Here is a 288,358-nt window from a genome sequence, read left to right on the forward strand (position 1 = left end):
AAATGGGCATTTTTTATCAAATTGTTTCTTTTCAAGACAGAAATAATTAAAAGTGTTCCTCTGTGATCCAGATGTGTGAATGGATTTTTCTAGCCTTTGCTTAACAGGGATTTCCAGACACTGGCCTTCTCCAGGATCTCTCCCAGCAAGAAGCCAACTATCTTGGAGCTGCTATTGAAGGAATTCCTCCTTGGCTCGGAGAGAATGTATTTTTCTGTGTTGTTTCTCTGTATCATATAATTATATGGGTATATGCATAATTTTGTATTTATTTGTTTGCTTGTTTAGTCATGTTTATGTAGGGTATATTAGAGGTGGTGACCCTCTGAGAACAGTATGCAATGAAATTTTGTTTTAAAGAATGTCGATTAGTGTACATTCAAAGTGACAATAAAGTTATTCTAAGTTGGACCAAAGAATTGAGGCCTTTGAACTCTGGTGCTGGAGAAGACTCCTGCGTGTCCCCTGGACTGCAAGTCGATCAAATTGGTCAGTCCTAGAGGAGATCAACCCTGACTGCTCTTTAGAAGGTCAGATCCTGAAGATGAAACTCAAATACTTTGGCCACCTAATGAGAAGGAAGGACTCACTGGAGAAGAGCCTAATGCTGGGTATGATTGAGGGCAAAAGAAGAACGGGATAACAGAGAATGAGGTGGCTGGATGGAGTCACTGAAGCAGTAGGCGTGAGCTTAAATGGACTCCAGAGGATGGTAGAGGACAGGAAGGCCTGGAGGAATGTTGTCCATGGAGTCGCGATGGGTTGGACACGACTTCGCAACTAACAACAACAAAATTCTCTTGTCCTTGGTTTTTTTGTTTTTGTTTTTGTAATTTCAGACCAGAAGCCAACTCTGCTGCCACACGTTGTCATTCAGGTTATCCATCTCGCTGAATTTCATCTAGATTTAGGAAGCAGACAGAGGTCTCTTTTTCTTTCTTCTGCTGCAGTCCAAGCACATCCTTTATCTTATCTCGGGACCAGAGTTTCCCACCGGCTCCTATGCTCTCATAACCATCCAGGCGTGAAATTGTTTGCTGTCATGTTATCAAAACTGGCGTGCTTTTTTCCCGGCAGCTGGAGATCCATCGGACCCACCACTGTGTCTCCCAAGCAGAGCCTTTCTCGTGAGTCGAGCAACTCCGTTTGCAGGTTGTTTCCTGATTGCTTAATTGTAGCCTATGACTGTCATTAAGTGTTGCATCATTAAGTGTTAAATTTGTACCCTATGACTATCGTTAAGTGTTGTGCCTTGATGAAGGTATCTTTTCTTTTATGCACACTGAGACTATATGCAAAAAGGCAAATTCCTTGTATGTCCAATCACACTTGGCCAATAAAAAATTCTATTCTATTCTATTCTATTCTATTCTATTCTATTCTATTCTATTCTATTCTATTCTATTCTATTCAATCTTTCCCTTCCTCTGTAATTTCAAAGAGCAAAATAACATGTTCCCCTTTTGGCACGCATCTTCCAAAATTTATAGGGAAAAAGGTGGTTTTATTCCCAGCACTCAGCCGGCAGCAGGGAGAGCCTTGACCGAGCTGGGCGGTGCACTTTCCCTCCGGGTACAATTTTACTTTCGATTTCTTCGGCGGGTTTGCCTGTTTTCCCCGAGATTTTGGCTGGGTGGCAGATTTAACGCGCGAGCCTCGGAGAAACGAAAGTACAGAGCGGTAGTGCTACTCCTCGCCTGCGCTCTGCTGGAGGAGAAGGGCGACGGGGCTTCTTCCCGGGGGAAGAACACCTGCTTCTGCTGCTTCGGTGAGTATTAGGTGAGTATTCGGTGGAGACGGGGTGGGGGGAATAGGCTTCTCGCCATTGCTGGGGACCGGTAGGACTCCTCAAATTCAGAAACGGCAAAGAGGCCTCCTTTTCTTCAAGGTGCCGTCGGCTCTGTGTATATGGAGAGCAGGTGGGGAGGCGAAGGGCTCACTGACATCAATTAAGCCTTTTTCTAAATGAAATCGGCTCAGTCGAGGTTCGGGTTCCAGCGTTCTTGAGGAAGCGTTTTCTTCCCCGGAGGTCCGGTTGATTGCGTTCAAGGAAAAGCCTGGAAAATCATCGGGTTAGAGAGGTATGGCAACATAAATTTGGATTCCCGCACCCCGTAGAGCGGCGATCCTCCACCTGGTAGAGACGTCGACTCCCAGCAGTCCAAGGGAATCTGGGAATTGAAGTCCACACATTTAAATAATAATAATAACAATCATAATCATAATCATAATCATAATGTTTTAATTTAATCTACATAGACTTCTGCAAAGCTTTTGACTCAGTAGTACACGATAAACTTCTCCTTAAACTAACATCCTATGGCATCTCAGGACCCCTCCACAAATGGATATCTGCTTTTCTGTCTTAACAGACAACAAGTGGTCAAAATTGGCAATGCTTTATCAAATCCTGTTCCTGTCAAGAGTGGCGTTCCTCAAGGCAGCGTCCTTGGACCAACACTCTTTATTCTATACATTAATGATCTTTGTGACCATATCTCAAGTAATTGTGTTCTCTTTGCTGACGATGTCAAACTATTTAACACCACAGACAACACTTCTATCATTCAAAACGACCTTGACCATCTAACCGCTTGGTCTAAAAATTGGCAGCTCCAAATTTCAACCAGCAAATGCTCAGTCTTACATATAGGGGAAAAAAACCCTAAAACTAAGTACATACTAGATGGACATTACCTTACAGACGACCCCTATCCCGTTAAAGACCTTGGAGTTTTCATGTCAAATGATCTAAGTGCCAAAGCCCACTGCAACTATATAGCAAAAAAAGCTCTAAGAGTTGTAAACCTAATTTTGCGTAGCTTCTTTTCCAAAAACACCACACTACTAACCAGAGCATATAAAACATTTGCTAGACCAATTCTAGAATACAGCTCACCTGTTTGGAACCCTCACCACATCTCTGACATCAATACAATTGAACGTGTCCAGAAATATTTTACAAGAAGAGTTCTCCATTCCTCTGAAAACAACAAAATACCTTATCCCACCAGACTTGAAATCCTAGGCTTAGAAAACTTGGAACTCCATCGCCTTCAACAAGACCTAAGTTTAACTCACAGAATCATCTATTGTAATGTCCTTCCTGTCAAAGATTACTTCAGCTTTAATTGCAATAATACAAGGGCAACCAATAGATTTAAACTTAATGTAAACCGCTTTAATCTAGATTGCAGAAAATATGACTTCTGTAACAGAATCATCAGTGCTTGGAATACTTTACCTGACTCTGTGGTCTCTTCCCATAATCCTAAAAGCTTTAACCAAAAACTTTCTACTATTGACCTCACCCCATTCCTAAGAGGACCATAAGGGGCGTGCATAAGCGCACAAATGTGCCTACCGTTCCTGTCCTATTGTTTTTCTTTTCTTCTTCCTATATGTGTTTATATGTGTATATACTATATAATCTTTTTGTATGATGTTGTGACAAAATAAATAAATAAAAAATAAATAAAATTTGTATACCGCCCTTCTCCTGAAGGACTCAGGGCGGTGAACAGGCAAATAAAATACAAACAGAAACATACACCATAATTAAAACAACCCTTAAAAAACTGATTCAAATTTGCCAAAAAATTTAAAATAACATTACACCCCATAAAATTACAGAAATTTAAAACCCATCAAAGTTCAATTAAAATTAAAATTTAAAGTTTAAAATCAGGCCAGTCCAGCCATACGAAATAAATAGGTTTTAAGTTCGCGGCGAAAGGTCCTAAGGTCAGGTAGTTGTCGAAGCCCGAGGGGAAGCCCGAGGGGAGAAGGCCCTCCCCCTGGGGGCCGCCAGTCGACACTGTTTGGCTGACGGCACCCTGAGGAGTCCCTCTCTGTGGGAACATACCGGACGCTGGGAGATAGAGGCCAAATGTTTCCAAGGTTGAAAAACAGGGCTGTATGTAGAGCAGGGGTCTCCATCCTTGACCACTTTAAGCCTGGAGGACTTCAACTCCCAGAAAGGCTGGGGAATAAAGGCTTAAAGTGGCCAAGGTTGGAGACCCCTGATGTAGAGGATTGTTCGATATTGATTTCATTTCTAGGTTTGTGAGACAGGTGAAGTGCTATTTTGCAACTTATGAGCCCATATTGCCTAGTTAGTTTCCCTTTATAAACGGCACATAATTGTGTAATTGGATTTTCCAGGATTTTTTTTTTTTTTTTTTGCCTATACCCAAAATACAGTTGTGGTTAGAAACCAAGCAGCTTAAGCTATCGCAACTCTTGAGCGCGAAGCCTGAAATTTGGATTTTGAAGATGGCCTTCATTTTGGATCTGAAAAGTATGGTAAATTGCAGATAGAAATCAGGCATGATGGTGGATAAAAGTGGCATACTAACAAACGGAATTTAACATCTTTTTACTGTTTATTGTATTGTGCACAGAGGGCCACTGTTGGTAGAGATATTTCCTGCTGTCCCTGGACATCCCAACTTTTACTGTGCGGTCCTCTAGCTTAGTTTGAAAACATGACAAATCAAAGTACATCATGTTGTAATTCTGTGCATGCTTTGGTATCATTTTTTACTGAATTTATTGCAACCTGAATTTGAATGTCAAAATATAGATTTTCAGTATATGTCATTAGCTTCATAGAGTAGGAGTAGAGAAAAACAATTTCCAGCAGTTTACAATAGTTAGTGTTGTAAAGAGTTATTTTGAAAGCTGTATCTGGATAAAGATAGAAAGTTTGATATATTTATACCATTAAAATATATTCAAATAATAACAAAAATGTTTGAAATACTAGGAATGGATCTATAAGCTTATTATGTTCTAAAACGGGTAAAACGGGAGTGAAGAACTTGGGTCCTACTCCCAACATCCCTTAACATTGGTTATGGTAATTGTAATCATGGAAAATATAACTTTGCAACAATTGGAATGACACAGGTTCTCCATCCCTTGGAGCAGTGGACCGCAATCTTTTTGGCTCTGTGGACTGGTAGCACCAGCAGCAGCAGCGGGAGCCGGGGGATGAGGGGAGGGGAGGGGATGGTTCTGCACAAGCGGCAGGTGCTCGCAGTCATGTATGAAGCTCCATTTGTATAAGCAGTGGGCATGCGCAGCGGCAGCTTGCACTAATGGAGCTTCGTGCTCAAGTACATGTGCCCACTGCTTGTGCAAATGGAGTTTTTGCCTGCTGCTTGTGTGGCCCGGTTCCCAATGGGCTGCAGCCCCGAGATTGGGGACTCTTGTCTTAAAGTAGCAAAATAAGGTGGCAAAATGTATTGTGCCCACCGTTTGCCCGCTGGTGGTTCTTTTTAGGATTATCTGTGCCCTTTTAGGGAAAAATAATGAAGACAATATTATAAATGATTGGATAGAGGCACTCAGATCTGATCTGAGTTGAACTCTGGTGGGGTAGGTCCTAAGGATCTTGTCCTGTACCTGGGGAAAGTTTGAGTCTGTCAATCTTGCGGAATTTTGGACAGGATTTTCAGGAGTTTCTATATGGCCACTTATACATTGGATCCTTGTCCATCCTGGTTGGTTAAAGCTGCCCAGAAGCTGGGCCAATTCATCTTTGACTGAAAGGAAGTTTCAACCAGAAAGTAAGACAGGAAGTTCCACCTCTTCAGGAAGCCATAACTAAATCTAGAAATGTTGGCACATTTCTGACTAATCTTCAGCCTTGGAGGAAGACCCTGGATGAAGTAGATTATCTCTTCAGTTAGGCTTTAGGCCGGGGTGAAATCTAAAAATTTTCCCTACTGGTTCTATGGGCGTGGCTTAATTGGTGGGCCTGGCTTGGTGGTCAAATGACTGGGTGGGTGTGGCCAATAACAATAAATAATAAAAATAATAAACAAAATATAAAAAACAATAAGAGGTACCAAAAACCAACAATGTAAAAGCAGCTGCACTTCACACTTCACACAGCCACAAAAAGCTCAAAAACCAACTTTCACACTTTACACACACACAACACAACTGACACACGCACACACAAAATGCCACATACAGCTTTCTGAGATTTTGTGTGTTTGTGTAGTTAGAGTGAAACACTACAGAAACACACCAAATCTCAGAAAGCTGCACAAATATTTTATTTTATTATTTTATTTTATTTTATTTTATTTTATTTTTATTTTATTTTATTGTGGACTTCAATTCCCAGAGTTCCTCAGCCAGCAAAGCCAGCCAGCATTAGTTGATCACTGAGGAAATAAATTAGCTAAGCAATTGATTCTGTCTGGGCTGAAAGTGAAACTGCTTTCGGGCTGGGAAAAAAGCCATGCGTTCATCAGTAATCAGGTAAGTGCCTTAGAATCTCTACTCTTACTTGTAGAAAACAAGTAGAGTACAAGTAAGGTTCTGCTGATGAGGAACTCAGGTGAGATCACCAGAGGAGACTTAAAAAAAATTTTTTTTTAAAGTTTAAAGGCTCTGCCATCTCAGCTGAGGGGCGGGATCCTCAAAGACTTTTTTTTTACTTTTAAAGGCTGTTTTCGGCTGAAGAAAAACCAGCTTTTAAAAGTAAAAAAAAAACAAACCTCTGCTGATGGTGCGGCTCAGCAGAGGCGGGGGGGTGGGGCCAGGGATTTTTGTTATCGGTCCTCTGAACCAGCAGCCGCCATCGCTACCGGATTGTGCGAGCCGGTCCGAACTGGGAGCATTTCACCCCTGCTTTAGGCCCCAGTATAATATGAACAAGGCTGCCCTGTTATACTTATCTGACAGATTCAAGAAGTGAAACATCTCAGAATTTAAGAAACATTTTTAATGCTAGCTAGAGTAAAACATGTTCTTAAAAACTGTGAAAATGAATCCCAAGGCAGCCTTATAACAAACCAATTAATTATGAAAAGGGTTGAAAATATTAAAAACATTAGTCCATTGCTATGTTTAGGGAGTTGCTAGTAAATATTCCTATTGTGATTTTTTTCTTGTAGGTTATAACATGGCTGACAACCATATTGACCCACGTGCATGCATGCAAAAACTTAATGAATATTGTCAGAAGAACCTTTTTAAATTGGAGTACAAAGACATTGCTATCACAGGCCCATCTCATGATCGTGTGTAAGTTGATGAAGAATATGCAGTGATCATAAAAACGATCCTATATGTGTGATGTGGAGCAGAATGTTTTTCATAATAGTAAGAAATGTCCATCTCCCTGGCTGTTTATCTCCCTGGCTGTTTATCTCTATTTAATAGCCCTGCTATGTAAAACATTTCTGAATTCTTATAAGAGAACTTCTTATAAGTTCTCACTGGATTGATCCAAAATTTCTTCTCTATACTTTTGTTTTACTTCCCAAATCATGTTACTACTTTGGGTAAGAGGTACATGTTCTGTATAGCTTTATTTATTGTCTACTGATGCTGGTTTCTAATTTTTTAAAAAAATTAATTGGCCTATTGATCAGTGGTTTTTAACACGAGGGGGCTAGCTAAGGGCATAATTTGGGTATATTCTGGGATAATAGATCAGTCTGAAATTTTTTTATGTGGGGATAATGGCATTATTGAGACTGGGAAAAGGAATAATTGTGTCAGTTTAGGAATCACTATTGCAGATATTGTATACCCAAATGGGGTATACAATATGGTGAACCTATTGCGCCGTGCGAGAGGTGGCACGCAGCGCCCTCTCTGATGACACGTGAGCCATTGCCCCAGTTCAGCTCTGCTGCACATGCATCTCCCGCTGGCCGGCCGGCATGTCTCTACTGCGCATGCGCAAGGGGAGGGGTGCATGCACGGGGTGCGCACGTGCATTGCATTTGGGAGGTTTGGGCGTGCACACGCTTTGGGCACTCAGTCCAGAAAGTCCAGAAAGATTAGCCATCACTGGTATACCCTGTCCTTGTTCATTGGCTGCCGTCTGTTCCATCAATAAGCTAAATTATTACTAAGTAAAGTGTGTGTGTGTGTGTGTGTGTGTGTGTGTATGTGTGTTTGTGAGTGAGTGAGAGACAGAGAGAGAGAGGTTATGAAGATGACTGGTTGCTGCTGTCTGATTCAGATTAAACTTGTCTTATACAATGTCCTGGGTCGGACTTGTTTGCTTCCCTTTCTTTTTTGCATCCTTCCACAGCAGATAATTCTTAAAAAGCTATTTCTTCCTGGACTGCTTTTCTCCACAGAGCAGCATGTCCCTAAAAATTGTTGACCATAAGTTAAGGAGCTGGGTTCTGTGACCTTAATGAGTTGATAAGAACCCTCTGGCAGGCTGGCCTCTCCTACCTGAAACTGACCAAATCTTAATCAGTTTCATGCTGAAGGCTTTTGCTATCAGGCATTTTAAATTTGGTCCTAAATATAGGTGGTGTTTAGAAAATGATTTTATTATTATTATTATTGCTATCTGTTTCCAAATTGTTGCTAACCGAGCTGGTCACTAAATGAGTAGTGGTTCTATCCCTGTTCTTTGTGCCCAGCATTTAGCTAGAAAGATGGTTTCAAGATATAGACAGGAATGGGAATGTAGTTCAGAGAAAATAGTCTTGTTCTCCTATCAGACTCCCCTACTGGAAGTTGGGGAACCTGAGATTTCATTAAAACAGCCCCTCCCCTCCTAGTTGAATTGAGGGGAAAAAGAAACAAATGACGGTTGTGTCTTCCAAGATTATCCTGTTGTTAACTTTTTTCTGATGATGGAGAAAATGGGAGTTATAATTGTACAATGGAGTGGATTTCTTCGATGATGCATCTCTCCTCCTGCTTCACAATATTCTTGCTTTCTTCACTGTAGATTCACTATAGCAGTTGCCATTGGCAAGGACCAATATGAATCTGCCATTGGTAAAACCAAGAAAGCAGCAAAAGCTCTGGCAGCTGTATTAGCCTGGAATACCATACAAGAGCAAAAAAAGGTAAGTGGAGGAGTGTCTACATACCAAGATCTAAACCAGAGTTCCCCAATGTTTCCGGCTTTGCAGACTGGCAGGGAGGAAGTGAATTTGCAGAAGCAGCATACACACGCACCTGCCACTCGTATAAATGGAGTGTGTGCATTTCACTGCACACACTCCGTTTCTGCCAGCCATTTCCACAGCCCAGTTGCAAACTCCTCATGGCCCACTAGTGGGCCGCGGCTCACAGCTTGAGGACCCCTGATCTAGACAGCAGGTTTGAGCAACCAGGCTCATATTTTCACTAAGAAAGGATAGTTTGGGGTTCCTCTCAGTAGAGAGCAGGATCAACTTTTTTTCTAATCTGCCCTCCACATACGTTTCTGTTTGTCATGAAAAAGGAAGCAAGCATAGCATTGCTATGGCAGCATTCTGCACTTAACAAATAGCTTTTCCAAAAACTCGACTGGTCATAAGCCATTCAGTAAAATGTTTGTTAAATAAAAAAAAAGTATGCCAGTTTCATCATGTCACATGATGTTCCAACATCAAAAACAGCAGCAGCAACGACAACAAAATCATTAGTTACTTCCTTTCCTAACAACGCAGAGTTGCTGGAGTCAGGCAGCATATAAATTTAATAAAATATTATTATGGTTCATCGCACAGTCAGCCAGATGTTCAGACTGGATTTGGCATTTTTGTCCTCACATCGAGTCCTTTCAAATAGGAATAGTCAGATTTTTGATGGTGTTACAGATATCATCAAAGGATGTCAGCTGTTCCAAGTGAAGCTGTCTTTTGCAGTTGATTGATGGTGTATTTGTCAATGCCAATGGTGTTCAAGTGGTGGTCCAGTTGTTTTGGGATTGCACCCAAGGCGCCTGTTACGGTTGATGCTACCTTTACTTGCTTTTGCTACAGTCATTCTATTTCTATTTTCTGGTCTTTGTATTTTGTTACTTTGTCCAGTTTTTTTCTCCTATATTCTGTACCCAGGTACTGCCATGTCCACTAACCAGACTTTTTTGTCTTTCTTGTCAACAGTTGTTAAGTCTGGGGTGGTTTTCTGTTTGAATTCTAAAGTCCCAGAGAAATTTAGTTTCTTCATTTTATATGACTTTCTCTATTTTAGGGTCCCACCAATTCTTGCTTGCAAGCAAATGATATTTCTTGTAGCTCTTCAGATGCAACATTGTTCTTACTCTATCATATCATTGTTTACAGTCAGTCTATGTGATCTTCTTGCAGCATATATAATACAACAATAAAATATTATTATTGTTATAGTTATGGTTGTTTGCACACTCAGCCAGATGTTTAGCCTGGAGCTGAGATAGGCAGATGTATTATTTGTACATTTCTGCTCTGTGTGATTAAATGGGAAAATAAAATCCCCCCCCCCTTCATGTCAGCCTCATTAAGTAGACTGTCATGAAGCGGGGAAGTGGGGGTGTGAGTCCAGGAAAAAATTCCTTGGGAAGGCTAAAACTATCTATATCGAGATTAGCTATAATAATGGAAAACTGCAAAGCAAATTATACTGAACCTCCCCCCCTCCCCCTTATACTCCAGTGAATCATAAGGTTATCTGTCCGAGTCACTCTTAAATGTTATTTCATTTTTGTAAACTTAATATTTCAACACGTTTTGCTTCGTTGACATTTCTTGTACACATCTATCAATGTCTTCCTCCTCGCACTCTATACTCCATTATGCTTTTAAATGTAGTCTAAAAATCTAAAATTACTGCATATGTTAGGTTTAAAGGGTATAGATTTTCAAACTGGAATTGATTAAGATAAACTGACTACATTATAAAAATCTGTCCAACCCAGAAAAAAAATACAAACTTTAATTTAAACAGACATTATTATATTTCTATATGGTGAGCTTTTAAAATAAGTTCTTGCCTATCATGGCCATAAAAGTGGTTAGAATTATTTTTCTTTTACTGTGGAGGTTGAGCTCAAATTTGGAGAATGGCAACAGCTAAAGCAAATAGAGTTTGTCTAGGTTTGGGAGAGGATTAGAAATTTTCCTTTTAAAATACTGTTTAAACTTATTTTAATAATTAATCTAGTTTTCAAGTTTCCTACTTCAGATTGGAAGGCAATTGCCAATTTTCAGAGCTTTAGAACAGGTCTCCATGAGGGTTGAAGGCCATGAGTTTGACCACCTTTGTCGTAAAGTCAAATTAGGCATTCCCCAGGCAGTCTGTGCTGAGGAAAGGAATGTCCTTTCAGTGATTAATTCCAGGTAGCTGATTCTAAGGAGAGGTACCTATAGGGGAAGGGGTGCTACCTTTTATGCTATATTTCCCCTGTAAACCCTGCCCCTCTTTTCACAGTGTGAGGGTTTTTCAACTTCTGCTAGGTGCTACTGTCAGGGGCACGTGACCTTGGAAACTCTCTCAACAAGTTGCTTTTTCTTTGTAAAGCAAGATTTTTCAAGGTTTCACAAAAACATCTCTGAGTTCCTTCAAACTAACAAGATTTATTATGCCACAAGCTAAAGCTAACTTGATTAAAATTTCGTTTCCACTTATGCCTATGGGATACGTCCCTCCCCACCAACCCAAAGCTTTCTACAGCTTGCACAATTCTTCAACCCACATATATTTTACATAATCATGTGGGGTCATAAAGTAGATCTGCCCTTCTTTTCTCTCTCTTTTTTTTTGTTGTTGTTGTTGCCTTGGGTATATATTTGTGATCCGTTGTATATTTTGCTAAATCGCAACAATGCTTTTGCCAAAAATACTGCAATTTATGTTACTGTCTCTCTTTACAAGAGAGAATAAATTAAGAGCAAGTTATCTGTTCTTTGTGCAGGAATTCCAAGAACAATTTCACTCTCCTCAAGCGGATTTACTTTTGCTTATTTTTTTTTTTTTGTAGGGAGAACTGGATTCATGTGAACAGGACAAGGAGTCAACGTTATCTCCGCTTTCTCTAAGTGTTTCTGAAAGTACATCTTCAAATTCAATTAACTATGTTTCCTTGCTTAATGAGTATGCATTAAAGAACAAAGTGCATGTTCAGTATAACTTGATATCTAAAACTGGATTGGAACATAAACCAGTGTGAGTTACTGATAATATTTTATCTTGGGGAATAGGGTTGCATTTTAAAAAAAATTCTGTTGGGGTATGTAGGTGTTACTTAATTTTATTCATAGGAGACTGGTTCACACATTGCAATGAGCCATTGTTTTATTTGACAGTGGTTTCTTGAATATTGGTTGGGTTTGTGCACCATGCTTAAACATAAATCATGGTTTATAAATCACAATAGCTGTATTTACATATCACACTAACCCAAATTAAATCTTTTCACACAGAGAATGTGTGAACCAGTCGAAGATATTTTTGCAAACAAACAAATGCAAGTTTAGGCTGCAAAAACAGGAATATATCTCTAGTAATCAGATTTGTCATATATAATATATTGTTACACATTTTACCAAGCCTTGTTTAAGCTTAGAAGATAAGCAGAATCATACTATCATAGAATGTAAAGGTTGGAAGAGATCTAGTCCAATCCCTGCCTGGTATGGGGGATCCACTGTTATGGCATCCCTAATAAAGGACTGAGAGACGTGGTGGCTCAGTGGCTAAGACGCTGAGCTTGTTGATTGAAAGGTCGTCAGTTCAGCAGTTCGAATCCCTAGTGCCTCGTAACGGGCTGAGGGACTTGTCCCAGCTTCTGCCAACCTAGCAGTTTGAAAGCACGTAAAAAATGCAAGTAGAAAAAAAGGGACCACCTTTAGTGGGACAGTAATAGCGTTCCATGCGCCTTTGGCGTTCAGTCATGCCGGCCACATGACCACGGAGACGTCTTCGGACAGCGCTGGCTCTTCAGCTTTGAAACGGAGATGAGCACCGCCCCCTAGAGTCGGAAACGACTAGCACATATGTGCGAGTAGAATCTTTACCTTTTTAATAAAGGACCATCCAGATTCTGTTTAAACATTGCCAGTGAAAGAGAGTTCACTGTCTCCTGAAACAATATATTCTGTGGAAGGAAACCTTTTGTGGATGTCCAACTGAAATCTATTTCCTTGTAAGTCAAATGGATTATTTCCTCTGGAACAATTTTGAACAATTTTGCATGTCTTATGACAATGCAGTTTAGCCAACACAGAATAAAAAAAAAGGAACAATGATGTTTAAAGTTCTGGTTTTAAGGTTGATATATGTGGTACTTAAAAGTTTGTGAACCCTTTTGAATGTTCAACATCTTTGCATAAACATGACCTAAAAGTTAAACAAATGCATAAAAAACATTATACTTGCTCATTTATTTACTTAGGAAATATATACTGCTATATAGCTATGTATAAATAAATTGCTTATTTTTAAAGGTTGATTACTCAAGCTTGAAGCACTTTAGATACATAAACTCAAAATTAAATCTGACTGCCTTGAATTGGGCTTATCTTTTTATATATATATATATTTGTGTGTGTGTGTGTCTTTGGTTATTCGAGTTTTCTCCCGCGTAAAATTGGAAGTGTCTTGGTGACGTTTCGACGAAGTCTCATTCGTCATCTTCAGGCTTCAGCTTCGTGCTTCTGGGAGCAATGTGTGATTGCAGCTGGAAAAGGAAGAAACAGCTGCAATCACACATTGCTCCCAGAAGCACGAAGCTGAAGCCTGAAGATGACGAATGAGACTTCGTCGAAACGTCGCCAAGACACTTCCAATTTTACTCGGGAGAAAACCTGAATAACCAAAGACCTACATACAAACACCTGCGAAAACCTCAGAAAACAAATATATATATATATATATATATATATATATATATATATATATATATATATATATATATATATATATATATATATATAAAATAATTGCAGCTTTTATGTTCAGTGTGCTTTTATATCAGCAGTAGGCTCCTTTGATTTACTGAAAGTTACTTCTAGATAGATGGGAAGTGTCAGCAGCCTTCTTTTACAACACAACATCATTTTTTTCTCCTTTTATATCTTCTAGCTTTTCTTATGAGTGTCGGATTGGTGATATGGTATTTGATGTTGGAAAAGGAAACAAAGTTCAAGTAGCCAAACTTGAAGCAGCCAAACTAGCATATGAAAAGTTGACTAGCTCATCAACTTTCAGAGTATGTAAACTGAAATATACCATATAGTCCCTGTCATGTTTTGGGTAAAAGAAATCAGGTTGCTCTCTAAGTTTTGTTTTCCAGTTCCATGGAATGGAATTGCTAACGGGTTGCATTATGGTACAGTCTTCTGATATACAGAAAGAAAACCTTTCGAAAGGTTTGACTGTTATTATTTTCATTATAAAAGGTGATATAAAATTTGTAAAGAGCAACTTGTATCTAAGCCAATGGTCCCCAAGCTTTTCAGCTTGGTGGTCCAGCTGAGGGGAGGGGAACTGGGACACGTGAGTGGTGTGTGCAGCCTGACTCATGTCAGCAACAGACTGGCGAGCATGTGCACATAGCTCAACTTGTCGCAAATTGAGATGTGTGCACGTGCCAGCCCACTGTTCGCGATAGTTGAGTTGCGTACGCATATACCGGCCCAACGATCACACAGCCTATTTGCAAATAGGCAACAGCCTGGTAAATCATGATCCAGAGGTTGGGGACCTCTGATTTAAGCAATTTATTGTTGCATTCATTGTAATTTCTCCAGAGTAGAATTTGTCTAATTATAGTTACTCATGCCTGAATAACATCTGGACAGATCATTAACATGGGTTGATTGGAAAACTATATGCAGTACATGTTCATAATGATTTGTCAGATGTTTCACTTGTTCTGATTCACAATCATGAGATCAGGGCACCATTTTGAATACTGCGATTCTGTGTCTACTTGGAATTCAGTCTCATTCTTGCTCTCAAACAAATATGAAAAGTTTTACAGCCTGATATTGCTTCATTATGAGAGTGGTTGGAATACAGTTTTCCATTGTTTCCTATTAAATCCTCCCCTGCCCCCAATTGGATGTTCCTAAGTGCAAACCTGGATGAATTTAGACTGCTTATTAACAGTTATTTGCATAGTTATAGCTGTGATCTTGTAATTTCTCCTTTTCCTGGTACATCACACTGCATGTTACTATAGATAGTCCACTACTTAAAATAATAATTGAGCACAGCATTATGGTTATAAGTTGTTGCAATCATAAGTCAAAGCGTCATGTTACTGGACCCATGTTTTTGATACTTTTTTTAGTGGTTATTAAATGAATACTCCAATTGTCAAGCAAATCCATTTACCCAATGGGTGTTTATTTGTTTTTTTTCCTGGAAACTGGAAATAAACATTGGAAACTGGGAAAAACTAAAATAATGAAAGGCAAACCTGGCAAAGATAATCCTCCCACTTGGAATGTTGCAGTGTACTGTAAATGGGGTTAATCTTAAACAGCATTTGGAAGCTACAATTGGTCCAGACCCCTATGGTGGTGGCACATGTGACACCAATTTTACTGACTGCTGCTTTGCTTCTGGGTGCAAGTCAAGGAGTTGGTTCTCATCTTTAAAGCCCTTTATGGCATGAGTCATAAATATATCTGCTGAACCATCTTTCCCCAATGGAATTGACTGTCCCACTTGGGCTGGTAGAAGGGGCCTACTGCGGATCCTATCAGCCAAAGAATTTCAGCTGGTGGATCCAGGAGGAAGAGCCTTTTCTATCACGACTCCTGCCCTCTGAAACTTCTTGCCATAGGAGGTAAGATCTTCCCTCTTTCTTTTAGCCTTTAGGAAAGTCCTTAAAATTTGGCTATGCGGGCTAGCAAGGGGTCCTAATAGAAATAGCAATAGCAGTAGACTTATATACCACTTTCCAGTGCTTTACAACCCTCGCTAAGCTGTTTGTAGAGTCAGCACATTGCCCTCAACAATTTGGGTCCTAATTTTACTCGGAAGGATGGAAGGCTAAGTCAAGCTTGAGCCTGGTGAGAGTTGAACTGCTAAATTGCAGATAGCCAGCAGTCAGCAGACGTAGCCTGCAGTACTGCATTCTAACCCACTGCGCCACTGTGGCTCTTCTTCTAAAGAAGAAGCTGCTTACTCGAGGTGGTTGGTACACTAACAGAGAAGACAATCCACTTCTCTTCTCCAAACCCTTGTTTTTCAGTTTGTTTTATTTTTTATGACTTTAATACATTTTATATTTATAATATTTATATGTTGCTTTATCTTGATAACGCTGCTCAGAGTTGGCTGAGCCGCTACATGGGTGGCAAATAAATTGGATGGATGGATGGATGGATGGATGGATAGAGATAAGATAAGATAAGATAAGATAAGATAAGATAAGATAAGATAAGATAAGATAAGATAAGATAAGATAAGATAAGATAAAAAGGGAATGAGAATTGTACTTGTGACCATGGGATGGTCATGCAAATAGTCATGAACATGAACCAGGTGTCAGCATTCAAAATGTGATCCCATGATCATAGCTGTGTGCATATGTGGTCAAATTGGGCTGTAAGTAGCTTTGGTGGGGATTGTGGGGTGGGATCTGTCAAAATTTCAAATGGTTGTTAAGCAACCAGTCATAAGCCAAGGATTACCCATATATGTTTAAAATTCCCAGATGTAAAATAAATGATTTTTCTTACATTGTTATCTTTTGCTGAATAAATCTTTTGTTTTGGAATTACTATTTTTCTAGGCAGAAGAACGTGCTAACTCCATCAGTGATTCCTCAGATACAACATTTAGTAGTAGTCAAGGACTATCGAGTGAAGCATCTGGGAGGTAAGATTATACTGAATTACTTTTTTAAAAAATACGCTTTAAGTAAATTGATATAAAGAACAGAACATTGCAAAGTGAACACCAGTTAGGAGTGGTATGGTAATCAGCATGAAAGGCCTTTCCATAATTTTATTCTGATTGTGGAATTTATATGTAGCTCCTTTTATGTCTTTCAGGTTAACAGGCTGGATATCTTTAGCTGAATAGCTTACTGATAGTCTTTGTCTGGTTTATATCTTCACCCTTTTGTATATACTTGTGGTGTGATGATGTGTGTTCAAAAGGGATAGATCTTGTGACATGCTGCTTTCATCATTTTTGCTTCCATGATGCCCCTTTTGGGTTAGAATTTAAGGAAATCTTGACAGTATCTTCTTCCTCTTCTACCTGTTCTATTTTTTTTCTTTTCTTTATATTATCTGTGAGGAAATCCAAAGAATTAAGGGGAACCTTAATTTTAATTACAGGTAGTCCTCGATTTATAACCACAATTGAGCCCAAAATTTCCATTGCTAAGAAAGACAGTTGTTAAGTGAGTTTTGCCCCTTTTTATGACTTTTCTTGCCACAGTGGTTATGTGAATCACTGCAGTTGTTAAGTTAGTAATGGGGCTGTTAGGTGAATCTGGCTTCTCTGTTGACTTTGCTTATCAGAAGGTCGCAAAAGGTGATCACTTGACCTCCCAGGAAACTGCAACCATTATAAATACATGTCAGTTGCTAAGGATCTGGTTTTGATCATGTGACCATGGGGATGCCGCAGTGGTCATAAGTGTGAAAAAGGGTCATAAGTCACATTTTTCAGTGCCATTACAACTTTGACTACCTTTAATATAGCTAGGAGTCAATATATTAGAATCAACCGATGTAGGTTAGAGATAAGCTAGTTTAAGTGACCACTTGCATGCCCTGGCTGATCAGAAGTTCTTACTTAACTAGGCTTCAAAATATATGATGAATGCATTGAAAAAGAACACAATACTACTTATCTTTTTAGTAAAGTTCACATAAATGAAAGGGTCATTTAAGGTGGTGATAGAATGAGTGTCTAGTCGTGGTGCTAACTCTATTGTTTTCAATGCAATATCAGGGAATATAGAGCCAAGGCCATAAAGCAATGCAGAGCCAAGGAAATATAGGAAAATTCCACATTCTGTTTAATTTATGCAGTCCCAACCAGAGGGGAAAAAACCAAAATTTTTGAGATTCATGCAACATACGACAAACTATTTTCATGAACTGCTGACCAAACATTATTTTTTTGTCCATGTGATTACCAGGAGTCATGCTTGACTTAAATGAGTTTTAAACATAACTATGTATAAGCAAAAGATGTAGATTATCTAGAAGATGTAGATCTACACAACACTCATTGGCAGGTATCTATTTATCTGAAATAAAAAATGGTTCATATTAAATTTACGTACATAAATATAAATACATACCTAGATTCTAGTTTTGTCCTAATGGAAGTATTCTCAAAGTGTTTCTGAGCCATTAAAGTAGATTTATAGTAGTTAAAGACAAGACAAAAATAGAATAAAAGTCTAGCAGCAAAGCAAAGTCAATTTTTCATGGTGCTAAGTTTTGTTTCAATGTTTCTTCAGACATTTGTTTCTGCCTTTGCTTATCCAGAAAGCCTGTTTGTTCTCTATTATTTTCTTCTACAATAAAATTTGTTCCAATGGAATCTATCACTGCCTACTCCCCAATAATTCAATTCCTTAATAGTAAGTTCTATTCTAAAAATGTAGCAATAATCTAAAAGATATGTGTAAAATTATCTTTCAGTTAGAAATCAATGGATATCAGTATCAGTGGATATTGATATTAATAAAACAGGATTCCAGCCAGTATGCAAAGTGAGAATATTTCAACAGCAATTTAAAAATAGATAAATTCAGATGGCTGTAGAGAAGTCTCTATTTAGCTTACCCTGACTCTCATCAACCTATTTAGAAGAAGATGGGGCAAGGAATACCAGCATTATTCTCTTAGCCCTTAAAGTCAATTTCCAGGAGTCAACATTGATTTGAAGGCACAAAAGTGAATGAATGAATGAATGATCTGGAACAGCCTACATAACCTGCATTTTAATTTGGATAGATCATAAACTGTAGAATTGTTCAACTAAATTTCCAAGAAACATGAATCTTGTTTTTTATTTTGTGCATACATTAGTAGTAATACAAAGATTTACTGGTACCTCAAGAACAGATGTCACTGTGAGTTGTTTGCTTGAGTGTCATCAAAGTGTAGATGTAGAAAAGCATATATGTGGCTAATTTAATGGCAATAAAATGCAATCATGATAACCTGTGAATATTATTTTAGTTTTATGTAGGTAGTTGTTAAGTTATATTGTAATTATGCTGGTTTTTTTTTAATTCTGTAGCAATACAGATTTGGATTCAGAACAGAAGAAGACATTTGACACATTTACCAATGGCATTCAGCTAAATGAAACTTCATCTTCTCAGAACCCTGTAAATAGAATTTTAAAATATTTTTCAATTTATTCTTTTATTGCTTTTAAAATAATGGCCCAAAATGGGAAAGATTCCACAAAACTAAAAATGCATACATTGTCAAAGGAAAAATAACATATAGAAAGTGTTTTAAAAAAAGAAAAGAAAAGATACACTAAAAGAAAAAGAAAAAATATATCATTTTGGCAGTAAATAGGTACAGTTCTATATATAGTTATTTAATTCAGTTATTATTCAAGTACATATTTGTTCTAATGCATTTATATAACTATCATTTTAACCTGTTGTATTTTGTTTAAATGTCCCATATTTCATCATATTTGTCCATACAAGTCTACGTCTTGAGGCTATCCATTTATAAGTGGCAAATTAATCTGACCCTCAATCTATTGAATGAAAAGGACCGTGCATTTATCTTTCCAATGCTGCAATATCAGTCTTTTAGCTATAAAAAGAGAATAGAGCATAGAGAATTTATTTACATCATCTGTTTATCAAATTACAAATATTAGGTATTTAGTACAAAGAATCTTATCATCTGATAATTTTAGCTTTTTGTTGCACACTTATATTTATATAATCTAGTGCTTTCTGCCAAAACTTAATTTTAAATGAAAGACATTGTAAAATCAATTTTTAAAGAAGCATTATAAGTTGTCCTTGACCTTCAATCACAATGGGGACCAGAAAATTTGTTGTTAATCTGTGCAATCATTATACGAGACATCATGTGATCGTGACTTGCACCCAGCTTTCCCGTTGACTTTGCTTGTTGGAAGCTGGCTGCAAGTTCGCAAATTTCAATCATGTGACCATGGGGATGCTGCAGCCAAGTTGCCAAGCATCTTGATTGTGATCACATGATTACAAGGACAGAGTGATGGTTGTAAGTGCAAGGACCAGTCATAAGTCACGTTTTGCAGTGTTGTCATAATTTCAAACAGTTGCTAAATGAATGGTCCTATGTTGAGAACTGCTTGTATCCTTATTGTATCTCTAACAAAATGGTGGTTATTGACAGTTCTTCTCTGTGCAAATGTAATGGAGTCCAATAACTTCCAAATATTTTTTATTGTATAAGTTGTAATTTGAGATCCACTGACATTCTTTCTATAGATGAGAAAACAATTGTATGGAGGTTCATATACAGTATAGGCAATATACGAACCTCTAAAGCAGGGGTCACCAACCTTTCGGACCTCAGGGACCATTAAATTCATAATTTTAAATCCCGCGGACCATTAATATGAGTTTTTTTAAAAAAAGATAAATAGTATTTAGTACAATATACAAAATGCAAATAATTTTTCTGCAGACCACGAAAATTTTCTTGCGGACCACTGGTTGGTGACTGCTACTCTAAAGAGTATTTTTAAATTAATTTTTTACTTTGTGTTTCATAAGCAGTGTATCTTTGTTATGAAATTTGACATGTTGATTTGGCTATAAGGTTATATTGGCTAGAATCATGAATAAACAGAAGCGACTACATTTAATTCATTATTTAATGTGTTTGTATACTTTAGCACCCACTTTCTAGGACACTTCAAACACAGCTGACCACACAGAACGGAAGCAGCTAAAAGTAACTGGAAGCACAGTTGGGAAGTTTAGTTCTTGCACATATTGATGAGTTCTAGGGAGAAAATGTAGAAAATCTTGGAAGATCTTGTCTTTCTTATCCTTCTCATCTCCTCTTTCTGTATTGGAGACTGAGGAACTCAAACTAGGAGGATCTTCCTTTAAATTAGCCAATGTATTGATTGGTTAGTTTAAATATAGCCAATCAGATTCCGATTCAAGTTCCTGATTCAGAAATGGGAAATTGTTTGCAGAGCTCCTGGTTTTAACCAATGGTCCTTCCATTGTAATTTTGTTCAAACCTTCAAACTTCATCATTTAGCTTCAAGGTAGAATAACTGTATAATACTTGTTTCTTTACCTCCATTTTGCTTTAGGTCAGTCCACCCAGTCAGTCTATGAAACCTAAAAGGTATGTGCCATCTTTTGAAATGGAATTATTAACTGTATAATAAACATATTAAATCAATAGTATTTATATACAGTTGTGTATACCATTTATGTATATCAATGTATTTCATTCCAATTTTTTTTCTAAGAAAAGAAACACCCTTGGCTGCAAGATTTTCAAATCGGTGTACAAGAACAAGTAAATTCACCAAAAATGACAGGTAACAAACTACTTCAATTCTTGGAATAAGAATTATCTTTCTTAATTTGACATTGGGTTAATAGGAAATCTAATAATTGGATATAGATTGATATCTGATTCAGGCTTATTTGAAAAGCTATTTGTCACGTATCCACAGCAGCTGAATAAGAGGAACTGGATCCTGGTGGTTAGAAAATACTGTAAGTGACAAACTATCTCTTGTTTTGTATGGCACAAGATAGTTTTTGTGTGATTTTTAAAAAAAATAAATTTGCTATTTCCTTTCTTGAGTCCTTACTTAAAACATTTGCTTATCTTTTTCCTGCATGTTTTGTTAGAATACTGTTGGGGATACTGATCACAAGAAACCTTTTTAATTTGGCTTCTTGACTTGTTTGGAATGAGGAAACTCTTTTAGTTTTTGAGGTATTTGGGAAATAAAGAGGTTGGTTATTTGTTCTTTTAGAATTGCCAGAGGATTTAATACAGCTAACGATGGTATCCTGGATTATTTTCCTATGGTGGGATTGTTTTACATACCTACTGATACTCAGGTAGTCCTGTGATGTTAGAGGACTGCTGTTCCTTCCATAAATCTTTGGTTTGCAAGACACCCTCATACTGTTGTATGGTAATGCATGCTTGATAGAGGTGATCATTCAAAGACTTACGCTGTCACAGTTTGGATGCTATGCACCCATCAAAGCTGAAATCACTCTCTATGGTCAGAAATTTGAGAATGGAGCTTATATCAAATCAACATTTTTCTTTATCGGAATATAATTGCTTGAGTTCATTACATGCATGCAAACACACAGTCTTCTATTATTGGCCAGGCAAAATATAAAATGATGAGAAGATGTGAGGTACTGACAGAAGAGAATATTTGTAGCTTAGCCAAACGAACAGTAAACAACAGCCCAATCAAGGAACCACCAAGACTACTCCCACCAGCACTGACAGGACAAGCCACAAGCACATAAAATGAGAGCAAACCCTATTCTCTGCTAGCACTGATAATGTTTCCTAGTTTGGTAATGAAACATCTGTAAGAAAACAGCCAAGCTTAAATAGCACCAAGGACTATTGGTGAGGTAATTGATCAACAACAGTAGATGTTCCAGATACTCTTCATTGCACTTCTTGTTTTATACAGTAAAATCTCTTTGTCCTCAAATATTCATTTTGATCTCATAAATGTCTGGACGACAGTAGCTATCTGGCTGTTTTCAATTTTCAAATGCTGGAATAGAAGTGATAAGATACCTGCTCATCAAAATCTCATCCAGACGAATACTTTTTGATAATGAACTGTTTCAACATCCCCCATTTTGTGCGTTCATGTCTAAGTGGTAGCTAAAAATGTATCTTTCTCAAATACAGTCTTGGCACAGCTTTAGATAAATACCAAGTAATGTTGCCCTGCTCATTCTTTTCCTACAAACTTTGGGAGATAATGAATTTTTGTTTGGGGTCAGCAGTTGAATGAATAAAAATTGTAACTAATTCTTCCCATTTCCTCAAATTGCTGACTTGTCCAAAGGACACAAAGTTTTCTGCTGACCCTTCCACTTCACAGGTGGAATTTCAAGAGATGAGAATAAATATTTTGAAGGGGAAACGTTTATCATGCTGCCTCTAATTATTTTATCAATTGCACCTACTTGCAGATGATAGAAATACTAATGCTGTTTAAAGTCAATAGTGTTATTTTTGGAAAACAGATCTGGTGGTAGCCCCCCAAATTTGTTTTTGTTCCGGTGATATTTTTAATGCAGCCACCATAGATTTCTGAAGAGGAGTTTTGAATTCAGTTGAGCTATGGCGAACAGAAGATCTGCAAATATATTCTATCTGCACCAAATAGACTTGCTGTTTCCCTTAATTCTTAAGATAAATTCAGAGCTGCTGTCTGATTTGGAACTGCTTCTTGACAATAAAATGATGTTAGTGGACAGCATAAATTTAATCTGGTTAGGCTGCTTCCATAGCTGTACCAATTCAGAAAACCATCCATCATTGTGCATTGGATGATGATCCTATACTTACATCTTCAGGAGTAGGCACCACTGAATTCTTAGTGTAGGCTTACAATGTTACTTAAGTGCAGATGGAACTACCACAATACCAATAGATTAGATTCTACAAAGAGCATCCAGAAGATACAAGTAATTGACATCTTTTTAAAATGCTGACATTGTTCTAAGGATATAGTCAAAGCCCTGGCAATTTGAAAGTGTTTAGGCACAGCCTTTTTGCTTATAAACCCACTAGAAGTGTTTTTTGTCTAGGCACTTGCATGGAGAAACACTTTGAAGTTGGTATGATGAGCCTTCCAGAGGATATTACTGTTTTATTGCTTCAAAGAAGAGTATTTTGCTCAACCCATTATGCTTTGCAAAAGCTTCTTTCCCATTGCATAGTTAATTATTTGTACTCTTTTTTTTAAATACATTCCTCAAAATTGAATTCTGGAATAGTCAAATTTTTAGGCATTTTTAAGATGGGAAGGCAGGGATAAATGAATATTATATAAGAAGGGTTTTTTTTTGGTTTTGTTGTTTTTGTTGTGTTTTGGTAAAGATGAAATTGAGCAAATACGTCTGCTTGGTACGTCTATGTAGCAGGATTTTATATATTTACATGTTAATGCTTTTGGTATTATAAGTATTTTCAAACGTTTTGCTGTATGCCATTCTAAGATTTTAATTGTTTTTAAAACAGATTTCTTGAAGACTTTGATGATATAGAGGAAATTGGTTTGGGTGGATTTGGAAACGTTTTCAAGGCAAAGAATACCATTGATGGTAGATTATGTGCTATCAAACGCATCCTACTTTCAGGGTAAGTTGTGCTGTGCTTCCTTTTATTAATTGGTAGTCAGGTGCTGGGATCGCAATATGTGACCATGCTGCATTGATTGTGTGCTCAAGGACCCATTGTGAGGCAGTGCCACTGTAACGTCTAACAGTTGTTCAGTGAATGGTTGTTAAATAAGGACTACCTGCATATGTCATACCTGAGTTTCATCACACATGCAGGACTGCTACTGAACAGAGAAGTTCTAACAGGTTTTGAAACAGTTTTGGTGGAATCTTAATGACTTATGCAGCATGCATTTTGAATAAGTCTCTCAAATTCAAATTCAGACTTTCAGATTTTATGCTTGGAAGACCTAATTAATATTGTATTAAAAATCAGTTGTACAATAAGGACAGATACTAGTCCTATATCATTTTGCTGGGCTTTGAAAATACTTAGATATGTAAATCATGACCTGCCTGTCTACAGATAGTGAAAAACTGCATTTGCCACCAATAAAGTTTCAAAATGGTAACAGAAATATTTTATTTTTCTTTCTTGTGCTTTGTCTATGAGGGACAAAGGTAAAAAGTAGAGTTACAGGGAGATTTCTGTGTGACTTGATTTTGTTATCTGAACTAGGAAAAGCAGACAAGAATAGATTACGGATATCTTCTTTGTCTAATATATGAATTTCTATATGCTATTTTTGTTAAGTCTAATTTTTACATTAGAACAGGGGTGTCAAACTCGCATCGTCACAGTGTCGTCACATGACGTATCGTGACTTTTTTCCCCTTTGCTAAACCGGGCATGAGCATAGCCAGTGTGTGTTGCATCCAGCCCATGGGCTGGGAGTTTGATACCTCTGCATTAGAACATTTCCTATATTAATAGTAAAACTTAGGTGCATCATTCATTTTTCAGGTTTTCCTTTTTTATGATTTCATTATCTGCAATATACCTTCTGTCACATGTTTGCATGTGTTTCCTGTTCCTTTTTATAGAAAAACTTGTATGTTAATTAGTCTTGTAAACAGCTGCTTCTGGAAATAATTCTGCAGTGTAGGCTTTTGGACCAGTTGTTAGCAACAAGGGGTTTTTATTGTCGCTGTTTTTATTGTTGTTTTGGCCCAACTATAACAGCAAAAAAGAAAAAGGAGAAAAAGAAAAAAGAGAAGTAAAAGCATTGGCAAAATTGGATCATGCGCACATTGTTCGATATTATGCTTGTTGGAGTGGACAAGACATTTTCCAGTTTCCTGATATCAGTGGGGTCAGGTAATTTCATCATTACATAATGTGTAATTTTTTTAGTGAAAACATTTTGAGTATCTGTTTTGTTTGTGCTTAGTTAGCTTAGCTTTTACTGGGCATATTCCACTCTATTCCATTCAGACTTATATCTTACAGTCTTAAATGCATTCAACTTATATTTAACATAAATAGGCAGAAAGTGTCTTTCCTTTTATTACAAAGCAGGCTGAAATAAAAAAGGAAAGTTGGCAAGGAGCAGTATCACAGAGTCAAATTGTTAACATTTCCATATCAGGGTTTATGTTGAAGCACTTTTTCTTTATTCTTTATTGGCCAAGTGTGATTGGACACCCAAGGAATTTGTCTTTGGTACATAAGTGTACACTCTCAGTGTACATAAAGAAAAGAAAAAATAAAATATATTCATCAAGAATCATAAGGTACAAAACTTAGTGATAGTCATAGGATACTAATAACCAATCAAATCATACTAGGAAGCAATAAAACAATATAAATTGTAAAGTTACAAGCAACATGGTTATAGCCATAAGTGGGAAGAGACAGGTACTAGGAAGGATGAGAATAATAATAGTAATACAGTCTTAGTAAATAATTTGACAGTGTTGTGGGAATTAGTTGTTTAGCAGAATGATGGCATTCAGGGGAAAAAACTGTCCTTGCGTCTAGTTGTTCTGGTGTGCAGAGCCCTATAGCGTCGTTTTGAGGATAGAAGTTGAAACAATTTATGTCCAGGATGTGAGGGGTCTGTAAATATTTTCACAGCCCTCTTTTTGACTTGTGCAGTATACAGGTCCTCAGTGGAAAGCAGGTTGGTAGCAATTGTTTTTTCTGCAGTTCTAATTATCTGTTGAAGTCTGTGTCTGTCTTGTTTGGTTGCAGAGCCAAACCAGACAGTTATATTGGTGTAAATTTTATTTATTTTATTTTGGCGCAGATGACAGACTCAATAATTCCTCTGTAGAACTGAATCAGCAGCTCTTTGGGCAGTTTGAGCTTTCTGAGCTGGCGCAGAAAGAACATTCTTTGTTGTGCTTTTTTGATGATTCTTTTGATGTTAGGTGTCCATTTTAAGTCTTGAGATATGATAGAACCTAGAAATTTGTATCTATCTATCACAGTATCTATTGTTGATACTGTGTTGTCTAGTATTGTAAGAGGTGGTAGTATAGGAGGGTTTCTCTAAAAATCTACCACCATTTCTAAAGTTTTTAGTGTACTTAGTTCCAGATTGTTCTAGTTTCACCACAAGGCTAGTTGTTCAACTTCCCATCTGTATGAGATTCGTTGTTGTCTCAAATGAGACCAATCACTGTTGTATCATCTGCAAACTTTAGTACTTTAACAGAGGGATCTTTTGAGTTGCAGTCATTGGTATGTTTATGTTTATGTTAAAGCACTTCAACCCAACAAGCCTGTAATTTATTTATTTATTTATTTATGTCAAGCTTGTAACAGATAACAGATATAAGTATAAACATAATTATGAATATATGAGATGGATATAAAAGGGAACATTTGGATATAAAATAAAAGGGAACATTTGGACAGGAAGGGAAGGCCCGTTGGTGCGCTTATGCATGCCCCTTAAAGACCTCTTAGGAATAGGGTGAAGTTGACAATAGACAGTCTAAGGGTAAGGTTTTGAGGGTTTGGGGAAGAAATCACAGAGTCAGGTAATGCATTCCAGGCATTAACAACTCTATTACTGAAGCTGTATTTTCTGCAATCAAATTTGGTGCAGTTTACCATAAATTTGTATCTATTATGTGCTCGTGTATTGTTGTGGTTGAAACTGAAGTATTCATAGACAGGTAGGACATTGTAGCAGGTAATTTTATGTACTACACTAAGGTCGGACTGAAGAGGGCAAAATTCTAAGTTGTCTAAGTTCTAAGTGATTAAATAACTAAGTTCTAATATAATTATAATGATTATATATATAATATATAATTATATTGTTATATTTGATAACAATTGGTAACTAAGCAACTAAATAACTAAGTTCTTATAACAATTGTTACTCTTATAACAATAGAGTAATAATACATTAGAGCATTAATATAATCAAATAATAACCATTTATTGACTAAATCTTCATATTCTGGCACCAGGCCCACTCAAATTATTATATCTCACCAAAGTTCTGGAAGGCTGCAAGAATAGAAACCACTTTGGCTTTGGAGGTGCAGCTACAGAAGAGGAAGGGAAATCCCCATCAGGAGTGCCTGCATTTATTTAGCCTTTAAGAGCAAATAAATTTATTGTATATTTTCTGTATTTATTTTTATTTTTATTTATTTATTTAATTTTGTCATAACAATATACATAAACATCACACAAAAATATTATATAGTATATAAACATATATATGAGAAAATATAAGGAAGTATAAGCATATATATATAAGAAAAAAGAAACAATAGGACAGGAACGGTAGGCACGTTTGTGCTCTTATGCATGCCCCTTAAAGTTCTCTTAGGAATGGGGTGAGGTCAACAGTAGATAGTTTTTGGTTAAAGCTTTTGGGATTATGAGAAGAGACCACAGAGTCAGATAACAACTAGACACAAGAACAGTTTTTTCCCGAAGGCCATCACTCTGCTAAACAAATAATTCCCTCAACACTGTCAGACTATTTACTGAATCTGCACTACTATTAATCGTTTCATAGCTCCCATCACCAATCTCTTTCCACTTATGACTGTATGACTATAACTTGTTGCTGGCAATCCTTATGATTTATATTGATATATTGATCATCAATTGTGTTGTAAATGTTGTACCTTGATGACCGTATCTTTTCTTTTATGTACACTGAGAGCATATGCACCAAGACAAATTCCTTGTGTGTCCAATCACACTTGGCCAATAAAATTCTATTCTATTCTATTCTATTCTAATGCGTTCCAAGCACAGATAACTCTGTTACAGAAGTCATATTTTCTGCAATCCAAATTGGAGTGGTTGACATTAAATTTAAATCTATTGATTGCTCTTGTATTATTGCAGTTGAAGCTGAAGTAGTCTTTAACAGGAAGGACATTACAATAGATGATTCTGTGAGTTAAACCCAGGTCTTGTCGAAGGCGACGGAGTTCCAAGTTTTCTAAACCTAGGATTACAAGTCTGGTGGGATAAGGTATTTTGTTGGTTACAGAGGAGTGGAGAATTCTTCTTGTAAAATATTTCTGGACACATTCAATTTTATTGATGTCAGAAATGTGGTATGGTTCCAGACAGGCGAACTGTATTCAAGAATTGGCCTACCAAATGATTTATATGCTCTGGTTAGTAGTGTAGTGTTATTGGAAAAGAAGCTACGCAAGATTAGGTTTACAACTCTTAAGAGCCTTTTTTGCTATATAGTTGCAGTGGGCTTTGGCACTTAGAATGTATGTGAGTCAGTAAATTTTTATCTAAATTAAATTGGACTTTCTGTCATCCTTTGGCTTTTCCTGATAGTTCAGAACTTTACTTGAAACATGATTAGTTATATCATGGAGTTCTCAGCTGTATTTGAACCCCATAAATAAACAAAATGGTTAGATCCATGCAAACAATTGGACCTATCACTGATGTCCATAAAGCAATTGGGAGGGATATAGTTTTAATAGTCTTTAATAGTCTTTTTTGTCTTAAATTCTTAACAGCTCAGAGCAATATGACTGCCTCTTCATTCATATGGAATTATGTGAAAAAGGAAATCTATCGGATTGGCTAGATAAAAAAATGGGAAATTCTTGTAAAGATGTTTCTATAATTCTATTTCAGCAAATAGTGGAAGGAGTGGATTATATCCATTCTATGGATTTAATTCATAGAGATCTCAAGGTACGTAATGTCAACAATTCAAAATATCAGGTATTGCCATGTGAACAATATTCTTATGGGAAGTTTTTGAAAATCCTTTTGTAAAATATTACAGTGTGTATTACAGAAATAAAACTAGGTATACAATATTAAGAACGTTAGACTGAATTAGATAGACTCCTTGTTTTCTGTGAAGCACTCATTACCCAGAATTAAATGTGACTTTCTTCCTTTGTGTAAAATATCAGACCAAGCCATAAAACTCTACAGTACTTTCCCTGAAATTCAGCCCTGCATTCAGGCCTGGATAACAGCACAAGTCTCAGGACTTAATAGCCTAGAATCTAGATCATTTGCTTTATTGCAGAGAGGAAAGAAGCCATGTGTACAGTATGTAGAAGATCTCAATGATGCAAAATTTAGAAATTAAGCCCTAGATTTAGGTTTAGATTTTGGTGAGAGCTGGTATAATGTAATTATTATAATATTGGAGTGTGACCTAGGGAGGGTCTAGTCCAGGAGTCGGCAACCTTAAACATTCAAAGAGCCATTTGGATCCATTTCCCACAGAAAAGAAAACAAGAGAGCTATAAAAATCTTTTGACATCTAGTTTTTTACCTTTATGTTATGTATAAAAAAAACTTATTTATCCATGGTTGGCCTACAAAAAGCTCAATAAATTGCGTGCCGGCAGGTGTTGCACATTGGTGGTTGTGATGCATATTTTGAGCGATAGGGAGCCACAGCAAAGGGATAAAGGAGCCACATGCAGCTCCAGAGTTGTGGGTTGCTAATCCCTGGTCTAGTCTATCCCACAATTATGGAAAACTGCCTTGGGTCAGGTACTCTTTCTCAGCCCAATCTACGTCATGGATAGTTGAGGGGACAAAATAGGAAAAGTGCTATATATGCTGTGTTGAGCTTCTGAATGAAAGACAGGAATATCTGTCAGCTCAGGGTTTATATCTAGTTATATGTATTTTAGTTTTACAAATGAACATGTAGAAAAAAATGAGTGAACCACAACCCTTTCCTTCACCCTGTTTAGTTTCTGCATTATATCAAGCTTTACTCAGATTACTTGAACTAGAAAGTTCAGAGCCAGAGATTCAGAGTTCCTATAAGCAATTTTTGCACAGATATTAGAAGAACCCTTAATGAAGAAGACAACCAGCTAAATTTATTGTTTTATTTATTGTTTTAATTTTTTATATGGTATTTCAATTGAATGGTATTTTCGTTCAGTGAATAAGTCCTCTAGAGTCACATTGGCAAGATGGGTAGCATAGAAGTTAAACAACCAAACCAAGCTGTAGAGCAGGAATGACTAATCTTGGTAACTTTTAATACTTGTGGATTTCAATTGGAATTCTGGGAGTTGAAGTCCATAGTTCTGAAAGTTCCAAAGGCTGGACAGCCCTGCTCTAAAATTTAGTCTTTATATATAAAACACTCCCAAAGCTCAAATCCTATGCCTCTTTCTCTCACTCTCCTATTTTAGGGAGTAAAAACTTCCATTTCTCAAAATAGGTTTTTACATGTGTTTTCTTAAGAAAATAAATCTGGTCACATATCCTTTGTTTCTGACTTTGTCAGCTTTTACTTTTCTTATCTGGTACAGGCAGTCCTGATTATTTGCAGGTTTGGTATTTGCAAATTCATTTATTTGCAAAAAATGTGTTTGTATTCCGAGAATCTGTGCACAAATTGACCTCTGCTGTCCTAGAAAAAAAATACGCGTTCTTTGTATGCCTAAATATAATGTTTTCTCAGTGTACTTTTTTTCTTTTACAGCCTCTAAATGTATTTTTTCATGGTGAAAATCACATAAAAATAGGTGATTTTGGGTTGGTAACAGGTGTAGATGATGGACAACGGACAACAAACACGGGAACAATGAATTACATGGCACCTGAACAGGTAATTATTGTTAATTATTTTGGTGTATGCACCGAAAATCCTTTTGAAATGCATTTGCTTATTTCTGTTGGATATACAGGTAGTCCTTGATTTATGGCCACAACTGAGCCCAAAATTTCTGTTGCTAACAAGGTAGTTAAGTAAGTTTTGTCCCATTTTATGACCCTTTTGCCACAGTCATTAAGCAAATCACTTCAGTTAAGTAAATCATACAATCATTAAGCGAATCTGGCTTCCCCCCTTGACTTTGCTTGTTAGTGGCTGAATAGGAAGGTTACTAATGGTGATCCATGAGCTAGGATAGTGTAACTCTCATAAATACATGCCAGTTTCCAATTGCCTGAATTATTTTTTTGATATTTTTTTTATTTTTTCCAAAGATAAAATATTAAAAAACGACAAGAACAACAACAAAAAAGACCAAAACTACAAACACACAAAAAATAATAATAATAAAAATGTACATAACATGTATAAATCCAACATTAAATATACTTCATCCACCCCTGGTTGAAAGTTGACAGATATTTATAAATAAATCTAATGGATCTCCTCCCCTCGATTTGTGGGTCTACAAATAATTGTAAAATTTCACATCTATAATTGCAATTTTATATTTGACATCACAATTCTTTGAAAGATACCTCAAATGTAGAAAGTTGAAGTCTGTCAACCAAATAGACCTAATATTTGTTAACTGAAAAAAAAGACTAGTAACTAATAGCCCATAAAAAATAAGTGTTGTTCTTAAAAGTCTCCATTAACAGACTATTATTTTATTAAACTCCATGGGCTGCTTCCATGCTCTTATGAAGTCCAAAATATTGTTTGTAAACCAGGGGTCCCCAACCTGTGTGGTGCGGGCCACTAATGGGCCGTGAGCGGTTTGCAGCTGGGCTGCAGAAACAGCCAGTGAGCGTGTATAAATGCATGCACATCTTCACTTTCATAATAATAGGTTTTTTCCCCCATTTTCTGATGTGCTTCCATTTCTTAGGTAAAACTTTTTCTCCATCAAATCCATTAATATTAAGTTAGGTATTAATCTCATCCACATATTTAACTTCTCTCTTGTATGTGTACTCATGACATTTTTCTGTTGGTTTAGCCCAATTGCAGATTCTTTAAATCTTTGATCAATTTTAATCAAATCCCTGAATTTTGACCATAAGGATGCTACAATGGTTGTTAGTGTGAAAAATGGTCACAAATAATTTTTAGTGCCATTGTAACTTTGAATAGTCACTGAATAGTTGTAAATTGAGGACTATTTGTATAGTTTTCCATTTGTTTCTACTGTGCTATAATTTGAAGTCAGACTCTTATAAGTTGATAAAACAAAGCATCTACACCCCACCCACCTCAAAAAAAGTACTGGGTTGTTCCATTTCATCTAAGAGCAAATTGTCTGGAACTTTTCCAAATAAATAACCTTATGCTGAAAATTAACTTTTATTGTACTATTATTTATTCTCATGCATTTTTCTTCAATAGCATAAGATTGTATACAATTCTTTTGCTTCTAGGGACTCTAAAAAGCTGATTGAAGGTTGCACACATCTTAAAAACAAAATTCACTGATTCACCCTGTTCTTTGTTTTTACATTTGAAGTACCTAATATGCTTGTGTTATGTTGTCCTTTAGGAAGGAAGCGATTATGGCAAGAAAGTAGATATCTTTCCATTAGGATTAATTTTGTATGAAATGCTTTCCCCATTTTCCACTCATAATGAGAAATATAAGGTAAATAATCCACTTTTTTTCTAACATCTGCCTGCATGTATTTCTCAATAAAGATAGGAAAAACGTGTTCAAGCTGCTTTTCAGACTGACTTATTTAATGTAATGTTAGAAAAATAAAATAGTTAACTCAAAAAAGGTATACATTAACAAGCTCAGCAAAAGGAGAAAAGCTATCCGTTCATTATATTCACCAATGGAATGCCTTGGTTTAAGTCTCAGAGCAAATATATGGGCAGAAAGATTATTGTTGAAAGAAAAATAATAAAGTTCTCAACTTTTCTTTCATCTGCTGATTAAAGGCCATAGGGGTTGGCTACTGCTATTATTGGCTACTATGTATATATTGTAAATAATAGAGTTCTGAAGTAGGCTTTTGGGTTATAAACATTTTGTTACAAAACTGGGTAAAATTGTACATATCTGGCATCATGTATTTGAGTTGGGAAGTTCCATGGGTGTCTGTTAATTTACATATCAATGAAGACTTTGTAACCTTTTACAGGCCTAGAAAGTGTATATTGGTCTGTGGATTGGAACTAGGCCTATCTCATATATATTTATATTATTTGTAATATACATAATACTGTTTTATATGCTTATGAATACAAGCATGTGTGCATCCTATGCTATGACAGCAAATGGTCTTCCTGCATGCACACATTTTTAGTCTTATTTTCACTGGTTCTGTGGAGAGGTTTTTCCCGTGAACCGGAGGGGGTGGGGCATGGTTTCATTTGCTGACTGCGTCCCACGGATGGGTCTTTGGTTGTTTGTGCAATCCGGTTTCTGGCATGTCGTGGACCGGTGCTGGTCCATCAACCAGCAGCTGGGGACCCCTGTTCTAGAAAGCATCTTACAAAAGCAAATACTCTAAGCTGTTTTTTAATGTGGGATTTTTCTGTTGCTAGATTGGTAAACTACTTTTGGGCAAGCTGGCTAGATTTATGAAATTTAGCACACAAATCCTTTAGAGTTGTGTACTTTAATTTAAATATACTCTGATTTTTCAGGAATGGCCCAACATTAAAGAAGGCAAATTTCCGAAAACATTCACCAATAAGTTTACAGAAGAGGTATACTGCTGTAAAACATGTTTTAAAAATTTTTAATCTATTTTTCTTAATTCCATGTTCATTTCTTGATTTTTATATTAATATCCTCCTCTTCATTTACAGACTTCTTTAATTAAAAAACTGCTTTCCAAAGAGCCAACTCAAAGACCATCAGCAGCTGATATTTTGAAAATCCTAAAAGGCCAGCATCATAACCCACACACTTGTTAGTGAATTTGTCAAAGCACAGGTTTTTGGTTAATGTTTCTTTTGCTTTTCCTGATGCCTGAACTCAGTGTGAATAGAGATTGCGAGACTCATTTAAGTGTGAAGGATTGGGTTTGCTCCTTATACCTTGCTATAATATTTGGGATCTCCTGAAAAGTCAAAGAATGCAAAGAACTTCAGTGAAATGGGAAGATCTAATGGAAATGAAAAGAGTGCCTTTTATGAACTTTGCAAGAACTTTGCGAGATCTTATCCTGTGTGCAAACACATAATGACAATTTGATATATCTGGATTTTTTTTCCCAAAGAGTTTTAATGTGCCATTCCAATACTGTTGTTATTAAGTTTAATATTGACTAGGGAAGTTAATACTATTCTTCTAACTCGTGGAACTACTTGTAATCAAGTGTTGCTATTTTTTGCTTTGTGAAAAATAGTACTATGACTAATCTGCAGCTTTATGACTGAGTATTTACTTTCAGATTTTTTGAATCTTTGCAAATAAATGCTATTGGAGCTTCATGTAGATACTACAGTACTGATTTATAAAAAGGTTATAGATGATATGGTTTGGTTTCTTTTGCAGAACCATAAATCAACCTTTTAACTTGCAATGCATACATGGGCAACTGTTTTGGAAGTAAAAGACAATGCATTTAATTACACTTAGCTTTCATTTACCTTAAAATCAAGAACTTCAGCATTGCAAGAGCAATTGCATCTAACAGTGCTTATAATTATGTTGTTTCTATAAACAGATTTATAGGATACATTCTAATACAAAAGCAAATACATCTTGCATTCGTGTTTTGATAGTTTAAGAGCTATGGTGGCGCTGTGGTTAGAATGCAGTACTGCAGGCTACTTCTGCTGACTGCCGGTTGCCTGCAATTTGGCAGATCGAATCTTATCTGGTGATGTTCCTGATGATGAGGGTGGTTCCATCTGTTTGGTTAGTGGGAGAGGCAGATATGGTGGAAGTGAGGGGCCATATCGATCTTTGGGGGCGCGTGCTCGCTGTTTAAAAGCGATCAAACGCCCCGCCCCCTCAGACTTTTCCCTTTCCCCAGGTGGCCAGGATCCTCAGAGCTTGGGCCTCCAGTTGATACTATGCAATGCACGGTCCGTGGTCAATAAAGCCCCCCTGCTTTGCGATCTTATGCAGGAGGGATCCGCGGACCTTATGGGCATTACGGAGACCTGGTTGGGCACAGAAGGGGGAACTCCCCTTGTTGAAATGTGCCCACCGGGTTTCCGAGCATTCCATCAACCGAGGGCCCAAGGTAGGGGTGGGGGGGTAGCGGTTGTTATAAAAGAGAGTCTGGAACTGAGGGAGACCACTGTACCTCAGATAGCCGGTTGTGAATCCCTCTTTGTGAAATGAGGTCATAGGGTGCAGGTGGGCTTGTTGATCACGTACCTGGCTCCTTGCTACGTGACTACAGCCCTGGCGAGCTGCTGGAGGTGCTTGCCGGGATGGTGGTTGAGATCCCCAGACTTATAGTCATAGGGGACTTTAACTTACCATCAACCGGCTTGTCATCAACGGCGGCTCGGGAGTTCATGGCCTCCATGACGGCCCTGGACCTGACACAAATAGTTGATGGCCCTACTCACATTGGGGGAGGCACACTGGATCTGATTTTTATCTCTGGACAGTGGTTAAATGATCTGGATTTAGGAGATTTAATTACCGAGCCATTGTCATGGTCAGATCATTTTCTCCTTCGTCTAGATTTTCGGACCGCCGCTCAACACCGCAGGGAGACGGGACCAACATGCTGGTTCCGTCCCAGGCGCCTGATGGACCCGGAGAGGTTCCTGATGGAGCTTGGGCCACTTCCTGAGGATCTGGCCCACGGCATGGCTGAGGAGTTAGTTGCGGCCTGGGAACGGGCCGCGACTGGCACTTTGGACCGTGTCGCGCCTTTGCGGCCTCTGACCCGGCGCAGATCTCAACCAGCCCCTTGGTTCTCCGCTGGAGATGAAACGCTGGAGAAGACGCCTAGAGAGTGCCTGGAGATACAGCCGTTCCGAGGCTGACCGGACACTAGTTAGGTCCTATAGTAGGACTTACGTAGTGGCACTGAGGGAAGCGAAGCGTTCTTACGTTTCCTCCCTCATTGCGTCGGCAGATAACCGCCCGGCGGCCCTGTTTCGGGTGACCCGCTCCTTCCTTCATCAGGAGGTGCGGGATGACCCCTTACAGGGCCGTGCCGAGGAGTTTAGTGGTTATCTATACGATAAAATCGTTCAGCTTCGGGACGGATTGGATCAACAGTGGGTAGATTCAGGAGAGGGGCTGGAGACACGTCTTGTTGAGACTATTTGGGATGGATTTGACCCTGTGACTCCCGAGGACATGGACAGGTTGTTGGGGCGGTTGAATGCCACCACATGTTTATTGGATCCGTGCCCCTCCTGGTTGGTGCTGGTCACATAGGAGGTGACACGAGGCTGGCTTCTTTGATGGAGGGTGTTTTCCCCGCCGCCTTGAAAGAGGCGGTAGTGAGGCCCCTCCTCAGGAAGCCCTCCCTGGACCCGGATGTTTTAGGAAATTATCGTCCTGTCTCCAACCTTCGCTTTGTGGCGAAGATTGTTGAGAGTGTGGTGGCACGTCAATTACCCCAATACCTGGATGAATCTGTCTATCTAGACCCGTTCCAGTCTGGCTTCCGACCCAGGTACAGTACGGAGACGGCTTTGGTTGCGTTGGTGGATGATGTCTGGAGGGCCAGGGACAGGGGTTGTTCCTCTGCCGTGGTCCTATTAGATCTCTCAGCGGCTTTTGATACCATCGACCATGGTATCCTGCTGAACCGGTTAGGGAGTTTGGGAGTGGGAGGCACCGTTTACCGGTGGTTCTCCTCCTATCTCTCTGACCGGTCGCAGACGGTGTTGGCAGGAGGGCAGAGATCGACCGCGAGGCCCCTCACATGTGGGGTGCAGCAGGGGTCGATTCTCTCGCCTCTCCTGTTCAACATCTATATGAAGCTGCTGGGTGAGATCATCAATGGTTTTGGGGTGAGGTACCAACTGTACGCTGACGATACGCAGCTGTACTTTTCCACCCCAGGCCATCCCAACGAAGCCATCGAAGTACTGTCCTGGTGTTTGGAAGTTGTACAGGTCTGGATGGGGAGAAACAGGCTCAAACTCAATCCCTCCAAGACGGAGTGGCTGTGGATGCCGGCACCCCGGTACAGTCAGCTGCAGCCGCGGCTGACTGTTGGAGGCGAATCATTGGCCCCAGTGGAAAGGGTGCGCAACTTGGGCATCCTCCTGGATTGACGGTTGTCTTTCGAAGATCATCTGATGACCGTCGCCAGGAGGGCTTTCTACCAGGTTCGCCTGGTCCGCCAGTTGCGCCCCTTCCTTGACCGGGATGCCTTATGCACGGTCACTCATGCTCTGGTTACCTCTCGCTTGGACTACTGTAATGCTCTCTACATGGGGCTCCCCTTGAAGAGTACCCGGAGGCTCCAGTTGGTTCAGAATGCAGCTGCGCGGGTGATAGTGGGAGCCACACGTTGCTCCCATGTAACACCTCTCCTGCGCAGTCTGCACTGGCTACACTTCAAGGTGTTGTGACTACCTTTAAAGCGCTCCATGTCTTAGGGCCAGGGTACTTACGGGACCGCCTGCTGTTACCGAATACCTCCCACCGACCTGTACGCTCGCACAGAGAGGGACTCCTTAGGGTGCCGTCCGCCAAGCAATGTCGGCTGGCGGCCCCCAGGGGGAGGGCCTTCTCTGTGGGGGCTCCCACCCTTTGGAACGAACTTCCCCCTGGACTCCGGCAATTGCCGGACCTTCGGATTTTCCGCCGCGAGCTGAAGACCTATTTGTTTGTTCGCGCCAGACTGGCATAGGATTTTAATAGGATTTTAATTAGTTTTAATGTTTTAATATTTTATAATTCGGGGTTTTATTTTAAATGTTTTAATTTGGCCATCTGTATAATAAGTTTTTTAATTATGGTTTTATGTGTATATTGCTGTTGTTTTATTATGGCTGTAAACCGCCCTGAGTCCTTCGGGAGAAGGGTGGTATAAAAATTTAATAAATAATAATAATAATAATAACCAGGCTCAAGATTGACTCAGCCTTCCAACCTTCCGAGGTGGGTAAAATGAGGACCTAGATTGTTGGGGGCAATATGCTGACTCTAAACCGCTTAGAGAGGGCTGTAAAAGCACTGTGAAGCAGTATATAAATTTAAGTGCTATTAAACCAGGTATATCCAACCTGCAGCCACATTTAGCCCCACAAGTTAAACAATAACACGTATAAAAAACAAAGGACATTTGCTATTTATATACATTAATTATATTTTTATATGCAGCCCAAGACAATTCTTCTGCACTCAGTAGGCAAGCCGAAAGATTGCCATCCATGTTCTAAATCATTTAATGTATTAATCAATTAAACAAACCACTATAAAGCACAATAGTGAGGATACAGTCAAAGGTTGAAAAAAAATGTAATAATGATAAAATGAAGTAAAACTTTAAAAAAAGGGGACAAACATTAATGGAATCCAGATATACAACTATCTCAGTCCTTTCATATGTCATCTAGCACATATATTGCTTTTGTCTTCTCATTTCTACAATATAAAGAAATGTTAAAAATGAACAATATATCTCCTGACTTCACTTCTTTAGTATACTTTGGAAAAAGAAAAGCTAGAGCATTTTGAACTCAACCCCAGATTCTGCAAGAGGTGGATTAGAGGATCTTTGACAGATTGGTAGTAAAAAAAATAAAGCTTTTGGAAAATGTTGTTTCAAGCTTGTTTTTTCATAGAAATTATATTTGCTATGAGTTTTTAAAATGTATGAAAGCGAATGAAATCTTAATTTTAAGAAAGATAACCTATCTCTTTTATTTTTAAGAACAGGGTGGTGGTCTGCGAAAACATTAGTTTTAAACAGAAAAAACACAGACTTTTAAGCCTATAAGGTAAAGAAGAAATCAAGGAATTTTTTTTTAAAGGAAAATTTGAAGTTTTTTCTACCTGCATCTACTGACTTACATTAGAGATTATATCCTATAAGATGGAGAATAAGATGAATCAAACCCAAAGGAAATATGTTGGTCAAAATAAGTAGATCCGTAAAAATTCTTGGCTCAAAAACATTGACAATTATTAATGGATTATTATATTTTATGAACACGCCAATGAATTGTGACCTGTAGATATAATAAAGGCATTGTTTTACTGAATCATGTAAATTTGTATGCAGGAGTTTCCTAAGACCTGGAAATTATTTCAAGGGTTTTCCAAAGTAAAATAAATTGAGAAAGGCTGAGCTAGACTTACAATATGTTTTTAACAGATGAAACTCTACAATTATTTCTGATAGTTTCCCAAATCTCAGATTTTCCATTACCTTTTACGAAAATATCTTGGTTGGGAAGCTAGCAACTTGGAAGAATTCCAATGTGAATTTGTAGCCATATTAAACTATATGAACTAGTTAAAGCTTGAATACCTGTTTTGCTGGCTGCTAAAGATCATTTTGTTCTAGACCAGGGCTCTCCAACCTTGGCAACTTAAAGTTGCCAAGGTAGGAGACCCCCGGTCTAGACAACTTGGGATAAGACTCTTGAAGAGTCTCTGTAAAAGACCATTGAAAAAATAAAATAAATGGTTAAATCACAACATGTGACATGTTGATTGGTACAGAGGAATCCCCAGTGCTAAGTCATGCTGTCAGCCAGGTTATTTCTACTTTTGGTTATTTCTACTTTTGGTCAACTAAGGAAGAGTTTGTAGAAAAGTTATTCACACAGATTGCAAGAACCTTAAATTTTTTTGTTTGTTTGTTTACATTTATATCCCGCCCTTTTCCGAAGACTCAGGGCGGCTTACAGTGTATAAGGCAATAGTCTCATTCTATTTGTATATTTTTACAAAGTCAACTTATTGCCCCCCCAACAATCTGGGTCCTCATTTTACCTACCTTATAAAGGATGGAAGGCTGAGTCAACCTTGGGCCGGGCTTGAACCTGCAGTAATTGCAGGCTACTGTGTTCTAATAACAGGCTCTAACAGCCTGAGCTATTCCGGCCCTAAACTCAAATCAATGATTAACCCAGCAATGATGGTCCATAAATCAAATCACAGCTGCATGTCTATAAATTAACTCAATGTTGCTTAATAACTTTGGCTAAAAAGCTAAGAACCTTAATAAAGAGGAGAAGAAAAGTCTTATGTGTGTTGAAGAATGGATTATTTTCCATGAGCCCCTCATTAAATCCTATATTCAAAGTGTTATTGTGAACTTAAACACAATAATCTTCAAACAGCTAAATTCATTGTTTTAGGGTTTCTTGAAATTTTTACTTTGCTGAAATCAAAGCATGCATTTATCCAATCTAGTCAATTCTGTTAGATTTTAATTTTGTTTTTCAGAAGTAAACATAGGATTAAAAATAATAATAAAAAACTTGGAAAAATAACATATTAGTTCCTATTCCAAAGAATTTTTAAATAGAGAAGAAAACCCATTTTATACCCAAATATACAGCATTGAGAAACAACCAATTTGCTCAATGAAAATTATAGAACAGCATAGTTCACAGCTCTGCTCTTCATTGAAATTACAGAATTTTGCTATTGTTTTGAATTTTGATATATTTATTCGTGATCTATATATGTGCTCCCAGGGCAATTTGAAGATAGATCTTCTTGATCTGCAAAATAAAAAAAACACAAATTTGCAGAATTTACAAACATGCATCCAGTACTAGATTATAAATTTGAAATGGAAAATGTATTTTGTTTCAAACTCAAAGCAAATAGTGCATCTGAAATGTTGTGGGTTACTGTATTCTGAATTTTATCTCAAGCAATGAATACTCTAAATAGGCAGTTCTGAGCTTGTTTCTTCTTTAAGTTGCCAAGTTTTATTCCAAGGTCAGAACAGCACACCTATGTTAATTCTAACCTCAGAACAAAAACTCTTAGGCCACTGTCACAGTGTGACTGGGCTCTTTTAGAACTGGAATAATATTTAAATTTTCAAGAGAGAATCAATATAGAGAAACTGAGATGGTGACTGAAAGCTTTTATGCTTCTTTACAATTTACAGCAAAGAAAGAAAGATTCCAACTTTTATCCAATCTCTTTCCTGTTTTGTACTTTGGTGAACCTATCGTCTTCTCTGGGACTTTACTACTCTTCCTCCAGGGAAACCAATAGTTGACTTTCCTTCTCCCTCATCTGGGAACCAACCACTGCTCTGCGCAGTGATTGCAGCTTTACTCTCCAATTTCTTCTTTCAAGCCACTTCCTTCTATAAGAGTCCTTGTAGTTGTAGTTGTCTCTCCTTGTTTCTCCCTTCGTTTCTCTTTTCTCTCCTTCTCACTCTCCAATTTTGAATTAGATCAGCAGCATGTCCCTCCAACAATGCCTATATACGAGGCTTGGCTAATGCACAATGCTCTTTGCTAGCAGCAAGATCAGGTCATCAGCCCTTGCGTCAATACATCTGCACTTCCATGGTAAAACTGGATTTCCTCTCTATTTTCCCTCTCCTTTTGCTGACTTACACCATCATAAATGCAGCCATACTAGTCCATTTTTTGATATAAAAGATCAATGACTATAGTAAAACATCCTGAAGCATCAAAACTCTGAAGGAAAACCCTAAAAAATAATAAAAAAGCAATGCAATCAAAATAGATTATGAAAAAATAAGCAAAATTCCACAGAATTTGAATTGTTGTTTGATATTTTTTAAAATCAAAAAATGATTTAGGTTTACCTTGGTAGGCTGTTCCGCACCAGATGCAATAGAGATACTCTTCTCTTAAGTAAGTTGTTAAACTGATTAACTTTTCTGATTCCTGAAAAAGCGTCAATAAATATATCGTTTAATGCCATTGAACAGATCAAACAATCTGAGAAAGACATGAATAATCATTGATTTGGCAATGAAAGGTTACATTAAATGAATTAGAATGTTTAGCTTCTTCTTTTGCTGCTCCTATTAAATGACTATTTTGGGACTCTTAATGTCTCTTATTACTTCCTCACTATTTCTTCTTACTACTAGAAGAAATACTGAGGTGAATCTTATTTATGCATCTTATTTATTGGCACATAAAACCATGCATGAAAGAATTGATCAGTGAAGTCACTAAAAGTCAAAATATTTGATGGCACTTCATCAAAATATACATCATATGTAATTTATTATATGCTACAAGTCATTTTTTGACTCCTATCCTGTTTCCCCTAAAATAAGATATCCCTTGATAATAAGCCCAACTGGGCTTTTGAGTGCATGCACTAAAATAAGCCCCCCTGAAAATAAGCCCTCCCCGAAAATATTTAAATGCATGCGCAGCCGGTCCCCGCCATTTCCCATGGTTTCCTCCATGCACCCCAAAATAATAAGACCTCCCTGAAAAAAAGGCCAAGCACTTATTTCGGGGTTCAAAAAAATATAAGATAGGTTCTTATTTTCGGGAAAACACAGTAGTGACCACATAGTTTTCCCCAATGATGATCTATCCCAAATGTGGTCTTTCACATCTCTCAACGTGCCCCCATTGCCACTGTAACTAAATCCATCCACCTTGCTGTTGGCCTTCCTCTTTTTTTCTTCCATCTTTCCCAACATTACAGCCTTTTCCAGAGAACTAGGCCTTCGTATAATATCTCTGAAATAGAATCATTTGAGCTTGGTTCTTTTTACCTTCAGTGAGAACTTCAGCCTGATTTGTTCCACGATCGATTTGTATTTTCCTTGGCTGTTCATAGTATTCTCAGGAGTCTTCTCCAACACCAAAGTTCAAAAGCATAAATACCCTACACTGTTTCTGAAATAACAGAGCTTACACTATTGTGACTCAGGAAACAGGACTACCAGCAGCAAAATGGGACACAGTTATAGTGACAAAGGATACACTGTGGGAAAATCTGAAGGACCAGTTTAGGGACAGACCATTATGAAGAAAATCTATCTATGTGGTCTCTAAGAGCGGAAACTGGCTTCATGGCACATCACAGATCGATCAATGTATATTGTGCTAATGCACACATACATGGATGCACTCAAGCTAAACCAAACTCAAGAGTGATGAGAATGCATGCATTTTGTTCAACATTTATATTTACTAGCAGTAAATATTTATATTCATGTCTCACCTAGTTTGGTAATCACTATGGAGCATCATAACACAAAGAATTACCTGCCAGTCCACCAAAGACAATTGCTAAAACAATATCTGAACATGTACTTACATTGAGTTCATCTTCCTTCTCCTCCTCCTCCTTTTCCTCTTCTTCTTCCTCTTTGTCTTCTTCAGTCTTTGGATTTAACCAGTACCAAACCTCTTTGGGGACTTCAAGGCCCTTAAATAAAAAATGGCAATAATTCATATTCTACACCAGGGGTGTCAAACTGGTATCCCCGCAGGCCGGATGGTTCACGCATAGACCATGCCCACCCAGCTCCGCGAATGGGAAAATCGTCTTGAAACGTCACGTAATGGCAACGTAAGCCGCAAGTTTGACACCCGTGCTCTACATTATCAGATTTTTTTAACTGCTGTAACCTTTTCCCAAATGGCAAAAAAATTATATTAAACACAAAGAGAAATTTTAGGAGACACTGCATATTAATAAAGTTCTTGATAGACCTCATTACCTATTTTATATTATCAATCAGATTATTCTTTTGAAATGGACTTTTTGGTGATGAGGTGAGTTCTGCTTTCATGATATCATTGTGGCAGGTCTGCTTAGCCCTACAGTGTTTAAACTGTAGGGGATGTAGAATACCATCCACAATGCTTTTTCACATATATATGAAACTGCTGGGTAAAGTAACTCAGAGATCTGAGGCAAACCTAACCATGTGAGGCCTACCTTACATCTTCCTATATCAATTTCAATTTTAGATTACTATATACACTTAGAACCATTCATTTAGTAATTATTCAAAGTTTGGCACTGAAGAAAATGACTTATGACTAGTCCTCACACTTAAAACTGTTGCTGCATCTCTGTGGTCATGTGATCAAAATTCAATTGCTGGGAAATCTGCAGGTATTTACAATGGGTGCAAGTCCTCAGGTCATGTGAAATGCCATTTGCGACCTTTCCAGTTGGCTTCTGAGAAGCCAAGTCAATAGGAGAAATTGGATTTGCTTAATGACTGTGTGAGTCACTTAATGGCCATGGCAAAAAAAAAAGTCATAAAATCAGGTGTATCTCATTTAACGACCACCTTGCTTAGCTATAAAAGTTCCAATCCCGATTAAGATTTCAAGTTGAAGAATACCTGTAGTTCCAATGAAGGCTGTTCTACAAGCTTCAGTTGCTGCAAGTAGTCACTTCTCCATAAGTAATGTGTAAGGCTGGGGTCACGTTACATTCAGTCTCTACAATCTATACGAGCTGCCAGTTACTATTTATACTTCAAAAATATTACTTGACACCCAAATATTTGCTGGAAAATTATTTCATGTATGCAGTAGCCAGGATTATAAATCATGCTTTGCAGAGCCACTGATGCCTCCAGCATGGTAGTTAATTTCAGCTTGAGTACTTGGCTTATGATGTCTTTGCTATGGAACTTCCTAATGTTTGCTTTTCATCTAGATGTTTGAATGACATACTGTATTGTTCCGAATATTCTGTATTGGATTCTCGTTCTACAATCTGCTTCATTATTTTTATAGAAAGGGTTGTATATACACTCAGTTAATAGTAATAAACAATAGAAATAAAAATGCAGCCCAAGGCACAACAACACAGGTTATAGATTTGATTTTTTAAACATATTACATTGCAGTACTAAAAAAAATCTTTCAAAAAGTTGGCCTTGTAGGTAGCAATCTTGTGAACAGCCTCCTGCTTGCTGACATACGATTCCAGGCCAATCATTTGTATAAATCTAAAAGACTTTTTTTTAATAAAAAAAATCAACTCATGGATGTACCAAATGTATCTACACTGATACATATTTACAACAAGGTTGTAAAATGTTTCCATAGTTTGTTGAACTCCACTATCTGTTTGGAAGGCTAATGTAGATAGATCAAGGCAGGGCATAAACTCTCATTTCCTAAGCCTCTACAGGCCAAAATCATAAATAAAGGTTTTATTTAAACTTACTTTCTGTGTATCTAATTGTTGGCATGCTTTCTGACTTTTCTCGAGGTCCCTTTTTACTTGCAGTTGCTCCTGCTTGGTCTTCAATCTCATTCTTAATAAGACAATGACAAAACCACAATCAGTAAATTTAATACTACTACTGCAATGCTCGCTACATGGGGCTCCCCTTGAAGAGCATCCGGAAGCTCCAACTGGTCCAGAATGCGGCCGCGCGGGTTATAGAGGGAGGACCTCGTGGCTCCCATATAACACCTATCCTGCACGGGCTGCACTGGCTCCCGGTGGTCTTTCGGGTGCAATTCAAGGTGTTGATTACCATCTTTAAAGCGCTCCATGGCTTAGGACCGGGCTATTTACGGGACCGCCTAGTGCCACAAACAGCCTCCCACCGACCTGTGGGCTCCCACAGGGAGGGCCTCCTTGGGGTACCGTCGGTGAAATAATGTCGTCTAGCAACCCCCAGTGGTAGGGCCTTCTCTGTGGGAGCTCCTGCCCTCTGGAAAGAGATGCCTCCGGGGCTTCGCCAACTCCCCGACCTTTGGACTTTCCGCCGTGAATTGAAGACTCTTTTATTCCGCCGAGCTGGGCTAGCCTGATTAAGTAATTTTAAATGGGGTTTTAGTTTTTATATTACTTAGTTTTTAATTTTGGCCACTATTTATATAAATTTTAGTTTTGTTTTTATTGTATATTTATTGTATCTTTTAAATTGGCTGTTAACCGCCCTGAGTCCTTTGGGAGAAGGGCGGTATACAAATGCAATTAATAAATAATAAAAATAAATAATAATAGAAGACTGTATTTTTATAATAACATTTTTCCTGTTCCGGATATTAATAAACTCAATATATGAGCTAAAACAGAGTAGCTTCATCCCTAAAATTGTGTTTTAAGACAGGAAAGAATCTGAGGTCCTCCAGGAATAGCTGAAAGTCCCAGCATCTTTCTACAATGATCATGTTGGGTAGAGTTGCTGAGTGCTGAATTAGGTATACAGCAATCAGCATTAATTCTGTAAAATTCCAGCAAGAGATTTTATCCAGCTTTATCTCATAGTGCCAGGATTTACACCAGGAACCTTCAACACACAAAATACATGCTGCCCAGGTGAAATACAGCTCTTGCCTAATTATGGCATTAGCAGTTAAAAGAAACTGTGAGAGGAATAACATAAATGGAGAACACTACTTGAAGAGGTCAGTTGTCTGCTTTTCCACTTGTTTTTTCACATGCATTTTTTTCCTGTAGTTTTCCAGCTTTTCCTCAGCTTTTCGTTTTTGTAATTCTTCATGGCCAAGCCCACTTCTTCCTGTCCCAAATACAAGCAGTTGTTTGACGGATTGAGCAACGCCATATTTAAATGAAAGAAAAAAGGTCAGATATTTCACAAACCTGTGGTAATATTCAGAGGAATGGGTTCAACTATCCCCTTTCCTGCAGAAGGAAAAATGTATTTGCTTTTAGTAGAATCACAAAATAACAGTAAAATAACAAAATAACAAGCTTCATCGTGCTTGCTATCTTTTATCTTTACCTTTTACCTTTCTGATTTTATTGTAATATCTTTGATTGCTGTGAGCTGCACAGTCATTGAGAACTGGCTGCTATACAAGTTTAAAATATTAATAAGAATAATATTTACTGTATTCCCTCCTATATGTATATTTTTTAATTTCTAAGATTTATACCGTTTTTTTCTTCTATGAACTCAACAATCTGTTCAATTGAAGCAGGTTAGCCTGCAAGACCATACTGGTTCTTTGATCTTAAGGAACTCAGAAAGACACTCCACTCTTCTGTAATATTCCCAAGTCAGTCACTTCATGAATTCTATTTTTTTTCTCCAATGTATCATAAGACAATGGCAGAGATTCGAAGGTTGGCTTAGAGTTGGAAAGAACTCAAGGCTCAAACAAACTCAGACAAAAAGTTAATCAAGCAACTTATGGAGTAATCAATTTATTTCATTGAGTTGTTGAGACAGTAAAATTGGGAGCAAGGAGAGAGGACAAATGTGTTGAGGAAATGTAATAAGTAAATTGCTAGATGTCTCTGGCTCCCTTTTCCATTATTGTGCTAGCTTCAGATTTTGTACCAGCACAACTATTTATGGGGCAGTAAAACCCGATACATTAGCATAGTCACAGTTCAAAAACTGGATGTGGAAAAACTCACCACTTTTGCCAAGAGGCTGGCCACTTTTGTACCCCATCTTCTGGAGCATAGCAAAGCCTTTATTTTCATTCCCCAAAGCAACATTTAAAACCATTTCACGTTGCTCTTTTTCTTGTTCTTTGATGCTCTTTTGCCTACTTTTCTGGTTAGCTTCTTTTACTTTTTCCTCTTTTTTAAAAGTTTCCTTCACACGTCTCAACATCGGCATTCCTGGCCTGATGTCCTGGCTGAACAAAACAAAATTTAAAAAGTTACCTAAATACAAGATAGTGTCAAAAAATCATTATCCTGCTTTCAGTATGTTTATAGTTATTCAAAACTTTTGGGGGGATTAGGGTTAGGATTACATAGGGCTGGAAAAGACCTTAGAAGTCTTCTAGTTCAATCTCCTGCCCAAGGCAGGAATCCTTATTCCATTCTGGACAAATGGTTGCCCAGTCTTTTCTTAAAAACCTCCAGCAACAAACCACCCACAACTTCAAGAGGCAAGCTGTTCCATTGACTAATTGTTCTCACTGTTAGGAAATTTCTCTTTAGCTCCAGATTAGGTCTCCCTCTGATAAGCTTCCATTTATTTTTAAATTGATCCGTTCTTCCTGATGACAGGTCTTCAAATATTGGAAGATAGCTATCATGTCACCTTCGAAGTCTTCTCTTCATTAGGCTACTAATGAAAAGTACCCTTACTTAGTACTCTTAGCCATTCCTCATTGGACATCTCTACCTCATTTCAAGAAAAACAAAAACAAACCTGAAGTATTCAACTAATCGTTTGAGACTTCAAAATGGAGTACAGAGTTCATACAGTGATATAGCAACTTCCCTGGATTTACAAATTATGTAGCCTATTTTGCTATGGGAAATCTCTAATTTTTGTCGATGTTCATACTGTATAATACATCAATACACTTTAAGGATTATTTAGTAAGCATAAATGCTGAATAATGAATTATATTGTGTTTAATAGTCTTATTGATTTTTCCTTCTTCCATTTTCTTTTGTAAAACAAGAAAATATAAATATGCCGTAGAAAATTATGGTACTTGTTCACCTGTATTTTAGTGCTAATTTAACTCTATAAATTACATTCCTCAAAGCTGTCTATGTAAGCAGAATTTTAAAGCAAAATGTATGTTTGTGAATTTGTACCCAAATTTTTAATTGGGTATTGGATATTTGAAATTTCATAAAGCCATTTAAGGTTCAGCATCCTTACTAGGCAAAGGCAAACAGGATATACTTAGAAAAACATCCACTTACTTAATATTAATAAATGAATCAGACATATAATCCTCTTCTGCATCATCCATGATTCATATCAATCTTCCACCTCCAACCTTGCTACCTATAAAAACAATTCATGATTATTTTAAAATGCATCAAAAACACCTTTCTTTCTAGAAAGAAAATTCCATACTTATTAGATGCAACGTAAACAAACCCTGAATCTGATCTTTGTAATGCAAACGTAAACAAACCCTGATTTCTTAGCTAGCCAGAGCATCAGTATCAGCATCAGCATCATTATCAGCATCAGCACAGGAGAAAGCCAAAGCAGGGCAATGATAGGATGTTGGTTTGTTGCTCTGTAAACTCCAAATTCAGGTCATACTCATTCGTGGAAACTCACTGGGCGAGGTTACTTTACTTAATTCAAGTTACCTATCTAGATTGCTATTGTATGACTGATGTGAACTAGGACTGATCTAACCATCACGCAACCCCCGGCAGCAATACTCAATGTTTTCTCCTCTTAGTGCTAGTCCTTACCGATAAGAAAAACGCAGCGCGCCGAAATCGTTCATTCCCCAATTCCTAAGCCGCTGCGCCATTGCGCCTGCGCCTCGGTTGTGGCCTCACTTCCTGGGTCTCGAGAGCGCATGCGCAGAGGAGCCGGCGCTGCTTCAGCTGGTGGTGGGGAAAGGCCGGACCTGGTGGGTGGGGGGGCGACTTAAGCTGCGGCGACCTTCGGGGCTCCGCTGGATCGGTGGCCGCCGCTGCTTCAGGTGGGACGATCGGTCGGGAAAGGTTGGGCAGGGAGACGCGGGGCTTGCATTCGGTGGGGAAGAGCTCGGTGGGGGAAAGGTGTGGAGGGCTGAAAAGACCGCAAGGAGGAAACGGGAGCGCGCAGGACCACGGCAGCCTCTCCGGGTGGGAGCCGCTCCACCTCGGGCTGCCCATTGAGGCACCGCCCGCCGGAGTGGCATCCGTCGTCCCTGTGGCTGGCTTTTCCCTGGATGGGTGGATGGATGGATGGCAGGTGTGACAATGGCCCGGGAAGCTCGGACCTGCACTGTCCAACTGACAGCGGCCTCTTAAAGGTCCCTTTCCAGTAATTACATTTTGGACCGCCGTCACGGGATAGTCTCCGATCTGGGGTTGCAAAGCTCCGGAGATCGCTAGATGGCAGGAGAGAGGCGCAGTTTTCCTGTGTGTCTCCTTACTGCCCTTCAGGTTTTGGCAACTTCAGTGCTGGTGACCCTAGGATGCAAAGGATATACAGGTAGATCTCGACTTACAACAGTTGGCTTAGTGACCATTGGGGAGTTACAATGGAAAAAGGTGACTTCGGACCATTTTTCACACTTACGACCATTGCAGCATCTCTCCCCCCCCTCCCCGTGGTCACATGAATTATTTTCGGATGCTTGACAGCTGGTTCATATGGATGACAAGTTGCAGGGTTCTGGGAGTCATGTGACCTTCTTACAAACAAAGTCAGTGGGGAACCCAGATTGACTTAACAACGGTATTATTAATTTGACAACTGCGGTGACTCATTTAACAAATGTGGCAAGAAAACTGGTAAAAATTCATTTTTACGGGACAAAATTCATTTAACCGATTTCTCACATAGCAGCATAAATTTTGGGGCTCAATTGTTGTTGTAGGTCGAGGAGTATCTATATTACATAGTTGCGCTCAGGGTGGGATCCCTTTTTGTAATAAGCCATGTTTGCATAATATGCTTATCTGTCTATACATTATGGCTGCATTTTTTCTGGGGGTGCATGATGCATTGAACCATAAACTATTGTGTGGTTAGATAGAATTGCATCTGGCTGCTTGGTGTTTCAGTATGTCATAACTCAGCCACTTTATGGGGAACTCCAATATGGAACTATTTCACACATTATGCAACATCAAACCTGGGTTTGTGACATACCTCTACTGCCAATAAAAAGCCAGAGGATATCCCAGCTCTTCCCATTGGTATTGACAAGCTGGTAGTGGTAGTTTCAGAGGACTCTGGCTGAAGCAAATTACCTGAACCACTTTATTGTATGCTTCCCAGAGTCACATTTTGTGAGATGTATGTATGTATGTATATTTATTAAATTTTTATGCCATCCATCTCCTCTCTAAGGTGACTCTGGGCTGTATAAGTATGATGAAATAAAATAATTACATCTGAATTTACAGCTTTCAGTGCAAAGTTTTAAGTCAGTGCAAAGTTTTAAATTAAAAAGTTGTCTGAACAGACCCTTTAGATTCAAAAGAAAGGTATTCTTTGCCTGAATAATACATTAAGGAGCTGAACCCTGGCAATGAAAGCATATTTTATGATTCAACCATAAGTACCTCTATTCTCATTTGCCTATTAAAACTTAAAAAAAAATTCTATATCAAATTTGCATGTAATAAAGGAGTTCTTTAAGATATAGTTGCTTGTTAGAATATTTTTTCCCCCTGTTTTTATTTCACATTGATTTTTTCTTGTTAGTTTACACTGGAAATTGTAATACTTGAGATTACATTATTTTATCCTACTCATTTGTAGGTTCTGAATCTTTAAACAATATACATTTTTGTAATTAAATAAAATGCTACAGATTTCTAAAATTCATAGATAGGTCTAAGTGAAAATTCTTTGAATTAGATTTTACACTGCTGTCCATACTCTTATGCCCCAAACAATTAGTTGCAATCATAGTGCGTATTTGATGTGGTTATTGAATTATATCTTTGGGGGCAAGGATTGCACAATACAAGGAATCATGAATGAGCTAAATGGAATAAGTTCACACAACATCTAAGCCACAAAAACCTTAACCAAGTTTTCACTTGGTTGTAAATCATACAAACAGAATCACTTTGGAGTCGAACAGTACCAAAATTTAATCAAATAAATATTTCTAAGATTTTAACTGATTTAATGAGGTTTATATGGTAACCAAATTATTTATACAATCATGTGGTTACCATATATGTGTACACCAGCACACATGAATGCATGCACACATATCAGTCACATTATCAGTTCATTCACACTCTTTGATGGAGATTTTAAAATATCTGTTCCTTGTAGCAGATATGTAAGTGACTGAACTAATAAAAGATGTTCTATAAAAATAATAGATAAACCAATTCAAATCCATTTTAAGACTGTGTTAGGTGGGATATTTTAAATCTACTGTTTTTTTGTTTTTCTATTTATTTATATAATAGGAAACAAGGGTAGTTACTGTACAAAAAGAATTTCACCAGCTATGGAACTTGCTCATAGTTTGTTATTAAATGAAGAGGCTTTGGCTCAGATCACTGAAGCAAAACGGCCAGTTTTTATCTTTGAGTGGCTACGGTTTCTTGAGAAGGTGCTTGTAGCTGCTAACAAGGTACAATTTTATTTTTTATTATTAAATTTATTTGCTATCCATCTCATGATTTGACCTGATAGTTGATAATATTTTTTTTCAGCCTTTATTTTTGTATTAATGTCTCTTCTGTAATATGACTAAAGTGACATGCCTGAAATATTTTGAACTGCCTAAATATTTTATTCTATCCTATAAAATTATTGGCTGTTTTGTTGTTTGTGATTTTGATAATGCATATTTACACAGAAACTTCATTTTCTGTTCTGAGATTATTATGTTATGGGATAATTATACCATATATATATGTGCGCGCGTGTGTGTAGATGTAGGTCAGGGGTGAAATGCTCCCGATTCCGACTAGATCAGCCAATCCGGTAGCGATGACGACAGGTGGTTCGGAGAACCGGTAGCAAAAATCCCTGCCACCCCACACCCATGCCCATCTGAGCACACAATCGTCAGCGCCTTTTTTTTTTATTCTTAAAAGCATTTTTCCTACAACCGCTTTGACTGAAGAGGTTGGTAAAAAAATGCTTTAAAAGATTTAAAAAAAAAAAGGCTCTGACGATCACAGCTGAGCCGCGCGACTGTCAGAGCCTTTTTTTTTACTTTTAAAAGATTTTTTTACAACCACTTCTGCCGAAGAGGTTGTAAAAAAATGCTTTTAAAAGTAAAAAAAAGATTGGGTGCCACAGCTGATCACTTCCCACCTGCGCAATGTTCTTCTTACCCCATGCTTCATTTTGGCGTGCACTGCGCACGCGTGCACCTCGCATTTGGTATAGGTATAGGTGTATATAAGGTGTTGTTGCCCGCTGTCAGCAGAGCTGGAGGCAGACTCAAACAATGAGGAGGTTGGGGAGGAACTTGGGCTAGTTTTGGAGTCTGGAGGAGGCTCTGTTGGATGCTCTGTGTCGGATGCAGAGATAGAACCAGGGCCGTCTAACATTTCCCAGCCACCAGAGAGGCAGCTGCCTTTGGAGGCTGAGACGAGTGAGGAGGAAGAACAGCTGGGGCCTGTTCCAGATGTGCAGAGCAGTTAGGAGAAGAGAACAACGGAGGACAAGAAGTCGACTCGGGAAGTAAAGCACATGTGGAAACTGAATGGCCCCTCCCTGGCTGGGGAATAAATAGAAGGAAAAGGGGTTGTCGTAGGAGACAACAGTTTGTATTTCTGAAGCTTTTGCTCATTGTGTTTCATGCATCAAAGACTGCTTGCCAGAACTTAATTTGCAGCCTTTCGGTTAGGAGCTCAGCCTTGCAATTATTGCAAGGAACTGATAAGGTCTCTTGCTGCATTTAACTCCTTGCAGGACTCTTGCCTGGACTTTTCGGTGGGTGAATGCCATTCATTCACAAGAGGTAAATAAATAGGGGTTTTTTGTGACAAGGAGTCTGTTTCTTGCTTCTGCTAAGGCTGTGTCAGAACGTAAGGTTGAACCAGCCTTCCATCCTTTGGAGATCGGTAAAATGAGGACCCGGATTATTGGGGACAATATGCTGACTCTATAAACCGCTTAGAGAGGTTTATAAAGCACTGTGAAGCAGTATATTAAATCTAAGGGCTATTGCTATTATTGGTCTATGATCTTTCCTTTGAAAGAAAGCTGTGATGGATATGAAGTTCTTAACATAACCAGATAATTCAAGTTTTTAGTTTAAATTAAACCATTAATTTGCAATGTAAGGCTTGCTAAATTATGCACTATAATTTCCTTTCCAACTGAATGGCATCAGTGTTTTTAAAAACGCCAAAGGCATTTAAGGAAATAAACTTGAGAATGAAGCAAGTATTTTTAGCTTTATTTAATGAATCAGCTAGTCTAAATACATGGTCATTTATTTTATGTTCATATTCAAACATTAAAAATAAACTTCCAGAAAACATCTGAAATAAACATTGATATAACATAACAAATTTATAATGAACTTCATTAATTTCATATAAATGCTGAACAAGATTTGCATTTGTTTCATTAACAGACAGATGTAAAAGAAAAACAAAAAAAGCTTGTTGAACAGCTAACAGGTCTTATTAGCAGTTCTCCTGGACCACCAACAAGGAAATTACTTGCTAAAAATCTTGCTGCTCTATACAGCATTGGGGATACTTTTACTGTCTTCCAAACACTTGATAAGTGTAATGATATCATCAGGAGTAAAGATGATACTTCTGCCTATTTACCAACCAAGCTGTAAGTAAATGTCACCTGTCAGGAAAATTCCACAATCTCAGAAATATATTGGGGAATATATCCAATATGTAAAGTCAGATTAGACTATTTCATTTGATTATTTTGCGCATCCATATAAAATACTTTAAATATGCCAAATTGTTGGTAGAAGCATTTTATTTGAAGAAAATAATGTTTGAAACCACAAGGTCAAAGTTAGGAAACTTTATATCTATTTCCTTGTTACCTCACTACTAATCTGTTCATCTGTAAAATCACTGCAGTATCCAGATTATACATTCAGATTATTTGAATTTTAAAGTTTGTGCATCTTTGCTTGAAAGTATATTGACTTGATGCTCCCTTTTCAAAGACAGATGCTTTTGAGCAGATTTTGACTCTTGTGATTAAATGGACACATTTTAAGCAACAGTGGAGAAATGGTTTGCTCTCATCATCTTCCAAATAATTTTTTTTTATTTTAAAGTTTATTGTGAAAATTTGGGATTTTCCGTTGGCCTCTCTTTCATGGTCTCACTTTAGGGTTTTGGACATAATCTCTTAGTATAAAGTAATTAGAAATTATCTGATCAAAATTATCTTGATTTTTATAGTACTGCAGTGGCATGTGTTGGAGCATTTTATGAGAAAATGGGAAGAATGTTGGGCAGTTCTTTTCCTGAAACAGTTAATAATCTCTTAAAATCTTTGAAAAGTGCTGAAGTAAGTAAAAGAAATGTTCACAGAATATTTGCATTCTTGCACTGTAGTCGTTTAATTAATTAAGAGTCTGATAATCCTGATGTACAACAAAAAGTAATGTTGGACTATCTAGATCAGTGGTAGTCAACCTGGTTCCTACCACCCATTAGTGGGCATGTAGGGGTTTTGTCCAATACTGAAGCATTTTCCTTTTTTTTAATTTAATTGACTTTTTAAAAAAATTTCATGGCATTATTTTAAAACATTTTAATTAGGTTTTCATAAAATTCCCCGTGACAATTTAAATTTCTGAAAATATACTATTTGTATCGCCCATGCATAAGTTTAGTTCACGTTACGTAAGTGAAACTAAATGGTGCTATAGTGCTACCACAAACAAAAGAGCCTCGTCCCAGAATAGTTCGCGCATCTCCTCCCGAACCGGTGGGCGGTTAGAAAATTTTACTACTAATAGAGATACAAAAGTGGGCGGTAGGTATAAAAAGGTTGACTACCCCTGATCTAGATAGAAACCAAATTCTTATGTCATAGATTTTTGACATAGATCATAGATTTTTGTGGGCTTCAAAGGGTTATGGTTCATTAAAGCTTATGGCATAATAAATTTGCCTGATGTTAAGATGTCACCAAAATCTTTGTACTTATCAGGGTTGTAGTGAGGTAAAAATAGAAATGTGACTTAACGTAATTACTGCTTGAAATAAACATTGCATTGAATCTTAGTGTTTTCTTTGTATTTCCATATTCAACTAATACATTTTCATGTAAAGCTAATTCACATTATTAAAAGGCAACCAACTAAACCTGCAGCTGAGCTGAAGCACTGCTTGGCTAGAGTCATCTGTTATCCATACAGTGTACTATACCAAATAATTTATACTGTACAACTACAGGAAAAGAGTGGTTCTCTTACATGTTGGAGAAGTCGTATTTCTGTCAGATTTTAAATTTGTGAGGTGAATAGGGATTACCTCCTCTATCAGTCGCTCCTTATAGTTTCCTAGTTTAATTTTGAAAAGAAAATTAGAAGCAATTTCTTATTTTTTTAAAAAAAGAAATGGCTGAAGGAATGATAATCTCACTTTTTCAATAAGCGTGAAATGTGTCAAGTACTAAATAAAAGATTGTAATATAAGTTTAAAAAAGAATGAGTGTTGATTTATGAGTTCTATAAATTGTGATATTGGAACAGAATTTTTCAGCATCATATTTAGAAATAAGGATTATGATCTTCATACTATATTAAAAGAATATTTATGAGGAGGAGGAGGAGTTCCATTTTTACATAGAGATGCAAGAATATTTTTTCATTACGACATATACTGTTTTTAAATAAATGAGAAGCATGGTTTTGGTAAAAGTACATTATGTTTATGTCTTCTGGTGATTTGCAGTCACAAGGACGGAGTGAAATATTAATGAGTTTACAAAAAGTCTTAAGTGGCTTGGGTAGTGCAGCAGCTTCTTGCCATCGTGATATTTATAAGAATGCCCGGTCTCTCCTGACAGACAGAGCTATGGCTGTGCGCTGTGCAGTAGCAAAGGTAAGCTTGCTTAATTGTTTAAATGGTAGAAACATTTCTGCATCATTCATAGTATTTTATAGGTTATCTAGCATTCTAAGTATGCTTTCTGTGTTATACAGCTTGTTGTAGAAGAGGCACTGCCCCTATAATTATACAGCTTTTTTTCCTCCTACAACCATTCTTATAGATTCTTCTGGAAAGATTTATTTTATTTTATTTTATTTTATTTATTTATTTATTTATTTTGTCACACAGTATATATAAGCATAAGCATGAAATAACTATACGATATATAAGCATATTTATAACCATAAGTATGTAATAACTATATGAAATTGGATACAATCAAAGGGAACATTAGGACAGGAACGGTAGGCACGTTGGTGCTCTTATGCACGCCCCTTACAGACCTCTTAGGAATGGGGTGAGGTCAATGGTAGATAGTTTTTGGTTGAAGCTTTGGGGATTTTGGGAAAAGACCACAGAGTCAGGTAGTGTATTCCAAGCATTAACAACTCTGTTACTGAAGTCATATTTTCTGCAATCAAGATTGGAGTGGTTAACATTAAGCTTAAATCTATTTTAAGATATTTTAAGATACAGTGATAAGCTTGTAGTTTAGTTTTCATCACTTTCTGAAGGTGTGTAGCTTGCTGCAGAGCAATATACACATTCACAGTATTATTTCTGACATTAGGTGTTAAAGTTGAGATGCAAATCAAATATCCCAAAGGTGCTTTTTCAAAAGGCAACTGGACTTCCTTGTTTTTCTTTGAAGACATTTCGCTTCTCATTCAAGAAGCTTCTTAGCAGTTACAATTTGTTTTTAAAAGGGAAAAGAATGGTAATTGTGATGGCTGAATTCGAAGAATGAATGGGCAAAATTTTGAAAAGTATTAACAGTTTTGGGATATATTTTTTTTGGGCAGTGTTTACTAGAACTGCAAAATGAAGCTGTGTTTATGTGGACAACAGAATTAGAAAATGTAGCAACGCTATGTTTTAAGGCACTGGAGAACTCAAATTATGGTGTACGAGTTGCAGTATCCAAACTTCTGGGGACAGTTATGGCTACAGCACTGATACCAAAGCAAGCAGCAGGTATAATCCATTGAGTTATTCATATCATTATTATTTTGTTTTTCAGCAATAGACACATCGATAAGCTTAATGTGTTCACTATCAACTGTAAACAGTAATAAAAACCACATATTTTCATAGTTTTAAATTTTGTGAAAATTTTGTATTTTATGTCTGTAAAGACATTGGTATCTTTAACATGGCATAGTACTTACCAAAATCTCAAAAGGACAATGAGAACTGATTGAGAATATTCCGTTGAATAAATTTTTCTCTTTATTTGTTTTAAGTGATGCGCCAGAATGTGAAGAAAGCAACATTAGAAGAGGTTTTAGAACTCATGGCCACTGGTTTTTTGCGAGGTGGATCTGGATTCTTAAAAAGTGGTGGAGAGATGTTAAAAGTAGGAGGATCTGTTAATCGAGAAGTACGAGTTGGGGTTACTCAGGTATGTTTATTTTAAAATACTTTAAAGTGTTTTCACAATCAGGGAAACAAAAAAACCCCAGTTACATAGAACTAGTTAGAAACTAGTTCTGTATATATTAATGAGCATATAATGATTGCTTTTCATTATTTTTCAATTATATTCCTACAGTTCCAGCCAAATAAGTATATAATGAGATTCGAAGAAGTGTGCAGGAATGCCCACTGGGCATTTGGCTGTTTCTTGAAAAGTCAAGTGATAGAATTCTTTTGAAATGTAGAGCCTTTTCAACAGCAGTAACAAGTGGCAGTGAATAAAATTTATTTACTTATTTGTTTATGCTAAAGAATAAAAATCCTACATGAAACGCTCCAGGTATAGGCAAGAATAACCTCATCCTTCAGGTCCTAATTATAATATGCTATACAATGGAGTATATTAAATTCGGTAGGTAAGTAAAGATACTGGTTAAATTCCTAAGAGAAAAGCTTTGCTTAAACTCTTGACACTCCTCTTCAAGAAACTTGTAGCACTTTCGGGGGATTCCAATAACCTTGAGGCCATATATTATGAGATTGTCATATAGCATCGCAATATTATCATTATTATGACATTAAAGAGCTGGTTATGATGAGAACTGGTTATAGAGACTGTAACCAGTTTTCATTATAGATGAGATGCTACTGAGCTTGAGAAACCTATGTAATTGTAATATTAGAGGGTCTGATCTGGTATTTTCATTTTGGAAACAAAACATTATACTGTATAGTTTTAAGGGGTAGGATAGGGGATATTGGAGAATTGAAAGTAAAAGGTGTAAATAGAATTTTAAATTCCGAGTACAAATCCCAGATGCCTCAAGTAACTTAATAATTTTGAATTTTTCAGGCCTATGTTGTCTTTGTCACAACCCTAGGAGGTCAGTGGCTAGAACGCAATTTTGCAACTTTCCTGTCACACGTCCTGGATTTGGTTTCTCATCCTCGTGCAACTCAAACTCATGTAGAAGCTGTCTACTCTCGGAGATGTGTCTCTTTTATCCTCAGAGCGACAGTAGGGAGTTTATTGGGAGAGAAGGCACAGATTGCTGCTGCTAAAGATATTTGTCAGGCTATTGATAAACAGATGAAGGCAGTAGGTAAGAGAGAAAAAAAATAGTGTATGCCTGTATTGTTTTTATTATCGCTTGTCCAATCTTTTCAGTTCTAGGATAAGGAGGTGCTAGTTTTCAAATTCATTGAGCTACGTCTGTATAACACTGAATTATGTGGTTATGATACAAATTAATTCTTTTGCAACAATTGTGTGCCTCAAGAATAAAGAGTATGAAATATATAATCCAGTACAGGTAGTCCTAGATTTATGAGCAGTTACAGGGGAACCCTCGAAAAGCTACTTAAGATTCAATCCAAAGTTAAGGCCATTACAGCTTCCCATTGATTGTTCACCCTTACAACTGACTGCAGGGATGTTGTAGCACCCCACTGCCTATGTCTTCCCCATCCCACACCACCGTGCTCCACATCCTCTTCCTCACTCTGTGTCATCCATCTCATACAGTTACTGGGCTTCTTTCTCATGCACTCTGAAATACGTTTTTGGAACCACCTCCAAAGCAGTATGTTTTAAATGTAACAGAATGCTGGATTATTCACCATTTTCCAATTTGCTTTGACAGAAACAGTTGTGAATGATGCTAATATTGAAAACAAATCAGGAGCAGCAGAAGTTGCCGCAAGTCAACATGTAATGGTTTGTGCTCTTCAAGAACTAGGAAGTTTAGTTCAAAGCCTGAATGCCACTGCTTCACCACTTATACAGGAACCTTCTATAGGTAAATCATTCAGATTGCCATGCTAGGCGCACTAAGAACAATTAGTAAAGTTATTTATTTATTTCTACCGTTTAATTATGGGTGTAATGCAATATTGATGTAAAATATAAACTTAAGTCCCTGTGAAAATGAGATGTTTTTGTTTTTCTCTAGTTTTCATCCCAGTGATTGGAAGTTTAGTTGATTAAATGGATAGAATGTATTTTTGATTGTTTTGCTTATTTAAAGTTCAGTTTCCCAAATTTTTAAGGCATGGGGCAGTTAATAATGTGAAAGTGATATAATAGATACAGATTTGTAAAATGCAATCAAAATAATAAAATATTGATTTTATTGATGCTATTTGTTTTATAGCATAATCAAAAAGATGAAGCATAACCATAAAGCATAAAGATAAAAATATATAGCATAAGAGAGATTTGGGATTTGGTGTTATTTTGTGTTTTTTACTGTCAGATGTTTAATTGGTTTTTTTTAAAGTATTGCATTTTCTATTTTCAGCTTTGTTCAATGTCCAGAGTTGCTATGGTGGGAAGGGCGGCCATAGAAATCTAGATAATGCACAGTACATATATTGATTAGAAATCTGTGTCGTTTGTTAAAATTGTTTCCTACAGAAGAAGAAAAATTAATATGCTAGTGAATTAGCAAGGCAGATAAAGCCTATTTTCCAGAATAGACTATAGCCATTGAATTTGAATTTGGCTTCTATAGAAGAGTGCTTTATGTTAGGAATGCTTCTTGATGTTTTTAAGACTTTAAAAAAAATTAAAACACCAAAAATAGATAGCCTTGTATCTTTTGCTACTCAATCTGAAAAGAATTACATCGTTTCAACTTCTTTCTTTGACCAAATCTACTACAAATATATGCTTTTGGTGGGTTCCTCAAAATATTTCCTTCTCTGGTTTGTTTTCAGGATTGCTTGAGACTGTTACTTCAGTTCTTCTCCATCCTAGTATGGCTGCTCGACTTGCTGCTGCATGGTGTTTGCGCTGTGTGGCTGTTGCTTTGCCTTTCCAGTTGACGCCATTATTGGACCGGTGTGCAGAAAGGCTTAACAACCTGAAGACTTCCCCAGAAGCTGTTAGTGGATACAGTTTTGCAATGGCTGCTTTGTTAGGTGGAGTTCATCAATGTTCTCTAGGCATCCCTCATGCCAAAGGAAAGGTGAGATTGTTAACATTTGCATTTCTGGCATTGTTTTGTTTGTGCTGGGGTAGAGAAGGAGGCTGTCACAAAATAATGTTAACTATTTAATGGTATATTCCAAAAAAAAAAAAAAAGCTGCATTCAAAGATTTGTCTTGCTGAATTTTTTTTTATTTTATTTTTTTACATTTATATCCCGCCCTTCTCCAAAGACTCAGGGCGGCTTACAGTGTATAAGGCAATAGTCTCATTCTATTTGTATATTTTTACAAAGTCAACTTATTGCCCCCCCAAGAATCTGGGTCCTCATTTTACCTACCTTATAAAGGATGGAAGGCTGAGTCAACCTTGGGCCAGGCTTGAACCTGCAGTAATTGCAGGCTACTGTGTTTTAATAACAGGCTTTACCAGCCTGAGCTATTCCGGCCCCTGTTTGTTTGTTTGTTTCCCAGTTATATTCAAGGTTTAAAGCAGGGATGAAATTCAGCAGGTTTCTGGAGAACTGGTAGCGGAAATTTTGAGTAGTTCAGATAACTGGCAAATACCATCTCTAGCTAGCCCCAGAGTAGGGTGGAAATGGAGATTTTGCAATATCCTTCCCTCAGGAGTGGGGAGGGAATGGGGATTTTGCAGTGTCCTTCCCCTGGAGTGTGGTGGGAATGGAGATTTTTCAGTATTTTCCCCCTGCCATGCCCACCAAGCCACACCACGGCCACCAAGCTACGCCCACGGTACCGGTAGTCAACAAGAATTGAATTCCACCACTGGTTTAAAGTCTGAAAAGCTCAAGCTATAAACTATCAAGGAACATGTACCTCTCTGTGAACCTGAGATACATTAGCCATGCCAAAAAGGAAATGCCTTTTTGTAAACACTGTTAATGCTCCAAAACTAGGAAGCATCAGTTTTGAAATTATTATTGTTCCTTCCTATTTATAAGATACTAAAATGCTTCTTTTTAATCGGACTTCTTAAATTGCTCTAGGTGTCATATACACTCATGCTCATCTTTATTCATAATAGTCCTTATTCCTGGGCAAATAGAATAGAATAGAATAGAATTTTGATTGGCCAAGTGTGATTGGACACACAAGGAATTTGTCTTGGTGCATATGCTCTCAGTGTACATAAAAGAAAAGATACGTTCATCAAGGTACAACATTTACAAAACAATTGATGATCAATATATCAATATAAAATCATAAGGATTGCCAGCAACAAGTTATAGTCATACAGTCATAAGTGGAAAGAGATTGGTGATGGGAACTATGAAACGATTAATAGTAGTGCAGATTCAGTAAATAGTCTGACAGTGTTGAGGGAATTATTTGTTTAGCAGAGTGATGGCCTTCGGGAAAAAACTGTTCTTGTGTCTAGTTGTTCTGGTGTGCAGTGCTCTATAGCGCTTTTGAGGGTAGGAGTTGAAACAGTTTATGTCCAGGATGCGAGGGATCTGCAAATATTTTCACGGCCCTCTTCTTGATTCGTGCAGTATACAGGTCCTCAATGGAAGGCAGGTTGGTAGCAATTATTTTTTCTGCAGTTCTAATTATCCTCTGAAGTCTGTGTTTTTCTTGTTGGGTTGCAGAACCGAACCAGACAGTTATAGAGGTGCAAATGACAGACTCAATAATTCCTCTGTAGAATTGGATCAGCAGCTCCTTGGGCAGTTTGAGCTTACTGAGTTGGCGCAGAAAGAACATTCTTTGTTGTCCTTTTTTAATGATGTTTTTGATGTTAGCTGTCCATTTGAGATCTTGCGATATGATAGAACCCAGAAATTTGAAGGTTTCTACTGTTGATACTGTGTTGTCAAGTATTGTGAGAGGTGGAAGTATGGAAGGGTTTTTCCTAAAGTCTACCACCATTTCTACGGTTTTGAGTGTGTTCAGTTCCAGATTGTTTTGGTTGCACCACAAGGCTAGTCGTTCAACCTCTTGTCTATATGTTTATGTTTATTATCACAACAATAGAAGCAAATTTCATTTTATGTTGGAACACTTCCTTCTTTTTGCTCTTCTTTTTAAGGTGTTTCTCTTATCGCCACATTCCATATTTTGGTTTGTTTTCTTTTTGTTTGCCTACCCAGAGTCCCAACCATCCCCTATTGAGTTTTTCAACCCCTTTTTTTGTTTCAATTCTTCATTCATGTTTAAAAGAAAAATAACTTGGACAACAATGAATGTAATATTAAATAAAGTTTTTATTTTCTATACTGTGTTAATGTTAAGTTATGAGTTTTATTAAGTTGCTTTCTAATTCACTTCTGAGTTAATTTCTCCTTTATTTTAGATGGTTGTTAGCATTGCTGAGGATCTCTTGCGGACGGCTGCACAAAATAGCAGGCTATCCTTACAGCGAACCCAGGCTGGGTGGCTTTTGCTGGGGGCTCTAATGACTTTAGGTGGGTATACACATATTCCTTTATTTTAGCAGTCTGACTAGCATTTAGCAGCAAGATTGTTGATAGTTCCCTAATACTAGACCTTACCAGGTTCTGCTTTTGCTACCAAAATCCAGATTATTTTAAAAATGCAATTGCCTTGCCAGAATACTTTTGTAATGAAGTAAAAGTCTATGTAGAAATGTACTCTGATCAGTAGTTAGGAATATTAAATTGTAATTAGCACATTGAATAGTAGCATAATATTAAAGTTAGCTTTAGCTGATTTGAATCTTTTAATGTTATTAATAAGTATATTTATAAAGGTACAAATATTTCTTAACCTTAAAATCAATTATAATTGCAGTAAGATTCCTAACTTTACTCTGCAAGTTACCATATTTTTCAGGAGTATAAGATGCTCCGGACTATAAGATGCACCTACCTTTTTTGGGGAGAAAAACAAGAAAAAAAAATCAGCCTCTGCCTCCCAGCAATTTGCCTCCTTACAGCAAACAGCCTGCTTTAGTTTCATTTTCATTATCAGCACAGCCTGATTAGCACAAGAAAAAAAAATCTGCCTCCCAGCAATTTGCCTCCTTGCAGCAAACAGCTGAGGCCCACGTGGCAGTAGGCAATGGCAATCCCTGCAGCCTGAAACAGCTGAGGGTCGGGAGGCTGATCCAACTGACAATCAGCTGCTTGTGCTAATCAGGCTAGGCTGAAGCTGAAACGGGATGTTTGTTGTTTCTGCAAGAAGGTAAATATCTGGGAGGCAGAGGCTAAAGGGTGGGGACTGGTGGGTGGGTGGGGCTACATTCAGTGTACAAAACGCATCCAAATTTTCACCTTCTTTGGGAGGGGGGCGCATGCATCTTATACTCTGAAAAATATGGTATTTATTTTAATGGATAATTCTATTTTTATTAAAAATTTGTCAAAGTGGCAATTAAAAAATAAAGTCAGTTTTTGAAAATGTCATCTACAGATAGCATTGACGCTTGTTTAGAATTCTTTGGCTTTATCTTTCATGAAAACTTATTTAGCTCCAGTATAATTTGTGTTCCTGGTAGGTCCTTCAGTTGTCCGTTACCATCTTCCTAAAATGTTGTTACTGTGGCGAAATGTGTTTCCCCGTTCGCTAAAGGAATTAGAAGCTGAAAAAGCTCGTGGAGATTCCTTTACATGGCAAGTAACACTGGAAGGACGTGCAGGAGCTCTCTGTGGTATGAATCTCAAACATACAATAACCTTGTCCAATACTATTTCAGCCAGCCTAATTCCATATTTTATGAATAAAGTAATCAGCTAGAATCAAAAGGACTAAAATGTCTATTCTGAGTAATCTTTAGATGTTGATTCCTTGTGACAAAGTGCAGGAAAAACTGGTACATATGCTATGAGCATTGAAACGAAAAATATTAAGTATATATTTGGAAAATATGCGGCCAGATTGTATTTCATCATATCCATATTTGGAATATGCTAGTATATGAGTATGGATAGGAATAGGATAGGATGTTCTTAATTTTTTTTAACAAGATGCAAATATAATTGAATTGAACACTGTATTTGTTAGATCACTATATTATGAATGTGTGTTTGTGGATAGCCAGTTTATCTTTTCTTTTTTTAGTGGAAAGCTATAGTTTGAGCAGAGAACCCTGTTTCTGAGAGAGAGAGAAAGAGAGAATGGCATAGCAATAGCACTTATATACTGCTTTATAGTGCTTTACTGCCCTCTTTAAGCAGTTTTCAGAGTCAGCATGTTTCTCCCAACAATCTAGGTCCTCATTTTACTGACCTCAGAAGGATGGAAAGCTTGAGTCAACATTGAGCTGGTCAGAATCGAACTCCTGACAGTGGAATGCAGAGTTAGCCTGCAACACTGCATTCTAACCACTGTGCTACCTTGGCTCCATATGTCCTTTCTTGTCCTCAGTAATTTTATTTTGAACATATGTCAATTCAACTGTTAATGTGTTATGTATTTGATAGATACTTAAATTATACTGATTTTTAAAGGTAGCATTTCTACTATTTTTTGTTGTTGCTAGCTATGAGGAGTTTTGTTGCCCACTGTCCTGAACTTTTAACAGAAGATGTTATTCGAAAATTGATGACACCTATTGAATGTGCTATGACAATGATGTCTCAGTAAGTATGTTTCTTAGAAATTGAAATAAGCTTTCTTTTAAAATCCGTGTATTTGCCTAATCGCTAATGGAACAGAATCTGTGATCTGTGTTCTTATTGCAACTGCTAGTCAACCTCTCTCCTCCTCTGTTAATCTTTTTTATATTTTCCCTCCCCAGATGGATATGTGTATGTGGATGGCTGTGGTGGATGGCTAAATTGTAATAAATTCGTGTGAAAGAGAGTTCAGATGTGTATGGGTGATGAACTTAGAGTAAGTTCATTAATACCCTGCATTCTCTCTCCAACATTTTTCCCCCGAATGCCATCACTCTGCTAAATAAATATTTCCCTCAACATTGTCAAACTATTTACTAAATCTGCACTACTATCAATCTTCTCATCGTTCCCATCACCTATCTCCTTCCACTTATGACTGTATGACTGTAACTTTGTTGCTTGTATCCTTATGATTGATATTGATATCGATATTGTTTCCTTATTGCTTATTTGTACCCTATGACTATCATTAAGTGTTGTAAGTGTTGTACCTTGAAGATAGCTTTTCTTTTATGTACACTGAGAGCATATGCACCAAGACAAATTCCTTGTGTGTCCAATCACACTTGGCCAGTAAAAAATTCTATGCTATTCTATTCTGTTCAAACTTTCCCTTCCTCTGTAATTTCAAAGAGCAAAATAACATGTTCTCCTTTTGGCATGCATCTTCCAAAATTTGTAGGGAAAAAGGTGGTTTTATTCCCAGTATTCTGTATCTACAGTTTAAATTAAATAGCTTTTTAATGTAACAGTAACTTTCATGGTCTTTTTTTTTTTTTAACATGATAGCATTCCTTCTGTAATTAAAACCCATGGAGCACATCTGAAGGCAAGCGCAGCAATGGTTCGATTAAGGCTTTATGACATTTTGGCTTTGTTACCACCAAAAACATACGAAGGTAAAATTCACTTCTTTTCACTATAATCTTAAAAAATAATCTTAAAAAATAATTTATTTTTCTATTTTTTTAAATGACAGAAAGTTTAGTAGGAGAACTCTGGGCTCCCATATGCTCACTTTCATACATAATAGCATTGCCATCAAATAACATTTCCTGCAACTATCTAGGAGCTGTGTTTAAATAATGACCTTGTAATCATACAAATATTATGTGGGAATTGCTCATCATACAAAGTTTCTGTAATTCAGTATTTTGCCATGGGACTTAGATCAGAATATTATTATCTCTGGTTTTCCTGTTTTAAAACTAGACTGAATCATATGTTGCATGTTGTTTAATGGCCTATATAAAAAACTGTATTTTATTGTTTTGCTCTAGGTTCTTATAATCCACTTCTTCGGGAGCTGGTGGCGGAATTTACTCTGACAGACAATTCTGCTAATACAACGACCTCCCTGCTTAGGTCACTTTGCCACTATGATGATAGCGTCCTTCTTGGCTCTTGGCTGCAAGAAACAGACCATAAATCAATTGAAGATCAGGTATCCAGTCTTGTTTTCCAAAGCTTCCCAAGTGTCAATTGTTTTTTAATTACACACTTGTTATGTGTGTAATAAATAAATTACACACTTCGGCTATTTGACACCAAAATGGAGCCCCCCCAAAATAAAATGGGTTCTGCATTTGATCATTCCACACTTGCCCCATCAGTATAGTTAAAGATATGAAAGAAATGAAAAAATCTTTTGAGACCCCTGATGCTACTGAGCACAGTTCTCCATAGCTCCGGCTAATATGGGAATATGCAATAAAGCAATATTTGGAGAGCTGTAGTCCCCCGTGGCTGATATAGACATATTTACCCCAGTTAATGTAATTAATAGTTTCATAGCAGATATACAGCTTCCCTAAATCTTGGGTTTCCCCATTTATTTCACCACACAGCTTTCATTTCTGCTTTGTGGATTAAAGACTAGTATATTAGAGGACGTCTTGGAGAAAATTATATTGTTATTAATGTTTGAGAAAAATCCATGTTTTTGAAGTGATGGCAGCTCCTCATTCTTTTGATGCTGCCTGCAAAAATACTTTCTTATAAAGTGTAGAGATTGTCATTGAGAGAGATCCTTAGAAGGCAGCAATTAGACATAGCGTATACAATATAATTCTCAATATCACTAAAGGCTCCTGCTTCAGGTTCCTTATCACAGTACTTTAATAATAGGCGCTGAAATACAGTGTAACACTTGGTTTGCAATCTTTTAACGCAACATATAAGAAATTGGAAATTATTTTTAGCAAGTTGTCTTGGAATGCATAGGAATATTTGTCTGACCCTGCATATTGTATATTGGACAGAAGTGGAGAAGGTTCTAGTAAGAATACAAAGTTGCACCTTCTATAGTTATTAGATGCTGTGCTTCTCTAGTTTTTACATGTTCTATTGTGATATATACTTCCTTTTCATATTCTCGGAAGCCAGTTTGGTCTAGTGGTTAAGACACCAGGTTAGAAAGTGGAAGACAATGAATTCTAATCCCATTTTAGGCATGAAAGCCAGCTGAGTGATCTTGGGCCAGTCACTCTCTCAGCCCAACCCACTCACAGGTTGTTGTTGAAGGAAAAATAGGAAGATGGTGGGTTGGATGTGTTCACTACCTTGAGTTATTTGTAAAAACAATCAAGACAGGATACAAATAAACAAACAAACAAATATTCCAGATATAAATTTTGGATGAAAATGTATGTTATATAGTTATTTATTTCATAGAAACTCAGGAATTTCATGCAATATTGATAATTATGTGATTTGAATCCATTTCACTGAATAATACAGCTTATGAGAAACTCTTCACTTTGCTCGAGCTGAAGACCCTACCAATAACATAGACTCTCTATTATATGGAAGGAAAACCCAGATGCGCATGTGCAAGATAAATGGTACTTGGCTGAGCAATAGTACTTGCAAGAGAGAGGTGGAGTCTTTCTTGGTAGGCCATAGATTAAGGAGGGGACAGGAATGTGCTACAGCTTCCAAAATAGACAATGCAGTTTACGGCTGTATCAACAGAGGCATAATGTTGTCATGGGAATTTATAGTACTGCTCTATGGTGCACTGATCAGACAACATCTGACATTCTCTGCCCTATTCTGGTCACCACAGTACAAAAAGGATGCTGAGGAATTGGAAAGAGTGCAGAGAAGAACAACAAAGATGGTAAGGATCTTGTAGGCTAAATCCTATGAAGAAACTTGGTCTGTTTACCTTAAAGAAGAGAAGGATAATGTGAGACAGGATAGCAGTCTTCCAATACATAAAGGGATGTCACAGGAAGAGCAGTAGATTTATTCTTCCCATTACCTAAGCATAAGACAAGAACTGGTGGATAGAAGCTTTACAATGAGAAATCTAAACTTGAACTAAGAAGGAATTCCCTGACTGTGAGAGCTATTAAACAGTGGAACAGCCTGATTCCTGAAGTTGTGGGTGCTCCATTACTGGAGGTTTTCAAGAAAAGGCTAGACATCTATTTGTCCAGAATTGGTATCAAGATTCCTGTATTGGGTAGGGGATTGAACTAAATGAACTCCAAGGCCCCTATCAATACTCTGATTCTTTGATAATGAAAAATGATAATGAATAGTAGATAGACTTATTTGGGGATATAATTGTTCTGTAAAAACTGAAGACACATTGCATAGGCCCCATAGAGTACTCTTTTAACCAGGACAACATTTTTTAGCTGATATGAAATGTTATGGGATAAAAGATACGTGTCTCTGATTTCAAATGTTCTGATGCTTTACAGCTCCAGCCCAACAGTGCCTCAGGTAGTGGTGCCCTAGAACACGATCCCTCCTCCATTTACTTGCGCATCCCAGCTGGAGAAGCAGTGCCAGGCCCTCTTCCTTTGGGAGTATCAGTCATTGATGCCTCAGTGGCTCTCTTTGGAGTTGTTTTTCCTCACGTGTCCTACAAACACAGGTTTGTTACACTTCTAACACTTACACAGCTAACACTTCTATACCTCATTAAGGTGTTATTTCATGCAGCGATATCAAAATGAGGACCATATATAAAGATAAATTATCCTTTTTCCATTTTTGTAATATTTCAAATGTTACAATTTATCTTTTGGAAAAAGCTAGTTCCTTGAACATTATTTTCAAGACTTTTCGGTTAGCATACTCGTCAACTATTTAAATGTGATAAAATGGCTATAGTTAGCAGGAGTAGGATCTTATTTGACATTCAAAGGTAATTTTTATCTAGACGTTCTCTGATGTTACCTTTTAATGCAGCTGTTGGTTCCAACATGTTATCAGTGCGCCTATTTCCTCAAAAGCGGCTAAAGCACTTCTTCCCAACCCAATGCCTTCCAGGTGTATTAGGACTGTAATATCCAGAACTGCTAGCCAGCATGACTTAAAGATCATGCTGATGAAGAATTATTTGGATGCGTCTAAATATGGATGGCAACTAGAAATCTAAGAGAATTTGGGGAACTGAAGGGGATGGTGATGGAGTTGGGTGAGGAGAAAGACAGCTAAAGTTAGATAGAAGAAAAAGAGATCATAGTATAGTTAAAAGATAAGAGAAACACTGGTATCCTTTATGAGGATGATTGTATAATGAATATCAAGAGACATTTACTGATAAAACTAAGGAGAAACAACTTTTTTCCTATCCTTGTTGTACAATGGATACGTTTTTAGTGACTCATAATTTTGCTCTGAATAAATGAAAGATAAAATATTCTCACCACCACCCACACACTTGAGATACCACGCTACGGGGGAAAAGAATTAATTAAACGATAATTTCAGTGCAAGAACTACTTTAAGTTGTTCAAGAATAAGTTTAAGTATATTCGTTTATTTCCAAGAAACTTAAAAGTGATTATGCCACTTTGGATTAAATAAGACAAATTTCATCACAGCTGCAGTGAATCTGAGCAGCACAAAGCTAGATTTTTAAAAGTAAAAATAGACTTCAGAGTTAACCCTAATCACATTAATTCATATCTGACAAAAGCTACTTTACTGCGTTAAGATAACTAGAAACCATTATTATTGGAATGTGAATCTTTGCTATTTGAATGTTAGTTTCCTCATTGTATTTATATTTTCAGGCTACAAATGTTGGATCATTTTGCAGAATGCATCAAGCAGGCAAAAGGTGTTCGTCAACAAGCAGTGCAGCTTAATATTTTTACTGCTGTTCTCAGTGCATTAAAGGTAAATCTGCTTCAAAAGATGAAATTATAGTGTTCCTCTCAAGCCATGGAATGCACTTTGAGGAGCTTTGCCTGCTCTCTTGGTTTTTAGTAAGAGACTTGTTGTTTCAGCTAGGCCTTTATATAGTTTAATTAGCAAACAATGATTTTTGGTATTTTTTTTAATCACACGTTAAACAGTGATTTTATTTTTATCATTACTCGCTTTGAGTGCCCTTTGGGTAAAAGGATGGATTGTAAAGTATATATATATAACAATAATTTTGTAATTAAACTGTAATGATTTGTAAGTTGCTGAAAAGCAAGTATATAAGGACACTTTCATAATGTGTTTTCTTAAAGTAATCTGTTACTGCTTTAAAGACGTTCTAGATCATGTTTTAAAGTATTATCTGTCGTAAAAGGGCTTGGCTGAGAACAAAAGTACCTTAGGACCAGAAGAAGTCCGCAAGTCTGCTTTGACTCTTGTAATGGGAGCGCTTGACAATCCTAATCCTATTTTGAGATGCGCTGCAGGAGAAGCTCTGGGCAGAATGGCCCAGGTGGTTGGGGAAGCCACTTTCATTGCCAGGATGGCTCAATACAGCTTTGATAAGTATGTTGTAATTTTACTTTAAGTAAAACAAGAACTGTGCTAAATATTACTTCTGTTTGGGCTTGTTTGTTTATTGTTTAAATTGTTTTCTTTTGTACAACATATGAACAATATATAAATTATATAAGTAGCTCTTGTTATGTGTAGTGGTTCTGTTCCAATATAAAACCATGAACAGTGAAACCATGAATAATCAGTAGTTAGGTTCTGGAGCCTGTGCTCATTTTCTTCAGCCAGGAGAGGCTGTTTTTTTCTTGCTTGCAAGAGCAGTACCAGTCTCTATCATTAGTACCTTATTCTAAATCGTCAAAGAAAAGAGGACTACCTCAGCCCAAACCCATTGGACCAAGCCATGGGCACTCTCTAGCTGCCATATTAAGCCTAATTAAGAGGTTCTTATCATGGTAAAAGTCACGTAGAATGAAGAAGCTCGCATGAGACATTTGGCATGAAGAAGGTAACACCCTTCATCACCAGCCAACTAATCTGGTCCAGAAAAGAAAGCAGTCAGCTACCACAAGATAGCCACTTGCAGCCTTGCAGCCAGGCTGATCCAAAAAAATCTGTTATAACCAAGTGAAGAAAAAGTAACCAATATACCATGCAGACAATCTAACTCTATTCTGACATGCTTTACAGATATGTAAAAGCCCATCTGCATTTTGTACAAGCATAAAGAAATGAAATGGAAGCCAAAATGTGAATATGTGAAACTTTTATTTGTGTACCCAAATGTTGTCTACATGTAACAGTTATGAATATTCAAAACTGCCAATACACAAACTGTGTGCAACAATAATATCCCAATAATTTTGGCTGAATAAACTACAACTGAAGAAATTCGGCTGTAAGAATGCACATAAGTGAAGCCGATCAGTATTACTTCCTTAGTTTATTGGTTAAAAGGAAGTATGGCCTTTGTGCCTATGGAAGCTTGTTATGATGCTATGCAATTTTTGTCCCCCTTCTCTCACCCACTAATACCATTTAGGGATAGAATTCCAGAGGATGAATGGCATGTGCCAAAATCTTGAGGTAGTAGAGGCCAAGTGACTGCTCGGAAGTGGATTAGGGGAGAATAGAAGATGAGATCCAGCCTTCCTCCCATTACAACTCCCACCTAACTGCTTGGCTAAAAGCCCTTGTTGCTTGAATTGTGGTCTCAGATGCAGATGTGGCATGTCAAGTGATGGTGGGTGGTTGAAGGCAGTCATTATTCAATGAAACATCTGATGTGGTGGTTACAGCCTCTTTGGCAGTAGGCAGGGCAAGTGCCTTGGTTCAAGAGAGATTTTAACACAACTTGAACACCTTGGACTAGGGGTGTCAAATTCAAGGCCTGGGAGCTGGAGTTGGCCCCAGGGTACTTAGATCTGGTCCACGGGGCCACCCTGGAAACAGCAAAGGACCAGCCCACAGTGCTTCTGCCAGTAAAAATGAGCTCAGGAAGGCTGGACGCGGCCGAGCTCTGTTTTTACTGGCAGAGGGTTGCAGAAGGCTGTGGCTCGGGAGCCTATTTTTGCTAACACAGTGCTTATGCCACCACAGGTGGCAATAATCTTAGAAAAAAAGCAGGTAAATTCTGCTACTTTTTTTCTAAGATTATCACCATAGAACGCAAAACAATTTTGGAAGGTGTAAATACTTTTGAATTCAGTGGATCTCACTTTGAAAAATAATACAAAAATGCAAGTTTATTTCATTTGTTTTCTGCCTGAAAGAGAGTGAATGCAAACACATGGCTAATTTGGGTGTCAAGATAACTTGATTGGCTTTGGGTTCTAAACATTGTAAAGGTTTGGAATTGTGTGGAATCAAAGGAAGAAAAACAATTCATTTTAAAGAGAGGGTTTCTAGTTCTAGAGTTACAATTCTTTCAGTTGTATATATTTATTTTACATCAGTTCATGGTTGTAGAAAAATAACGAATTTGTGTATTCCAAATTATTTAAATGATTATAACATTTGTTAGGTTTAATACTACAATATTGAATATTTTTTATGTATGTGAAAAAACTGAGGGAAGAAATGAGAGCAAGAAGGAAGGGAAAATCAGTTTTTCTCTCAAGTTTATTTACTTATTGAATTATTTATAAATACTTTGTATTTCAAATATCATGAAGACAATCCTGTCTCCTAAAGACAAAAGCTGAGACCCAAATGCTACTATCTTACAATAATTCTTATTATTATTGGAATTAAAAAGTGTGTTTTTAATGGGGAAATTGAGTTATTTTGAAGTATAGGCATGTTTTAACGATTTGATTATAAGTTTTTGTTTAAAATAAAATTGAAATCATTTATGTAGTTCTATTCATTTTATGAATATCCACAGTGATGCTTTGAGAGATTCTATGAGCTTATGGAGCTGCCTAGCACTGCTTTTTGTCATTTAAAAAACAGTTTTGTGCTAGAATTTTTCTATCTTGACTGTGGATTTAATGACTTTTTTAAAACAAATATTTGCAGGTTAAAATCTGCTAGAGATGTTGTATCAAGAACTGGCCACTCTTTGGCCCTTGGGTGTCTACATCGCTATGTTGGTGGAATAGGTTCCGGGCAACATTTGAAAACCAGTGTCAGCATTCTGTTAGCGCTAGCACAAGATGGAACCTCCCCTGAAGTTCAGGTAAAATTAATACATTATATGAACATACATTATAGGAATATAATATTCATACTTTGAAAAATATTCAGATATGCTTTGAACTTTGCACAAGTGTATAATTTCTCTGTTATTCATTTAAGAAGCATGACTTTTTTGGTTTTCTGAAACTTCAAGGAATCCACTTATTAAAGTTAGTGTGACTCTTATTGTGATAAAATATTTTTAATAATAATAATAATAAGGCAAACCTCTTGCTTTAAAGACTTTATTTATTATCCTTTTTGTAAACAGCTGAATTACAAAACCTATTATATGTATATTAGGGAACTGTTGGCCAGAAATCATAAATTATGTTTGTTAGTCTAGGTGGTTCTGCCTCCTCTTTTTTTGTGAGGCGTAGGAACATTTACGTTTCTTTAATTATCATTATAGTAGGTAGTTCCTGTTCAGTTCCCAATCTAGAGAGACATGTCAATGATGTCAGCATATCATTTGAGAATCCATTTGTTATACAGATATCTTCGAATTAGGACCACAGTTGAGCCCAACATTTCTGTTGCTAAGTGAGGCAGTTGTTAAAAGAGTTGTGCCTCATTTTACAACCTTTTTGCCACAGTTGCTAAGCAAATCACTGCAGTTATTGAGTGAATCATGTAGTCGTTAAGCGAATCTGGCTTCCCCCATTGACTTTGCTTGTCAGGAGCCAGCCAGGAAGATTACAAATGGTGATCACATGACCCCAGGACAGTGCGACCATCATAAGTACATGCCAGGTTCCAAGTGCATGAATTTTGATCAGGTGACCATGGGGATGCTGCAGTGGTCATGAGTGAGAAAAACAGTGGTAACGGTCACTTTTTTCAATGCTGTTTTAACTTCAAATGGTCACTAAACAGAGAAGTTGTAAGTAGAGAAGTACTTATCGTTGTAGCCTTTTAAGGATCCTAATTAAGATGAAAGCATATGATTAAATTATTCATTTTTCTTCTAGACATGGTCTCTCCATTCACTTGCTCTAATAGTGGATTCCAGCGGACCAATGTATCGTGGATATGTGGAGCCTACCTTATCTTTGGTCCTTACTTTACTTCTGACAGTGCCTCCATCCCATACAGAAGTTCACCAATGTTTGGGTCGATGTCTAGGAGCTATAATAACTACTGTTGGTCCTGAGCTGCAAGGTTAGTATGACAAAAATGAAAATTTTGGGACCTTCCTTACAGTTTTATGCATATTATATTGCATGCGATCTAATACAAATGTTCAGCACTTTGGATCCAAAGCTAGAAAGGTTCTTCAGAGCAGACTGTTGTGACCCAGGCCCAAGTAGGTAGTAGAAAACTCAGTCAGTTTAAAAACAAACAAACTTTATTAGAACAGCTGAGAATTAACTCATTCTCAGCATGCATGCTCGTTTCTGTGTTGTGGTCCACCAGCAGCCTGCGGAGCTTCACAATGGAGTCAGACAGCGATGAGGCTGAGGAAGAACATGGGTCAGTCCTGGAGGCTGGGTGTTCTGTTTCCCTCCCCCTAATACTCCCAGCAAAGAGTCAGTCAGAGGCCTCCTTTTCTCCTTTTATTACATAGATACATGTCCTGGCCACGTCTACCCACGGGCCTGCCAAGTTTCTGGAGATAACGAGGAAATTATAGATAAGGCCAGAATTACTCACGAATAGATTCTTCCCTCCATTGAGACCGTTAGCTCGCGCCAATTCATTGCTTTGTCCAAGACAAAAAACCAGGAAGTCCCGCCTCCTATTTATAGTCTCTGCAGATGTCACTGCATGACAATTATGACTTGGCTTTGTCCCAACTCTTCCGCTGCTGCGCACGCCGATCACGCCTACGTAATCTTGCATCACTCCAAAACTGTTCTTGGGGCGTTGCCAAATCAGAAGGAGGCTCCCGAGAATCAGGCTTTGCCGGCCCCTCCTCCTCCCTTTGAGTGGGTGCCAGGGAGGGAAAGGGCTCAAGAGAAGCAGGGCTGGCCAGGTCTTCTCCCTCACTTTCTGAATCATCCGAGTCCAGGAGTCCGGGTCCAGGAACCTGGGTCACAACACTATCCCTCACCGCAGGGCCCTTCCCCCGGGGCTGACGATCGGGATGCGGTCGGGCTGGGTTCTGCTCATGGAAGGCCTGCACCAGGTCAGGGGCATGAACGTCGGAGGCATCTACCCAGGAGAAATCAGTCCCGTATCCCTTCCACGCGATCAAATATTGGAAACGACCCTTCAGCCAGCGGGAGTCTCGTGACGCTGTGGACTTCAGATTCCTCCGATCCGTCCTCGGCGACAGTGACGGGTGCTGTTGGGCACCGAAGGGGACTCGGTGTGGCCTCAGGAACCAGAAGGGACCGTGAAAACGGGTGGATCCGCATGGATCGTGGCAGGGTCAGTCGGTAGGCTACTGGGTTGATGACTGCCTCGACAGGGAACGGGCCGATGAATCGGTGGTCCAACTTCTTTACCGGGCGGTCGGACGGGGGGTGTTTGGTCGAGAGCCACACCGGTCTCCAACTGCCAGCGGGGCGTTGCCCGTCGGGAGCGGTCGGCGGACCGTTGTAATCCTCCTTGCCCGATTCAGCTGCTGACGTACCAACTGTTGGACCGCATGCAATTTCATCAGGAAGGTCTGCGTTTCGGGAACAGGAGAGTCCGGTGGTGCCAGAGGGAAGAGCCGCGGATGGTACCCCACATTGGCAAAGAACGGGTCATCTGAGTAGAGGTGTGCTGAGAGTTGTTAAAAGCAAACTCCGCCAGGGACAGGTAGTCGGCCCAGTTGTCCTGTTGCTGGTTGATGAAGCAACGGAGATACTGTTCCAGTATACCGATGACCTTCTCTGTACCCCCGTCGGTCTCCGGATGGTGCGATGACGACAGACACACCTGCACCTCCAACGCGGCCATCAGGCTCTTCCAGAAGCGGGCTGTGAACTGAACTCCGCGGTCCGAAACCACCCTGTCCGGTAGACCATGGAGGCGGAAGATGTGCTGCAGAAAGAGTCGGGCGTTTTGCGGCTGTGGGCAGTCCGCGGCATGGGATGAAGTGTGCCATCTTGGTGAGCATGTCCACCACCACCAGCACCGTGGTGAACCCAGAGGACGGCGGCAGGTCTGTCAGGAAGTCCATAGAGATCGCCCCCCAGGGTCTGTCGGGTGTCGGCAAGGGCTGGAGGAGCCCGGGAGGGGCCCCCGTGGCGGCCTTGGCTTGCCGGCACGGTACGCAGGATGTCACATAGGCATGTATATCATGCCGCACTCGGGGCCACCAAAAGGTCCGTGTCACCAGGTGGAGGGTCTTGAAGAACCCAAAATGTCCTGCTGCAGGGTTGTCGTGGCACTGGGTCATGACGAGGGCTCGGAGTGGTCCTGTGGGCACATATAATCGCCCGAAACTTGAGTAAGTCCTCCTCCAAGGTCCAAGGAGACGGGGCCCACCTCCGCTCTCCTTTGCTGCGACCAGGCGTCCTGGCGCTGCGCCTCGCACCTGGGCCCGCAAGTCCACTGGCTCCGTGCTGCGGCCAAGGCTTCTGCCGGCAGCACTGTCCGTGGAGGAAGGGGTCCTTGGCGCAGAGGTACTCTGGCTTGCGGGACAGGGCATCCGCCTCGGTTGTGACCGCTGGGAATGTAGGTCACGGAAGTTGAACCGGCAAAACAACGACCACCGGATCTGCCGCTGGTTCAACTTCCGAGCTGTGGTGAGGTGCTCGAGATTCCGATGGTCCGCTCGACCTCCACCTGATGTCGGGCCCTCCAGATGGTGTCGCCAAGCCTCGAATGCAGCCTTGATAGCCAGCAACTCTTTTCCCAGATAGTGTAGTTGCGCTCGGAAGGATTGAGTTTCCGGAGTAGTAAGCGCAGGGAAAAAGTGTGCCACCATTCGTCGGAGCCTGTAGCAGCACCGCTCCCAGAGCCACATTGGACGCGTCTGTTTCCACCACAAAAGGCCGGAGCGGGTCGGGATGCCTCAGGACGGGTTCCGTGACGAAGGCTTTCTTGAGGGCTGTGAATGCTTCTTGCTGCGGGGGACCCCACCGGAACGCAACCTTCTTCCTGAGGAGCTGGGTAAGTGGAGCCGTCAGTGTGGCGAAGCCCGGGATGAAGGTCCGGTAGTAGTTGGCGAAGCCCAGCAAGCGCTGAACATCCTTCGCCCGACGAGGGGCTTCCCAGCTACACAAAGCTTCTACTTTACATGGGTCCATGGCTATGCCCTCGGGCGAGATGATATGCCCGAGGAATTCTATGGAAGTCCGGAAGAAGACGCATTTCTCCAGCTTCGCATTGAGTTGTTGCTCCCGCAAGCGTTGCAGAACCAGACCGACGTGTCGAAGGTGGCTTTCCCTGGACCGGGAGTAAATCAGGATGTCGTCCAGGTAGATAACCACGAACCGATCCAACATGTCTCGGAACACGTCGTTCATGAAGTGCTGGAAAACGGCGGGAGCGTTGGTCAACCCAAATGGCATGACAGTGTATTCGTAGTGTCCGTATCGGGTGCCGAATGCCGTCTTCCATTCGTCTCCTTCTCGCATCCGCACCAGGTTGTAGGCCCCCCGGAGATCGAGCTTGGTGAAGATCGTGGCCTCCCGCAACCTCTCCAGTAGCTCCGGGATGAGCGGCAGGGGGTAGCGATTCCGCACCGTAATGGCGTTTAGCCGGCGGTAATCACAGCATAGGCGCAAGTCCCTGTCTTCTTCTTCACAAGAGGACTGGGGCCGAGAGAGGGGACTTTGAAGGCCGGATGAACCTCGGGCCAGGTTTTTGTCCAGGAAGTCCCTGAGGGCGGCCAACTCGGGCTCCGACATGGAATACAGGCGTCCCACAGGCAGTGGTGCGTTGGGCAGAAGGTCCACGGGGCAATCGTAGGGCCGATGCGGGGGTAGTCGGTCCGCCTCCTTCTCGCTGAACACGTGGGCGAAGTCCGTCAGCTCAGGAGGCAAGGTGATGGCAGCGGTGGGGACGTTCTGGCCGGCACAGGTGTGGCGGATGTGATCGACGCACTGCAGACTCGGGAAAGAGATGGCGTTCCGCGACCAGGCCACCTGAGGATCGTGGGTCCGCCAGGCCATCCCAAGGACCACGGGAAAATGAAGGTCCGCCGTGACATAAAACTGGATCGCCTCCTCATGGTCCCCAATAGCCAGGCGCAAAGGCTGGGTGGCAAATTTAATGGGGCCGGACACCAGTTCTCGCCCATCAATTGTCTCTACCGCATCGGAGGGTCCACGGAACCACGGGACCGCAAACTGGGTCACAAAGGCCTGGTCCATAAAGTTTGTTGTGGCCCTGAGTCCACCAGCGCATGCGCCTGGAGCCCGTCCGACTGGTTCCCCAACCATATCCGTGTGTCCAGAATCAGATGCCGAGGGGGCCCAGAGTCTACTTCCGCAACGGCCAGTGGGGCTTAGTACGTGCCCGACCTAGGGTTTCCCGAGGTCGGGCCTGCCCGCTTCCGATTGGTCACGCTGTGATTCGGGGACCGGCGTGCGTGCCCCACTTCGCTTTCTGGGGCAAGAAGCGGCGAAGTGGCCGGGCTCCCCACAGTACAGGCACAATCCCCCTTGGCGCCTCCGGTTCCGCTCCTGGGCTGTCAGGCGAGGTCTGGCCGCTCCCAACTCCATGGGCTCTTCCGCAGCGGTTACAAAACGTGGGGCGACCCTGGGTGCTGGTGGTGCAGGAAGTGGGGGCGCAGATGTCGACGGCGGGTCCCGGGGGGTGCGACGGGACGGTCGCCGTTGCAGACGGGCATCGAGGCGGAGACAAAGGGGCACCAAGTTGTCAAGGGTCCGCGGCGCCTCCACGCGGGCCAGCTCGTCTTGCAATTCCTCTGAGAGTCCCTCCTGGAACGCTGGCCCACCAGCGCTGCATCATTCCAGTCAGAGTCCTGGCACAAAAGACGAAATTCGGCGATGTACTCCTGCAGGGGGCGTTTCCCTTGACTGAGTTCCTTAAGGCGCCTGGTTGCCGTCAGCATTTGAACAGGGTCCTCATACATGGTGCGCAGGTGCTGCCAAAACGCTGTTGGTCCGCCAGCAGGGGCTGTCCTGGAGCAAGAGGGGCGTGGCCCATCGAGCAGCCGAGCCGGAAAGAAGGTTAATCACGAAGGCCACCTTAGCCCGGTCGTCTGGGAAATCCTCTGGCCTCATAGCCATGTAGAGCTGGCACTGTCCCAAGAAGGTCGGGAACATCTCAGGCTGCCCAGAAAACTTATCCGGCACGGTTATCGGGCACTTGCGACGAGGAGGAGGAGTGGGAGGATGGGGGGGGGCTGCAGGCACATTCCTGGCAGCAAGTTGGCCTGCCAAGTGAGCCACTTGCTGCTGGAGCTGTTGATTAGCCGCTTGTAGCTGCTCTAACTGCTGCTGTACCTGCTGCTGGTCCATCTTTGGTGGAAGATGTTTTAGTCAGGTCTTGGACAAAATGTTCTGTTTCCCTCCCCCTAATACTCCCAGCAAAGAGTCAGTCAGAGGCCTCCTTTTCTCCTTTTATTACATAGATACATGTCCTGGCCACGTCTACCCACGGGCCTGCCAAGTTTCTGGAGATAACGAGGAAATTATAGATAAGGCCAGAATTACTCACGAATAGATTCTTCCCTCCATTGAGACCGTTAGCTCGCGCCAATTCATTGCTTTGTCCAAGACAAAAAACCAGGAAGTCCCGCCTCCTATTTATAGTCTCTGCAGATGTCACTGCATGACAATTATGACTTGGCTTTGTCCCAACTCTTCCGCTGCTGCGCACGCCGATCACGTCTATGTAATCTTGCATCACTCCAAAACTGTTCTTGGGGCGTTGCCAAATCAGAAGGAAGCTCCCGAGAATCAGGCTTTGCCGGCCCCTCCTCCTCCCTTTGAGTGGGTGCCAGGGAGGGAGAGGGCTCAAGAGAAGCAGGGCTGGCCAGGTCTTCTCCCTCACTTTCTGAATCATCCGAGTCCAGGAGTCCGGGTCCAGGAACCTGGGTCACAACACTGGGAAAGGCCCGGATGAGGGCTCTGCGTCAGAGGCAGAAGTGGGGCCAGGGCCATCGGGGAGTGATGTGTGGACTCCAGAGCCTTCAGAGGCTGACAGTAGTGAGGCAGAGGAAAGGAGGAGCCTGTTCCTAATGCTCTTGCCAGAAGGGCCAGTTTTCTACTGTTCCGCATAAGCTGCATCTTAATATGGTGTACAGTGAAATGTTTAAAACATTACATTGGAAATAAAACTGTGTAAATATATCTTGTGTTTGATTGTTTGTAACCTTCAGTTGGGTGAAATGGTGTCTCATAGGGCAATAATTTTTGAATTAACTTACCTCAGATGGGATAACTGACAGAATGCATCCAAAATCCAGGACCATGACTCTCCTGAGATTGAAATTTGACAAATTTGAGGCTGCTTCATTAAAAGCTGCTATGGTACTTTATCACTGTGGTAAGCTAAGTCACTTGATTGTGATTTCCAATGCTCCCTGCCAGCTTCCTACAAGGAAAGTCAACAGGGAACCTGGCAAAAAGTCAGAATTGCTTCTATTCTCGCGACTTTTCCTCCCTTCCTGTGGTCATTCTATTTCTTTTTAGGTAAGCAAATACCTTCGAAGTAATAACCCAAAAGGTCACAAGTTCTCTAGTATTCATTAAAAAAGTGGAGAGGCTGGCAGGAAAAGGAACAAAATAAAATCTATCCATAATATACAGAGAAAACCCAAAATAATAGATAGCTCTTCAACACTACAAGAACTTAAACATATAATAATAGACAACTGATGGTGGGAGAAAATATTCAAAAATGTATTATTTAGTATGTTGTGAATATCCCAAACGGAGTCTTTATATTTCCTTAGAGCAGGGGTGTCCAAACTACGGCCCGCGGGCCAACTGCGGCCCGCGGGTCAGTTTTTATTGGCCCGCAGCAAATTCTGAAAGTATAATTGAATATGGCCCTTTTCGGCCGCCTCCCGATGCTTGCCCGGTGGTTCGCTGCGAGGCTTGCGGCTCCTCCCCATGGGCGGGGAATAATGAAGGGAGGGGGCGGAGGAGGCGGTGAGCGGGAAAGAGGCTGCTGGCCGTGCCCGACCCCAGCAATTCTACCCTCGCCTTCCTCGGGCCGCTTGGCGAGGCTCCTCGCGCCTCCACCCCTTGGGCAGGGAATAATGAAGGGAGTTTCAAATTCATACCAATTACAAAACAAAAGCCAAGATCAGGGGTATCCAAACTTGGTCTCTTTAAGACTTGTGGACTTCAATTCCCAGAGTTCCTCAGCCACACCCCAAAATAAGCCACGCCCACAGAATTGGTACGAAAAAAAATTAGCCCCCCCCCCCCGTTCAATGGTGTGGCCCAGGCCTTTGCTTATTTTTCTGTATTTGGCCCTCACCAAAAAAACTTTGGACACCCCTGCCTTAGAGCATTGTACTTTTCTTTATTAAATTAAATTGCAAGTTACTCATTTGGCTGTCTTTCATTTCATGATTTATAAAAGTTGATTTAAAAATGTTAATTTTGATAGGTAATGGAGCTACTATTTCTACCATCCGTTCCTCATGTCTGGTGGGATGTGCAATTACACAAGATCATTCCGACTCTCTTGTTCAAGCAGCTGCCATTTCCTGTCTCCAGCAACTTCACATGTTTGCACCACGACATGTTAACCTTTCCAGTCTTGTTCCCAGTCTTTGTGTAAGTATGTTTTCTCCTTCCTATATGTAGCAATGTAGCACTTTTTGTGTGGCTGTTGATAAAAATAGGATCACCAATGTCTGATGACAGATATGGCACAAGAAGAAGAATATGTAGCAACAGCAATATCACTTAAACTTATATACCGGTTCACAGTACTTTCCAGCCCCCTCTAAGTGGTTTACAGAGTCAGCATATTGACCCCAACAATCTGGGTCCTCATTTTACCCACCTCAGAAGGATGGAAAGCTGAGTCAACCTTGAGCTGGTGAGAATCGAACTGCTGGCAACTGGCAGTCAGCAGAATTAGTCTGCAATACTGCATTCTAACCACTGCTCCACCAAGGCTCTTATATCCCAAAATAGTGTTCCACAAATGCTCATGATGACACCAACGTTGACAGATTGCTGCTTGTCGCAAGCATGTATAAAATGTACTTTCTATCTTTGTATACAAATTATACTGTATAGAGATCTTTCTGTTAATTTTTGTTTTGGAGTGCATTAAAAAAGTCTGAGGTTGGCTTTTTTTTTTTATTTACATTTATATCCCGCCCTTCTCCGAAGACTCAGGGCGGCTTACAGTGTATAAGGCAATAGTCTCATTCTATTTGTATATTTTACAAAGTCAACTTATTGCCCCCCCCAACAATCTGGGTCCTCATTTTACCTACCTTATAAAGGATGGAAGGCTGAGTCAACCTTGGGCCGAGCTTGAACCTGCAGTAATTGCAGGCTGCTGTGTTTTAATAACAGGCTTCTTACAGCCTGATCTACCACGGCCCCTTTAAAAATTTAGATTTTTCAGATTCTTAAAATGCTTTTATCCTCTGAATGAAGATGAGGCACAGTGTTGTATACTTATGAACCTTTCATGAAACTAATTCTTTTGTTACACTTTGCTGAAATAGCAAAAACACTAAGATTTTCAGTACAATTGTTAATAAATTAATAATTGGTTCAAAAAATGTTCCTTGCCGAATAATTTGACATCCTGCATATTTTTTCTTTCTGTGAATAAAGATCAGGTGGTTGCTATGTTATGTAAAAGTAGATGATTTAAATGTATTTTATTGGAAGAAAAATATTTAACATCTCTGTTTAAAAATTGTATTTGGCTTTGTCATAAACAGAGTTGAAGTCCATGCATCTTAAAATTGCAAAGGCTGAGAAACACAGATTGAAATGGTCTTACATAATATGTAGGCAGCAAGCAAGTGATTGCCATTAATCTGTAGAAGCTACAAACATTTTGAAGTAACCAAGTGCTCTTTGGCTGTTTTTTTATGGTTATAGGTTCACCTATGCAGCTCCCACTTGCTTCTACGTAGGGCTGCAGTAGCATGCTTGAGGCAGCTTGCCCAAAGAGAAGCAGCAGAAGTATGTGAATATGCCATGAGCTTAGCAAAAAATACTGGAGATAAAGAGAATAATGGGACAAGTAAGTATCGGACCAAACAGTGGAACTTCTTAAATTTATTTTCTGTTTTTTGTTTTTCAGCTACGTTTCTCTCTCTCAAAATTCTGCAAATAATACGAACATTGTCTCCTTTCACAGATTGATAGATTGTTAGTAGTTTTCTCTTGATTGGCTGGGGAAAGGCATTTGCTGAACCTAGGCCTGCAGAGGTGAATAGCAGTTTTATCCTCTGCATTTTTAATTAACTCTTGTGTAACAGTTGTATAATAGAAGGGTGCTTCCTAAAATATGGAAAGATGAATCAAAGAGATCTTACTAATTCTGTCTGACTGTGCAAATCTAGATGAAATCTTGCTGTAGTTTAGCAGGTTTTTGTTCACATTGAAGATCTATGGTACTGCAATGTAAGAATTATTCATGTTTCTTTAATGGATTTTAGCCCTTGTATTAATTATTACGATTGCACATGAAGTTAAATATTTTATTAGAAAAATCTCAGATGTTGTACTACCTAATATATGTTTTGCAGATATTAATCCTTTTGCCCTAGGACTTGGCTCTCGAAGAGATAGTCATGGCAGACATCAAGGAATTAATATAACAGAGACAGGATTGGAAGGAGTTCTTTTTGGAATGTTAGATCGTGAGACTGATCGGAAATTGTGTTCTGATATTCATGACACTTTGGGCCATATGCTTTCATCTCTGGCAGTGGAAAAGCTCTCTCATTGGCTAATGTTATGTAAGGATGTCCTTGCAGCATCCAGCGGTAAGAATCTGAAAATGACTTGGTAAAGGAGTGAAGAAAATATTTCTTGTTGTCTCCTCTTTAAATAGAGGTTCTTTGTTTACTGTAAAAGAACTGTGCAGTTTGCAATCTGTTGTGTTTCGGCAAAACTTTTTTATAAATTATTATAAGGTCATCTATGATAAACCAAAATCTTTTTTTTTTTATTTGAATTTATGAGCCACCTAGTTCCAATGAACTCTGGAAAGCTGATAAATACTTCCTGATTATCTCAGACAACAGTGGAAAAAGCTTTGAATGATTTTTATGCTTTGGCTTGTGCAGTGGGACTTAATAAATATCTTCCTAAATGTGGCTTTTTAAAGAATTTTTAAAATTAATGTTTTGCATGAGATAAAGGAAAAGGAGAGATGGCCCTCTAAAAGTTCAGTGATTCTTAACTTATGTGCTACAACTGCCTAAATGTTAAAAATTATAGTATTTGAAATTTATCTGTAAAATTAGGTTGTAAGCAAGCGAACTCAATAAGTCATTCATTCATATATTTTCCTGAGTTTTAATGGTACATCTATGAAATGTATTTAAGCGTTAATTGTGTTTTATATAAATAGATAACTGACTTTATAATTTCAGTGATCTAGGCATATTTTAAAACATCGTAATACAAGTAGCTAAGATTTCTAAACATTAACATGCTTCATTATCTTTGTTGAATTAAAAAGCTGATAGTTTAACAAATTGGCCATATACTTTCTTTTCTTTAATTTCTTTCCCTTAAAGACTGATTTCCTAATTTTTAAAAATGTTATTTTGTTCTGTATTACTTTCATTTGTAACTGAGATATACAGTAGTTGCATGGATTTTCTTTTTATACATTGTGTACCGCACTCCAAATGTAATGTTTGAATGGTTCAGATGGCTTAAATGGATCAAAACACAAAACAGGTTTTTTAAGTGACAATATCTGGGAAGTGAAATTCAATCTTCTTCTTTTTTTCTCCTTTACGTGTCATTTTTTTTTGGTAGAAATGTTAACATGTTGCCTACATTCTTGACAACTTTATCATGGTTTTCAGAGAAACCAGGCTATTTAAAGGCAAAACTGCAATTGTGAAATTGCAATACCTGAAATTGTTTGCATTTCACATGAAGGTTCATATGAGCTATTACCGTATTTTTCAGAGTGTAAGATGCTCCAGAGTATAAGATGCACATTAGTTTTTGGGGAGGAAAACAAGAAAAAAAATTTCTTCCTCTGCCTATCAGCATCCATTGGTATTCATCTGGCTAGCATCCTTGCAGCAAACAGCAAACAGCCTGGTCAGCTTCAGCACGTTATCGCAGCCTGATTTAGCACAAACAGGTGATTGATGGTTGGATCAGCTTCCTGGAATCAATCAGCTGTTCCAGGCTGCGGGGATCACCAGAACCCACTGCTGCCTCCCCGTGTCATGTTTTTGGCCTCCACTCATCGCGTTTTTGGCCTTTGCACGCTCCAAAAACATGACATGGAAGTGGCGATTGGTGGCAATGTGCTGTGGTGATCCCCGCAGCCTTGAATGGGTCAAAAACAGGGTGTGTGGAGGCCAAAAATGTGATGCACAGAGGCCGAAAATGGCTGAAGAGTGGGGGCTGGCAGGTAAGCGGGGCTTCAGCAAGATTTGGTATATAAGACGCACCACAATTTTCATCCACTTTTTTTGAGGGGGGAGTGCCTCTTATACTCCGAAAAATACGATAGTTTTATTTGGGACCATTAGGTGGGTAATGATCAGAAATAAACCTGCCTTTGTGATGGCATTCCAATTGCGAATGCTGTCTTCTCTTGTCTTTTTACCGGATGAAAATAGTGCTGTTCTTGCACTCTTTTATAGGATATGATTTTAATAACTAATCTTGGACGTTTTATTCAAGCCTCGGTCTTCAATATTTTGTATAAATAATAAATCTCTTATTATATACAGATATGACAACTACAGCTCCATTAGGAGGTGAAAAAGATGAAGATTTGGAGAAGAAAGATGAAATGGATGACGATACAATGTTTACTACACTGGGTGAAGAAGACAAATCAAAGCCCTCTGTGGCTCCTCGCTGGGCTACTCGAGTATTTGCCGCAGATTGTCTGTGTCGAATTATCATGCTCTGTGAACATGCAAATAAAGCCCACTTTGATCTAGCTCTGGCCCGCTCTGCCAAACTTAGAGACCCTAAAAGTAAGGAATAGTGGTGTTTTTTCTCTTCTTTTTTTCTTGAATTTGTTTGTTGGTCACTTTAAAGTAACTTGAATGAGTAATCAGGTATTATTTTTGCCTTGATGAAAGATGGATTGCTGTAGCTATATTATACTTTAAAATACCTTACATGGTTTACAAGTATGTTTTCCTGCAGTCTTTTTGTCTATTCTACATTTTAAATTGCTCATCAAAATACAGGTAGTCCTCCACTTACCACAGCTCATTTAGTAAACGAACAATAAACAATAAACAACAACAGAGTTGGAAGGGACCTTGGAGGCCTTCTAGTCCAACCCCCTGCCCAGGCAGGAAACCCTACACCATCTCAGTCAGATGGTTATCTAACATTTTTTTAAAAATTTCCAGTGTTGGAGCATTCACAACTTCTGCAGGCAAGTCATTCCACTTATTAATTGTTCTAACTGTCAGGAAATTTCTCCTTAGTTCTAAGTTGCTTCTTTCCTTGATCAGTTTCCACCCATTGCTTCTTGGTCTACCCTCAGGTGCTTTGGAGAACAGCCCGACTCCCTCTTCTTTGTGGCAACCCCTGAGATATTGGAACACTGCTATCATGTCTCCCGTAGTCCTTCTTTTCATTAAACTAGACATACCCAGTTCCTGCAACCGTTCTTCATATGTTTTAGCCTCCAGTCCCCTAATCATCTTTGTTGCTCTTCTCTGCACTCTTTCTAGAGTCTCAGCATCTTTTTTACATCGTGGCGACCAAAACTGAATGCAGTATTCCAAGTGTGGCCTTACCAAGGCATTATAAAGTGGCACTAACACTTCACATGATCTTGATTCTATCCCTCTGTTTATCCAGCCCAGAACTGTGTTGGCTTTTTTAGCAGTTGCTGCACACTGCTGGCTCATATCTAAATGGTTGTCCATTAGGACTCCAAGATCCCTCTCACAGGTACTACTATTGAGCAAGCTACCACATATACGGTACCTGTGCATTTTGGGTTTTTTGCCTAAATGTAGAACCTTACTTTTTTCACTGTTGAATTTCATTTTGTTAGATTGCGCCCAATGTTCAAGTCTGTCAAGATCCTTCTGTAACTTGAGCCTATCTTCTGGAGTGTTGGCTATTCCTGCCAGCTTGGTGTCATCTGCAAATTTGATGAGTTCCCCATCTATCCCCTTGTCCAAGTCATAGTGACCATTCGAAGTTACAATGGCACTGAAAAAAGTGATTTATGACCATTTTCCCCACTTATAATCCTTTGCAGCATCCCCATGGCTATGTGAGTAAAATTCAGATGCTTGGCAACTGATTCATATTTATGATGGTTGCAGTGTCCCAGAGACATGTGATCCCGTTTTGCGACCTTCAGACAAGCAGAGTCAATGGGCAAAACAGATTCACTTAACAACCATATTACTAATTTAACAATTGCAGTGATTCACTTAACAAACATGGTGAGAATTTTGGGCTCGATTGTGGTTGTAAGTTGAGGACTAACTGTATGTGCTGCCTATTTAGATTTGTTTTTCTACAACTGAAATTTATGTTTTGCTCCTTAATACTCTCACGTTCACTTTTGAATACTGTTCTTATATCATTCCTTCCTGCTTTTGTTCACATTTTAAACATATCTCAGACCATGGTTTATTGTAAAGCTGTTCATCATAGTTTCCTTAGTCGGGTGTAATGCAAAATATAGTCAATTCGACTGTGAAATCTTAAATGTAAGGAAGATGAAAGTGGTGGTACAAAGACGAACAAATCATTTTCAGCAGGCTATCATTGTGAGCTTTTCAGAATCATCTGAATGACCAATGTGCTTAAAAGTTGGGACACCACACTTAAAATTTGCAGATATTTCTGTTGATATACGTATCTTATAAAACAAGACACTGAATGTCATTTTTGTTAGAGATTTTAGAGACTGAGTGTTAAATGGGGCAAGTTATTTATATCCAGTGATGATTTTTCCTTAATAGAAGACACCTTATGTTTTCATAACTCATGCCATATAGTTTTTGCTGATGTTCCCTATATTTTTCTGTATTTCATCAGAAAACTGCCCCAGGGAAGCAATTTCCAATAAAATAAATCATCATCATTATAATACATGAATTCTGTATATGGATTTAGTCTTTTGAAACTGAATAAAAATGCATTTAATCTCTAACAGTTTATTGCAATTTAATATTGAAATAAGATAAAAATTTTAAAGATGCTAAATGCAATGAAAGCCACGATTGTAGGCTGTTTCATCTTTGTACTCTTTGAATAGTTCTGTTTTATGGTCTGAATTAAGCTTTTGTTTCAAAAATAATGTGCATTGTTCCCTTAACCAAATTAACCAATGGCTTGAATCTTAGAAGTGATCACATGCTCTTCTGTGAGTAATAGGTACTATGAGCTTGCTAACTATAGTTTAGATTTTTGCGGAACATGAGATGAACTCTGTGTCATTATTTCTTAAAATTCTTGTCTTGAGAAGAACAGTGCATACAATTGAGGTCCTGGAATTTGAAACAATATTTTTGCTCAGATTTTAAGGGGGCTTGGCTTTGCTAAAACTGGAGTAAATGCACAACTTATATTTTTCTGAATCAAAGCTGGCCAATTGTGAGTGACTTTTGAGATAAGTCCTTTTCTCATTTTTATTTTCAGATGACCTTCTAGTGCTTCATCTCTCGGATCTTATTCGCATGGCATTTATGGCTGCAACTGACCACAGCAATCAGCTGCGAATGGCTGGTCTCCAAACACTTGAAGACATTATCAAGAAATTTGCCGCAGTTCCTGAACCAGAGTTTCCAGGCCATGTAATTCTAGAACAGTATCAAGCTAACGTAAGATAATCTTTGGGTTTTATGCCAGTTTAAAATCATATGGGGAAAGCTATGTATCTCATCCCAGTATTGTTTATGTTGGGAGTTTTGAACTGCATACACCGATGCTTTTTGACAGTGGTCAATGGACAATGGTATATATACATGGAGTTCAGTCAAAGCTTTAGTCTTGATCTCATTTTATGAGGATTTGACTCTAAAATCAAGGTCAGGCATTTCTTCATAAATGTTTGGATTATTCCAAGAAAAAGTGTTCCCTAATTTATCTAAAGTTCATCAGTTAAAATGAATGAGATTTTGCTTGTTTTATTTTGCTGTGGGGAGGTACTGCATATATATTGTGTGTCTCAGAAAAAACACCATTAATTAATTCATCCATTTGAAGAAATATATAAAAATCTCATGATGTTTTCAGTTAGAACTGAAAAATTCTATGAGGTTTGGCAATTTTATGAGATTTTGACCATATTAAGAGTTGTTATTTTATATTGCATTATAATATGCCACATATTCAAAATGAATGTAATTGATTGTATTGCATGGGTCCATTAATACCTTCAGGGGGCATATAATGATTCCTGCTTTCCATTGTACACAGAAGCTTTCAGTTACGAAGTAGTGCTTCATATGAAGGTTGCGAGCTGATGCTCTAGACTCCTACAAATTTAAAATAATTACATTTTAAAATTCATAGTGTGGATTATTCATTCATATCTTTTGTTTCTTGTAAATACTTTTTAGAATTTAAAAGAACCTACAGAAGAATATCTGCTATTCTAAAGCTGTATCAAATAGCCATCTTGCTCTCTCCATCCTGTCCTAACAGTAGCTCTTTCTTTAATCACCTAACATGTTAATAAACTTGACTAGAATCTATTCAAATCACATGAAGTGTTCACTTCCTTTTTGACTGACATTAACATCATTGCTCATTACAGAAATGTTGGTATAAAGCAAAAAATAACAGTACTTTATGGATCTGTGTGCTTCTAAAATTGGATGTTGTTTCTCCGTGAAAATGACAGTTAATAGATGAAACAATAAACATAGAGCAGGGGTCTCCAACTTTGGCAACTTTAAGACTTGTGGACTCAACTCCCAGAATTCGTCAGCCAGCTTTGCTTAAAGTTGCCAAGGTTGGAGACCCCTGACACAGAGTATAGGAATTCCAATCTCGGTTGCTGAGATTTGAGATACTTTGCTTGCTTTCTTCTTTAGGTTGGGGCTGCCTTAAGACCGGCTTTCTCCCAGGATACCCCTTCAGATATAACTGCAAAAGCTTGCCAGGTACAAAGCATTAATGCAATTTCAAAAATTCAAAACACAATATATGGAAATGAGAGAGAAATTAACAACGAAGTTGACATATACCTCTAAAAATATATAGTATAAATATTGTTTCTGTACAATAGTTCTTAGAACATTATACTGAGAAAGCAATTCGTCTCTTTAAATTTTCTGATCATCTGTATCATTGTGCTATTTAACTATCTTTGAAGGTTTTTCAGATATGTACGTAGGGAGTTTCCCATTTTGATGTGAGAGGTATTCTTCCTGATTTTTCAAAAGGCAGGGGATAATTATTTGGATTAATCTCTCCTAGACAGTTTATTCTCGTTTCTTTTGTTTCAGCCTTTTCTGTCTTTCACTGAGATGAGATTTGAACTAATATGTTATTGGGTCCATGCGTTCATTGACTTTTAGGTATGCAGTGCTTGGATTGGAAGTGGCGTAGTAAGTGACCTTAATGACCTCCGCCGTGTTCACAACCTTCTGGTCTCTTCTTTGGACAAAGTACAAACAGGAAAAGGGTCTTCCAGCCAGCTGTATAGGGAGAGTGCCACTACAATGGAAAAACTGGCAGTCCTCAAAGCCTGGGCAGAGGTAAATGTTTAGCAATTACCATCTAGCAATTAGTTGGTCCAAGTTTCCTGTGGAATGAAGGATGCATTCAGTTCAAATACTCTGTAGTTCCCTGCTGTACCTCTCTTGATTTCATAGCATAGAAATGCAGCCAAAATTAGCTAATTAAAAAAATCACACTTGCTTGCTCTTATTATAAGCAATATCTTTTTTTTTTAGGTTTTAAGCCTAAAACAATTACTTGAGTGATACTTGGAAGATATTCAGCCTAGCTGAGTACTTCCACTGGCAGAATGGGAAGGAAGAAATCACCATTAGTTCTGAGCCTGTTCCATAGGGTTAGGTAACCCTCTGAAATAGTGATAGTGGTATTTGAGGTTGCAGGGAAAGAACGATTATTGTTTACAGTTGTGATTGTTTACTATTGTGATTCACACATAGGCTCTGTGTTAGCTCTCTCAATTTAAAAGCTTCTGCTTCTCTTCTAATTTGCTTCAATGAGATGTACTAGCTTCATCTATTTCTCCAGATGTCAGCTCAGTGGTGGGTTGCTACCAGTTCTACCTGGATCGGCGAACCGGTAGTGGCGGCTGCGGGCAGCTCCGCCCACCCGTGCCAAATGCTTCTCTGCATGCGCACACGAGCGAATCGGTAGCGAAGGGTTTTGCAACCCACTACTGTGTCAGCTGGTCAATGATTAGTTTTCAATGTGACATTACATTAGGAGTCAATATTTCTCAAGGCAGAAATGTCAGTTATGTCAACAATCAACAAGCAGCCTAGCTGCACAGAGTAGGTTTGAGCTTTCTAGCTACCTGGCATGTTCTTTCAGGAACATCAGATATTTTGAAAAACACTGTCTTTACTCAAGATACCATCATTCAGGCAAAGTTTGCTCTCATCACTGGAATTATGATAGGCACTACAGTTAGGTCTCATCCAGACAACAGTAAGATCACTCAAACTGATAACTTGCATGTTAGTGCAGTTCCCTAGAACCTAGTGACTATATGTCATTTTGTGCCTTCTTTTATAGCAGCTATGCACATTTTTATAGTAAAATAAGGCAATGTATTGGCTGGCTTCCTGAGGCACTGGCAGTGACAATGCACAAATGGAAACGTCATGCTTTAGTCCTAGCCATCTGCTTCTTACTGGGGTACACTAATAATACAACTCATAATAGTACATAATTCTTCTACGCATGTGCGGGATGGCGACGTCCTGAGAATCATGCAGGCGGTGGGGCGGCGTTTTTTCCGGCCGCGATGCCTTGGATGCCTTGGATGCCTTGGATGCGGCTTTTGAGCTATCTGTGCTCGCCGCCTCGTAGTACATCTTTCCGGCAGCCGAAAGGAGATCTTTGGGGTCTTGCTAGACCCTCGGCTGCCGGGAACGAGGCTGGAGATGCGGGCGAGCGGAGGACGGTTGCCGGTGGCCATTTTGGTTGGGCGCGGAGCACGGCGCCCACTGGAAAGGGCCGGATTGCGGTTTTGCGGCCCGGCGGCCGCTTAGGACATTGGAGGCCGTTCAGGACATTGGCGAGCGACGTTGGCCAGCGGCAGTATCGTATAGCGGCATTGATACCATCAGCAGCTTAGATACCACTTGCGGCATTGATACCATCGGCGGCAACGGCAGATGGCGCTGGCCATTTTGGAGGGGCGCGGAGTGGCGCTCGTTAGAAATGGCCGGGTTGGATCGTGATTTGCTGCTGCCGGCTGCACTTGTCATCAGCGGCTGGAAGTTTGCCGCTTTGTCCTCCAGCGGCATTGTTTAGCGGTATGGTTATCTACGTTTCCATCCATCTGTTGGCAGTTATGGCCGCATTTGTCATCAGTAGCTGGTGGCTGGACTGTCTTCCATATCATTTCCAGCGGCACTGATACCAGCGGCGTTGGACACGGGTAGCTTATGCAGGCGGAATTTAGATTTTAGCTGACTTTTTATATATACCATCATTTGACATCTGCGGCTGAAAACTTTTTTCCTGCTCCCGGTATTTATGGCATCAATTTTGGACTGCCCGGACCGGATCATGGGCGACACCAGTGGGCAAAAACTTTTGCTGCACCCATTATGGGCGGCATTAAAGGGCGGAATCCATCAGCCAAACTCCATCTTGACTATTGCCCCTACTGGCCTTTAGGCCTTGGTATTGTGACTGTCCTGACTTTGTCCGTAGGCCGCGATACCATCAAACGGCTAGGGAATTACCTTTTTTCCCCACTGCTATTTAATTTCTTGCATGAAATATTCATCGGCTGACCTTCTCCGACTGCAAGGTTCCCCCGCCTCGCAGGAATGGCCCTCTGTGTTATCGAGGGCCTGCCTTAACGAGGGGTCTTGGGACCCGGAGAGGTGGCATGCAAGGAAGAAGAATCTTTGGGGTTTTGTACATAGGTTTTTTAATAAGGGTTTTTTAAAACGGGGGAGGGAAGCGATGGGGGGGGAAAACCCGTCGGGGAGGGTAAGTCCAGTCCTGGGGGTTATCCATGGCGTTTTATCTGGTCCGAGGGAGGGGGTGAGGGGTTCGTTCCAGGGTAGAGGTTGGTTCCATCTGTACGGTAAGTGGGAGGGGCAGATATGGTGGAAGCAAGGGGCCGTATCATTTCTCGGGAGCACGGACTTGCTGTTTAAAAGCGATAACGTGCTCCGGTCCCTCAGTTCTTACCCGTTCCCTCAGGGCCCAGGCCTCCGGCTGATGTTGTGCAATGCCAGGTCCGTGGTTAATAAGGCCCCCCTGATTTGTGATCATATTCGGGGGGAGTCCGCGGACTTTATGGGCATTACGGAGACCTGGCTGGGCGCAGAAGGGGGTGTGCCCCTGGTTGAACTGTGCCCGCTGGGTTTTCAGGCATTCCATCAGCCGAGGGCCCAGGGTAGGGGTGGCGGGGTGGCGGTTGTGATGAGAGAGAGTCTGGAACCGAAAGAGTCCACTGTGCCTCAGATAGCCGGTTGTGAATCCCTTCTTGTGAAGTGGGGTCATAAGAATCAGATGGGTTTGTTGATCGCGTACCTGGCTCCTTGCTACGTGACTACAGCCCTGCCTGAGCTGCTTGAGGTGCTTGCCGGGGTGGCGATTGAGATCCCCAGACTTTTGGTCATGGGGGACTTCAATCTGCCATCGGCCGGCTTGTCGTCGACGGTGGTTCAGGAGTTCCAGGCTTCCATGACGGCCTTGGACCTGATCCAAGTAACTGATGGCCCTACACACACGGGGGGGTCCACACTGGACTTGATTTATATCTCTGGACAGTGGTTTAATGATCTGGTATTAGGGGATTTAGTGACGATACCGGTGTCATGGACAGATCATTTTCTCCTCCGCCTAGACTTTCAGACCGCCGCTCACCACCGCAGGGAGACGGGCGTTGGTTCCGTCCCAGGCACCTGATGGACCCTGAGAGGTTCCTGACGGAGCTTGGGCCGTTTCCTGAGGATCTTGCCCACGGCACGACTGAAGAACTAGTTGCGGCCTGGGAACAGGCTGCGGCTGGGGCTTTGGACCGTGTCGTGCCTTTGCGGCCTCTGACCCGGCATAGATCTCAATTGGCTCCTTGGTTTTCTGAGCAGCTGAGAGAGATGAAACGCCGGAGAAGACGCCTAGAGAGTACCTGGAGGTCCAGCCGTTCCGAGGCTGATTGGACACTAGTTAGGCCTTTCTCGAAAGCCTACCTAGTGGCACTGAGGGTTCCTACGTTTCCACCCTCATTGCATCGGCAGATAACCGCCTGGCTGCCCTGTTTCGGGTGACCCGTTCCCTTCTACACCAGGGGGGACGGGATGACCCCTTGCAGGGACGTGCTGAGGAGTTTAGTGGTTATCTATACGATAAAATCACTCAGCTTCGGGATAGTTTGGACCGAGATTGTGATGATCCGGATGAGATGACTGAGACACGTCTTGTTGATGTTATTTGGGATGAGTTTGATTCTGTGGCTCCCGAGGACATGGACAGGCTGCTGGGGAGGTTACATGCCACTACATGTTTACTGGACCCGTGTCCCTCCTGGCTGGTGCTGGCCACTCAGGAGGTGACACGAGGCTGGCTCCGGGGAATTATAAATGCTTCTTTGTTGGAGGGGGTCTTTCCCGCCGCCTTGAAAGAGGCGGTGGTGAGACCCCTCCTTAAGAAGCCTTCCCTGGACCCAGCTATTTTGGGTAATTACCGTCCAGTCTCCAACCTTCGCTTTGTGGCGAAGGTTGTAGAGAGTGTGGTGGCATGGCAGCTTCCCCAATACCTGGATGAAGCCGTCTATCTGGACCCGTTCCAGTCCGGCTTCCGGTCCTGGTATAGCACGGAGACAGCTTTGGTCACGTTGGTGGATGACCTCTGGAGGGCCAGGGATAGGGGTTGTTCCTCTGCCCTGGTCCTGTTAGATCTTTCATCGGTTTTTGATACCATCGACCATGGTATCCTGCTGCGCCGGTTGGAGAGTTTGGGAGTGGGAGGCACCGTTTATCGGTGGTTCTCCTCCTATCTCTCTGACCGGTCGCAGACGGTGTTGACAGGAGGGCAGAGATCGACCGCGAGGTGCCTTACTTGTGGGGTGCCTCAGGGGTTGATTCTCTCGCCTCTCCTGTTCAACATCTACATGAAGCCGTTGTGTGAGGTCATCAGTGGCTTCGGGGTGAGTTATCAGCTGTACGCTGATGACACTCAGCTGTACTTTTCCACCCCGGGCCACCCCAACGAAGCTGTCGAAGTGCTGTCCCGTTGCCTGGAGGCCGTACGGGTCTGGATGGGGAGAAACAGACTCAGACTCAATCCATCCAAGACGGAGTGGCTGTGGATGCCGGCACCCCGGTACAGTCAGCTGCAACTGCGGCTGTCTGTTGGGGGCGAGTCACTGGCCCCAACAGAGAGGGTACGCAACTTGGGCGTTCTCCTGGATGGACGGCTGTCGTTTGAAGATCACTTGGTGGCCGTCTCCAGGAGAGCCTTTTACCAGGTTCGCCTGGTTCGCCAGTTGCGTCCCTTTCTGGACCGGGATGCCTTATGCACGGTCACTCATGCTCTCGTCACTTCTCGTCTGGATTATTGCAATGCTCTCTACATGGGGCTACCCCTGAAGTGCACTCGGAGACTCCAGTTAGTCCAGAATGCAGCTGCGCGGGTGATCGAGGGAGCTACACACTGCTCCCGGGTAACACCGCTCCTGCGCAGTCTGCACTGGCTAACTGTGGTCTTTCGGGTGCGCTTCAAGGTTCTGGTTACCACCTTCAAAGCACTCCATGGCTTAGGGCCCGGGTACTTATGGGACCGCCTGCTGTTTTTTTTTGTTTTTTTTTTACATTTATATCCCGCCCTTTTCCGAACACTCAGGGCGGCTTACAGTGTATAAGGCCTGTTACCTTATGCCTCCCATCGACCCGTACGCTCCCACAGAGAGGGTCTTCTCAGGGTGCCGTCCGCCAAGCAATGCCGGCTGGCAGCCCCCAGGGGAAGGGCCTTCTCTGTTGGAGCACCTACCCTCTGGAACGAACTTCCCCCCGGTTTGCGCCAAATATCTGACCTTCGGACCTTTCGTCGGGAATTAAAAACTTACTTATTCATCCAAGCAGGACTGATCTGATTTTTAAATTTTAAATTTTAACTTTTTGTAATTTTATATGGGTTATTTTAGGTTGGGTCAATTGACGGTTTTAATTCGGCCATTATTGAATATGTTTTTTAAATTGATATTTTAACTTTGTATACTTTATTGTTTTTATCTTTGGCTGTACACCGCCCTGAGTCCTTCGGGAGAAGGGCGGTATAAAAATTTAAATAAATAAATAAATAAATAATCAATAATCAATAATAAGCTCTGCACCATCTATGTTAACAATTATTCTCCCCTGTTTCAGCAGAAGTGGCCTTAGTTATTAATCTTTATAAAATAAGTTCTAGTTCCAGTGTCTCCAAAGTTTCTTGTATTTATTTCCTCTGTTTTTATGGATTCTGTGGATGCCACCAGATTCATTTAGGGCAGATTTCAAGCTATTCTATAGATGCTGCAAGATGATCTTAAACAGGAGGCCAACAGCATTTTCCATTACCAGTTTGGTTTAGTGATTAAGGCACTAGGGGAACTGTGAATTCTAGTTCCATCTTAGCCTTGAACGCCAGCCGGATGATCTTAGGTCAATCACTCTCTCTCTCTTAGCCCAACTCACCTCGCAGGGTTGTTGTTATGGGGGGGGGAAAGGGAGGAGGAAGGTGTGTTGGATATGTTAACCTCCTTGAGTTGTTTTGTTCTGTCCTCTCCCGGCCTCAGCCACGCGAGCTGGCTAAACGAGCCAGTAATTGAGTTCACGGCTGCTATCAGTCCTGGCAGGGAATCTGCAGCTGCCTGCCAAAGTCTCCCTTTTATCTTGGGGTTGCCAGGCAACCAGGAAGTCAGCAGTCCAGGCCGAATGTTCAGCTCAATTCTCCAAGAGTCAAAGAGTTCAGCTCACTTCTCCACGAATCAAATAGTTCAGCTCAATTTTTGCTCATCATGGAGCAGAAGAGCAGCCAGGGCTGCTTTTATACTCTGTGGGGTGTGGCTCCGTGACTCAGCACTTCCTAGGCCTGCCTGTTCTGTTTCCCTCCTCCAATACTCCCAACAAAGAGTCAGTCAAAGGCCTTCTCTTCTAATTTATTTACATAGATAAATGTCCTGGCCACGTCTTCCCATGGGCCTGCCAAGTCTCTGGAGATAACGAGGAAATTATAGATAAGGCCAGAATTACTCACGAATATATTCTTCTCTCCATTGATACAGTTTGCCCGCGCAAATTCACTGCTTTGTCCAAGACAAAAAACCAGGAAGTCCCGCCTCCTTTTTATAGTCTCTGCAGATGTTTAGTTTAGTTTAGTTATTCAAATTTGTATACCGCCCTATCTCCCTAGGGACTCAGGGCGGTTCACAGGCAGATAAAATACATATAAATACAAGATAAAATGTCTGTTAAAAAACTTATTGAATATAGCCCGATAATTAAAACAATATATATAATAAAACCCATTTAAAATCTAAATTTAAAAAACCTAGCCCAGCCCTGCGCAGACAAATAGATGTGTTTTAAGCTCGCGGCGGAAGGTTCGGAGGTCCGGGAGTTGACGAAGTCCTGGGGGGAGTTCGTTCCAGAGGGTGGGGGCCCCCACAGAGAAGGTCCTTCCCCTGGGTGTCGCCAGACGGCACTGCCTAGCCGACGGCACCCTGAGGAGTCCCTCTCTGTGAGAGCGCACGGGTCGGTGAGAGGTATTTGGTAGCAGCAGGCATGACACTGCATGACCATCATTCTTTGGCTTTGTCCCAACGCTTCCTCTGCTGTGCGCGCCGGTTACATCTGCACAGTCTTGCATCACTCCAAAACTGTTCTTGGGGCATTGCCAAATCAGAAGAAGGCTCGGGAGAATCAGGCCTTGCCGGCCCCTCCTCCTCCCTTTGGGTGGGTGCCATGGAGGGAGAGGGCCCAAGAGAAGCAGGCCTTGCCAGGTCTTCTGCCTCACTTTCTGAATCATCCGAGTCCAGGAGTCCGGGTCCAGGAACCTGAGTCACAACACTGCCCCACCTCTGCTTCTGTTGTTCCTGCCTCTCCTGCCTACGAAACCTAGAGTCCAGCCAGGCCTGATTGCCATCAGCTGGGTCTGGAGGTGTGGCCTGGGGGGGGAGAGAGTCAGGGGACGGAGGCCTCATTATCTCCTCCACCTGGCCTGCCTCTGGCTCCTGGAGCTGAGCCAGAGAAGCCGGTGCTCCAGAGGTTAGTCCTGATGGCCCTTCCCCCTCACTTGCCGAGTCACTTTCTGGCAGGGGGCCCGGCTCAGGGGCCGCAGACACAACATATTTGTAAAAAGAGTTAAGGTTGGATACAAATAAATAAATTACTCCCCAGAAAAATATTTGTCTCTCAGCTAGACTAGATCTGAATACCACAATTTGACTGACCATTTAGACGTGACTACTTTCAAATTTATGAATGGAGTTATGATCTTTCAGCTAAGGATCAATTCTGTGGCAATTTCAATAGCCCTAATAGATGGCTTTACTGTTTTTTCTTCACCCAATTATAAATCAGTTTTGGAAAAATTTAATCAAATTTGTTTCGCCATATAGTGTATCTCCTCTGCCTAAAAATTCTATCTAGTATTATCCAAGTTGGTGTTGCTCGTTAATCTCCAGAATATGATTTTTTCATTTTCTGACACGGCCTGACAGAGCTTAGCATAACATTTTGTCTATGTCCTTCATTCAGATGGACCTTAATTGATTTTTTCATAAGGACAAGATTGTTTTTTATGTAGATTTTTTTTTCTTTTGGCCCAAAGACAAGTCTGAATTTGTGCCATGTTTTTTTCAAATCCTATTGAGCAGTCCTTCCCAAATTCTTGATCCTGAGTGGCCTATATGGCATCTTGTGTTTCTTACAACTTATAGCCTCTATAAGGTGGTCATTTTCATAATTTAGTCACAGGAAAAGTATTTCATTTTATTTCTAACATTTTGCTAAATGACTCACAGCCACTGCCAGACTTCATTATGATCTAATTAACATCCATATTCTGCTCTTCAGAGTTGTTTAATGTGGATAGTTGATCTTAAACAGTTTTGGAAAAGTATAATGTTGCCTGAGTTCTACCTTTCCCCTTCTGATTGAAATCATCCATGTTTATTAGGCACTATCCATTGGATACACAGCTTCTGAAAGCTAACCTATGTCCTGTATTGCACACTTCACTTCCCCAGATTATATTAACATGCTAATCACCTGAATTGTATGTGTTATAGAGATTGCAATGAAGAATTGGTTACTGATTTTTTCAGTTAACTTTGGTTCTGTAAATTTCCAATCTGCTGTCCTCTACACTTAGGTTTGAACTTAGTTTATCTTCATGCTGATCCTTTAAAATTTGATCCCCCACTGGAGATCTTGAGAATTAAGAAAAAAGACAGCTGTGGCAGGGGAGACTCCTGCTTTTCTATAAAGTGTTTTATGGTATAATGTAGAGATCCCACCAAAATCCAAAGCTCTTTTAGGATTTTCTCTTACACATTTTCATTTAAAATTTCTAATACAGCTATTTTGAAAGTTATTTTTTTTAATTTCATGGTTGCAGAGCCTTTAAATTAAATTGTAAAATACTTTCATAATGCTTTAAGCCCATGTAAATTTCCTAAAAAATGTTAAAGTTGTTCATTTCTTCCACAGAATTTAATGGACACATAAAACACAATAATTGGGAGCTAGCATGATATGGTATGCAAAGTTTTTAAATGAAATACATTGCAGGTACAGACTTGCTGGCTGATCTTAGTTAACATTCTTATCTCAGCCTCTCTTCTCTGAAAATAAAACAGTCAAAATAATGAGCTATTTTCCTGGATTGTGGTGAGAATGAATATTGGAGGACTTGTAATTTGTCTGATGAAAAATGTGATTACTAAAATTTTCCTGTAATTCAATTGTATTTAGACATTTTCTTTACAGTATATATATTGGTACTAGTAAAACTAATTTAGATCACTACCTAAATTCTCTTTTTAAAGTAAGCAGAGTTCAGCATGTACTCTATTTAATGATATGCAAGTCATTTTTTATTATCTTTACACACTTAGTAATATGTTGCATGTGCTTTACCTAAAGGTATATGTTGTAGCTATGAAGATTAAAAAAGAAGCAGAGACCAAACCAAAGAAAGCAGCAAAAAATGGAGGAGATGATGACGATGACGATTATGGTGCAGTAGATGAGCTGCCACCAGATAGTCTGATAACCCTTGTTCAACCAGAGCTACCCACTCTTAGCCGTCTCTGGTTAGCTGCCCTCAAAGACTATGCTCTTTTGACATTACCAGCTGAATTTGCAAGTCAGCTTCCTCCAGACGGTAAGGGATAAATTTTATTCAGAATCCAGTTGCAAAGGTAAAAAGCAGAAAACTCAACATTATCCATTCATTTGCTCTGCTGTCCTTTCTGACGTGACAGAACATTGCAAAAATGCAAGGGTGCAATTACTTTTGGTCAAAGGCATTTGGGCGGAGAAGGAAGGTGCAGCAAAAATATCATTCCTACTTCCTTATAAACTGCTATTTACAAGTTAGTAAACTTAGCGCTTGCATGTATCAGCAGTATTTTTATACCATCTCTCTTTTAAATACATTGCTTTGAAATTCATTTTAATGCTGCCTTAATCTTCAAGTCCTGATGCATGAAGCAGTTTGGTAAACATAAGTGATGCCAATAGTTCAACTTTTCTGTTAATTTGACAACCGGTATGATATACTAGAATCATATTAAGCAGTTATGTTATGAATTATGTCTTTATATAAACTACAGATACTTGTTTTATATCACTGATGTGGCCAGATGTATTAGTAGCTATCATTTGATCAGCCACTGCTTGCCGTAAGACTTCTTCTCACAGCACTTGTTTTTGTAATGTATTTGTATTTGCTTCTTTTTTCCCCATGCTTAGTCACAGTGGAACTTGCTAGGTTATGGGGCTTTGTATGGCTTTTTTTGTGGTGCTTAGCCTTTTTCTTTGGGACAGCTCATTGGGCCTCATTTGTGCCTCATGGCTCATCCCATCTTCTTCATTCCAAATCTGTCTCTCACAATCTCAGTAAAGGGACTGCTTGATTTTTCTGCTGGCTGTTTGCAAACCACTTAGCAGTCAGAGCAAGCTTGAGAGGTCTGTGAACAGCCTTCCACTGTTGCAATTGAGAATTTGGTGCCATCAGCCTGCAGGCAACAGTTGCAGCCATTGGCACGATCCAGGCTCCACTGGATGCTACCACTGTTTGTAGATGGCTCACAGTTAACACTCTTGGACTCTGGTGCTGTCCTCGGTCATCTTGAGGAAACTGGAGAGCCAGCTTCCAATAATGGATTGAAATTGTGACAGAGTTACACAAGCCAGCATGAGCCATGTGGTGTGAAATGGCAAGTAACTCCATTGCCAATCAAGCAAGATACATTTGAGGAGAAAGCTGCTACACAAAAGCTTTGTGACTGGACTGACTTAGTGAAAATATTTACATATATACTGAAATAATAAATAAATAAATCTCTGATTATCTAAAGTGAGTGTGTGAACCACACAGAAGGGGTAACCCACCTGTATTGTAAAAATTCCCTTGACTTTGGCATGAGTCAACGGAACTGTGTAAATTTCTTGAGAACAAAATGATACTGTAGTGATTTCCCACTGCTGCCTTCCAGGGTATTTTTTGATAGCTAGTGTTATCTTATAAGCCTGATATTCATAACTATTTCCCATCCAAGAACTAAGGAGGTCCAGCTCTGTTTGTCTTCTGAATCCAGACAAGAGGAATCGGGTGTCTCTGGGTCTTGAGGGATATATTACAAGCATGTATTAAAATGATACTATAATTGTTATTGTCTCTATCCCTTCTTAAAATGCATTATGATTCTTTAACAGGTGGAGCATTTTACACTCCTGAGACTATTGATACAGCTAGACTGCATTATCGGAATTCATGGACCCCAATTTTACATGCAGTTGCACTATGGCTCAACAGTACAGGGTTTAATGCCTGTGAAACAACAGAACATGCCTCAGCAGCCACACCTCCACAAAAACATGCCACACCCATTATGTTAAACCCAGCATCAGAAACTCCACCTTCCACCAAAACTTTGCAAGAAATAAATAAAGATAGAATGCATTTGATTTTAGGTAATGCTTTTCAGTCCATTACAGAAGTCTGTACAACTTACAATCACAATAAAGCCCAAAATCTATGTTGCTAAGTGAGAAATTTGTTAAGTGAGTTTTACCCCATTTTGTGACTTATCTTGCCACATTTGTTAAGTGAATTACTGCAGTTGATGAATTAATAACACAGTTGTTAAGTGAATCTGGTTTCCCCATGATTTTACTTGTCAGAAAATTGCAAAAGGTGACCCCATGACCCCAGGGATTCTTTAACTGTCATAAATATGAGTCAGTTGTCAGGCATCCAAATTTAAATCACGTGACCATGTGGATGCGGCAATGGTCATAAATGTGAACAATGATCATAAATCACTTTTTTCAGCTTTGTTGTAACTTCGAACAATCACTAAGTGAACTGTTGTAAGTTGAGGACTACCTGTAATGCATCCGTTGTTTTATCACACATTACCAAATAACACGATTATTAGTCTTAGGTTTATGGCAGTACTAGAACAGAACCACTCTAGTTTCAAGAATACCCGGATCTTTCTTTGTACTGTGTGAAAACACAGCCTTGCTGAAACTAAAAACTCAAAATTTAATATTCAGCTTTTGCATGTAAAAACTATTAGGACCCGTACTACCTCTATGCTTTAAAATCTGCAAAAATACTACTTTGCTACTTATAAACTTAAAGTAATTTGCTCCCCAGGTGTTAGCATACAGTTTCTATGTTCTCCTCGACCAGAAGAGCCTGTCGAACATGTTATGTCCTGTTTGCAAGCAGTGCATACTTTACTTGATTCTTCTTGTGCTAGAACCCATATTGCAGAAGATCAGGTATGTTGCAGAGAAATTATTGTTGTAGTCCATTAAGCATGCACAAAATTGAACAGATTATTTGAAAATGAAATTAAAGGAAAATGGTCTGGAAACGCTTATGAAATATTAGTGGATGTCTTCCCTTACTGTTCTTATTAATAGCTATTAAGAAAAAAAGTAATCAAATAACAAGTCATTATTTTGGACCTCTAACAACAAAATGCTAACCAACACATTTTAAAAAAGAACCCCAATGAACATTAATGGTTAAAGACGAATGAGTAAATAGAAGCATATATTATTCCCCAGAGCAAGGAGAAGCAGAGATAGTTAAATTGTTTCTTTTATCTAAAGAAGAGAAGATATTTAATTTTGTTTCGGTTTGAAAATTGCATCCGGATTTTGTGCTTACAACGGGGAAAAAATGAAACTTTGATTTTGTTTTTGTTGATTAGATAGGTTTGTTGCTACAGAAATGGATAATGTATTTGTTGTTGTTAGTTGTGGAGTTGTTTCTGAACCATCACGACCCCATGGACAATGTTCCTCCAGGCCTTCCTGTCCTCTACCATCCCCTGGAGTCCATTTAATCTCATGCCAACTGCTTCAGTAACTCCATCCAGCCACCTCATTCTCTGCCGTCCCCTTCTTCTTTTGCCCTCGATTGTTCCCAGCATTAGGCTCTTCTCCAGTGAGTCCTTCCTTCTCATTAGGTGGCCAGAGTATTTGAGCTTCATTTTCAGGATCTGGCCTTCTAAAGAGCAGTCAGGGTTGATCTCCTCTAGGACTAATAGTATATACTGTTGTATAAAAGTAAAAAGTTGAGGTTGTAATATTGTTATCTTCTTCTGTGCTAAAGAGAGTTGGAAGCCAGTGCCTTTTTGTTTCTTTTCTCCTATTTACTCCATATTTTCTTTCCCCTCCCCCCTCAGTTTTCTATTTTTAAAATTTCTCTTTGCATTTTATACTTTGATAAACTAATAAAAATGTATTTTTAAAAATGGGATAGAATATTGCAAATGTCATTTTTTGAAACTGCTTACAATTAATTTTTTTCAGCTACTTGGTGTCGAACTTCTGAGTGTGCTCCATCGACTCTTGTTGACCTGCAATCCTCCGTCAGTTCAACTCTTAGTTACAGAAGTTGTGCAACAGATTATAAGAGCTGCTCAGGATCATTTACAAGAAAAAAGAAATACATTGAGTAAGAAATACCTGTTGTTTTTCATACTATAGATGTCCAGATTAGAGAAATAATGAAACAGGCTATGTAAAACTGTCTTCTTGACCCATGTATTGGCTTAACTGACCAATGTCTGCCCTGGTCCTGGATGTTCATTTTTGAATTTACAAAATATTTAAAATACATCCAGGTATATTAGCAGGATTAAAAAGAAATATCTTTAATAAAATACATTTTACTCTGAAAAGCTGCAATATACATTTTAAATTTATTTGGACTTTTATATCTCAGCTAATTAAAATATAGATTTAATAGCAGCTGTATATAAGTTCAAATGTAAAATAAATTAAAACAGCAGAAAGTAAGAAAGTTGAAAAAAACAACAGATCAGTGCGAAGTTATAAACCTGACTGTTTATTTGGAATTCTAAGGGAAATTGTTCATGAGAAGATTTGATGTCCTCTCATGATTTTTGTATTCTATGTTTTTAACTTTATCAGTATGAGGTACATTACCATGCAAAGTATAAGAAAAACAGTTTAAAATGTTGAAAATATTTTTATTGTCCTTTTTGTCAGAAAAGAAAATAAATCTGTCACATTTAATTTTGTATGTGAAGGTTTGTGTGTATTTTTTCTTTATTTGCTTGTTTTTTTAATTTGTAGAGGAAATAAGAATAAAAAGCTTTTCTTAATGGAATAATTTGATATGCATTGATGCAATTTATGATAGAAGCAAAGGAAAAAAAATGGGTGGGTCGCACAGTGTTTATCTCTTACTGATTTAAAAGGGAATGTATTGATACCATCTCGTTTTTAAATTTTGATAGCAGCATATACTTCTCTGATATCTCATCCTGTTCTTACTAGTTTCTATAAAAAAATAGAAAACAAATGCAATCTGTAAGCTTTCGACTACTAATGAGTTTCAGTTGATTGCTTCATTTAAACTTAAAGCTTTTGGTAGCATTTTCTAAAATGTCTGCCATGAATTTCATATTATTATATTATTACTCCATTTTTTTGTCTTTGTTAGATGAAGAAGATGCAAAAGAAAAAGACAGTAGCTGCGGGCTGGGCGAAGGAGGAGACAGCGGTGGTCTTGTTCCAGGAAAATCTCTTGTATTTGCTGCTATGGAACTGCTAATGTTTATCCTTGTGCGACACATGCCACATCTGAGCACAAAAATGTCAGATTCTCCAAGTCATTCCTTCAGCAGAATCCAACTCCCAGAAGAAAGTGCTCGCCTCGTGGCTGCCACCATTGCCATCCTGTCTGATCTACCCACTCTTTGTTCCCCAGCTGGTAGTATAATAGATCTTTAATCAGTGGTTTCCACAAAACGTTAATTCTTTTCAGTGCATTTTTTTTTAAATCCAAATTTTAAACAAAACGAAGTGCATGGAGAGTATTTAAGGAGGCAGCAGGAGTTCAGAAAGTGGGGCGTGTGACACTTAATAATGGACAGAACGTTGCTTGGTGATAGAGTGGACAAAAACAAGCATTTTTTAAAATCTAAAATTGATTTTAAGATGTGTTTTATTCTTCTTCTATGGGCCTTTGAGACATTTGAGTAGGCTTACGTTTGCCTTTTCTTTTTTGAGTCCCTAAATTCATTAATTTCAGTTTCTGACAGTTCCTTTTCTTTAGGACAATCTTTGTTACACCTTTAAAAGGGGTCATTAATCACATTCACCTTCTACCACAACTTCTCCATGGCATATCTTTTATGTGAACTTTTTGCCATGTGTCTACTTTCCTGCATTTCTTCATTGGTTAATATTTAATAGGACTAATCAATGATCTCAATTGGTCTGTGTAAGTGCATGGCTAATCACATTAGTTAGCATTTCCCTAAATCAAACACATCGTTCCAGCATTCTTGCATAATCTCAGACAAAAGATGTAATTTCTTTAAGGAATTGCTGACAAGTGCATCAATGCCCCTTTGAAATCACAAGATGGCACTGCCTCAAACAGACTAAGCGCACAGTATGGAGGTTCTCCTGGACCCACATCTCCTGCTTAAAGACAGCAGATGGCAGCTATGGCCAGAGCCTTTATACAATTCCATATTGTATGCCACTTATTCCTCTTCCTGGACCTTTACAGTCACTCATGCCCTGGTCACTTCTTGAATGGATCATTGTAATGCACTTTACAAGGGGCTGCCCTTGAAGAGCATTTGGAAGCTGCAGCTGGTACAGAATGCATCAACGTGATGTTATATGTGCTTCTCAATCAGTGCATGTTATACCTCTGCTCTCCAAGCCACATTGGTTGCCAATATGCTTTCAACTACAATTCCATTCAAGATGATGGTTGTGACCTGTAAAGCCCTATATGGCAGCGGTCTTCAACTTTTCTGGCTTTGTGGACTGAGGGGGGAGAAGGGATGGTTCCCTGTGAGTGGCACACACAGCTCCATTTGTGCAAGCTGTGCACCCGCCACGCGCCAAATGGAACGGCACACACGTGCTCCTGCACTTGGTCGCTGTGCGCGCAAATAGAGCTGCATGCGCAGTTTTGAACAGGCTATGGCACAGGAGTTGGGGACCTCTGCTATATTATTATTATTGAACGGCACACACGTGCTCTGGCACTTGGTCGCTGTGCGCGCAAATAGAGCTGCATGCCCAGTTTTGAACAGGCTATGACACAGGAGTTGGGGACCTCTGCTATATGGCATTGGAGCAGGTAATTTGGGAGGCTGCCTCTCCCCAGTAACATCTACCTGCTACCAGGAGAGGCATATTACAGGTCCCCTTGACAAAAAAAAGTTTCATTTGACAGGATCCAGGAAGAAAGCTTATTATGCTATGATAAAAAGGACCTTTGGAACATCATTGCTGTCAGATAATGGACCCTAATTCTCTCTCCCCTCCCCCCCCCGCCTTTAGGAATACCGTGAAGATATGGCTCTGTTCCCATGTCTGGGAACATGGCAATAGTGTCAAGTGTTTGCAATGGCTGTGTAGAGATGATGACAATGAATTCTGCCCTTGATCATGATTTTGATTGATTATGGGTTTTATATGTTTGTATATTGATTTTGTTAACTTGTTTTATTGGATTGTTGGATTGTTATTTAGCTGTTGTGATCTGCCAGGAGTCATTTAGATGAGATGGGTAATCAGACAAAATGAATGAATGAATGAATGAATGAATGAAAATTTTTACCAAAAGAGCCCAGGATGGTAGTTATTCATGAATACTTTGCTTCTGGCATTGATCATGCCTCTTGTGCATTCTGAAAGTATCTGATTTTTGTTTATGTTTTAGGATCTATGACTATATTGCCCACTATCCTCTTTCTAATAATACAAGTGTTGAAAGATACTGCTATAAAAACTGTGGGAAATCAAGTCCTACCGCCAGTCAGTGCAGCACTTCAGGGACTGAAAAACATAGTAACTCTTCCAATGACCATGAATGAGAATATTCATAAACAGTGGACAAATCTTATCCGCAGCACCCTAGCCTCAATCTTGGAATACTCTCAGCCAGGTAATTTTCATGCTATCATTGGAGCTCTTTTGTAAAAAGAAGCAAAGATAGCTGGTTTGCATTAGGAAATGAAACTGGTACAATTAGGTCACTATACCGCATGTTTTAGATTTATAGAAAGATATGGAAATCAAGGCAAATAGTATTGCATTCACATTTTTGATGGAACAGAGTTCAGAATCTTCCTTAATGCTTGCAGTGTTTCATTTTTCCATACATGCTGAAGGAATTCACATATATGTGAAATTCTGCTTTTTATTAGGCAAGAGTAATTAATTGGACAAATGACTCAAATTCAACAAGTATTGTAGAATGTCACTTTTAAAAATTCACATAGTTCAATTCGTTCAAGTTAACAAAATATGTTCTTACTGTCTTAGGACCACTTTCATTTCCATTATACGATTATTATTTAATCACAAAAATATATTTGGATGGATTTTAAGGATAGAATCCTTAAAAGATTGTTATTTTTGAAATCAGGAACATTGCATATTTATCAGCATCTTCATTTTTGAAAATAGCAGTTATATTTCCGTGTCCCAAACTCTATTTGGTATAAGTTTTCTGCAACTTTTTATTTTCTTCCCCCAGAAGCCTCCAAGCCTACTTTAGATGAAGTAAGTATGCTTACTGCCATTACACTCTTCCTTTGGTCTGCAAGCACTGAAATAATTGGAGTGCAAGCATTGCAAAATGGGTGCATCAACAGATTTAAAACAGCATTGAATTCATCTGATCCTTGGGTGAGTAAGTCATTTAGCTTTTATCCATTTATATATTATTTTACATGTATGTTATTGTCAGTACCATATTATGGTCTGATTGTTCTCTGTTAGCCTTGAGTTCTTTGCAGCTGCTTCCCAAAGAACCTACAGGATTTGATCAGTCTTCAAAAACAAATACCGGTTCCTTCTGGAACCAACAGGTTCTAATGGATGCTAATAATGGACCCTGTTAGTTCCAGAAGGAACCAGTATTTGTTTTTGAAACTCTGGTGCATGGTTTGATTGAACTGCTTAGCTGCTGCCTAGAATGATTTTATTTTAGAATAAAATAAAATAATAAAACAAAGGGAACTAAAAAAATAAGATTTCTGGTGTACGCTTTGTTAACTTGACATACTTATCCTAAAAATTACCACTGAAGTTCATTTTTTATAATTTATTAAAATTAGATACGGGAGGACAGATTAGAAATTTTTTTAAAAATGTCAAGCCAGTTTATCTGATAAATACTTCTGTCTCCATTGATGCATTAATATTCATGTTGTTAAAAAAGGATCATAGTGGATAGAATGTTTTAGATGAGAATATGTATTTATATTATTTATTGACTGTATTTATAGGCTGAATACTATATGACCTCTTCAAAAATCCTTTTTACTATGACTAGTTAGGCTTTTAAAAGAAATATTTGGTTGAATTCAATGAAATTAGACTTGTATGTGTCCTTGAATGAAGTATGCAATTTTTGACCAACAGAAAGATAAGCTGAAGAAAAGCCTTTATAATGGAAAGGTTTGTAAGTTAGATAATATATGTGACTCTATTGTAAATACAATTGTATTTGCCTTTTTTGCAAATTTTTACTAACACAGCTATATTTATATATCACGCTTAGGTTCAAGCCAAATGTTACCATCTTCTACTTTCTATATTTCAACACACAAACCGTGCTCTCTCTACCCCATATATACATTCCCTGGCACCAATAATAGTTGAGAAACTGAAAGGTGTGGAGAAAAACCGTCCAAACAACAAAACAGAACTCTTAGCAATCCAGGAGGGAATTAAAGTTCTTGAAACATTAGTTGCTCTTGGTGAGGAGCAGAATAGTAAGTACCTTGATTGAGAATTACCATACTTGTCTTGTTGGAGCACATTAGCATGCAGTAAAAGCGTTCTTGAAACAATGGATTAAATATATTTCACATTGTATCACACATTTTGGTTAAGTGCAGCACTTAACCTCTCTTTCCTAAATTCAAGGCAGTGATATTGTGCAATATTCTGACTGGAGCCATCTAGAGCAATTAAAATTCTGGGAAACAAAGTTAACTGGAGCTAGATCATTCTAATGCATAGCATCTGCTCCCTGAGCTATTTGAGGAAAAACAATGTCCTTCGGATTTTAAGGATGCCTATTAGTTTAATCAGCAAAAGATATATTCTAGTTTGCAGTGTACTGCCCTAAAACCTAGAATTTCTAATAAATAATTTCTAGGTAAAAATTACCATGTTTACAAATTATCATCCTGCTATGGACATGTAGTTAGATGGATATATTTGTCTTCAAATGCATGAAACAACAAGGCATATATATATATTTATTAAAAGGAATAAGGCAACATGCATAGACAGAGCCTCTCCACAGAGAAAGCATCTATCTGTGGCAACCAAACTGAGATATGAGGTTATGATATTCTAATTCTCTTATCCATGTGACAAATTCAAATAGCATATCTATAAAAGTCACCTCCTCTTCAGTATATTGCTAAATGTAGTTTTATTCTATAGCTGTCCCCATAGTAACCAAGCACTTCAGAGAAATATTTTCTAGCCTAGAACTGAGCACATTGCTGAATGATGTGAAGGCCCTAAAAATAGTTGTTCTATTCTCTACCGCTGGGCATTTTTAAATATTATCAAGAAGAAATGTATTGTCATTATTTTGGGGGTGTTTATTTTCGAACAGTAATATAACAACAGTTACACATGCTGAAGATATCCTACATTGTCGTTTTTGAATTTTAATTATTTTAACTGATTTCTTTTTCTCCCCTCAGGAGTACAATTGCTTGCTCTTCTTGTCCCTACACTCATATCTTATTTACTGAATGAAAATGCATTCTCTTCTGCATCCCTGGTATCAAAAGAACTTCATGAATTTGCTCTCCAGGATCTCACCCGCATTGGACCCCTTTATCCTCTTGCATTTAAGACAGTAATGGGAGCAGCTCCTGAACTGAAAGCACGACTGGAAACTGCAGTACGAGCAAGTCAGGCAAGCAAAGCAAAGGCAGCTGCCAGGCAACCACCACCCACAGTACATTCCACGCCAACAATTAAACTTAAAACTAGCTTTTTCTGATTCTTGTTGGAACAATCATAAAACACTCATCAACGAATACATCATTCCTTCTGTGCTGCTGTATCTCATTCTCTATCTCTGATTGTTTGTCAATAGGCTCTACATTAGCAATGTATGTTTCTAGGGCATTGCTGTATTATGGTTTGAAATCTGCACATTGCAACAAAGGTGATATCTGGATGTATATATATTTTTATGAAATGGAGTTAAGTTGACCATCTGAGGTTGTGTTAAACTATCTCCTTTAACAATCTGCTTTATGTAGTCTTTGTCTTCCTTTTTAGAATGTTGAGTTCTCGTTAATTCTGAAAGTTGGGTATATATTTTCCACAGGTACTATCTGTGGAATTTTGTGAACTACACTGCTTCCCTGTACAGCATTTTAAAAAGGAGCAATAGCTGTGGTCACATTGCAGTATATTGGTTGTTTCAGTGAAAGCAATTTGAGGTGGAATTTAAAAATGGTAAAACATACAGTCTTGCATATGGTTCTCCAGTAGCTTCTAATAGCTCTTATCCAGCTATAATTGAAGCACCTTAATATATTCCCTTAGTGAATCTAGTTATTAAAGATAAAAAATCTCCAAAGTACAGGATCATTTACGAAAACATTGCTTACATTTGAAGGAGAGGCGACAATCCAGTTCTCCTAGTGTACAAACATTTTCTCTCAGAGTTAGAAATAATTTGTAGGGCAGCGCCATCATATCCCCCCCCTTCGGTTACAATTTCTGTTATAACAGAATGTCCTTCAATTTCTTTTTGAATTGTAGTATCTTCATAAAGTATGGAGTGGGTACTACTTGTAATAAACCAACAGATATGTTTTTTGCCACATATAGGCATAAACAAAATAGTCTGCACTGAATGATAAAGAATATATTTACTCTACTTATTTTGTAGATGCACTTGGACTGTGAAAAACAAAAACAATCCAGAAAAACAAAAACAATCCAGAAAATAGCAATGCCTTCATTGGGGAGCATGATCTGCTGGTTCATTTTCCTCTGCTATTAGAGCATGGTCTTTAAGTTAAAGAATGTACATATTCAGTCTTTATCAACACAATGCTCATAGTCTGAGCATTCTGCAATTTAATTTGCTCCTTAACAGACTTTTTATGCAGGGGTTAAGAACAGTCTGGTTTATGAGGCTCTGCTATGTGAGGTCAGGCCTCTAAATGACAAGTTTTTCTGAAGGGCAGGATTGTTCTCTTCTCACAGATTGCTATCTGTTTGCAAAAATTGCGTTTGGGTTCTCAGAATGATTTTCCTGAGAAAACCTGGCTGACCAGGATTTTATTTTATTTTTATGGCAAAAGTCAACTCAAAGCTGAACTCCCTAAAATCATTTTGTGACCTACAATGGAAAGACTAACAAGGTGAGGTACAAAGAGGGCGTGGGTTAGACTTGCTAGAATGTATATGAATTTATTTATTTTTTTTGCATTTATATCCCGCCCTTCTCCGAAGACTCAGGGCGGCTTACACTGTGTTAAGCAATAGTCTTCATCCATTTGTATATTGTATACAAAGTCAACTTATTGCCCCCCAACAATCTGGGTCCTCATTTTACCTACCTTATAAAGGATGGAAGGCTGAGTCAACCTTGGGCCTGGTGGGACTTGAACTTGCAATATTGCAAGCAGTTGATGTTAATAATAGGCTGCATTAGCCTGCTGCGCCACCAGAATTATGAAGTATAGACCAACATATCTAAAGATCACAGAAGAGGGGAAGGCTGTAGGTCTAGAATTACGTTTAACAGTAGCCATTCTCCCCCTAAAATATAGTTACAGTTCAGTTCACAGGTTGCTGATTTGGAATGGCATATAAGCACCAGCAAATGAATATGTATTATACGTCTACTCCTAGAATAAGAGAGTAGTTCATAACAGGGATTGGAGTAGATCTATGTCTGCTGATTTAATACTTTTTGGTCATATTCTTTTATTATCATTAAGCTCCTTAAAGTCATTTTCATGACATATATGAATATCCCACTCAAATTCCTTTCCAAGATTCAAATTGCGACAGAATATATATATATATATTGCAAAATAACAAAATTGATTTTGTCTGTAAAAGAAAACAGTGGCTGCTTAATGAAAAAAAATGCCATTTTCCTGTTATCTTATACCTTAAATTTTTTATTTAATATTTCTTAATTTTTTGGTGCTTATATAACTTTGCTTACTCTAAAAGGGAGCAGTGGAATAGGTATATATTTATGGTCACTATGATTTTTTCAACCGCTAGAAATTAATATTGATAACTACTTATTACATTTTAAGGAATGTAAGTTGTAACAAATGAAACACTGGAGTTATTCAAGTTTTTATTACAATAAACTACCTAATGCAACTGTAAGCAAAATTTAGATGCTCTTGATCAAACTATTAGTTTCAGAAGAAGCTGAAACAATCTTTCTGTTAATTTGAATGCATGCTTAACATTCAAGTGCTGATGTTTATATTTTCAAACTAAGAAGACAATGAATATAGTAGGTTCAAAAGGTTGACTGCCCTTTCTGTCATTATTCTGAAATGTCTCCTTTGGGAGAAATAATAGTTACCATTTTTTGTGTGTGTAGTCAACCACGTCTTTCTAGTCTTGTGTTGCTATTTTTTCCCTACTCTTCTTTCTTAGGTCCTACACATTTGAGATTTCCCCAGATTTTCAATTATATTCAAAATCTAAGGGTTGTGAAAACCATTCCAAAACCCTTATTTTCCTTCCTGTGAGCATTGCATACTTAATTACTGCAATTGTAGAACCCTAAGGTATGTCTTTATTGATATAAAAAGTTAGTTGAGGTTACCCTGATTGAGCTTCAGTATGCAAAATATGTATCAGCATAATCTCCAATTAGTTTTCGAATCCAAATTCACGACAGTGGCAAGTTTGTTGCAACAGTATATGAAGCGGGAATGACCCAATTGTAAAACAAAAGAGATGAATGTGCAGGGTTTTATTTATTTTGCCTTCTTTTTCTTTACCGAACTCTAATATGAAGTGTTCCTGGAAGAAAAAACTCCGAAAGAGAGGCTAAGGAATGGAGAACAACGACAAGAACTTATAAACACTTCAGTTCTTTATAAGATGTAAAACCTATAACATTTTGTAATAAACATGATCAGTTTTATTTTCATACTTTTGTTTAATTTGGGAGTCAATATGCCTGAAGGGAATAAATTGGAGGAAGCATCATAGAAAAGATATAATAGGCATATCATTTTTCAAATTTCATCTAAAGCAAAAGTGGTTAAAACTGGGAGTCCTATTTTTTTTAATTGGACACGTTTTCTTCATTTACCTTTACTCACTAATCAGAATTGCAGTATTTGCTAAAAATAAGCAAACTAATTGTTGTGGTTAGCTTCTTTACTGCTGCCAACCTCTATGCCTCATTTGATTTTTTTAGATTCTTCTAACTAGAATAAATGGGATTTTTATGCTGCAAAGCCTTTATGGATGCTATGACATTATTTTCAAGAATGCAGTGAGGCCACTTAATCATTTTTAGAAAACTGGGTATTCTTAGCCTAACAAATATGCCCATCTGTTAGAGGGCAGGACAGGGAGTAGCCACATTGGCTTCTAGCTAGCTATGCCCATAATTGCACTCATATATTTTTTTTAGAATTTTATGTCAAGCCCTGTGAGGCTGGCAAAGTTAGGAAACAAGGATCACTTGGACTTATGGAAAGATCTTTATGGTTTCCCTTTATAGGGAAATGTAACAGGAGTTTTAAAGCCTATCGAAGTAATACTCATGCACAACTTACATTTAGTGTAATTAAGGTGGAATTCTTTGAGTTTCTTTCTGGCATGCTCCCCATCCCCTGGACTCAGGAATCTCTTCTGCTTCCTTAATTGTCTTGCCCCTCTGTTCTTGAAGTCTGGTAGGTTTTATCACACTATCTCCCCCTTTAGACTCATTCTCCCCATTGTCAAGGAATAGACTGGCAGCAATGACAACACTGCCAAAGATGGACTAGGCCTATTCTCAGAGTCATCTAACAAGTATGAAATTACAGAGTGAAGAGAGAAAAGCCTTGAGGGACAGGAGGAAAAGCTACTACCAAGTAAATTGTGAAATAAAAGGCTTTAGTAAGTTATCCTACTAAAAATCTCAGATAAGCTCCTTCCTAGTTCTCACAAAGGTGGAGGGAGGTAGGAAGAGCATTTAGACTTGCAAAGTTCTTTTAACTATAGCTTTATAATAAAAGTAGTACAATATTGCTCTACATGATGTTGAATTCCTAATCTTGAAAGCTGGAAGAACCCAAAAAAGGCTGGAATATATTCCACTTTCTCTATTCAAAATAAGACTCAAAAAGCAGTTTACAAGGCAGCGTGAAAGAACACAGTGCCCTCTTTGGCGATCAAAGTTTGGTGGGACACTAGATAGTTCAGGAGGATACGGCTCATGTGGAAATTTCAGATCGCAGAAGCTGCAGAAAATAAAAGACAGTGAGGCCTCTTCTTCAAAAAGATTGTGGTAAAACATTGGGTGTACTTTGATAGCAGTGGGCAATTGCAAATAAAAAGATTACAGGGTTGATCTAAATTGTCACAGGGAAGGAGCCGGTAAATATCGAGACCAGTTTCTTGGATAGAATGAAGGTAGAAAACAAAAGGCTACGCCAAATGCCCCACAACAATTCTGGCACTGTTCTTCCTTTGAACATCAACTACCCATTAATATTTTATTTTATTTTATTTTATTTTATTTATTTATTTTATTTATTTATTTTATTTATTTATTTGTCACAACAGTATAAGCGTAAGCATGAAATAACTATACGATATATAAGCATATATATAAGCATAAGCATGAAATAACTATGAATTGGATACAATCAAAGGGAACATTAGGACAGGAACGGTAGGCACGCTGGTGCTCTTATGCACGCCCCTTACAGATCTCTTAGGAATGGGGTGAGGTCAATAGTAGTCTTTGGTTAAAGCTTTGGGGATTTTGGGAAGAGACTACAGAGTCAGTTAGTGCATTCCAGGCATTAACAACTCTGTTACTGAAGTCATATTTTCTGCAATCAAGATTGGAACGGTTCACATGAAGCTTAAATCTATTGTGTGCTCGTGTATTGTTGCAATTGAAGCTGAAGTAGTCTTCAACAGGAAGGACATTGTAACAGATGATTCTATGAGTTAAACTCAGGTCATGTCGAAGGCGGTGGAGTTCTAAAATTTCTAAACCCAGGATTTCAAGTCTGGTGGCATAAGGTATTTTGCTGTAATCAGAGGAGTGGAGAACTCTTCTTGTAAAATATTTCTGGATATGCTCAATTGTATTAATGTCCAAAATGAGGTATGGGTTCCAGACAGGCGAGCTGTATTCAAGAACTGGTCTAGCAAATGTTTTATATGCTCTGGTTAGTAGTGTAATCTTTCTGGAGAAGAAGCTATATAAGATTAAGTTTACAACTCTTAAAGCCTTTTTTGCGATGGAGTTGCAGTGGGCTTTGGCACTTAGATCATTTGATATGAAAACTCCAAGGTCTTTAACGGGGTGAGGGTCATCAACAAGGTAATGTCCATCGAGCTTGTATTTAGTGTTCTGGTTCTTTTTTCCAATGTGTAAGACAGAGCATTTGCTGGTTGAGATTTGGAGTTGCCAAGTTTTTGACCATATAATATAATATAGCCTTAGCCAAATCCTACTAGGATCAGCTCTGCCACTGGTTTCCCTTGCAGCAAATGAGAGGCTTGAGAAACCCATAGAGGCTGGAATTGTATGGTGCAAATAGCCCCAATTGATACCTTAATTTGCTTGATGAGAGACAAGCCAATAAAAACATACATTATTATATTTAGATTCTTCAGATAGCAACAGATCAGGCCAATTGATAGCAATGCAAATATGGTTCTGTCACTACGTTTTTTTTCCCTTTCTGCCCTTTCAAATCTGGGCAATGTGCCAACGAAAGATAAGTATAAGTGCCCAGTAATTACAAGGCTTTCTATAACCCAGATTTAAATTGAGAGCCATAATGTGAGATCAGTGATTAACTGATCACCAAAAAAAGCAATCTAGAAATAGTTGTATAGCCGGTAAGTCCAGTGTTGTTTGTCTCATGATTTCTAAGGATAATATATTTTTTTTAATTTACATTTATATCCCGCCCTTCTCCGAAGACTCAGGGCGGCTTACAGTGTGTAAGGCAATAGTCTCATTCTATTTGTATATTTACAAAGTCAACTTATTGCCCCCCCAACAATCTGGGTCCTCATTTTACCTACCTTATAAAGGATGGAAGGCTGAGTCAACCTTGGGCCTGGTGGGACTAGAACCTGCAGTAATTGCAGGCAGCTGTGTTTTAATAACAGGCTATCTTACAGCCTGAGCCACCACCGCCCTAATATCTGTTTCTGTTGCATGAAGTGTGTTTTGATAACATTATTCCAGCCCTTTGACCATCTTAATTTCCCTTCTCTGAACCCTTCTCTTGTTTCAGTATACATTTCGGAGATGCAGTGACATTCTTGGTTTATATAAAGGGACTATAATATTGCCTTCTTTGTTGTCAATTCCATTTCTTATTCTAATATACTTTTGGCCTTTTAAAAATATTAGAGGCACATTGTGTCAACACCATCATTGAACTGTTTTACCATTGTTCCAAGACTTTCCCCTCAGTGGTTACTGCCACTGTGATCCCATTAATTTGTTGGGATTCTTGACACCAATGTACATCACTTTAACCAATCGATTCAGCCATAAATTCACTCACAGGTCCTAAGTTCTAGTCGCTTTCACAGGCAAAATTTTCTTTTCTCAACTTAAAACAGTTTGCAAATCAGATTTGAGATTTTCGTAACCTGCGAGCAACAAATCATTATTATTTTTGTTGTTAATAATCCGCAGCTACTCCACTCTTTCCGATAGGGAACTGCATTTCCCAAGGTGCCTCGGGTCCGCAAAGCTCTGAACGCGCTTTTGGAATTGACTCCAGCGATGCCCTGTAGCCGCCGGCGGGGGTGGCTGTCAGGCGCTGACGGCGGAGGGGGACGCGCCCAGTTTGTTACTGCTTCCAGTGAGCGAGGCGGGCGGGGGAGCGGCGCTGGCGGACCGCGGACGTCGGCAGCGACTGTAACGACCGCTCGGGCTGAGGTGCGGAGGAAGAGCGGAAGGTCTCTCCCGCCCGCGACGACGGCTCCAGCCATGGACGAGCAGGCTGGCCCCGGCGTCTTCTTCAACAACAACAACAACAACGCGCTGCTTTTGCCGCCACCTCCGGGCGGGGCCGGGCCGGGGTTGGAGTCGGGAGAAGCGGCGGCGGCGGCGGCGGCTGCTGCAGCGGCCGCCGCTGGCAGCGCTTCGGCAGGACCGGCTCCGGCCTCTGCAGCGCGGGCTCAATACAGCGTCCCCGGCATCCTGCATTTCCTGCAGCACGAGTGGGGCCGCTTCGAGGCCGAGAGAGCCGAGTGGGAGGCGGAGCGAGCCGAACTGCAGGTAGCCTCCCATCCCCACATCCCATTCCCGTTGCCTCCTTCTTCTGCTCCCGGCAGGTTTGCTCGCTCAGGGACCATCGCCGCCTCCGCCTCCTCCAGTCCCAACCTGCCGTGCTCTTCTCCTAATCCTCCCCACACACGCACTTGTCAAGGAGGCTTCGTTCTCTGCCCCGCCGTACCTTCCCAACTGCTGGACGCGGGGCGGCGATGGACTCAGGGGGCATTTCGGAGTTTTTTTGGGGGGGCTCGTAGGGAGCCTTGCTTTCCCCTCGCCAACCTTTACTCGAGCTCGGAACTTAGGGGTGGGGGATGGTTGTTGGACGCCTCTACCTTGCAACCCTTCCCCTGTCCTTACTCTCCCACCCCCCAGCCCCGGCTCGGTCCTGCGGTGGCTGAACATTAGCTGCGAAAGTTGAGTAAGGGCACCCAGATGTTGCCTCCGAGGTCTAGTTCGCCTTAAAATCCAGCGTGTGCCGCGTTTGCCCTACTTTCCGTAAAAAAAAAAAGTGCGGTTAATCATTTCGGAGATTAAATGGCAAAGGCTGCTACCGTTTCTTGCTGCAGAATAAATGAGCCGTGTGATAAGATCCCCGCACAGGTAGTTCTCGACTCATGACCGCAGTTGGGCCCAGGATTTAGGTTGCTAAGTGAACAATTTGTTAGGGGAGCTTGGTCCCATTGTATAACTTTTCTTAAGGGAATCTCTGCAATTTGTTCTGGTCAGGGTCAAGATTACCAGACTGGAAAGCTTTGAGACTGTGAATTCTACTCCGGCTTTAAGTCATGAAAGCTGACTGGCTGACTTTGGGCCAATCGCTTGCTCTCAGGCCGCCCCACCTCACAGGGTTGATGTTGTGGGGGAAATAGGAGGAGGAAAGTGTCTTCAATATATTTGCTGCCCTGAGTTAGTTGTAAAAATAATAAAAGCAGGATAGAAATAAAATAATCTTGTGGAATGGTCTCTCCTTTTCTTCCATTAGAAAATCCATTAAAGAATGGCCATTTCTCCATTAACTTTGTCTAGCAGGAACTCAGAGATGTCCGTTAATAGTGAAATATATTTAAAAATATTTAAAAATATATTTAAAAATCAATAGTAAAAAAATGTTAGCTTCAATATGTCTCAATGCTGATTAGTTTTTTTTCCTACATAAAGCCCTATATGTTTTCCCTAATATAACTGAGCCTGCCCAATTATAACATCAGACGAGACCCTGTTGTCTCCCTAATTCAGTGCTTCTCAAATAGTGGGGCGTGCCCCCCAGGGGGGGCGCGAGGCTCCGTAAAGGGGGGCGCGTTTGACCTCGTTTTTTTAATAATGATACTATTTACAGTCGCGCAGGGGGCGCGAAAAATGTTTTCTTCTTCTTAGGGGGGCATGACAGAAAATAATTGAGAAGCACTGCCCTAATTGGAAGACAAGGGAATTTAGCCTAGGGGACAGGCCTACTTGGTAGTGGCTCCAGCCATATAGAACGTGCTACTCCCAAATAGTTCTCATATTTCAGAACAAAATTGTTGAAACAGTTTTATTTCAGTAGGCTTCTAAGTCAAGGGCATTTTACTGTTGTAAACATAATCTTTTCTGGTTTTGTTGTTATTATTCTCAGTTTGTATTGTTGATTATTTTATAGCTAAAGATTGGCATTGTAGTGGCTTATATGCTACCTAGAATTATATGGATTGGGAAGTTTAAATAATGTTAAATAATTTAATATTGCCTATTGTAATGGCTTGTTATATATTGCCTGTGCCATTTGATTTTTTAATATAAATTTAAACATTGCTGTGTGTTTACTTTGGAGTAAGCCAAATCTTCTAAGAAGACTTTGCTAAGACAAGTAATAATGATGGAAAATATATTCCTTGGCGTTTTATTCAATTTTCATAAGTTGCAGCTTACCGAACTACTAATTAATATAATTGTATTGGAATTAAAATTGCTGAAATGTCTGGTATTAATTCCATATTTTAAAGTTATCACTCTATAATTTACTGTTCAAGCAGAAAAATAGAAATATTAATTGTTGTGATAGGATCAGGAATTTTGAAAAAGTGTAGACCTTTTAGATGTAAAGAACAAATGAACATGCAGGTGACTAGCTGCTAAAGTGCTATATACACAAAGTTTGGTTTAGTAGATCGCTCACACATCACTTGCCTTTAGACATATATATCCAATAGCAGTTAAGTTACTTTTTCCTTTGCTAATGCGCAAATGTTTTTAAGAATGTTTGAGCAGAGACCAATAACTCTTAGGCGATATTAAAGTGCCATTATTCACTAGGATGTGTACTTTATTAAAATATTCACACATTCTGAAATTCTGACTGCACGTTTGGATACCCTTCCCTTTTTTAACAGCTGGTTATCTTCATTTGCTAGATTCTGTCATTTTGCCATTTTTAATATTTCATTTTCTACCCAGAAGAATGGGAGGTATTTCATTAAAGGGCCTTAGGCATTTCTCTAGAGATCCAGGGTTTTTCTTAATATAAACTTCTCCATACCCAAAGATCAGCAGAAAGTCCCCTATTAAAGATATTTTCAAGTTTCCAAGGACTATATGTTCTGTTCAGCACACAAAAGAAAGACTTCTTCAATGCTGATTGCATGCTGTGGGTTATATTTTTCAGGAGTTGGGCAAACTGTGCAAGTAGGCAGATGGTGTACTAATGCAAAAAACCGCTTGTCCCATTGTCTGCAGGAGTGGGAAATGTGATAAAAGTACTTTGGAAAATGCTAACAGGTTTAACAGTCTGGCCACAAATAAATAGCAATTTTTGTCTAACCCCACTTCTCCAGATTCTTAATAACTGATCTTTTTCAGTTTTTGGAGAATGAATGTTAGTCCAATTTGTGCCACAGAAGCTTATTTGCAGAGCAAAACGTATTCCTCTTTAGGGAATTCCTATGTTGAATCAAGCAATCATTATTTACTCAAGAGATCAGAGACTAACCTGTGCAAGGAATTATACACCACTCCTGAAATAAACATTTCAAGGATAACCTATGAATAATAAACATGATACTAAATAATGATTTAAATATTGTTGAGGTGTGGCTTAAAGTAAGCCTAAAAAATTATTTGTAACTGAAAAAAATTGTAACATCAAAAAAACAGTGTCAGGAAGATATTTTTCATTCACATTTTCCAGTGAAGCATCATAATTGAAAGGGGCCTTTCCAGCACCACTAATTGTTTTTGCATATTTAAAGATTATATTTAAAGGGAGGCTGGCACTCTTCTATTCTCTATCAGCAAGAGATTTAAATGTCATTATTGAAGTAATGATAAATTACTTTTTCACTTCAGGAGAAACTAATTGGAGAAAGAATTTAAGATGGACAAGATTCCCTATAGAAGGCAAAACTAAAAGTATATTTGCAAATGATTGCTGTGAGGAAAACAGCAAAATAAATAAGTATGTCTATACAAAAAAAACCTTGTGAATATTTGACAACATAGAAGTCACATAAATGGAATGGAAAGCGGGCCAGGTAACAAAGGAAGAGTACAGGCATATAACTTTGAAGTGTAGAGCTGGTGTCAGGAAAGTAAAAGCACAGAGCATTAGGCTGAGAACAAAAATGGTTTCAGTAATTAGGCTCACAGTACAAAGAAAATAGCAGCAGTATACAGCTGCTCAAAGGAGGCAAAACTGGTAACAGACACAGAAAAGCAGATCTTTCAGCTAATAGCTTTGGGCAGTCTTCTTAAAAAGCAACCTTTATGTGTTTGTGTTGACTAGGGAGTTGTGAAGGGCTATATGAAAAGGTAGGATTGAAGCTTGAGTTTGATAAGAATATAGTCAGTAAATGCTTCATTACTTTAAATTCTGTATCTCTAGGAGGTGATGGATTACATCTATGGATAGTAAAAGACATAAGAGTCTTGCCATATTGTATTTGAGGCATGTAAGAGAGCGAACTATCAGATGACTAGAGGAGACCAAATGTCTCTTATCTTCAAAAAGGAAAAGAGCAAAGATTTATGAACCACAAATATTAATACCTGGAAAGATTCTAGAGCAGATAATTGATTCGTAGGCATTTTGAAAACAATGTAATTGCTATGATAATTTATCAGGTGTTCATTCATCAAGAACAAATCTTCCCTCTTATCTCACTTTTTGATTAGGCAACTTATTTAATTGATATCAGTCTTCAACAAAGCATTTGCCAACATGCCTTACCTTTATAATATGCAGATTAGCAAGCACTCTGAATATGGGTTGGATGGCATGACAATAGGTGCATAGTTGGTCTCCACTAAACTCAAAAGTATTATCGGAAGTAGTTCTTCATAAGTTGCAAGTTGCAAGTGAGATCCCACAAATTAAACATTATCATTTTTTCCTTATTTTCATGAATGAAGTGGATGTAGTAGTGCAAATGTTTATCAGATTTCCAGATGCTAGAAATTTGGGTGGGATAGCTAATGTCTTAGTTTCACATTCTTTTGCTGTCTTCTGTTTTAGAAAAATGAGCTGAAAATAATAGCATGAAATTTTAAAGACACAAGTACAAAATTGTTCTTTGGAAACAAAAATTAAAAAATACATGTAAAAATGGGAGATTAATTTTCATGGTAACATAACTGTGAAAAAAGATGTTGGAATAATAGCTGTAGTGGACCTACAGTAGAATTTTGCTCCACGCTACTAAATTCAAGTTTGCTTCCAAGTTTAATTCAAAGTGCTGGTAATCACCTGTAAAGCCTCATGCTTGAGGGTGGTTATTTGAGGGGCCACTTCTTCCTAACTGCCTCTATGTACAGTGAGATGGAATAGTAGAAAGCATGTTGCATCTGATGGGATTTAGGAGATCTTTTTCTTTAGGACACCTGCCTTGTAGAACATCATTCCCCCTAAGGTCAGTTTGGCCCCGATCATGGTTGCCTTCTGGAAGGGCCTGAGAACATAGCTTTGCAATCTGGCCTGGCATGGGTCTAGTAACATGGGTATGAAACCAACAAAGTGAGTGTACATGGACTCCTCATTAACGATGTTTTCAGTGACCATTAGAAATTATGACAAAGGGGCTTGCAATCTGTGCCTGAAGTTATGATTGCTCCAGCACCTCTTTAATCTCATAATGAAAATTCAAGTGCTTAGCAGTCTGCTCATACTTATGACTGCAGGAGTATTGCAACTATCCCCAACTGCCTATCTCTCATCCCACCTCAGCTGCCCATCCAGCCCACCAGCATGCTCAAAGTTGCTGTGGCCCAGGACACTTCAGCCTATTCACTGCCCAACTAGACTTACCACCCATCAGCTTACTGCCCATCCCATAAGGCCCAGGAGGCCTTGTCTATTACAGAGCCCACCAGAATGTGCATAGTAATTATCTTTAGGGTTTTTCTGCAGCTACTGACAGGCATACTCGGCTTACTAAATCTGCCTATCACCATACTCCAAGTGGGCACCATTCTCACAATTGCACAATTTGGAGAATGAGGTTTCTGAACACCATGAGAGCCGGCTCCGTTCTGACAATTATTTGGAACGTTACAGGATTACTTTCTCCCAATTATGTTAGCTCGATCTAATAGAATTTGAAAGGAACAATTGCTAGTGATTCCACATTTTCAGAATGTTGAGGGATCCAAGGTTCCAATTGGAAATCAGTCTCTTCGCCCACCAGCCTTTAAGAAGCTATTAGAATCTTATTCTATAGAGCATTGTTGCAATTTTCTTAATTTATTGCACTATTTTTTATTTCATTTTGTTAAATTTATTGCCATTTATGTTAGTAGATTCAACATAGATTTTTTAATCATTTTGTTGTATTTAATGCAAGATCGTGAGAGTCTGTTTATTATGGCATGGTATAAATAAATTTTGCAGTAAAGGCAGGTACTGACTTGTTATTCTATAGATGTCAGACTTTTTTTTTTTTTTTGCACGTGGAACAAAGTGAGGTTTAGCAAAGATTCCAAAATCACCAATTTCTTCCAGTTATACCCCCTTTACTATCCTGGAGATCTTCTCAGTCTTTTGACTGAGGAGCCACAAAAGCTGCTGAAACTTTAAAGGAGTGCAGAGAACAACAAAAAGGCAGTTAATGCACTGGTGACGGTATTCACAGTTCCAAGAACACTCTCCACCCTCTTAGACACAGTGGGATCAAAGTCTTTCCAAATGAAGTCCACCTTATGGATTGTTCCTGGCCTTGGTTATCTAGCTTAGTTAATTCCATAAGACCTGCTTCAGGGCCAGGGTCCAACCTGAAGTGAATCCAAGCAACTTTATTCGATTGATGCTGAACATATTCTCCTCAATAGTTCTCTAAGTGAATATCCAACTCTACCTTTCTCAGGAGAGGTAGGCCCACTGTAAACAGGCCCACTGGGTAGCTATATGCAGGTACAATAAAGATAGAGAAATGTTGATGTTTTGTCATCCTTATCACCATGAAGTAGACCCGAATAATATCTCTAGATCTATGCTCAATTGGGTTTATTCCCTGTTATCCTTCAGTAGTGCTAAAGACATCTCTTCTCATGCTTTCTCTCACTAAACTGCTCTCAAAGAAAGCACTTGAGAAAAGTTACAAAGGTATGATCCAATCCTGAGCACCAGTTGTCCCCTCATTCCAAGTGGTGATTATGGACAGCACACTAGATCTTCAAGAACTATCAGTAAGATGGATTTTGGTTTTTGGGACTGTTGAATTCAATTGGGCTAGAGCAGTGATGGCTAACCTTTTTGTCATCGCGTGCTGAACGCATGCATGTGTGTGCTGGCACCCATAATGCAATGTGTCTGCAACGCGCATGCGTGTGTGACACCCCCCGTGTACCTCCCGTGTATGCACATGTGACCTGCACCCTGTTTTGGGCCTAGCAGGCCTCCCTGCAGCCTCCTGGGACCAAAAATGGCTGTGGGGGGGCACTGCACCCCCTGTGCCCCATTTTGGGCCTAGCAGGTCTCCCTGCAGCCTCCTGGGACCAAAAAGGGGATGTGGGGGGTGCAGTGCACATCCCCCACCCTCTGCACATGTGCACATGTCTCCCACATGTGTTCCGCCCCCCCACGCATGCACAGCAGAGACCCAAAAATCAGCTGGCTAACGGGAGGTGCATGTGCGCACCTGCGTGATGGAGCTGAGGCGACTGCTCGTGTGCCCACAGAGAGGGCTCTACATGCCATCTGTGACACTCGTGCCATAGATTCACCAACATGGGGCTAGAGGAACTGTAGAGAATGTGCTTTTATCAAGCACAAAAGCATATTATCTACGGTTCCTCTAACTAATCTTTTTTCTTTTTGAAATTCTTTGGAGCATTTAAATTATCACAGTTGTATTCATTGTTCTTTTTTAGCTAAACTATACCTTTTTATTAGATTACTTTTGTTCTATTGCTGAGTATTATACTGTTGCCTTTGTGATAAATAAATATACAGTATACGCTTAGATTTGTTGCTCTCCATTAATGTATTGAATAGTTTAGAAAATACACTGAGTATGATGCATTCATGTATGTGTATTAATATTAATTTTCTTGTCTCATTGAATAGCAATTCATTTCTTCTTTATTAAAATAATACATCCTGCTATGCCAGAGGTATTAATCTTCTCTTTACAATATTTTCCTATTCCCACAGGTGGATAATATGTGCCCTCCCTACTGCTCCTTTCACATTTATTGCGATATTCAGTGTCAGGCTGCTCAAGCTGACATGCCATAGGATGTTTGAAATTGCAAGTTAACAACTTCTGGTGGCCCAAACATATCCCTTCCCTAATATACCATGATATAATGAAGTGTTTAGAGAATGTCATATTAGCATGAGTAGATGTATGCTACGATCAGATGGGCAAATCAATTATTGTGATTTTTGTCAGAGTACTGTTACTTGTTGGGTTTACAAATGAGCAAACCAGGATGTTGAATAATCATATACTATATATTTCAGCAATATTTTGCCTCAAAAATTTTTGCCTGGGGATTTAGTTTTTTATTAAGAATAATACTTTTCAAATACTTCGTAATGGAACTAATGTAAGAAAACAGCTTGATTTTCTATTAATCTTTCTATTTGAAATTATTTATTTTAGGCTCAAATTGCTTTCCTTCAAGGAGAAAGAAAAGGTCAAGAGAATTTGAAGAAGGATTTAGTGCGAAGAATAAAAATGTTAGAATATGCTCTTAAACAAGAACGGTATGGTGCTTAAGTTGTAGATATCTTATGAGCTGTTAATTGTTAAATGCAAGAACTATTTACTATTTTATATCAAAGCCAATATTGACTATCTTTTCCCTATTTTTCATTCCAGTACAAAATAAAATGTTATGAAATAATTTATAACTAGGTGCAAAGCATCTAAGTATAATAGAAACTGTAAAAAAAAAGTAGCCACTCTTAATTCATGTTTTAATAATTTTATTAAAAGTTTAAAAAATAACGTTTAAAATTAATACAAACTAGTATAAATAAAAAGGAAAGAGAGCTAAAAGGGGAACATGTAAGAAATTTGAATTTCTTACCTGTCCACCAAGCATGATAAAATGTTCATTTCCAATATGAATGTGCCTTTATATATTCTAGATAATTTCTTTAATGTCATACCAATGGCTACATCATTTTGTAAAATTCTCTAAGATTATAACATAGTATACATTTCAATCATTTAAGGTGTATATTTTCCCATTGCTCCTTCTGTATATTATAATCAAAAATTTTAGCCCACTTTATCATACATTCTTTTATTTTTTTCTTCCGTTTCAAATTTCAACTGATTTATGTTTAGCAAATTATGTGTTCCTTTGTACATAATTTCATTTCAAACTAAACCTGAGAGTGTTCAAAACTATAAACCCTTTTGGGTATTTTAAATTTTTCTGATAATTGTAAATAAGAAAACTTCGGCAACTATACCACTAGTTTTTCTTTTTATTTTGTATTTTCTTGACATAATTCTAATACCTTATGAAAAGTTAGCCATTTGTGTTTGCCTATTATTTATTGTCTGTAAAATGCTACTTGTACTGAGAGCCACAAAGGTGTTCTTGGGTGCAATCCATAGTCTCAGTATGACATGCCTAACATAATGATTTTTAAAATCCTGCCACAGATACTCATGCGACCGAAATCTCAAGTCATGCCTTTACTTAGCAATACTCATTTTTTCATTCAATCCAAACAGTAAGCAGCAATATACAATTTCAAATCAAGTAAACTCAATCCTCTTTCCTTTGCATCTTGTGACATCTTATATTTAACTTGCCACACAAAAGATATATCCTTTTGCTACTGTTTAACTGATGCATCAGTTGTCAAAACAGAATTGTTTCAGATAAAACAGATATTATTTGAAACAAAAACATCATTTTAGGGAGACCTTAATATATAAGATTAGAAAGATAAGAAGCTCGTAATATTTTCTGTCACTAAAGTTTGATTTATTAGTTTTCTTAATTTGAGATAAGCTTGGTGATTTATTGCATTCCGAAAACTCTGATCAAGTGAGATAAGAGATGATGAGATGAGAGATGAGCAATCAATTTGTAAATGCAGAGTGCAAATGAAAATAAAGCACCATTCTAATTTTAATTTCTGCCACATCAGGGACTGAATGTGTTCTGTTAAGCTCTATACTATATACTCTCTGAATTTTTAGATTCTGACCAATCAAAATCAGCTTGCCCATCCTAAAGATATCATATTGCCTACACCAGTGGTGGGTTGCTAGTGGTTTGCACCAGATCGGGTGAACCGGTAGCGGCGGTAGCAGGAGGCTCCGCCCACCGGCCTGGACGCTTCTGCGCAGAAGCTTCTGCGTATGTGCAGAAGTGCCGCACACACACAGGAATGAACTGGTAGCGACGAGATTTGGAACCTGCCCCTGGCCTACAGCTATTTTAAATGCTTGAGATTACTTAGTATAATTTTGGTTTTATATATATTGTATATATACATCAATATTTAAAATGGTTATGTTTATTTTTTTATTCATATCAATTGTTCATCCATATCAAAGCTTTTGCTAAATATCTTGAAGTGGAAATGACATAAATGATTTCCATCTTTTTCATCAGTAGGAACCTTGCAAAGATCTCATTTTCTGTCCCAAACACTATTCGTAGAATTGACATTACTGGGAAATTGGAAATGTGATACTATTCCAGATATTAAGGAAAGGTTGTTGGATTTGTTTGATCTATATTTTTTGGGAAAGGCAATATTTTCCATCAATGAAGGGATGCAGCAATATCTGTTACTATGTCAGAGATCTTTACAATAATATTTTGTACTGATTATATTAGTTATATATTTATTAGTAAACCAATGACTATTGATAAGTATAAAATATACAATAGATTTTTTTCCTTCTTAGTTGCAGTTATGGTTTGTTTGCCATAGTTTAAAGATTGCTTTGTTAATTGTATATATTAATAATGCTAAATAAAACCCAAAAATGTTTTTAAAATATTTTTTAGTTCCAATTTAGTGTGATAAAATAATCTGTTCACATATAGAAAAAAGCCAAGGACAAGAATGTTTGAGTAAAAATCTTAATGTAGTTGGTTCTACATTTATTTTAAAATCCATCAAACTGTATCTGTTTTGTTTTTGTGCTATATCAAGGAGTTTTTCCTAAGAAATAAAAGTATCCTACTAAACTTAATTGCCATTCTTCTATTTTTTAAACATGATCCTCAGCAATCTGATTTATCTAAGGATTTTTTTATTAAACTCTTGATTTCCACAAAAAGTACATGATAATAAATTTCTAATGTTTAAGATACCTCAAGATTTCATTGTTTTTATTTGTTTGAAATTATTTTGAGTTATAATTTGTTTTTTGATCCATAACACCAGCAAAAGTTAAACTCAAACCTCGAAAATATTCTAGTGTGGTTATTTTAAGATTAGAGTTTTCATATAGATTTGTGTTGTGATATGTTTCTTAGCAGCGTTATGTTTATGTCTCTCAGTTTAGCAGCAATTCTTGATTTTTCTCTACATTAGAGTATTTGCAGACTTGTTAACCATAGCTGAATTGGATTTGTGATTGTAACTTATCAAACGTTTTGAATAAAAGCTACATGAAATTAATTTACCCAGATTTGTAATTTATATAGTTTAAGTATGTATAAAGCATTGATATTTTTAAAAATTAGAGAATTAGAAAAATTTGAATACATCTATGTTGTGGGAATATATAGATATGAAAGAGAAAGGGGACAGTGACCCCTTTCTACCCTAATTGATTCCTCTCTTCTTTATAGAGCTAAATATCACAAATTAAAATATGGTACGGAGCTGAACCAGGGAGATATGAAGCCACCAAATTATGATTCTGGTAAGAATTAATTTTACAGAAGAAGACAGTTAAGACTGAAGAAAAGACAAAGCTGTCATTTTGTAAAGAACGAGGGTCTGGAATAGTTGAGCATGAAACAGTGCTCCTAAGAGAACACGGGCTGTTTCTTTTCATGTGTGGTTCTTCCTCTTATGCTTGTTTAAAGTGATGCTTAATCTGCTACACAGACAGGCCTATAAATTAAGTTTTTAAACTTTGATACTAATTTTGTCTCAACTGTGCCTGTATTTTACAGTATTACAATAATAATGAGTGATAATATGGTTAAATTACTTGATAGGCCTCTTTTCACTTTTTGTTGTGGTTAGTCAGAAAAATAACTTAGTTACATTTAACAACTGGACAAAAATCTATGCATGAACCTTTTACATAGAATTTGTAAAATAAATATTGGCTAATTAACATTTATTAACTGGGACAGCAGATATTAAAAGCAATAAAAAAAATATGGGATTCAGATTAATTGCATTGGTGATTGGATAATTGAAATGGATGGATTTCTTGGGTTCAAACCAGTAGTGGGTTCCACTTACCTTTGCTACCGGTTCAGAACTGTGAGCATGCTCGCGCTCGCTTCGCTCATGCGCAGCGCTTCTGTGCATGCGCAGAAGCTTCTGCATATGTGCAGAGCATCCATGATGACATCTGGGCAGGTGGGCGGAGCCTCCTGTCACTGCCACTACCGGTTCACCCAAACCGGAGTGAACCGGTAGAAATCCACCACTGGTTCAAACTCAGATTAACACCAACTTCACTTCTTATAAAGTTATTTTAGAATAGAAAACCACTGTAGGTAATGATAATACATTGCCCTTTTAGTGCTATTAACCTAAAGTCTTATTTTCTGTTTGAAGCTGTAGGAATTCAGTGTATATTCTATGTACATAATTAGGTTGGTGTAATTTTTTCATTGCCATTAAACATGCCTTTAAAGATGCTGTATTAAATTTTCATCAGAAACATATTTTGGGGAGTTACCATAGAATAATATCCAATGTATATTATATTTATTTAAAATTTTGTACAACATCTTTTTATTTTGTTTTACTGTTACTGAAATAGACTGGGAATATTTAATCAGTGCTAGAAGATAAATTTGCATAAAAGTGACTCTTCTTCTGATATAACTAATAACTAGTATTAGTTATACTAATTTTGGTCTTGTCTCTATTTTTCAGATGAAGGAAATGAAACTGAAGTTCAGTCACAACCCAATAGTCAATTAATATGGAAACAAGGGCGACAGTTACTCAGACAGTAAGTTGTCTAAGAATTATAAATATAATAATGACTTCATAATATGGTGGGAATAAGCAAAAAAGTATCTCTTTTTTGCAGCTCCGGTAGTTATGATGATTAAAAGTAATAGGGTGCCATTAGTTCATCTTTTCCTTAACTTACAAAAGCTATTTCACTGTGGTAAAATTGACAGTTTTTATAACTTTATTTTGATTTTATTTCTTGTAATGTTTGGCTTATAAAACTCACTGCTCTGGATTCAGTAACTCCTCCCAAGTTTTTACTGAGGGAAAGATGAAAAGAGGAGCCAATTATTGCTGGTTTCCTTGGTTTCTCCTTTATAAAAGAATATAGCTGAAGATGTGTGAGGAATTTTCTTCTTGACTAACATAATGAATAATTGTGTATGCATGGATAGAAAAGCTCTCTACTTTTCATGGGAGTTGTAGAGGCTGGTACTGCAGGAGACATCCCCTCTGCAGCTGGTACAAGTTGATTTGTAAGGCTGTTGTGTCAGGCAAAGCCACATTATTCTTCTTATTAAATTGTTGATCAGTTCTGGGTAGAGTGTATCAAATGTTCAACGCATTTGATAGCTCCTGAATAACTGCCATGTAATTATTCATACAGATACCTGCAAGAGGTGGGATACACTGACACAATCCTGGATGTGAAGTCAAAACGAGTACGAACGTTGCTGGGTCTCTCAGGTGATGGTCCAGAAAGGGAAACTAACAAAAACCAAGAATCAATGGTGAACGGCACTGATGTTGAGATTAAACAAAAAGTGATGATTGGGTAAGTGTTCTTAATAATGAGAAACTGTAGAAATTGTACTTTAAAAATCTCTGTGTTAAAAATGAAGTATTATATGTTACACCTATGTGGTAGAACGTACAATAAATGCTGTTTTTAAAGGAAGGAGCAGTCTCTCACTCTCCTCATTTCTGCTTTTGTAAGCTATGCAGTTATTATATTGAATGGAAGAAAAAGCCCACTGCATGATTTTTTACTTTTTTCTCTAACCAGTACTATGCTTGTCTTGAAAGACATACCATGGTATGTCATGTTCTCAACACTAGCATATGTTCTGTGAGAGAAAAATCAAAAGACCCAGTGATGATCACTGTTTACTTTCCCGATGGCATTCCAGTAATTTAGCATATTGGTATAGTATAAGGTTGTAATTAGCTGCTGTTGAATAATTTAGAACTTGTCATGGATGGAATTGGAAGAAAATAAAATATAAATTGTTTGTAGGAAGACTTTAATTCGTGCATTTTTGGAGGTCTTTATTCCTCTAGGAAATGTAATTGGTGGGAATGTATTTTTATTTATTGTTACCAGAATAGTAAATCTATAAATGCAGCAGACTCAGGACAAGGAAACCTCTTTTAAGAACAAATTTTGTATTTACTATTCCACAAAGTAATTTAAAGTTGACCTAGGTTCCTTAAGGAAAAATTAATTATTCTGTCCATGGTATTTTTATGCAAGCCAATATATTTGCTAATGTACAGATCCCAGTGAAACTTATATACTCAAGAGCATCGTATGAATTCGAATGCAACCTGGAAGATTTCAAGCCCATCCATGGAAACATTATTTTGATAGTTTGACAGATATAATTCTATTCACACATGTTTCATAATGTTTAATGAAAGAAATGTTGCACTTCTTCAGATCAGCAGACTTCTTTTATGAAAGATAAGTACCATATATCAGCATGAAGCCCACAGGGATACTAAAAATTAACTGATATTAATATCTAGCATTTCCAGTGTTTGCTGTGAATATGAAGGGTGCATCTTGCCATTAACATTTTTTGATAAAAGAAGAACAAATCAATAAAATGCCATATTTTTTGGTATAGCCTTGCATGGTATACCAGATAGTTTTCATTTAATCTCTGCTTCTTTATTTTAATGTTGTTGGGTGTTTTTTTTTGTTTTGTTTTTTTGCAAATCGAGTAACCAATATTTAGATATGCATTATTTTAAAACTGGATATATAATATATAATAAAATCCAAAACTTGTCAAACATTCTGATTTTTAAGATGGACTTACAAGGAGTATCATTGTAAATCTGTTTTTGCTAGGCAATATTGATCTACTTTTATTTAATATATTTTTATTTTGTTAAAATTCAAAAATAAAAATATGTCTTATATTGATAGACTGTAAAATATTAATAGGTTCATAATTCATTGACACAACTTCAGTTTGAAATATCATCCCTACAAAAGTTTTCATGTACAGATGAGGTGATATAAAGACTTGGGAAGAACTTAGAAATGTTTTTTTGAAACTTGCATTTGCTATGCTAGATGGAACTTTGTTTCTGAATAACAGGCCAGTTCATCCCAACATGTCTTCTTTCTTGTTAGTTCTTACTGTTCGCAGCCTATGGCTTGCCTGAACAGAATAAACTTGCACTAACCCAAAGAAGACACTTGGATTTTCACTGATCATCTTTCTACACCTTCAGCCTCCTACATTGCGTCAAATGTTATAAAAGTTCACTTCATGCTCAGGAACAGATACAGGAAGGAGAAAGTAGAAATGTGCTTTCTGCAATCAGAACACTATTTAGTGTTCTTAAAATTCAAATCCTCCTTCTATATTTCCAATACATCTTGTTCCTGGGATTATAATTTCCACCATTCTTTGCCTCAGGCTGATTGGCCTTTTATGATAGCACGTTTGATAGCATTATAAAACCACTTCCAGAAATACGTTAAAACATGTTACACCATTGAAACAAATGCTCTAAAATTGGTTCAACACAGTTTAAATGTATAAGAAACTTTTTTAAAACCATGAACTAGAAATCTATAGGAATATGTTTAAGCATTTGTATTGAAGTACTAGCTGTAACAATTTAAGCTGATTTTCATTATGTAAACAAAAATATTTAATCCCCTGTTGTGTGTTTCCTAAAGGTTTAGAACAGTCATCATAAAATCAAGGTTGGTTGAACTATGAGAAGAATCAATTAACACATCTGGAAAAGTTAAATTAGGATTAGGTTTTATCCTTCTGCTCTTCCTTCCATCTTCAAAACTTCATACAACCAATGATTCATAGAAAATATATATCATAGAGCTGAAATCTAATTTTAGCTGAAATTAGTCCATAAAAGCTTTACTGAAAATAAGCAATAAATCTTTGTTTTGTGAAAGATGTAGTTATTCTTCATAAAATATGTATGTTTGTGTATTAAATGGTTATTTATTTTAAATTTGATGATATTTTCTTTGATTTTACTGCTGCGGTTCCCAAACTTGGTGCCATAGCACCGTGGTGTGCCAAATGAACTCACAGGGTGACACAAGATATTTTAAATTTTTGAGGGAAATAAAGCAGTTCTTGATGTCTCTGATACACCATGGAAAGTACTATCTCAAGGAAGATCACAAATTGGGCTAGGGGATGCCATAAAAAAAAATACAGAGATGTTATGAGTGCCATTAATTAAGAAAGTTTCGAAACCTCTGTTGTACTGTATTGATTTTTTTATTGCTTCATTCAGTATATGTTATGATACTTATGATTATTTTGGCTGGCAACTGCGTTTAAAAATAATTATGCAAATATTTTAATATTTCCCTGGGCTACTTGTACTGTATAAAATAATTTAGAATCTGTTCATCATGGCTGTGAGTTTTGGGAACTGTAGTCTCAAGGTATTGGGAGGGAAAAGTGGGATTGGCCTACATTTCTGATGTTTGGACAATATGATACTATTTAATCAATTTTCATAACTGTGTTATGAAAGTGTGTTAACATAAACCATTATATATTTTGTAATATACAATATTTACTTAGAGTAAGTTACCCTGAATCTGCTGAAACCTACTTATGAGTAAACATGTTCTGTATTTAAGTCTTGTTGATGATACTGTCATTTACAAATGTAAAATGTTTAGAAATAGTAGCTTTGCTTATGTTTCAAAGAAGTACTTCAAAGTGACTTTTCTCTGATGTAACAGAGTAACAGAATTGGAAGGGATCTTGGAGATCTTTTATTCCAACCCCCTGCTCAAGCAGGAGACGCTATACTATTCAGGAAAATGACTGTCCAATCTCTTCTTTAAAAACTCTTATTTCAATTAATTGTGTAGTATGTGCATTTTTAAAAGAAGAACTAATTGTAACATTCAGGTTATAGGACCTAGGTGTAAAAATAAAGCATGGCAGGAGAGTTTTATTTTAATAATTGTTTTAAATTTATTCTCTTATTTTTTTAAATAGTGACAAAAATTGAAATTTATTTTTTTCAGTAAATTTAAGTATTGGGACAATTGTTGCAGCTTTATTTATTTTCTTCTTGCCCCCAATTACTCATCATTGTGTCAACATAAGAATAGTCTAGAAATATCTATAGCTATAAACAGAAATCATAATTATTATGATTAATCTTAGAATAAAAAGATGTAAAGTACAAAAATGAACATTTTGAGATTCCTGTTTAATGATAGAAGCACTGTTACAATTTCATATGTATTCATTTTCAAAAGTGCTGTCATTAGCAACCATGAATCTGTGTATTTTTTTCATGCTATCTTCAGATTCACAATTGTTATCAGATTATTGCTTTTATTTGATTATTAGCTGCCTAGAATTGCCTCTTGGCAAAATAGGCAACATATAAATTTTATAAAATAAATAAATACTGGTTAAAAAAAGGATCTAAATATGAATGGCAGGATCTAGGTTTGGGCAGAAAATAATAATGATTTTTTCTAGTCCTTCTGGCCGCTTGTACTGGATTTTAAGGTAAAGGAGAAAATGAGCAAAAATAGTCTTCCCTTCCTTAGTTTCAGTTTCACTTGATAATGAAATCTTAAAATCAAAAATATTTGGATGCTACCAAAAGTAAGTTCTAAACTTGTATGACATTATCTTGCTCATGTTTTCTACTTTCAAATATGTAGAGCTAATAAAAATGAAATTTTTGATGTATGTTGTCTGACTTTATAAAGCTTAATGAAAAGAAGCATTCAAGTAGATTGATTTGTGTTGCTGTTTTAATTTTTATCTAGAAAACCAGATTTGACAGATTCTGCCTCACTGCTAGAAACATTTAAATTCCTTGAAAATGCTGCTGCAGAATTTAGCGATGAGGAGGAAGAAGATGATATTGATGGAAGAGAGCGAACAATCATGGATACATCAACGGTAGGCTGAAAACAAATTAGTATAATAAAGATTGTACCAAAAGGACCCTTGATCATTCAAAACACACATATTAAAAACTTTACTTGTAAAACACTTGGAAACTGATTAGTGAAAATGGTTGCATATAGCAGTTCAAATATCTCTTCAATAATGGACTTTCTAGTCTAAATAGGTTGTTTAATGAGTGTTCGGGGGATAGACATGCGGAGAAACATCCCAAGAGGGAAAAGAAAAAAAGCTATGCAGTTATATTGAATTTTATATGAGAATTAGAAGCCTAACTGGTTGTATAAGTTTATATTAGGGGTTCTAATAAAAGAATTTTTTTTAGGAGTCTGTTGTGTGTACTCGCACAAAATAATTGTTATGAGAGGCTTAACTGTTCGCCAAATCCGAATGAGATGACCGGTCTCCAAATTTGATAAGTAAATGGATATTTAGTAAAATGGCCAGTTAGAAGGAACATTGGCGAGTTTATTCTTCACCAACTACCCAAGATCCTAGGATGATCACTGCCACTCTCAAATGAACTTTGTCTTTGTTCTAGGCAATTAGACTTATTTTCAAATATAGGTATGAATTTTGGTTAGCTGTTCTTTATATTTTATAAGAATGCCTCTAGCACCTAAGGTTTTCTAATGAAGAGAAATTATGTTTTAGGTTGGCAGTTTGTTTTGCCATGCCAGATAACTCATCTGATGGGTATTATGGAAATTACTTTTGAGCTCATTGGTGTCCACAGATTTATATAAGACAAATACAGATTATAATATTGAAAAACCTATTCAAAGCATGGTATAAACATTAGATCAAGTATTGTCTAATTAATTTATATTTTACTAGCTAGTATCAAAATACATTATATTTCTGCTTATATGTAAGATTATATGTCTAAAGGGTAAATTACTCATAAGACAATCATAGAGGGTACATAAACATAAGAAAAACAGCACATAATAAGAGAAAAAAAATGTCTCCCATAGATTGTAAGAAAAAGAGTCCTGCCCGACAATAATGAAGACAGAGATACTGAAGAGGCCCTGAAGGAATTTGATTTCCTAGCCACATCTGATGAAGGGGATGGAGAATCCAGAAGTTCAGGAGACGGTACAGACTGGGGTAAGAAAAGAAAGAAAATAGCCTACATGCAGTCATTTACCTGGAACTGGAGAAGGATTGTTGGGGAAATGTTAATTCTGGAGATTCAACTTTTGAGCTGTTTCTTAATTTTACAGAATATCTAAAAATATTGAAGTTATTATTACCTATTTTTTATAGTTTGAATTCATTGCAGTCTGTATGGCAATTGCCAATGGGGCTTATGCAAGCAAAACAAGTAAACAAAGTCCAGGCAAGTTTTAACAGTCCTTTCACTTTGCCTTTTCACGTTTAAACTTCCCCTTTAAGTTAATGATTTCCAGGAGGGGGTATCCAAATCCATATTTTTAGATCCCTAGACTAGCCCTAAATCTACTCATCTTACTAGATAAATATATTGGCAAATCCTGCTTTTTCTCAGGTTTAAAGCCTTTGCAGCAAAGTCCATTTCTTAATTTCATGTAGGTAATTTTGAGCAGGGTTGAAATACTCCCGGTTTGGCCCAATTTGGCCGAACCAGTAGCGATGACAGCCGGTGGTTCGGAGAACCGGTAGCGATGGCAGCTTGAGGCTCTGCCCACCCACCCAGTTGTTATTACTTCCTGGTTTTAACCTGTTTTTCACCCTCTGTGCATGTGTAGAAGGGTTTGTGCATGCACAGAGGGTTGGTGCGCACACGTGACGCGCGGTGCATGCAGTTCCGAACCGGTAGGGAAGGTAAGTAGATTTCACCCCTGGTTTTGAGTGAAGAAATCGAGAAAATTAATTTTGAAGATTAGCCTGTGTAACAGCAAAGAAATCAGATGAGATTATGACTTTAAAACTGAACATGTCAGACACCCTGCCTAAAGCCAGTTTTGTGAAGTTTTTCTGTTTATTTTCCTTTCCCTTGTTGATAGAGAACTCTGAATTCTTCTGTGTTTCGCTTAATAGTAATAGTGTGTTAGGTTGTATTAAACTGTATAATTACCTAAAAGTGATTCTGGTTTTGGTGGTTGGAAGGTTAGCGTGCAATGTTCAGTGCTGATTTGAGTTTAGAACATTTCTGGAGTGGTGAATTGTTCAAATTTGGTTCCTCAGTAATCATATGTGAAGAATCAATACCATAATTTCAGATCCCAACAATGTCCACCAGCAGGCAGAAAAGGAAATCCAATGCATGTTCCAGGAAAGTATAATTGAGACTTTCATTGTGAATGGTCAATCTCCTTCGTGCTCATAGATATCTGCTTGTGGAATTTGTTGCCTATTTACTTCTCCAAACTGAAGTTTTTTGGCAACTGAAAAATCTGTCAAGGTCCATTATATCACTACCCTTGATCTAACCAACACTACTTGCATGGGAGTGATAATAAAAACATAGCAATTATGTTAACCCAGATTCAGGTTTAAGTATGTTTTGTGAATCCAATCTTTAATGTACATTATCTTGATATAAGATCTCCTCTACAATATTTTGTGCTTTTCTTTTTGCTCTTTCAGGGGAGAAAATTTGAAATGGAATTTTAAAAAAATGTGGCTACCCTATTAATATCTAGTGTTCATCATTACTAACCCATTTGCTGCAGATTTTATAGCCCTTCAAGTACCGGCCTTTTCTTTGGCATACTTCTCCATTGTATCCTTCACACATATAATAAGAATTGACCATTTCCTTGAAATTGCTATATAGACATGCTTGGTTAATTCTTGTAGTTTCTCTTACGCTGTTATATAGAAAGCTACTTCTGTTTATCTATCTACCTTGTCCCTTCCTAATCCTTACCTTTTACTATTTTTCTGCATTTGGATTTGTTGCCATCACTTTGGTAAATTTCCCATATACCATCTATGGTTTTTATTCCCCTGGGTGTCATTTAAGTACCTATGGTTTAAAGCTGTGGCTAACAGAGCCATCATACAATACTTTCTTTAAGGTAAATATCACCGAATCCGCTTTGACTAACTATTAGGTAAGATTGCAATGGACTGAAATTAGAGAGAAATATATTACTATCCAATGAAAGAATTCTTACACATATGGATTAATGGAGCACCTTCTTTTCATACAACAGTTTCCTTTTAAAACATTAGAATGAGTTTATTTTTCAGGAGGTTGTTTAAATTTATATCTTTATGTGATGTACCAAGGTGAAAATGAGTTAAGAACACAAATCAAGAGTACCACATCCCTCATCTCCTATCCTTCCCAATTTGTTTGGAGGTTTGGCAATTTCCTTCTTACTCAGATTCTCCCCAAAAGTGTCATTGGGAAGTAAACCATACATAGTATTTGGCCAATGTAATAGCAGTACTGTTCACCCGATATACCTAATCAGCTTGTTGGTTTTAGGAATATAGAACCCTTTAAATCCGTATCATTTTCTTGTTAGAAAATCCTTCACACTAGAAGTAAAGATTGCTGTATTTCACCTCAATCTGGTTTCCTTGTTATTATGTCAAGCTTGTATAAGCAGGTCATATGTCACAAAATAGCCAAAAATCCCTACTGAAATTGAAAAACAGTTTCAAAAAACTTGCTTTACAGGTAGCCTTCACTAGCGACTGCCTCAAATAGCAACTGTTCACAGTTATGACAGTGATTAAAAAGTAATATTGCTACAATGTTAAAAATTAACATTGTGACCAATACTTGCATTTACAACCTTCACAACTCTGTAAAACAAAGGAAAGCTGAGGTAAGATCATAAACACTATTGTGGTCACATTTCCCATGTAGTGACGACTTCACTTAACAACCAAGTTGCCAGACCTATTCTGGTCACTAAGGATTGCCTGTATCACTTGAGATTATTAAATATGTTTGCAGAAACATATTTTAGCAAATTTCTAGCCCTTGTGGCTTGTAATACAAGTCTTAGTTAAAGTTCTTTCAGGCAATTTGTTTTAGCAATGTAATTGTTCAAAGAAATCACTATTACATACAACCTGAAGCTTAGGTATACCATATATTGTGGAAAGATATAATGCAATAATTTTATCTTGGACTATAAATAAATAAATAGAAAAATTGTAAGGAAAAATCCTCTCTAGGACTCATTAATGTATAATTCAGAGCAATTTCAGAAAGCAGTTATGTGGTGTGTTTCTTGTGTTGTATCTTGCAATATGTAAACTAAATATGAAATATATTTCTTATTTGCATACAAGAAAAAATACTTAGATTTGCTGTTAATATTGTTGATGCAGCCGTGCACCTTTTTCCACTTTAAATTTTAGCTTTCTTTTGTGAAGACTTGTACCGTAGAAGAGAAATTTGGCAAGATATTCAGATACACAAGCAGAACTTAAAATACATGCTTGAAATTATTACAATTGAAATATTTTCTATTCTGACCAGAATAAAAATTAGCACCAACTACAGATTTGTTGTTCTAAAAATGTCTTAACAATTAGAACAATCTGGATTAAATCAAGGATGATATATATATATTATATAGCTGTAATTCTTAGAAACAGAAGAGATGGTTAGAGATTAGGTTTGAGTTAGAACACCTTCCTGGTGAACAAGATTGAATATGAGAAGAAATACAAAACCATCAAATTTAATCTAACCTTTACTTTTTTTGTTTATTTGTTTACATTTATATCCCGCCCTTCTCCGAAGACTCAGGGCGGCTTACAGTGTATAAGGCAATAATCTCATTCTATTTGTATATTTTTTACAAAGTCAACTTATTGCCCCCCCAACAATCTGGGTCCTCATTTTACCTACCTTATAAAGGATGGAAGGCTGAGTCAACCTTGGGCCGGGCTCGAACCTGCAGTAATTGCAGACTACTGTGTTCTAATAACAGGCTTCTTAACAGCCTGAGCTATCCCGTCCATAATTACCCATACCACTGTATTTGCACCAGCAGATGTTTCCAAATTTACTGGCAACATATTATGTGCCAGTTGCCCTGTTCCTGAATTGTGAGGCCCTACTCATGGTCACTCACACCTTGGTCACTTCCTGATTGAACTGCTGGAATGTGCTGTATACTTTAGGAGAATTTGGAAACATCTGCTGGTGCAAATACAGTGGTATGGGTAATTATGGATGCCTGTTGTTCAGAATATGTGACGCCTCTAGTCCATGAGTTGCATTGGTTGCCAGTATGTTTCCAGATTTAAATTGAAGGTACTGGTAAATACTTCATGGCTTGTGGCCAGTCCTTCATGGCTTGTGGCCAGTGGTCACTAGCAAGGTCATTTCCTCTTGATGGTATCAACGCACTCAGTAAGAACTGGCAGGAGAAGCATGCTCCAGGTTCTGTCTGTAATGGAGTGTCATCTGAGGGGATCCAAGAAGAGAGTCTTTCTGTTGTGGTGCCTGCCCTCTGGAACATCATTCCCCTCAAGCTCAGGTTCATCCTCTCGGCTGACCTTTCGTAAAGCCTTAAAACTTGGTTTTGTCATTGAGCCTAGGGCTCTGAATGCGTAGCTGAGCCTGTATCAAAATTAAGTTAATTGTTTTATTGTTTTTCTCAGCTGCTATTCATGTTGTTTATAATGTTGTTATACCCTTTTAGAATATTGATTTGTACCATTAGCCACCCAGAGTTATATATTTGAGATGAGCAGCCATATAAATTGAGTGGATAAATACAACATTATTGGTGTCAAAATTTCACTGATCCCCAGCTGCTGCCAATACTCCAAAAATAAAGCATTCTTAAGAAACCAAATAACACAAAAAGGATGTTTCGTTTGTTTTAATTTGTCTAGAAAAGGAAGACCAGTGTCTCATGCCTGAAGCCTGGAATGTGGACCAGGGAGTAATAACCAAACTGAAGGAACAATACAAAAAGGAGCGCAAGGGGAAAAAGGGGGTGAAGAGTAAGTGGAAAACATTGCACCATAGATTCACAAATCCTGCCTCTTTCACTTCACCAGTGCTATCTTTATTTCAATGTTTTCCTCAAACTACTTACTCTTTTTCTTTGCTGCTCCTGACTGCTTTCCAGTTTACAGTTACCAGGGGTGGAAATTAATGCTACTTAAAATATAAATGTGTTGGTAATACTAATATAGTGTACATTGACAAAATAATGTACAAAATACGTTGAAGAGGATTTTCAACAACTCTAAAACACGTCTTGCTAAGTTTTGTCCAAACCAGGCAATATTTATGTGAGAGAACTTTTTGTAGTATAAATAGCATCATGTCATCTATCCTCTGCATTTCTGGGATTTTGATGTCAAATATAATACTGCAATAAGTGGGAATTAATCTTTTCCCTCTGTATATTACGTGATTTATATTTGCTTATGACTAAGTCCCAAAGAGCCATTCCGTATTTCTGTATGTTACAGATGACTTGGACTTCCCATTTTTCTGTAGTTTTTAATACACAGGTTGTTGATTAACCTGAAGGCAGCCTTTTGACTTTCAGTGCAGATTTTTTTCACAGACTTATTATCTTTATGATAGCCTAGGGGTAATTCTCTTTACATAAAGTCAATAAGTTTAATGGATGTTATAAAAAGACATTTCTTGCTTTCCCTGTTTTTCTTGCCTTTTGTGCATACTAGTATTTTAAGTATGTATACATAGTTGGGTGTAGAATTTAATGGAATGTTTCAAAACAGAAACTTCTATAGTGCTGGGAATATTGCAGTAAAAAAAGGAACAACTCAGATAATGAACTTAGTATATAAATAATAAAATCAGTATATAAAGAATTAGAGTAGAGAATTTTGGTCTGGACATATCCTTAACAAGAGTGAAAGTTAATAAATTAATTTCTACCCTTGTTTATATTTTAATGTTTGCTTCATGTAGGTCATGCTGTTGTCATAACTTGAATGCAGGGCTCGAAATGGAAAAATATATTATTTATTAAAATTAGTGTTGAGATAATAACTGAATTAAGTTGAATGATATATATAAAAACCAGACAAACAATTGGATCAAGTTTTCAAAATTTAATTTCTAGCCCTGTGTATCATTATGTTTTCCATTTTTCAAAATAAAAATCATGCAGACATTTTCCAAATATACAAGTCATAGATTTAAATTCTATATACAGATATTGTATTTGTAAATGAATATAGAATAATACAAAAGCTTACATAATAATTGAAGGGTACCACTGAGGTTGACATTTACAAGATGGCTAATTTAAACTATTGAGATGTTTGCAACACTGGTTTAATGAATTAGCTTATTGCCAATTGTTAGGTACATTATTTTGTACTAATTGCTAATTTTTAGCATTTTTTTCTAAAGTGTTTTGTAGCGTTCACTCTCTTACTATCATGGAATTAAAAAGAATAGCTAATATTTTAATTGGATTACTGTCAATATGAGGCAGCGCAAAAATATTTGGTATTAAAAATAACATAAATATAATGGCAAAAGGCACACCGGACACTGGAATTTGATGAAAAATACTTGTAGTATGTTGCGCATACTTGTTCATATCCACAAACCAATGAATAAGATGACTTATGAAGGATGAATGAAGTCTCTCTCAGATATGATAAATAGCAATATTCATCAATAATATTTGCCTCAGAAGTCATTGGGAGGCTAAGAGGAGAAGCATGTATCTCATGGAGCCTTTTGAGAGAACATGTTCATCACCTAGTCAATTCCTTGTATTCCTTCATTTGAATTTAATGGGAAAGATAAATAATTTTTAGCTTGATTTGATAATTTTATCAAATCACTACTTTGAGATTGCACATAACTAACTTGTAGCATCTGTAGCAGTCCTATCCCCTACCTTGTCATTCCGTCAAAACACTGTGTACACAACATTATTAGCAGAAATTGGAAGTCTGCCCAACTTTTCAGACTTTCATTTTTGATTGACGTATGGAGGCTAAAGCAACTGAGCTGGTCTGAGCCAATCAACATAAAATCTAAGCATACCTAAAATCTAAGCATACCTACTTTAAAATTTTTGGTCAACTCTTATTCCATTAAGTTAAAATTATTTGCTAGCTCCCTTCATATTAGATTTTGGAACTTTTGTCTATCTATTCTTGTATAGTATTCCATAGTTTGGGAATCAGAATAAGATGAATAAGTAATGTGAATTGAAAATATACATAGTGCAAGTATCAGGCTTTTAAATACCATATTTCAAGTAGCATAGACTGTCGGAGTTCCATCAGTTTTCAAATATAACATGGGTTAGTTAATTCATCTTGCTGATTGTTAACATATATTGTAGCTTCCTGAAAGTTTACTTTTCAAGATTAATTGTCAATACTGATTTCACAAGTGGAAGGCAGCACCTACAATTTACATTTCTTTTTCCCATCCTTATTTTTGTGAAAACTCTCTTGTCAGAGTTTTGGAGAACACTTCTTGAGCAGTGTGAGTTATATCCCTTAGAAGTGCAGGATAGGCATCTTAGCTGACAAAGTGACTTCCCAAATACATAAACATGCTCTTCGTACTGGCTTCTGCTATTCAGTCATAGATATAGATATCTAGTTTTATGCTCTGTCACCTCACCAGAATTACAGCCTCTGACACCTAGTAGATGGATCAGCTATTTTGCAGGTTTTATTGTTTGGCACACTTGACCAAAAGATTGGGTGTGTAAATTAATATGCAAATTAATAATGTGTAGTCCATGTGTGAGGTGAAGAATTGGGGGGATTTGACTGGAAATTATTTGGTAAATTATGTGGAACCCAATCATTTATGAAACTCACAGCATCTCTCTTTTGAAACCTTAGAGGTAATGGGCAAAATTGATGGCTCCTTCCATCTCCTCCAAACAAAATTTGGCTGATAAAAAAGGTGTGAAGTCAAGTAGCTTTTTGCCATTACAGAAATTGTACAGCATCTGTTCAGGACAAAAGACTACTGAAAAGGAAATTAATTTTTTATAAGCTACATTAACTTAAAACTAATGAAGTTCTTTTATCAGACCAATGAAAATTTAAATGTAGAAATCTGAGTTGGAGGGACCTGAGTGTTCAAGTATAAAACTAGATCTAATTTTGATCTGGTCAATGATAATTGTCAAATTTTATATACTATATATTTGCAGTTTTTAAATTTGAATTAAATTTATGTACAAAGCAAATATTCATAGTGTTATTACCATTTAAGAGTTTCATCAATAATAATGGGTCAAATAACTGGTATAAGAATATATCTAAGATTGGCGAGGCTATTGTAGCAAGGCCTTGTGAGCAACATTACATTCAGATTTGTGTTGGAATGCTTTAGCTACTAACAATAGCTGTATTTACTAGAATAGGAAAAACAGTTAATGGACTGTGGGTAAGATATTTTCCCATTCTTAATTAAACTTACAACAGGAAAAACTACCGAAGATATGTTTCAGCCTCAGTCCTTTATAAAACAATCAAAACAGGGATGTGGGAAAATGATGGAGCAAAACACAGGTAAGTGTTGAGAAAGGCATGGGGTCTTCACTACATATAGTTTGAGGAAGAGCAAAAACAGTTATCCTTGCTTGATTTTGTTTGGTTTTTTTCCCCCTCTTTTTTTTTTAAGCAAATCACTTTTTTAAAGATTGTGGCACAACTGATAAAGCTGCAGCCCTACCCATTTGGGGAAATTTTCAAAACTTGTGCAAAAAAATATAATTCACAAGTATTATAACATTCAGAAAACTTTGTGTTTTATCATTTGCTTTCACTTGGTTTTATTTTACATTTTGCAAGTTCATAAAGTGAATAAAAGTGTGAATGTTCGTATGCACATCTTTGTTTTCATTATTATCTCTTCTCAGCACCTCATTCCATGCTTTTAACTTGGTTGTTGCTGAAGCTAGTCCTCTCTATTTGAATCACATTCATGTTTTTCTTTGCTCAAGGTAGCACCCATTGCCATTAGTGCCGGAACAATTTTTGACAGTGTTAATGCTAATCCAACCTTTGCACTTTTTTTGGCCAGGACCCAACAGGTCAAAACTGCAAGATATGCTTGCTAATTTGAGAGATGTTGATGATCTCCCTGCATTACAACCTTCTGTTGTGCCACCCACGCGACCCAGTACTTCGAGGCTTATTGAGCAAGAGATAAATAGAACAGATGAAGGTAAGAAGTATGGGGATACAGTATATATAAAATAAAGGTGTAGGCTTAGATTAAGTTTAACTTCTAAGACAGTCTTAATATTTGTAAGTATTAACATTTTATCTTAGTAAAACTATTGTTTTAAAAATTAATGTTGTATTAAGTAATAAAAATCGTTTTAAGTAGGCTTAGTATAAGCCTGCAATTTTTATTTATTAAAGTAAATAGGATAAATAAATATATGCTTGAGGGTCCCCCCCCATTTTAATGTATCTCAGTATTAACCAATACTCAAAAGTTTAATTTTAGTTAATTAGATCAAATTTTTAAAATCTAACCAAGTAATTCATCAAAATTTACAACCTAGGTTTATAAAAACTTTAATATTGTTGATCGTACTTTTAAAAGTGGACTGCCGTTTGTCAGAAATGGTGTAGGGTGTCCTGCTTGGGCGTGAGGTTGGACGAGATGACTTACAGTTGGCAGTCCAATTCTAAGTATTTTCTGTCTTCCTTACATGACTAATTTTGAGGGGGGAAACTCACAACATAGTTGTTCCGTAGTAAAATGTTCCTGTGACAGCTCTGTATCTAATACAAACAGACACCTATTTCATCCTTTAAAAAAATATTTTTCTAGCAGTTTTTGGTAATTGATAATGTCAGTTGTTAAATTAGTCATGAATTCAGTGAAACTAGAATTGGTACTAGGTTTTTTAATGTTTATGGTTTTATAAGATAGATATTAATTACTGATTGGGGCCCGTCCAATGTTTGATATAAGATGGGTGGCTATATAACTATTCTAAATTAATAAAATAAAGCTGGATTTTCAAAAGCAAGTCATTAATTTGGTAGCACTTTATATCCCATTTTTCAATTTAACAGACATTATCAAAATGGCTTTTAAATTTAAACTGGACAGATGTCATGGAAACCTATAAAAAATGGAAAGCTACAAAAAAGGAATTTTGTTAAATTTTGAAGCAGCAGTAGAAACATATTGATATTATGCTAAAACTTATCAAACTAAGAATAAAAGATAGTGTAAAAATAATGCAAGCTAGTGAACCTTGGTCGTTTTGGTGTCCTCTATTAATGTAAAAATCTATGGTTACTTGACTAAAATAATGAATTAGAGAAAGTTGAACAATTGCATAAATTGAATAGGAAGATTTGTGTATACTTATATAGGATACTTGAATTGTTTTTGCTAATGAGAGCTGCTTATAATTTATGAAATATGAGGCTCTAGAAAAATACTGAACATAAATGGCTTGATAAGAATTATTAAAATCTCCAATGCTAGATTTATTAGACATCAATATATCATGAAAAATATTTCTGGGCCAATATTGCTGTGATAAAATTAAGAAAATGAGAAATGAAAATTATGAAATGAACTGTATCTTACCAGTTAATCTTGTGGTAATGTACATGAAAGAATCAAATAAAAGAAAAGGCATAAAAGTGTAGTTCAAAGTGCTAGTGACTGTAGTTTGAGCAGGATGGTTATTCCCTTGTGTTCCAGAGTTCTAAACCTGATGGAGACAGAATAGAATAGAATAGAATAGAATAGAATAGAATTTTTTATTGGCCAAGTGTGATTGGACACATAAGGAATTTGCCTTGGTGCATATGCTCTCAGTGTACATAAAAGAAAAGGTACAACATTTACAACACAAATGATGGTCAATATATCAATATAAATCATAAGGATTGCCAGCAACAAAGTTACAGTCATACAGTCATAAATAGAAAGAGATTGGTGATGGGAACGATGAGAAGATTAATAGTAGTGCAGATTTAGTAAATAGTTTGACAGTGTTGAGGGAATTATTTGTTTAGCAGAGTGATGGCCTTCGGGAAAAAACTGTTCTTGTGTCTTGTTGTTCTGGTGTGCAGTGCTCTATAGCGTCGTTTTGAGGGTAGGAGTTGAAACAGTTTATGTCCTGGATGACATTGGTTTGCTATCTCTTCAGCAGGGATAACTGTAGGGAGCACTTGTGGATGATCTCAATCCTTTCCTTGTCTGGAGAAGAATTACAAAAACATGGTCTGCTCACCAGATCTTTATTTCACTGTGGTCTTGTAGCAGAGCCGTCTTCAGTTTGCCATTTCTTCTTCAGAAGTCCCAGTTTTTTTTGTCTTTGAAATGGTATTAGTAATTGAAGTTGTCTTCATGCAGTGCGTTACATGTTATGGATTCATGTGTGTTCTATCTTTCAGTAGAAGCTTTAACATTCCCTCCTTCTTCTGGGAAATCTTTCATTATGGGAGCAGATGAGGCCCTTGAGAGTGAGCTTGGCCTTGGGGAATTGGCAGGCCTTACAGTAGCCAATGAAGCAGATTCACTGACATATGATGTAAGTGCTAATCTCTTAATGTTACACTTACTTTGGTTTTGAATAGTGGTAAAACTCTTTAATGATACCGAGAAGCTTTTAATTAGAAAGGAATGGTTGCATCCTTTCCAAATGTTATTAAAAGGTATATTTCTTGAGCTGCAACTCAATTCGTCAGATGAATAAATGACTAGACCAACATAGATTTTAAATTAGGGTGAGACAGAAAGGGGAAAAATAGATTGCTTATGCGGATATAGGTTGCATGTGGGACAGATTACAAACGGTTAACAGTACTCGGGTGTTAAAAACCCTTTGTGTTTGTTGAGACCTGCTGAAATTGCCTGCAAACATTTGATGTATTACTCAATGGTGGTAATAGATTCTGATTTTCCAAAACATTTATTTTAAGGTCTGCCATAGTGTGAGAATTCAATACGTGAATTTAAAATCAAGAAATGGCTGTGAAGGAAGAGTCAATGAAAAGATGAGAATAAGAAAGAGAGAAATCATTTATTTGCAGGTTATATCCAGTGCTGTTTTGTAGATTACAGTATACATTTCTGATTGGCTACTGAAATGTGTTTAATGTATTATTTTAATACAGAAGTTCATACCTGATTTGAAAAAAAACAGTAACATTTTAACTTCTAACATTTTGCTAGTCTTTACTGAGATTTGATAACATTATAGTGAAGTACATCCTCTGTCAAGTGATTAATATAATTTGTATTAGTATATTCCCATTGGCTTGCCTAGTTTTTGTTCTCGTTACAATAGATAGCAAACAATAAAGATGCTCTGAGGAAGACTTGGAATCCCAAGTTTACTTTAAGGAGCCATTTTGATGGAATAAGGAGCCTGGCTTTCCATCCAATTGAACCAGTGCTAATTACTGCTTCAGAAGACCATACATTAAAAATGTGGAATTTGCAAAAAACATCTCCCGCAAAAAAGTAAGTTGATGGTTGAAATAGATACATTATTGTAGGGCAGTGATGGCTAACCTTTTCCAGACGGACTGCCCAAAGCGCGCTGATGTAATTACTATTACTATTTGAGAAAGGGGATATAATAGTACTATTTTACAGTTTCTCTTGCAGCCATCTTTGCAGTGGTTGTATCATATACATTTAAATAAGTGTACAATCAAGCTCATTTGGGCAAAAAAATCCTAGGTTCATTTATATACTGATGGGGTCTGACCATGATTAATCAGAAATAAAAAATCTGGGCCTAGTGAAGACATTGATTTGGTATTGCAGCAAAAGTGAAGAATGCAGATTCCATGTTATGCAAATCACTAGGAGAAAAACTGAAAATAAAAATGTCAACATCATAATTTTATGGTATGTCTGCATCTGAAGCACTATGCACAGTCCTGGTTCTTGCATTTATAAAAAGAAATAATAGAACTAAAAAAAGTTCAGAAGAGGAAAACTAAAATGAAGATGCTCAAGTGCCTTCTCTATGAGAAAAGGCTCAAATATCTGGGACTATAGCCTGGAGAAAGGGCAACCAATTTGAGACATGATCAAGATGTATAAATCGTGCATGACATGAAAAAGTGGACACATAGATAGTTTTATCTCTTGGCCATCCAATGAAAATGTAAATGTAAAACCATTCCAGACAGCACATTTTTAACTTGAGGAATTATTACTTCATAAAATGATGATAGCTATTAACTTGAGTGGCTTTAAAAAAGAAATGGATGAACTCATGGAGAACAGTATCTTAAGGGTTACTATTCTTGAAAACTCATATCTTTGAATGCCAACAGCACAAAAACAATTGTGGGGGAGGAGCATCTCTCTGTCTCTTGCTTGCAAACACTCCAATTGCATCAGGTTGGTTATTGTGAGAAACAAAATGCCAGGCTAAGAGGGTTATTGACCTGATTCTGCAAGGTTGTTCTTGCAGTAACTTAAATAATAACTTGCTTTTTATTTTTGTTTAGGAGCACCTCACTTGATGTTGAACCTATCTATACTTTCAGGGCACATAAGTAAGTAAATGTGGACAAAAAGATAGAATGTAATTTGGTTGCTGCAGATGTAACACTGCAGATTCTCTTAAAAGAGAACTGAGGGATTATGTAAAACTTGAAATAGTGGTGAGCATTTGCTTCATTTTGTGGTTGAAGCTGAACTCGCCACACATTGAGTGTTTCTAAACATATCTTGTATGCTTGTGGTAACTAAGAAACTCTTACAGTTAACTGGTGGTACAGTTGGCTGAATGATTGCATTGGTTTCTCTTGCTGCTACTGCTGTTATCTCTGTGGACTATGCAGAATACAGAGGTAATTCTTAGGACAGGGGTGTCCAAAGTTGTCAACTTTAAGACTTGTGGACTTCAACTCCCAGAATTCCTCAGCCAGCAAATTCTGGGAGTTGAAGTCCACAAGTCTTAAAGTTGCCAAGTTTGGACACCCCTGTCTTAGGAAGTCTTAAAGCTTTCCCACAACTGATAGACAAATAGATTTTGGGAGCATACTTAGGAGATTTATTTGTGTTTAATGTGATGTGCTGCACACCAGCTTTTCATTTCCAAGAAAAAAAAATTCCTGGACATCTATGATTTCTACTGTAAATTAGAGTCATTAGTGTTGGATGACAATCTGTTGTTAGGGAAAAAAATCACAAATCAATGCTGTCATAACATGCTTTCTCTTACAGCAGTCCAGTGCTTTGTGTAGTGATGAGTAACAATGGTGAGCAGTGTTACAGTGGAGGCACTGATGGCCTCATCCAGAGTTGGAATACTACAAATCCGAATATTGATCCTTATGATTCATATGGTTAGTGATTCTTCTTTTGTTGCCTTTTATTTTTGGATGTTTTTGGATGTTTTGCAAACATATTCCATGCACTAGATTTCAACATGAAATAAAAAAAAATACTCTATTTTATATATACACACACGCGCGCACACACACAGTATAGCAGTAGTTTAATATTAATATATTAATTAATTAATCTTACGTATTTATAAGTTCCTGATGGAATGAAAACCTAGGAAACGGGTTGTGTGATAGAGGACTTCTCAGGAGAAACCCTCAATTAGTTATAAAATAATCCTTTATAAATTTGAAGATTTAGAATAAACTCATAATCACTTGATTAGCAAGACCACTTGGTGTTATAAAAATAAGGTAGTTCTTTTAAAAAGATAGTGATATTTTAGTTTAATGAAGCCTCCAAACTCTATGAAAATATTTTTAGGAACTATCATCTTGAAATATATTGTTTTGTTCTCAGATCCTTCCATCTTAAGAGGTGCACTTGTAGGCCACTCAGATGCAGTCTGGGGTTTGGTTTATAGTGGAACACACCAGCGCTTGCTCTCCTGTTCAGCAGATGGCACCATACGTTTATGGAAGGCTTTGGAGATCTCTCCTGCTTTAAATATATTTAATGACAATCAAGGTACTGTACAATCTTCTGTTTCTTAGAATGCATTGTATTTGCTTTTAATACATACATACGTAGATACATTTGAGGGACACAGTGGCTCAGGGGCTAGGACGTTGAGCTTGTCGATCGAAAGGTCGGCAGCTCAGCGGTTCGAATCCCTAGTGCTGCCGTGTAATGGGGTGAGCTCCCGTTACTTGTCCCAGCTTCTGCCAACCTAGCAGTTTCGAAAGCACGTAAAAATGCAAGTAGAAAAAATAGGGACCACCTTTGGTGTGAAGGTAACAGCGTTCCGTGCGCCTTTGGCGTTGAGTCATGCTGGCCACATGACCATGGAGACATCTTCGGACAGTGCTGGCTCTTCGGCTTTGAAACGGAGCACCACCCCCTAGAGTCGGCAATGACTAGCACGTATGTGTGAGGGGAACCTTTACCTTTACCTTTTACATACATACATACATACATACTGTGTTTCCCTGAAAATAAGACCCTGTCTTATATCTTTTTGCACCCTGAAATAAGCACTTGGCCTTATTGCCATGCACTCAAAAGCCATTGTGGGCATTGTGAAGAAAGAAAAAGAAAAAGAAACACTTTCTGCACAGGTTTGCTCACAGGAAAACAAGAGGAAGCCTTGTATTTTATGATAAGATTATATTCCTCTCAAATATGGTATAAGACTCCATACTGGAGAAAATGTGTGTTCTTGTATTGTATGGTAGAGTAATGTAGTCATTGCTGGAGAAATAGATTATTGTTACTTTCTAAATGAGCAGTATTCAAATGCGTGCCTTAAGATAGTTCTATCATTCTCTGGAATACATATTAAAATTTGCGACTTTTGTGGATGGCTTCATCATTGGAATATTCATATCAAATAGTAATGAAAGCAACATTACAGTGTTTATTCATTGTAAAGAAATATTACTATGGTTATTTCAAATTTTCCAATAATATATTTTTATCCAATTTTGTGCAATATGTGTTCTCTTCCCTATAACCATGTTATCAATTTAGCTGTTGGTGGGATTCTTCTTATAGAAAGAATGGCATAGCTAGATTCATTTTTATGCTGATTCCACCTAACTTTTCATTGTGTATTTTTTATGCTTTTTTGTTCTTGGTTGGGTAAATCTTGAATTAAAGATAGAGAGATATAAATATTTATTTAAGATTTTGGTGGTTTCACTGTTGAGATAGATTTCTCCTGTTCCAACACCTCAAAAATTGTTTATTATGCAGTCAAAAAACCCATATTTTTTGTGTATGTTATCTTCTCAAGTAATGTTTACATTATTGTTACTCATGCTAAAATAAATATAGCCTTTCATATTATAACTTCACAGTAACTGTTTAAACTTGTTTTGTATTCTGGACATTCTTTTTGTAGAAATGGGAATTCCTTCATCTGTGGATCTAGTGAGCAGTGACCCAAGCCTTATGGTAGCATCATTTAACACTGGATATACAAGCATTTTTAACATGGAAACAAAACAACACATTCTTACCTTGGAGCCCAATATAGATACTAGTATGTATTAAATTCTGCAACAAGGATTGGTCGGGACAGGATATTTGTAAGATCATTATAATTATTTTAGGATATTTTAATTTGGTGAAAATCTTCCACAAAGTTGATGCAGTGTGTCTAATTATCTAAGTGTAGTGTAGAAAATGGTGGTGAAGTGTTAAAAATCAAACGGAATGAATGAAGAAAAGAATTTTGATTTGGAGTCATAGAAGGAAGGGTTGTGGAATTGATTAAGCCCCCCCAAAAAACAATTTAAAGGGAACTTATTGAAGAGCCCTTAGCAAAAAATGCCATCAAGAAATAGAAAAAAACAAAGAAAATTAGTAAAGAAGCAGCTTTCGATCTTTTTTTGATAGCAGTTATAAATGCATTTATATTTTATCCTTACTGTTTAAGATTACACCATAAATTCCTTCTTTCTACAAGCTGCTCTTTCTAATCTTCAAATCCATAAATCACAGTTTATTTTTCTAATTTTTAAGCAAAAATTCCATAAAGGGATTCCAGTTACTGACAAATGTACTTGTTGATCTTTCTCTAATCAAACAAGTTAATTTTGCTATCTCTGCTAGTTCTGTCATTTTCACTAAGCATTCCTCTGTTGTGGATATTTTAGAAACTTTCCATTTTTGTGCAAACAATAGTCTGGCAGCACTAACTTTATATAAAAATAATCATCCATAGCTCTTTGTTACTTGACTGCTCATTAATCCCAGCAAGAAAATTTCTGGTTTCGGATGAATGTTGATCTTTAAAATTGTTTGTATTATTATATGTTTTCAAACCCCGAAATTTCTGGCTTTTTTACAAAATGATATCATAAAATAACCCTTCATGTTGTCCACATTTTCAATATAAATTTGAAGTATCTTTATATATCGTGTTTCCCCGAAAATAAGACCATTTCTTATTTAGTGCTTGGCCTTATTATTGGGGATGTCTTATTATGTTGGGGTGCGTGGAGCAAAACGGAGCTCTTCTTGCCATCTTACCTGATTTCCAGCTCTGTCTCCCTAACCCTAACCAGAGAAAATGGCGGGAACCTGCTACGCATGTGTTTAAATATTTTTGAGGACAGCTTATTTTCGAGCAGGGCTTATTTTTGGGGAGGGCTTATTTTAGCACATGCACTCAGCCCAATTGGGCTTATTATCAGGGGATGTCTTATTTTAGGGGAAAGGGTATTCTTGACAATTTTTCTATAGTCATATATCAATGCTACATAATTTTATCTAATTTTATCTTTTAGGTTATAGTGTAAATTTGAATCTTTTTAACTGAATATGTTCCTATTGTTCTGTCATTATATTGTGTCCAAAGTACTTAGTCCATTTAATCATATGGCATTTCATTTGTTCTTCTCTTGTGTACTTTATATAGGAATCCACAATGTTTAGAGAGCCTAATAATTTAAATAATGTGAATATAATTGTTTGGATCCTGAAAATGTTATTTCATCAGAATGGCCTATAGATGAGGCCATTAGTGTTTCAGAATTTTATGTGACTTGATTTGGTTTGCATGTATGCTTTCTTTCAACAGCAGTTAACACTTCTTGCCAAATAAACAAAGTAATCAGCCACCCAACTCTTCCAATAAGCATCACAGCCCATGAGGACAGGCACATTAAATTCTATGACAATAACACAGGTAAGTAGCCTGTTTCTCTGAGTAACATATCATAAAATCCAAAATATTGTGGGAATTTGAAAATATTACAATTTGAAAATAACTTTATTAAGAGGTGAATATTTCAAGATCAGTATCCAATTATAACCACTGACAGACAAAAACAATTGTAAGAATAAACAATTGGCTGAGCAATGCAGCCTATAGAATTAAGTGGGTAATACATTGCATTTATGGTAGAAATCTTGGATACTTGTCATTGGTATGATCTGCCCACAGTTTTTTAAGAGACCTGGAAAAATAATTTATATTAATGTGTTTTCTACATAGTGCAAAATGAAACTGCTGTTAAAATCTGTGGAAGTTTTTTGTTATTTGTATAAACTTGTAAAAATCTTTCAGAAAAGATTTTTAAACTGATTTTGCTCATAACAATGAAAGTAAATTTGTAAATCTTGCCCCTTAAAATGCTTGTAGTTGTTTATAATTTTTACGATGTATGCCCAAAGGAAGAAATGTGTAGTGTAATCAGGACTCGGTTTTACTGAATACATTTCTCTTCAAAAATTTTAACTATTTAGCTTGGCAAAGAAGCTGATTAAGAGTTTGTGCAAGCAGCATAGCAACATAGTGCAAATGGGTTTACAGATTTTTCCTTCAAAGCTATGTAAGAGTTCAGGCTTTGTAAAGTTACATCTCATATCTTTGGGATGTGCAAGGGAGAACTGTAAAGGAAATGCTTATCTATTCCTTTGGAAACTAATAAAGATGTGGTGAACTGTGACCCAAATATCAGTTTTGAGAAGCATATTATACAGTGAAGGTGACACTGACAAGAACAGTGCATAATTAGATGATTATTCAGCAAAGAGACTAAAGTATGTTAATAAGATATTCTGCTTTGTGGTAATACATGATACAGTATAGTTACAGTTACAGTTTAGTATGAGTACATGTCATTTTACATTTCTAACTTTCTTTAATATATTAAACTTACTGCAAGTTCTAATATATTTTTGTATTCAACTGCAAAGGGAAACTGATCCACTCTATGGTAGCCCACTTGGACGCAGTCACAAGTTTAGCTGTTGATCCAAATGGCTTGTATTTGATGTCTGGCAGTAAGTACATTTTGAGTTGTTAAAAAATGTCTTGCTAACAACAGGATTGGTCACAAAAGTAAGATTTTTTTTCTCCTTTAGGCCACGATTGTTCTATACGCTTATGGAACCTTGAAAGCAAAACCTGCATCCAGGAATTTACGGCTCATCGCAAAAAGCACGATGAATCCATTCATGATGTGGCATTCCATCCCACCAAATGTTACATTGCCAGTGCAGGAGCAGACGCACTTGCCAAAGTCTTTGTATGATGCAACACTTCCCTGTCCTTCTAGCTGCCTTGTACATATCTATAAATATATATGTCTATATCTATAAAATAAGCTGTACAAAAGATAAGAGCAAGAATCTTCTTGTAACCTTTAATTTCGTGAATGTTAGCAATTGCTTCTGATTATATGATCTCAGTCCTGAGAGCTTGGAAGCTCCCTATTTCAAGCAATCTATGGAAGAACCATTTTAATTTTGAAAGTGTCCTTTTTTGTCTAGGCTGGCCTTGGGCAAAATGAGATGCTGTCTCAATTTATGCAACACAAAGGCTAACAGCTTGCTTGGGTATTCATGGACAAGCTTCTCCCAACCTGGTGTGCTGTAAAAGTGTTGAGGCTGCAACTCTTAAGAGCTTCCAGCCAGCACTTCTACAACAAGTTGGAGGAGGTAGCAAACAAATCTTAAGTTACAATGTTTCCCCAATTGGAAATTCATGCAATTCAGATCCTTGAGACAGTTAATTAATTGTCTCCTTTTCTAGCACTGAATGGTTAAATGAGTCACAGAATCTCAGCCTGTAGAGTCTTATAATAGACAGGTTGGATTTAAAGTATTGACTATTTAAAAACATGAATGCCATAACATTTTCTAAAATTATGTTAAAAGAAGATATGTAAAAGGCTTATAAATGTAAATTCTGTTGAAACTGTTGGAAATGAATGTTAACGGGTGGCTGGAACCACAGTATAGCCTTTAATGTAACTTCTTCTAAAATGATGGGGCATATGTTTACAATAAGGATCTGATTAGTTTCAGATGCTAATGACTATTCATTATAGAGCTAAGGAAAATTACGTATCTTTCCAACTACCCAACAAATGCAATATCTAAATTTTCTCACTGAGGTGCTTATTGGTTTGGAAAACATACGTATGCTGTTATCCTGCTTTTTAAACTGTACTGCATCAGAACCTAATAAACCACGTAAGAGCAGTACTGTTTGGGATATGTGAGGTGATTGACTTCTATTTACCATGGACAAAACTCATATAAAATAACAATGCTTTCCTGCCCCCTTCCAGTGATTCCATAATGTTTGCCAAAACTGGGAGGATTTATGCCAATGCAAGCTGCAAGTGTCCAAAGGTAGATGATGTTCTTCTATATCAGGGGTGTCAAACTCAAGGCTCGCGGGCAGGCCTGGAAATATCAAAGTATTACCCCGCAGTGCCTCTGGTGGCTAAAATGGGCTGCGTGCAGCACCCCCCCCCCGCACCTCATTTTCACCCTCCATGGCCTCCTGCAGCACTCTGCCTGCTGAAAATGGCCTGAAAAGGGGCCAAAAAACGAGTTGAAAACGGGCCTGAAAAGGGGCCATGGAGGGTGAAAATGAGGCGCAGAGGGGCATGGACCCGCATGCCCAGTTTTGGCCAGTAGGGTGTTGCAGGAAGCATACATCCTGCCACGCCCACCGGTCTGCGGAGGAAAACTACAATGCTGATCAGGCCCCTGAAGAAATCCAGTTTGACACCCCTGTTTCTATATGCATTATTCTCTCCCCTTGCCTGCTGCCCACAATCGTCATGGTTTTATATAGCAGGCCTTGAAGTGTTGGGAATATGTGACTGGATTTGGTTTTTGAAAGTACTTGAAACTTAAAAAGATTGGCCATCTTTGGCTATTACGTTATGGTACCGTTAACGGTTATTTTTTGTAGGTTTGTTACAAAAAACCCAAACCTGTTGTAATTGTTTCCTCTCCTACAAAAACTGATTAAATAGGAATAGCTGTTACACATTCATTATTTTTGTGATTTTGTGTCAAAGCAGAAAATCCAACTGCACAGAACACATTAATCTGTGTGACTGTTGTGTATTTCCCTTTACTAGCTTGATATCCTTATTTTTTAAAAGGATATTACAGATGTTAAGCTGTGTATATTTTGTGTATGTGTGTATATATATATATATATCTTTATATATATATATATAAATATATGACAGAGATTGTAAACAGTATATATTATAAGGAAGGGAGATTCTATGGATAATTTCAATGTTTTAGTACTGAAAGTTCTTGAGACTTAATACAAAGGATAAAACATAAATAGTATTGTGCTTTTTGCTTAAAACAACATAATACAAAATTGCTGATGTTTAAATTGCTGTACATATCACTAATAGGTCAGCATGTTTGATTAAATTATGAATGTAACAAATGTTCCTGTTAAAATATTGATAGAAGGATGTGCCATCCTGCTTAGTGAATTTTTGATCCAAGAGAACTGACTTTTAAAACAGGTGAATAGCCAGAGTTTTGAGGTGTCATTGAGCAAACAAAATGTAGCCTTATTATGAGATTGCACCTTCTGTTGCAGATTTTGTGTTTTTCTTTCAGATTACATATTACAATCTGTATTGTACTAAATACAGGTATATTCTATTGCAGTTGAAAAATACCCTTTTTAATTGATAAACTGTTTCATTTATCTTGCAATCTTGGATTGCACTTCTGTTATGCATTCATACTCATTTTTAGATCAGTTTGATTAATGTTCAGTGTGTATCTTTTCTTTATGCTATTCAAATTAAGTTCATTACATCAACTGCCTTCATTTAACATACTGTAGTTGAAATCATGTCTAATTATTTAAATGTTTTACCTATGCAGCTAACAAGGGAGAAAATGCTGAGCGTATGCTTGTCATGTGAAGGTATAGCTATTGATTCGTGAAGAACAAGAAGAAATGTGTGAACTAGTGCTTAGACCCTCCATAATTTATTTCAAGAGCATATTCTTTTCCCCTTGTTATCTTTCCTTTTCAAAGCAGAGGGAGAAAATTTAGGCCTCCATTTGTTGTTTGAAGCAAAAGAAAAAAGATACCTTAACTGCATGCTAACTGAAACCCTGTACAGTAAATCAACAAACTGAAAACACACAATGGTAACCATGTTTCATAGTAATATATGTGATTTGCAGGTACCAGTATATATTTATCCTGTTGGTCTTCTTATTAAACCAATCATTTAAAGTGCTTGAAAAGTACAAAAGTGTAGCTTGGTTGTAGTTGGATGGATATATTTTATTTCTTCTAGTATATTACTTGGCATTTCACTAACTGCCCTCCTGGACAATAGACAGATTTGGATTTTGCATGAGCAGAACAATTTTGGTGCATACATAAAGTTATATTTAGTACATGACTTTTTGTTAAGCATTAACAGAAGGGCAATAGCTTATGTTCTTTTTGCCATATTTTATTTCAGAGAATCTAGAGAAATCTCTTAATCTTACTATTAATTTGTTTTCTTTGAATATTTGGATTTAAATCTCTTACTTCAAGATAACTGATAGTAGCTTTGGTAGTACTAGAAGTGATTTTCATTCTTCATCAGAAAACTGTGGTTCGTTTCTTGTGTTTTATACTACAGCTAACCTGAAATGAAATCCCTCCCCAAAATATAAATGAAATTCCTGAAAAAGGGTAGAAATCCTTCTGCATTTAGCATGGTAACAGTAACTGTCGTAGATTGCTTCAATAAATATGTACAAGGATCTACATAGTTCATGTGATCACTGTATTTCATGGATACTAACCTTAATATTGGCTTGGATCAATAGAAAGAAGTAATGAAGTATGGGTGATACTGATCATGAACTTCTCAAACTACTCTTTGATTTGACATAATGTTGCGAGGTGTTCTTTTTTCCTTTATAAAAATGGCTTTTACAACTCCCTCTATTTTCTTATATATGTTTACTTAGAAGTACATCCTCTATGATCAACAGGACTTACTCCCACAGACACATTCATAGAAATTGGCAATATTTTTATTATACTGGAAATAGTTTTAATAATGCTTTGTAATACCAGTTTGCCTAAATTTTGACTAAAATCATTTAGGCTCCAGTTCTATCATATTAGGAGATTTTGCATCAACAAAGAAAAAGGCAATGATACTAGATTTTTGAGATATTTATAACAAAGAATTCTTCACTGAATATTACTCAATATCTGTCAGTTTTAGTCCAGGAGTTATTCATAGCTGTTATAAATATGCACTTTAAAGTTTTCAATATAGTTTGTCATTTGGTTAACATCAGATAAAGATGCAAAAAGTGGAACATGCCAATTGAGAATTAGTATAGCAATTTAAAAAAATAAACTTTTAAAAAGCAAATGGCACAAACTTTGTGAAGCATCTTGAGTAAATCTGTCTACCAAGAAAATTTTCTTGTAATCTTCTGTTATTGCAATTAAATATGAGATAAAAGTGATGTGGTAATGAAGGTAATAACTCTGGGTAGTTGCTAATAAAGTGTGAATGTTTTGTACAGTACTTGCATTCTCTGTTGAATAAAATCTAATGGACCTTTCTGTAGTAACACTATACAGAGCAGCTTTACTAAACATTGCAGCAACAAATAAATGTCCTTTGTAATATATATTTATGTAAATTGGGTGCTAATAAATACTATTTTTCAACACCTTCGTATCTTTGCATTTGATACAGGTACGCAAACCATACAAACCTGTATGGTTGTTACAGGTTGGAGAAACCACTGAAAATGTAAGGCTTAGAATAGAAAGATAAAAAGCTTCTTTATAAACTGGTTTTCGCTCCATAGAAATGCAGTGTGTTTTGCTTATAATGGTCTTTGGTTGCTGCTACTGAATTAAAATAAAACCTCAATAGGGGGTCAGTCTTAGAAAGAATTAAGCTGTTGAATTCTCCCAAATTTATTATTTTAGATTATTTATTAAGCAAAACAAGGACTGGGAAGATAGATATATGGTTTAAGCCCAGCCAATCCTGGGAGTTGAAGTCCACACATCTTAAACTTGTTAAGGTTGAAAAATGGTATACTGTCATGCTGGTCCAGTGTAGTTTGTTATATAGATATTTTTGAGTTTTCCAATCATGGACTGGGAATGACTGACCTATTAGTCTGTGAGAGAGCTCCTGCATAGTATTTCTATGTGTAATATATAGCTGATGATCTGTACTAATGAAAACTCTTGAGTTTGTATACGGAAATGATAAATTTCTGTCTGCAATGATGTACGTCCAAGTTAGCTGGAGTCTATAATTTCAAGAATATATAGTACATGATATCTAGGAGAAGCAACATGATGATCAATGCACAAGTATACTGAGTACTTATGTACTGGAGACAAATTCCTTGTGTGTCAAATCAAACTTGGCCAAATAAAATTTTGTTCAACTCAATTCAATTCAATTCAATAATATACTGATGTAGGTTTTCATGGCCGATATGTGCTGGGCAGTGTTGGTGTTTCAGGATTTAGTGATTGTAACAGATTTCCTGACTTTTCACCAACAGCTATGGCTGGCATTCATTTTAAAATACATTTTGGACTGCTACACAGGGCATAGGCAACAGAGCAGAGCCCAATTAGGCAGCTGCTGACTTCTGATTGGCGAAGTTTTTTAAAGCAAACCCTTTGATGTAGAAACATTTCTTCTAATCTGTTGGGTGGTGGACCTATAATTGATACAATTTGATAATGACAGGTTAGAGGCACTTCAGAAATGGTTGAGATCTCCTAATATTCACCTGTTATACTTAAAAGGAAAATCTTAGAAATACGCTGCAATTGAATTGTAGCATTCTTGAGAATATGTAGTTGTCATACAGAGTAGTATTAATTAACTAATTTTATTACTAATCTCATCCCACATTTGGATTGTTAGCCTGAAACAGAATTCTGAATAATCAGCCTGTTTCAGGCTAACAATCAGAACAATAGTGATATCCATTTAAGAATTAGCCACTAAAATGTTCATTTGTAGGGCATGCATAATTCATAATGGTTTCCATGCTGAAAACTTCATGGACCAATAATCCCATGCAATATAAGAGTATTCCCTAAGAAGCCTGAGGGTCTGTTCACACATGCAAGGAAACATGATTTTTTTGTTTGTCTCCTCTTGGAAAAAAAAATGTGAACAAGGCAGAGTGTGCATATGACAGCCTCTTCTGAATACTCCTGAAGTTTCTTACATATTAAAACACTAAACATTTTGCTTTTTCATTAAAAAAAAGTAACACAATTTTTGTAACTTTTATTGGAAAAAGTACCACAGCTTACAAAAAGTTATTATAAGGCAGAAGATGGAGCTTTGCTTCCTTTTGGATATACAAATGCATGGGGGGAAGGCATGAAATTGAGATTCACAAATTCATGTTTCGTTCACAAAAAGTACAAAGTTTCTTCAATACTCAGCTGAATTATTTGCACCTGCCTTCACTAAAGCAAAGATAATTGGCTAAAACAACATTTCAAAAGACAGGGAAATGAAGTAAAGAAAGCTGACATAACAATTACTGACCATTAAACATTAAGAAGTGCTCAAGTAACCCTCCACTGTATACTTGTATCGTTGGTTTTCTCACCAAAACTATCTAATGTAGCATAGTAATTCATCTTTGTATGGGTTTCTAGAAAGTGGCCAGTTTTCTTAAAAAAAAAAACACCTTAGGAAATACTTATAAAATTACAATTAATGTCTGCTTTTGTAAATTGGAAAAAAATAAATATGAATATAAGTATATAGAGTCTTTCCTGAAATAGAATCAGCCTAGTTTTGTATGTCTCACTATTTTCAATGTCAAAAAACATGTGGATTAGAATGGTTCAGCCGAAATACTCTATATATGTTACTTTCAAACTACTTTTGGAGACTTCTTTCTCTATATGGAAATCCTAGATAAGCAACAGGAAACCGCTGTTAGGGCTCAACCTCTACTATTTAGTCTACTAAGGATGAAAAAGCTATTATAAATATTATTGTGTTTTAGAATTCAAATGATAATAGCCATTTACTGGTGTTTTTTTTTAAGGAAAATATGAGACCTATGATTGATTAGATGTACCATGTTTGTAACAGTTGTCAAGATAGCAAGCTACTCTTCTTACTTATAAGACAATGAGTGGAAAATTCTGGCTATGCCGTCTTTATGAAGGTAATAAGGAGAACGATGATGAACTATCTATAGATATAGATAGATCTATATATCTATCTGCCCCACAATTTGGGCTTATGTTACAGGCTGGTATACAGTTGAAGCACATGAAATGGAAGTAAAGGCAAAATACAATGTGCTGAAAACTATTCTTCCAGTACGTGATAAGCAGGCCACAGATAAATGCTTTTTTCATCATACTGTCTATATTTAATTATTGTCTTGTTTGCTTCTTGTCATTTACATGACTGCCAACATCTGTAATTAAAGGTTAGGATCCAAACTATTTTATGATATTCGAAAGTGATAAGTCAGCCTGTTTCTTGCCTTCACCACCACCCTTGGAAACAAATGCTAAAGGTGGCTTTGAAGTCTTCAGAAATACTCCATGCCTGTTAAACTGAGACGTTAAATTCATTGAGTCCAACTGATAATTTTAAACAAGTCAAAGGCTACTGGCCAATTTGTTATCAGATCAGTTTGGAAACCAGTAAAGGGAGGTGCGGGAAGCATCACTTCCATTATGGTTATGCTTAGAGAGCAGATCTGAAATTATCCTTTAGGTAAAATTTCTCATCTGGCATTGCCTGATTTATAGGAGGCAATTTCAGCGATGCAACCCTTGTAGCTGGATGCAATCAGTTCCGTGGCTGTGAATTAAACTCTGTACAAATATTCTGAACGATCTTAGGAACAAATCTATAGAGCCTGTCAAATTCATCCACGAAGAATGAATGTTCCTTATCAGGGTCAGTTGCCACAGCTTCTAGTTCATCTTGGGCAGCCCATGCGATTCCTATTGAGTAGGCTATTACACCTGCAGGGGGAAAAATAGGCCATAATGGATCAATGCTTTTAAAAAAATTGATGCTGCATTCATATACATCTTCGTAACACTTAAGATACAATATGAAAAAAGAAAAAACCTGTGCCTCTTCCAAAGGAGTAATGCAGGTCCCTATTACTTTACAATTGTGGTATTTTTAAAAAAAATGGTTTTCAAGTACACAGGACTCTATGCTGAATTTTCCGTCAATTGAGAAAACAGTGAAAGCCCAAAAGAATGAACAAAGAAACTTGAATGTGGTGTAACCGAAGAGCAATTTCCCACCCACTGCTAAGTAAAGTTGTGTTACACTTTCGTTCCAGAATTGAACTGCTCCCAGTTCAGCACTTTCCAAAAGAAGTGGTGTCTCTTCTTAGACACCGCCTCCATTTAAATGTTTTTTCCCCTACAATTGTCCAGCTACTATGTTAGCAGGTTCTTTAAGGAGATGACAATATACGTTCTATACACAACACAAGATATCCCAGGCCAGCCGTGCCTAAAGGACCTAAGACTTCAACAATTCCACCTAACTCAATTAAACTTGGTCCTCATACAATCCAAGAATGGTCTGTCAATTGTGGCTGTGAGAAATTGGGAATACTAAACTTAATCTTAACTTGAGTTTCTGGGTGACCTAATTTATTTTATTTTTATTTATTTGTCAAACATGTACAAGGTTGCAAGTATAAGTATGAACATAAGCATGAAAAAAAGGAAGTAAATACAGATAAATGGGGACAGTAAGACAGAGTAGGCACGCTGGTGCGCTTATGCACGTCCCCTTTACCTCTTAGGAATGGGGTGGTAGACAGTTTAAGGTTTAACTGTCTAAAAGTTTAATTTAAATTCCCTCTTCAGATCAACAGCCCTACACCTGGCTGAACTTTTCTGAAACAAAAAATATAACAGGCAATTACCATTTTGGTGTGCTGCTAAAGCTGGTCCCCTGACATCATCGTACGATCTGCCATCTGTAATCAAAATCATGATTTTCCGCTTGTTAGGTTTGGATTTGCTGAAGAGCTGCTCAAAGGCGAAGTTGATGGCTGCTCCAGTGCTGGTTCCTCCACTCCAATAGTTGATTCTTTTGATAGCGTTCAGCACCTCCTGCTTAGTGCTGTGCTTGTTAAAGTCAAATTCCAGCCTTTGTTCATAAGTGTACTGCACAGCTCCGATCCGGGTATCTGTATCAGAAATCTCAAACTCTTTGCTAATATTGGCTACAAATTGCAGAATGGTGCGGAAGTTACCTGTGCCAACGCTGCTAGATCCATCAATGACAAACCCAATGTCGGCTGAATTTAGACAGGTTTTGCTGCAAGCCAGACGTTCAACATCACAGATTCGTTTTACTAAAGGCTGCACTACTTTGTACAAGGTAAACCAACTGGTGACATGAATAGAATAGTATCCATTGGTCCTGCATACAGCCTAAATGATAGAATTTTTAAAAAGAAAAATTAAAAAAGTTTTATACCATAATCAGATCAAATGAAATCTTCAAAAAATACTGTAGTAGACACCGTGATTTCCCTCTGTTTACATGGTATTGCTCATGAGTATAATTGCCAGAAAATAAATTTATACATTTATAGGTTTAATCTTGTAGTATCACTGATCTGGAGTTATTGCTGTTTGCAGCTGGTCTCCATCAGTGTTCTAAGATCTGAAAACTTAGTATTACAGTTTTAATATAGCTTTCTGCAAGCAAAACGACCCAGATTTTGGGGGCAATATGCTGACATTTGTAAACCACTCAGTGCTGTAAAGTACTAAGGAGTGGTATATAAGTGTAATGCTATTGCTATTGCTCCTATCTTGAACTCTATTGGAATTCTTTCACACAGTTGTTTCCAGCCAGCATGGCCAGTGTACATATCAGGTGGGAAATTATTAGGGCTGAAGTTCAAATACATCTGAAGGTCCTTGGTTTTCTTTTATACTGCAAAATCAGAATTTTGTCACTCGTTGAGATGGGTGACTTTATAAATTGATTAAATAAATTGATAAATAACTTTATTCTATCATATAAAGGGATTGCACATTTGTGCAGTTCTTTACTTTGTAAAATGCAGCTATCATAAATTAGTGTATACAAATATGTGCTTAATTAATGTCTCATTGTAGCTCTGTCCTAGCAAACTTAAATAAAGTCAAAATTAGTCAGTAGGCTGGAGCCTGCCCAGCTTTAAGATATGAAGCACTTCAGAGTTCAGAAGAAATGTGTTTCATGGCAAACCTATGAAGGAAAGTGCAAAAAATATTCAGAAGGTGTGACCAGAAAAGAAAATGTTATTTTTGCATTTCCCAAAGACAGCGTTGCTTTTTGAAGGAGATTTCCTTTGCCAAACTTTGCAGTTCATAAGAATGCTACTTAATTAAAAAAGCATTCTGTAAAATGTATCCAGTCTAAACTCTAGAGCTTATGAGGACAAGGTCTAACCAAGGTGCATCCAGAACTGTCACGGGTATTGCAAGAAATTCATAAATAAATCCACCTAGAGGCAATGGCACACAGTGTCCACAAAGCAAAATCTGAAACTCCAGATTTTTGATTGCAAAGTGTGTTGCTTCTGGAATTGTACAATTTCTCTCTTTTGCTCTCTGGACTGTTGTATTCTTCATTTTGTTAAAGTCAAGTTGACAGTCAAAATGAGCATGATACTAGAACTTCACCATATCTAGCTTTGTTTGTTTTGCAATAAGAGGAAAAAAAACATTGGATTCCAATGGAAACTTCCCTTTGTTGTGAATAATAGGTATATATAGTATGGGGGCAGTGAATCCAGGTAGAACTGCTTCAGAAGCAAAGGATAAAAGCCCCTTAACTTCAAAATATTGAGTTGTCCAAAATTGTCCACTTTTTAATCAAATACAGTATTTCTGTATTTCTTTTAAATACAGATAGTCCTCGACTTACAACCATTCATTAGTGACCATTACAACGGCACTGAAAAAAGTGACTTATGACCATTTGTCACACTTATGACTGTTGCAGCATTCACTGGTCACATGATTAAAATGTAGATGCTTGGCAACTGGCATTTAATTATGGTGGTTGCAGTGTCCTGGTGTCACGTGATCACTTTTTGCGACCTTCTGACAAGCAGAGTCAATGGGGAAGCCAGATTCACTTAACAACCCTGTTAAGTGATTCACTTAACAGCTGTGGCAAGAAAGTGTCTAAAATGGGGCAAAATTCACTTAACAATGAAAGCAACCATCTTGCTTAGCGATGGAAATTTTGAGCCCGATTGTAGTTGTAAGTCAAGGACTATCTGTATCCACTATCCAAGAACAGTTTTCATCGACTTTGTTTTATAATTTAAAAAAGTATGGTAACTTAATGTATATTGCATTATCACAATGCTTGGCAGAACTGAGCCTAGGACTGTGAAGTTATGACTTTCGCAAAACAACTACAATCTGTTCTTGTCAGATTATGCCGTATGTGGTAAAGTGATCAGACTTTGCATTTTCCCAGAATAATACATACACACTCCAAAATCTGCCACTTCTTACCTTGTCCACAAAGTTTGTTTCAATGACATTTTTCTTTTCATTTTCGTCGGGTCCTTCAATGGTGACAAAGAAAATGTTAATGCCAGACTCCCGTGCCAGCCTGGAGGCTTCTTCTACCTTATCAGTGGGCCATCCATCCACCAACACTACAGCCACGTTGGGGGCACCTCCTCGGTTGCCGTTGGCATCTTCAAAGTAGTTTTTGTTAACAAAGGACAAAGCTTTTCCTATGTGAGAAAGTGGCATACAGGAAAGGGGGGAAATCTTTAAAAAACTAGTTCCTTTTTATTTATTTGGCATTGTATAGCACGTTATTAAGACTAGAAATGATAAAATAGAACAGTGGTCTCCAACCTTGGCAACTTTAAGACTTGTGGACTTCAGCTCCTAGAATTCTGTGAGTTGAAGTCCACAAGTCTCAAAGTTGCCAAGGTTGGAGATGCCTGAAATAGAGGACAGAAGCAAACCCCAATCAAAAAACCCACCAAAGCCAATGTCAAGATCCAGCAGATCAGTAGGAAGCTCCTTATTGTCAGGCTCAATTAGACGTAAAGCAATTATCTGCACTGTGATTTTGAATACATGCTCCCGTTGAAATGTGAGTAGAAATAGCATTCACCCTGAAACAACAGCTGAAATAAACCTTCTGCCCACGTTATGATGGAAATATTCATAGCCATTAAAAACATATGATGGCAATAATTTTCTCAACCAAATGTGTCTGAGACTGCAGGTGTATATCAACTTTACATACATATCTAATCATCTTAATCCGTTCTGTTCCTACAGAAACTACTCAGATTTGTGGCAAGATGAAGTGGCATGATAAATTTTAGAAGCCGGAAAATAGTACAGTTCTAGCATCTTATTGTTTGAAATCCTAGGGCAATAAATGGTGATGTTAAAACATTCTATTCCACTGCATGGGTTTCCTCATACAGTGAATAGAATGTATCTTTACATTGACTCCATTTTTCAGAATTCAACATTGTTGATTTCATTTTCGTCGGGTCCTTCAATGGTGACAAAGAAAATGTTAATGCCAGACTCCCGTGCCAGCCTGGAGGCTTCTTCTACCTTATCAGTGGGCCATCCATCCACCAACACTACAGCCACGTTGGGGGCACCTCCTCGGTTGCCGTTGGCATCTTCAAAGTAGTTTTTGTTAACAAAGGACAAAGCTTTTCCTATGTGAGAAAGTGGCATACAGGAAAGGGGGGAAATCTTTAAAAAACTAGTTCCTTTTTATTTATTTGGCATTGTATTGCACGTTATTAAGACTAAAAATGATAAAATAGAACAGGGGTCTCCAACCTTGGCAACTTTAAGACTTGTGGACTTCAGCTCCTAGAATTCTGTGAGTTGAAGTCCACAAGTCTCAAAGTTGCCAAGGTTGGAGATGCCTGAAATAGAGGACAGAAGCAAACCCCAATCAAAAAACCCACCAAAGCCAATGTCAAGATCCAGCAGATCAGTAGGAAGCTCCTTATTGTCAGGCTCAATTAGACGTAAAGCAATTATCTGCACTGTGATTTTGAATACATGCTCCCGTTGAAATGTGAGTAGAAATAGCATTCACCCTGAAACAACAGCTGAAATAAACCTTCTGCCCACGTTATGATGGAAATATTCATAGCCATTAAAAACATATGATGGCAATAATTTTCTCAACCAAATGTGTCTGAGACTGCAGGTGTATATCAACTTTACATACATATCTAATCATCTTAATCCGTTCTGTTCCTACAGAAACTACTCAGATTTGTGGCAAGATGAAGTGGCATGATAAATTTTAGAAGCCGGAAAATAGTACAGTTCTAGCATCTTATTGTTTGAAATCCTAGGGCAATAAATGGTGATGCCAAAACATTCTATTCCACTGCATGGGTTTCCTCATACAGTGGAATAGAATGTATCTTTACATTGACTCCATTTTTCAGAATTCAACATTGTTGATTTCATTTTCCTCTCCCAAAATCAGAAAAGACAGTCTAGAATAAATGAAGCAGGTGATGATCTTGAGCCGAATCTATTAGAATAGAATAGAATAGAATAGAATAGAATAGAATAGAATAGAATAGAATAGAATAGGATAGAATAGAATAGAATAGAATTGAATTGAATTTATTGGCCAAGTGTGATTGGATACACAAGGAATTTGTTTTGGTGCGTATGCTCTCAATGTACATAAAAGAAAAAAAAAGGTACAACATCATCAAGGTACAACATTTACAACACAATTGATGGTCATAGGGTACAATTTAATCCTTAATGATAGCAACAAAAAGTTACAGTCATACAGTCATAAATGGAAAGAGATTAGTGATGGAAACGATGAGAAGATTAATAGCAATGTAGATTTAGTAAATAGTTTGACAGTGTTGAGGGAATTATTTGTTTAGCAGAGTGATGGCCTTTGGGGAAAAATTGTTCTTGTGTCTAGTTGTTCTGGTGTGCAGTGCTCTATAGCGTCATTTTGAGGGTAGGAGTTGAAACAGTTTATGTCCAGGATGCGAGGGATCTGTAAATATTTTCACGGCCCTCTTCTTGATTCGTGCAGTATACAGGTCCTCAATGGAAGGCAGGTTGGTAGCAATTATTTTTTCTGCAGTTCTAATTATCCTCTGAAGTCTGTGTCTTTCTTGTTGGGTTGCAGAACCAAACCATACAGTTATAGAGGTGCAAATGACAGACTCAATAATTCCTCTGTAGAACTGGATCAGTAGCTCCTTGGGCAGTTTGAGCTTTCTGAGTTGTTGCAGAAAGAACAGTCTTTGTTGTCCTTTTTTGATGATGTTTTTGATGTTAACTGTCCATTTTAGATCTTGCGATATGATAGAACCTAGAAATTTGAAGGTTTCTACTGTTGATACTGTGTTGTCTAGTATTGTGAGAGGTGGAAGTATGGAAGGGTTTTGTTGTGCCTTGTCCTCCCTCCTCTCCTCAGCCGGGCCCCTCCCATCTCCTGTTATCCGATTCAGAGTCTGATAATGAAGAGGAATGGCCTGGCTTGCCTCCAGCCCCCAGCCCTGGCACCATGCCCGGACAGAATGTCAGGAATGAACAAACAAACCTCACTCCTACAGCGTGTGAGCACAAAGCCAGCCACATGCTAGAATTGCCGGCAGCAGATCAGGAGGAAGGGATTTCACAGTGGACGGATCCCCGCTTCCAGATAATTGAGAGGCGACGTCAGCAAAAGGAAGGGAGGGGCAGGCCTGGATAAGTGCTGAGTCATGGAGCCACACCCCATGGAGCCCACCCTCTATAAAGGATCTGCTTTTTGGCATTCCTTGAGTCAAGCAAAGTCTCATCTGGTTTGCTGAAGTCACACCTTGGATTCCTGCCTGTCCTGAGAAATCTGAAAGGAATTTGGCAAAGCTGCAGAGGCTTCGTGGCCACGCTTGATAAAGACTTCCCAGACCCGGCTGTCGGAGGGGGAGGGGGACACGACAGGTTTCTCCTAAAGTCTACTACCATTTCTACAGTTTTGAGTGTGTTCAGTTCCAGATTGTTTCGGTCGCACCACAAGGCTAGTCGTTCGACCTCACGTCTATATGCGGATTCGTCATTGTCTCGAATGAGACCAATCACTGTTGTGTCATCTGCGAACTTCAGTAGTTTAACAGATGGATCGTTGGAGATGCAGTCATTGGTATACAGAGAGAAGAGAAGTGGGGAGAGCACACAGCCTTGGGGGGGCCCTGTGCTAATTGTACAGGTATCTGATGTGATCCTGCTTAGCTTCACCTGCTGCTTCCTGTTTGTTAGGAAGCTTGTGATCCACTTACAAGTCTGTTCAGGTACTTGTAGCTGGTTTAGCTTAGTTAGAAGAGTGTCTGGAATGATGGTATTGAATGCTGAACTAAAGTCTACAAAGAGGACCCTTACATAGGTCTTTGGAGATTCAAGATGTTGTAAGATGTAGTGCAGAGCCATATTAACAGCATCATCTGTTGATCTATTTGCTCGGTATGCAAATTGCAAGGGATCTAAGAGCAAATCCGTGATGGTTTTCAAGTAGGAAAGCACTAGCCTTTCAAAGGCTTTCATGACTACAGATGTTAAAGCAACTGGTCTATAGTCATTCAGTTCCTTGATCGTGGGCTTCTTCAGCACTGGGATGATGGTAGAGTATTTGAAGCAAGAAGGAACATAGCACATCTCTAGTGATTTATTGAAGATATGGCTGAAGATGTGGGCCAATTGGTCAGCACAGACTTTTAAGCAAGAAGGAGTTATCTTGTCTGGGCCTGGAGCTTTTCCTGGCTTTTGTCTATGAAACAGGTCCTGCACTTCCTTTTTTGTGATCACTAGAGGTTGTGAACCCAATGGGATGGGGTCAGTTGTAGGAGGCTTGGCTGTTGTTGGTGTGTCTGAGATGGGGGTTGTGGAGATAGGTGGCTGTAGTGTCCTTTCAAACCTGCAGTAAAACTCATTCAGGTCATCTGCCAGTTGTTGATTACCTTCAGCCTGGGAAGGAGGTTTGCCATAGCCGGTGATATTTTTAAGAGTTTTCCACATGTTTGCTGGTTCATTTGCTGACAACTGATTCTTTAGCTTCTCAGAGTAGCTTCTTTTTGCTGCTCTGATCTCCCTTGTTAGTACATTTCTGGCCTGATTGTACAGCATTTTATCATCTTTCCTGGAGTCTTCCTCTTTGGAATGACGTAGCTGCTTAAGTTTAGGTGTGAACCAAGGTTTGTTGTTACTGTATATTAGCAAGTTCTTTGTCGGTACACATAGGTCTTCACAGAAGCTGACATATGATGTTACAGTATCTATGAGTTCATCCAGGTCTGCAGAGGTATCTTCAAAAATGTTCCAATCAGTCAAAGCAGGCTGCAGCTTTAATTTTGACTCCTCCGTCCAGATCTTCACTGATTTAATTGTTGGTTTTGTGGTTTTAAGTCTTTGCCTGTAAGCAGGTACCAGGTGAATCATGCAATGATCAAAGTGTCCTACAGCTGCACATGGTTAAGAAACAATAACTTCAAATCTTGGCATCTGATTCTTAAACAGATTTGGTATGACATATCAGCTACCTACCAACATTTGATAAGCCTCCTTTTTGGGATATTTTCTCAATGGCATTTTTTAAGTCCTTGGTATTTGCATAGGTGTTCAAGTTAAATTCAGTAGAAGGGTTATCGCTGTTTGTAAAACAAAGAGAAAAAAAACATGTAAAAGTATTCACAGCAGCCCATTAATGAAAGTAAATAAAGTTGATTTTCAGGTAATTTTTTCCAAGCAAAGAATTATATGAATGCTGAAGTTTATGCGTTTACTTGTCACAATTGTTACTTGTAAACAATTAGCATGGGTAATTTGTAGAGATGTTTTTTTAAAAGCAGAAAATAGAACTTTCTGTATAATAATTAACTATTAAAAAACAATTTACTATTAATTATTAATAATAATTTGCTATGAATTATTACTAGTAATAATAATAGTAAATTATTAATAGTAAATTGTTTGAATTGTTAAATAATTCATATTGAAGTATTAATTTACTATTTGCTAATTCCATCTTTCAAATAACTGGAGATCAGCTCTTTGGTTTAATAAAGGCATACCTACTTAATTTTACATAAGTTTATTAGTAGTCAATTGTTTTGTTTTTCATGTTGGAACTTGAGATGGTCCTTCCTCAAGGCATCTAATTAAACTTTCTGAACCCATTATCACCTGAGACAAAAACATAGCATGACCCATATTTCATCCCTAAGAGGTTGGTAGCTTTCTCTCCCCCAATGTTTAGAATCCTTATATCTCTGAAATGTATCCAGGAAAATATAACGCTATATATAAAGATCAAATGTAAGATAGATTTTGGATAGCTAGAATTGGGGACTGACCTGTTTAATTTTATGTCTATTTTTTCCCCATCGATTCTGATACTCCAGCTATTTTGAAATTGGGTTGTATACATATATGCCCCCCACCCCCCCACCCCCACACACATGTTGCATATTTATTATTCCAATACACCCGTAATATAAATAAAGTTAAATATAAATAAAATGAACAAATTGAAAATAAACTATCCCAAATAGGCAATATTCAAAGAAAACAAAATACTGAGTATGTATAAGTTGCCGTTTCTGCTATATCTTTTATGCCCTTCTACTGGAACTCTTGGATATATTTGGTTACTGCCAAAGGCAGAACATTAATTTATGACACTTTTTTTTTTACTTTGGCCTTCCTGAAGGGTTACAACTACTTTTTAGAGTATAATATTTAATACACAATAGAAGAAATGAGTGCCCACCTTGTCCCGTTATTGGCTAATACTGCTAATCTGTTAGCAAATCTAAAGTCAGATACTCACCTAAATCCATAAAAATTCATAAAATAGGAGTTAGAAAAAGAGTTAACATATCTTTCGAGTTTATCAATATTTATTTTTGTAGGTGCTTGTGTGTATGCGTGTGTGTGTATGATTGTCTGTGTCTATGTGTGTATGTATGTTTATGTATGTGTATGATACACATTCTAAAATCTATATTATCTTCTTAAATAATGGTTTTTATAAAAACAATGCACTATTACCCATACTGAACAATGCCCATGAAAGGCCCTATTGGGCCAACATTCAAGGCTTGAGATACATCTTTGAGGAATTGTTTCTGGATCTGAAAACGGCGCCTGCCAATGCTCCAGCTCCCGTCTATCAAGAAGGCTAAGTCAACTTTGCAATCTAGGAAAATAAATTAGATTAAATACATTACAAATATATTAGAAGACCATTTCTATTGTATATTCTATGTTAAGATCATAACATCTCATTTATCTCTCAAGTGCTCTGCCTATCACTATTTGTGGTTATAATGATGTTTGCAAGGGTTCTCAGAAGTGCAGAACAGCCAAGATTGTCCAAAGCAGTGCATGCAGCCCCTAATTTCACAGGATATGTTACAGCAATGATCAGCCATCCAAATAACTTTTTCATGGCATTTGTTCTAATCTGGATACCCTAGTGGTGTTTTTTTTCTTTAACCAACAGCCAAATTGCAGGGGCATATAATAACTTTGGGTGAGGTCTAGATCTTTTGAGCACACTAGGGCTAGTCACCAGTGGTGACATTCAAATAAATTAACAACTGGTTCCCTGCCCTAATGACCAACTGGATAGGTGTGGCTGGGTGGTCATGTGACTGGGTGGGCATGGCCAACTCGACATCACTCATGACGAGGGGCGCTTCATCTCACCTGGCGTCTTGTGACCATGGGGATGCTACAATGGTTGAAAAAAATAAAACAAAAGGAGATTTCTTCCAACAACCGGTTCTCTGAACTGCTTAGAAAGTTAACTACCGGTTCTAGTGAACAGACGTGAACCAGTTGAATCCCACCTCTGGTAGTCACAGACATTTAAGTAATTAATGCTTATTCAGAAACAAATGATTGAGTGTTGGATCCAGTTGCTTGAAAAACTATAACCTTTTTCCAGAGGGGGGAAAAAGAGGGAAGCTAATTTCTTCATCCTTTTGGTCCTATATGGACCTTGAAGGGTCTTCTGAATTTTCACACAACATAGGGGAAAAGAGAAACAGATCAATATTGCCTTTGTTGGATTGAGCTCCTTCTACAAAATAAGTTTTTCTAGTCATTGAACAATGAATCTGCATCAAGCTTCATAGAGCTGTGGGTGTGTAAACTATCTATGCTTTACACCTAATAATTTATCATAATAGGAAGAATGCTATGATTTTTTTTCTTACTTTCTTCTGACTTTCTAAAGATGGAGATTACTTGTTCGTGTCATTCAGTTCATTCACAAATAGATTGAAGTTTAGTCCAGGAATAGCTTACCTATGTAAAACAATTTTAATGCTGTATACATCACCCAATGCCCTTCTCTGAGAGAGATGGGAAGTTAGGGTATGAAATATGAGAAGAGAGGACTCATTGGAAAAGACCCTGATGTTGGGAAAAATTGAAGGGAAAAAGAGAAGGGGACGACAGAGGATAAGATGGTTAGATAGTGTCATTGATGCAATGAGCATGAATTGGGCAAACTCTGGGAGACAGTGGAGGACAAGGGTACCCTGGTGTGCTATGGTCCATAGGGTCATGACTTAGCGACTGAAAAATAAATAAATAAATATCTTTAATACATGCATTTACGCTCATTTATTTGTATTGGGTAATATAACTCTGCATAAAAAATAATCCCTTCTCTCTCTCTTTTTACAGTAACCAAATTAATTATTATCACTTGTTATGGCTGCAAGCTAGTGAAAAAAATCTGCATTTATTAACAAATGATCAACATTTGACTATACCTGAATGGAAATTAATTTGGTCCCACTAGTAGTTCTGCTAGATTTCTCTTTGATCCCATTCCCCCCCCCCATCCCAAGAAGCAGATTTCATACATGAAATGCCAAGCCAGTAAAATATTCTCTTTGTCTGCTCAAAACAGATTATGAAAGGACCTAAATACATTTCTGATTCACCTACTTGGATTTCCCTGGGAAACTGGCTTCAGAGGCTTTGGGACTATATCTTCCTTGGAGCTGAAACCTAGAATGATCAATGTTATATATTATTAAATTTGAAGGTCAGGAAAGAGGAGACATTCACATCAAATATCAGTCTGCTAATTCAGTGATGAACAAGGAAATCATGGAGATGCCTTCAGATGCTTGATTCAGCACAGAAAGGGAAAATGTTTTAGACAAGAATGAACTTCTGTCAGTGCCCAGATAAAATGGAAGAATTGGGTTGTAAAGCATAGGTCCAGTTGTGCCCTGGTACAACTTCCTTGGAGAGCTCAGAAAGCTTTACAGTCCAGTGTTTTCAACTTATTTTATATTCAGTCCCACCTCTTACTTTCAAAGAAACTGGGTCTCAACATGATAGAGACAAAAAGTTATGTGTGCTGGTAGTCCTTGCTTTACAATCACAATTGGGATCAGACTTTCAGTTGCTAAGCAAGGTGATTGTTAAGTGAATTATCACATGATTGGACCCAATTTTACAACCATTTTACCCTAGTTGTTAAGTGAGTATCTGCAGTTCTTAAGTGATTCATGAGGTTTTTAAGGGAAACCAGCTTCCCCTGTTGACTTTGCTTGTTGGAAGCCAGCTGGGCAGGTTGCAAATCAGGATCCCAGACCATAAGACACCGCAACCATTGTAAAGTGCAATTACATGGCCATGAAGATGATGCGATGGTTGAAACTTTGAGGGCAGGTTGTAAGTCACTTTTTCTGAAAGTGTTGTTACTTCAAATTGTCGTTACACAAATAAATCACAAGCCGAGGGCTAGCCGCATTACATTTTTCCCTATAAGTGAAATGTTAGAAACTTAAGCTAAAATTTCAGTGATATCAGATGTGTCCTAACTACACTGGTTCTGAATGCACCTGTGGCATGTTTTACCACTAGTTGAGAACCAGTCCTATAGTACATGTATTACCGGATGTGCAGGGCTACATTCTACATTCTTCACCTGCTGGATGAGGCTATCCCTGGAGATGCACAGGCAACACAAGTGGACAGAGAACCCCACCACAATTAAGTGGCTCAGCCTGATGTCTCACAATAAGGTAAAGCACATATGTGCAAGTCGTTCCCGACTCTAGGGTGCGATGCTCATCTCTGTTTCAAAGCTGAAGAACCAGTGCAGAAGATGTCTCTGTGTCTGTGGTCATGTGGCCAGAATGACTAAACGCCAAAGGCACACAAAACGCTGTTACCTTCCCACTAAAGGTGGTCCCTATTTTTCTACTTGCATTTTTTATGTGCTTTCGAACTGCTAGGTTGGCAGAAGCTGAGACAAGTAATGGGAGCTCACCCGGCTATGCGGCACTAGGGATTTGAACTGCTGAACTACCGACCTTTCGATCGACAAGCTCAACGTCCTAGCCCCTGAGCCACCGTGTCCCTTCTATCTCACAATACCAACCTTTAAATGCTGCACCACTCGCCTGTCTGTTTGCAAGCTCTTGGGTCCCCTAAAAACCTGAAGACCCCCAGAGCTTAAAAGACCATCATGGGGGAGGGGGACACACACTTTGCTACTGCAAGTTGGGAAACACAATTCATTTCTGAATCCCAGATAACACAGAGCATCTTATGTTCAAAGGTTATTTATGCAGTTCTTATGCAGAGTTGAACTTTTTTAAAAAATTATTTTCACCAACTCTGCTTGCATTATCATAGACACAGCTCTCTTTTTAAAAATGTGATTTTATACAAAGTGCTAAAAGCAAGAGCAAAAATTCATTCAAACTAAAATAGAGGAAAAGGGGGAAAAAGAAGGAAATAAAAGAGAAAGCTAAATGCCAAAAAAAAAGGAAAGAAAAAAGGTAGAAGAAAAATAGAAAAGAAAGAAAAAAACTTAAAGAAATGACTTCTTATCTTCTTTACAGCAGTTATGACTAAAATTAGAGATACAGCTCTTTCTTTAAAGCTACAACATTTCTTCTTTCTATAATCTATCCTGTCCAATTGTCAAAATCATCAACTTACTTTTTCTGTTTTATTTTTTTAAAAGTCCACAAGTCAGCACTAAACACAAATATTGTCTTTTCTCTAATCAAAAGGTCGATCTGGCCACCTAGCAAACTTCTATCATCTTCACAAAAAATCAGACAGGGCTTCAGTGTTGCCTTGAAAGCCGGCTATGCCAGCAACCTCAGAACTGGAAGGCCACCCATTGTGCATTTCTCAGAGCTGTTTGAAAAGGTTGCTGTTTCCAGGGAGGTCTTCAAGTTCCCAGGCTTGCTTCAAAATGGCATTGTCAAGTCCTGAGAATCTCAGCTCATTGACGTGGGACTTTGTGGCAAGCTAATTAAGCTTTTTCACCACCAGATTGTCACAGCTGTCCGGGCTCATTAAATCTCTATTCAGGCAACAGTTGTCTCATACTAACTAAAAATAATTCTCTTTGAAATGATAATTGGCACGCATCAAACAATTACTAGGCCAACTTTGTATTGCATTCTGGTCTCTTGGAAATCCTCCATCATGGTAGCTCCCTCTATCTAAGATAGAAATTCTTTTGCAATGAATCGCTTTCTATCCATCATGAACTATCTGTCGGCTTGTACAGTTTATTTCCTAATACTGACACTCTTCTAAAATGATCCGAACATCAATGGATGCTTTGGCCAAAATAAACAAAACCAGCAACTACCAAACACGAACACAAATTCAAGAAATTTGTTTGCTTGCATACTCCCTTTGTGTAATGCCAACATCAGGCAGTAATTTGTAACGTGAAACTATCTCTGAAAGGAAAAAAACCTAGAATGATCTCATTTTATCTTATACACTGGATGAATTCAGCCTGTGTGCCAAATGAAGTACTTTTTCAGTGGGGATCCATAAATGAAAATTGATCAGCTGATCAAGAGTGTGTAGTATAAATCTAATTCAAAGCACTTCAATTTACTATTTCAAATTATCTGACATATTTGCTTATATGCCTTAATTTGCACATATTTTTATGAACTGAGTGGGACACAAGACTCAAAAGAATCGTCTCTCATCATCCTATGTAAGGAACTTCACCATAACAAAAAATAAAGGTTTACGTTTCCTGCACACATGAGATACGCACACTTGTACATTGTTGCTGCTTAACAGACTTTGTGGAAAGATTTTTTACCTGGGTCCAAAAGGCTTGATCCAGACTTCCACGCATCTGTTTCGGTAGCTGTTATGGACAAAAGACAAACTTAATTATTATTCAAACTCACTATTTAATCTTAAACTAATGGAAAAAATATTACATCTTAAAATACATGAGATCAACTTTGTTGAAATAATGAAAATAGCAGAGCATGTACCAGTAAAACAAACCCTGCCTTAAGTTTATTTTGAGAGGCATTTCTGGCTGTCACAAAAATCCTTGGAGTTGTAACATGAACTTGGAGAAACAGTTTATGGCTTTCCTGTAGTAGAGGATCTTCTTCTCTTTTGCAAGTATCAAATTTTAATACTAAGATCTTGTTCTACCCTCAGGTGCTTTGGAGAATAGTTTGACTCCCTCTTCTTTGTGGAAGCCCCTGAGATATTGGAACACTGCTATCATGTCTCCCCTAGTCCTTCTTTTCATTAAACTAGGCATACCGAGTTCCTGCAACCGTTCTTCATATGTTTTAGCCTCCAGTCCCCTAATCATCTTCGTTGCTCTTCTCTGCACTCTTTCTAGAGTCTCAACATCCTTTTTACATCGTGGCGACCAAAACTGAATGCAATATTCCAAGTGTGGCCTTACCAAGGCATTATAAAGTGGTATTAACACTTCACCTGACCTTGATTCTATCCCTCTGTTTATGCAGCCCAGAACTGTGTCGGCTTTTTTTGGCAGCTGCTGCACACTGCTGGCTCATATCTAAATGGTTGTCCACTAGAACTCCAAGATCCCTCTCACAGTTACTACTATTGAGCAAGGTACCATATATCTGGTACCTGTGCATTTTGGGTTTTTTGCCTAAATGTAGAACCTTACTTTTTTCACTGTTGAATTTCATTTTGTTAGTTAGTGCCCAATATATATATTGTTGTGACAAAATAAATAAATAAATAAAATAAAAATAAACTTGATTGTTGGGCAAAAAAAAAAAAAGATCCTTCTGTATCTTGAGCCTATCTTCTGGAGTGTTGGTTATTCCTGCCAGCTTGGTGTCATCTGCATATTTGATGAGTTCCCCATCTATCCCCTTGTCCAAGTCATTAATGAAGATGTTGAAGAGTACTGGGCCTAAAACAGAGCCTTGGGGTACTCCACTGCATACTTCCCTCCATGTGGATGTAGTTCCGTTGAGGACTACACGTTGAGTGCGGTTGGTCAGCCAGTTACGAATCCATCTGGTGGTGGTGCTGTCTAACCCACATTTTTCTACTTTATCTAGTAGTAGGTTATGGTCTACTTTATCAAATGCTTTGCTGAAGTCCAAGTAAATTATATCGACAGCATTCCTCTGGTCCACTAATTTTGTCATTTTGTCAAAGAATGCAATGAGATTAGTCTGGCATGATATGTTTTTGACAAACCCATGTTGGCTTTTGGTTATTACTTTGTTTGCTTCTAGGTGTTCAATCATTCATTGCTTGATTATATTTTCCAGAATCTTCCCTGGTATTGAGGTCAGACTGATAGGTCTGTAATTTCCTGGATCTGTTTTGTTTTCCTTTTTTGAAGATGGGAAGTACATCAGTTCTTTTCCAGTCCTCTGGCAGTTCCCCTGTGCTCCAGGATCTTTGAAAGATATATTTCAGTGGTTCTGAGATCTCGTCTGCCAGTTCCTTCAGAACCTTGGGGTGTAATCCATCCAGTCCTGATGATTTGAACTCGTCTAGGGTAGACAGGTGTTCACTTACCATTTTTTCCCCTATTTTAACTTGTGTTCCTAATCTGTTGTTTGTGGTGCTGTTTTTGATAGGTTGGATTGTTTTTTTCCTTTTGTGTAAAGACAGATGCAAAATATGAGTTAAGTAGATCTGCTTTCTCCCTGTTGCTTGTCACCTTCTTGCCACTTTCTCCCAGCAATGGGCTAATTGTTTCCTTGACTTTTTTCTTGTTTTTAACATGTTGGAAGAAGCTTTTTTTGTTATTTTTTACTTTTGTCGCTAACCTTTGTTCGTTGTGAGCCTTAGCTTTCCCCACTTCATCTTTACAGGCTCGGGCTATTTGCTGATATTCTGCCTTAGTTAATTGCCCCTCTTTCCACTTTTTATACTTGTCCTTTTTTTCTTTCAATTTATCAGATAGTTCTTTAAGCATCCATGCTGCTTTCTTTTGAGATTTATTATTTTTCTTCTTCATTGGTATTGTGCTAGACTGGGCTTTTATAATCTTATAATAAAAACCTTATTCAAAAGCAAGTATATTGAGATAGTTTTACTTTTAAGAATATGAGTTCTTTCTAAGGAAAATTTTCAAATAATAAATGCTTTATCTATTTTAGGATGAAGAATAGTTCTGTTAGTTGTGTAGCCACAAGCCTTAAAATGTTTTACTGATCAGTTAATTAATAAACTTTAACATTCTCTTAATTAGAAAATCCATTGAATTAGGACATACCTTGATTCTGAGTCCTTCCTTGTGCAGCTTGAACTTGCCCTAAAACAGGAATTGAGATAGAATATTTTATTTGAAATTTTGCAAACTTTGTAAAAACTTTTTTTAAAAAGAATTTATTTTACTCTTTTGAAAGTTGAAAATGCTTGTGTTAATCCTTTAAACTAGAGCTGTGATGGCACAGTGGTTAGAATGCAGTATTGCAGGCTAATTCTGCTGACTGCAAGGTGTTTGATCCTGACCCATTCAAGATTGACTCAGACTTCTATCCTTCTGAGGTTGGTAAAATGAAGATCAAGATTGTTGGGGGCATTAAGTTGACTCTGTAAGCCACTTACAGAGGGCTATAGAGCACTATAAAGCGGTATATAAGTTTAAGTGCTATTACTATATTATAGATATAATTGAAATTTCAGCACTTTCTTCTCTACTGAATGAAATCAATTTAAAATAGGTAGTTGGTTTTATTAATATTTGCCTTCAGGTACACCTGAGAGAGCTGTGGTTTCAGTAAAGCCTGTCCTGGTACTTACTTGATGCTGCCGCCACCGCCATTGCTGAATAAACTGGATGGACATTGCTAGAGCCTAAGAACAAACAAGAAAATTTCTTACTACTGAGAACAAAAACAAAAGAATGGTAGTGTGTGAAAGAAGCTGATGGGGGCAGCAAGGGGAAAGAGTTAAAGCATAAATATCAGCCTAGATGTTTTAGTTTTGGATATATTTTTCACTTCTTGGTGACTTCATGAACACAATCATGAAATTTTCTTAGCAACAATACAGAAGGGATGGTTGATCCCGACAGGGAAAGAAATTGTGAAGTGAAATAAGACATTGTGTTGCTAAGGGACTCAACTCTTGCTCTTGGGGTAGTCTTCTGATGAGTCCATGTATAGCACATTGTTTGGGAGTGAGCTTGATGCCAGTGGCATCCATGTGAAATTCCAAATGAAAACTAAGTTAAGAGAGATGGAAAAAAAAGAAGGAAAGTAATCTGGAAAGATGAAATGGAAGGTTGAGACTGAAGAAGTCCTGGTCTCAGGTGATTGACAGAGCCTGCATGTTCTCCAGCACAAGGAAGCTGACATCTGGGAAAAGATTGACCTACTCTCACAGGAAGCTGTGCCATAACTTTTTTCAGCCCTGTTTTCAGAGGGAGGGCGAGGGAGATGTCCTACCTCAGAATGTTCTGGCTTTGAAAAATCTTTTTCATTCAGGTGAAAAAATTAAGAGCAAAAGTACGTGCTGCAGAATTGGAAAAACAATAATATACCAACCAAAGATAATGTAATTAGCAAAGTTTAAAATGTGCGGAAATGGATAAGCTTACGAAGGAGATGCAAGAAAAAGAGGAAACAGAATATTACCTAGTATGGGAGAAATGGTATAAATGGTTGGGGGAAAAAGAAAAAAGACAAAGATTAAATAATGGTTGAAATAGGAGTAGAAATATAAAAACAAATAGGAGGAAACAAAAATTGTTGAAAGGAAATTGTGTACACATTTATGTCTATGTATATATGTAAATAAAATAATATTAGAAATATATATATAAAAGATACATTAGGATTAGGGAGAAAAAATGCATAAGTATTGGTTACTGATGCGAAACTGTTGAAAAGAAAAAAGTGTTAAGATTTCTTTTTGTTTTAAAAAATGTTTAATAAAAATATTTTTTTTAAAAAAAGAATATCATTGCAAAATTACACCAGCCAATTTTATTGTTTTCTGAATCTTGATCACATTTTAGAGAGATTAAGAATAACTTAATAATACAATAATAAAGACACATTGGAAAGGGGGAAAAAGTATGTGCTGCATTTTATTTTGTGAAACCAACTCTCTCTATATTGAATACTTATAAACAAACCATTAAGAATGTTAGCCTCTCTTTCAAAAACTTTTAAAATAGATGGGCAACATATGTCTGTCTAGATGTTAGAAGATTGAGGTCACGATTATTAATATCTCAATAATATCTGAAAGGCCACACATTCCCAATTCTTAGGAAAAATTGTTAATTCATGTTTATGAAAAATTAAAAGGACTATTTTATGAGGCTGATATTCTAAAGTGGAAAAAGGGCTGGAAAGGGCTGTGGAAAGCATTGCTTTGCTAGTAGAGAAAGATTTGTGAAAAAGTCTAAAATAATACTTGACAACACAGTATCAACAGTAGAAACCTTCAAATTTCTAGGTTCTATCATATCGCAAGATCTCAAATGGACAGCTAATATCAAAAACATCATTAAAAAAGGACAACAAAGAATGTTCTTTCTGCACCAACTCAGTAAGCTCAAACTGCCCAAGGAGCTGCTGATCCAATTCTACAGAGGAATTATTGAGTCTGTCATTGGCACCTCTATAACTGTCTGGTTCGGTTCTGCAACCCAACAAGAAAAACACAGACTTCAAAGGATAATTAGAACTGCAGAAAAAACAATTGCTACCAACCTGCCTTCCATTGAGGACCTGTATACTGCACGAATCAAGAAGAGGGCCGTGAAAATATTTGCAGATCACTCGCATCCTGGACATAAACTGTTTCAACTCCTACCCTCAAAACGACGCTATAGAGCACTGCACACCAGAACAACTAGACACAAGAACAGTTTTTTCCCGAAGGCCATCACTCTGCTAAACAAATAATTCCATCAACACTGTCAGACTATTTACTGAATCTGCACTACTATTAATCGTTTCATAGTTCCCATCACCAATCTCTTTCCACTTATGACTGTATGACTATAACTTGTTGCTGGCAATCCTTATGATTTATATTGATATATTGACCATCAATTGTGTTGTAAATGTCGTACCTTGATGACCGTATCTTTTCTTTTATGTACACTGAGAGCATATGCACCAAGACAAATTCCTTGTGTGTCCAATCACACTTGGCCAATAAAATTCTATTCTAAAAGGCTGCCTCTGGACAACCTACCACCACATTCATGAAAGTTTCAGTTGCTGACTAGGTAGTCCTTGACTTACAATCACAATTGAGCCCAAAATTTATGTTGCTAAGCAAGACAGTTGTAAAGTGAACTTTACGATCCTTTTAACCAAAATTGTTAAGTGATTCACTGCAGTTATTAAGTTAGTAGCATGATTGCTACGTGAATCTGGCTTCTCCATTGTCTTTGTTCGTCAGAAAGTCACAAAAGGTCACATAACTCTGGGATACTGCAACCATTATAAATATGAGTCAGTTACCAAGCATCTGAATTTTGATGTAACTATGGGGATATTGCAACACTGTAAGTGCGAAAAATGGTCATAAGTCACTTTTTTCAGTGCTGTTGTAATTTCGATGGTCACTAAATGAACTTTAGTAAGTTGAGGACTACCTTGTGCCGCAGTGTACTTCTCATTAATATTGTTAGACTATTATAATAGAATAAATGGAATAAAAAAAAATTAAAAAGAATTTAAAAAGAAAAAAGTGTTATGAATTCTATGAAAATTAACTTGATTGCTTTATACCTTGTTTTGTTTGAACTTGGCTTATGACTACATGTAATAAACCAGGACTACATGCAAACTTTCACAAGCCTGGCAGAGCTTTTTCAGATAGAACATGTAGAGCCTAGATTATGAAAGGATTTTTGGGCAGAGTGCAGAAAAGCACTGGATATGAATGAAGCAGCTGAGACTGAAACTAAAGAAGACAAAGACTATTAGGCGTCCTAATCAAGAACTGGAAGCACAGTTGTATCTAAAAAGTTTAAGCCCTCTGATCAAATAGTACATTTCAGTGTTCTATTTAGAAAATGAGCAAACGATGGGGCTGAAGAGAAATGGTTATATCAACCATGAAGAACCATCTGTATAAAAGAAGGATAGATGTTTTGGAATGGCATTCACAATGTAGGTTTGGAGGTGTGATACATGAGGTGCGTGCACGGAGAGCTATGAATATTTCTGAATGAAAAGAATTGTGTAGGGCTGAAACATTTTTTAAATCCACATTGAGGTAACATGGAAGAGACTCATGAGTCTCTTTGGAAGAGACTCAGACATTTCTTTACTTCACTGAACTATAAGAAGTAGGAGGAGATAGAGCACCATCAGACTTGCATGGTTCTGAACAGACTTCTGTGGAGTCATCAGAAGACCACTGCTTTACATTTGAGATGAGATGATGAGATGAGATGAGAATGGTGATGAGGAGGCAGATCTAACAAATTGGTTCCATTGCCCTATCGAATTGGGTTATTAAAAGCTAGATTGGGAAGCTCTTCTCATTCCACTCACCCAGATCCCTGACCTTGTGCACTGCAATGAGAGGCTTTGCCACTGTAACGGTTGTCACTTTGGTGAAGGTCGCTGGTGCAATGGTGGTTGAAGTGGTGGTTTTCTTTGGAGTTGTGCTGACAAATTCGGTTGTGATGGTAAAGGGTTTGAATGTGTGAGCGGCACCATGTGTGGCCGGTAATGGAGCAGCAGTTGTCTGAGATCCTTTCCGTAATGAATTTCCTATATTAAGATTGAAATATAGCATCTCACTGAAAAAAGCACTTTCTTTAATAGTTTTGCCCTCCATATGTGCCAGCTAACATCATTAGGTTGGATTTCAGCTGTAGTTTGGGGATGGTTGTAAATGAAGATACAATATGATCTACATAAAAACAGCTAGAACTAAAAGAAGGTCAACAATCTCTCGTCAGCACTGCCAAACCCATGAGAAAGATCTTGTGCTCAGCAGTCCAGCAGTGAACCAACGTCTTCATTTACAACAGATGGTTTGTGTTTTCGAAGTATTTTGTATCAAGATTGCCCTTTTTAGTAAAAACAATATAATAAAGAAATGTACTGTGTGTGTATAGGTGTGTGTATATATGTTGTCAAATTGGGGCTTGAATATGAATAAGTAAAATGTAAAATAATTTAGAAAAAAATTAATGTAATGAAGGTAATTTTGAGGGTAAAGCAGTGGTGAAATGTAACATTTGTTACTACTGGTTCTGTGGGTTTGGCTTGGTGGTGGTGGGATAATGTGACTGGGTGGGCGTGGCCAACTTTTTTTTTTTTACTTTTAAAAGCATTTTTTCTACAACTTCTTCGGCCGAAGAGGTTGTAGAAAAAATGCTTTTAAAGGGTTCTGACGATCCCAGCTGAGCTGTGTAATCATCAAAGGCTTTTTTTTTTTACTTTAAAAGCATTTTTTTGGCCAAAGAATTTTTGCTACCAGTTCTCCAAACCACCCACTACCGGATCAGGCGATCCGGTCTGAACTGGGAGCATTTCACCCCGGGGTAAAGCTTCATTCTCCAAGCTTGTGGGTTGGTTTCTGCACATTTTGTTATCAGGCTACTAGGCAAGGTAACATCTTCAGCAGAGTTTAGACTCACAGTGGATAAACATGCCAAATCCAGTCTAAACATCTGGCTGATTGCAATTAATCATAATAATGTCAGAAGGGGCACATTTTTCCAGTGTAATTATTAGGAGCTTGACATTGCTTTTAATAAAAGTGAATTCTGCAATTATTGGCCAAGCTTGGTGGGTTTCAAAGAAATGCTGAAATGTAAATTTTTAATACAAAATTTAAAATGCTTCATTTTTTATTTATAACATGTCTTGATTCTTATTCAGTTGATGTCATAGACATCAGTTGGATAAATTGTCAAAACAGTCCTTTTAAAAAAATATTCACTGGGATGAAAAAAGGCAGCCCAAAAATAGCTCAAACAGTTGCATTGCAGATATAAATGAAAACAGTACCTTCATGATGAAGATTGTTTGTGCCTGAAGATCATGCATTAAATTTTACTTCAAAACATGGTGGAAAACTCACCTCCAAAGCAGAAACCATTGGAAAGGAACCAAACAATAATTTTACAGTATTAGTTCCAAAGCTAGAAAGATATAACAAATCCCTGGTCTCTAGTATTCCAAGCAAAGATCAAACAACAAAAAATGACATGTATAAAATATTGATCGCAAACAGCTGGAATATATAGATATGCTAGCAGAAGATTCCAAATACAAAATGGATTGCTTTCTAAGGAAAAAAACAAACCAAAAAGGTTAACATAGGGTATCCTTGAAGCCAGAAAATCATTAAAAGCTCATTCCTAGAAATGAGATCTTGTATCTTTGCTACATGAGTTGGTTCAAGGCTTTGATGATGAGAGTAAAAGGCTGACCCTACATTTGCAGCTGTAAGGTATGAGGAGAGGCAGAGCAACATAAACCCTTGAATTTTATTTCTCAGGGCATAAACTCTAATCAATTAATCATTACCAGACACTGATTTGCACAATATTTTTTTTAAAAAAAACCCTTCTTAAGCCATGTTAAGTGATGAATACAGAAAACGGCATTAAAGAAACATTTATAATATTATGCTTCTATAAATTAGCATAAATAAGGTTACAAATGTATCCTGCTCAATTTAATCTAAGTAACCACAACATGGATACATATGTGGAGAAACAATAATACACCCTCTAGCAGAAAATCCATCACTTGCCTTTAGTGACTGTGCTTTCAGAAGACGAATAAGTCAGAGTTGATGGGTACTGCACACCTCTTTTGGGCTTGCCTTCTAAAGAAAACAAAATAGAAATCTTCAGTCAGTGAATAGATGATCATAAAGCTTCTACTATTTTAAGCCAGCAGGTAAGGAGTTTAGGGCTGCATCAACTGTGCATGGTATATCAAGAACTGGGCACTCGAATTCAATGATGTCACATATTATTATATCATACACAAATGATATGAGCCATGGTGGCGCAGTGGTTAGAGTGCAGTACTGCAGGCTAGTTCTGCTGCCTGCCTGCCTGCATTTTGGCAATTCAAATCTCACCAGGCTTAAGGTTAACTCAGCCTTTCATCCTTCCGAGGTGGGTAAAATGAGGACCCAAATTGTTGGGGGCAATATGCTGACTCTGCAAACCACTTAGAGAGGGCTGTAAGGTGGTATATAAGTCTAGGTGCTATTGCTATTACTATATCAATTGTGGACTTACAGTCTGGTTGACACAAATTATATCACTATCATCATTTACAAAAGGGGGCAGTTATTCCACCTTGCTTTCCTCATGGACACCATGATTCATGAGATCATACTTCTTAAAAAAGCTTTCCACTAATATAGCAGAACCCCTAAGCATAACCTTTGGAAAAGCCTTCACGACCAGTTCCCTTCCCAAACTTTGGTCACTAGCCACGGTCATCCCTGTCTTCAAAAAAGAAGACCCCAGTTTAGTTGAAAATTACAGACCAATCTCTCTATGTTGCATCACCTGTAAAGTTATGGAATCTATCATCAGGTAGATTCCAGGACTGGCTTGAATTTTAATTTTTAGTTGATTTTATGGGTTTTAATTTTTATTAATTTTATAGGTTTGACTGTATTTTAAAATTGGGCCAAATTTAATAAGTTTTTTAATGTTTGTTTTTAGTATTGTATGTGTTTTTTCATTGTATTTTATCTTGGCTGTAAACTGCCCTGAGTCCTTCGGGAGAAGGGCGGTATACAAATTAAAATATTATTATTATTATTATTATTATTATTATTATTATTATTATTATTATTATTATTATTATTATTATTATTATTATCAACCAATCTATTAACCTCCACCTAGAAACAAACAATCTACTCTCTAATAAACAATTTGGTTTCAGAAAAAAATTATCATATAACTTACAACTTCTTCACTGTAAAAACATATGGACTACAAATCTTGATCAAGGCAAAACAATAGACGCAATTTACATTATTATTATTATTATTATTATTATTATTATTATTATTATTATTATTATTATTATTATTATTATTATTATTATTAATTAGATTTTTATACTGCCCTTCTCCTGAAGGACTCAGGGCGGTTTACAGCCAAAAATAAGAACACAAGCAATATACAATTAAAACAAAATTTAAAAACTTATTAAATAATTGGCTGAAATTTAAAACATTTAAAATCTAAAAACCCCTTAAAACTCATCTAGAAATTTAAAATTTAAAAATTTAAAATTTAAAATTTAAGCCAGCCCCGCGCGAGTAAATAAATACGTTTTCAGCTCGTGGCAAAAGGTCCGAAGATCAGGCACTTGGCACAAGCCAGGGGGAAGTTCGTTCCAGAGGGTAGGAGCCCCCACAGAGAAGGATCTTCCCCTGGGGGCTGCCAGCCGACATTGCTTGGCGGACGGCACCCTGAGAAGTCCCTCTCTGTGTGAGCGTACGGGTCGGTGGGAGGCATGAGGTAACAGTAGGCGGTCCCATAAGTACCCAGGCCCCAAGCCATGGAGCGCTTTAAAGGTAGTAACCAAAACCTTAAAGTGCACCCGAAAGACCACAGGCAGCCAGTGCAGCCTGCGCAGGAGTGGTGTTACATGGGAGCCGCGTGCGGCTCCCTCTATCACCTGTGCAGCTGCATTCTGAACTAACTGAAGCCTCCGAGTGCACTTCAAGGGGAGCCCCATGTAGAGAGCATTGCAATAATCCAAGCGAGAGGTAACAAGAGCATGAGTGACCGTGCATAAGGCATCCCGATCAAGGAAGGGGCGCAACTGGCGAACCAGGTGAACCTGGTGAAAAGCTCTCCTGGAGACGGCCATCAAATGATCTTCAAACAACAGCCGTCCATCCAGGAGAACACCCAAGTTGCGCGCCCTTTCCATTGGGGCCAATGACTCGCCCCCACATATGACTCACATAGACTTCTGTAAAGCTTTTGACTCAGTAGTACATGATAAACTTCTCCTAAAACTAAAATCCTACGGCATCTCCGAACCCCTCCACAATTGGATAACAGCGTTCCTGTCAAATAGACAACAAGTGGTCAAAATAGGCAGTGCTCTATCAAATCCTGTTCCTGTCAATAGCGGCATTCCCCAAGGCAGTGTTCTTGGACCAACACTCTTCATATTATACATTAATGATCTTTGTGACCATGTTAAAAGTAATTGTGTTCTTTTCGCTGACGATGTCAAACTATTTAACACTACTTAACACTACCACACTACTTAACACTATTTAACACTACCAACAATATAGCTACCCTTCAAAAAGACCTTGACTTTCTGTCAGAATGGTCAAAAACTTGGCAACTCCAAATCTCAACCAGCAAATGCTCTGTCTTACACATGGGAAAAAAGAATCTAAACACTAAATACAAACTCGATAAAGCCCACTGCAACTACATCGCAAAAAAGTCTTTAAGAGTTGTAAACCTAATCTTACGTAGCTTCTTCTCCAGAAACACTACACTACTAACCAGAGCTTATAAAACATTTGCTAGACCAATTCTTGAATACAGCTCACCTGTCTGGAACCCATACCTCATTTCTGACATCAATACAATTGAACGTGTCCAGAAATATTTTACAAGAAGAGTTCTCCACTCCTCTGAATACAACAAAATACCTTATGCCATCAGACTTGAAATCTTGGGTTTAAAAAACTTAGAACTCCGCCGCCTTCGACAGGACCTTGTTTAACTCGTAGAATCATCTATTGCAATGTCCTTCCTGTTGAAGACTACTTCAGCTTCAATCACAACAATACAAGAGCAAACAATAGATTTAAACTTAATGTTAACCGCTTCAATCTTGATTGCAAAAAATATGACTTCTGTAACAGAGTTATTAATACTTGGAACACACTACCTGACTCTGTGGTCTCTTCTCAAAATCCCCAAAAACTGTTTACATTCCTAAGAGGTCTGTAAGGGGTGTGCATAAGAGCACAAATGTGCCTACCGTTCCTGTCCTATTGTTTCCTTTCATTATATCCAATTAATATAGTTATTACATACTTATGCTTATATATATATGCTTATATATTATATAGTTATTTTCATGCTTATGCTTATATATACTGTTGTGACAAAATAAATAAATAAAAATAAAAATAAATAACTCTAAGGAATTGAAGCAAGCAGGGTCAAGGAGAAGAGCCTTCTCCGCTGTGGCCCCATCCCTGTAGAACATTCTACCACTGGAGATGAGAACTTCTCCCTCTCTTTTGGCCTTCCAGAAAGGTATAAAAACCTGGTTTTGCCTGCTGGCCTGGGGCCTCAAGAGTGGCACTCACGGCTGGAGATGGCTGATGGAGTAAGAAGACTTTATTCTTCTTCCATCCAACTCTTAGCTCTCTTAGTTCAGTTTTAATATAAATCTTAATAATATTTTAACTTTGTGTTCTTTTAACATTTTAACTATTTTTTTACATGTTTTATAACCTCTAAGCTGCCCAGAGTCATCTTGAAGGAGAAATGGGCAGCATAACATTTTAATAAATAAATAAATAAAGTTAATAACCTTTATATGGGTGGGTTCATCTACTATCCTAAACCAAAAACTTACAAACTGCATTCTAGAACTGTGTCAGAGGTGGTATTCAGCAGGTTCTGACCAGTTCTGGAGAACCAATAGCGGAAATTTTGAGTAGTTTGGAGAACTGGTATATACTACCTCTGACTGGGCCCACTCCAATCTATTCTCTGCCTCTTGACTCCCAGCTGATCGGGAGGAAATGGGGATTTTGCAATAACCTTCCCCTGAAGTGGGGGGGGAATGGAGATTTTACAGTATCCCTCCCCTGCCACGCCCACCAAGCCACACCCACCAAGCCACGCCCACAGAACCGGATTCACACAAAACATTAACCCCCCCCAAATCAGAATAAAAACTCTATAAAAACATATAGTCCCCTGGGGCAATACTCTCCAATATTTCTTAAATAACAAGGGGGAAACCATTTTAGGAATGTTAATGTGACTTTTCTTGTGTATTTTTACTTAATTTTCTGGTTCTCCCTCAATAAATGTAGCTTTATGGAGTTTAATGACTAAAAGCAAGGGCTTTAACATCCTATTTTTTCAGCTGTTTCAATTGGTTTCTTTGCATTATTTTCTTCAATCCTCTTTATATCTGGAACCAGAAAGATTTCATTTTGATCATATATATTATGTATACCTATAGATCTTAATGGATATTAATTAAATGTGGTCTGTCTATACTGTATGTATATATGCACTCACATACACATTGGATAACATCATCATCATATATAATATAGATTTATGGACCTACTAAATATTAATCAGCCACACTGATTTGCTGCCCCCTACCTCTTAACCAGATCCTATCTGTACATTTGAATGGAAACTGTTTTATTGACCCTCTTATTTTCCAAAGTGGTGGTTACGTAATGTTTTTATATTCTTTTAGCCATCTGTTATTATCACGAGAGAACCGAAAATAAAAGTCAATTTGCTGGAGTCAGTTTACTGAAGAAGCTGCTAAGAAAAATAAATGTGCCTACTGCTCTAGTTTTTTTTATGGAAACTAAAAATAGTCCCATGCTTGTTTCAATTTTTTAAATTCATCTGGAAGGCACTCATCATCTTCAAAGTTAGGTTTAATATTTGGAAATGTTTTGTCTTGAATACTGACCTCATGCAGTCTTAATTTAACTCCAATTTGTGTGATTAAGAAAGCTCAGCTCCAGATTTCATACAGATGATATCAGGGGTGAAATCTACTTACCTTCTTTGCCGGCTTGGGAATGCACGCACGCGCGTGTCACATGGATGTGCAGACCTTCTGCGCATGTGCAAAACCTTCTGCGCATGTGCAAAACCTTCTGCGCATGTGCAAAACCTTCTGCGCATGCGCAGAAGGTAAAAAATCCATTACTTCCTGGTTAAATCCTGGAAGTAATGACACCCAGGTGGGTGGGCGGAGCTTTGCTCCGCCATCGCTACCAGATTGCCAAACTACTGGCCGCGATCACTACCAGATTGTGTATCCGGTCTGATCCGGTAGCATTTCACCCCTGGGTGATATGCTATGCCAATGCTATGATTTCTCATCATAGTTTATTATAAACTATCTTATTTTCACTGTGATCTGGCATATCATTCAAACCCAAATCCAGGGCCTAACATAAGGTTAAATGGGTATAGTCCTCAATAAATAATAATAATAATAATGATGATGATGATGATGATGATGATGCAAGAGCATCAGAAAAATGTACAGATCTTCACTGGCAGGTTTAAAGCTCCGGTAGATAATGGAACAACCATCTTGCTCAAATCATGGTTGCCACCTTTGAAGGGACGTTAACTTCGCAAACTTCCTTTTCTAATCACTTTCAGGAATTGCTTGTTAACTGCTTTGCAGCTATTAGGAACCTTCAGATCAAAAAGTTTTACAACACTAGGTGAGTTTTCCTTCAATCTTAGTGGAACACATTTCTACTACAAATTTATTTTTTTTCCACATAAAAGGAAAATCTCCCAAGTAAAAGTGTGACTAAAACTCTGATTTTAGAAAGATACAAATGAACTAAGGGTCTAGATAAATTAGAGATAAGATTTTAGAGTTAATTACAAATAATTTTTTTTGTGGGAAAATGATTTTGTTTTGATTTTTTTTTAGAAAACAGATTTTAAAAATTGGACACTAGTGGTGTTAGAGGAAACAAAAGATTTCAATTAAAGAAGTATATTTAAACTAGATTTACAGTTATGAAACAAAATACAATAACGTTGGACATATTGAAGGATGTTTTGAGTAATATACTCAGAAGTTAGTTATAAGAGTGTCTGCCTCTATAAATAGACTATGTTTAAAAGATGTTATGGAAGAAGAACAAGTTCTACCTGATAAGATTGGGACTGAATTGAAAGTGGATTGTTAAATGGCATGGAAAAAGATGCTATACAAATGAAGAAAAGAAACCAGCTAATAGTTTAATAATTAAAAGAGATTAATTAATTAAAAACAAACCAAGAGAACAACCTTGGTATTTTTTCATTAGTGGATTTACAAAGAGGGTTGTTAAAGTTTTAAAGACTCTGATTAGAAGGAATAAAGAAAAAAGAAAAGAAATTAAATTTTATGATATTATTTGAACAAAGATTAAGATTGTTAGAAACAAAGGCAAGGAATATAAAGTTGGTTTATTTGATCAAGATTAAAATAGATATTTTGTTATCTTTGGTAACCCTCTGATAACCATTAATGGGCTTTTGGACTGAAATAATGATGATTTACGTATTTGTTTATAGATAAGAGATGGGATATTGAAAGAAGAAATTATTTATTCTAGTTTAAGAGATGATTAGTTACTAAAATTGTTTATATTTGTGTGAAAAAGGTGAGAAATCATATATAGATTCTTTACTATATTCTTATTTTCCTTTTGTTTCTAACTCTCTTTTTTCCTTTCCCCCCCTTTCTTTCCTGCACCTTCTGCTAGAATAGAATAGAATAGAATAGAATAGAATTTTTATTGGCCAAGTGTGATTGGACACACAAGGAATTTGTCTTGGTGCATATGCTCTCAGTGTACATAAAAGAAAAGATACGTTCATCAAGGTACAACATTTACAACACAATTGATGGTCAATATATCAATATAAATCATAAGGATTGCCAGCAACAAGTTATAGTCATACAGTCATAAGTGGAAAGAGATTGGTGATGGGAACTATGAAACGATTAATATTTCTTTTTATTCTATATTTTTGCTTTTATTGTTATAACTATAATTTATAACTATAGATTATAATGAGAACCAAGCAGGCATCCCTGAGATACTTTCACAACTACTCCCTTTGTCCACAGAGAAAAAAAGAATACCAACTGTCTTCTCCACCTTCCCAACCAGTGCTCCATCTCTTTGCTGGAAACACCATTCAGTAGAGTGCTTTTGGGATCCACGTTAGCTTTTGGCATTTGATTAAGGATATGTATACAGATATAATACAATCCTTAAAAGAAGAGTACCCTATCCATTGTTAGTAGTGGTTAGAGCTTAAATGCTGTAGCGGTTAGAGTAGAGTAGAGTAGAGTAGAAAACAATAAAATACCTTATCCCACCAGACATCCTAGGCTTAGAAAACTTGGAACTCCGTCGCCTTCGACAAGACCTAAGTTTAACTCACAGAATCATCTATTGTAATGTCCTTCCTGTTAAAGACTTCAGCTTTAAAGACTGTTAAAGACTTCAGCTTTAATTGCAATAATACAAGAGCAACCAATAGATTTAAACTTAATGTCAACCGCTTTAATCTAGATTGCAGAAAATATGACTTCTGTAACAGAATCATCAGTGCTTGGAATACTTTACCTGACTCTGTGGTCTCTTCTCATAATCCTAAAAGCTTTAACCAAAAACTTTTTACTATTGACCTCACCCCATTCCTAAGAGGACCATAAGGGGCGTGCATAAGCGCACAAACGTGCCTACCATTCCTGTCCTATTGTTTTTCTTTTCTTCTTCCTATATTAGAACTGCAGAAAAAATAATTGCTACCAACCTGCCTTCCATTGAGGACCTGTATACTGCATGAATCAAGAAGAGGGCCGTGAAAATATTTACAGACCCCTCGCATCCTGGACATAAACTGTTTCAACTCCTACCCTCAAAATGACGCTATAGAGCACTGCACACCAGAACAACTAGACACAAGAACAGTTTTTCCCCGAAGGCCATCACTCTGCTAAACAAATAATTCCATCAACACTGTCAAACTATTTACTGAATCTGCACTACTATTAATCTTCTCATAGTTCCCATCACCAATCTCTTTCCATTTATGACTGTATGACTATAACTTGTTGCTGGCAATCCTTATGATTTATATTGATATATTGACCATCAATTGTGTTGTAAATGTTGTACCTTGATGAACGTATCTTTTCTTTTATGTACACTGAGAGCATATGCACCAAGACAAATTCCTTGTGTGTCCAATCACACTTGGCCAATAAAAATTCTATTCTATTCTATTCTATTCTATTCTATTCTATTCTATTCTATTCTATTCTATTCTATTCTATATATATATATGCTTATACCTTATATATATGCTTATACCTCCTAATATTTACTCATATATATGTTTATATACTATATAATCTTTTTATATGATGTTGTGACAAAATAAATAAATAAATAAATAAATTTTTCCCCTCTTATTAGTTTTTGAATCTAGCAGTGTGTCATACATCCATAACTGTTCATTATTGAGGAACATATTGCCAATATGTCTTCTGATTAAAATTCTGCACTCTTTTTAGTCACGTTTAGTAATTCAATAACAGATATTGCAGAAGGAATTAAACTGTTTAAGCCTTTTTATTGCCGTTTTTTCTTTTACCTTTTTTCTTCCTTTAAATTTTTTTCTGTCTTATTGCTTTTCTGTTTGGAAATGCAGTGATGTAATTTTGCAGTGGAAGTTTTACTGTATTAAAACTGGAGGTTTCCCCCCACCCTTCTCCTTCTTATGGACCTTTGGAGAGATCCAGGATTTCTTGATTTAAATTTCATTTACTTTTTCACATCAAAATTTCTACACACAACAAATCATTAGATATAAATATATCTTATATCTAGAAAAATACTACTTTTCTTTAGCCCTTAAGTATCATCCTTCTTTGCTAAATTCACTTAAAATAAATGTTATGTAGTAAAAACAGCTGCTAATGCCATATAAACCATATGCTATTTATTCATGGTGAAGTTTTGAAAGATCCAAGCTAAAATGCTGAACTTTTGCTATTTATATGAATAAATGCTAATAATGAATATAAATATCATCACATTTCTTATTGCTTTGATGAGCAGTAAAAATAGATCTCTATATTTAAAAACAACCCTAAAAGAAAATATTGGTAGTTGTCAAAATAATATCCTAATATTCCATTTATGAATTAACATGCTTTATGCTTTGTTGTATCAACTTCTGGTTTTAATTTTATAATTTCAACAAGACCAAAACTGTTTCAGATTTCCAGCTAAAAAAAATTACATCCATTCGTGAGTGATTACTGTATAGCATTTAATTGCTATCTTTCACATCAGAGTTTCTCAGAGTTTCTTAGGTTTTTAAATAATGAGAAATGACATATAGGAAGGGGAAGGGGAAATGAAAGAAGAAATTTACCTGAAAGTATGAAGGATTCCCTCCAACGTGGTAATGAAAGTGAGCGGATTCCATTAGAAAAACTACCCTTGTACCCAGATTGACCAGCAACTTTTTGAACTAAGACTTTTCCCCCAGAGTTGTCAATAATTCCACTGTAAAAGTAACATATTAATGTCATAAGCACATTGTTTACTTACCAGATCTCTAAGGGACCACTGAATTACAATATAAATTCTCAATACATATAAATTCAGTCCACTTCATATACATATAAATTCAGTACATATAAATACATATAAATTCAGTCCAGCTCAATACATATAAATTCAGTCCACTTTGAAGAACTGTTTCCACCCTTTCCTTAATGTGGAACATTATTACATCATCTTCAAAAGCTTCTGGAGGTCTTCATTGAAACCAGGGAGTAAGATCCTGGTGTTCTAGATGCTATGGCATATATGATTTTTTTTCAGACGGCCTCCACATGATTCTAATATTAATTGTTTTTTCAACTGCGTTTGTCCTTTTTTCAAGGTCACTGAATTGTATATTAACTCCCCTATGCAGTTCTGAATCCATTTGACAAAGTACTTGAGAATTCTAAGCCTAAGAATCATTCTATAGTCAGACTATATCAAAATGAAACTCTCTGTTCTAAGTATTAGTAGACATTTAGATAAGTTAAGCCTAATGTGTAAGAAGATGGTTCTGTGGTTCTCTAAAAGATATCTTCTACCCTGGCATTTCCAAAAAGTTATGGTTGATCATATCCCAGAGGGAAGGGCCTATTGCCATTTCCCAGTATAAATTTGTGGAAATCATCGATCGATTTTTACCTGTGCAATTTTCTCAGATCTACAGTTATTTCTCTTATAAATCCATACCCTTTAAAACAGGAGTCTCCAACCTTGGCCTCTTTAAGACTTGTCGACTTAAACTCCCAGAGTCCCTCAGCCAGCAAAGCTGGCTGAGGAACTCTGGAAGTTGAAGTCCACAAGACTTAAAGGGACCAAGGTTGGAGACTCCTGCTTTAAAACATTTTGCAAAAGTGGCCCTTTTGCTCATTAAGTAGAATTAAAGAAGACCTATTTTCCATCCTCTAAATATTCATTAATATACACTAAATTGAACTCTACTCATTGATCATTGTTTTTACAGATTTGACTATAGGCTACCTTTTATTTCCTAATCTTATTTTTCCTATCTTTTGAGAGTTATACAACATTTTTTGGTGAGGAAAAAAGAAACACACCCTGTTCTGACTTTACATTTATTGCTACTATTGAGCATGTTGATATATTTCTTTTTGATTTTGGACGCTATTTTGAATTAAAGATCAGTACTGCTGACCTGTGAATAGCAGCAGCACAAACACTGGAAAAAGAGGCATAGATATCAGTGCCATAAACTCGATGTTTAACATCCTGACATCCCAAGGGACACTTAGCAATAAATTCTGGGTTGATGATCTTTGCAGCTTTGATGGCACACTCAATCTGTGGAACAGCTGTGAAGATAAAAGTTGAATGTTATGCTTTAGTATAATCTGACAGAAAAGCCTTGCAGAAAATGAAGAAATGGTAGGAATTGGCTCTATTGTTCATGTGTTTTTATGCCAGTTTTAAAGTACTCAGATATTCAGCACTGAATCCTTAATCCTTAAAAATGACAAATAATATCAAAACATCCAACCATCCATCAATCAAGGCATCCATCCATCCGACAATCAAAACATCCATTCATCCGTTCAATCAACTGTCGATCAACCAACCAACCTCCAACTACCCGTATAAAACCTCCAACCATCCAATGATCAACTATTCATTGCTCAACCAACCTCCCTCCAACCACCTGTTGTACATAACTCTCAATCAACTATCAATCAAAAGTAGGTATGCACGCCCCTTACCTCTTCAACACCAAACACTGCAGGTCTTAAATGTAAATTAATAAATGCAAGAAGTATTGTAAACAACTTGCCTGAATTTATCCTCTTGTTAAACAATGGTACATTTGACATTATATTTGTTTGTGAAACATGGCTGAACTCATCCCTCCCTGACTCCATTATTTCAAACAAAGACTATCAAGTTTTTCGATCAGATAGTGAAAACCGCAGAGGTGGTGGAGTAGCTATCTTTTACAAAAAAATCACTGAACCTAAAAAATATTCAAGTTGCACATAAACTTTCTCTTCCTGAAACTATTGTATGCGGCCTGTCCCTTAACACCACACTTCTATTTTTACTATGCTACAGAGCCCCTGACTATGACATTGCTCATGCAAATATGTCAAGCAAACTGCTAACATGGGCTACCTCTTGCCCATATCCTCTCATCTTCCTGGGTGACCTAAATCTACCTTTTATTAACTGGATAACAAATGAATGTACAACTGAACCAATCCATACTACACTATACAACGCTGTTACAAACCTAGGTCTTGAACAACTAGTAACTAACAATACAAGATTCAACAACTGCCTTGCCCTCATCTTTTGCAATAACACAAACTCAATTTATGGACTACAAATAAAAGAACCCTTTTCCAACAGCGACCACTGCATGATAGACTTTTGTCTCAATATATGCCCTCACATAAATCGTCATAATAATAGTACTCCTAACTACAATTTCAAAAAAACCAACTATGACCTTATAAACAACGACATCTTATCTCTTGACTAGCATAATCTGTTCTCAACCTGTATCACTGCCGATCACCACTATAAAGTTTTCCTACTTGAAATCAATAGAATCATTAAACTATACGTACCACAAATCACCACCAAAATCAAAAAAAGCAATTACCCATATCAATAAAAAAGCTTCAATCCAAAAAAAAAATCCCTCTGGAGAAGAAACAAAAAGGGCTATATAGCTAATTTCAAAAACTGCTACAGAAATATTTGCAATCAAATAAAAACTGAATGCACCATTTACCACACCAAGCAAGAAGAAGACCTTCGGCGCACAAATTCCAATCGTGCATTTTATAATTTTGTAAACAATAAACTTAAAGAAACAAGATCCATCCCACCACTAAAAGAATCTAACGGCAAAGAATGTAATGATGAAACAGTTAAAGCAAACCTCTTTAACACATTCTTTGGATCAGTCTTTGTTAACAGTGATGGCTCATATCCAACATTCCCCAATTGTACCAACAATGAGTACAACGTCTTAACACATATAGACTTCACAGAAGATAATGTTGAAAAAGCTCTTCACAAACTGAAACCATCTTTATCTATTGGGCCTGATGGACTATGTGCATACTTCTTAAAAAAGCTTTCCACTAATATAGCAGAACCCCTAAGCATAATCTTTGATAAAGCTTTCATGACTAGTTCCCTTCCCAAACTTTGGTCTCTAGCCACAGTCATCCCTATCTTCCAAAAAGGAGATCCCAGCCTAGTTGAAAATTACAGACCAATCTCTCTATGCTGCGTCACTTGCAAAGTAATAGAATCTATCATCAACCAATCTATTACCCTCCTCCTAGAAACAAACAACCTACTCTCTAATAAACAATTTGGTTTCAGAAAAAAATTATCATGTAACTTACAACTTCTCCACTGCAAAAATGTATGGACTACTAATCTTGATCAAGGCAAAGCAATAGATGCAATCTACATAGACTTCTGCAAAGCTTTTGACTCAGTAGTACACGATAAACTTCTCCTAAAACTAAAATCCTATGGCATTTCAGGACCTCTTCACAATTGGATAACTGCTTTCCTGTCAAACAGACAACAAGTGGTCAAAATTGGCAATGCTCTATCAAATCCTGTTCCTGTCAAACAGACAACAAGTGGTCAAAATTGGCAATGCTCTATCAAATCCTGTTCCTGTCAAACAGACAACAAGTGGTCAAAATTGGCAATGCTCTATCAAATCCTGTTCCTGTCAAACAGACAACAAGTGGTCAAAATTGGCAATGCTCTATCAAATCCTGTTCCTGTCAAACAGACAACAAGTGGTCAAAATTGGCAATGCTCTATCAAATCCTGTTCCTGTCAAACAGACAACAAGTGGTCAAAATTGGCAATGCTCTATCAAATCCTGTTCCTGTCAAACAGACAACAAGTGGTCAAAATTGGCAATGCTCTATCAAATCCTGTTCCTGTCAAGAGTGGCGTTCCTCAAGGCAGTGTTCTTGGACCAACGCTCTTCATACTATACATAAATGATCTCTGTGACCATATCTCAAGTTATTGTGTTCTCTTTGCTGACGATGTCAAACTATTTAATACCACCAACAATACCTACTACCCTTCAAAATGACCTTGACTTTGTATCCGATTGGTCTAAAACTTGGCAACTCCAAATCTCAACCAGCAAATGCTCAGTCTTACACATTGGAAAAAAGAACCAAAATACTAAGTACAAGCCTGATGGACATTACCTTACAGATGACCCCCACCCTGTTAAAGTTTTAATATCAAATGATCTAAGTGCCAAATCCCACTGCAACTATATAGCAAAAAAGGCTCTAAGAGTTGTAAACCTAATTTTGCGTAGCTTCTTTTCCAAAAATTCTACACTACTAACCAGAGCATGCAAAACATTCTTAAATACAGCTCACCTGTCTGGAACCCATACCACATTTCTGACATCAACACAATTGAACGTGTCCAGAAATATTTTACAAGAAGAATTCTCCGCTCCTTTGAAAACAACAAAATACCTTATACCACCAGACTTGAAATCCTGGGTTTAGAAAACTTAGAACTCCGCTGACTCCGACAAAACCTGTGCTTAACACATAGAATCATCTATTGCAATGTCCTTCCTGTTGAAGACTACTTCAGTTTCAATCGCAATAATACAAGAGCAAACAATAGATTTTAACTTAATATTAACCGCTTCAATCTTGATTGCAGAAAATATGACTTCTGCGACAGAGTTTTTAACACTTAGAACATACTACCTGACTCTGTGGTCCCTTCTCAAAATCCCAAAAGCTTTAACCAAAAACTGTCTACTATTGACCTCACCCCATTCCTAAGAGGACTATAAGAGGCGTGCATAAGAGCACAAAAGTGCCTATTGTTTCTGTCCTATTGTTTCCTTTCATTATATCAAATTAATATAGTTATTGCATACTTTTGCTCATATATATGCTTATATGATATGTAGTTATTTTATGTTGATGCTTGTGTATATTGTTGTTACAAAATAAAATTTAAAAAAACAAACAAACTCCCAACTGCAGGGTATCTCCAATGTGTTTACTCTTTCACATCCCAGTTCCAAATGACCTAATATTCAGTGGAATAAGGTAACAATCACATCCATATTATTGATTTCACATCAAAACAATGATATTTGAATTATGCATTTAATTCCATATATAATTGCTATAATCTAGCAATTTGGTATAAATTCTTCAGATCTGCTCTTTTAGCTTTTCAGATACATTGGGATTTCAACTCCCAAAATTGCATGTCATTAGCTTAGGAATTCAAAGAGTTGTTATCCCAGATAGATTCTAGCATCCAGGTTATTACAGAAATATAAGCAAAGTCTTCATATAAACAATTTCATAAAGAGAGACATAATCTGATTTGACTTCGCATTAGAGATCACTATGCAGTTTCTTATTCTGCAGTTATTATGTTGAAGAGTGGAAATAAAATCAATGCTATAATTATTAGCTTCCAAGAAAAACAATATTTTATAAGCATCTTAGTTTAGCTAAGCCATTGTCTTGGCTATTCAGTTAGCTGAAGAAAAACTTGGGTTGGATCTATGTGGACTTTATATCAGTTTCCTGACTCTGATTTCCCTCCAAATGAAAATGTTGGGTTAATGTTTGTTTGTTTTTTGTCTGAATCCCCTGAAAAACATTTCATTGTCATTTGAGAGAGAGAATGTCAAGTTTTCAAGTGAAAACACCAATGGACAAAAGATATTCAGGATCCAATCTGGATCAGTCACTGGGACCAGAGGTTTAGTTTTTCAAGCTTTTGGACTCATGTTGGAGACCATCTGCATGGAACTTCTCTCTAGCAGTTCTCTGTAATTTCTCTAAGTTGTCTCTAGCAAAGATACTCAAGATGCTATTGATGAAATTTTGAAAGATTTAGCAAACTTGCAAGAGTTAAGGAATGTTGCTGTTGATCATGATTTTAAGCCTATACCACTGCACAATGCAGCACCTGAAAATGTTGAGCCCTGGTTAATTCAGATTTCTAATGATGATTTCTGGCAATGGTTTTTCCAATCTAGCTAGGGATGCTGAGATTGAACAAGAGATTTTTGACATGGAAATCATATGTTCTGCTTTTGCATTATGATTGTATCACTACATGCAGAAGTTGGTAAATTCTATCTTTACCTTTCCAAATATAATGTTGAGTAACTGCCTGCAGACTAGTTAGAGACATCTGACATATAGATTAGGGCCTACACATGATTTATAGTCTTTTTAATGTTGATATTTATATAGATAAGAAAAGTTTAGGTGATTTTACCTTTCCTCTTTCAGATGTGTTTACTCTTTCACATCCCAGTTCCAAATGACCTAATATTCAGTGGAATAAGGTAACAATCACATCCATTTTATTGATTTCACATCAAAACAATGATATTTGAATTATGCATTTAATTCCATATATAATTGCTATAATCTAGCAATTTGGTATAAATTCTTCAGATCTGCTCTTTTAGCTTTTCAGATACATTGGGATTTCAACTCCCAAAATTGCATGTCATTAGCTTAGGAATTCAAAGAGTTGTTATCCCAGATAGATTCTAGCATCCAGGTTATTACAGAAATATAAGCAAAGTCTTCATATAAACAATTTCATAAAGAGAGACATAATCTGATTTGACTTCGCATTAGAGATCACTATGCAGTTTCTTATTCTGCAGTTATTATGTTGAAGAGTGGAAATAAAATCAATGCTATAATTATTAGCTTCCAAGAAAAACAATATTTTATAAGCATCTTAGTTTAGCTAAGCCATTGTCTTGGCTATTCAGTTAGCTGAAGAAAAACTTGGGTTGGATCTATGTGGACTTTATATCAGTTTCCTGACTCTGATTTCCCTCCAAATGAAAATGTTGGGTTAATGTTTGTTTGTTTTTTGTCTGAATCCCCTGAAAAACATTTCATTGTCATTTGAGAGAGAGAATGTCAAGTTTTCAAGTGAAAACACCAATGGACAAAAGATATTCAGGATCCAATCTGGATCAGTCACTGGGACCAGAGGTTTAGTTTTTCAAGCTTTTGGACTCATGTTGGAGACCATCTGCATGGAACTTCTCTCTAGCAGTTCTCTGTAATTTCTCTAAGTTGCCTCTAGCAAAGATACTCAAGATGCTATTGATGAAATTTTGAAAGATTTAGCAAACTTGCAAGAGTTAAGGAATGTTGCTGTTGATGATGATTTTAAGCCTATACCACTGCACAATGCAGCACCTGAAAATGTTGAGCCCTGGTTAATTCAGATTTCTAATGATGATTTCTGGCAATGGTTTTTCCAATCTAGCTAGGGATGCTGAGATTGAACAAGAGATTTTTGACATGGAAATCATATGTTCTGCTTTTGCATTATGATTGTATCACTACATGCAGAAGTTGGTAAATTCTATCTTTACCTTTCCAAATATAATGTTGAGTAACTGCCTGCAGACTAGTTAGAGACATCTGACATATAGATTAGGGCCTACACATGATTTATAGTCTTTTTAATGTTGATATTTATATAGATAAGAAAAGTTTAGGTGATTTTTACCCTTTCCTCTTTCAGATGTGTTGACAGTTTAGAATTTGGCATTACTTCCAGCCTAACATTGCTTCATAATTAAACCATCAGTTCCATACATATATTTATCAACTCCACTATACAAGATCAGGCCACTTTGTATTACATCCTTCTTCCTTCTCTTAGCAGCCATCTTTCTTTCTTCTTTCATTTTATTCATTAATTTATACTCTTTGCCATGTACAACTCTCACATACAAACTGAATTTTTTTATATGTCGTAATTGTTAATAGATGGGGCCTTGAATATTCACTGCATGAGTAAACGGCTTTATTCTACTTATTTATTCTATAAGTAAAGCTTTTGTACTTCCAATAAATTTTCCAACAACCAAACTCAATTTGGGAAGTCGGATATGTTTAAAAACCATGTTATTCACTTAATGACCACTGCATTTGCTTAACAACTGCAGTAAAAGTGGTTATGAAATTGGATCCAGTCACATGATCACTAGCTTAATAAATGAACTGCTTAGTGACCAAGATCATCAAAGGTTGAGGATTACCTGTAGTGAATGGTGCTGTTGTAAGTTAAATTTGATTAGTTTTCTTCCCCCATCCCTTGTCCAGCCTCATCTTTTCAGGTGTCTTTATTTTGCTCACAATTATTGCATCTTTTCTGAATGTGAAATAATATTATTTGCTCTGAAGGAAGAAGCATCTGGCACACAAAAAGGATTTCAGAGTAAATGATACATTAGAAACAAAAGCAGCATGCAGCAGTCTGGACAGGGGTGGGAAACAATTTAAGTGGGGACAGAATATAATATAATAGAATTTTTTATTGGCCAAATGTGATTGGACACACAAGGAATGAGGCTAGTTGTTCAACCTCCTGTCTGTAGGCAGATTCATCATTGTCTCAAATGAGACCGATCACTGTTGTGTCATCTGCAAACTTCAGTAGTTTAACAAATGGATCGTTAGAGATGCAGTCATTGGTGTACAGAGAGGAGAGAAGTGGGGAGAGCACACAGCCTTGGGTGGTGGGGCTGTGCTAATTTTACAGATATACGATGTGATTCTTCTTAGCTTCACCTGCTGCTTCCTGTTTGTTAGGAAGTTTATGATCCACTTACAAGTGTGTTGAGGTACCTGTAGCTGGTTTAGCTTAGTTAGAAGAGTGTCTGGAATGATGGTATTGAATGCTGAACTAAAGTATACAAAGAGGACCGTTGCGTAGGTCTTTGGAGATTCAAGATGCTGTAGGATGTAGTGCAGAGCCATATTAACAGCATCATCTGTTGATCTATTTGCTCGGAATGCAAATTGCAAGGGGTCTAACAGCAGATTTGTGATGGTTTTCAAGTGGGACAGCACTAGCCTTTCAAAGGTTATCATGACTACAAATGTTAGAGCAACTTGTCTGTAGTCATTCAGTTCCTTGATGGTGGGCTTCTTCGGCACTGGGATGATAGTAGAGCACAAAAAGGAACATAGCACATCTCTAGTAGTTTATTGAAGATATGGCCAACTGGTCAGCACAGACTTTTAAGCAAGAAGAATAGTTTAGTTGAGAATTATGACTACTGTTAATGGAAGATATTGGAGGCTACATCATTTGTACAGAATGTACAAATATTCTCCAAGTATTCTTGGAGCTAGTTTTCCAATATCTTTCACAAAAGACATGAAGGAGAGTCTAAACTGAGATTACACATTTACATCATTTTGTTTACTTACATTGTTTGGATTTCCTGTTCCTCTTTGTAGATTCTTTAATAGCATATACACAAGTCAGCAGCAAAACTAATGCAAAATAGATAAGTGTAAAAAAAATGTACAATACTGTTTCCCATGAAATTAAAAATTCTTGGGCTGAATGATTTTCTGGGATTATTTATAGCTTTCTTTCAATTCTCTAAGTGAAATAGTAAGGTTTTCTATTAATGTTGTCATTGTCTCAGGTTTTTTAATGTTCAATTTTCACATTTTCTGATGTAACTACTTTAATTACAAATTTTCAGAGACTCTTTGATTTATTTGCCTGATTTAATTTTATCTAAAACTATGGGGTAACAAATAAAGCAGAGATTAAAAAATAAGATGCACTTACCAAAGACCACTGCAACTGCTGTTATTCTCTTCATCCTGAGAGAAACTGGGTCTTAGAATTCTAACAGAATTCACTGTAAAACAGAAATCCTGATTATTATAAATTATAAAACTATTTATTTGTTTGCTTCACTTTTGAAGTTACCCAATTGCATAGCAAATGATGGGGGTTTATAGATTAAACAAAATATTGAGGAGAAAAAGAAGACAATTGATTCGAAAACAAAGCCAAGCAGCCAATGAACCATCATTAAGAAGGCACACCTCCTAGGTCCTGTAAAATGACACTGCTTAATGGATGGCACCCAGAATCACTAATCCCATACTGAATCCCAATCTGAACTTTGACTAAAACACGTCTAGATAATCTGCTACTGCCAGTCCTCAGGAGCTTTGTCCAAGTTTTATCCCACCTTTCCTGTACAACCAAAACCAATATACTGTATATTATGTTCTCAAGCCAGAATACACAATGTTCAATTTCAATTTTCCTCAACAACTGATTGAACTGAGGAGTTACTCAGTGGCTTTCAGGGCTAAGAATGGGCTCTTTCAGGTCCTAGTCCACTACCTTCATAATTATACTTCTTTTTAAAAAAAGCAGTTTGTCTTTTAATTCCTATAATTTCCTGACCCAACTAATGTCATTTAAATAAATTGGACCTCATTTCCACACCATTTTCAGCCAGGCTTGTTCATATTTACTTACTTATCTCAATGCAATGAGATTTTGGAAACACCATGTCACCCATTGGCCCCAATGAAATAGACAAGTTTCAAGCAAGTATTTAAATTTACTTTTTGCTAGTCTATGTATTACAAGCAAGCCTTTGGATCAGAATACTTTTCAATGGAACTGACTGTACTTACCCAGTGCGCTGCAGGATACAGAAGTAATAAGAGAGAGAAAGACAAGGAAAAAGCATACATTTAATGGCAAAAGTCAGACAATGATGTGGAAACTTTTTTCTGAGGTTTGCATTTTCGAAAAAGGAGGCTAAGAGACCAGAAAACAAAGGAAGGATAAGAAGACAACTGGGGGAAAGCTGTTAAAAAGAGAGGCAGAAGAAAAAATAGAGATAGAAGAGAAAAGGGGGAGGAAAATTTAATAAAAACCAGGGCAAGGAAGAAGAAACATATATGAGTGTAGAATAAAGTCAGCTGAATATTTTATAGGCTAGGGAAAAACGCCTGGAATGTTAATCAGCTGACTGGTCTCTACCTAGATCCCATGCCTGCTTTGAACAGAATTTCTCTCCATCTCTTTGGCTTTGCTCTTTCCTTCACTTATTTTTCACTGTTTGTTTTTTTTTTGAAAACTTGACATTCCTTTAAGTTATCAGGGACCAGATAAGCATGCCAGATGAGGGGATTTGGAAAAGACAGCATCTGGATTAGCAAAGCAAGTTACAACTGATGGGATGTGTACAAACACTAAACCAAAATCAAACAAATCAGATTATATTAAGCCTATCATATATGACCCAATGAACCCTGGGTAATCACAAGATGTTGGCCAAGAGTGTTTTCAGCAACTAGTGCTTGTCTGACTTTTGCCATCTAGTGGTTGGTTTGACTTTTGCAGTCTAGATTATTTATTTATTTTTTATTTTTTATTTTTATTTTATTTATTTTGTCACAACAATATATATAAGCATCACATAAAAAGATTATATAGTATATAAACATATATATGAGGTAATATAAGGAAGTATAAGCATATATATATAATTATGCACGCCCTTTATAATCCTTTTAGGAATGGGGTGAGGTCAATAGTAGAAAGTTTTTGGTTAAAGCTTTTGGGCTTATGAGAAGAGACCACAGAGTCAGGTAATGTGTTCCAAGCACTGATAACTCTGTTACAGAAGTCATATTTTCTGCAATCTAGATTGAAGCGGTTAACATTAAGTTTGAATCTATTGGTTGCTCTTGTATTATTGCAATTGAAGCTGAAGTAGTCTTTAACAGGAAGGACATTGCAATAGATGATTCTATGAGTTAAACTTAGGTCTTGTCTTGTCGAAGACTCATATGCAAGCAGAGCCAATAGGCATCCCATGATAGGATGAAGAGAGATGCTGATATTTTCACAGTGTGGATGCTTTATTAATTAAATCTGCTTGAATAACTTGAGGCTAAATTATACAATGAACAACTAAGAGAAGTAGTTATGCTTAGCCTAATGAAAAGAAGGCTTGGAGGAGACCTGAAGCAGACTCCTGCCTTGGGCACGGGGTGGACTAGAAGACCTCCAGCACTATGATTCTATAAATTTGGATATATCAATCTAGATTTTGGTGGATTTATTTGGTTGGTGGATGAATATAAGTTTTATTAGGGCCTCAATATTGCTTTTTGTTTATTATTTTAAATAGCCTATTTATTGTATTGTGTTTTTATTTTGTTTTCTACCAAGAGTTCATTCTGATAGATAGGCAGCAATGAAATTTGTTTAATAAATAAGTAAATAAACAAACAAATAAATAGATTTCAATTCTATCTTACATATGTTGCTCTAGATTTTACCTTCAAATTATAACTAAATGCATTTTATTCATTAATATTGGGTCTAAATAATTTTAAAAGTTATAGGGATATAAATAATTTTAATTAGCATTCATCTTTCTGCTTTATGCATGTCTGCCAGTTCTTTGAGATATCAATATATTATAACTATAATAAATGTTTGGAGCTGGTCATGAATGCTTTTTTGAAAGAGTGTGGTGGGAATTAAACATCTGCAAAAGAAAGAATGCCAACTAGGACTCTATTTTCTATTTTGTTTTCTCTTATGCAATATATATTGAAATCCAATAAAATGTTATGTTCTTACTTGCTATTCATGTCTTACATTCCAAGTAAAATAGACACTTCTAGAATTTCAAAGATCATAGCACCTCTGGGCAGATTACTTTAACTATTTCAGCAATATGTAAATTTTAGAATGACCTTCCGCAAACAGGTACTGTTAGATTCGGGCAATAACGAGGCAGGAGACCAGGATAGTGACAACAGCTCTTTACTATATGGTGAACCCAGCAGCCAGTGCTGGGAAAAACCTCTCTTTATATACAGTTTAGCCGGAGGCTTCAACCAATCAGCAACGTGCTATTTTCCCGCCAAAACTTTTAAAGATACATTACACTCCTTCCCTCCCAGAAAACACTTTACCAATATTTACATGAAATTAACATCTTATTTGTCAACGTAATCACGCAAGTAGACTGGGCGTCTCCTGACTCTTTCGGACCTGCGCAATGCATTTTCTGGGAGTGAGTCGAGCTGACCGGAGGGACTGTTTGTTCCTCTCAGCTCCTCCTCTAGGCCATCCGGCCCTGGATTATTTGCAGAGTCGTCCCTGCTGTTTTCAGGAGGAACCGGTTGGCGTCGCTGGACCTCCTGGAACTCAGATAAGTCCTGCGTTTGCCCCGGGTTTGAGTCAGCTGTGGATTTATGCATTGAATAGTCAGGGTCTGTTTCGTCTGATTCTGCTTTACCGGTTATGCGTTTCCTTATTTGATCTATGTGGCGTTTCCATACCCGGCCATCCTCTATCTCTACTAGATATGATTTTGGTCCTGTTATTTCTAGGATTTTTCCTGCTAACCAGGTCGGGCCCTCGCTGTAGTTGTGTGCCCACACTAGGTCGCCTACTGCCATCTCTCTTGTTTTACCGTGTGCCCCTTTGTAACCGTCTGGTATGTAGTTTGGGTTTAAACGGTCTAGTGGGCACCTAAGCTTCCGACCCATTAATAGCTCGGCCGGGCTGCGGCCAGTTGTTACACAGGGGGTTCTGTGTTGGACTGCTAGATATGTATCAATTTTTGTTTGCCAATCGCCTGGCCTGATTCTGGACAATGCTTCCTTTGCGCTCCGAACGAAACGTTCTGCAAGGCCGTTCGTCGCAGGGTGGAAAGGCGCCGAGAGGACATGTCGGATGCCCTCCTCTGCCAAGTACCCCTCAAACTGGGTTGCCGTGAATTGCGGGCCGTTATCGGAGACTAAAGTGTCGGGCAACCCGTGGGTTACAAATAGGTGCCGTAGGACTGAAATCACGGCATCGGCTGTCATGGATCTCATGAGAATGATTTCCAGCCATTTGGAGTAGGCATCGACTACTACCAGAAAGGTTTGGCCGTGGAAGGGGCCGGCAAAATCGATATGGATCCTAGACCAGGGGCCCTGGGGTCTCTCCCATTCCCGAATCGGGGCCATTGGGGTAGCGGTCTGGACTCCTGGCAGGCCTGGCATTTCCTACCCTTTCAGCAATTTCCGAGTCCATTAAGGGCCACCACACATAGCTTCGCTAGACCCTTCATTCTCACGATCCCTGGGTGACCTTCGTGAAGGAGATCCAATACCTTTTCCTCAATTTCTCCGGGATCACCACTCGATCCCCCATAGCAGGCACCCCTTGAGCCGAGAGTTCCCCACGTTTTTACAAACTCTTTAAACGCCGCCCGCGCAGCGGCCAACCTCTTTGTACCCAACCAATTACAGTTCTTATTGTAATGTCCTTATACGAAGCCCGAGCCACCTCTTTGGATGTGACTGGGCCAGAGTCCAAAGAGTCAATTAGCAGAACTGGTATCCCGGAGTGGGGTCTTGATAGTCTCTGGTAACGGGCATCTGCTCAGGGCGCCTGCATGCCTAATTCCTTTCCTGGCCGGTGTAGTAATTTGTAAGAATACGCTGCCAGGAAGATAGTCCATCGGGTCAGTCTTGGCGAAAGTGCCACGGGCGTTGGGCGGTCGCCTGCCAACAGACCTAGCAAAGGTCTATGGTCCGTGATGATTTCAAAATCACGACCAAATACATATTCATGGAATTTCTTTACTCCGGAGACTATAGCCAAGGCTTCCTTATCAAGCTGGCTATAATTCCTTTCAGTTGATGACATGGTTCGGGAGTAATATGCAATAGGGGCTTCTGTGCCATTTGGTAACCTGTGGCTGAGCACAGCCCCACCCCATAGGGAGATGCATCGCAGCTTAACACTAATGGCAGCGTGCCATTGTATTGGATAAGGAGGCTATCACTCGATAGGAGATTCTTTACCCCTTTGAATGCCCTAGCTTCCGCCTTTCCCCAAGACCATGCAGCCGTCTTTGCTAGTAATTTATGCAGCGGCTCGGCTACTGTTGCCTTATTCCTTAAGAATACCGCGTAGAAGTTGAGCAGACCTAAGAATGCCTGTAACTCCGCTTTTGTTCTTTGGAACCGGGGCCTTCCTGATGGCCCGTACCTTGCTCTCAGTGGGTGAATCCTTCCTGTCTATCCGTAGCCCAGGAATACCACAGACTCAACCCCGATCTGGCATTTGTTCAGTTTAACCGTGAGACCGGCAGACCGGAAAATGCCCAAAACTTTTCGCAGCCTTACCCCTAATTCCTCTAGATTCTCAGCGGATACCAGTACATCGTCAAAGTATGGTACCACCCCTCCTAGTCCCTGTAATAGCCGCTCCATTAGGTTCTGAAATAACCCTGGAGCCACACTAACCCCAAACTGTAACCGGGTACACTTAAAAGCCCTCTGTGAGTCACAATTGTCTGCGCTCGCTGTGCTGCTATCTACGGGCAGCTGTTGATAGGCTTGGGCCAAGTCTAGCTTGGCAAAACTTGCCCTTGCCCCATTGAGTGCAGTAAGTGCTGTACCACCGGACGGGTAAGCACTCTTTTGCAACGCTTTGTTAAGCGTTGCCTTGTAGTCAGCGCAAATCCGGACCGACCCGTCCGGTTTGACTGGGGTGACTATAGGGGTCTCCCACTTAGCATGGTCAACTGGCACTAGAATTCCCTGGTTTACTAGCTTGTCCAGTTCCCGGTCAATCCTGGGCTTTAGGGCAAACGGGACCCTCCTAGCCTTTAGACGGATAGGGCAACTTGGGGTCAAAGTTAAAAGAGATAGGAGTCCCCGTGTACTTGCCCAGGCAGTCTCTGAAAACGTCCCCAAATTCTTTCACGAGTGCGTCTTTGAGGTCGACTTCGTTTCTGAAGATTCCAGTCACTCCCATGCCCAATGCTCGGAACCAGTCCAGTCCCAACAAGCTTGGCAGGGTCCCATCGACGATGGTGATGGGCAGAGTTTTCTTGTATTGTCCATACTCGACGTGGACGGACGTTACCCCTCGAACAGGGATGCGATTCCCTTGGTAGTCTTGTACCCTTAATTTCTGTGGTTGCAGCTTGCGCTTTGCGATGGCGGGTAAGGCTCTCACGAGATTGTCCCAGGACATGATCGTGATCGATGAGCCGGTGTCCACCTCCAATCGGCACGGCACCCCCTCAATCTTTGCCTTTGTAAAGATTTTTTTCTCTAGGCGTGTTGATGCGTGACCCACTCTCACGACAGTCTGATTCAACTTCGCGCCTTTTTTGAATTGACCAATCACGGGCCGCTTCGCCGTTCGCGCGCTCTGGTTGGTCGGTTTGAATTTTTGGCGGGAAGGTTGGGGAGCTCGACAGACCTGTGCTAGGTGCCCCTTCCTTTCGCACCACCGACAAGTTGCATCCTTAAATCTGCATTGTTGTCGTTGGTGTTGCCCTCCGCAACTCGCGCAATCACCCCGGTCTTCTTTCTCCGGCCTCCCGGTGTGGAAGACGCCTTCCTCCTCCTCACCGTCCGATTCGGCCTGGACCTCTTCATTGTGGACGGGGGTTGATTTCGCACCAGCCGTTGGTGCGACCTGCTTTTGTAGGGTTTCCGCCGCTTGGGTAGACATCTCGTGAGCCCTGGCTTCGTCCAAGGCGTTTGCCAGCGTTAGGTTGCTTTTAGACAGCAGCCGCCTCCGCAAACGGATGTCCCTGATCCCGGATGAGTTGCTCCAGCAATGCCTCATCCAAGTCTCGGTACTGCAATGTTTTGAGGCTTTCCTCAGGGCGGCCATGTATGCGCTGATGGACTCGCCTCTTGCTGTCTGCGCTCCCCGAATTCGAACCGTTGCACATACTTGGACGGCGTTGGTGCATAATGGGCTTTCAATAAAGTCTGCAGAGTATGCCACGGTACCGACTGTATCGGCGTTGGCTCCGCCAGGGATTCTGCGGTGTTGAAGACTTCTGGACCGCAGTGGCTCAGGAAATACGCTCGTTTCCTGTTGTCTGAAACTCCTTGAAGTTCGTTCGCCTCGAGGAAACACTCGAAACGAGCCATGTATGACCCCCATTTTTCCTTAGCTGGGTCGAATGGCGCTGGCGGTGTAGCCGGACATCGCTGCTTTCCGCCTTGTTTGCTGGGTTCGCGTCTTCCTGGTGAGTTCAGCTCTTTCCTGGCGCTCTTAGCCTCGAGATCCCACCTTCGTCGCCAGTGTTAGATTCGGGCAATAACGAGGCAGGAGACCAGGATAGTGACAACAGCTCTTTACTATATGGTGAACCCAGCAGCCAGTGCTGGGAAAAACCTCTCTTTATATACAGTTTAGCCGGAGGCTTCAACCAATCAGCAACGTGCTATTTTCCCGCCAAAACTTTTAAAGATACATTACAGGTACCCTTAAAATGGACTAAAATCCTCAACTTACCAAGCAGCTTGACCAATGAGGTACTGGGAGTTGTAGTTCTAGTCCTAAAAATGACCGGAGGGCATAAATGAAGGCAGATGTAGATTGTGTGAGATGATAGAGATTCAAACAATGGGTGACCCATAAATCCTCTCATGTTCAATTCCCTTAGAACCTAGATTGGTTGTCATTTTAAATAGAAACTATTTACCTTCCATCGTGGCACCACATATACAGGCTCATTTTTTTTCTTTCCCAAAATAAGATGGGGAAATGTCTTTTGAAAGACATTTGAAGAAAATAATTCTTTCAAGGCACATCAAATAACCATCCATTTAAAGCACAGTATTATTTGCAGACTGACTTTTGTTATTCTCTTTGATGAAGCTTCAGAATTAAAGAGCTTCTATCAATAACTTGCTTAATCATAGTCCTCATGAACATTTTAGAAGTGCAGGTTTTCGGTGCTTGATTCCGCTTGTGAATTACATGGGCAAACAGAAATTCTTCATGTGCCATTATGGGATTAACCTGGCCAATCTAAGTAGTTTCTTAGCACTAATCTTCTGTAGAAATCAGCTCACACACATCAGCTCTTTTTACCTCTCTCAACAGGTTGTGGGCATATTTACTGCAGTAAGAGCATAGCAAACATTAAGGGGTTTATGATGTTTTAAAAATAAATTGAGGAGTGGTTAATGGCAAACACTGTTATATTTAGCATTTCACTGATGCACTAGAGATAAAGTGGTCTACCTTTTGACCCAGTGATCTGCCCAGGAAACAAAGGCAATCAGCCATATATCATGCCTGCCAGATCTTGAAAATAATTTTTAAAGTTGTGTAACATACATAGATGATACAGAAATGATCCTGGGAATTCCAAGATGTCAGACCTGTCTTAAATCCTGTCATGGACAAGTTTAAATAAATATTGGCACTTTATATACATAGAATAAAGAAGGAGTTTCCTCAAATATTTATTTATTTATTTATTTATCACATTTGTATACCGCCCTATCTCCCTAGGGACTCAGGGCAGTTCACAGGCAAATAAAAAGGTACATATAAATACAAAATAAAATAACAATTAAAAAACTTATTCTACATAGCCAAGTTTTTAAAAAGAACAATATAAATAATAAAACCCATTAAAACCAATATAAATTTAAAATCTAATCCAGTCCTGCGCAGATGAATAAGTGTGTTTTAAGCTCGCGGCGGAAGGTTCGGAGGTCCGGAAGTTGGCAAAGTCCTGGGGGGAGTTCGTTCCAGAGGGTGGGAGCCCCCACAGAGAAGGCCCTTCCCCTGGGTGTCGCCAAACGGCACTGCCTGGCCGATGGCACCCTAAGGAGTCCCTCTCTGTGAGAGCGCATGGGTCGGTGAGAGGTATTCGGTAGCAGCAGGCGGTCCCGTAAATAGCCCGGCCCTATGCCATGGAGCGCTTTAAAGATAGTTACCAAAACCTTGAAGCGCACCCGGAAGGCCACAGGTAGCCAGTGCAGTCTGCGCAGGATAGGTGTCACATGGGAGCCACGAGGGGCTCCCTCTATCACCCACGCAGCCGCATTCTGAACTAACTGAAGCCTCCAGGTGCCCCTCAAGGGGAGCCCCATGTAGAGAGCATTGCAGTAATCCAGACGAGACGTCACGAGGGCGTGAGTGACCGTGCATAGGGCATCCCGGTCTAGAAAGGGGCGCAACTGGCGAACCAGGTGAACCTGGTAAAAAGCTCTCCTGGAGACGGCCGTCAAATGATCTTCAAAAGACAGCCGTTCATCCAGGAGGATGCCCAAGTTGCGCACCCTCTCCATCGGGGCCAATGACTCGCCCCCAACAGTCAGCCGCGGACTCAGCTGACTGTACCGGGATGCCGGCATCCACAGCCACTCTGTCTTGGAGGGATTAAGCTTGAGCCTGTTTCTCCCCATCCAGACCCGTACGGCTTCCAAACACCGGGACAGCACTTCGATAGCTTCATTGGGGTGGCCCGGTGTGGAAAAGTACAGCTGAGTGTCATCAGCGTACAGCTGGTACCTCACACCAAAGCCACTGATGATCTCACCCAACGGCTTCATATAGATGTTGAACAGAAGGGGCGAGAGAATCGACCCCTGCGGCACCCCACATAAATCTTTATGGACATTGTATGTTGCGTTCAGCAAGACTGCAATGGTGCAGAAAAAATCCTATGTGGAAAATAGCATTTTAATTGTTCCACTTTATCCCTACTATTCCACTGAAACGTATACGCTAGGAGTGCCTGCTATTTGAAAGATCATAACTGCTTCATTTCCCCTCCAGTTAATTCAATCTTAATTTGAATACCTATATTGCGGTTAGAGGTCTCTCGAAAAGCATTTTTCTCCAGGCAATGAAGATTTAGTGACGTTTTCTCTCTCTCCCTCTCCCTCCCCTTCTCTCTGTCTTAATTTGATAAAGCAGAAAAAGAAATGCATTGCTTTGATTTTTTTTTATTTACATTTATATCCCGCCCTTCTCCAAAGACTCAGGGCGGCTTACAGTGTGTAAGGCAATAGTCTCATTCTATTTGTATATTTACAAAGTCAACTTATTGCCCCCCCAACAATCTGGGTCCTCATTTTACCTACCTTATAAAGGATGGAAGGCTGAGTCAACCTTGGACCTGGTGGGATTCGAGCCTGCAGTAATTGCAGGCTGCTGTGTTTTAATAACAGGCTATCTTACAGCCTGAGCCACCACGACCCATACTCTTGGTTTACCATACTTGATTTACCATACTTTTTGCCATTTTACTTTGGCAAGACCTCAAGGATGTCTAACAAAGTTTAGAAACAAAGCAGATTATAACAATAAAACAGGGAGCAAATGATGGGGAAAGAGATGTGTGTATATAAAGATTATTCAAACACTGAAAGGATAAGGAGCAATCCAATTTCACCAAGCTTCAGGGACTACCTGAACACTACACTACAAACACTACACTACTACCCAGAGCATATAAAACATTTGCTAGACCAATTCTAGAATACAGCTCGCCTCTCTGGAACCCTCACCACATTTCTGACATCAATACAATTGAACGTGTCCAGAAATATTTTACAAGAAGTGTTCTTCACTCCTCTGAAAACAACAAAATACCTTATCCCACCAGACTTGAAATCCTAGGCTTAGAACACTTAGAACTCGGTCGCCTTCGACAAGACCTAAGTTTAACTCACAGAATCATCTATTGTAATGTCCTTCCTGTTAAAGACTACTTCAGCTTTAATTGCAATAATACAAGAGCAACCAATAGATTTAAACTTAATGTTAACCGCTTTAATCTAGATTGCAGAAAATATGACTTCTGTAACAGAATCATCAGTGCTTGGAATACTTTACCTGACTCTGTGGTCTCTTCCCATAATCCTAAAAGCTTTAACCAAAAACTTTCTACTATTGACCTCTTCCCATTCCTAAGAAGACCATAAGGGGCGTGCATAAGCGCACAAATGTGCCTACCGTTCCTGTCCTATTGTTGTTGGTTTTTTGTTTTTTCTTCTTCTTATATATATATATGCTTATACCTCCTAATATTTCCTCATATATATGTTTATATACGATATAATCTTTTTGTGTGAAGCTTATATATATTGTTGTAACAAAATAAATAAAATAAAATAAATAAAAATACCTTATTCAGAAAGATTCTTTTTCTCTCCATCCTATGTGACCTTCTAGGATGGGTCCTCAGAATCCCACACACCTGTGGGAAGTTAGATCAGGACCTTTTCCCTGGTGAACCCAACCCTATGGAAGACCTTGCCCCAGTGATACACACAGTCCTACACTTCTTACATTTCTGAAGATATAAAAATCATACTTTTCAAAAAGCATTCATTTCCAAGTATTTTTCATTGGATATCTTCTAGCAATATTCCATGAGTTATGCATGCCATGGGGTTTTAAGTTGCAGGATTGATGATTTATTGATGATGTATTGTATACCACCCTGAAGCATATAACATATAACATAACAACAGAGTTGGAAGGGACCTTGGAGGCCTTCTAGTCCAACCCCCTGCCCAAGCTTATGAGAAAGCAGTATAAAAACCCATTGAATAAATTTTAAGGGAGTGTGTTCCATAGCTTGGAGCAAGGTAGCAGAAAGTTATTTCCCATAAGTAGTAGAAACAGTAGAAACCTTCAAATTTCTGGGTTCTATCATATCGCAAGATCTCAAATGGACAGCTAACATCAAAAACATCATTAAAAAAGGACAACAAAGAATGTTCTTTCTGCGCCAACTCAGTAAGCTCAAACTGCCCAAGGAGCTGCTGATCCAGTTCTACAGAGGAATTATTGAGTCTGTCATTTGCACCTCTATAACTATCTGGTTCGGTTCTGCAACCCAACAAGAAAAACACAGACTTCAGAGGATAATTAGAACTGCAGAAAAAATAATTGCTACCAACTTGCCTTCCATTGAGGACCTGTATACTGCACGAATCAAGAAGAGGGCCGTGAAAATATTTGCAGATCCCTCGCATCCTGGACATAAACTGTTTCAACTCCTACCCTCAAAACGACGCTATAGAGCACTGCACACCAGAACAACTAGACACAAGAACAGTTTTTTCCCGAAGGCCATCACTCTGCTAAACAAATAATTCCCTCAACACTGTCAGACTATTTACTGAATCTGCACTACTATTAATCGTTTCATAGTTCCCATCACCAATCTCTTTCCACTTATGACTGTATGACTATAACTTGTTGCTGGCAATCCTTATGATTTATATTGATATATTGACCATCAATTGTGTTGTAAATGTTGTACCTTGATGAACGTATCTTTTCTTTTATGTACACTGAGAGCATATGCACCAAGACAAATTCCTTGTGTGTCCAATCACACTTGGCCAATAAAATTCTATTCTATTCTATTCTATTCTATTCTATTCTATTCTATTCTATTCTATTCTATTCTATAAGTCAGAAAACAGACCTCTGATTGAAGGGGCATAATCAAAAGGACTTCTCTGCAGATTTAGCCAGCCAGATGGTTTAGTAATAAAAAAGGTGATCCATGTGATTAAGGCCTGAGGGCCTTAAGACTGTTAGGCCTGAATACCAATGCATAATAATAATATAGGCAATATATTATTCTTGTACTTTCTACTGGCTAGCAGCTTAAGTTCCCTGTTTTTTGAATCCATAGTATAGTTCATATACCAAGATGAAACATAGTTTATTTGTAGAGACATCTTGTTATCCTTTGCATGACCTGATTCACTCCTCCATTTCCTAGATCATGATAAATATAGCCCATCATTATGTCCAAATTAGGTAAGCTATGGTTATGTAAGTCATCAGTTTGTCTCTGAGCCACAACTTTCAACCTATTTTAACCTGTGGTTTCCAATTCTGGGTGCATGGCAAACAATACCTTATAGAAATTGCTCTTTGTGATTCAGATTGAGTGGCAAGTTTTATCAGGGGTGAAATCTAAAAATTTTCCCTACAGGTTCCATGGGTGTGGCTTAATTGGTGGGCGTGGCTTGGTGGTCAGATGACTGAGTGGGCATGGCCAATAACAATAAATAATAATAATAAACAAAGTATACAAAACAATAAGAGGTACCAAAAACCAACTTTCACACTTTACACACACACACACAACACAACACAACACAATACAACTGACTTACACACAATGTAAAAGCAGCTGCAGTTCACCCAAAATGGCCCCTGCAACAAGCAGGAACCTCACACAGCCACAAAAAACTCAAAAATCAACTTTCACACTTTACACACACACACAACACAGCACAACACAACTGACTCTCTCAAACACACAAAATGCCACATACAGCTTTGTGAGATTTTGTGTGCTTGTGTAGTTAGAGAAAAACACTACAGAAACACACCAAATTTCAGAAACCTGCACAAATATTTTATTATTTTATTTTATTTATATTTTTAGATAAAAGCAGTTAAATTTAAAAGTTCCTTTTAAATTTAGACATAGCAATTTAAAGTTAATTGCTATGTCTAAAAAAAAAACTCTTAAAAAATCCCAATTAACTATTTTTTTTAAAGCTCCCCCCCACAGTTACTTACCCTATTCAAGGGACAAGGCAGGCAGATTGTGTTGCTCACCAATGAGATGGATTGCAGGTAGGCAGATTGAGTTGCTAGGTGATGCAATTGATTGCAGCAGCCAAAGCAAAGCAAGGCAGGAGTGAGCCGAAAGAAGCAGCAAGTAGGCAAGTGGGGACCTGGTGATTGGGTGGGCATGGGTGGTGAGGGGGGCAGGGATTTTTGCTACCGGTTCTCCGAACTGCCTGCCCCCATTGCTACCGGATCACACGATCCAGTCAGAACTGGGAGCAATTCACCCCTGAGCTATATTTATCATGAACCATGAAATGAGGGATGAATGTAGAATGCACAATGAATGAGCGGCATGAGTGGCTTTAAAAACCAAGCCATAGTTTGGCCACGATAATAAACTTATTAAGCTACAACTACACCCAATTCATCACTAGCAAATTAAGTCAGCTCCTGTTCCCCTGGGCCAATCACGTCTTACATTTGCTACTGACTTTTTACTTCAGTATAAATCCATTTACTAAAAAGTAATTTTCTCTTATTTCAGTGGTTTTTTTTATTGTTTGAGTAGATAAATAAGCATAAAGAAAAAGCTCTTGTTAAGAGATTAATGCTGAAACAATCTTTCCCCACCTACCGCCCTGGACTCTCTTGTGGTGATTCTCCTTTAAATACCGCTTACAGCTCCTGCCACAGCATAACAGCAGTGGAGTAAAATTATTATGCATTGTTTGAGGAGCTATTAGAGAGTTGCTGACCATCAGCTACAGCAGTGTTAGGCAACTGGTCTCTACCGCCCACTAGTGGGCATTCCAGCTTTCATGGTGGGCGGTAGGGGTTTTGTCTGATACTGAAGCACTTTCCTTTTTTTTAATTTAATTGACTTTTTTAAAAAAATTCATAGCATTATTTAAAAATATTTTCATTAGGTTTTCATAAAATTCCCCGTGACAATTTAAATTTCATAAAATATACTATTTGTATCGCCCGCGCATAAGTTTAGTTCATGTTAAGTAAATGAAACTAAATGGCGCTATAGTGCGACTGCAAACAAACGAGTCTCATCCCAGAATAGCTTGTGCATCACCTCCCACATCACCCAGCTGTAACAGACAAGCAGAGCTGGTACCCGGCGCCCCCCACAAACCGAATCCACGATGCGCGAGAGGCATGCGCAGATGATGATACACGGTGCATTCCTGTGGAACCGGGGGGCGGTTAGAAAATTTTACTACTAACAGAGATACAAAAGTGGGCGGTAATTATAAACAGGTTGACTACCCCTGAGCTAGAGGATTGTCACCATGAAGCTGTGACCTATGGAAAATTTGCATTACCATTTTGTTTGAGAGTTTAGTTAAGGACCCAAATATACTGGCCTGTTTTTATGATCGTAGTAGAGATGATCCTGCAGTTCCTGCTCAGCTTTTCAAAGTCTACTAAATTTTCTACACAAAATGTATCATAGCAATGCGCAGTTTACTATCTTGCTCCCATCATTTCACATAAGGGTCAGAAGTAAAAGGTGAGGTGATGCAAGCATCACACTTGATGGAATTAAATGTAAAATTCAAATAATCGCACCTAGGGTGGCAAGTATCCCCAGACTTTATAATTTAAAAAATTAATGATGCGTTTTATAGAGTTCTACTCTGATACTTTGACGGCTTTTGTTTCTTTTGTCTCATCAAATATTTTACAAAAGGATGCATGGATAGCAAATTCTATCCTACTTTCCTGTTTCAGTGATGCATCTGGGATTGGATTTTTGGAACCGAGTCCCAGGAACATCAGCTGAAGCAGGTGGTAATCAGAATGGGCCTCCCAAGGTGAGTTAGGGCCGTTTCTGCTAGCATACTTTCTTATCTTTAAAAATATTTCAAAGTAAGGGGGCAGCAGCTATCCAGATAAGGGCTTGATTTAAAAACCTCATTTGTAATGTTTTACATTGAAAAACTCTGCTTGCTATTTTTAAGAATTTAAGTGAGGTTACATTGAGAAAACGCACATATTCAGAGTGGATTTTTGTGCATTAAAATTAATGCTTGACAAGCAGTTGCTGTTGTGTTTAAATTATCGTGAATGTAGAAGAGAATTATAGAGGAAGGGAGAAGAGCAGAATTTATTATGTGCTTTACAAGATAATTGCCATGCTATAAATAGATCCCCAGTTAGAGCATTAAATCCAACTTCTAAAACTAAAATTGGTTTGCCAGTAGTGACCTGCATACAGCAGAGGATACTCATAAATTGGTTGATGGATAACAAGGGCTTTTACTGGTTTGTGAACTTGATCATTTTTAGATCAGCAAATCTCCATGTTGCCTGATCATTGCAATGAGGGTAACATAATAATATCTGCATCATGACAATCATAACAATATTTCTATACTATCATTCATAACACAAGCTAAAGCTTGTGTTATGAATGATCGTATCTAGTCAATTGTTTCTGTCAGGCTCTGTTTGATTTTCTTCAATTTCCTATACATCTGTTATTCTTTAATTACTCTTTAACATTTAAACTTTAATATCATTATTAATCCTGCTAATATGCTGCTAATATGCTGTCTGATTTTACTTCATCAACTGTTGAATGATTTGATTTGAAACCCAGGTTATGCTCAGTGATTTTATCCAGCTTCATAATTCAGAGGCATCATTTTGTTGTTGTTGTTCAACTTTATTGGTAGTCCACCTTTCAAAACAATAGATTCCAACTGGAAAAATGAAGCCATGGTAATACATACCCTCGTTCTCTATGCAAAGTTTCTGCATTTTATTATTTTGATAAAAGTTGTCATAGTCTTTCTTCTAAGTAGCCAAATTTCTTAGTTTCATAGCCATCTCTATGAAATTTTGAACCAACAAGGATAAAGTCTGTTATTGTTTCAGTTAGATTGGCACTACCTGTTGACATAACCTTAAATGCTTTGTTTAAAAAAGATATTTCTTCTTTCTCCTACAACAGGACTCCTTAAATGTTCTCTTGTCATCTATCCAATGTGTCACTAGCTTATCTGAGATTCATGATATTTCAGCAACTTTAATTCCAATACCTATTTCTTCTAGTCTAGAATTTCTCCTCATGTATTCTGCCTAAAAGTAAATAAGGTGAAAATATCCAACTCTTTCCCACTTGTGAACCAGTGGTGAAATCTGAACTGGTTTACTACCAGTTCGGTGGCTGCGCAAATACTCTGTGCATGTATATGCGCAGTGTGCGCCATATACCAAATGCGAGGTGTGCGTTCGCATGCGCAGTGCACACCAAAAGGAGGCATGAGAAGGAAAGTAAGTAGAACAGCACGTGTGTGTGTGTGTGTGTGTGTGTGTGTGTGTGATCAGCTGGGTTTTTTTTTTACTTTTTTTAAAGCATTTTTTACTACCTATTCGGGTGAATAGGTTATAAAAAAAATGCTTTTAAAAGTAAAAAAAAGGCTCTATCGCATGGCTCAGCTGAGATTGCCAGAGACCTTTTTTTATGTTTTAAAAGCATTTTTTACAACCTATTCCTACCATTCGGGCGGGAAAAGTGAGCAAGCTGGAAAAAAGTGGCAAGCGGGCGACCGGGCGATTGGGTGGGCATGGGCAGGGGGTGGCAGGTATTTTTGCTACCGGTTCTTCGAACCACCTGCCACCATCACTACTGGATCAGGCACTCCGGGCTGAACTGGGAGCATTTCACCCCTGTTGTGAACCATCCAGTTATTCATATTCCAGGAAGCAACAAATGATTCCTGGTCATCTTAGAAATTCTTCAATAGGCAGATGAGACACAATGTTCTTAAGAGCTACCAACAATTAGTTGTGGCTTATACAACTATAATAAACAAAACAAAGTAACATATTTTAACTGCCTTACCTAAAAGCATAAATATATCAAAGTGAGTGTGATTGAATTTTGCCTTGCATCAGTAAGTCCTGGATAATATTGTGAGTTATTTATTTGGAAGTACAGCATATATTTATTTAAACATATTCCCTGTAATTTCTTCATATGGATGAGACCAAACTAAATTTCTCAAGTCTAAGGGCAAATACTTCCAAGAGGCCACATATATATATACAACTTTCCCCTGAAGGCGTATATTTAGTCTGGGAGCAAGGAATGCATGTGAAAATTTCTGGTTCTCTTAAAAAAATTCATCCTGAGGCTGATTTCATGAATTGTTCTTACATGTCCACACAAAGCTTAATTTTCTTTTTTTGAGAGAAGAATCTTCCTCAGTATCACAAACTGACATTCTGTTTATCTTCAAATCTATATGGAAGAAGATTATATGTTCAAATATTTGGTGCTAAATTCAAACTGATAGTTTCCTTTCCTGATGATTAATGAACAAGGATGATGCAGGCATTACTGAGTCTTGTTTTACATGGAGAGTTAGACAAGAGTCCAGTCTAGAGTAACTCACATTCAGGACCTGCCTTGGGCTTTATGATCCTTCGGAACAGCAAATGGATAAGCAACAGGCGGCACCAATGGTCAGAAAAACATCTTGCTTGGCAGGAAGAGTTCTGTCATTTCCAAATGAGGAGGGGTTGGGGTAGCACCAGTTTGCATGCTTTCAGACGTAATAGAAAAAGCGAAGCAAAGAAATCTCCAGCACCATTTTACTGAGAGTACATTTATTTATTTATATTTGCTTTTGCTTCTCTTTTCTGACCAAAGCCTGACCCACAAAGAAAGGCCGAATGTGAAGGTGAGGGGACATAAGATAGCCCTGAAGGATTGCAAGGCCCTTTAAAATTCTGAGTGGAAGTGTCATGAGAGCTACCATCAGAACAATTCCCATCCCCTAAAATATGAACTATAATTTACTGGGTCCTAACTGATATGTCAAATATATCTGGATAACCGGTATATAGAAAGTTATTCAGCATTTTGGTCTGTGGGCAGCCACAGAGCTAGAAGGGAGTAATGTATCCTTGACAAGGGACTGATGACAAGACCTAAGACTACTGCAACTGCTGTTATTCTCTTCATCCTGAGAGAAACTGGGTCTTATAATTCTAACAGAATTCCGTGTAAAACAGAAATCCATTATTTTTATAATGTTATTTATTTATTTGTTTGCTTCAGTTTTGAAGTTACCAAATTGCCTAGCATATCAGGGGGGTTTACAGATTAAACAAAATATTGAGGAGAAAAAGAAGACAGTTGATTAGAAAACAAAGCCAAGAAGTCCAATGGACCTAGCACCAACTCATGTTGCAATGCTCTGAGGCAAAAACCAAGTTCTGGGAGTGTGCCTCCCCTGAAGTTGGGCCTCAATAATCTGGATCACATCCATAGTTGCCATTGTAGACCATCTGCCATGGACAACCTTTTGTTTGAGAAGGTATAGTCTTTCCTGCTTGAGCAGGGGGTTGGATTAGAAGACTTCCAAATTCCCTTTCAACTCTATTATTCTGTAGCCATGATATCTCAAGCCATGTGATTTTGTGACCAGAGAAAACAGCTTGAAGTTCTTAAGAACCATCCACCTAGGGAACTTCATAACCCAAGTATTGGAACCTGGCCTGGGAAGCCACTATGCATCAGGGAACAATATGGTCTCACATCTAGCTATGTGTAGTGCAGTACTTCAAAAAGTCACTGGAGATTCCTGGATGACAACAGCTACACCTCCATCCCCACCCTACAATCATGGCTGGTTCCACACCCAGAACATAAAGGATACATTCCTGGAAAAGGACCATGCCCAACCAATTTGGTAATATATACCAGGGTAGTCCTCACAGCCAAGATTAAATTATGGATAAGCTGAAATGTATTACAAGCTGACCTTGCATTAGTATGAACAGATGGGGATCAGGGCCACCTAAACTCTGAAGAGGCTGAGCACAAGGGACTGAATCACAGCACTGGTATTAAATACAAACATAACAGACACAACATGGGTGATGAGTGAACTTGTTGAATCAAAAACTTCATTCAGCATAGCACTTATATGTTTCTACCTTACAAGATGACACAAAAGACATATTTTTGAAACTGGATAATCACTTCATCTTTGGTAGCTTTCAAGTTTGAAAAAGGATCCTTTAGGAACTGGGAGGAATCAAAGTTAGGGAATGTACTAAGGCAAAGCTGTTGGATTTAACCTTAGTTTGTTGACAGCATCTCTCTACTTTGAAGACATCATTTACTGAGTGACACTCGTCCAGATGTTTGTGGCATACTGGCTGAAATATGACTTGCCAGCTAGCTAAGTTTAAAAAAAAACAGCTCAGTAGCTTCCATAAAAGTTCACCTCCTAAATGCCTTGGCTCTTTTCAAATGGAAACCATGGTCCCAGAAGACAAAAGGACATAATACAGTTGGAAGGATTGCAGGCCCTGTCAAGATAGTGTCAAAAATGTGTACATATACATAACCATAGTAACTCATTAAACAAACTGATGCTTGGATGCAAATCAGCTAGAGCAATGGAATGCATGGGTTTGCTTTTGCCAATATGTGAACAAAAAAACAAAAAAGGGACAATGCTTTCCAACAACAGTTCTCACAAATCCTGCATTCTTTTCCAATGGAATCTGTGTGGGATACAAGCTGCATTGTGGGTTGTATCCAATATACACAACACCTTGTAAACATGTTATGCATTTGATGTCTTACCAAAGAGGAGAGCAAGAACAGCCAGTGAAAATAAAGATGTGAAAACAGCCTAAAAACACAGTTTAATACACTTTAAAGCAGCGGTCACCAACTGGTGGTCCGTGGACCACTGGTGGTCCATGAAAAAACTTTGGTGGTCCACAGAAAAATTATTTGCATTTTTTATATTGCACTGAATCAGGGGTCCTCAAAATATGGTCCTTGGGACGGATACGTGCAATGAATGTTTGTGTTGCTGCAGAGAGTCTCTCCCTTCTGGGTCTTTTTGTGCGGATTGGAGGGGGGCAGAAATTCCAACTTGGGGTCTGCTTCAGCCTCCTGGTCCGGGGCTTTGGGTGAAGGCTGGAGGGAAATGTCGCTGGCGGCGAAGAGCTGGAGGGCCTTGTTCCAGTGGGACTGCATCATGACCTGGAAATGGCTGACCATTTCAGCCCACTGAGCCTTCAGGCACCAGTACCTGGCCTTGCACTCCTGCAGGTCTTCCCTCTGCTTGGAAAGCCTATGCTCCTAGTCCTCAGTGAGGTGCTTCTGCTGAGCCGCCTTCTCGGTCAGATCCAGTTTGAATTGAGCCAGCTGTTTTGCCAACTCTTTCTCATGGTGGCTGCTTAGTTCCAGTAACTGCTTCCTGTTGGGGCGGGCCCTAAGGAGCCCAGGTGGGCAGGCGAGGAGTAGTGAGTAGAGGCTGGCAAGGCACCCCTTGATGTGAGTGACATTGAGTTGGCCATGCCCACCCAGTCACATGATCATCTTGCCATGCCCACAGAGCTGTCATTAGGCAGATCATATTAGTGGTCAACGGGATTTAAAATCATGAATTTAGTGGTCCCTGAGGTCTGAAAGGTTGGTGACCCCTGCTTTAAAGGTTTTAAATAAAACCCAGCATCTCATCCTCCTCTATTCCTCTCCTCATTCTATTTTTTTAGGCTTAGTCATACTTTTGTGGGGGTGAGAACTGAACTTTCTCCTGGAAGATAAAATCAACTGCTCTGAGAAACAAGTCTGTTCAAAGGTACTTTTCAAAAGGCTTTCTTGGTTTGTTCCTTGAAAACATTTCGCTTCTCATCCAAGAAACTTCTTCAGTTTATACCATCACTTCTTCAGAATTATACTTATGAACATCTTGTATCTTGTCAGTACCTGTGAAATTCACAAATCTTCACTTAATTGAGATAATGTCCAGATAGTTGGAGACCTTTAGAGCTGAAATGCTCATTGCTGGTTCCCTGCCACCGATTGGTTTTGTCACATAGGGACAGTCTTAGGAAATAAAGGTAATGAGATGGAGATGGAGATGGCTAGCACAGAACTCTGGAGTTTCAAATTTCTGAGAAGGAAGGAAGGAATAGGGGTGGGGAATAGCATTTATATTCTTTGCAGTCATGTGGTCATTAGCATTCTGAAGGTTGGTCATTGAGGTCACTTGGGGATTTATCTGTACTCTCAAAGTCACCTGAATCCAAGTACAAATGGGTGTGGAACCTTGCAATATCCTTCTATTCCTTACCATTCAGTCAGAACTGAAGAAGATTTTTGGATAAGAAGTGAAATGTTTTCAAGGAAAAAATCCAAGAAAGACCAGTTGCCTTTTGAAAATATCTTTGGGACAACCATTTATTTATTTATTTATTTATATATTTATTTATTTATTTATTTATTTATTTATTTATTTATTTTGTCACAACAATATATGTAGGTATCATATAAAAAGATTATATAGTATATAAACACATATATGAGAAAATATAAGGAGGTATAAGCATATATATATATATATAGGAAGAAGAAAAGAAAAACAATAGGACAGGAACAGTAGGCACGTTTGTGCGCTTATGCACGCCCCTTATGGTCCTCTTAGGAATGGGGTGAGGTCAATAGTAGAAAGTTTTTGGTTAAAGCTTTTAGGATTATGGGAAGAGACCACAGAGTCAGGTAAAGTATTCCAAGCACTGATGATTCTGTTACAGAAGTCATATTTTCTGCAATCTAGATTAAAGCGGTTGACATTAAGTTTAAATCTATTGGTTGCTCTAGTATTATTGCAATTGAAGCTGAAGTAGTCTTTAACAGGAAGGACATTACAATAGATGATTCTGTGAGTTAAACTTAGGTCTTGTTGAAGGCGACGGAGTTCCAAGTTTTCTAAGCCTAGGATTTCAAGTCTGGTGGGATAAGGTATTTTGTTGTTTTCAGAGGAATGGAGAACTCTTCTTGTAAAATATTTCTGGACACGTTCAATTGTATTGATGTCAGAGATGTGGTGAGGGTTCCAAACAGGCGAGCTGTATTCTAGAATTGGTCTAGCAAATGTTTTATATGCTCTGGTTAGTAGTGTGGTGTTTTTGGAAAAGAAGCTACGCAGGATTAGGTTTACAACTCTTAGAGCTTTTTTTGCTATGTAGTTGCAGACCTGGATGATTGAACATCTCCATAAGACAAGAACTTTTAGAGCATTTGAAAATATTTATCTCCTTTCCTTTTGGTTCCTCAGCTTTATCCAATTTTTTGAGTGTGTTGCAGTGAAGTGCTTTGCTGGCATGCAGTTGGTAGAAGACCAAAAAAGTGAGCAAAAATCATAAGACTTTTCTATAGTAGATGTCCATTAGTGACCAGAAGAAATGGAAGATGACCACATCTCTGGAGATACTCCCACCTGTGACAACATCCAAAGGAAGATCTCCTCACTTAGCTGTCTGTGAATGAGGTTACAAAGCTCTATAGGGTTTAGCCAACTTATTGCTTTGATGTAATCCTATTTGTTTAAATAAGAAAAAAACTTTTTTATCTGGAATATGGAGTGACGACAGAAGGCTGGTTAAATTCCTGATGGGGATTGAATCAGTGGTGGGTTTCAATTTTTTTTACTATCGGTTCTGTGGGCGTGGCTTGGTGGGCGCGTGGCTTGGTGGGCGTGGCTTGGTGGGCATGGCCGGGGAAGGATACTGTAAAATCTCCATTCCCATACCAATCCAGGGGAAGGTTACTGCAAAATCCCCATTTCCTCCCGATCAGCTGGGACTTGGGTGGCAGAGAATAGATGGGGGTGGGGCCAGTCAGAATTTTTACTACCGGTCCTCTGAACTATTCAAAATTTCCACTACCAGTTCTCCAGAGTAGAAGTAGGGAAAAGATCTATGGTTAACCAACAGTATCTTATTTTTATGTATAGTACTTATGGCTTTCAAGAAATATGCCATAGACTAGCACATAGTAAAGCAGCACTGAAACCTTCAGAAAAAAAATCATTCAGATGCTGTGATGTGTCTCTACTTTCAAAGATCAAAATCTTGTAGGCAATGACTTCCCCTATGGAAACAAAAGTTGGACTTTGAAGAAACAATGTTGTTAGTTGCGAAGTCGTGTCCGACCCATCGTGACTTCATGGACGACATTCCTCCAGGCCTTCCTGTCCTCTACCATCCTCTGGAGTCCATTTAAACTCACACCTACTGCTTCAGTGACTCCATCCAGCCACTTCATTCTCTGTCGTCCCTTTCTTCTTTGGCCCTCAATATTTCCCAGCATTAGGCTCTTCTCCAGTGAGTCCTTCTTTCTCATTAGGTGGCCAAAGTATTTCAGTTTCATCTTCAGGATCTGGCCTTCTAAAGAGCAGTCAGGGTTGATCTCCTCTAGGACTGACTTGTTTGTTTGCCTTGCAGTCCAAGGGACTCGCAGGAGTCTTCTCCAGCACCAGAGTTCAAAGGCCTTGATTCTTTGGCGCTCAGCTTTTCTTATGGTCCAGAAGAAACAATACAGAAAGAATATTGATGCTTTTAAAGTTTAGTGATGAAAGAGATTCCTGGGAATACCATGGAAAGCCAAGAAAACAAACAAATCATAAAACAAATCAACCTAGGGGTCTCACTTGAGGTACTAATGACCAGACTGAAATGTTTATAGTTTGGGTGTATTATGCCAGACTTCCCAGTTCCCCTGAGAAGTCTAGTGATGCTAGGAAAGATGGAAGGAAAAAGAAGAAGACGGCTAGCAATAAGATGGATGGACTCAGGTAATGACGTGATGGAGATATATGTTGAAAGACTAGAAGAGCCGAGAGGGAGAAATATTACCCTGGAGTAGAAGATCTACCTATGTGGTTGACAAAAGTCTACACTGACTTGATGGTGCATAATCATTTTTTTAAAAAAACCTTTGATTTTTATTAATACATTGAAGATACATAAAAAGGATTTTTCTCTGGTTGCCATATGGCTATGCCATTAAGGATATTGGGAACTCACCAAAGGCAAAGTTTAGGCTGCTTTAGTCACAGTGGAAATATTTTTGCAAAGGCAGCAGATGGAAGGTGCTTTCTTATACAGAAATTAACTGTTTTAGTGTTTCTATCTATTAGTACCTTTTCCCCACCTGTTTTATGATAATTCAACTTGTAGTTACTTGCCCCAAACCTTTGGAAGAGCTTTACTTAAAAATGAAAACGTAGTTCAATCAGGCAATGAACAGACAGGACTAAGACAGGTTTTAAAGATTAATCGGAGGATTGTAGGGGACCTAGCTAATGCTGACTGCCGCAAGGCTTCTTCTGATGCCAGACAAGCAAGGCTAAACCCACAGGCAACCCTAGCAATTTCTTGATGGCAGTTTTTAGGCATGCTAATGCTAACATATACAATCAATATCCTTCTATATTGCATTTCTCAGTTTTGGCATGGCATAAAATTACAAACAGGAATTTGTGTGTGTCCATATCACAGTATCTACCAGGCCTGATTCCAGAACTATGAAACTCTTCATGGCTTGGCACCAATATCTCAGCAAACCTATATCAGGGGTGTCCAAACTTGGTGACTTTAAGACTTCTGGACTTTAACTCCCAAAATTCTGGGAATTGAAGTCCAGAAGTCTTAAAGTCGCCAAGTTTGGATACCCCTGATATATATTATCATCCGGACTTTCCAAAGGTGTCAGATGACTTTTTTTTTTTTACTCAAACAGAAATCCATTTCACAGAAAACTGGTTTTCAATGCTATTAGGCATGTCCTAAAGCACAAATTCATTTTCTTGAACCCCAAATTCCATACAGACGGACTTCCCTTTGTGACTGCTTCATTTAGCAACCATTCACAGTTACGATAGAGATGAAAAAGTAACTTTACAACCAATCCCTTGCATTCACAACCTTTGCAGAAAGGTAAAGCAAATGAAAAGCTGAAGGAAGATCATAAGCACAATCATGGTTTGACTTAGCAACTAAATTTGCTTAACAACCAAGTTGCCGGTCCCAACTGTGATACTAAATGAAGAATAACTGTACACTGTTCAACATTGCTATTCGAAAGACCCACTCTATATCTTGTAAACACTCCTGGACAACCATTTAGATATGAGCCAGCAGTGTGCAGCAGCTGCCAAAAAAGCCAACACAATTCTGTGCTGCAAAAACAGAGAGATAGAATCAAGATCAGGTGAAGTGTTAATACCACTTTATAATGCCTTGGTAAGGCCATACTTGGAATATTGCATTCAGTTTTGGTCGCCACAATGTAAAAAAGTTGTTGAGACTCTAGAAAGAGTGCAGAGAAGAGCAACAAAGATGATTAGGGGACTGGAGGCTAAAACATATGAAGAACGCTTGCAGGAACTGGATATGTCTAGTCTTATGAAAAGAAGGACTAGGGGACACATGATAGCAGTTTTCAAATATCTCAGGGGTTGCCACAAAGAAGAGGGAGTCAAACTATTCTCCAAAGCACCTGAGGGTAGAACAAGAAGCAATGGGTGGAAACTAATCAAGGAGAAAAGCAACTTAGAACTAGGAGAAATTTCCTGACAGTTAGAACAATTAATCAGTGGAACAACTTGCCTGCAGAAGTTGTGAATGCTCCAACACTGGAAATGTTTAAGAAGATGTTGGATAACCATTTGTCTGAAGTGGTGTAGGGTTTCCTGCTTGGGCAGGGGTTTGAACTAACTCTTCCCATTGCCTTTCTCATGTGCCCAGCTTCCCTGGTCATTCCCAAAGCAGCCTACTTCCTACTCTTATCTACCTGGCTCTCTGTTAGTCAATAACTCCTGCTTCTTCCTCTTTTGCTGAGACTAAAGTTTCTTTCTAAGAAACTTGAAAGTCTGCTGAGTACTATCATACTCCCATTACCTTTATTTCTGAAGACTGTCCCTCTGCGACAAAGCCAATCAGTGGCAGGGAACTAGCAACAAATATTTCAGCTCTAAATCTTTCCTGCTACCTGGGCATTAGTTTAATTAAATGAAGATTTGTCAGTTATTGATAAGATACAAGGTAAAGCATTTGTAGGTATGATACCTCAGGCATCATATTTTCTATTAGAATGTCTGTATAGAGAATGTAAAACAGAGAAAGTGAAATAAGCAATTTATTATGGAATATATTTCATCCTCAAACAAAGGCTAAGCTTAATTAGATTTAATGTAGAATTAATTTAAAATAATTTATTCGAATACATTGATTTTATGTGATGTTTTAATAAACAAACAGATGTGAGTTTTGAACATGTATAAAATATGCTTCTGAATAACAAGCAACAATTCATACACAATTAGGGCCAAATAGGAATGTAACTTGACATGAGTTCATCTTTGGTGTAGATCGTAATCTGAGTTGTTTGAAATGGCTTTCAGAAAGATCTGTGTTTTTCTTTTTTTGGAGGGGAGGGGGTGCCTTTGAGTCAGACTTTGAAACTTCCTGAATTAGTCCCTACAGTTTTCTTGGCATGTGTAGAAGCACGTCCTCGGTCATAAGTCCCTTTGCACCCACAAGAGATCTAAATCCAGCCCACCTTGAATTCTTTATCTGCTGCCAAATTGCTTTGACTGTTAGTAGTTCAGATTCTTATAGACAGCTTAAACTTGCCAAAAAAAAATCTTTATACCCATTTGAACTGCCTAGATCTCCTGATTTCTCTGGTGCTTGATCGCAAGGTTGTTCAGAGTTGGTTTGCCATTGCCTCCTTCCTAGGGCTGACAGAGAGGAACTGGCCCAAATTTACCCAGCTGACTTTTGTCTAAGGCAGGAATAGAGCTCAGTTTCCCAGTTTCTAGCCTGATGTTTCCAGTTTCTAGCCTGATGCTTTCATCACTACAACAAACTGGCTCTCTTTCAGAAAGTTACTTAAAAGTTACTTTAAAAAAGTTACTTAACCCTACTAAGATTGCTTTGAACTTTCTACAAAGAAAATAGATTCCTTTTCATCATATAATAGTAACAAACTTTCAACTCGCAGCATGATAAAAATAAACTGCACACATACATTAAGAAAACAAAGAGAAAACGTTAACACAATACCAGGATAAATATTGGCTAAATGTTTATTGAGACTATGGGCTGAATTTAAGTCCAGGTGACACGGTCCTCTCCTTCAGGTCAACCAAAATCCTGATTATTCAGTGAGGGCTAGTTTTTTTTAGTGTTATCACGACTGTGCAATCTCTCCTAATATTGTCATTTTGATAGCAGTAGGAGAAAATGCAGTGCCTTTTTATTCCAGCCTTCTTGGGTTTCCCAATTTGTCCAATTAAAATGAGAAACAGGTCTGTTCAAAGTTTAGTAACAGGTTAGAGTAGGCTCAGAAAAATGATAAAGAGAAAAGAGATGGAGTTATTCTTTGCAACTTGAGTAATCAGACTTCATTATTTTTTGTTTCATCTAATTGGGATATAATTGTAAATGTTGAGTTACACTCTGGGTTGTCTTAACAAGGAGGGCAGGAACTCACTTTGCCTTCCATAGACATACACACTAATGATCTTTGCTGAATCTTCAAGGGAAAATCTTGTGACTTAGCTTCAATTTGCCATGTTAATAAATGATGACATTTTTATCACTTTCTGATAAGGAAGGAAGGAAGGAAGGAAGGAAGGAAGGAAGGAAGGAAGGAAGGAAGGAAGGAAGGACCATCCTAAAGGTATTTTCCCAATTTCTTCTCCAAATTTGAAATGGCTTCATTGCGGCTCCAGGGTTGCAGCTAATAGTAGCTAATTATCTTCAGGCACATTTTTCCTTTTTTTGAAATTTTGCTTGGAGCACTCTGTACTTGTTGCTACTAGCCTGACACAACCACATTTTAGAAATTTATTAGGAATCTAATCGTCAGGGAGAAGGTGAGCTGCTTTGACAGGCTGGATAATGCTACTGCTCTTCAAAGTGTTAAAGACCCTGCAGCCTTCAGCACAAAAGCTTTTCGGGAGAGGAGGGAAGGGGGGAAGGGAAAGAAAGAGAGTTGGTAGCAGTTCATATATGCATACTGGTTTTTCAGGAGAGTTTTCCTACATAGCATTCTTTCTGGGCTCCCAAATAAGGATCGTGCATCAGTGTCACAATAGTTGTGCAGTTTTGAGTTACACATCTAGTTATTGGAGAAAATGGAAGTAGGACTAAAAAATCCATATCTAAGAAAATACACAGATGCTTATAGAACTACTCTTGAGGCCATCAGGTAATGTTTATCAAAACTTGGGGAGGCACCATTGATCTGTGTTTGCAAACTCTGAATACATCAATTAGGCAAAGAATTGGTGGAGCATTTTCTTCCCTTTGAGCATCTCCCCATTGGCATAACCTCCACCAAATTATCCAAACTATACATTTCTCTTTCCCTCCATCTCTCTCTCACTATCCTTTCCCAAAACTGATCTCAAATGGCATTAGAGAGAAACAATCAGCATTACCTTGATGGAAGTGTAGAATTGTTCCGATTCTTTTTCTTCAACCAGAAGGACTGGTTACTTTTCCTGAGTTTTTCTGCATGCAATCTTCAGGCAGACTTAGTCTAAAGAGTCAGGTACGAGTAAGAAATGAAGTCCAGTTTTGCACCTTTTCTCTTTTGCATCAAACATTCCCAGCAAAGTCCCAGCAGCAAGAAAGGCACATTATATTCTCTCTCTGATGACGAACACAGACTCCTTACAGTGATGTTGTTGCTGACTTCGGCACTGCTCTTTGGAGTTTCTTCTCCCTCCCACTTTTTCCCCCTCTAGTGGGAATTTTTTTTAAAAAAAAATATACGTGTGTTTGTGTGTATTGTGAGATCATACTGTTTTGTCAGGGGGATTGCATTGTGAGTAATGTCACAACAGACTTGATATTGGTTTAGGTAGTGGATTTTTATTTTTTTTAAAAAAGAAAAGGACATTTATCTTAATACTACCAAAACTTTCATTTAGGAATGTCATTGAGAGAAATGAACTAAATTGCCTCTGACACTTGTGCTTTCATCCTTCACAGACTGCTACTTTGGTGTTTTTACTCTGAGAAGCTACAGGAATTTTGTCTTTTCTTTGTTATTCAATGTGCCAAATTAGTCTGAAGTCTTTTACATTAATTTTATTCTATCAAACAAGAAAACTTTTGTTACTCACATTATTGCAAAGTGTTGCACAGCAGTGGTCAACAACTGGAAATAACTGCCCTTATTTTTATTTATTTATTTATATTGAGTGAAATGCTCACAAAAGCCTCTTTAGACAATGATTCATTTTTTGATATCAACATTTATTTTTATGCATTTATTTTAAAATACAAAGGGTGCAGCTGCTTATATTGTATACTGGGCAACACACAAAACAGTAAAAACAACGCCGCCAAACTCTAAAATAAAAATCAACCAACAAAAATGCATAGTCATATTTTATTAGGAGGAACTGTTTAATTGTTTCAACTTTCAGTCAAAAGAAACTGAGCTGACTTGTGTATTGCTTGGAATTTAATAATTATAAAATAAAAGACAAAGCAAAGAGAGAAGATGCAAATAACATTTGTTTCTCAAAGAAAAGACTTCTCAAATTTATGTATGTTGTACGTATGTATACTGCCACTTCTTATGACTTTTGGAAGTTAAAATATTACCGGTATATATTTTATTCTACATTATAAAACAAAACAATGTTCACTGTAAAATAAAGTTAAAATTAAGTTAATTTTAAATCATGTTAACAGAACTCTGTTGAGATAATAATACATCCCAAAACTCTCAAAATAACCGGGTATGTCCATATTGTTAAAGATGGAGACAATATTGCCTTTGAGTGAAGATGTTTCCAGAGGATGAGGTATCATGAGGAACATTGCCTCCAAGCCTTAACTTCTGCCCTTATTTCCAAGAAGTGGAACATTAGTAAAAGTTCTCCCCAGGAAAGACACTGTGGATGGGTCAAATTTGAGGAGATGGTCCTGTGGAGAACCCTGATGCCAAGCCATATAGGGTTTTATAGATCAAACCAGCACTTTGGACTGCCTCCAGAAACCTACTGACAATCAGGTTTCTGAGCAGTCTTCCAAGGCAGTCACACAGAACACATTCCAGTAATCCAGAGGTGTGGTGATCAAGACATGAGTCACCATAGCAAGGTCATAAACTGGCTTTTTTAGTTATTGGAATATACAAGAATCAGTCAACTGATGATTCAATATTCCAAGGTTAGAAAGATTATTAGAATTACCTTGCTATAACTTTTTAATAGTCTCTGTCATATATTTGATGCTTCCGTGGACCTTTTTTTAAATAACAGTGCAAAACAATCAAACCATTATATAAAAATAGAGCAGCAGGTATATTAAATCTGTAGATTTCCAGATGTTTCTCAATTTCAGCTTTCAACATTTGTGACTACTAGATAACGAGGGTCAAACACAAAATGTATTCATTATTGTCAAGTTTTTATTTGTTAGAAGATCACGTTTCCAAAAAATTCCCCCGGATTGAAACAAGTTAATTATGATCATTATTTATGCAAGCACCTGTACCAAAAGAGATCATGGATTCATTGTTAACTTGGAGCAATTATTAACAAGTTTTCCCGTACCCTTATATCATGTTCCTTTCAAGTTACCTGTATCTAAGGAAATGGCAATGAATCCATTCAAGGTGTGGGGGAGAGAGGAGCAATTGTTTTTGTCTGAGCTAGGAAACAAAATAAGAACTGCCTAGAGCTACTATCTGAAGCCAAATAATATCCATTTCAGATATTATTGCACACAAGGAAGGAGACAAAATATGTTGAAATGGATATAAATCAGGGAAAGTTTCTATAAGGGAATATTTACATGACTTGTATGGTTTTTGTTGTGTGTAAATACTGACTGGATATCAAATGTGGTTTTTGAGTCATGGAGAGCTATCAAAACAGGTTAACTTGATGCTCTTTATTATATTGCTATGGGGTAATTTTAAGGAAGGCAAGGGCATTTCTTTGCTCTCTCTTTTCAGAGTTCTTTGTTACTCTGGTTTTTAAATTGTAACCATAGCAAATGCCTTTAAAAGTTAATCTTTAATATTAGATTACTGCTGCCATTTTAGATTTTGAGACTGAAGGGAAATCTCTGTGGGGACAAGATTTCTAGTAATATTTCCATCCTTTTCTTTGTCTAACTTGAAATACATGGCATTTGTAATTGAATGTGATTATACATTCTGTCTTAGTGCAGACTGTTGAGATACCACACTTTAAACTTTTAAACCAGTTTTACCGTTAACAGCAGTCTGGGTTTAGCAGCATAATGTTTTGTGATTCCCTTCCTCCCCTTCCCCCTTCTCTAGGGAATATTGCTGTTTCCTTTCTAGCGGAAAATCTTTCTTGGCATGCCGAGAAATGCCAAATTTCTTAGTCTGAATGCCAAATGATAGAAACAATCATTTTATTAATCCAAAGCTAGGTGTTATACCAAGTCACTGGTCTCTTGCTCAAGTTCCATGAACAAGAAAAGGAATGGAAAAGAATGAAACTTTGATTTTGGGTTTTAACCGATTAAATTGATAGATCTTTATAGAAATGGCTTGTTCATATTATTATGAAAAAGCAAAAAGGTGTGATTTGATGTTAATGCCTTATTTTACTGCAACAGAGGGAGTCGGCAGTCATTTTTTTTTCTTATCCTTCCTCACTTCTCTTCCCCCTCTTCCTCCCCACTGTCTTCCTATTTACTTTTGTATTTTGTATCTTATTTTATCTTATAACTCAATAAAAATCTTTTTTTTTAGAAAAAGATCCACGAACAAGAGCTGCATTATCTTATATAGAAGATTAACCAAGGACACTCAGTTACAATACAAGTAGTCCTCACTTAATGATCACTTGTTCAGTGATTGAAGTTATGACAGTACTGAATGAGGTGTGGGGGGGTTATGACAGGCCCTTGTAGTTGCAATGGTCGCAGTGTCCCCATGGTCATATGATCATGATTCAGGCAGTTGATAACCAGCTTGCGAATACAACATGGCAATGTCTGGTTACAACATTGCGGTGGCTCAGGGGCTAGGATGTTTTTTTGTTTTTTTTAATTTGCATTTATATCCCACCCTTCTCCGAAGACTCAGGGTGGTTTACACTATGTCAAACTATAGTCTTCATCCATTTGTATATTATATACAAAGTCAACTTATTGCCCCCAACAATCTGGGTCCTCATTTTACCTACCTTATAAAGGATGGAAGGCTGAGTCAACCTTGGGCCTGGTGGGGCTTGAACCTGCAGTAATTGCAAGCAGCTGCTGTTAATAATAGACTGTCTTAGCAGTCTGAGCCACTGCTCAGTTGAGTTTGTCAATCAAAAGGTCGGTGGTTCGAAACCCTAGTGCTGCCGCGTGATGGGATGAGCTCCCGTTACTTGTCCCAGCTTCTGCCAACCTAGCCGTTTCGAAAGCACGTAAAAATGCAAGTAGAAAAAATAGGGACCACTTTTGGTGGGAAGGTAACAGCATTCCGTGCGCCTTTGGCATTGAGTCATGCCGGCCACATGACCACGGAGACGTCTTTGGACAGTGCTGGCTCTTCGGCTTTGAAACGGAGATGAGCACCACCCCCTAGAGTTGGCAACAACTAGCACGTATGTGCGAGGGGAACCTTTATCTTTACCTAATGTCCTACAGTCACCACCATTGGTGACCTGCCCTGCTGCTTCCAATAGGCAAAACCAATGGGGAAATCAGCAGGAGATCCCAAATGTTGGCCACATGCCATTGTGCTTAAGTGAGCATTCTGGAGTCACTTAACAACAACAATCAGAACTGGAACTGCTATAAGACAGCGCAATCACATACATCATGCTTTATGACCCTGGCTCTTCGTGATGGAGTCGCAAGTCCTAATTAACATAATTAACTAAGAACTACCGGTACAGCTGATAAGAAGACATGGTAATTAAAGGATACACAAGTATCCTTCATAGTGCAGGACCAGACACATTCTTTAGTTGCTTTGATGCACAAGTTATAATCAAATTGTTCTAACAAGCTGTACTGTACTTAATTGCTACTTAATTGCTACTGTACTTAACTAACAGAGAGAAAAGGAATCCGTAACAGAAATTTTCATCAAATCTTATGCTTCTGAGACATGATCTTTGTAACCAATTAGTCACTACCATATAGCTATGGTCATGTGTACTTATTCCAGATCTTCCCATCTCGCAACTTTAGAGTGATTAGAAATAGAAGCTTATATGATTCAAATGTAGTTACTGAGTTGTCAATCATGACAGATATGGAACACACGTGTGTGTGTGTGTGTGTGTGTGTGTGTGTGTGTGTGTGTGTGTATCTAAGGTAATGAAACAATTTTCTTATCAAAATCATTGACCAATATTCCAATCAAAGATCAACACTTTAAGGCAATGGTCAGCAACCTGTGGCTCTGGAGTTGCATGTGGCTCTTTCATCCCTCTGCTGCAGCTCCCTGTTGTTGGTCAGCTCCACAATTGATAGGGCTTATGGTTAGGACAGGTAGAGGAAAAAGGATGCCCATGCTAGGAGGAGACTCTATAGTGGGGGAAAACCGGACTTCCGGTTGGCATAGGAAAATGGACGCCACACTAGGAGGAAACCCTATGGTGCGGGAACCGGACTTCTGATCAGCAGAGGAAAAAGGACGCCATGCTAGGAGGAGACTATGATGGGGAACCGGACTTCCGGTTGGCTTCCGAATCGAATGGGGACTTCCAGTTAGGACCTTTGTGGCTCTTTGAGTGTTTAAGGTTGTCGACTCTGCTTTAAGGTAATATAATCATAAAATCATTGAATTGAAAAGAACCTGATAAATTATGTATTCCAGCCCCTTGCTCAGTGCAGGGTTCATTAGGGCAATGAAGAATATGTCTGCACCCTCTTCTGTATGAACTTACCTTTTACATTTCTCAGACTTAAACCAGTGAGACTTCAACGTTTTTCTGGCCCACCTGTCCAATCAGAGTATTTTCAATATCAAACAAAGTGGCCACTTCTTCAGCAGCTAGTTCTTTCCACCAATTCTTGGTTTTCTTTTTGGGGTTGTTTTTGGAGGCTAAAATCATGCATAGAAGCAATTTCCTTTAGATTGTCGAACAACAATAAGAAGTTAAATTTGCCTGTTTTGGTTGATTTCCCTGGAAATGCTGTAAGGCAAATATCCTGAGAAGAGCACTGGAACCTTGTAAATGTTGAAGAAGGCATGAATGCATTTTGCAGTGTTCTGGGAAAGATTTTGTCTATGCTGTGTATTCTATTTAGAACATAAAATACCCACAAAATTCCAGGTTACAGCTTAACTACCATGAATAGCCAAAACCCAAATTTGAATGATACCCATTAAATTTGGAATCAGGAAATGCCACTCGGTTAGGTTTGGAGGCTGGTGCTTTTCATGTAAGGAGGCTTATGTTCATTATATACCACAAGAATCTTGTTAAAAGACTTTGGAGCTTAAATTGAGGATGCCAACTTCAGAGACCATGAGGGTGGGCAATCTGGCTGGGCGTTGGCTACATCTTCTGCAGGCTTTAATTAAAGCCTTGCTAATTTGCTATATTGACAGTAAGTGTCCTACTTGACCAAATCTTTGCAAATTGTTGTACTGATGAGGGACATTCTTCACTGCTGAAAAATGCTGCCAGACTGCATTTGATTGCAATACATAGCTATTGAATCTATCAGGAAAGCTGAGATGCTAGACAATGATCTGGACGATCCATTTCCAATGTAGCTTACTGGGAACCGATAAAAGTTTCCGTAGTAAATTTTTAGGCTGATCTGAGACCATGTAAAATAGCCTTGTCTGGAAACGAACGTTCTTTCAAACTGCCCAAATTAAATGCAATTCAGCTTATTCTAAAAATGCAACCACAAGAAGCAAAGAGGAAATAAAAACTGAATTCAGTCTGCAATACTTTAATTCCATCCACGAGATTAATTATCATACAATGCTGTAGGACCTGAGCAATTTGGGATTTGTGTAGGAAAGAGTAATCTTCAAACCCAGACCTTCTGAATACTGATTTTCAAAAGTGGTTTGATAAATGCAAATTCAAGGGCTGCAGACAGTTACAAGCAGCAAGTAGTTTTCTGACCAGCAGAGGGAGCAGATCTATTAGAGACACGGACCTTCAAGTTGAAACTTAGAAAGGTTTCATGCTATTGCATATATAATTTCCCATTGGGTGCTTGGTGTTACAAGGAGTCCAGTAACATAATTTATACCACCCTGTACTTTCAGTTTCTTTTGGGTTTTGAGAGTTCCCATTTATGGTCCTTGGCCTCGGTCCCACTACATGTTAAAATGGATCAATGAGGGGATAATAAATTACTTCCCCAGGGATCGCTTAGTTTAATGGTGTATAGGCCCAGCCATGTACAAGGTTAAGCTAACTCCATTTGATCAATTCTGTCATTGTCATACCTAAAACTGAGTTGTTTTGCATACTTAGTACCAGTGGTGAAATCCAAATTTTTTTACTACCGGTGGGCATGGCTTGGTGGGCATGGCAGGAGAAGGATACTGCAAAATCTCCATTCCCACCCTACTCTAGGGGAATAATACTGCAAAATCCCTATTCCCTCCCCACTCCTGAGGAAAGGATACTACAAAATCTCCATTCCCACCCCACTCTGGGGCCAGCCAGAAGTGGCATTTGCCTGTTCTCTGAACTACTCAAAATTTCCTCTACCGGTTCTCCAGAACCTGTCAGAACCTGCTGGATTTCTATTAAAAGGTGCTGGAAGGACAGAAGAGCTGAAAAAGCAAGCCTCATCAAACATCACAAAAGTCATTGCTGAGGTGGGCTGATCGAATACCAGGCTGACTGATGGAGAATGTGGGAGGCAGCTCTGTATGCCACGAAGTTAGTTTTTCACTCAGTGTGGTTATGTGTTGCCAGAATCAACAGTAAGGAGATTTGATTGGTGAATGATGGACTGGATTAAGTGCTCTGTAAGAACACAGCCCATGTGTTTGTGGACGTATTTGGCATCTAACTACAGATTGCCAATGGTTAGATAAATTTTGCCAATTGTTGTGCAAAGAGTTTTTCATTCAGAGCCTATAAATGTTTGCCTTGGCAATTAATGAAAGGATAACTCTTCCATAGGATTAAACTGAATTTGAATACACAGTAAACCGAGGGCTTGTTGGTTTACAGTTGAATCTGAACGACTTCCCGGTGGTTTTATCCACTGCCGTAAGTCAGGCCTACAAACAGATTCCAATAATAACCTCTTTGTGTTGGACCCTCAAACTTTTCCTATGGGGCTTCTGCCGAGAAGCTGCATGGCAGTGGGCGGTCAAAATGCAGAGGCAATGCCAGCAACAGCTCTGTAGTACTTGCTTCTATGAAGCTGAACAAATCCTCTCTTTAGCGCACACTTTGGAAACTGAACAAATGCAGATTTTGCTGGATGGAACCTGCTGGAACTGTAGCAGAGAGTTGGCACAACTAACCTTCCAAATAGTCTGTGCAGCCTGAATCTCTAGTGTGATCTGTTGGGAGATTAGTAGAAGGCTGCTTCCTCCTGATTTCAAGATAGCTACAGCAGCTTATAAGAAGCCCCTTGTAAGGAACCTATCCTGTCTTGTTCCCTTATACTTCCCAGGAGCTGGCACATCTAACTATCTGACTTTTTTTCTGACCAAGATGGAAAAAGGATTGATTTTTCTAAAAATATTATAAATAATAAAAGTATTGACCATAGTTTTATGAGTTTTGGCTCTCCTGGGGAAAATACTGCCTAAGTCAATTATATACAACTGATAAAAATTTGGGTTGTTTCCAGCAGAGAATGTACATTAATATCTGATGGACTGGCTAAGAATGTCTTAATTAATGTTCAGAACAACTGTAACTTGATGGGTGATTCCTTATCCAATTTTGGGCAAGCAGACACTTACCTTGAATTTAGGAGATCTTCCTGGGTTTTTGGAAAGCTTAACTATTTGGGAACTGAATAGTCCATGAATAAGCCAAATCCAATTTTGAGTGGGGGTGTATTTTGGCACTTAAAACTCGTGGCATACTTGTAAATAAATATAAATATCTAACATTCCCTGCAAATAATTTCAGCAACGTGGAATCTTGTACATAGGAAATTATATGCACATTTATGTCTTCAATCAATGCATCTCTAAAATCACCACAAGTATTATCTATAAATACACTAAACAGATAAGGGCCATTGCACAATTCTTACTTGTTCCAATGTCAAACCATTCAGAAAGCATTATGCATATCAGGAGTGAAATGCTCCTAGTTTGGACTGGATCGGTCGATCCGGTATCTATGGCAGCAAGTGGTTCAGAGAACCAGTAGCAAAAATCTCTGCCCAACCCCTGCCCATGCCCAACCAATCACCTGGTCATCCGCTTGCCTGCTTGCCGCTTCTTTTAAAAAAATGCTTTTAAAAGGTAAAAAAAAGGTTCTGATGATCACAGCTGAGCTGCACAATTGTCAGAGCCTTTTTTTTACTTTTAAAAGCATTTTTACAACCTATTCGGCTGAATAGGTTGTAAAAAATGTTTTTAAAAGTAAAAAAAAGGTTGCACATTACAGCTGATCACACACACCGCACGTGCTGTTCTACTTACCCCATCCCTCCTTTTGGCGTGCACTGCACACGCGTGCACCTCGCATTTGGTGCGTGGTGCACACTGCACATGCTTGTGCGCAGCCAGTGAATGGGTAGTAAACCGGTTCAGATTTCATCACTGTTTCATATGTATGCTTTATTTCTATTAAATTCCAAGGGGACATAAGGATATCACATTTTTAGGTAAACTGTCAATGGTAAAAGAGTGCAATACTTTTCCACTGAAGAGCTAAAGAACTGGGAAGTTCTTGGAGGCGTGAGCTGAAGAAAGGGAGAGAAGAGAGTTTTGGGAATTTGTACTCAAAATCAGTAAATGTAACTTTCTTTCTCATTCTCACACATTTCCCAAGGACTTGCTGCAGAGCAAAAGTCTGGTCTTCACATTCTTTTTGGCAAAAGCCTCACTGGATTTCCCAGATGTTTGTGCAGTGGTGCTTGTTTTAAAATGTATTTTATATTTTTATTTTGATAAATCATCATGGGAATATTATGCACTAAAAATTCAGCCTATAAATAACTGTGAAACTATGCATTCAAAAACGATCCAGAAATACTAGACATGTTTTAACAGGTTATCCGTTTGCAAATCTAACTCCAAAAAAAAATGACACAGGTTACTAGTTTAAAATAAGGGTATTTGCAGTAGTTCCATAATTGCCATCCAAAGTCTGCAATAAAAAACAACAACTAATGATATGGAAAAGATGCACCAAGAGAAGAAAGTATCTGTAGCTCAGAGTTGAGGATGTTTATACACACACATACATAAAATATTCCTCAGGTTCAAATTTAAGATACTTAAAGAAATTGTAATGAGCAAAGGTCTTCTTTGAAAGCTTACTTTAAAAATATGTATGTTGTTTTAAATCTAAAAAGCTGAATATAGGTCTCCAAATTTTGTTAAGCAGATAAAGTAAAATGTCCCTCAAGTACAACTTGCATATTGGTAATTATGTTGATATAGTCCTGCTGTTTTCTTGGTAACATTATGGGAATAATTTCCATTATCTTCTTCTGATCTTTTACATCCCTGTCTGGTCTACAATCCTGATGTTTCCTGATTATCTGCCATCAAAAGATTAACCAGATCTGACCCTGTTCTACTTATTCAAGATCAAAAGGTCAGTTTGCTGTGATGTTAAGACACAAAGCCTTCTTAATGTGTTCTATTTATGCTGCCTTGGCACCAGTCTCTTTGCAGTGCTTCACCAGCTTCTCTGATAGGTCATTCTGATAAAAACACAGTCTAAGTATGAGGGAAGCCTTGGAAGAGCAGGGCAGGACCAGTCCTTTCATTAAGAAAAATGAAGTGGTGCCTCAGGAAGGAGATTTGGGTTATCAATAGCTCTAAAAATTTTAGTCATTATTATTATTATTTCTTCTTCTTCTTCTTCTTCTTCTTCTTCTTCTTCTTCTTCTTCTTCTTCTTCTTCTTCTTCTTCTTCTTCTTCTTCTTCTTCTTCTTCTTCTTCTTCTTCTTCTTCTTCTTCTTTTATTTTGTCACAACAGTATACACAAGCATCAACATAAAACAACAACATATCATATAAGCATATATATGAGCAAAAGTATGCAACAACTATATTAATTTGATATAATGAAAGGAGACAATAGGACAGGAATGGTAGGCACTTTTGTGCTCTTATGCACGCCCCTTATAATCCTCTTAGGAATGGGGTGAGGTCAATAGTAGACAGTCTTTGGTTAAAGCATTTGGGATTCTGAGAAGAGACCACAGAGTCAGGTAGTGTGTTCCAAGCGTTAACAACCCTGTTACAAAAGTCATATTTTCTGCAATCAAGATTGAAGTGGTTAACATTAAGTTTAAATCTATTGTTTGCTCTTGTATTATTGCGACTGAAGCTGAAGTAGTCTTTAACAGGAAGGACATTGCAATAGATGATTCTGTGTGTTAAACACAGGTCTTGTCAGAGTCAGCGGAGTTCTAAGTTTTCTAAACCCAAGATTTCAAGTCTGGTGGTATAAGGTATTTTGTTGTTTTCAGAGGAGCGGAGAACCCTTCTTGTAAAATATTTCTGGACGCGTTCAATTGTATTAATGTCAGAGATGTGGTATGGGTTCCAGACAGGTGAGCTGTATTCAAGAATAGGTCTAGCAAATGTTTTGTATGCTCTGGTTAGTAGTGTAGAGTTTTTGAAAAAGAAGCTACGCAAAATTAGGTTTACAACTCTTAGAGCCTTTTTTGCTATGTAGTTGCAGTGGGTTTTGGCACTTAGATCATTTGATATGAAGACTCCAAGGTCTTTAATAGGGTGGGGGTCATCTGTAAGGTAATGTCCATCAAGCTTGTACTTAGTGTTTGGGTTCTTTTTTCCAATATATAAGACTGAGCATTTGCTGGTTGAGATTTGGAGTTGCCAGGTTTTAGACCAATCGGATACAAAGTCAAGGTCTTTTGAAGGGTAGTAGTATTGTTGGTGGTGTTAAATAGTTTGACATCGTCAGCAAAGAGAACACAATAACTTGAGATATGGTCACAGAGATCATTTATGTATAGTATGAAGAGTGTTGGTCCAAGAACGCTTCCTTGAGGAATGCCACTTTTGACAGGACTGGGATTTAATAGAGCATTGCCAATTTTGACCACTTGTCTGTTTGACAGGAAAGCAGTTATCCAATTGTGAAGAGGTCCTGAAATGCCGTAGGATTTTAGTTTTAGGAGAATTTCCTTCTAGTTATGCTTGACACTTGATTACTTCAAGGATATACATCTGTTTTGGGCAGCAATATGAAAGTGGTTTGCAATCACCATTTTTCAGAACATTAGTAAGGGACCTTTGTCCAAGCCTGGAAACTAAGCAGGGTTGCAGAAAAACCTCAGGAGAAATCACCAGAAAGTATTAGGGCTATTGACTAAACTGGAAAGTTGAAAAAAAAAATCCCAAAGGATACCTACTGTATATAGGAATATCCACAAAGTTTGCAACTCTCTGTGAGCAAAAAACACTCTTGAATCTATCACGAATTTAATAGAAAGAGTTGCAGAATTATTAATCAAAATAAGTAATGAACTAATACTCAACTGTTAGAAGACATTTTAAAGTTTGTTGATGCAAATTTAGACATTTTCCTGGTTAATATGTGCCAAAGTCATATCTAGGTCCAATTGAACTGAAAATAACAGTTCTAAATAAGCAATCAAAAACCAAAAAAAACAAAAACAAAAAAACCCAAAAAAAACAAAACCCCAAAACACAAAACACAAATCCTCTAAAACTCTGAGTCAGCATTCCCTTTTCCTTATTTTCTACTTCAAACAAAGTTACGTTTTTAAAAACTTGACCTTTCTTCATTATTTTCTAATAGAAGTTGGCTTGAATTGCTAGGAGAATTTTATATAACCAATTTCTGTGATTACATTGTTGAAGTTGAAGGAATGTCACCATAGGATTTAGTTTAATTAAAGCCCCACACATCTACTCTCTGTCTTTGTCTTCCTTGTTTGTTGACTACTGTGAAATGCCATGGCTTAATATGCAGAGGTCAAACAGCAGCCATGCTGTTAAGTTCAAGAAGATCTTTTCAAGAAGTATTTGTTCCAAAGATTATTTCCACCAGCAAATTGATGCTGACTACTTCTCTACTTCATTCCCAAATATTTTTACACTCTGTTTGTTTTATTAATTGGTTGTTTTTCATTATTTTTCTGGGAAAGCCAAACTATCCCACACCTGATTAGTAAAAGCCTCATAAAATTGTGATAGGTTCAAGGTGATTTTGAGGACAGGAAAAAGCATGAGTGTAGAAATCTGTTCTTCATCCTGAAGCCATCTGGAGTTTTCCCAGATCCTAAGGTATCTAGCCCAACAATCCAATGGTTCATAGATTGAATGATCTATATTCAACTATGATGAATATTGATCCACTTTGGAAGAAACAGCGTGTTCAGTCAAACGTCTTCCAGGTGTTCCAGCATCAACCACATTACTTCTGTGGACCTGAGAAAAACCAGTGTCATCCTTCTCTTTCATCAGTAAAAAGAACAAAATTATCAACTTAGTCTTGAAGTTAGAATAGCTATAATACAGTATTAAGCAGAAGATTGGCTCTCACAAGTAGGAGTTGTGTTGACCCATATAACTGCACTGATAAAAGAAACCCCCAGCAAATGTATAAAGGTAAAAGGTAAAGGTTCCCCTCGCACATATGTGTTAGTTGTTCCCGACTCTAGGGGAAGGTGGTCATCTCTGTTTCAAAGCCAAAGATCCAGTGCTGTCTGAAGATGTCTCCGTGGTCATGTGGCCGGCATGATTAAATGCCAAAGTTGCACGGAATGCTGTTACCTTCCCACCAAAGGTGGTCCCTATTTTTCTACTTGCATTTTTTACGTGCTTTTAAACTGCTAGGTTGGCAGTATCTGGGACAAGTCATGGGAGCTCACCCGCATTAGGCACTAGGGATTCAAACTGCTGAACTGCCGACCTTTCAATCAACAAGCTCAGTGTCTTAGCCACTAAGCCACTGCGTCCCCTAGCAAATGTATAGCTTGTACTAACTAGTCCATCCTGCTTTGGTTTCCAACCAAAGGAAAAACTATAGAGTTAGTGCCCTTGACTCATATAAAGCTCCACATAAGAAGAAACATGCTATTAACTTTTTAAGAGTGATGGTAATTAAATGCGGGGGAGGGAGGGGAGAGAGAACTACGGTATCCCATTCTCTTCTAAAAATGAATATACCTTCAGTTTGTCTTTGCTTCTTTCTTATTGCTTATATTGTTTATTTGCTCTGAAATAGAAATTATAGATGACAATCTTAAAACAAATATACTAGGAAGGAAAGGAAGGTGGGCCTTTTTTGTAATCATCCCAAAGTTCACAAGTAGAAAAATGTAGTCTTTGTGAAAACACATGAGGCACCTATCCTCTCCTTACTGAATTGTGTACAGTTCCACTGGCTTGCATACTGCTAGTAGTTTCTCTCCCCTGCCCACTCATTTAATAGTAAAAGGAACAATATTATGTCTTGGACGCATACAAATGCACAAAAAGAAAAGAATTAAGAATATATAGACCAATGTCAGATGTTTTCCATTTGCTGATTGACTGGGTTTACACACCATTTTTATGTTATGTGAATCTAGCTGTGGATTTTATAAAGCATTATAATGGTTGACAGAGATCCATTAGCCCAGGGGTGTCAAACTGGCAGCCTGCTGGCCGGATGCATCACATGCAGGCCACGTCCATCCCAGCTCCACAAATGGGGAAAACATGGTGAAATGTCACATGATGGCAACATGACACGGCAAGTTTGACACCCATGCATTAGCCCAATAATTAATGCCACAACATTATTTTGTATGAAATTCCTACTAACTGAAGTTAATTTTGCATCCATGCTGAGAATGCAATATCCCAAATTTCAGTTCTTCCACCAAAAAGTGATACATGTACAATTCTGTTTTAATATCATTCATATTATTAGAACATGCTGCATTCAACTTAAAGTTTTCTTGTGATTGCTTTTTTCTTTTTGTAGCATAAACAACATCACCATGTATGGAGATGGGCTGCTTGAATGAAATGAACCCAAACATTTCATTAAATAGAAGTATCATGTTCTCAGACTATGTATTAGAGGAAGGTTAAATAAAAAATTTTAAACTGTCAGTCAGGATTTTTATGTAAGATAGGATTCTCACATTGTGTTGTGTCTTCGGCTCCCGAGCCTGGCCTCCTGGCAGAGAGTGACTCAGAGAGTGGGGGGGACAGAACACATTGTCTTGAACTGCTGTGTTAGCAAAAGTAAGACAGAATATACAATATCATCATCTTTGCTTCTCAATTCAGGTTCCAAAATAGTCCCAAAGGTGTCTTTTTCAAGAGGCAACTGGACTTTCTGGTTTTTCTTTGAAGACGTTTCGCTTCTTAACTTGGGACAACCATGACCTGGATGACTGAGAATCTCCGTAGATGTTCCAAAATAGTGTTAGCATCAATAATCCAAGATACATGTCATTATTAAAACTACATAGCTAGAATTTTTCACTCTTTTTATTTCCTTCTCTCCTCCCTCCCCTTTTTTGGGTACTTCCTAGTATAATGAAGAATTTTGGCAAAAGTTTTCATCCCTATCTTGTTGGCATTTTGACTGATCCTATTAAAGCATGGGTGCCAAATTCGCTGTATCATGTTGCCATCATGTGAGGTTTTTCCCATTCACGAAGCTGGGGTGGGGGTGACCTGTGTGCAACTCATCTGGTTTGTGGGCCGCCAGTTTGGCACCCTTGTATAGGGGTAGGGGTATAAACCCAGATCCCTTAAAGATCTTGGAACATATTTTATTACAAAATATTCCTGAATATGATCTCTGCTTCTGGAGTAGTCACTCTCTCTCTCTCTCTGTCAAACTCATCAGTTGTTATTGCGGGGAAATAGGTGGCAAGAATATTGGGTATGTAGATAAACTAGATAATCCAGTGACCTATTAGGTCATCCTTTGAGAGAAAGGTAGCGCAGTCTGATGTGACCAGATAAACAGAATAACCATGAGCAAAAAAGCAGTTGGAGCAGGAGTGACTTCCAATTTCTTGCCAGCTTTCCCATTGACTTGCTTGTGGAAGCTGGCAGGGAGTACCAGAAATGGGACTGTTGCAACAGCCATAGTTTTACAAGTAAAACTGGTCTGAACATATTCAGAAACTTCAATTCCGTAGGAGTAATCGGCCCTAGATTTGTATGCCTTCTTTAAGTTAGTGGATTTTAGGTGCCTTGGTTCAAAAATGGTTGCAGCATTTGGGCTAACGTGGTACAGACAGAAAAACACAATGAAAATTTTAATAGTATATAGATATATATTAAAAAGACAGTATAATAATAACAATAATATGGAATAATAGTTGTATTTCTAGAATATTTAGAAAAAATTTTTTTTCTCCTTTCCTTAAATTGGCTAATTTAGCTGTTTTCTTAAGCATTACCTAAAATATATAAACTAGCCTTTGCTTGTAATCTATATTCAGCTATGATTAAGGAATCAAGACTGCTACCCCCAGGGCTGGCTAATTTGATTTTCACTGTAGCAGTTAGTATATTTAGTAAGAATATTAATTATTGTCCACCCTCTGGTGGCTGAATGTGGAGCCACATACAAATGCTGTTGTTGGCAAAGATTTCCCTAATTATCAAAGCAATATTGCGCTTTGGTAAAGCAAACAAAACAACACAGAATTCCAAGCAAAGAATAAAAAGGCAGAAAAATGTAATTTCTAATTTCTAAGACTGGGGTGGGGGGGTAGGGTTGTCATTTTTGTTAAACCTGCCAGAGAATAAGAATTGTGCAAGAATATCTTTCACCTGCAATCTTTGAGCACTAAAAGGAAAATAAATAGTTAAGTCTGTGCCAGAGGTGGGTTTCAGCAGGTTCTGACCAATTCTGGAGAACCGATAGTGGAAATTTTGAGTAGTTCGGAGAACTGGTAGTAAAAATTCTGACTGGCCCCATCCCCATCTATTCTCTGCCTCCCAAGTCCCAGCTGATCGGGAGGAAATGGGGATTTTGCAGTAACCTTCCCGTGGAGTGGGGTGGGAATGGAGATTCCCCTGCCACGCCCACCAAGCCACACCCATAGAACCGGTAGTAAAAAAAATGTGAAACCCACCCCTAGTCTGTGCTGTTTTACTTCATATGTAGTCACTTACCAAAAAGTGTTATCAATCTTGTCCCAAAGGTGCTTTTTCAAGAGACAACTGGACTTTCTTGTTTTCTTTGGAGATGTTTTGCTTCTCATCCAAGAAGCAGAGCTGAAGCAGCTTCTTGGATGAGAAGCAAAACGTCTTCAAAGAAAAACTAGAAAGTCAAGTTGCCTCTTGAAAAAGCACCTTTGGGACAACCATGACCTGGATGACTGAGCATCTCCATAGACATTATCAGTCTTATGATTTCATTCTTACTTTCATATCTCTTAACTTTGTTTAAAAATCAAATGACATGGTGGAGACAGAGAAATGACACTCAAAGTAATCTATATTCTGTTGTTGTGTTAATTAGATGTCCATCATTGTTCATGTTCACAGTCGATCACATTCAATGTTAGGATTTGAGGGCAAGTCATCGAAAGCAACCACACCCTCTTCTCTTTTTACTGTGGGAGGCGTATTACAATGACTCCCCTTCTCTGAATCAGAATGCAGGGCAGGTTGTGGATTTGTTGCCTTCTTCTCTTCTCCATGAGATAGGGAGTTGTCCATTTTCTGCTTGAGGATCTTGAACTGTTTGAGCTTTACAGGGTCCTTGATTTCCTTGGCAAAGTGGAAGAAGATAGAGATATCTTTTCGGAATTTGGAGCTCATCCCAAAGTAGATGATAGGGTTATAAAAGCTGGCAGATTTTGCAAAAAGGCTGGCAAGGATGCTGGTTAAGTTGGGGACGGTGTAACCACAGGCAGACCACATGGAAATGACAGCATATGGGGACCATGCAGCAATAAAACACGTGCAGACTACAAGAGAGATCTAGACGAGAGAAAACGGAAGAATGAGACTTGCTGGTTTCCGTTTCCATGCCCAACAGTTTAGTCAATTTAGATTTACTGAATGTTATGTTAGAAATCAACAATTTGGAAGAAGGGGCAGCATTGATGCCTGCTAAGCTTTGGGGTCCTAAGCCAGAGCTTACTTGGCTTTAGCCTAAAGTTGGCTCTCCCAGAAGCGTAGTTTGCCTTGTCATTTTGCTTGTGCGCTTGCACACCAGTGGGGTCAAAGAAAAGTCAAGTTGGTTGCTGCAGCCCCCTGATAGAAGCCCTGCTCCTTTTTCACAAGCATTGCGCACACACAACACATTAAAAAAGGAACAAGGCTTGATTCATGCAGTTGTAGTTGCCATCTTGACTTTCTTGACCCACCTGATCGACCCTGTTTTTCACAATAAATATCAGAACATATAATTTAGAGAGTCTTTTATGGCCTACTCTTGAGCTACATTTAAGCATAATGAATTTTATTTGGGGGGGATTTGGCTTTCAAATTGGTTGGGATAAGAGAAAGAGATCTTTGTGTAATGGTTCCATGCATTGATCCTAAAAGCCTCTACGACTTGGCCACTTCTTATTTTAAGTGTCCGTCTAAATATACTGTGAATCAATTAATAAATAAATGCCATGATTTTCTATTTATATGTGTCCTATTGCCTTATTCTGCATTACTGTAGATTATCAAGAGAGAAAGAAAATAACATATGGGGAAAGTACCATATCTGCCCTGCAAAGATCCTGACTGACCATTGAATGGCAGCAGAGATTTGTCCACCATATCTTTGCTGACCAGATATGATAGCTATCACAATGGAGTTTTTGCAATTTTGTTTCAGCAAGAGAAAAATGGCCAGACCTTACCCTGGTAACACTTTGTTCCATCCTCCGCTGCCTATCCGTTGGGTCACCCATTCCACTTAATGCATGGCTTGACTTAACAGTATTGATGATGGACGTGTATGAGAAAACCATGACTATCACAGGCAAAAAGAAACAGCAGATGAACACTGACACAATGTATGACTTATATGTGGTTGAGAAATTGGCCTTTGTCCAGTCGATTTCACATGTTCCATACATCCGGTCTAGGAAGCAGGAGAAATTGGTTCATGGTACAGTTTTTAAACCAGGTCATTTTTAACATTTGCATTTTAAAAAAACTATTCTGCTGGGGAAGATTTTTACTAGAGGGAAAGGTTAGAATGTCTTAAGGTATGTCAAAGAATACAGTGAAATGTCTATTGGGAAGTCAAAGAACTTTCTATTGGGAAGACTATGACATTTTTACCATAGTGACTTCCTTCCTTCCTTCCTTCCTTCCTTCCTTCCTTCCTTCCTTCCTTCCTTCCTTCCTTCCTCCCTCCCTCCCTCCCTCCCTCCCTCCCTCCCTCCCTCCCTTTCTTCTTTCAATACAGAAGTGATCGCTGATTTGGTGGCAGCATTAACAAAGATAGTCATACTTGGACACATAAAATAATTTGAAAAAAAATGAATTACCTGTATAGCTCCCCCATCCCAAGAGTGGAGCCAGTGACCAGAAGAAAGCTGTTGTCCAGATAAGAAAAATAGCAAAGGAGACACTGCTCAGGCTGATATAATATACTGAAATAAATACCAGAAATGGGGCTTTAATACTTTCACAATAATATAATAATAAAGAATGCTCCATCAAGAAATTAGGAGAGCCAGTTTGATATAGTGGTTAAGGGTACTGGCCTAGAAACCAGGAGACTATGAGTTCTAGTACCATTTTAGGCATGAAAGCTGGCTGGGAAACTTTGGGCTAGTTACTCTCTCATCCCATCTCATAAGGTTGTTGTGGGGAAAATAGAAGGAGGAAGGTGTATTATGTATGTTCACTGCCTTGAGCTACCTATAAAGTAATAAATGTGGAATTTAAAAAAAAATAAATCCAAATTATCATATTGCATTTAGAATTTCAAGACAATTTGACTTCTCAATTGTGAATATTTTGGAGGACAAAATAATGTTTGTACAAAAATATTTGAATTGCAACTCTGCTTATTTGTCCATATCATGTCTTCCAATTTAACTTTGAAGATAAATTATTTCAACGAAGCTTCTATTGAATTAAGAATATGACTTAGAATAGCCACTCATCCAGCAATAAAAGTAATATGGGTGGACAGGACACACAATATTCTTTTTATGCTTTTATGTTCTCTAAGTCCAATATCTACAAAGAAATCGTAATGTAATAAATAAAATTAAATAACAACCATGGGCCATAAAACAAAGAGATTTGGATACTGATAGAAGAGAATATTTGAATGAATGAATATGAATGAATGAATGAATGAATATGAATATTTTAATTTGTATACCGCCCTTCTCCCGAAGGACTCAGGGCGGTGAACAGGCAGATAAAATACAGATATACACAATAGTTAAAATAACCCTTAAAAAACTGATTTAAATTTGCCCAAATATTAAAATAAAATACACCCCCATAAAATTACAAAAATTTAAAAACCCATCAAATTCAATTAAAATTTAAAGATAAAAAATCAAGCTAGTCCAGCCATACGAAATAAATAAGTTTTAAGTTCGCGGCGAAAGGTCCTAAGGTCAGGTAGTTGTCGAAGTCCGAGGGGAAGTTCGTTCCACAGGGTCGGAGCCCCCACAGAGAAGGCCCTCCCCCTGGGGGCCGCCAGTCGACACTGTTTGGCTGACGGCACCCTGAGGAGTCCCTCTCTGTGGGAACGCACCGGACGATGGGAGATAGAGGCCGGCAGTAGACGGTCCCGTAGATAGCCCGGTCCTAAGCCATGGAGCGCTTTAAAGGTGGTAACCAATACCTTGAAGCGCACCCGGAAAACAACAGGTAGCCAGTGCAGTCTGCGCAGGATAGGTGTTACGTGGGAGCTCCGAACCGCTCCCTCAATAACCCGCGCAGCCGCATTCTGAACTAGCTGAAGTTTCTGGGTGCTCTTCAAGGGGAGCCCCATGTAGAGAGCATTGCAGTAGTCCAGGCAAGAGGTAACGAGAGCATGAGTGACCGTGCATAAGGCATCCCGGTCCAGGAAGGGACGCAACTGGTGGATCAGGCGAACCTGATAAAAAGCTCTCCTGGAGACGGTCGCCAAATGATCTTCAAAGGACAACCGACCATCCAGGAGCACGCCCAAGTTGCGTACCTTCTCCATCGGGGCCAATGACTCACCCCCGACAGACAGCCGCATCTGCAGCTGACTGTACCGAGGTGCCGGCATCCACAGCCACTCCGTCTTGGAGGGATTAAGTTTGAGCCTGTTCCTCCCCATCCAGACCCGTACGGCTTCCAAACACCGGGACAGCACTTCGACAGCTTCACTGGGGTGGCCCGGGGTGGAAAAGTACAGCTGAGTGTCATCAGCGTACAGTTGGTATCTCACCCCAAAGCCACTGATGATCTCACCCAGCGGCTTCATATAGATGTTGAACAGGAGGGGTGAGAGAATCAACCCCTGTGGCACCCCACACATGAGGCACCTTGGAGTCGATCTCTGCCCTCCTGTCAACACCGTCTGCGTCCGGTCAGAGAGGTAGGAGGAGAACCACCGATAAACGGTGCCTCCCACTCGCAACCCCTCCAAACGGCGCAGCAGGATACCATGGTTGATGGTATCAAAAGCCGCTGAGAGGTCTAATAGGACCAGGGCAGAGGAGTAACCCTTATCCTTGGCCCTCCAGAGATTATCCACCATTGCAACCAAAGCTGTCTCCGTACTGTATCCGGACCGGAAGTCGGACTGGAACGGGTCTAGATAGACAGCTTCATCCAGGTACTGGGGTAGCTGACATGCCACCACACTCTCTACAACCTTCGCCATGAAGCGAAGATTGGAGACTGGCCGGTAGTTCCTAAAACAGCTGGGTCCAGGGAAGGCTTCTTGAGGAGGGGTCTCACTACCGCCTCTTTCAAGGCAGCGGGAAAGACCCCCTCCCGCAAAGAAGCATTTGTAATCCCCTGGAGCCAGCCTCGTGTCACCTCCTGAGTAGCCAGTACTAACCAGGAGGGGCACGGATCCAGTAAACATGTGGTGGCATTCAGCCTACCCAGCAACCGGTCCATGTCCTCGGGAGTCACAGGATCAAAGTCATCCCAAACCACCTCAACAAGACGGGTCTCGGAACCCTCGCCTGGATCTACCCAATCTTGATCCAATCCGTCCCAAAGCTGAACGATTTTGTCGTATAGATAACCGTTAAACTCCTCAGCATGCCCTTGTAGGGGGTCCTCCCACCCCTCCTGTTGAAGGAGAGAGCGGGTCACCCGAAACAGGGGGGCCGGGCGGTTATCTGCCGACACAATGAGGGAGAAAACATAGGAACGCTTCGCATCCCTCAGTGCCACTAGGTAAGTCCTACTATAGGACCTAACTAGTGTCCGGTCAGCCTCAGAACGTCTGGATCTCCAGACACTCTCTAGGCGTCTCCTCCGGCGCTTCATCTCCCTCAGCTCCTCGGAGAACCAAGGAGCTGGTTGAGACTGACGCCGGGTCAGAGGCCGCAAAGGCACGACACGGTCCAAAGCTCCAGCCGCTGCCTGTTCTCAGGCCGCAACTAGTTCTTCAGTCGTGTCGTGGGCCAGGTGCTCGGGAAACGGCCCAAGCTCCATCAGGAACCTCTCCGGGTCCATCAGGCGCCTGGGACGGAACCAGCGCATTGGTTCCGTCTCCCTGCGGTGGTGGCATATTTGGTGGTGGCATTTTTGGTGGCATATTTGTAGCACAGGGCTGAACTGTGGGATCCATGGTGCTCTCTGAGCTTCATGGATTTTTTTTGCATATGTCATGATGATGTTACTTAGTTTGTAATGAAACATCTGCTAGAAAACCATTAAGCTCAGAGAGTATCAAGGACCCCACAGATTTGGGTACACCTATCATTGGAATGAACAAGTTGTGCATTAGGATTACTGAATTCTTACACACATTTTACTGAGAGTAATCCCCACTGATTTTTATAATAAGGCCATCCACATAAGCAATGTACACAATTACTGTTGTGCACTGATAAATTTATGACCACAATTGAGCCCAAAATTTCTGCGGCACAGTGAAACATTTGTTAAGTGAGTTTTGCCTCATTTTACGGCCTTTCTTGCCACAATTGTTAAGTGAATCTCTCCAGTTATTAAGTTAGTGACATGATGGTTAACTGAATCTGGCTTCCCCCATTGGCTTGAAGGCTGCAAAAAGTGATCACATGACCCCAAGATACCGCAACCATCATAAAGATGAGTTAGTTGTTGAGCATCTGAATTTCGATCACGTGACCATGGGGAAGCTGGAATAGTTGTACGTGTGAAAAATGGTCACAAGTCACTTTTTTCAGTGCCGTTGTAACTTCAAATGGTCACTAAACAAAGCCCTTGGACCAAAGTATTTGAACAACAGTCTATAAAAAAAAATCTGATTTCTTAAAAACTTTTTAATAGTGCAAACATAGTTGAGTGAACTTTATATTTCCTAAATCTCTTACCTCTGTTGGGATGGCACCCTTTAATATAACGAGTTACACTAATCACTGTGAGTGTATTAATACTGGCGAGGCCAAACAGCAATGTCAGAAATCCATCAATCTAAATAAATACATAAATGTATAGATTAGAGCAATGCTTTCAACTTCAGCAGCTATAAGACATATGGATTTGAACTCCCCAAATTCTCCAGCCAGGGAATTCTGGGAGTTGAAGTACATACTGTATGTCTTAAAAGGTTGATGAGGCTGAGAAATGCTGGATTAGAGAGAAGTGGCACCTCTTGATTTTAGAATACCAAGAGAAATAGCAAATATTCCAGGATGTATCAATGTAATGATGTATTATCAAGGAAAGTCTGCACGTTTAAATCAGTCAACATGCAGATACTCTGAACAACAATAATAAAACAAAATCAGCCATACAGTGTGGATGAAGCATGTGTTAAATGAACAAGTAAACCCACCTGAGTTATACAAAAGGGGAAAAGCAGGTGTTTTTTTGACACAGATATGGAAAAAGACCATGAAACTGCCAAAGTTAAGCACTTATAATTGCGGTTATGTAGGAGAAGAACAACCAGAGCAAGTGAGTACTCAACTAGAGTTGTTACATTCCTACAAACTAAGTTCAGCTGTTCTTAAATTCCACTGACCCTTATCTAGCGCCAATTTAGCACTGAATGTTAGTTTACTAGATTATTTGCACACTCTTGAACAATAAATCTTCTTGCCTGAAATTTAACATATGGTCCTGATTCTTTGCTCCTGACATGTTCTTTGCTCTAGACCAGTTGTTCCCAACCTTTTTTTGGCCATGCCCCATCAAAGCATCTCTAAAATCCTGATGTCCCCTCTCCCCCCCACCCCCCCGGTGACATATAATTCTTACTAATCAAAAAGTGACTCCTACACATGGTGGAGAAAGCCTAAAAGGCCATTAACTTGGTTTAAACAAGGTTCCAATTTCCCCCATTAAAAATCAAATTGCCCCTCTGTGGGGTGTGGGCCCCACGTTGAGAACTACTGCTATAGACAAAAGTTACTTTGGGGAACCACTGCTATAGACAAAAAAGTTACAGGAAGTTTGAAATGCAAATTCTGGATGGAGCACAGTCAGAAGAATTAGAAACTAAGAAAAAAATAGTCATACTGCGTATTTTCATGGCAAATCACATGCTATGAAAAATATATGATATGCCAGGCAAAGGCAACTACGGAGGTGAGGACATAGAAAAAAAAAGTCAAGAAAAGCATATATATATAGGAAGAAGAAAAGAAAAACAATAGGACAGGAACGGTAGGCACGTTTGTGCTCTTATGCACACCCCTTATGGTCCTCTTAGGAATGGGGTGAGGTCAATAGTAGAAAGTTTTGGGATAAAGCTTTTAGGATTATGGGAAGAGACCACAGAGTCAGGTAAAGTATTCCAAGCACTGATGATTCTGTTACAGAAGTCATATTTTCTGCAATCTAGATTAAAGTGGTTGACATTAAGTTTAAATCTATTGGTTGCTCTTGTATTATTGCAATTAAAGCTGAAGTAGTCTTTAACAGGAAGGAAATTACAATAGATGATTCTATGAGTTAAATTTAGGTCTTGTTGAAGGCGACCGAGTTCCAAATTTTCTAAGCCTAGGATTTCAAGTCTAGTGGGATAAGGTATTTTATTGTTTTCAGAGGAATGGAGAACTCTTCTTGTAAAATATTTCTGGACACGTTCAATTGTATTGATGTCAGAGATATGGTGAGAATTCCAAACAGGTGAGCTGTATTCAAGAATTGGTCTAGCAAATGTTTTATATGTTCTGGTTAGTAGTGTGGTGTTTTTGGAAAAGAAGCTACGCAAGATTAGGTTTACAACTCTTAGAGCCTTTCGTGGTTGTGGCCACCATCTTGACTTCTTTGACACCTATCAGGGATGCCACTGGGCACTGTCAACCCAGAGTGCAAAATATAACCATTCTCCAAAATGTCTTGTTTTCTATACCTGAAAGAAGCAGCTACGTTGTTATGTATTAACGTTTGTACCTTTAAATATTTGAGCGGGAAATCAGCACGTTGCTGATTGGACGAAGCCTCCAGCAGAACTGTATAAAAGGAGAGGTTTTTCTCCCAGCCTGTTGCTGGGTTCACCCTATATTAAAGAGCTGTTGTCACTACCCTGGTCTCCAGCCTCGTTACTTCCAGAACTTAACATTGGCGACGAAGGTGGGATCTCGAGGCTGAGGAGAACCAGAACCGAGCTGAAGCACGATAGACCCGAACCCAGCAAATCCAGGGCAGAAAGGGCGAGATGGCCAGTTACACTCCACCCGCACCGTTCGACCCGGCTAAGGAGAAATGGGGAACGTATATGACCCGTTTCGAAAGTTTCCTAGAAGCCAACGAACTGCACGGAGTTCCAGACAACCGGAAAAGGGCTTATTTCTTAAGCCACTGCGGTCCGGAGGTCATCGACATCGCGGAAGCCCTGGCAGAGCCAACGCCGTTGCAGTCGGTGTCGTGGCCAACTTTACAGACTTTGCTAAGGAACCACTTCGCACCAACGCCGTCCAAATACGTGCGGCGGTTTGAATTCGGGGAGCGAAGGCAGATGGAGGGCGAGTCTATCGGTGACTACATGGCCGCCCTGAGAAGAGCGTCCAAGGACTGCGGATACCGTGACCTAGATGAGGTGCTCCTCGAGCAACTCATCCGAGGGGTCAAAGACATCCGTTTACGGCGACGGCTGCTAGCAAAGAGCAACCTAACGCTGGCCAACGCTCTGGACGAAGCCAGAGCACATGAAATGTCATCCCAAGCGGCAGAGACGCTACAGAAGCCGGTTCCACAAAAGGCGAGCGCGAAGGCAACCCCGGTGCACCAGGAGGAGGTTCAGTCCGAATCCGACGGTGAAGACGAGGAAGGGGTCTGCCGCACCGAAAAACGCGACAAAGGGGACCGAGACGAATGCGGAAGCTGCGGGGGTCAACACCAGCGCCAACGCTGCAAATTTAAAGATGCGACATGTCGGCGGTGTGGGAAGAAAGGGCACCTAGCTCAAGTTTGTCGAGCGGCCCAACCTTCCCGCCGAAAATTCAAATCGGCCAATCAGAGCGCGGGATCGGCAAGGCGACCCGCGATTGGCTCAAACAAAAAAGGCGCGGATTCCAACCAAACAACTGTGGTCATAGGCCGCGCCTCGACCAAAGTGGAGAAGAAGATCTTCACCAGGCCAAAAATAGAGGGAGTGCGGTGCCGGCTTGAAGTAGACACAGGATCGGCGATCACCATCATGTCCTGGGACACTTTGGCGAAGTCGCTGCCGTCCGTCGCGAAGCGCCACCTGCAAGCACAACGACTACGAGTCCACGACTACCAGGGGAATCGCATCCCTGTTCGAGAGCGCCACCTGCAAGCACAACGACTACGAGTCCACGACTACCAGGGGAATCGCATCCCTGTTCGAGGGACCACCTCCGTCCGAGTCGAGTACGGCCCTCACAAGAAGACCCTGCCCATCACGATCGTCGAAGGAACTCTGCCCAGCCTGTTGGGGCTAGACTGGTTTCGTGCCCTGGGCATGGGAGTGACTGGCATCTACAGAAGTGACTGCAACTTGAAAGACATTCTCTTTAACGAGTTCGAAGATGTCTTCAAGGACTGCCTGGGCAAGTACAAGGGGACCCCTATTTCCTTCAACTTAGACCCCCAGGTAGCCCCCATTAGGCTTAAGGCGAGGAGAGTTCCTTTTGCCCTAAAACCAAAAATCGATAAGGAGCTGGACAAGCTTATAAATCAGGGGATTTTGGTGCCAGTCGATCACGCAAAGTGGGAGACACCAATCGTCACCCCAATAAAGTCGGACGGGTCAATTAGAATTTGCGCTGACTACAAGGCGACACTTAACAAAGCCTTACAGAAAAGCGCTTACCCGGTTCCCGTGGTGCAACACTTACTGCACTCTTTGGGGCAAGGGCAAGTCTTTGCGAAATTAGACTTGGCCCAAGCCTACCAGCAACTGCCCGTAGACGCCCGCACAGCCGAAGCCCAAACGATTGTAACGCACAGGGGGGCATTCAAGTGCACCCGATTGCAATTTGGGGTCAGTGTGGCACCAGGGTTGTTCCAAAACCTAATGGAACGACTACTACAGGGGCTCCCAGGGGTAGTTCCCTACTTTGATGACGTCCTCATTTCAGGGGAGAACATGGAGGAATTGGGGGAACGCTTAAGAAAAGTTTTGGGGATTTTCCGGACAGCCGGATTAAAAGTCAAGGCAAATAAATGCCAGATTGGGGTCGAATCCGTCGATTTCTTGGGTTACCGGATAGACCAGAAAGGAATTCACCCTACTGAGAGCAAGGTTAAGGCAATTAGGAAGGCTCCAGCGCCCAAAAACAAAGCAGAGCTGCAGGCATTCCTGGGATTGGTTAATTTTTACGCGGTCTTTTTAAAGAACAAAGCGACCGTTGCAGAACCGCTGCATAAGCTCTTAGGGAAAAATACTGTTTGGTCTTGGGGAAAGTTAGAAAATAGGGCTTTTGAAGCAGTAAAGAACCTGCTCTCAAGTGATAGCCTGCTCATTCAATACCACGACTCATTACCCCTAGTGCTGGTTTGCGATGCCTCCCCTTATGGGGTGGGGGCTGTACTCAGCCATAGACTTCCAAACGGCACAGAAGCCCCTATAGCGTTCTACTCTAGAACGATGTCCTCCCCAGAGAGGAACTACAGCCAATTAGACAAAGAAGCACTAGCCATTGTGTCAGGGGTCAAAAAATTCCACGAGTATGTTTTTGGGCGGAATTTTGAAATCGTGACTGACCACAGACCGCTACTAGGGATACTGGCTGGCGACCGCCCAACGCCTGTGGCACTTTCGCCACGCTTGACCCGATGGACTATATTCTTAGCCGCTTATTCGTACAAGCTGCAGCATCGACCAGGAAAAGAAGTGGGGCATGCAGACGCATTAAGCCGATGCCCACTACCAGGGGCGACCGAAGACCCCACGCCGGGGACGCCCGTCCTACTTATTGACTCTTTGGACTCTGGCCCAGTCACATCTAAGGAAGTGGCTCGGGCATCATACCGGGACATTGTGTTAAGGACTGTACTCGGTTGGGTACAGAGAGGGTGGCCCGCTGCGCCGGGCGAAAGGTTCAAAGAATTTGTTAAAAAACGAGATGAGCTCTCGGCTCAAGGGGGGTGCCTGTTGTGGGGTGATCGTGTAATAATTCCTGATAAGCTAAGGGGAAAGGTATTGGACCTCCACGAGGGTCACCCAGGGATCGTAAGGATGAAGGGGTTAGCTAGAAGCTATGTATGGTGGCCACTCATGGACGCAGAAATTGCTGAGAGGGTAGGGAAATGCCAAGCTTGCCAAGAGTCCAGACCTCTACCCCCAACGGCCCCAGTCAGAGAATGGGAAAAGCCCCAGGGCCCCTGGTCAAGAATCCACATTGATTTTGCTGGCCCTTTCCACGCGCAAACGTTCCTAGTGGTGGTGGATGCATTTTCCAAATGGTTGGAGATCATACTCATGAAGTCCACTACGGCCGAAGCAGTAATCGCAACCCTGCGCCACCTATTCGCAACTCACGGGTTGCCGGACACTCTGGTGTCCGACAATGGGCCCCAATTCACGGCAGCCCAGTTTGAAGAATACCTGGCAGAGGAAGGCATCCGACATGCCCTCTCTGCGCCTTTCCACCCTGCGTCGAATGGCCTTGCAGAGCGTTCCGTCCGGAGCGCTAAGGAGGCATTGTCCAGGCTCAAGCCAGGTGACTGGCAAACAAAAATAGACTTTTTCCTAGCCGTCCAGCACAGAACCCCAAGCACGGCCACTGGGAAAAGCCCAGCCGAATTGCTAATGGGACGGAAACTCCGGTGCCCACTTGACCGCTTGAACCCCCATTACACACCCGAGGGTTACAAGGGGGAACTAGAAAAGACAAGGGAAATGAGCATAGGCGACCGGGTGTGGGCCCGAAACTATGGGGACGGCCCGAGTTGGTTCGCAGGACAAATAACAAAGATAACCGGCCCAAAATCGTACGTGGTAGAGCTACCAGACAACCGAGTGTGGCGGCGCCACATAGATCAGTTAAGGAAGCGAATAACTGACCAAACCGAACCAAAAGAGACAGATAATGACCAATACCATTTTGAATCAACAGCTGACAATGACCCGGGGGAGGCGCCAGACTTAGCTGAGGTCCCAGAGTTCCAGCGACGCCATCAGGTCCCCGAGGGAAGCAGCAGGGAAAATCCCAAAATTAATCCAAGGCCCGATGGCCAAGAAAAAGAGTCGGCCAATAATCCGGAGCCCGATGGCCCAGAGAAAGAGCTGGGAGGAGAAAACAGCCCCTCCGACCAGTTCAAAACACCACCCAGAACTGAACCGCGCAGGTCAGAAAGAACTAGGAGACGCCCAGGTTATTTGCGTGACTACGTCGAAAAATAACATGTAAATAAATATGTAAATAGAGGCAAAGTGTTTTCTGGGAGGGGAGGAGTGTTATGTATTAACGTTTGTACCTTTAAATATTTGAGCGGGAAATCAGCACGTTGCTGATTGGACGAAGCCTCCAGCAGAACTGTATAAAAGGAGAGGTTTTTCTCCCAGCCTGTTGCTGGGTTCACCCTATATTAAAGAGCTGTTGTCACTACCCTGGTCTCCAGCCTCGTTACTTCCAGAACTTAACATACGTATTCTTCTATAAAATGTTCTTAGAGTGTTCTTTAAACAGAGTTCTTTAAAATGTGCAGAACTTCTTGAACTTGAATGGAAGTGGCATATGAACTATAGTTAATTTGAACTGTAATAGGGAATTATATAGAGAGGAGGTATTAATAAGATTATTGATTCAGTGAGGTATAATTAATTATGAGGTAGTTTATTAAACAAATTGAATGGTTGAAGAACAAATTAATTGAATAAGAACTGGTCTAAGTCAGCTGTCCCCAACCATTGTGGCTTGTGGGGGAGGGGATTTGGGTCATGTGAGTGGTGAGCCCTTGCACAAGTGGTGGGCCGGCATGGATGTGCACAGTTTAACTTACACGAGTTGTGGGTCAATTCCGAATAGCCCAGAGGTTGTGGGCCCCTGATTTAGAGTACCTGATCTGAAGTACTGACCAAACTCATTACGAATGTTTGCCTTGCCTTCTTGGAAATGTTCATTCCCGAAATTAATTTAAAATGATGATTATATAAATAAATATTAAGAAATGCAGATTTCTATTCAAATTATTGTCCTTTTTATATTTATTTTCCCCATAGTTCACATTTGTTTTGGGGCAATGCATAAATCCCTTTCAGAATTTATGTCATCTGATTCAAGAATTCAATTCATGTTTCTACCTTACAATACACTGAATGAATTAACTTCAGGTAAAAAAAAACACAAGATGTTGACTTTGAGTCAACTTCTAACTTTTTGCATGATTATTGTTACCTGGCAACATGGTTGGCTTAATCAATGTTTACTGTGACCATACTGCACACACTGAGCCTTAAAGCATGCCTTACAAACCACAGGGTTTGTCCAATGCGTGAGAGCACACAACTTGTAGACTCAAAACCAAAGAATCCAAACAAACATAGGTTAGCTAATACAATTACTGACTGGGAGGAAAGAATGCAGTCAGCGGGCAGAAGGAATTCGATGTTCTTGAATTTGTTCCAAGAACAAATCTTACTCTTCAAATATCAAGCAGCATTGTTTGATTTAACATCTCCAAATTTGTGGTTGGAAAATAGTTTTTCTATTTAATGAAGTTTTCTATTCAATGAAGAAAGGATGAAAGTAATGATTGACTATTTTGTACAAGAATGTACAACAAGAATGTTTAGCTAATTTTGTTATTGACGCCTTTGGCTTTTCATTTTTGTGATTAGAAAATATGAACAGATTGCCAGTTTTACACTAAGACTACTTTTTCTATAATATAGGGATTCATTAATTTTTACCTATGTATTGCCTGCGGTTAAGCAAAACAACCCATACAATCATCATACTGTATTTATGCAATTGTCTTCTTGTGCTTTATGCATTAGTACCACAATTCTCAGAACTTAAGGCCAGTGTGTTTCCTCTCAGGTTTAAATGCACAAAATTACACCCAAACTAGAATTGTGTTTTCTTGGAAATAATTTCCATTGTACTCAAAAGCAATTATTTTCAAGTAAACATTAATGTGTTTAAGATTGTCGAATGATTAACAAGAGAAGCTCATAAGAATTATTTATGAAAGTTGATCTTTTATTCTGTCTTTCCACCATAGTCCTGCTCCTGTGCTTTTAACAGTACCCTAAAACACAAGAACACAGACCTGTGTGTACTTTTGCAGGGTGCAACCCAATCTGTTTCAGATAAAAAAGTTAATAATGTTATATAAAGTCCTAGGTTTAATCTGAACTCCCACCTGACTTAAATGTTGGAATATGGATCCCAACCGACAGTTTGGTGTGGTGGGTGAAGGCATGAAATTTCCTTAGTCACAAAGGCTGCTGGATGAACTTGGCCAGTCCCTAGGAAGCAAGCAATGGCAAACTACTTCTGAAAAAACTTTGACCCCCAAAAAATGCAGGGACTTGTCCAAAGAATCAAAGATGACTGATTGAAATTTAAAAAAAAAGGAAGATGGTCAGACTGAGTTTCAGCCTTTGCATTTGACTTTATATTCCATATTGGCAGAGCAAACTGCGTTTTGTTGAAAATATCACAGCAATAAATTAACTGTTGTTTGAGTTGACCAAAGCCAGTTTTGCTGTACTGGCAACAGTACCTTAGAGCTATTCCTAGACTTGGACAACCATGAAAAAAGATTTGAAGTTATTGGTAGGAAAGAGCATACTTTATGATCAAAGTCAATGAATCAGATATCAACATGATATGATAATGTGTAGCTCTCAGAATCTGGTCCTCCCAACCTGTCTTTTTAGGAGATCATGAACCACTAGGTCAGGGGTCTCCAACCTTGGTCCCTTTAAGACTTGTGGACTTCAACTCCCAGAGTTCCTCAGCCAGCAAAGCTGAGTTCAAAGCAAAGTTGAAGTCTACAAGTCTTAAAGGGACCAAGGTTGGAGACCCCTGCACTAGGTCACATATTCCTAGTGATTCAACTACAGAAGTCTTCTACATTTCCCCTGTCAATTTGATAAATGTTATTGCTTCATTTAGATATATGTTTATATAATCTCCCATAACTGTTCATTTTGAGAAAAATACATTACAGGTATTCACTTTATTCGGAGACAAAAATTTTAATCTTTTCAGTTGCTTTTTTGAACTATTGTCATGGAATAAAGAAAGTGCATTTGCCACGTTATAGCTAAAAGATTTATTCTTTAGCATAGGAAGGACAAACTTGTGGTCTCAATTATTTGATGGTCTATAGACTTGATGTTATTAGCATAAGGCCATATTAATTGTTTATTTAATTAGATAGAAGATGTGGATTATTATAATGATACAGTAATCATTATAATAATCCACATGGTAATAAAATGTGTTTAGAAGACAAAATTATGGTGTCATTCAAAGTCCAGAACTCATGAAAGAATCCATGGTAGCAGTACTACACAACGCACCTGACCCAGTCAAATACAGTAAGATTGGAGTCATTGGCTTCATCAACCTATGTTTCACCACCTAATTTCAGTTTGATGGACAAATATATCAACAAATCAGAGAAATAATTACCTAACACAAGCTATGAAAATGATAGCACTGTCATACATCAAAAACATCTCCAAAACAACCAATAGACCATTACAACCACACACTATCATTGCAGCAAAACAACAACAACAACAACAACAACAACAACAACAACTAAAGCCCTCCAAAACATCTTAAGTAAACCAAATGACCCAGTAGCCCAAGGGGGAAAAAATGGCACCATCTGCAAGAGACAGTAGAAGAATTGTAGCAGCCGGTCTGTAGGACAGACACACAGAAAACTAGCACAGCACATCCATGAGTGATCACTAGCAGATGGCGAAAAAACTCCTTAATCTCACAACAGACTTGTGAGACAGACTTAATCAAAGTTTCAACTGAGAAACCATGAGCATACTAAACCAAGCTAAAGCCAAAGCAGCTAGAGAATTCCGAGAATCTTGTATTTCAGACAAATCTGCCATCAATCTATACATAGACATAAACCCACATTTTCCCACCATTCAAAAGAGACAACACAAAACCTAAGAAGGAAACAAAAGAACACATCCTCTCCATCAACCACATAACCAGGAATTAACACCACAGAAACAATCAAGCAGTCAACATCAAGGCTATCCTAATCAAGGAACTACCATGGAGAAAACCACACAACCACCAAAACTGGAAAGGCATACTACTATATATAATCAGGAAACAAACCCAGCTCTCACTAGCACTGATGAAGTTACCTGATCTCTCTCCCTCTCTCTTTCTTTCCCCTAAATATTTTTTTCTTTTTTCTTTTTTACATCGAACACTTTCAGGAAGACAGTTCACAAGCACAATGGGTCTTCAACACATTACAATTGTTAATTGAAAAGGTACATGTAACCTGCATCTGCATAACTAAGTTCCTCTCCTTTCCTCCCCTCCACCTCACCTCAATTTAAATCCTATATCAGTTTAGCCATTCTATGCATCTGATGGAGTGAGCTGTAATGCCAAACTGGTTATAAAACCGCAACAAGATTCCAGATTTTTTGTCACTTTAGATTAACATGGCTCCCCTCCTATAATATTCAACATTGACCACAGGCAAAATATGTTTTATATATTTATGGTCACCCTGTGCATGCTATGCTGTGCTGTGCTGTGCACAGTGGTGGGATTCAAATAATTTAACGACCGGTTTTCTGCCCCAATGATCAACTGGGTAAGTGTGGCTCAGTGGTCATGTGACTGTGTGGGTGTGGCCAACTCAACATCACTCATGTTGATGGGCGCTAATGTAATAAGGGTTAACCAGAGAGGCAGTTTATGTAAGCAGGGCAATAAAGATTAGGCTAGAAACAACACCAGAATGTTTCCTTCCTGCCTTCCTTACAGGATTAGCCCTTCAAAGTAGAAAAAAACAAAATAAGATTTCTTCCAACAACCAGTTCTCCAAACTGCTTAGAAAGTTAACAACCAGTTCTCCCGAATAGGTGCGAACTGGCTGAATCCCACCACTAGCTGTGCATGTGCACGTATGTGTTTTTCTGCAATATATTTTTCTTGCTTTCCATATTGGAACTCTCAAGAAAATCCAATAGCATACTATAATTATAGTTTATAAAAGGTGCTAACTCATGCTTTCAATTTCCTTGCTGCAGGTTTAAAAATAGAATGTTATGTGCTGGCAAAGGTTTGATTTATAAAGTCAAATGTTCCAGACAAAATAATAACGAAGGAAACATTGACAAGAGAAGGATTTGACAATTCCATGCTCCAGATTAAGTGGCAGGCAACATACCCTTCTGCATTAAGAAATGTCAGCAAAATCGTTTTTCAACTACAAAATGGGGAGAAGTCTCCATATGTTCTACTTAATTATAATAATTATTATAATTATAATAATAATTATCATAATTAATTATAATTATATTATTAAAATTATTATATATAACATATTATATTATATTTAATTATAATAATCTGTGATTATATTACACAGCCTTAAATCCATTTTAATTCAATATTTATGTAATCTGAGTAACAGTTTTTTTAAAAAAATGAAATATTTGTTTTAGCATCTTAAGATAAACAGGATGTAAGAATGATATTTATTACTTAATGATGTGTATTATATATGTGTATGTGTGTGTTTGTGTGAGGATGTGGGCTTCCCTTGCTTTATTCTAGAGTTACATTTCTTGAAAACCTCACATAAAGTGAAGTTTAAAGTTGTGATCATGTGAGGTCCTTGCTGAATAACCTGCACAGTCCTCATTTAATAATGGCTGCTGATAGTGCTGGAACTGCCATTGCTAAGTAGCATTCATGTGGTTTTTGTCCTATGGCCATTTCACTCAACAACAGTTTCTGGTCCCAATTAGCATAATTAAATAAGGACCACCTGCATTTTAGAAGTACATAGTAGATATATGGACAATATAACTGAAAAAATATGAAAATAAAGTTATAGTTGCTTAGGCAATGGCTCTATGGCTTGTCTAACTTGTTTCTAAACATTTAATAGTTGAAATAATGTTATTATTATGCTTATATATGTTGCAAAAAAGGGACAAGAGACTATAAAAAAGAGGCAGGGATTTGATTTCATAGGCTCTGCCACCATTTTAAATTCTGACAATTCCTGGTTGATGCTCTTGACAGTAGGCTTCCCATTGTGTGATGTTTATCTTCTACAATTGTACATTAGATCAAATGGACTGCTTACCTGACAAGTCCATATTGATGTAACAAGGAAGCCATCATCTCGAAACACATTGAAAATGTCAATGATTCCACGAGAATAACCAAAGATAGCAATGCTGCCATCAGAAACAGCCAGATTAAATGTCAAATAATCCGTGGGTTGAAGAACAGCTCGTTGTTTATATAATACAAAAATTACAATGCTATTCCCAATCCAAGACATCCAACCTGGAATATAAAATTAAATAAAATATTTGAAAGTGAATTCATATAAACCAAGGCTTAGGGATTCTTTGGGGACTACATAAAGAATTTCCTATTTGGGAGCTATTTGTGTACTTCTCCCCAAAATGTATATTGCACTTGCTCTAAAGGAAAGTTTAAATTCATATCAAAAGCATGATAGTAGTAATGACTATCACTACAGAATAACAGAAGGTAGTAACAGAATAGCAGATATGGAAGGAATCTCATCCAACCCCCTGGTTATGCAATTTCAGAAAAATCGGCTGTTCAGTCTCTTCTTAAAAGCTTCCAGTGTAAAAGATTGTAAAAGACTATAAAAGACAATCCATTATATGCCTCCTCTTCTTTAACATTTTGTAATACTTTAAAACAGGGTCTCCAACTTTGGCAATTTGAAGACTTGTGGACTTCAACTCCCAGAATTCCTTAGCCAGCTTTGCTGGCTGAGGGATTCTGGCAGTTGAAGTCCACAAGTCTTCAAGTTGCCAAGGTTGGAGACCCCTGCTTTAAAAGGAACATCAATCAAAATACCTCTTTTAGATTATTAGGCCTTCTCATATCTGGGAGCAGAAGACATTCCAGAAATATTGGGTTCACCAAAGTTAACTGAGGGATAGCAGTTTGTACTATTATGATTTTCTTCATGGAAGCGCTAACTAGAATTTCAAACCGCTGACTAGCAAAGCTACATAACCCAAGGAAAGAATAAAAGGAAATCAATATACAACTTATGCAACAATTTGAATAAAATGATCAAAATACAAGGCAAACCTATATACCAAAATAATAAAAAATAAATGTAAAACATAAAATATATTTTATAAGTAGAAATGGCTAAGATAGAAAATTAAATATTAAAACTCTAAATGATTAAAATGCTGAAATACTCAAGTATTGAAACGCAAAATTATTCTACTAGATACAAGAGTGTAAGGAAGCACTTCAGATTGTAATTCAAAAGGTAATTTGGGATAATTTGTGCAGCAATATAGCATTGGTGTTTAAGTAGCCACATCTAGCAGAGCCCTACCTGAATATATAAATTCTCAAATGCTATAATAGTTATCCTTAGAATATTCTTTACTGTTCTTCCAATCAGGCCTTCTCTTCTTTGTAGTATTGCTTTATCACACAAAATTAATCTTCACAAAGTCAGAGAGAAACACCACAATGGCAGAGGTGGAACCAATGAAAACCAAGAAAAACCAAGGAACAGACAGAAAGTGGGCCTCTTGCCTGTTACATAGGCCGAGGAAGAGGATCAAAATAATGTAATGATTGATTCTGTAAATATCCAGAATGGGACAATTGACCTCAGCCACCTGAGTCTGGCTGCTTCATCTGACCACCACCTCCGCCCCAGCTGACCCACTGTGGCCATCCATCTCCCACCACTCCTCCCCTGCCATTCCAACACAGCAGTCATTAAAACTCTTAAAACACAGCAGTCATTGAAACTCTTTGATAATAATTGCCTAGATTTTCTTCAATGGATACTTCCTTATAGGAGTTTTCTGAGCTTGCCTGATTAGTTCCAGTTCTGTCTGCCAGTGGAAGCCAGGCGAAATTAATTCCTCTAGGAAACTTACCACCTGCTTCTGTCTCTGCAACACAGCAAAAAACAGCTGGAATTTTGAATACATAGCCCAGCAGTCAACTTGACTCTTTTAATATCACCCTGAGATAACCTTGAGAAGATTACAAGTAAGAATTCTTGAGAAACAATGGACTAGAACTAGCACTCGTGCAAATGGCTTGAGAACAGATTGCATCAAGCAACTAAGTTTTGGAAAGAAAACTATTTGCAACTCAAACTTCATCAGTTTCAAGTCCAATTTACCTGAAGAGCATACTGGATTGATAATCTTGTCTTCCTCTCCCACCTTTCCAAATTCTTGTTTACTTTAAGATAAACATATATTATTGTTCTGCTCTCCTAACAACTGCATAAGAAAAGAGAATGGACTCTTATTCTTCAATGTAGTGGTCTACTTTAAACTTTTCCTATATGTTTCATTTCATAAAGCGAAGAAACACCATAACCATACATACCCAAAGCAAGCAGATAAAAGCCAATAATAGTTTCTCCTTGTTCAGAGAGTGGGTGGTCTTTGTTTAAAAAAGTAAGATTGTTGTTTCTCCAGGGTGCCTGACCAGAAATCTGAAAAGACATCTTCAGTTTTTCCAGAACCCAGAACTTGCCGTTTCCCCCCACTCCAGGATAAGCCAAACAGAAGGAAGCTGAGTTTTATCTATTTCAAACCTCTGCTCTATATTGTTCAGAGACGAGACTGGAGACTGGTAGCAAAGGGGAAGCTAAGGAAAAGACTAGGAGCTTTGCTGTCTGCTGCATTTGCTAATCCTGTCTATTAATACCCAGCAATCGCCAAGCTGTGCTAGACAAAGACATAAGAGTTTTTATTCATTACCTGAGGCTATTACATGTCAACATCCTTTTAGTGTGCAAACAGTGTGCCTATACTTTACAAAATGACCATGTCAGAGAAAACCTCAATGTTTATCTCATGAGCAAATCAATATCCCCAAATTTGGCCTGATAGCACAACATTCTTCTTCCTTCGCTGAAAAAGAAAACTTTAATTTAATGGCTAATAAATCATATATATGTAAGGTTATCTAGACTACAAACCTCCAGACAATCACCAGATTTCATCAGAGAAGTACAGATAATTCTTAACTTTTGCTGCCATCAGGTGTTCATCTAGATGTTTGAAGACAAACTGTGGTAGTCCTGCATGTATTTGGAATCCATTGCTGCCAATCACGATAGATTTCCCCCTCTAATGTTGCATGGTGATTCTCTTGGCTATCGCTTGTGTGGGAAATGTCCACAGTTGTTGTTTTCATAGATTCCACCTCTTGCAGATATAATCAAGCAGGATATTCTGTATATGTTCTTCACTATCAGAAATCAAAATGAAGTTGACATTTCTATGGCTTCCAGTATTTTATTTTACAGAAATCCTGAAAAGGGAACAAAACTAAGCTTAAAGTTTCCATAGAAGCACAAGCCTTTTAATAATTGTTAACAGTTCAGATACAGAATTCCTCTTAATCATGAAATTATATTGTATGCCTTTGGTTAAACCACTTTGGCTGTTTAAAATAAGAAACATCTGCAAAACGATGCAAAATGTAAAACTATTCTGTGCCTTCTATTTCAGTACTTCTACCCTTTGTGAGGAGGGTGTGATGGTTTGTTTTGTTGAAAATTATTCACTGATACAGTGATTAAAATATGAAGGGATAATAATGTTGAGCACTAAATATAAGCATGTATAATACACCACAAAGTAGTTTTACTTAGATTCAGGACAATAAACCTGAATATCCATTTTTCTAGATGTAGCATATTATTAATGATAATTCTATGAATTGAATATTGCTAAGAATTCACATTATTTTGTCTCTTTCAATAATATTATATTTGGAAGAGGGCATTTAGTCTTTAAGCTACTGGGAGCAGATTCATTTTTCCACTTTATTCTGGCAGAAGCACAATCCATCCACCATTTCTGAAAAGTAGGAATTTATGACATTTCCCATTCCTACTCTCAGCAAGGCCGTACGGGTCTGGATGGGGAGAAACAGGCTCAAGCTCAATCCCTCCAAGACTGAGTGGCTGTGGATGCCGGCATCCCGGTACAGTCAGCTGAGTCCTCGGCTGACTGTTGGGGGCGAGTCATTGGCCCCGATGGAGAGGGTGCGCAATCTGGGCGTTCTCCTGGATGAACGGCTGTCTTTTGAAGACCATTTGACGGCCGTCTCCAGGAGAGCTTTTCACCAGGTTCGCCTGGTGCGCCAGTTGCGCCCCTTTCTAGACCGGGATGCCTTATGCACGGTCACCACGCCTCGTGACGCCTCGCCTGGATTACTGCAATGCTCTCTACATGGGGCTCCCTTGAGGGGCATCCGGAGGCTTCAGTTGGTCCAGAACGCGGCTGCGGGTGATAGAGGAGCCCCTCGGGCTCCGTGTTACACCTATCCTGCGCAGACTGCACTGGCTACCTGTGGCCTTCCGGTGCGCTTCAAGGTGTTGGTGACAATCTTTAAAGCGCTCCATGGCATAGGGCCGGGCTATTTACGGGACCGCCTACTGCTTCCAAATACCTCTCACCGACCCGTGCGCTCCCACAGAGAGGGACTCCTCAGGGTGCCGTCAGCTAGGCAGTGCCGTCTGGCGACACCCAGGGGAAGGGCCTTCTCTGTGGGGGCTCCCACCCTCTGGAACGAACTCCCCCCAGGACTTAGTCAACTTCCGGACCTCCGAACCTTTCGTCGCGAGCTTAAAACGCACTTATTCATCTGCGCGGGACTGGATTAGATTTTAAAGTTATTGGTTTTAAGGGGTTTTTTATTATTTATATTGTTTTTAAATTAGGCAATAGAATAAGTTTTTTAATTGTTGTTTTTTAATTTGTATTTATATGTATTTTAACTGCCTGTGAACCGCCCTGAGTCCTTAGGGAGATAGGGCGGTATATAAATTTGAAAAATAAATAAATAAATAAATAAATAAATAAATAAATAAGCAGCTAAAACAGTAATAATAATAATAATAATAATAACAACAGAGTTGGAAGGGACCTTGGAGGCCTTCTAGTCCAACCCCCTGCCCAGGCAGGAAACCCTACATCATCTCAGACAGATGGTTATCCAACATTTTCTTGAAAATTTCCAGTGTTGGAGCATTCACAACTTCTGCAGGCAAGTCGTTCCACTTATTTATTGTTCTAACTGTCAGGAAATTTCTCCTTAGTTCTAAGTTGCTTCTTTCCTTGATCAGTTTCCACCCATTGCTTCTTGTTTTACCCTCAGGTGCTTTGGAGAACAGCCCAACTCCCACTTCTCTGTGGCAGCCCCTGAGATATTGGAACACTTCTATCATGTCTCCCCTAGTCCTTCTTTTCATTAAACTAGACATACCCAGTTCCTGCAATCGTTCTTCATATGTTTTAGCCTCCGATCCCCTAATCATCTTTGTTGTTCTTCTCTGCACTCTTTCTAGAGTCTCAGCATCTTTTTTACATCATGGCAACCAAAATTGAATGCAGTATTCCAAGTGTGGCCTTACCAAGGCATTATAAAGTGGCACTAACACTTCACGTGATCTTGATTCTATCCCTCTGTTTATGCAGCCCAGAACTGTGTTGGCTTTTTTAGCAGCAGCTGCACACTGCTAGCTCATATCTAAATGGTTGTCCACTAGGACTCCAAGATCCCTCTCACAGGTACTACTATTGAGCAAGGTACCACATATGTGCATTTTGGGTTTTTTTGCCTAAATGTAGAACCTTACTTTTTTCACTGTTGAATTTCATTTTGTTAGATAGCGCCCAATGTTCAAGTCTGTCAAGATCTTTCTGTAATTTGAGCCTATCTTCTGGAGTGTTGGCTATTGGGCTGCAGATCGAAGGTAGATTTTTCCATCTTGTGCCACCTACAAGCTATGCTGGCTGGTTACCATCTTGTACTATGCCAGGAATTTCTTGAGTCCTTATTTCCAATTGGCTAATAGGCCTCTGGTAGGAATATCCCCTTTTTTGGTTCGGGAAAAAGAGTAAAATTGTGCAGGTTTCTTTCTTTTTATATTGATCCAGGAAGGGGAAAGAAGAGAAGTGGAAGAATTCACCAATTAGCATGACAAAAATGGTCAGGACAGAAATCCAGCCATCCCAGCAGCTAAAACAAACGAAAGGGTTGAAATCTGGAAAGAGATGTGTTAAAGTGGCCTTGCTTCCAGCCAGATTATGCACCAGAGATAAGCAACTGCAATATAGAGATGCTGCTACTCTGACTACTTATTCAGTGAACAACTAAAGCATCCCTCAGATTATTATTATTATTTTTATTTGCATTTATATCCCGCCCTTCTCCGAAGACTCAGGGCGGCTTACACTATGTTAGCAATAGTCTTCGTTCTATTTGTATATTTAAATACAAAGACAACTTATTGCCCCCAACAATCTGGGTCCTCATTTTACCTACCTTATAAAGGATGGAAGGCTGAGTCAACCTTGGGCCTGGTGGGACTAGAACCTGCAGTAATTGCAGGCAGCTGCTGTTAATAACAGACTGCATTAGCAGTCTGAGCCACAGAGGCTCAGAGACTGAATATAGTCTGTGAAAGGAGCGCATCATATGCCTTGATAACTATTCATTACTCACGTTATTAGTTTTTTTTATAAATGTTCAATCTGAAACTTAATTCCTATAATGTTAGATTATTAACTTATACCCTTCATCCTGGGGCAATAGAAAATTGTTGTTGCCTTTCTGTGTAATAACCCATAGGATACTAGAGGGGTACCATCTCAGTCATTTTCTCAAGGGTAAAAGTAGAATAGAATAGAATAGGATTTGTATTGGCCAAGTGTGATTGGACACACAAGGAATTTGTCTTGGTGCATATGCTCTCAGTGTACATAAAAGATCATCAAGAATTCTAAGGTACAACACTTAATGATAGTCATAGGGTACAAATAAGCATCAGGAACCAATCAATATCGATATAAATTGTAAGGATATAAGCAACAAAGTTACAATCATACAGTCATAAGTGGAAGGAGAATTCTCCAAAAACACTACACTACTAACCAGAGCATATAAAACATTTGCTAGATCAATTCTTGAATACAGCTCGACTGTTTGGAACCCATACCACATTTCTGACATCAATACAATTGAACGTGTCCAGAAAATTTTACAAGAAGAGTTCTCCACTCCTCTGAAAACAACAAAATATCTTGAAATCCTGGGTTTAGAAAATTTAGATCTTCGCCGGCTTCGACATGACCTGAGTTTAACTCATAGAATCATCTATTACAAAGTCCTTCCTGTCGAAGACTACTTCAGCTTCAATCACAACAATACACGAGCACACAATAGATTTAAGCTTAACGTTAACCGCTCCAATCTTGATTGCAGAAAATATGACTTCAGTAATAGAATCGTTAATGCTTGGAATACACTACCTCTCTGTGGTTTCTTCCCAAAATCCCCAAAGCTTCAACCAAAAACTGTCTACTATTGACCTCACCCCATTCCTAAGAGGTCTGTAAGATTGTGCATAAGAGCACAAACATGTCTACTGTTCCTGTCCTATTGTTTCCTTTTGTTATATCCAATTAATATAGTTATTACATACTCATACTCATATATATGCTTATATATTGTATAGTTATTTCATACTTATGCTTATATATACTGTGTGACAAAATAAAGAAAGAAAGGAAGGAAGGAAGGAAGGAAGGAAAGAAGGAAGGAAGGAAGGAAGGAAGAATCGAGATCTTCTTCCCCTTTTCAATATATGGGATGAAGCTCTTTCTTTGTAAGACTTAGGTTCAAGTCATTTTTCTTTCTTTCTCTGAACTTATAACAGTTTCTTTGAATTTTTTGGGGAAAATATAGTGCCCAAAACACAACAGAACACAATACTCAGAATAGAATAGAATAGAATAGAATAGAATAGAATAGAATAGAATAGAATAGAATAGAATAGAATAGAATTTTTATTGGTCAAGTGTGATTGGACACACAAGGAATTTGTCTTGGTGCATATGCTCTCAGTGTACATAAAAGAAAAGATATCTTCATTGAGGTACAACATTTACAACACAAATGATGGTCATAGGGTACAAATAAGCAATCAGGAACAATCAATATCAATATAAATCATAAGGATTACCAGCAACAAGGTTACAGTCACAGTCATCAGTGGAAAGAGATTGGTGATGGGAACGATGAGAAGATTAATAGTAGTGCAGATTTAGTAAATAGTTTGACAGTGTTGAGGGAATTATTTATTTAGCAGTGTGATGGCCTTCGGGAAAAAACTGTTCTTGTGTCTAGTTGTTCTGCTGTGCAGTGCTCTATAGCATCATTTTGAGGGTAGGAGTTGAAACAGTTTATGTCCTGGATGTGAGGGATCTGTAAATATTTTCACGGCCCTCTTCTTGATTCGTGCAGTATACAGGTCCTCAATGGAAGGCAGGTTGGTAGCAATTATTTTTTCTGCAGTTCTAATTATCCTCTGAAGTTGTGTCTTTCTTGTTGGGTTGCAGAACCGAACCAGACAGTTATAGAGGTGCAAATGACAGACTCAATAATTCCTCTGTAGAACTGGATCAGTAGCTCCTTGGGCAGTTTGAGCTTTCTGAGTTGGCGCAGAAAGAACATTCTTTGTTGTCCTTTTTTGATGATGTTTTTGATGTTAGCTGTCTATTTTAGATCTTGCGATATGATAGAACCTAGAAATTTGAAGGTGTCTACTGTTGACACTGTGTTGTCTAGTATTGTGAGAGGTGGAAGTATGGAAGGGTTTCTCCTAAAGTCTACCACCATTTCTACGGTTTTGAGTGTGTTCAGTTTCAGATTGTTTCGGTCGTACCACAAGGCTAGTCGTTTGACCTCTCGTCTATATGCGGATTCGTCATTGTCTCAAATGAGACCAATCACTGTTGTGTCATCTGCGAACTTCAGTAGTTTAACAGATGGATCGTTGGAGATGCAGTCATTGGTATACAGAGAGAAGTCGGGAGAGCACACAGCCTTGGGGGGCTCCTATGCTAATTGTACAGGTATCTGATGTGATCCTGCTTAGCTTCACCTGCTGCTTCCTGTTTGTTAGGAAATGGGATCAAATGACTAGCCCTATTACTTCTAGTGATTTGGAACTATTTTTATTGAGTCTAAAATTATATTTGTCCTTTTAGAAATCATGTAACTAGAATTCTAGAATCTTTCATACATTCATACATTAGCTATCTCACCTGAATTGCAACTTCTGTGATTTAGGTAAGCACTTTCTCCCACCTCTTTACCCATATCCTAAATAAAAATGTTGAAAGTAAAAAGTCCAGAACCCTATGGCACTGGAGTTAATACTAGTTGATATGAACTGATGATCAGCATTTGTTGTGTGCAGATTTTGAGCCTACTGTGTATCCACCTAATAGATGTTTGTAATAAAGGAAGAAAAATTCCATCTCCAAAAAGTTCACGCATGAAAGAAACACGCAAAAATAAAAAGCAAACCATGTAACATTAAAATATATACAGTGTATAAGATACAAAATATAAAATGATGACCAAGCATTGTAACAAAACAAGCAGAAAGGGATTCCGTTCAATTGAACCTTAATGTATGGGGGCAAAACTCAGATCTAAATACTAGCATTTTATACCTCCTACAAGCAATAATTGCTTCTCTTTACATTTTATCCTTCATTTAACACAATTGCTATCTCTGAAAAGAAGAAAAGTGAGTGAGGGAGATATAGTTGGTTAGTTTAGAACTGGTCCTTGATATTCATAGACAGCATTTTGCATTAAATAACTGCTCAAGATGTAGAACCTTTACTTGGTTATTCATAGAAAATTTACACTAGTTTTTTACCTGCAATATATGTAGCACTTGTTCATTTGGTGAGACACCTGATATCAGTCATTGCCACGTTTTATCTATGTTTATGATCTGGAACTTTTAGAAATAGTGTTATGACTTAAGATACCTGTCATGATATTCTAATATTAACTTTGCAATATTGTAAACCATACCCAAAAGAGTAGTTTAAAAAATGTTGCAGCATTCCTATATCATTCAGAAGTCAATTACATACCAGAATGCAAGTTCAGAAAACAAGACATGGAAATAAATCTTTAAAACTCTCCATGCTTATCTAATGGAGCGGTGGACTAGCTGGCTAAAGTAATAGGAGCTGAAATACAATATATTTAGGGTACACCAGGTTTGGGAAATCTTAATATTTACAATTCTGAAAGCTAGGGAGGATTGATGTTCATGACATCCACTTTCTCTTCAGGTTAACAGAATAGATATCAGATGGCAATTTCTGAGAAATTGAATTGAAGGTGATCCTGGATTTTTTATGACACTATTAAAGTAATGGCGGATAAAAAGTGGCCATTTGGGCCATAAGGCAAAAAGAAGGAAAGAAAGAAAGAAAGAAAGAAAGAAAGAAAGAAAGAAAGAAAGAAAGAAAGAACTGCATTGCATATAATCTCATCCCATGAACAATTCCAAAGAAACATAAAAAAGAAATATTTTGTGCAGAACCTGCCTTCTGACATATTACTCCAACTCATAGTTTTATAGTAATTGCTTTTCTGCCAATCTAGGATAACATTTTATATCAAACTAATGATATGTCCTTTATATGAGAAAGCAAATAGATCTGCTGATAATGGCATTTCATTAAGATACATAGAAGCAGGCAGTAATTAGTGGATGCTAATGGTTCCTTTAAGAAGTTAAATCACTCTATGTGAAAAAGTGTGCATTCAGATTTGGATATCTATTGCTGGCAATCATGCAGACCTCTAAGGAAAATAGCTCTCCTCTCTGACTTTTGTAGGTTATTGAAGGTTGAAGGCAATGTATATGAACAGTTTTCCACATGCCTGTAGGAAGAAATACTGCTGACAAGTTTGTGTGTGGTAAGAAGAGATTATGGAAATGTTGTATTTCAGACTTCTATAAGCTCACTATTTGTATATATTTTTGCATCACCTGTCACTTGCTGTATAAATATAAAATATGCATTTGCCTCTTTGTAGATAAACATTAGTAAAATGAAATGCAAGTAACTAGGTCAGAGACAAAAAAGATAAGACAGCAGCCACAAACACATGATTAAAGTTCCACTCCCTTTTTACATGCATCTTATGTGCTATGCTTGTAAAAATGTATGGTTTTGAGTGAACAGTTGTGACTATCCCTTTGTGACATTTTTGATCCTTCCCATCCCCCCATTTTCTGGATTTTTGTTTTATCTGAAACATGGTTTCCTTCTAGGAAGCCCTTTCTGTCTGTATAGGGGGACTTCATTCTATATTATGAGATCCCTAATTTATTTTCAGCAGATATTTTCATTCTTATATTTTTTAAAAAAATATTATTTTTAAAATTTATATTATTTTTTTTGGTAAAAACCTATGCTGAAAATGGCAATTTAACAATCAAATGGTTTTTATTTTGGATATTAGCACCAAATCTGTATACTTTTAAACATAAAAAACTAAATGACATATAAAGTATGATACATAAACCAGTTTTTTAGAATGCTGAGAAAATGGGATTTAAAAATAAAAGAAATAGCTGAGAAAAATATTAAGTTTTACTAAAGACAAAAGACAAAAATTTTGTGATCAAGTGTTAATTTAAGGACAATAACTATTACCATTACCTTCCCTGGATAGATTTGTCAATACTTCCCAAGTATGTCCTTGTATCTGAGCTTCATTTCTGTCATTTCATTATGAATGGCTGAAAATAATTTGTGGTCAAGTGGGCATACATCTGGTCAACATGAATTGACTGACGTTTGAGATTTCTCCTTCTGAGCAGTTTAAGTTTAGCACGTCCCACAGACGAATATTGTATCTGGCATCCAAAACTTAATACAAAATAAGACATTGTAGATGACTTTGGTTTTATATGTGTAGATAGAATAGAATTTTTTATTGGCCAAGTGTGATTGGCTTTGTGTGACACCCAAGGAATTTGTCTTGGTGCATACGCTCTCAGTGTCATGTTTTACAATTGTGTTGCTTAGTGATGGCAATCCTGGTCCCAATTGCCATTATAAGCCAAGGATTACTTGCAATTTCCCAGAATGGCTTTGGGTCTGTGAACATCTTATTAGATAATCATCTGTATAAATCCTACTACTTTGTGAATCTGCCCATATGTCTAAAATAGAGATGTAACAGGTGTCAAGCTCTCTCCAGAGACCAAGGGTATTTGATAAGAATTATTTATTGTACTTAGCCATATCAAAAAGTTTGAATGTGAGATGGTATAGGCTATACTTATTTTGATTTCAAGGCTTCCTCTTCTCTTACCTTCTGCTTGTCTATTGAAGATGTTTCCTGAACTCAGCTCTCCTGCCTAGATTAATGTTTCTCAACTTTGTTGATTTTAAGATGTGTGGAGTTCCACTTCCTGAATTCCCCAGCCAGAATGTTGTATTCCTAGACTTTTATTATCAGAGCTTGTAGATATTTTTATTTTTGGCTATCAGTGTAGGGCCATCAGAGTAGTATCATCAACACAGCAGAAGCCCAGTTTTAAAAGGATACTCATCTTCTTCCAATCCAGTTTCCTTCAATAAATATTCAATATATTGGATGAATAAATAAGAGGAGAGTAAGCAACTTTGTCTTACTTCTTAGTCAATCTAGAGCCAATGTGTTACTCCATGTTCTGTCCTTGCTGTGGTTTCTTGACCTGTATATACATTTTGCAAGTAAATTTGGCATTATCTCATCTCTATACATTCTGCGATATGCACATCTTTCAACCTGGTACATTCACTAGAAAGTAATATAATACTTTTCTTAAAATTTGTTACCACAGCATTGATTTTGAAAAGTATGAATTTTATGCAAGATTAGTGGTATGTTTCAGTATTTCCTTTAATTTTTTTATTAATGGTTTTTAGAAAAGGCTAACTTCACAATACCACATAATCTTTACAAGTTGACAATCTTCCTGACAAGATGGATTTAAATCTTCCACAAAGCTTTATCATCTTAAGAAAAATTTATTAGGCTTCCAAGCTGAAAAAAATATTCCACTTAGAAGGAAATTGTGAAACCAAAATAAAAATAAAACCCCACTTTCCTTCCTGGCAATTGACCACCAGACCAAATAAGAAAACTGCAACACAAGGAAAGTTTGCCTTAACAACTAAGGGATTCTTTTTAAACAATCAAACTTACCCAGTCCTATAATATCCCACTCTACAATTCAAAATTCTTATAAAAATTCTTATTTTTCTATTATCCTTTGTCTCCTTTTGAAGCTGGAACTCATCAATGCTTTTTTCCTCTGAATTTTTCATGACTGCTGTGTCTTCTTTTCCAATCTTATAAGTTATTGTAACAATAGAGCATTAAAATAAAGTATTAACTAACAATAAATATACAGCTATAATAAACACAATAAAAACGTTTCTATATTTAGATACATTAAGCATTTAATATATACGTGTATCCTTTTGACCTGATAATATTTTCAATAATTGGTTTTATTTATGAAGTGTAAAGTATTATTTTGCTAGAGTACATTATTCATTCTTGAAATGTAGACTCTAAAATGTGGGGTGTCCAAGTGTTAGGGTTGGAAAAATACTACTACATTTATTTATTTTCTATCCATCTTCTAACAAAACAACTCTGGGCAGCAAATAAATTTAACAAAAAAAAGTGTTAACAGTATTTTTCCAACTCTAAAACACTTATATATTGTCTTTTTTCTAGGAACTTGAAATAGTATATTGTTCTCTCTTTTATTTCACCTGCATTGATTTACTCTAAATTGTTCTTATTATTAATCCTATTGTTCCCTTTCATTCCCTTTCATTATATCAAATTAATATAGTTATTGCATACTTTTGCTTATATATGTTTATATATATAAACATACATTTATATGAACAGACAACAACGGCGGAACAGACAACTCGGTTGGTCTAGAAGTCGCTTAACATCTATGCCGGCTTGGGATGTACACTTTTGCTGTCGTAAACTGTTATTCTTTCATGAGATATTCATCCACCGATCTATTACGACTGCGAGGTTCCCCCGCCTCGCAGGAATGGCCCTCTAGGTTATCGAGAGCTTACCTTAACGAAGGGTCTTGGGACCCAGAGAGGTGGCATGCGGCCAAGAAGAATTTTTGGGGGTTCTTAAATAGGTTTTTAAAGAGGGGTCTTTTAAGGGGAGGGAGGGATACGACGGGTGGGGGGGAAAACCCGTCGGGGAGGGATTTAGCCCCTGTGCTTGTTCGCGGCATTATACCATCTGGTCCGAAGGCAGAGGGGGATGGGTTCGTTCCAGGAATAGAGAATTGTTCAATTTGTACGGTAAGTGGGAGAGGCAGATATGGCAGAAGCGGGGGGCCATATCAAGTGTTGAGAGCACGTGCTCGCTATCTCAAAGCGATCACGCGCTCCAGCCCCTCAGTCTTGACCCGTTCCCCGGGCGGTCATGGTCCTCAGAGCCTTGGTCTCCGGTTGATGTTATGTAATGCTCGGTCCGTGGTTAATAAGGCCCCCCTGATTGGTGATCTTATTCAGGGGGAAGCCGCGGACCTTATGGGCATTACGGAGACCTGGTTGGGTCTGGAGGGGGGGGTTCCCCTTGTGGAGTTATGCCCGCCAGGTTTCCGAGCATTTCATCAGCCGAGAGTCCAAGGTAGGGGTGGGGGGGTAGCAGTTGTTATTAGGGAAAGTCTAGAGCCAAGGGAGGCCACTGTACCTCAGATTGCCAGTTGTGAATCCCTCTTTGTGAAGTGGGGCCATCGGAATCAGCTGGGCTTGTTGATCACGTACCTGGCTCCTTGCTGCGTGACTACAGCCCTACCCGAGTTGTTGGAGGTGCTCGCCGGGGTGGCGGTTGAGACCCCCAGACTTATAGTCATGGGGGACTTTAACCTGCCATCGACGGGCTTGTCATCGACAACGGCTTGGGAGTTCCAGGCTTCCATGACGGCCTTGGACCTGATTCAAGTAATTGATGGCCCCACGCACACAGGGGGTGGCACACTGGACTTAATTTATATCTCTGGTCAGTGGCTAAATGATCTGGAACAGGCCGCGGCTGGGGCTTTGGACCGTGTCGTGCCTTTGCGGCCTCTGACCCGGCGCAGATCTCAATTAGCTCCTTGGTTCTCTGAGGAGCTGAGAGAGATGAAACGCCGGAGAAGACGCCTAGAGAGTGTTTGGAGGTCCAGCCGTTCCGAAGCTGATCGGACACTAGTTAGGTCTTTTTCAAAGACCTACCTAGTGGCACTGAGGGTGGCGAAGCGTTCCTACGCTTCCTCCCTCATTGCGTCGGCAGATAACCGCCCGGCCGCCCTGTTTCGGGTGACCCGTTCCCTCCTTCACCAGGGGGAGCGGGATGACCCCTTACAGGGACGTGCCGAGGAGTTTAGCGGTTATCTATACGATAAAATCGCTCAGCTCCGGGATAGCTTGGACCAAGATTGCGATGATCTGGATGAGATGACTGAGGCGCATCTTGTTGATGTTGTTTGGGATGAGTTTGATTCTGTGGCTCCCGAGGACGTGGACAGGTTGCTGGGGAGGCTGCATGCCACTACATGTTTACTGGACCCGTGCCCCTCCTGGCTGGTGCTGGCCACTCAGGAGGTGACACGAGGCTGGCTCTGGGGGATTATAAATGCTTCTTTGATGGAGGGG

At 38.4% G+C, this 288,358-nt stretch overlaps 6 protein-coding genes across 12 annotated transcripts; 3 read left to right on the forward strand and 3 right to left on the reverse strand.

The window, feature by feature from the left end:
- Positions 1-1,637: 1,637 nt before the first annotated feature.
- Positions 1,638-34,686, forward strand: EIF2AK2 (eukaryotic translation initiation factor 2 alpha kinase 2). Of its 2 annotated transcripts, none has more exons than XM_058164457.1 (16): positions 1,638-1,779; positions 6,915-7,044; positions 8,723-8,843; positions 11,723-11,907; positions 13,825-13,951; positions 16,490-16,575; positions 18,970-19,060; positions 21,022-21,056; positions 21,184-21,255; positions 23,961-24,080; positions 25,185-25,319; positions 28,967-29,147; positions 30,922-31,047; positions 32,693-32,791; positions 33,802-33,864; positions 33,967-34,686. In XM_058164457.1, exons 2-16 carry the CDS (start codon positions 6,923-6,925, stop codon positions 34,072-34,074), a joined length of 1,671 nt encoding a protein of 556 aa, XP_058020440.1. In that variant the 5' UTR covers positions 1,638-1,779; positions 6,915-6,922; the 3' UTR covers positions 34,075-34,686. The 2 variants fall into 2 exon arrangements, with proteins under 2 accessions (XP_058020440.1, XP_058020447.1); XM_058164464.1 differs by having other exon boundaries at positions 1,651-1,768.
- A 5,622-nt stretch (positions 34,687-40,308) lies between these two features.
- Positions 40,309-49,249, reverse strand: GPATCH11 (G-patch domain containing 11). The gene is made up of 9 exons (XM_058164474.1): positions 49,154-49,249; positions 48,644-48,728; positions 47,384-47,610; positions 46,601-46,642; positions 46,397-46,517; positions 45,209-45,299; positions 43,331-43,441; positions 41,847-41,928; positions 40,309-40,773 (listed from the first exon to the last, which is right to left on the reverse strand). The coding sequence occupies exons 2-9, from the start codon at positions 48,691-48,693 to the stop codon at positions 40,718-40,720; spliced, it is 780 nt and encodes a 259-aa protein (XP_058020457.1). The 5' UTR covers positions 48,694-48,728; positions 49,154-49,249; the 3' UTR covers positions 40,309-40,717.
- Positions 49,250-49,275: 26 nt separating this feature from the next.
- Positions 49,276-112,064, forward strand: HEATR5B (HEAT repeat containing 5B). 3 transcript variants are annotated; one of them, XM_058164486.1, is made up of 37 exons: positions 49,276-49,389; positions 51,833-51,999; positions 53,965-54,176; positions 54,770-54,878; positions 56,273-56,422; positions 57,334-57,505; positions 57,775-57,932; positions 58,800-59,049; positions 59,590-59,745; positions 60,665-60,915; positions 63,189-63,300; positions 64,353-64,505; positions 65,337-65,436; positions 66,265-66,374; positions 66,756-66,919; positions 68,543-68,596; positions 69,189-69,364; positions 70,512-70,617; positions 71,021-71,211; positions 73,681-73,840; positions 74,811-75,000; positions 82,309-82,478; positions 83,775-83,919; positions 84,428-84,667; positions 86,612-86,863; positions 89,511-89,692; positions 90,911-90,979; positions 91,397-91,576; positions 101,171-101,411; positions 102,968-103,225; positions 103,917-104,044; positions 105,086-105,230; positions 106,245-106,514; positions 108,492-108,716; positions 109,311-109,462; positions 110,340-110,553; positions 111,505-112,064. In XM_058164486.1, exons 2-37 carry the CDS (start codon positions 51,874-51,876, stop codon positions 111,807-111,809), a joined length of 6,276 nt encoding a protein of 2,091 aa, XP_058020469.1. In that variant the 5' UTR covers positions 49,276-49,389; positions 51,833-51,873; the 3' UTR covers positions 111,810-112,064. The 3 variants fall into 3 exon arrangements, with proteins under 3 accessions (XP_058020469.1, XP_058020473.1, XP_058020481.1); XM_058164490.1 differs by having other exon boundaries at positions 84,449-84,667; XM_058164498.1 differs by lacking the exon at positions 68,543-68,596.
- A 6,735-nt stretch (positions 112,065-118,799) lies between these two features.
- Positions 118,800-161,877, forward strand: STRN (striatin). 4 transcript variants are annotated; one of them, XM_058164511.1, is made up of 19 exons: positions 118,800-119,288; positions 127,355-127,458; positions 130,530-130,603; positions 131,803-131,881; positions 132,494-132,661; positions 136,910-137,045; positions 138,029-138,164; positions 142,854-142,964; positions 146,415-146,501; positions 147,016-147,159; positions 149,367-149,503; positions 150,263-150,438; positions 151,443-151,490; positions 152,164-152,285; positions 152,746-152,913; positions 154,289-154,429; positions 155,972-156,079; positions 157,093-157,179; positions 157,261-161,877. In XM_058164511.1, exons 1-19 carry the CDS (start codon positions 118,998-119,000, stop codon positions 157,428-157,430), a joined length of 2,487 nt encoding a protein of 828 aa, XP_058020494.1. In that variant the 5' UTR covers positions 118,800-118,997; the 3' UTR covers positions 157,431-161,877. The 4 variants fall into 4 exon arrangements, with proteins under 4 accessions (XP_058020494.1, XP_058020502.1, XP_058020521.1 ...); XM_058164519.1 differs by having other exon boundaries at positions 118,801-119,288; positions 149,370-149,503; XM_058164528.1 differs by lacking the exon at positions 146,415-146,501 and having other exon boundaries at positions 118,802-119,288.
- Positions 161,878-163,465: 1,588 nt separating this feature from the next.
- On the reverse strand, positions 163,466-237,629 carry VIT (vitrin). The gene is made up of 16 exons (XM_058164562.1): positions 237,379-237,629; positions 208,511-208,583; positions 208,138-208,203; positions 200,031-200,187; positions 198,699-198,832; positions 189,254-189,328; positions 187,033-187,254; positions 183,308-183,361; positions 182,778-182,816; positions 180,357-180,404; positions 177,200-177,262; positions 175,286-175,433; positions 173,780-173,883; positions 168,731-168,957; positions 166,126-166,639; positions 163,466-165,196 (listed from the first exon to the last, which is right to left on the reverse strand). The coding sequence occupies exons 2-16, from the start codon at positions 208,542-208,544 to the stop codon at positions 165,018-165,020; spliced, it is 2,064 nt and encodes a 687-aa protein (XP_058020545.1). The 5' UTR covers positions 208,545-208,583; positions 237,379-237,629; the 3' UTR covers positions 163,466-165,017.
- A 16,936-nt stretch (positions 237,630-254,565) lies between these two features.
- LOC131188897 (opsin-5-like) lies at positions 254,566-275,283 on the reverse strand. The gene is made up of 6 exons (XM_058164546.1): positions 275,163-275,283; positions 272,887-273,092; positions 260,514-260,613; positions 256,524-256,628; positions 255,888-256,111; positions 254,566-255,009 (listed from the first exon to the last, which is right to left on the reverse strand). Exons 1-6 carry the CDS (start codon positions 275,281-275,283, stop codon positions 254,566-254,568), a joined length of 1,200 nt encoding a protein of 399 aa, XP_058020529.1.
- Between the last annotated feature and the right edge of the window lie 13,075 nt (positions 275,284-288,358).

This window comes from Ahaetulla prasina, chromosome 1, assembly GCF_028640845.1.
Source record: "Ahaetulla prasina isolate Xishuangbanna chromosome 1, ASM2864084v1, whole genome shotgun sequence".
Taxonomy (NCBI): Eukaryota; Metazoa; Chordata; class Lepidosauria; order Squamata; family Colubridae; genus Ahaetulla; species Ahaetulla prasina.

Coding starts and splice junctions, on each gene's coding strand:
- EIF2AK2 (XM_058164457.1), top strand. CDS start 6,923: ATGGCTGACAACCATATTGACCCACGTGCATGCATGCAAAAACTTAAT. Junction 31,048..32,692: donor ATTACATGGCACCTGAACAG/GTAATTATTGTT, acceptor GTTGTCCTTTAG/GAAGGAAGCGATTATGGCAA. Junction 32,792..33,801: donor CTCATAATGAGAAATATAAG/GTAAATAATCCA, acceptor CTGATTTTTCAG/GAATGGCCCAACATTAAAGA.
- GPATCH11 (XM_058164474.1), bottom strand. CDS start 48,693: ATGGATGATGCAGAAGAGGATTATATGTCTGATTCATTTATTAATATT. Junction 46,643..47,383: donor CCAGCCTCTTGGCAAAAGTG/GTGAGTTTTTCC, acceptor TTCCTTCTGCAG/GAAAGGGGATAGTTGAACCC. Junction 43,442..45,208: donor AACAATTAGATACACAGAAA/GTAAGTTTAAAT, acceptor TTTTTATTTAAG/GGCCTTGAAGTCCCCAAAGA.
- HEATR5B (XM_058164486.1), top strand. CDS start 51,874: ATGGAACTTGCTCATAGTTTGTTATTAAATGAAGAGGCTTTGGCTCAG. Junction 57,933..58,799: donor TACGAGTTGGGGTTACTCAG/GTATGTTTATTT, acceptor TGAATTTTTCAG/GCCTATGTTGTCTTTGTCAC. Junction 65,437..66,264: donor GCTATGACAATGATGTCTCA/GTAAGTATGTTT, acceptor TTAACATGATAG/CATTCCTTCTGTAATTAAAA.
- STRN (XM_058164511.1), top strand. CDS start 118,998: ATGGACGAGCAGGCTGGCCCCGGCGTCTTCTTCAACAACAACAACAAC. Junction 119,289..127,354: donor CGGAGCGAGCCGAACTGCAG/GTAGCCTCCCAT, acceptor TATTTATTTTAG/GCTCAAATTGCTTTCCTTCA. Junction 127,459..130,529: donor TATGCTCTTAAACAAGAACG/GTATGGTGCTTA, acceptor TCTTCTTTATAG/AGCTAAATATCACAAATTAA.
- VIT (XM_058164562.1), bottom strand. CDS start 208,544: ATGAAGAGAATAACAGCAGTTGCAGTGGTCTTTG. Junction 173,884..175,285: donor ATGGGCATTGTTCAGTATGG/GTAATAGTGCAT, acceptor TTTTACAAACAG/CGATAACCCTTCTACTGAAT. Junction 166,640..168,730: donor AAACAAACTTTGTGGACAAG/GTAAGAAGTGGC, acceptor TCTATCATTTAG/GCTGTATGCAGGACCAATGG.
- LOC131188897 (XM_058164546.1), bottom strand. CDS start 275,283: ATGTCTTTTCAGATTTCTGGTCAGGCACCCTGGAGAAACAACAATCTT. Junction 256,112..256,523: donor GGGATGGGGGAGCTATACAG/GTAATTCATTTT, acceptor CCTGCTTCCTAG/ACCGGATGTATGGAACATGT. Junction 255,010..255,887: donor TGGAACAAAGTGTTACCAGG/GTAAGGTCTGGC, acceptor TCTCTCGTCTAG/ATCTCTCTTGTAGTCTGCAC.